Source organism: Ovis aries, chromosome X (genome assembly GCF_016772045.2).
Source record: "Ovis aries strain OAR_USU_Benz2616 breed Rambouillet chromosome X, ARS-UI_Ramb_v3.0, whole genome shotgun sequence".
Lineage (NCBI taxonomy): Eukaryota > Metazoa > Chordata > Mammalia > Artiodactyla > Bovidae > Ovis > Ovis aries.
Window position 1 is genome coordinate 133,779,674 of NC_056080.1, and position 288,358 is coordinate 134,068,031.

The window sequence follows — 288,358 nt, forward strand, 5'->3', positions numbered from 1 at the left end:
CCCCCTAAGTATAGACAAAGTGGCCCACGCCTTTAAGGTAGATGCCTGCCCCCATGCGCGACGGGAAGAAGGGAAGGAGTCGTCTGTAGGCGGTCCGCTCGCTTGCGGAGACTCGGCGCCTGGGCTGACGGCAGTAGGGTTGGTGGCCTTCTGTAAGGGACGACAGTGAGAAGGGGTGTCCTGAAGCAATCGGGTGGGAAGGCAGCTCCTGGCTTTCCCCCCGCCCGTCTGCCTCGCGCGCCTACTCCCTGGACACCGTGAAACCCCGTCCGGCCGGCCGCTCCGGGCGACGCCCGCCCCGCGTTCCGCGACGTCGTCTCTGCGTGCCTCTCCCGCCCAACCTCCCTGTCACGTCCTTCGAGGTTCGGTCCGAGGGTTCCGTGGGGCCGAGCACCTCCACGCTCCTTCGTCTCTGTGGCCAGGTACGACACCTCCTCCCCACGCCCACCCTGGCTGGGACCGACCAGCGCGTAGCCTCCTGAGCACCTGGCGCAGAGCCTCAGGGCTCGCGGCGTGTGGCGGGGCTGGCTTGCCTGCCGGCGGCCCAGCGCCTCTCCCCGCGCTCTGCGCCTCGGGCCTCTCCTCCGTCGGTTAGGCAGTTTCTCGCCCTCCCCGCGTGTGGCCCTGCTCGCTTGTGAACGGCTTCCGGTTGAAGCCTCCGCTTCCGCCCTCGGTGGCTGGGAGGGTGCCTGAGACGTGGGGAGGGTCCCGGGGTTTGGGAGACAGAAGGGGTGATCGGGGAGCCAGGGGGTTCTGCCTGCTTTGCAGGGGCCGGGGTTGTCTTCGGCGGCGGTCGGCTAGCGCCCAGCGATCCCTAGTCCCGGGCCCATAGCGCCGAAGCCTGCGTGCCCCGGGCGGTCTGTAGATGGAGCGTGGTGGTCCAAGTCGGGGTGGCGGCTGGGGGGCGCTCCGCCCCTGCTTTGTCTGCCTCGCCTTTCGGAGTCACCTAGCCTGTCCTGGGGCTGAGGTTTCAAGACTCCTGGAGAGGCCGCCCGTCCGCCTTGGGGTCGGCCAGCGGGTAGTCAGGAGACTGATCTCTTCCCCAGATGCCACCGCCCCAAGGGGCCGTGGCGCCCCCTGGCGCCACGGTCACCCTGGCTGAGGCAGTCGGGAGGGGGCTGCCGGCGGCTGTTGGCTTGGCCGCAGCTGCTTGTTCCCCTGATTGCGACCCTCGTCCTGGAGACAGGAGGGAAAACACCCTCCCCGCCCCCCACACCTCCCAAGCGCCTATGCGGTGTCAGAGGCTGCCCCTGCTGGTCCCTGCCTGGTGCCCCATCTGGAACTTTCCAGACCATCGGGTCTGCTGTTTCCCTCCTGGGCATCCTCCTGGTGAATGTGCCTCACCAGGGGTGGGTCTCTCTTGGGATGGGAGAGGGGCTGAAATAAAAACCAAACTGGTAGGACTCTTAGCTCTGCTCCAGCATCTGTGAAGAATGCCATGAGAACTAATGTGAACTGCAGGAGGCAGTGACCATTCACACTTCCTTTGCCCGGGATTGTGGCCCTGGGTTTCCTCCAGTGGCTAGGCCTACCTGAGTGTGGCTTGCTGATCAAAGGCCTGTGCACCCGGCTACCCCAGTGTTGCTCTGCTGGGGGTGTCCTCTCAGGGCCTCCAGGCCCTCCATCCCCCTAAGTGCAGACATGGTGGCCCCTGCCTTTGTGGCAGACGCCTGGGAATGCTGCCCACGAGAGGGAAGATAAGAAGACAGTTACGCAGAGGCCCTGGCTGTGGCCTCTGTGATCGGCCGCCCTTGGCAGCTTCCACGTGCTTCAAGCAGTCTTTGGGTGTGCCCGTCTGGGATGTCCAGCATGGGGAACATCTTGCACTCCCCGGGGTGCATGTGGCACCAATCTGAAGGTGGTCCCTGCCCTGCTATTGGCCTAGTTGGGCTTTCCTCGCCTTCTCTGCGGCCCCCTCCCCACTGTTTTTTTTAATCTACTAACTGGGGACTTCCCAGGTTGCTGGGGTGGGGGGGAGCCGTGTGCTTCCCTGGTAGGGGCAGGAGGCTTCCCTCCTAGGGAACCTGATGGCTAAGTGGTAAAGAATCAGCCTGCAATGCAGAAGACCCGGGTTAGATCCTTCAGTCCTTCCACTGGGAAGAGGCCTTGGAGAAGGAAATGGCAACCCACTCCAGTATTGCTTGGGAAATCCCATGGACAACCGAGCCTGGCAGGGCTACTGCCTATGGGGTCCAAAGAGTCCGATATGGCTGAGTGACTAAATATGCCATGACATAAATGTGACAGAGTAGACAAGAGATCAACAAATAATACATCTAAAAAGGAAAGTGCTTCTACAATAAACCTCTAGACAGATGCCAAATCACATTAGCTTAAAAAATGGAAGTTAGGAGATATAATAAGTGAGAAACTCAGTTTGAAGAAAATTTTATGTGATAGTAACTTTTACAAATAATATACAAAAATCCTAAATACTTTTAAGTATTTTAGGTAGGTAAGCACATTACCTAAGGACAAATGCATTTGGAAAGTTTGTACCAACCTAGTGAATACTGAATATCTAAGAGTCATGGCGATGGAATCATATAGATGGAAGATGCACAATGCCTTTATTTTCTAAATACACATTTAGAGCGTTTAATAATTTGCAATTGGCCAAATTTGTTGAGAGAAAACTCTAGAAAATATATAATCATAAATTGACTGAACATTCACATATATTTTTAGAGTTTGTTGAAGATTTATCCCTCAGAGTGTGTGTATTTTTGTCTTCCACTTCCATCATCCAAAATGTTCACAACTCTTGCGCAGATTTCTCTTCAGCTCATGCAGGAGATGGATTTCTTCTCTTAGGTCACAGAGACTCAAGAGGAACTTGCTGTTCGGAGACAGAAAATTCCGTAAAGTTTTGCCTGATGCCCTGTCTTCACTCCCTCTCCCTTGCTGAGTAAGCTGGTCTGAGACTTCCAGAGTTCCAATTCTGTCTCTGACAAACAGGGACCATTGATCCACACTGTCCACATTTTTCAAAAGGAAGCAGCATGACTTTCCCCCTACTATGGTTTCAGTGGCCACTAAGCTCTGCTTCCTATGTCCTCTATGTTTTCTATTTCTGTCCCTGGTATGCCCTCCCTGGAATGGGCTGAACTGTCATGCAGCTACTTTCAGATCTTTCTGCAACTTTGGTCGTCCTTCAGAAAACTCCCATAATATGGCAGGGGGGGGTTTATTAAAACTATCCATGGTGGTATCATGTTCATTCAGTAGAGCTCAGTCCCAGGGTCTGCATCTCCGTGTAGCATCTGAATGACTCCTGACAAGCTCTTATATTTCATTAAGCTTCAGCAGCCTCAGAGAGGGCCAGGATCTGGCGACTCTGCATATCAGAGTCCTGATCAGAATGTGAGAAGGAGGAGAATATGAAGCAGGAGGCACGGGGCCTGGCACGCAGCAGGCCCTCAGAGTTCCCTGGATTTGGAGATCCGCGTAAGTGGCCCCAGCCCTCCTGATTCTAAGGGATCTCTCGGTGTCACACTGGTAGCAAAGTGGGGGGGAGGGCAGTAAGAACTGGGGGCTCAGTCTCCCCTGGCCACAGGGCTCTCCCCTCTCTCCCTGGAAAAGGAACTCCTTTTGAGGACTCATCCTTCTTATGTGGCCCTGACAAGGTGATTTGGGGGCTACTCTTGGTTTCCTTGATCGTTTGCCTTAGTTTTCCAAAAACCCATGACTTCATCCCTCAAACTCTCCTCACAAACACCCTGTGAAGACATGGTCACTGCCCACAAGCCAAACTGGGTGAGTGGGTCACCATGAGGTCTTGGCCTTAGGACCCTATAGGGTAGGTGGGATTGAGGGATCCTCCCCACCCCAACCCACAGGACACCCAGTGGACTCCCCTTTACACAGACGATGGTGGTACGACGGCTCAGGTTGATTGTTTTCCACTCTTCTAAGGATGTGGCTTGAGTGAGCCCTAAGACATATGCCATGATTACATATGATGAACCTCTTCTCTTGTGGCTAAGTCATGGCTGATGTAGAATCCTCCCTCTGCTGAAGGGGAAAGGCTCTAATCATGTGATTCCTTGAGTCTTGCAGAACTCTAGGCTCCTAACTACTCCTTCAAAATCTCTGCACTTGACTAAACTCAAGCATGGCTTCTAGCAGTTTAAGGCTATGTCCTAGAGATAATCCCAGCCCTGCCTCCTCACCTTTAATTGTATCCTTGAAAAAGCTGTGTTAACAATAGAATTTGCTGTTTGTTCCATCTAAAACTTGGTAGTAGACAAATATTCCCCAGTACTCACTCTTTGAGCAATTAGATATCTTACAGTTATAATCCTTTCTCTTCAAGTTGGGATAAAAACATTGCCTCAAGGACCTGAGAGTCATCTGTGTGAAGTGCAAACATTCAGGGAGATAACCCTCCCTGTTGTTCCCAGCTCCTATAGAAGGATAAGGGCCTAACTTGAGTGAGGACTTTGTTTCGATTTACACCACTGCTTCCTGTCATGAATACAAGAGAAGAATATTTCTCTTCCAGATAAGTGAAAGAGTGAAAGTGTTATTCTTACAGTCAGGTACAACTCTTTGCAACCCCATGGACTGTAGCCTGCCAGGTTCCTCCGTCCATGGATTTCTCCAGGCAAGAATACTGGACTGGGTAGTCATTCTGTTCTCCAGGGGATCTTCCCAACCCAGGGATCAAACTCAGGCCTCCCACATTACAAGCAGATTCTTTACCATCTGAGCCAGCAGGGAAGCCCCACATATGTGCTAATTAGCAAATCCAAGTAGCTGTATCATAGGAACTAACCCCCTACTCCACCCCCATTCAAACACCCCTCAGTGACTTTCGCTTACCAGTCACCCATCTGTAAAAATGTCTCCAGCCTTCTTTTCAGGGATTCAAGTTCAGTTCACACCGGACAGTTTACAAGTTCAGTTCACAGTGGACTTTCTTCGTATATGTTGTTCAGTTGCTCAGTCGTGTCCAACTCTTTGCAACTAGTGCTTCGCCTTGTTTGCCTTTGATAGCTCTCAGGATGAATATTTGGAGAGACGGGAGGTCACTTGGGTGGAGAGTGTTGGAAAACTTGGGATTCATAATTGGATGAGGGAAGGGGAGAGAAACCACCCTTACCTTTGAATCCTCACTTGAACCATTCAAGGTCGACTGTATTATTCTCACTGAAGTTTCTTGACACTTGACTTATAACCAAGCGTATTCTGGAATGTTCCAGCCCCAGTTATTATATGCAGTGTTCTATTCTGAATTAATTTTGCCACTCATGTTGTTCAAAACTTATCCATCTAACTGATTTTTTTGGGTCTGTTTTACTTGTAATTCAGTGAGCTGTTAAAATATCTCACTGTGACTGTGTATTTGTTTATTTCACCATTTACTTCTGTCAATTTTTGCTGCATGTATTTTGACTCCTATAAGAAGTGCATAAGTTTGAATTGCTTTATTAATATATTCTTATCAAATCAAACCTTGTATAATTATGAAATGTTTCTTTTCTCCAGTATAGTTTCCTTAAAGTATTTCTCTCATTGATGTGGTTATAACAATTTGATATCTTTTATTACATTTGTATATTTCTCAATCATGATGGTTTTCAAATACTTCTCTATTCTTCTCTTTCTTGAACTCCAATAAAACGTGTATTAGATTTATTCACCTCTCCTTTAACTCTCATCTACTCTCTTTTGGTATTTCCTATCATTCTATCTCTCCAGGTTACATTCTGTACAGTTTCTTTAGATCTAAATTTCATTTTCTAATTCTTCTTTCAAGTATGAAAATTATCTTTGAGCTTTGAACCACAGCACAAAATATTCCGGGTATTTTATTATGCCTCTAGAGTATTTAAGGAGAAGGCAATGGCACCCCACTCCAGTACTCCTGCCTGGAAAAATCCCATGGATGGAGGAGCCTGGTAGGCTGCAGTCCATGGGGTCGCCAAGAGTCGGACACGACTGAGTGATTTCACTTTCACTTTTCACTTTCATGCATTGGAGAAGGAAATGGCAACCCACTCTGGTGTTCTTGCCTGGAGAATCCCAGGGACGGGGGAGCCTGGTGGGCTGCTGTCTATGGGGTCACACAGAGTCGGACACGACTGAAGTGACTTAGCAGCAGCAGAGTATTTAAATAGACTGGAATGGGTGAATGTAACTCAGATGACCATTGTATCTACTACTGTGGGCAGGAATCCTTTAGAAGAAACGGAGTAGTCATCATGGTCAACAAGAGTCCGAAATGCAGTACTTGGGTGAAATCTCAAAAATGACAGAATGATCTCTGTTCGTTTCCAAGGCAAACCATTCAATATCACAGTAATCCAAGCCTATGCCCCAACCAGTAATGCTGAAGAAGCTGAAGTTTAACGGTTCTGGGAAGACCTACAAGACCTTTTAGAACTAACCCCCCAAAAAGATATCCTTTTCATTATAGGAGACTGGAATGCAAAAGTAGGAAGTCAAGAAATACCTGGGGTAACAGGCAAATTAGGCCTTGGAATACAGAATGAAGCAGAGCAAAGGATAATAGAGTTTTGCCAAGAGAATACACTGGTCATAGCAAACACCCTTTTTCAACAGCACAAGAGAAGACTCTACACATGGACATCACCAGATGGTCAACACCGAAATCAGACTGATTATATTCTTTGCAGCCAAAGATGGAGAAGCTCTATACAGTCAGCAAAAAAAAAGGACTGGGAGCTGACTCTGGCTCAGATCATGAACTCCTTATTGCCAAATTCAGACTGAAATTGAAGAAAGTAGGGAAAACCACTAGACCATTCAGGTATGACCTAAATCAAATCCCTTATGACTATACAGTGGAAGTGAAAAATAGATTTAAGCCACTAGACCTGATAGAGTGCCTGACAAATTATGGACAGAGGTTCATGACATTGTACAGGAGACAGGAATCAAGACCATCTCCATGGAAAAGAGATGCAAAAAAAAAAAATGCTGTCTGAGGAGGCCTTACAAATAGCTGTGAAAAGAAGAGAAGCAAAAAGCAAAGGAGAAAAGGAAAGATATAAGCATCTGAATGCAGTGTTCCAAAGAATAGCAAGGAGAGATAAGAAAGCCTTCCTCAACGATCAATGCAAAGAAATAGAGGAAAACAAAATGGGAAAGACAAGAGATCTCTTCAAGAAAATTAGAGATACCAAGGGAACATTTCATGCAAAGATGGGCTCGATAAAGGACAGAAATGATATGGACCTAACAGAAGCAGAAGATATTAAGAAGAGGTGGCAAGAATACACAGAAGACATCTTCATGACCAATATAATCATGATGGTGTGATCACTCACCTAGAGCTAGACATCCTGGAATGTGAATTCAAGTGGGCCTTAGAAAGCATCACTAGGAACAAAGCTAGTGGAGGTGATGGAATTCCAGTTGAGCTATTTCAAATCCTGGAAGATGATGCTGTGAAAGTGCTGCACTCAATATGCCAGCAAATTTGGAAAACTCAGCAGTGGCCACAGGACTGGAAAAGGTCAGTTTGCATTCCAATCCCAAAGAAAGGCAATGCCAAAGAATGCTCAAACTACCACACAATTGCACTCAACTTACATGCTAGTGGAGTAAATCACATGCTAGTAAAGTAATGCTCAAAATTCTCCAAGCCAGACTTCAGCAATACGTGAACCGTGAAATTCCAGATGTTCAAGTTGGTTTTAGGAAAGGCAGAGGAAGCAGAGATCAAATTGTCAACATCTGCTGGATCATGGAAAAAGCAAGAGAGTTCCAGAAAAACATCTATTTCTGCTTTATTGACTATGCCAAAGCCTTTGACTGGGTGGATCACAATAAACTGTGGAAAATTCTGAAAGAGATGGGAATACCAGACCACCTGACCTACCTCTTGAGAAACCTGTATGCAGGTCAAGAAGCAACAGTTAGAACTAGACATGGAACAACAGACTGGCTCCAAATAGGAAAAGGAGTAAGTCAAGGCTGTATATTGTCACCCTGCTTATTTAACTGATATGCAGAGTACATCATGAGAAATGCTGGGCTGGAAGAAGCACAAGCTGGAATCAAGATTGCCGGGAGAAATATCAATAACCTCCAATATGCAGATGACAGCACCCTTATGGCAGAAAGTGAAGAGGAACTAAAAAGCCTCTTGATGAAAGTGAAAGTGGAGAGTGAAAAAGTTGGCTTAAAGCTCAACATTCAGAAAACGAAGATCATGGCATCTGGTCCCATCACTTCATGGCAAATAGATGGGGAAACAGTGGAAACGGTGTCAGACTTTATATTTTTAGGCTCAAAAATCACTGCAGATGGTGACTGCAGCCATGAAATTAAAAGACACTTACTCCTTGGAAAGAAAGTTATGACCTACCTAGATAGCATGTTGAAAAGCAGAGACATTACTTTGCCAACAAAGGTCTGTCTAGTCAAGGCTATGATTTTTCCAGTGGTCATGTATGGATGTGAGAGTTGGACTGTGAAGAAAGCTGAGTGCCAAAGAATTGATGCTTTTGAACTATGGTGTTGGAGAAGACTCTTGAGAGTCCCTTGGTCTGCAAGGAGATCCAACCTGTCCATCCTAAAGGAGATCAGTCCTGGGTGTTCATTGGAAGGACTGATGCTAAAGCTGAAACTCCAGCATGTTGGGCACCTCATGTGAAGAGTTGACTCACTGGAAAAGACTCTGATGCTGGGAAGGATTCGGGGCAGGAAGAGAAGGGGACGACAAACGATGAGATGGCTGGATGGCATCAGTGACTCGACGGACATGAGTTTGGGTGAACTCCGGGAGTTGGTGATGGACAGGAGGCCTGGCATGCTGTGATTCATGGGGTTGCAAAGAGTGGGACGTGACTGAGTGACTGAACTGAACTGAAATGAAGGGTTAGAGACATTAAGTGAATGTTCTTAGGTGACCCAGCATGACAAAGGCAGAGCTCAAACTAACAGATCAGACCCTCAGCCCAAGTCCTTCCCACTGTACTTGCTTTCTCCTGGGCTATGGATCCTCCCAATCTCTCATATCCTAGAAAATAAACTGTAGTGAGGTCTTCCAACATTTTTAGAACTGTGCAATACTTCATTTTAGCTTTTAAAAGTCAGAAAAGAGACACAGATGTAAAGAATAGACTTTTGGACTCTGTGGGAGAAGGCAAAGATGGGATGATTTGAGAGAATAGCACTGAAACATGTATATTTTCACATGTGAAACAGATCACCAGTCCAGGTTCGATGCATGAGACAGGGTTCTCACAGGTGGTGTACTGGGATGACCCTGAGGGATGGGATGAGGAGGGAGGTGGGAGGGAGGGTCAGGATGGGGAACACATGAACACCCATGGCTGATTCATGTAAATGTATGGCAAAAACCACCACAATACTGTAAAGTAATTAGTCTCCAATTAAAATAAATAAAAAAGAAAAAAGAAAAGTCTGATTCTGCTTCATTAGGTATGATATTTTCCTAGGACTTTGTTCTGGCCTTCGGAGCATTTATGTATTGTTCCCAAATCAGATTACAATGATCAAGGTATTTCGTTTCCAAGAAGAGCAAACCCCAGCATGTTTACTCAGAGAAGCATGGGACTTGTTCGGGACAGTTTTGATATACATCTTTCATCCGACCAGGAGCGAGATGGACACACAGCAATGAGTGATGTCCACATGGGCCCCCTCAGTATGACTGCAACATGTCAGCAAGCAGAATAGATGGCCAGACATTTAACACTTCATTCTTTTCCTTTCTCCAACTTGGCAGAGGTGTTAGAGGAGATTGCAGGACAGGCCTCTCGGGGGAAACTGCCCATCCCTCCCTGCACTCATCACATCATCCTGCCTGTCCTCCAGAGGAACCCCAGGTAGCCTGAGACAGGTGTGATTCCTCAGAGAAATATCCAACTCAGACAGGCACAGGGCCCATCAGGAGAGAAAGTGGTGATCATAAGGGCAGGCCAAGGACCCTCAGCCCCACACTGAGCCAGAACCCATCCCCTTACTCCTTCTGGGGACGATCTATCCTCATGGCTGCTGTTTCCCATGGCCAAGTCTGACTGAGCTCACACAGGTGACAAAGCATCAACCAGCATCCAGTGATCCCTAGTCCACCGTGTGCATAGTTGGAGGAACAGTGCCTGGGCTGGGGAAGTTCAGTTCTGGGGCAGGGGAAGGAAAGGGCTGCAGCAGGGGCACCACTTCCCCTTTCTTCTCCCTTCTCCTCTGACCCCTGCCATGGTAGAGCTTCCTTCTCTTCCCTTCCCTTCCCGTTCTCTCTCTCCCTTGTCTCTACACCCCTATCTCTCATCTCTCCTCTCCTCCCTCCACTCTCTTCCTGTCTTCATCTTCCTCCCTCCTTCCTGAGCCCCACCACAGCTCACCTCCCTCTCACAGCCTCCTGGGCCATCCCTGAGGTCTGTCTTGACTTGACAGAGTGCTGGACCCCCAGTGAGTTAGCAAAGCCCTATCCCCTGGCCTCCTATCCCCCCACTCCCTCTTCTCTCCACGGTCTTCACTGGGTACTGGAGGAACAAAGGCAGGGAGGGGAGGAAGACCTGCAGATTGGATTTGAAGTGCTGGTCCTTGGGGCACAGGAGAAGGGAGTTTGGACAGTCTGGGAGGGAGCTACCCAGGGGAGAAAGGAGAGGGAAGATGGAGAGACTGAGGGCAAGAGGCTTTACAACCCTGAGCTGTCAATCACTTCTTTCTACTTTTGGTTTTGGACTGTGCCATCTGGGATTGTTTCTCCAAGTTGTTACCTCTGGTGAGTGCCTACATTCATCATTGACTCTTACAAATTTTGCTGATCTCTGCACCTACCCTTGAGTCTGTTAAGTTGGGGGTAATTATCCCCTATTCCCAGTGTGTTGAGAGAGATTTTATTATGGGAATGACTGTTGATTTTGTCAAATACTACTTCTGCCTCCATTAATGTAATCCTGATTATTTTCTTCACAAATTATTCCATCTGCCATTCCCTTCCCCCTTCCCTGGGGTCAGCCTTGCCTAGAGGGGAACTGAGCTTATACTCCCTTTCTAAGGCTACAGAAGGATTGTGAATTGGTGCCTGTCATTGATTGGGATGGTATCCAGGGCTGAGGTGGGTGGTTGCTACCACTGAGGCAGCATGAGTCAGCAATGCACTTTTAGGGTGGAATCAGAGCAGGAATCTGAAGGTACAGCCCACATCACTGTGTGTTGCACCCAAGAATCATACAAAAATACAGATGAATAGGGTCCAGAGTCTTAGAATGTGGTATGCCCAGAATATGATAGAGATCACAGTACCCAGAATTAAGAAAATCACAGCTTGAAAAGACATTCTACATATGCCAACATTGATGTGAATAATGTTGAAATAATGACAAGAAGTTTGAAGTGACCATCATAAAAGTAATTATCAAGTAGTTACAAATTCTCTTTAAACAAATTAAAAAATTGAAAATCTCAGCAAAGAAGTGGAAGAGAAAGAAACAAGTGGAAATTATAGAACACAACAATAGTGCATTTCTTACTGAAACCTGGGAGATAGATTTTAGACTTAAAAGTGGGCTTCTTCTACCTTGTTTTCTATTTTATTATCCACTGAGCAATATTAGATTTGGAATTCAGAAGGAAGATACTATAGAGTGTCATTCACACATTTACTGAAATTGAAAAATGAAGTCAGACTTTTACTTATAAACTATAATGCTATTAATAACTGAAAATTTTCAGTGAGAACTAGATTTCCAATTGTTCAGTCATACACTGAACATTTTTCATAAACTGAGTGAACTACACTTGTAGTACAAAGATTTAGAAAAAGGATATCTAAACACATTTATCTGGTATATCTACAATATTCTAGAAATTACATCCTTTGCAAATTAAAAATATGAGAAGCCAGTTTTCAAAATTCTTATAGGGGATATGAGAGGAAAATAGTTACCTTAAAATTCTCCTTTTCGGGAACCCTCCTACACTGTTGGTGGGAATGCAAACTAGAACAGCCACTATGGAGAACAGTGTGGAGATTCCTTAAAAAATTGCAAATAGAACTACCTTATGACCCAGCAATCCCACTGCTGGGCATACACACCGAGGAAACCAGAATTGAAAGAGACACATGTACCCCAATGTTCATCGCAGCACTGTTTATAATAGCCAGGACATGGAAACAACCTCGATATCCATCAGCAGATGAATGGATAAGAAAGCTGTGGTACATATACACAATGGAGTATTACTCAGCCATAAAAAAGAATTCATTTGAATCAGTTCTGATGAGATGGATGAAACTGGAGCCGATTATACAGAGTGAAGTAAGCCAGAAAGAAAAACACCAATACAGTATACTAACACATATATATGGAATTTAGGAAGATGGCAATGACAACCCTGTATGCAAGACAGGAAAAAAGACACAGATGTGTATAACGGACTTTTGGACTCAGAGGGAGAGGGAGAGGGTGGGATGATTTGGGAGAATGGCATTCTAACATGTATACTATCATGTAAGAATCGAATCGCCAGTCTATGTCTGACGCAGGATACAGCATGCTTGGGGCTGGTGCATGGGGATGACCCAGAGAGATGTTATGGGGAGGGAGGTGGGAGGGGGGTTCATGTGTGGGAACGCATGTAAGAATTAAAGATTTTAAAATTTAAAAAAGAAAAAAAAAGAAAAAGAAAAACTAGGTAAAAAAAGTAATAAAAAATAAAATTCTCCTTTTCAAGAGTTTCTGTTGTTCTTATCTTCACCCAGGAGTGGTCCATCTAGCGGAAGACATTAAGTGCATTTTCATTGCAATCTGCCCAGTTACTGTCTGTACAAGTGGCACCTGAATTGGACCTCTCAGTTGTTTTCTGCTCAGGATTCTTTGGGCAGAACCTGCCATTAGGCTGGGCTAATGTCTGTTCCTCTGAGCAACAGAGAACAGGATTTTTCATTATCCTTGCCTAGGGTTCTTTAGAAATTTGTCTGGACAACGGAAGCACTTCAACCAACCATTATCCATTAAAAAAGTGATGGTTTGAGATGAGTTAAATACTTAGACTTTCCTTAAACTACTTATGAGAAACAATATTGACAGGCATTATTATTCTTTTGGACCGAAGCAGAATCTAAAGCACAGTGTGCTTTAAGGTAACTTCGTGGAAATTACAAAATATTTTTAAGCAACAGAGACTAGGAAGAAGCCTAGATCTCTTGACGCTCAATTCTGATCTCTTGACGCTCAATTCTGATAGCACACAGTCAATGATCATGATAATAATCATCCATTTATCATCACTGTCAAGTGCTCTGCTGAGCCCTATATATGCATTATCTAAATGGAAGCCTATCAACAGTCAAGAATTTATATCAATTGCCATTCTCCTTTTGAAGATGAATAATAAAATTTTGGAAGTGTTAATGTGCCAGGCCAAGGTCACGGAGCTTATGGTACCACTAAGTGGTAAAGTCATGAAACCAGGGATCCAGTCTTAAGATATTTAATGCCATTACCTCCATCTACTAAAAGATGACATTATATGGCAAAAATTAAAACAGTCATGGATGGTTTACATCTTTAGTAGCAATTAAAAGAGTATAAGAAAGAAATGTTGAAAAAAGAAAACAGAAAAAAGCAAAACTAAACTAAAGCAAAGTAAAAACAACAACAACAACAAATCAGAGAAACAAAACATACTCAAGAAAAGCTATGATCAAATGCTAAGTGTCAGGAAGAAAAGTAAGCCTTGGCTGATGAGGTGAGCAGAGAAGTGAACTTAGTAAGGATGGTGGTTATAGGAACATCTGTGGGCAAGTTGTTACAGGAAAATACATAATGGTGTGAAAACATGCTTGGTGAGTTAGAGTTAGGGTCAGAGGCACAAAAAAGAGGCTAGTGTGGCTGGAGAACAATTCATTGAACAAATGTTGAAGTATACATTACACCAGGCATTACTATAAGCATATGTTAATGAACAAATAAAGATTCCTGCCCTCCAGGAATTTATATTTTTCCACCAGAAGGAGACGGCCAATTTAGAAAAATAGCATATAAATACAATGTATTGTATTCTGAAAAGTGGTAAACAATTGGGAAGATAATAAGAAACCAACACTGGAATCAGGATTTCAGGGAGAAAGTGAAAGTTGCTCAGTTGTGTGTGACTCTTTGTGACTCCATGGACAGTCCATGGAATTCTCCAGGTCAGAATGCTGGAGTGGGTAGCCTTTCCTTTCTCCAGGGGATCTTCTTAACCCATGGATCGAACCCAAGTCTCCCACATTGTTGGGCAGATTCTTTACCAGCTGAGCCATAAGGGAAGCCCAAGAATACTGGAGTAGGTAGCCTATCCCTTCTCCAGTGGATCTTCCCAACCCAGGAATCGAACTGAGGTCTCCCACATTGCAGGCTGAGAAGGTTGGACACAAATACCCTGAATGCCCCTTGCTATTAAAGGGGTCACAGTTTTCTCCTTCCCCAGAGAAGGGCATGGCCTCTCACTCCAGTATTCTTGCCTGGAGAATCCCCTGGACAGAGGGACCTGACGGGCTACAGTTCGTGGGGTCACAAAGAGTGGGACAAGACTGAAGCAACTTAGCATGCATGCCGTTTTCTCCTTTATGCTGCTTTTGTCAAATGTCAATGTCATTGCTATGCTGGCTTTACTGCGCAGAGGCCAGAATACATTTTTCCCTATCTGGTGTGGACTCAACACCTTATTTACCATAGGAGAGCCCTGTGGACACTAAAGTCTGATGGCTTTTTTCATCAAGCGCTAAGTCGCCCACCAGGCCCCTCGTCCATGGGATTCTCCAGGCAAGAATACCGGAGTGAAAAATTAAAAAGAAAGAATACTGGAGTGGGTTGCCGTGACCTCCTCCAGGGGGTCATCCTGACCCAGGGATTGAACCTGGACTCTGGCGTCTCCTGCAGTGGCAGAGTGGCGGGTTCTTTACCACTAGCGCCACCTGAGAAGTCTCTTTTTCAACAAGGGGCCAATCGTTTTTAAGTTCAGTCTCTGTTGCAAAGCACATCGATGTGGACATCAGTTCTCTGAGTTTGAGTCCTGGCCTGGCAGAAACCCTGGCCAGGCGGTATCTAGGCCACACAGAGAGACATTGTGCCCAGCTTTCCACCCAGAGGGTTCTAGAGGCGAGAAGCTGGCGCCTGAGAGGAACCCTCTCACCCATAAGCCTCTCTGCCCTCAGTCCCTGTGGGCGGGTCTAGAATTGGCCCCGCCTCCCGGTACCCAGCTGAGTGAGTGAGTGGGTGACATCTGACCTGAACTACACCAATCCAAGTGCTCTTCCGGTGAGGAACCGTTAAGACGCCAGTAGCCTCCAGCGCGGCGGCTTGTTGGCAGCGACCTGTGGAGAGGGAGGAACGCGCTACCACTGCTGGGGTCTTGGACGTCTCAACTATTTTCTGACTCTTCTTCCAGTCAGGTACGTCTCAACAGTATTCTTTGTATAAACTATGTCTCTACTGATATAAATGAAATTACCTAGGACCAAAGTTTGGGGATTAATCAGAAAGGTGATCGATTGAATTGCTCGCCGGCCAACTCTCCTGTCCACCCTCTGTTCAACCCTCTTTCCTTACCTGTGTTTAGCTTCAATTTTGTGGTTAATCATTTCTTGCTGTCTTTAAAATCCCTCGATCGTGTTGCGCTCCTTTTAAAAAATCGTATTTCTTTGCATCTAATTATTTTTGTGGTTCGTATTGATATGCCCAGAAATCGAACCGAGGTCTCCTTCATTGTAGGCGGATTCTTTACTGTCTGAACCACGAGGAGCAGATAAATATTCACCTACACTTTGGAAATGGTTGCACTTTCATTTATATTAATGGGCCCTCTAAACAGGAAATGACAATCCAGTATTCTTGCCTGGAGAATCCCATGGACAGAGGAGCCTGGCAGGCTACAGTCCATGGAAGCACAGAGTCAGACATGACTGAGAAACTAACACTCTCACTTTCAAACCACTTTGAAATAGTTTTTTAATGGATCATGAGGCACGAACATTTATCCATCTTTATATCCATCCTCCTAACCGTATTTCAATTGGTTAAACTATTACTAAAAGGTAAGATTTATAGTATAACCGTGGGGCTTCCCCTGTGGCTCAGCTGGTAAAGATCCCACCTGACAATGCAGAAAACCTAAGAGACGGGTTTGATCCCTGGGTCAGGAAGATCCCATGGAGGAGGACATGGCAACCCACTCCAATATTTTTGCCTGGATAATCCAATGGACAGAAGAACCCGATAGCTTACAGTCCATAGGGTGGCAAAGAGTCAGACAAGACTGAAGCAATTTATCACACAGATATCATTATGGTTCCTTTCAGCAGTGAGTGAATCTTTTTAAAAAAGTTTTTTTGAAGTAACTTCAGACCCGAAAAAAGTTTGCAAAAAACAGTATAGAAAGCCTTCATCCAGATTTCCCTAATGTTAATATCTTACATAGGCATAGAAAAATTATGAAAATTGAAAATTAATATTGATGCAGATACTTTATTTGAATTCTACCATTTATCCCAGTAATCTCCTTTTTCTGTCCCAGCATCCCATTCCGGATACCACATTTGGCCATCATTTCTCTTTAGTCTCCTCCAGGCTGAGAATTCCTCAAGCTTTCTGGGTCTTTCCCAACAGTGAGTTTTGGAGATACTGGTCAGGTATTTTATAGAATGTCTGTCAATTTGGGTTTGTCTGGTGTTTTCTTAGGATTAGATGAAAGTTACACATTTTTGGTGATAATACCTGTTTTATCTCCTCTCCTTCATTCTAATGGTGATGGAGTGATTTCTACCATAGGGATCTGGGGGTGGCTGCTGAACATACATACCTGATACTGGACAGGTGCTACCCACAGCAGCTTCTCAGTAATGTTCACTCACTGCCTGGGGGTGGAGGACACTACTGGCTAGGTGGAGCCTCAGGGGTGTCATGCTCTGGAAGAGAGTGAACAAGCAGGGCTGTGGGAGGCAATCTGTGGTAACAAGAGGAGGAGGTGACCCTTGGTTCCCAATGAAGGATGTGATTAGCTTGTTTGAATACTTCTGTGGGCTGGTGGGGAACTGAAACCTGATAGTCAGGGGCAAGCAGACACTGTGGCTACTTCCTATGATAAGGCTGCTTTGGGGCTAGGGGAATTCTTGCTGGGAGCCAAAAAGAGGGCTAGGATTCTTCTCAGACTTTTATTCACTGCTTTTATTATTATTATTACTTTACAATATTGTATTGGTTTTGCCATACATCAATATTAATCTGCCACAGGTGTACATGTGTTCCCAATCTTGAACCCCCCTCCCACCTCCCTCCCCATACCATCCCTCTGGGTCATCCCAGTGCACCAGCCCCAAGCATCCTGTATCCTGCATCAAACCTAGACTGGTTGATTTGGCCTACAACAAATATGACTAAAAGGTGACTTTCTATTTCTTTATTCCTACCATATTTGTTCATTGGAATTCTGTAGAGCTGTCTTTTCTCCCTCATATTTTTTACAAATTTTCAAATTATAAAATTTTATAGAATGCATTTCTAATTATCAAATCAAATAAGTAATCAAATTCTTTGTGTCAATATTGATTCATGAATAACTTTGTTATATTGTGACTTATAATCAAATTATGTCATTATTTAGTTTCTTGCATTTTTCCAGCTTTGGTGATTAGGAACTCCTTCTTGTGGAGTTTGTGTTCTTTGAGCACGACCTGGTTCTTTTCTGTGTACTTCCTTGCTGGCATTATAAGGTATTCCTGTTCATCTTGTGTTTTTCTTTCCCCACCATGACCCTGAAATCAGAAAATTTCTGCCAAAACCTGTGTTTTCTTTCCTTGGAAAATGACATTTAGTAACTGATATCTCCCTGCATGTTCATTGCTACTGGGGTTTCCTTGCAGCTAGGTCTTCCTTTTCCATTCCTAAATGAAGGAAATATATTGTCTGTATATACTTTTGCTTCCAGAAACATTGGAATTTCTCTAGATATTTCTGTAGATAGTGAAAGCCAGGAGCTCACACCGATACTTCTTTTTTTAATTAATTAATTAATTTTAACTGGAGGATAATGAGTTTACAATATTGTGATGGTTTATGCAATATATCAACAATCCACTCTAGCCTTATTTGTCACTTCTTTGTCTCACCTGGCTCTCCTTATCTTCAGTATTTACTTATTTGTTCACACCTGATTTTACATGATGTAGTTGCAGAAATGCTACCAAATGGTTAGATAGTATGACCGACCTAATGGACATGAATTTGAGCAAACTTTAGGAGATAGTGAAGGATGGGGAGACCTGGTGTGCTACAGAGACAGGGATCAGTTGTCAGATACAACTTAACCACTAAACATGAAACACGCACCTGTTAGAAGCAGATCTGATGACTTGTGTTTGTGCACACTTCTTTACATCTTAAGCCTCAGAGGATGCAATCAAAGTACTGTTTCCCCAAGTTGCTTAGCTTAGCTATTTTCTTCCTCACCCCTTCTCTTGTGGTTAAGACATTCATTTGTAATATATCTAGGTTAATTTGTTGGTGTTTCTAATTTGAGTTTGCCCTCTCCCCCCCATGTCCTAGTTAATTTTAATTTTTCACTTAATCTTGGGGTATGTGAAACACTACTGTGATTCAGACTCAGGGCTACACAAAAACACATACTGTAGGAGTATGATTCTTTCCCCATGTCTTCCACCCCCTTCCCATTCCCCATTTCTTTTCCACAGTCCCCCTGTAGATAACCAATCTGGTTATCTGGTTGAATCTTTCCTGTATTTACTCAACACAAATGAATAGATACATATGGGGTTTCTTATGTTCCATTGTTTATTGAATGAAAGCATTTTCTAAAGCTTCTTTGCACTTTTCCTTTTTCAATAAACAGCATTCCATTAAAAAACTCCTTATTCTGTACTCCTTCATTCGTTTTTACAGCTACATTAGATTACACTGGCTTCTATAGGGGCATTTCTGGAGAAGGCGATGGCACCCCACTCCAGTACTCTTGCCTGGCAAATCCCATGGATGGAGGAGCCTGGTAGGTTGCCGTCTGTGGGGTCGCACAGAGTCGGACACGACTGAAGTGACTTAGCAGCAGCAGCAGCAGCATAGGGGCATTTCAGTTGTTTTCAACATTTCATAATGATTAATACAAACAGTGCTGCAGTGAATAACCCTGGGTACACGTATTTTTGTGTTGGTGGAAATGTCTCTTCAAGTTTCATTCCCAGCAATAGGATTGTTGGGCCAAATGTTAAATGCATCTGTAGTTATGTTGCGTTATGGCTGAGCCACTTTCACTTTCACTTGCCATACATTAAAAAAATCTTTTTAGTCACATTGAATGTTCTTTTCTTTAATCACCTCTGGAAATTTCAGTCACAATTAGAAAGCCTTTCCCAATGCTGATATTGAAGAATTCTGCCATATTTTCTTCAAGATTTTGTTATGGTTTCATTTTTCTGTTTAGATTCCTAAACCCATTTACAGTTTATTTTTGTGGATGGTATGTCATGGATCTACACTATTTTTTTAATGTCTCAGTTGTTGCAGCATCATTTATTGAATGTTCATCTTTGCCTCAGTGATTTTACATGCCTTTGGGTCATATACTAAAATCCCCAACTATAATTGGTGTTATTCTGAGTTTTTTATTCTATGCCACTGGCCTATTAGTCTATTCCTGTACTGGTACCCCAGTGGTATAAATTTAGAGCTTTATAGTGTGCTTTTATGTCTGATATGATTACTATTCACTCATAGGTTTTCCTTTTTACTTGTATCCTGGCTATTCTTGCATGTTTTTTTAAAAAAAATATGAACTAAATTATCCATTGGTCTAACTCCATAAAAATGTTCACTGATATTTTTGAGATTATATTCAATGTATACATAACTTTAGAGGGAATCAATATGTTTTTAATGCTGAGTTATTCTATCTAAGGTTATTGAAAATCTTCCTACTTATTCAAGTTTCCTTCTATGTTGTTCAAAATGTTTACAAATTATCCTTGTATAGATGCTCTCATTAAATTTATTTCTATACATTTAATCTTTGTTATTGCCATTGTATATGGGATTTTCTCTCCTAATGTGTCCTCCAGCTGTGTGTGTGTGTATGTAAAAACAAAGACTAATGATATTTGTATGTAACTTTATAGCCTACTACCTTGCTGAATTCTCTTCGTTTTAGTTAATTTGTCATGGTTTCTATAAGACTCTTCAGGTGTGCTATGATATCACCTGGACATAGAGTCGGCTTTACATCTTCTTATCCATTCTTAAAAATCTTATTGGTTTCTCTAGTCAACTGACTAGTGCTTGCTGTTGAAGACTGAACAGGAGTGATACAGTGGGCATCTTTTGTTATTCCTGACCTTATTGGAAAACCTCTGGTACTCCCCCACTAAATAAAGTACTTGCATGAGGAACTACTTACATAGCTTTTATCATGTTAATAATGCATCCCTGATTCCTATTTCTTGAGTTTTCTCTTTTTTAACATGAATGCCTATTGAAGTTTCCCAAAGATTGGTTTGGCATCTATGATGATAGTCATATGATTATTGTTCAGTTGCTATGTCATGTCTGACTCTTTGCAACCCAGGCTCCTCTGTCCTCCCCTATCTCCCAGAGTTTGCTCAGATTCAAGTATATTGAGTCAGTGATGCTCAATTCTCTGCTGTTCCCTACTCCTTTGGACTTCAATCTTTCCCAATATCAGGGTCTTTGTCTTTAAATACGTTACCGTGGTGAATGATATCAATGAAATTCCTAATATAGAGCCAGCCTTGTATTAATGGAATAAGTTCCACTTTATCACAGTATACTACTTTCTAAATGTACTGTTGGATGTTTGCTAATATTCTATTTAGAGTTTTGGTATCTATGTTTATGTTTTAGTATCCTACTTGCTTCCTAAAAGAAATAAGGGACGTTTCCTTCCTTTCAAATGTTCTTAAACAAGTCATAAAGCTTTGGTACTATTTGATCTTTGATGGTTTACTAGAATTCACCAATAAATACATCTGAGAAAGGTGCTTCTTGGGTGTAAATCTTGTAATAACTTTACCCATGTGAAAATTGGCTGATTTAAACTTTCTAACACTAGAGTCAGAATTTTGGTAGTCTGTATTTATCTAGGAAGTTACCTATTTCATGTGGATTTTCAAGTTTATATGAATATAGGTTGACAAAGTAATCCCTCAGTTTTTAAGCTTCAGTGATTATTTCTCCTTTTTCATTTATTATTTAGCCTGTCTCTGTGATCTTCCTTCCTTCATCAAGCCAGCTTATGGCTTGTCTGCTTTGAAAAACGGGATTTCAATTTGTTATTCTGTTTTGTGTCTCATTCATTTCTGCTTTTATCTTTTGTTTTTTGTTGTTGTTTTTTTTTAGTTGTTCTTTTTCCCTAGGTTTTCTTTTCGATTTTCTGAGGCCATATTTTAATTCATTTATCTTCATTCGTTTATTTTTACACATAAATGTGTTTATGGCTGTGAACTTGCCTCGGATCACTGCTATAAGTATCCCCCATATATTCTGATATGTAGTATTTCATAGTCATTCTTTATAACTTGAGTTTTTTTTTTTTTAACTCAACATTTTTAAAGAAAAGTTAAAAATTTTTTTTCAGGTGGAAAAGCCTTTCTGTTTCAATTTTTGTTAAGAACTTTTGTTGCATTGGGATTAGAAAAGATTGTTTGTTATATTTCTACTTTATAGAAATTAATGATATCATCTCTGTGAGATAATTATGATCCATCACTGACAAGTGTATATTCTCTAGTCTCTTTTTTTGTTGTTGTTTATTTATTTTAATTGGAGGCTAATTAGTTTACAATATTGTGGTGACTATTGCCATACATCAATAGGGATCAGCCATGGGTGTACATAGTCCCCCAGTCCTGAACCCCCCTCCCAGTTCCCATCCTACCCCATCCCTCTAGGTGGTCCCAGAGCACTGGCTTTGAGTGCCCAGCTTCATGCATCAAACTTGCACTGGTCATCTGTTTTACATATGGTAATATGCATGTTTCAATGCTATTCTCTCAAATCATCCCACCCTCGCCTTCTTCCACACAGTCCAAAAGTCTGTTCTTTACATCAGTCTCTCTTTTGCTGTCTTGCATATAGGGTTGTCGTTACCATCTTTCTAAATTCCATATATATGCGTCTATATACTGTATTGGTGTTTCTCTGTCTGACTCACTTCACTCTGTGTAATAGGCTCCAGTTTCATCCATCTCATTGGAACTGACTCAAATGTGTTCTTTTTTATAGCTGAGTAATTGTCCATTGTGTATATGTACCATAACTTCCTTATCCATTCATCTGCCAATGGACTTCTGGTTGTTTCTGTGTCCTAGCTGTTGTAAACACTGCTGCAATGAACACTAGGTACATGTACATGTGTCTCTTTCAATTCTGTTCTCCTTGGTCTGTATCCCCAGCAGTGGGACTGCTTGGTCGTATGGCAGTTCAATTTCCTGTTTTTTAAGGAATCCCCACACTGTTCTCCATAGTGGCTGTGCTAGTCTGCATTCCCACCAACAGTGTAAGAGGGTTCCCTTTTCTCCACACCCTCTACAGCATTTATTGTTTGTAGACTTTTTGATGGTAACCATTCTGACCAGCATAAGATGGTACCTCATTGTTTTGCTTTGCATTTCTCTGATGAATGATGTTGAGCATCTTTTCATGTGTTTGCTAGCTATCTGTATGCCTTCCTTGGAGAAATGTATATTTAGCTCTTTGGCCCACTTTTTGATTGGGTCGTTTATATTTCTGGTATTGAGCTGCATGAGCTGCTTTTGTATTTTGAAGATTAATTCTTTGTCAGTTGCTTCATTTCCTATTACTTTTTCCCATTCTGAAGGCTGCCTTTTCATCTTTAGTTTCTTTTTTGTGCAAAAGTTTTTAAGTTTTATTAGGCCTCATTTGTTCACTTTTGTTTTTATTTCCATTACTCTGGGAGGTGGGTCATAGAGGATCTTGCTGTGATTTACATCAGAGTGTGTTCTGCCTATGTTTTCCTCTAAGAGTTTTATAGTTTCTTATCTTACACTTAAGCTTCCCTGGTGGCTCAGAGGTTAAAGCATCTGCCTCCAATGTGGGAGACCCGGGTTCTATCCCTGGGTAGGGAAGATCCCCTGGAGAAGGGAAATGGCAACCCACTCCAGTATTCTTGCCTGGAGAATCCCATGGACTGAGGAGCCTGGTAGGCTACAATCCACGCGGTTGCAAAGAGTCGGACACGACTGAGCAACTTCACTTTCTTTCTTTCTTTCACTATCTTACATTTAGATCTTTAATCCATTTTGAGTTTATTTTTGTGTATGGTGTTAGAAAGTGATCTAGTTTCATTCTTTTACAGGTGGTTGACCATTTTCCCAGCACCACTTGTTAAAGAGATTGTCTTTTCTCCATTGTGTATTTTTGACTCCTTTGTCAAAGATAAGGTGTCCATGGGTGTGTGGATTTATCTCTAGGCTTTATACTTTGTTCCATCGATCTATATTTCTGTCTTTGTGCCAGTGCCATACTGTCTTGATGACAGTAGCTTTGTAGTATAGTCTGAAGTCAGGAAGGTTGTTTCCTCCACTTCCGTTCTTCTTTCACAGGATTGCTTTGGCTATTCGAGGTTTTTTGTGTTTCCATACAAATTGCGAAATTATTTGTTCTAGTTATGTGAAAAATACTGTTGGTAGCTTGATAAGGATTGCATTGACTCTACAGATTGCCTTGGGTAGTGTACTCATTTTAAGCTCAACATTCAGAAAACGAAGATCATGGCAGCCGGTCCCATCACTTCATGGGAAATAGATGGGAAACAGTGGAAACAGTGTCAGACTTAAATTTTTTTTTTTTGGCTCCAAAATCACTGCAGATGGTGACTGCAGCCATGAAATTAAAAGACCCTTACTCCTTGGAAGAAAAGTTATGACCAACCTAGATAGCATAATCAAAAGCAGAGACATTACTTTGCCAACTAAGGTCCATCTAGTCAAGGCTATGGTTTTTCCAGTGGTCATGTATGGATGTGAGAGCTGGACTATAAAGAAAGCTAAGTGCTGAAGAATTGATGCTTTTGAACTGTGGTGTTGGAGAAGACTCTTGAGAGTCTCTTGGACTGCAAGGAGATCCAACCAGTCCATTCTAAAGGAGATCAACCCTGGGATTTCTTTGGAAGGACTGATGCTAAAGCTGAAACTCCAGTGCTTTGGCCACCTCATGCGAAGAGTTGACTCATTGGAAAAGACTCTGATGCTGGGAGAGATTGGGGGCAGGAGGAGAAGGGGACGACCGAGGATGAGATGGCTGGATGGCATCACGGACTCAATGGACATGAGTCTGAGTCAACTCCAGGAGACGGTGATGGACAGGGAGGCCTGGCGTACTGTGATTCATGGGGTCACAAGGAGTCGGGCACGACTGAGCGACTGGACTGGACTGAACTGTACTGATTCTTCTAATCCATGAACATGGTGTATTTCTCCATCTCTTTGTGTCATCTTTGATTCCCTTCATCAATGTTTTAGCATTTTCTATATATAGGTCTTTTGTTTCTTTAGGTAAATTTATTCGTAAGTATTTTATTATTTTCATTGCAATGGTGAATGGGATTGCTTCCTTAATTTCTCTTTCTATTTCTTCATTGCTATTGTATAGGAATATAAGGGATTTCTGTATGTTAATTTTATATCCTGCAACTTTACTATATCCACAGATTAGCTCTAGTAATTTTCTGGTGGTTATTTAGGGTTTTCTATGTAGAGGATCACATCATATGCAAACAGAATTTTACCTCTTCTTTTCCAATCTGGATTCTTTTTTTTTCTTTTTGTTCTCTGATTTCTGTGGCTAGGGCTTCCAAAATTATGTTGAATAGTAGTGGTGAGTGTGGGCACCCTTGTCTTGTTCCTGACTTTAGGGGAAATGCTTTCAGTTTTTCACCACTGAGGATAATGTTTGCTGTGGGCTTGTTATATATGCTTTTATTATGTTCCTTCTATGCCTGCTTTCTGGAGAATTTTCTATCATAACTGGGTGTTGAATTTTGTCAAAGACTTTCTCTGTGTCTATTATTTCCACCATTCTATTTCCCACCTCACTTATCTTCTCTTCTGCCTCAGTGATTCTACCACTGGTTTCCTTCAGAGTGCTTTTAGTCACAGTTATTGTATTGTTCACTAATGATTGACTCTTCTTTATTTCTTGCAGGTCCTTTTTAAACATTTCCTGCATCTTTTCAATCCTTGACTCTAGTCTATTTATCTATAACTCCATTTTGTTTTCAAGATTTTGGGTCATCTTTACTAGGATTATTCTAAATTCTTTTTCAGGTATACTCCCTATATCCTCCTCTTTTGTTTGGTTTGGTGGGTTTTTGTCATGTTCCTTCACCCGCTGAATATTTCTCTGCCTTTTCATTTTGTTTAGATTGCTGTGTTTGGGGTGCCCTTTCTGCAGGATGAAAGTTCATGGTTCCTTTTAATTTTGGAGTCTGCTCCCTGTGGGTGGGGTTGGACCAGTGACTTGTCAAGGTCTCCTGGTTTGGGGAGCTTGTGTCTGTATTCTGGTGGGCGTAGCTGGATCTCTTCTCTCTGGAGCACAGTGAAGTGTCCAGGAGTGAGTTTTGGCATGTTCATGGCTTTGGCATGGCTTTAGGTAGCCCCTCTTTAATATTCAGGGTCTGTTCCTCTTTTGCTGGAGAATTAGCATGGTGTTTCTTGCACTGGGACTTGTCTTTTGGGTGGATCTTGGTTTCAATGCAGGTATGGAGACTTCTGGGTGAGCTCTTATCTGTCAATGTTCCCTGCAGTCAGGAGTTCTCAAATATTCTATCGTTCTGGAGTTAATTGTCCTGCATGTGGCTTTTGGTCCTACTCTTACAGTTGCCTCAAAACTTCTTCATCTATACAAAACAGAAGATAAAACTCCTAGGTTAACGGTGAAACAATTCTCCACAGCCAGGAACACCCAGAGAGATTCACAGAGTTATGCAGAGAAGAGAAGAAGGAGGAAGGAGATAGAGGTAACCTGGAGGAGAAAAGGGAGAGTGAAAAGGGAGGAGAGCAATTAAGCCAGTAATCAAATCCCTAAGTGAAAATGGATACTAAAAATTAGATTCTTAAAGGTACAAAATTGATAATAAATATCAGATATCAAATTTTAAAAACCTAGAATAGAAGTTAGACTTTCAAAACTACAATAAAAATAAATAAATAAATGCAAAGTCAATCACAAAAATAAAAAATATATATATATGCAATTTGTTTTAAAAGCATTTTTTAAGGTAATTGTAGGCTATAAAAATGAAAGCTAAAAGAATAAAAGGGAATTTAAAATTTTTTTAAAGTTAAAAAGTTATAATACTGAAATTTTATATAGGAATTTCTCTGGAGATATTATGGGCAGTGTGGGGTCACTTCAGTGTCAGATGATCCCTTGTTTCAGCTTGTACTTGTTCTCAAGATCTATAGGTGCCCCTCAAATTCACAGTCTGAGCATTAACTGCAGGGTTTTAATCTGTTGCACCCGTCACTTCCAGAGCAGTTCCCCCTGCTTTATTTATTTTGGCTTCCTCTGTTTGCAGATCTCTTCAGTGTCTAATTTCTGCCCTGACAAGAGGGGGTGAATGTGGCCACTGATTTAGGTTCACTTGTTCAGTTGTGTTGTGGGGAGAGAGGGACACTGCAAACATATACCACTGGCATGTGTGGGGAGTGATCGCAGTGGATGGACCACACCAGTTTGGCCACAGCCCAAGGTGGTGTGTACTTTCTGGGTCCACACTGCTCAGGCTCCAGAGTGCTCTGCAAGGGCTCTGTCCCAAGTGGGCCCTGTATTTCGTGCACTTCCCAGGTCTAAGCCGCTCAGGTTCTTGGGTGCTGCACAGGGGCACAGATCCAGATGGGCTGTGCGTTTTGTGCCCTTCCCAGGTCCAAGCAGCTCAGGCGACCAGGTACTTGGCTAGTGCACTGTCCCAGGTGGGCCATGCATCTTATGCACCTCCCTGGTTACAGCCGCTTGATTTCCCAGGTGTGCTGCAAAAGCACAGCCCCAGGTGTGCCAGGTGTCTCCTCTCAGGAGCTGATCTCAGGCTGTGACACTCCTGGCAGATGTGAAACATCCAGGGTCCCAGGGATGCATGGTTAGCTACTGGGAGCCTGCTCACTATTTGGTGGAAGATGTGGTCTCTGGGGCCAAGACTGCAGCAGCTCCTTGCCTTCTGGCTCCGGCTGTCACACACCTACCTCTCTGCCTCTGGGGATGGAGGGCCCTATATAGCAGCTGGCTTGCTTTCCTTTAGTATTCGTGCAATCACTTGTTCTGTGAGTGTGCCAGGGGTCACCATGCGGCATTAGAGTCTTTCATAGGAAAGTGTTTGTTTTTTTTTTTTTTTTTTGGTCTCTCTGGCAATCCCATGGTTTGGGTTGCTATCTCACATGAAGTCCTTCAGATTGTCCTCAGGGAATTCAGGCCCAGTCCTTACCCTAAGGACCAATGATGCAGCCTGTGCCTCTCTGCCCAGCCCCACATTCCTAGTGGCAGATGCCAGTGTCTGTGCCACTTCTCCATCTCCACTTGCAGTTGCAGTTAGGTGGGTATTCTGTTTTTTTTTTTTTTTTCTCCTGGTTATGTTGCCGTCTTTTGTTGACTATGATGGCTACTCTATTTCTTCTAAGGGATTCCTGCCCACAGTAGTAGATAGAATGGTCATCTGAGTTAAATTCACCCATTCCAGTCCATCTTAGTTCGCTGATTCCTAGAATGTTGATGTTCACTCTTGCCATCTCCCGTTTGACCACTTCCAATTTGCCTTGATTCATGGACCTAACATTCCAGGTTCCTATGCAATATTGCTCTTTACAGCATTGAACCTTGCTTCTATCACCAGTCCCATCCACAACTCGGTGTTGTTTTTGCTTTGGCTCCATCCCTTTGTTCTTTCTGGAGTTATTTCTCCACCGATCTCCAGTAGCATATTGGGCACCTACCGACCTGGGGAGTTCATCTTTCAGTGTCCTATCTTTTTGCCTTTTCATACTGTTCATGTGGTTCTGAAGGCAAGAATACTGAAGTGGTTTGCCATTCCCTTCTCCAGTGGACCACATTCCGTCAGATCATTAAAAAAGCAAGAGAGTTCCAGAAAAACATCTATTTCTGCTTTATTGACTATGCCAAAGCCTTTGACTGTGTGGATCACAAGAAACTGTGGAAAATTCTGAAAGAGATGGGAATACCAGACCACCTGACCTGCCTCTTGAGAAACCTGTATGCAGGTCAGGAAGCAACAGTTAGAACTGGACATGGAACAACAGACTGGTTCCAAATAGGAAAAGGAGTACGTCAAGGCTGTATATTGTCACCCTGCTTATTTAACTTCTATGCAGAGTACATCATGAGAAACGCTGGGCTGGAAGAAGCACAAGCTGGAATCAAGATTGCTGGGAAAAATATCAATAACCTCCGATATGCAGATGACACCACCCTTATGGCAGAAAGTGAAGAGGAACTAAAGAGCCTCTTGATGAAAGTGAAAGTGGAGAGTGAAAAAGTTGGCTTAAAGCTCAACATTCAGAAAATGAAGATCATGGCATCTGGTCCCATCACTTCATGGGAAATAGATGGGGAAACAGTGGAAACAGTGTCAAACTTTAATTTTGGGGGCTCCAAATTTACTGCAGATGGTGACTGCAGCCATGAAATTAAAAGACACTTACTTCTTGGAAGAAAAGTTATGGCCAACCTAGATAGCATATTCAAAAGCAGAGACATTACTTTGCCAACTAAGGTCCATCTAGTCAAGGCTATGATTTTTCCAGTGGTCATGTATGGATGTGAGAGCTGGACTATAAAGAAAGCTAAGTGCTGAAGAATTGATGCTTTTGAACTGTGGTGTTGGAGAAGACTCTTGAGAGTCCCTTGGACTGCAAGGAGATCCAACCAGTCCATCCTAAAGGAGATCAGTCCTGGGTGTTCATTGGAACGACTGATGTTGAAGCTGAAACTCCAATACTTTGGCCACCTGATGCGAAGAGCTAATTCATTTGAAAAGACCCTGATGCTGGGAGAGATTGAGGGCAGGAGGAGAAGGGGATGACAGAGGATGAGATGGTTGGATGGCATCACTGACTCAGTGGACATGGATTTGGGTGGACTCCAGGAGTTGGTGATGGACAGGGAGGCCTGGCATGCTGAGATTCATGGAGTTGCAGAGTCGGACCCGACTGAGTGACTGACCTGAACTGAATGTTGCCCTCTGAGATTCCAAAATGCCCCATAGACATGCCTGTGAGAGGGTTTCCTACTGTGTTTAAAATTCTTCTTCACAACTCCCTCCCCAGGGATAGGTCTCCGTCCCTAAAACTTTTGTCTCTGTTTTCATCTTTTGTATGTTGTCCTACCTCCTCTTGAAGAGTTTGGGCTGCCTCTCTGGGTGCCTTGTGTCCTCTACCAATGCTCAGAAATTGTTTTGTGGGAGTTGCTCAACAGTCAAATGATCTTTTGTTGAATTTGTGGGGGAGAGGCTGGTTTCCCCATCCTATTCCTCTGCCATTTCAGGAGCACCCTATTCTCTAGTCTCATACAATCTGATCAGCCTTAGACTGAGTTTGATCTATTAAATCTTCTATTGTTATTGTTTTCTCTTATTACTGTTATTTTATCCACATATCCTTCCCTTTTTACTTTTTGAAGGTGTTTGCAGTACTCCTGGTGCATAAATATTACTAAGGATTATATCTTCATTTTGAGTTTGCTTTTATCATTAAGACATGTTCTTCATCATGTTTAATGCATTGTTAAAACTCATCCTGAACCACCTATTTCCTTAACACTTTATGCTCTAGTACATGCATTTTTTTCCTCCAGTATCATTTAACACTCCCCTATTGCATTATGATAAAAAAGGTTGTTCTATTTTCTTATACTGTTCTCCCTTCTCTCATTTTACTTGCACATTTTCTGTTTTTTTCACAACATAAAACTTCTGTACATTAGTCTTCTCCCCTTTCCTCCATGTTGATTTTAGTATTACATGTAAAATACTCATCATTAGATAGTTTGGTGAGGTTTGCCTTCTCATCACCTGTTGGAACACAATCTCAGTTCCTCTTTTAGAAGATTGCTTGGCAAATGTTCTGTAAAGAGACGTGTAGGGTATATTGTAAGTTTCTGGGTCACAGTGTTGCTGTCACTCTACTCAACTTTGCGACTGTATTGCCAAAGCATTCAGAGACAATACATAAATGAGAGATCGTGGCTTTGTTCCAATAAAACTTTATATATAAAACCAAGCAGTGGGCTTGATTTGGGTTAGTGGGCCAGTCTGAAGACTGACCCCTACTCTAGTAGCTTTCTTAGTTGAATATAAAATCTTTATGTCAACTTTTCATTTTGTTTGTTTTGGAGATTGAGGGAGAAGTCATGAGTACTCTGATTTGTGGTTTTCTTATGTATTGCAAGATCCTTAATTTTCCCTTCTGTTTATTTTTCCCATCATTACCCAAGTGCCAACAGAGGCTTCTCCCTTCTTCATTGCCTTATTCTTCCCTAAAAGCTGTATCTTTCAAAAACTGCACTTTTAAGTCATCCATGTCCCTTAAAAAGCTCCTGTTAGGAATTCCTCCCCTGCAGTCCATGCTCTCATATTCTAGGACACCTTTTCAGTAATTTCAGATGCATTCTGTGCTTAGTCATTCTGCTATAGTTTTAGATCTGCTCTAAGCCCTTTCCCATCTTCCTTCCTCTCTATCTCTTGGAAGATTTCTATGTCTGTCTTTTTTCCTGCCACAAAGCCTAGTCATGGGAGTATGAAAAATCATGCTGCGATTTCATGATTTTTGTTTTATTCACAATTATTTTGAATTTTTGGCATTCTCCATTTTAAAGGAATTGTGAGGCTTTTATGTTGATGCACATTTTCCTTCTTATTGGTTTGTATCTTTTTGGGAAGAAATAATTTGAGGAAGGTCAAGATTGGCTTCTGCTAACTTACCTATGACTTATAATGGCATTTTATCTTATGTAAATGTGTGTATGTGTGCATGTATATAATTAAATATACACACGTCTATTTTCATTCTATTCCCAGAGGAGAGGTCACTTGAGTTGGCCATACAATTTGCCCATATATTTATTCAATAAGCATTTTGTCCATAGCTATCCCCGGAAACAAACAAGAGACTATAGATTTCTTCCCAGAACTTCTAAATATTCTCCATTCTGAAGCAGGTTTGTGAAGATGGACCAAAAGATCACAGCCACACTCCTCGAGCTTGCTGTAAAGAGTCTGCTGAGTAGTGAGCCTGCAGTGATGCATGCTCTGGAGAAAATCCCAAGAGATCTCTTTGTTCCATTGTTCAGCACTGCCTTCTTGGGTGGGCATAAGAAGATCCTAAAAGCAATGGTGAGGGTCTGGCCTTTTCACTGTCTCCATCTTGGGTCACTGAAGGCACAGGAGTCATACTATGACATCTTGGAAGCCATGATTGATGGTCTGCCTATCCCCCCAGCCCAGAACTCTTCCTCTAGGTAAGTCTATGACCAGAAGATTTATAGGGAGTCAGCAGGAGGGTATGCTGTAGCCTGGGGCAGGGGAGTATCTAACCTTCTCCCAACACTAGCCAATGAGTTCAGCAGTTGGGGTCACCTTCAGTATTTCATTGTCTTACAGAGTTGATTAAAGAATAGAGATGATTGAGGGTACTATGAATGAATTTGACTGTGATTACATAGAAGTGGAATATGGGCATTGAGACAGGGTAAAATCAGAGGTGAAGGAAGTGTGGGGAAAGAATGAAAGATGCTCAGTTTGTGTGGAAAGGACTGCTTGGTGAATGGTGATGAAGTGAAAACCAGGATTCAGGTGTTCTCTCCATTTCCCACCATTGATCTTGCTGGGTTATGTTCCAATCAACCACATTTCATGTGTTCTGTCTTCTTTCCTTACAGGGGCCACAAACTGAGGATCCTAGATTTAAGGCACAACTCAAACTGTAAGACAACATGCTCTCATGTCAGGCTCACATTCCCTTTCTGTTTACAGTCATGCAAATACTCTCAGCACGCTGTCCTTAACTTAGAAAACACTCAGCATCCTGCCAGGTGCCTTGGGATTGGTAATTCCGGGTCTGAGGTTGAGTCAGCTCAGGGAACCATGGAATTACTAGTGGATATTTCCCTCAATAATACCTTGAGAACACAGCAGTTTCTCACTTTCCTCTGTAATAAAGTTGAGCAGAGCTCTGGGTTCTTGCACCTCTGCTGTAGAGATTTGCAAATCAATAGAATGTCTGCCAACAAACGTATCCTTCAGATTCTGGATCTGGGGTGCATTGATCATCTGAAAATGGATCAGGCCTATCTGAATGAGATCGTCACCCTTTTTGCTGGAATGATCCACCTGCACAGCCTTAGTTTGTCTAACACCCCCTTTAGGTCTTATAAGGGAAGGAATTTCAGGATTTTTCTCATCCTGCTTGGGCAGCTGGAAAACCTCCGGGAGCTCAGGTTGTCTTTCTTCTACCTCAGAGATCAACTGCACAAACTGCTCAGGTGAGGGGGTTGGGAGAAATCTGGGTTCCCTGAAAACCTCATTGTTAAGACAGAGGGACCATTCTTGCATCTTCCTATGCTCCTAGTAACCTATTTTTTCTTTCACCTCAGTGTAGGCATTGCTGGGAGTTTGAACCTAGCTGGGGGAAAATGGGGTACCTTATGGTGAGGGGCAGATGAGGTTAGTGAAGGAAGCTGTGCTCACTCATTCATTCAGTGACCACGGGCAGACAGAACATGTTTCTACATAGATTTCTGAAAAAGACTCAGTCCGTTTGCTCCTGGACTTTATAGCTCTCTAGAGAGGAAGGGGAGGCACTCAGAGAGAAACATTAAGTTGTAGTTCTAATGCACATGCCCGTGGATGGGTCACAAGAGTTAACACTGCCAGATAATTTTGCTCCTGTATTTTCCTGAAGGCTTAGACCCTTGAATGGAGAGCTTGTCATCTGGAAAGTAAAGGAAACCCTCAGTTGGCTGCTTTCCTAGACCCATTCTCACCAAATAAGTGAACCAGATCCAACCCTTATTATTTTGTATATACTGAGTGCATGTGATTTTTTTCACTTAATCCTTCTCGTAACCCTGTTTAATAATTACTGGTGTGTACATTTTCAAGGTTAAAACCCTCTTCCTAAGAGTGGTAAAGTAACTTTCTCAGGGTCCCAAATTTATAATCTCTGATCCTAAAGTCCACATTGATAACCACCTATTGGAAACAAGTATATAGCGGTTTATTCTAGAGGAATATATTCCTGTAATTTGGGGCTCTTTGCTGTCATTCTTCTGAAATAAACTTACTTTTTCTCTCTTTAGAGTCCTGCCACCTCATCTGGATACACTGTGTCTCTCTTTCTGTGGCCTTTCTATCAGAGATGTCACTTTCCTGTCCCAGAGCTCTCAGGCTACCCAGCTCAGGGTATTGAATCTCAATAACAATAATTTCTTTTCAGAAGCTTATGAACCCTTCCAGGTTCTGCTGGAGAAGGTCTCAGGCACCATGCAACATCTGGAGATAAATAATTGTATGATGACTGATTCTACTCTCTTGGCCATCATCCCCAACCTGAACCAATGTGTCCACCTCCGTGTTTTTAACTTTGCCTTCAACCCCATTACGATGCCTGTGCTCAAAAGCCTTCTGCAGCACTTGACATCCTTGCCAAGGCTGAGGCATGTGATTTATCCTGTTCCTGTCCATTGTTACCAGGAGAGGAATTTTCATCACAGCTTGAACCGACAGAAACTCGCCGAAGTTCAGGCCCAGGTCAAGGCGATGCTGCACATGTTACACCAGGATCACGTGCAATGGGCCACTTATTCTTAGTGATTTCCACTATATAAGAAGTGTTTCATCACTGATGCATGGCTATTAAGTGTTTATTGTTTTACCTGAAGCCCAAGTTTGTAGAGATACATATACAAAGTTCTACTGTTCCAGAAAACTGGGGTTTAGGAGTGTTGGCTATGTAACTGACCTCCATAAAAGAGAAACTTTAAAAAGGAAATAGACGAATTTGAAAGGTCCTCTGGATCTCTTGCTCACTGCCCTCTACCTCTTCTTCTCATTACTAACCAAGTTATGGCTATGTGATATAAGCTGAGCAAGGCATAATACATCATATCATTTCCTTCTCCACACTGGTCCATTTATCAATCTATGGGCACTTGACACAATTCAGATCTGTTGAAATTCTTCCTAGAGGTGGTAGTTATTGAGAAATTTTGCTCTCTAGGTACCTGCAAGTCTCCTCCGTTTCTGACTCGCTCAGGTTGTTTATCAGGACACATATGCAGGTAAAAAGAAACAGACTATGCCCACTACCTAGTGGTATCTTCATCAGCATGTTACTGCCTGATTGCTCGGGTCTCAGAACCCTGGCTTTGTTACTGGCTATTCCACACACATTCACCAGGTATCTGTTAGGATTTAGGTACTTTTCCACATACTAAAAAAAAAATAAAGTCCCTGATCTCACCAAAGTGTAGATACTCCTATCGTTTACTAGTTTGTCTGTTTTCCCTAGAGCACTTGAGAACTTATTTATCCTCCATAAACCTCCCCCCACTTTTTTTTACATTTTCCCTTACATGATTGGCTCAAATGATATTGGCCTCTTTTGTCCTGTTGGATAGCTACTCAGTCCTCACATCATGGCTTGAATGTTAGCTCCTCAGATAGGTTTTCTGTTGTCTATTATTTCCCCATTTAAGTAGATTTATTCTGATGTTTCTTTGTCTTAATGTACCATGTACAGTTCCTTCATGGTGTACATTGTTCCATATGTATTTATTCTGTCTGCTCTTCCACTAGAGTTGCACTGTTCAGTATGGTGCACACTAAGCATATGTGAATACTGAGGTCTAGAAATTTGGTTATTCTCAAATGTGATGTACCCTAAGTGTTAAATGCACACTGTGTATCCAAGAGTTAATAAGAAACAAAGGATGTAGAATAACTGATTAATCATTTATGTATACTGTTTACATGTTGAAATGATAACATACTGCATATCAAAAACAGTAAAGATAAGAGAATGTAAATTCTTTATATTGTTATATGTTAAAATGATAGCATTGTATTTCAAAGAATTAGTAAGAAAAATGTTAAAATAGTTACCTGCTCATATGTTTACAAGTCAATGTGATAAAACAAGGCATTTCAATACTTACTAAGAGAAAATACCGTTAATTAATAGATTGTTCCTAGTGTTTATATGTTGAAAGGGTAACACAGAAAATGTCAACAATTTGGTAACAAAAAATAGAATAGAAAAATAATTAGTAGTTTGTGTATAGTGTTTCCTTGTTTAAATGAAAACAGACTGCATTTTAAAGACTTAGTAAGGAAGAAAAATGTAATAGTAATTAATGATGTGTTCATTGTTTCCACGTTGAAGTGATAAAACAATTTTTAAAACTCAGTAGAAAAATTTAGTTATTTTTCCTACATGTTGAAATGATAAACCATTTCAAAGACTTGAGAAAATGTAAAAATTAATTAATAATAAAAATAGTGAATAGCTTGTTCCTAACTGCATGTGAAGTGAAGTCACTCAGTTGTGTCAGACTCTTTGTGACCCCATGGACTGTAGCCTACCAGGTTCCATCCATGGGATTTTCCAGGCAAGAATACAGGAGTGGGTTGCTGTTTCCTTCTCCAGAGGATCTTCCCAACCCAGGGATCGAACCCGGGTCTCCTGCATTGCAGGCAGACGCTTTACCATCTGAGCCAGTATGTTGTTGCTTTTTTTGAAATGATAAATGGCATTTCAAAGAAATGAGAATAATATGAGAATCATAAGAAAATTAGAATGCAACAAGGTCACCATTACCCTGATACTAAAACCAGAGAAAGACACTACAGAAAAAAAAAAAAAAAAGACATGGCAACAGCTTTGATGCATATAAATAGAAAAATCCTAGACAAAATATTAGCAAAACGAATCCAACAATGTATAAAAAGAACCATACACCATAACCACATAGCATTTATTTCAGGGTCGCAAGGATGATACAACATTTACAAATCAATCTGTGATGCACCATTATAACAAAAGTTAAAACTCACATAATTATCTCAGTAGATGCAGAAAAACTGTTTGACTCAATTGAACATCCATTCATGAAAACAACAAAGTTTAGAGGGAATATGTCTCAAAATAATAAAGGCATCTATGAGAAACCCACAGCCAGCATCTCAGAGAGCAGTGAAAAGCTGAAAGACTTCCTGTGGAATTTAAGTACAAGACAAGGATATCACTCACACCACTTCTATTTAACATAGTATTGAAAGTCCTGCTAGCCACGGCGAGCAAATGAATAAATAAATAAATAAATAAATAAAGTCACCCATACTGGAAGGGAAGAGAGAAAACACACCCTTTGCAGATAACATGATACTTTGTATTGAAAGCTCTAAAGACTACCTAAAAACTATTACAACTCATGAATGAATCTATTAAAGTTGCAGGGTAGAAAATTAACATACAGAAATCTGTTACATTTCTATACACTAATAATGGAATATCACAAAGAGAAAGATTTTTAAAATTTCTATTTAAATTGCATCAAAAAGAATAAAATACCTAGGAGTACACAACTTCCCTGGTGGCTCAGACGGTAAAGCGTCTGCCTGCAATGCGGGAGACCTGGGTTCGATTCCTGGGTCAGAAAGTTCCCCTGGAGAAGGAAATAGCAATCCACTACAGCACTCTTGCCTGGAAAATCCCTTGGATGGAGGAGCCTGATAGGCCACAGTCCACGGGGTCGCAAAGAGTCGGACACGACTGAGCGACTTCACTTTCTTTCACACATAACCAAGGAGGTGAAAACCCTATACTCTAAAAACTGATGAAAGTAATCGAAGGTGAATAAAGAAATAGACATCCTGTGCTCTTGGGTTGAAATAATTAATATTGTTAAAATGTCTATACCACCCAAAGCAATGTACAGCTTTAACACAATTTCTATACAAATACCCATGCCATTTTTGACAAAATTAGAACCAATAATCCAAAATTCATATGGAACCACAAAAGACCTCAAATTGCTAATGCCATCTTGAGCAAAAACAAAGATGGAGGTATAACCTTCTCAAAATCCAGACTATACAACAAAGCTACAGTAATCAAAACAGCATAATGCTGATACAGAACACAGACATAGATCAATGATGTAGAATAAACAGTCCAGAAATAAACCCATGCACCTATGGTCAGTTAACCTATGAAAAAGGAGGCAAGATATACAATGGAGAAAAGACAGTTTTCAATAAGTGGTTCTGGGAATACTGGTCATGTACTTGAAAAACAAAGATTAGAATTTTCTCTCACACCATATACAAAAATGAACTCCAAATGTTTTAAAGACCTACGTTTAAGACCTCAAACCACAAGGCTCCTAGAAGAGAACATAAGCAGAACACTCATTTGCCGGGGTCCAGCCCCGGTGGATCCAGGGTGATTCGAAGGTGAGGGGACGGAGTTGGTGTCTTTAGAAAAATACATATTTAATTACAGATATAGAGAGAGATTAGAAACGGATAGTGTAGTAGGAGATAGTGGAAAAAAAGAGGCTGAATAACTTGGTCTACGTGGAATAGCATCCATGCTCCAGATGGGAATTCAGCCAGAAAAACGAGGAGCAAGAAAGAACCACATGGGGGAATCAGTCTTTCTGGAAACTGATCCCATTTCTTTATTTTTTGGGTTTGCTTATATACCTTTTGTTACACATAGGGATGAATACAGAGTCACGTGGGGGTCAGCAGTCCTGACCTTTATCAAAATCAGGTGCTTCACATAAAAAGGTCTTAGGGATTTTATGATCCTTTCTTTCTGATAACTGAAAACTTAGTTTTTCCAAGGGTGTTTTTTCTTAAACCAGGCGCCACCCTCCAAATAAAGTTACATTCCTATAGGGTGAGGGTGTAGTGAGTTACAATTAAGAAAGGAATTTATTTAACCCAAGGTTAACATGATTAGTCTTAAAGGTTAATACTTATTTCTCCTATATGCTAGTTATATTCATTATAAGGGCAGGGAATATGGAGATTTAGCAGCAAACATCAGCCCAACAAATGAAAATCCTTTCACCAATGTTCCCCTTAAGATCTATTTAGTCTTAAGATAGTGATAAAGTTACATTTTTACATAGCAAGGACACAGTGATTTATAACAAGGTACAGTGATCTATTACAAAAGAGAAAATTCATTAACTCAAAAAGTCTAGTAATGCTAACATCAAAAACTACTATATTTCCATTTCTATATTCCAAATACATTTATTAATATATTCCCAGGTGCCTAAGGATATGGAGGCCTGGCGGCAATCATTGACTCAACAAGAAGAAAAAGCCCTATGCTAATTAAGACTCTCAAAATACTCCAAAACTCTCTGTGCTGTTTATGGTTAAGAGGTAGTAAACAATCATGTGGCAGGAGTATGGATAATCTTGTCACACAAGCTAGTCTGTCAGCAGAGAGGTTTGACCTGAGACATCCTTGTCCCACCCAGGGGAGGAAATTAGCAGCAATTATTGACACAACAAATGAAGAACCCTTCACCAATATAATTCCTAACCAACCCACTATACTAATAATTTCTAACTTCCCAAAAGAATTTGCCTTTAGTAAGTCTAAAACATCTCGTGCCTCTCAGATTGGGAGGCTGTAAACAATCACATGTGGCCGGACAAACCTATACAGGCGGGCTAGATAAACTTCAGAGGAGTCCATAAGCTGAAACACTCTTGTCACGCCCAGGAATTTTTATTGCCTTGGAGCTGCAAGTTAACTCCTTCTCTGAGAGAAAGGGTTATGGGGGAGAGCCCCCCATAAGGTGTAGGTGAGAGCATATAAGGGATAATGTCCAGCACACAATGAGGAAAGCGACGACAAGCATCCAGACCGAAAACAGCCCTCACACCAATAAATTATTAAACCCACACAAGCAATGCAAGGACACTTCTGCATATAACTAGCCCTCCGAGACTACAATAGATATTTGTTTCCCCTAACTTCAGATGAGGAGAATCATGAGCCAAATAAAGAAGCAGAGGAATCAGTCTTAGTTAAAAGACCAAGAGAATTTGCCTGAAAGAGCAAACAATGAAACAGACCTTTCAGTGTAACAGACACTGAGTTCAGAAAGCAGATGATGAAAATATTAAAGGAACTAAGAAAGGCTATTACCAGAAGTGGCCATCACTGTAAAAATGAATTAGAAACTATAAGGAGGAGCCAAGAAAAATTAAAAACTTCACTTGCCAAGACAAAAGCTGAGCTCAAGGCAATGCATAGCAGAATGAATAATAAAGAAGAGAGAAAAAGTGAACTGGAAGATATAATAATGGAAACTAGTCAATCAAGAGAGCACAGAGAAAGCCAGATTTTATTAAAAATGAAAATAATGTAAGAGACCTAGGGGATAATATAAAGCAGGCCAATCTAAGCATAACAGGAATTCCAGAAGGAGAAGGGAAAGGGATTGAAAATGTATTTGAAGAAATTATGGCTGAAAACTCCCCACACCTAAAGATGGAAACAGATATCAAGATATAGGAAGTGCAGAGGGTCCCAAACAAGAGGAATTCAAGCAGACTTACACCAAAACGTATAATTTTTTAAAAATGGCAAAAGTTTTAAAGATAAAGTCAAGATTCTAAAGGCAGCAACAGAAAAATAAAGTGTTAATTAAAAGGGAACCCCCATAAGTCTATCAGTTAATTTTTCTACAGAAACCCTGCAGGCCAGATGGGAAATGTCTATTAAGAAGTGCACATTCCTCTATTGGGTTTATTCCCATGGACAGAGGAGCCTGACAGGCTACAGGCCACTGGGACCTAAAGAGTCAGACACAACTGAGAAACTGGGCATGGGGACGTGGCATACCCTCTCCCGTTGGTGAAGTCACAAAGGATATTTTATTGTTACCACATTCCACTGAAGCACTGAACCAGCAGCTAAGTGTAGCAGTGGTTTGTGGGGAGGGAAGATTGTGGTGATTCTACTGCTAGAAACCATCTTCCTTTGGGTTGTAATACTTGAGGTTCTGTAGGTTTGTGTGCTGTGCATTTTGTACATGAACTGTTCCATGTTGTCTTGGGTCAGGCTTGTGAGTAACGATCTGTGTGCTTTCGATCACTCCACGATGGAGTGATTACCAGCAAGCCTCAGAGGAGCTCTTCTGGGGAGTCACTGCTTTCCCTGTGTGGCCCGCTGTCAGGTAAGTCCTGCAACTCACAGACTTGCACTTTTCCTGTGCGGCACTGGAAGAGAAATTAAACACAGACAGCATTTGACCCACAAGTGCCACTTGCTCAGTCCTCAAAACTCAGTGAGCCTGGCAGGCTCTCTTTCTCACATACCCCACATCCAATGGGTCAGGGAATTCTCTTGGATCCTCTGTCAAAGGACGTCCAGAATCCAGCCACTTCTCACCACCTCCATGACCACCACCCTGGCCAAGACGTGAACATCTATCTCCTGGGCTGGACTGCCGTCCAACTGGCCCCTCTGCTTTCAGCCTGGCTGCCTTACCTGTCTGTCCTCAACACGGCAGCACAGCTCAAGTCGACATTTCAGTCCTCTGCTCAACAGCAGTAACAATGGCTTGAAGCCCACAAATGCTTTGTTACCGCTCCTTGCTGTTCTTTGGAACTTTGCATACAAATGAGTACATCTTGCCTTTCCTCCTTTGCCTTTGGCTTCTCTTCTTTTCTCAGCTATTTGTGAGGCCTCCTCAGACAACCGTTTTGCCTTTTTGCATTTCTTTTTCTTGGGGATGGTCTTGATCGCTGCCTTCTGTACAACAGCATGAAACTCGACCCATAGTTCTTCAGGCACTCTGTCTATCAGATCTAATCTCTTGTGTCTATTTGTCACTTCCACTGTTTAATTGCAAGGGATTTGATTTAGGTCAAACCAGAATGGCCTGGTGGTTTTCCCTATTTTCTTCAATTTAAGTCTGAATTTTGTGAATAGGAGTTAATGATCTGAGCCACAGTCAGCTCCCAGTCTTGTTTTTGCTGACTGTATAGAGCTCCATCTTGGGCTGCAAAGAATATAATCAATCTGATATCGGTATTGACCATCTGGTGATGTCCATACATATTCTCTTGTGTTGTTGGAAGAGGGTGTTTGTTATGACCTGTGTGTTTTCTTGGCCAAACTCTGTTAGCCTTTGCCCTGCTTCATTTTGTACTCCAAGGCCAAATTTGCCTGTTACTCCAGGTATCTCTTGATTTCCTACTTTTGCATTCTAATCCCCTATGATGAAAAGGACATCCTTTTTGGATGAGACCATCATAGTTTGGTCTCAGGTCAAACAAAAGGGAGGGAACACAGGACTGCCCACCCATAGAAAATTGAATTAAAGATTTACTGAGCATGGCCTTGCCCATCAGAACAAGACCCAGTTTCCCCTCACAGTCAGTCTCTCCCATCAGGAAGCTTCCATAAGCCTCTTATCCTTATCTGTCAGAGGGAAGACAGGGTGAAAACCACAAACAGAGAAAACTAATCAAACTGATCACATGGACCACAGCCTTGTCTAACTCAGTGAAACTATGAGCAATACCGTGAAGGACCACCCAAGTTGGATGGGTCATGATGGAGAGTTCTGACAAAACGTGGTCCACTGGAGAAGGGAATGGCAAACCATTTCACTATTCTTGCCTTGAGAACCCCATGAGCAGTATGAAAAGGCAAAGAGATACGATACTGAAAGATGAACTCCCCAGGTCAGTAGGTGCCAATATGCTATTGGAGAATAGTGGAGAAATAACTCCAAAAAGAATGAAGAGGCAGATCAAAAGCAAAAACAACACCCAGTTGTGGACATAACTGGTGATGGAAGTAAAGTCTGATGCTGCAAAGAATAATATTGCATAGGAACCTGAAATGTTAGGTCCATGAATCAAGGCACATTGGAAGTGGTCAACAGGAGATGGCAAGAGTGAACATCGACATTCTAGGAATCAATGAACTAAGATGGACTGGAATGGGAGAATTTAATTCAGATGACCACTATGTCTACTACTGTGGGCAAGAATCCTTTAGAGGAAGTAGAGTAACCCTCATAGTCAACAAAAGAGCCTGAAATGCAGTACTTGGATGCAATCTCAAAAACATCAAGTTTAACACATAACAAATTAATACATAAGGATGAAATAAGTCCTCCCCATACCACAATCATGGACATGCTGCAGAAACTACTGTAAGAGCCAAAGCAGTGGGTCCATGTAAGCACTGTTGACTTCAGTCTCATGCAGGTCTAAATGATTAAAACAAATCTACTGAGTTGCAGTTCTTAATTTGGGGGGAAAATTTGTATACTGATTACTTAGGCCATATACTTTAAAAAGATAACTCATTTAAAACAGGTAACACTATAGATTGGTGTGTTACAGAAGTTTATGATGAGGACACTGAAGTCCAGGGGTATGAAATCAGTCTGTTGACCAAGAGGTCATGGATATTGTAGGTGGCCAACCAAGAATGGTATGCAAGCAGCAGACTGGCTCCAGAGTCTGTTCTGGCCACCCACTAGGTTCCTCACTGGAAAGAAACACCAGGTTCAACTTTACAAATTGAGAAAACCTGGGAAATCAGCCTCAGTTACTGAAAAGATGAGATCGTGAGAGATTTCTTTTGAATGCCACGTAAGTCAATTCTAGTACTACTGCTAGTTAGACCCAGTCACAGTTGAATCTATTTCATGGCCTCTGTCTAAGGTTTGTGTATAGACAGAAAGCTGTCTCTAACAGGTGAAATACATATATTCCGTGTATGTGTGTGTGTGTGTGTGTGTGTGGTTTATGAATAGCTTCATGTTAGCTGAAAACATCTTTTTATTTTAAATAGACCCAGAAAAGAAGCTATCATAACATTTAATCACCATACTCCTCACTCCTGAATTACACCAGTTACAAATGAGTGGAATCTGAATTTATTAGATCTTATAGTGCATATTCTGTTCTTGTCTCCCCAGAAAGGAGAGAGAAAGAGTAGGAAAACATATCTTTGGGTTGAACTTTTTGTTAAACAGCACATCCAAAAACACCTATTTTTCTGGTTTGTGTGGGAAACTGCAGGATCATCAGTATGTCCAAAATAAGTGTGATCTGATCTTTTTGGTTTGTTGGCTTTGGTAAACAATGCTATACAAAACTGGGATTGTTTTGCTAGGTTTATACAATATGACATGGCTATACATATGAGCTGAGGAAAACGCAACAGATCAAATCTTCCACTGTGGTTAAAGTTGAGGAATTTAGAAAAGATAGGAGACCCTGTTTGTGGTTCTAGGCTTACTGAAAAATGTCCTAAGGTTTGGAGCGAAGAACAGTAAGTGAAGACAGTTACTTGTGCAAGTCACTGTGTCTCATCTAACTGTGGAGAGTTACTTGTGGGGCACAGAAAATTAAGAGACAAAAAAAGGAAGCTTCTCTTTATTTAAAATAGAGCTTACTATGAAACTATAAGCAAGATTTGGGAAGCATCTCTATACAGTCATAGGATGGAATCCGACATCAAGACCAAATATACTTCTTATAATTAGATACAGACAAATGGATCAACATTGTAATATGCACAACAATTTTATCTACCCCAACTATGCTCACACCAGGGTGACTGGGCTCAACTTTTTTCACCAAAGGACAGATTCTGGCCTTCTCCTTATCCCTCTTCAAGTCAGATTTTGCTTCTGTCAGAACTGATACTCCAATCAGACATTCTTTCTCTGAGATGATTACCAGGTGTTTCTCAGGACGTTTTAAAAACACTGAGTTAATACTACCCAAAGCAATCTATAGATTCAGTGCAATCCCTATCAAGCTACCAACGGTATTTTTCACAGAGCTAGAACAAATAACTTCACAATTTGTATGGAAATACAAAAAACCTCAAATAGCCAAAGCAATCTTGAGAAAAAAGAATGGAACTGGAGGAAACAACTTGCCTGACTTCAGGCTCTACTACAAAGCCACAGTCATCAAGACAGTATGGTACTGGTACAAAGACAGAAATATAGATCAATGGAACAAAATAGAAAGCCCAGAGATAAATCCATGCATCTATGGACATCTTATCTTTGACAAAGGAGGCAAGAATATACAATGGAGAAAAGACAATTTCTTTAAAAAGTGGTGCTGGGAAAACTGGTCAACCACTTGTAAAAGAATGAAACTAGAACAGTTTCTAACACCATACACAAAAATAAACTCAAAATGGATTAAAGATCTAAATGTAAGACCAGAAACTATAAAACTCCTAGAGGAGAACATAGGCAAAACACTCTCTGACATAAATCACAGCAGGATCCTCTATGACCCACCTCCCAGAATATTGGAAATAAAAGCAAAAATAAACAAATGGGACCTAATTAAAATTAAAATCTTCTGCACAACAAAGGAAACTATAAGCAAGGTGAAAAGACAGCCTTCAGAATGGGAGAAAAGAATAGCAAATGAAGCAACTGACAAACAACTAATCTCAAAAATATACAAGCAACTCCTGCAGCTCAATTCCAGAAAAATAAATGACCCAATCAAAAAACGGGACATTTCTCCAAAGAAGACATACAGATGGCTAACAAACACATGAAAAGATGCTCAACATCACTCATTATCAGAGAAATGCAAATCAAAACCACAATGAGGTACCATTTCACACCAGTCAGAATGGCTGCGATCCAAAAGTCTACAAGCAATAAATGCTAGAGAGGGTGTGGAGAAAAGGGAACCCTCTTACACTGTTGGTGGGAATGCAAACTAGTACAGCCACTATGGAGAACAGTGTGGAGATTCCTTAAAAAACTGGAAACAGAACTGCCTTATGACCCAGCAATCCCACTGCTGGGCATACACACCGAGGAAACCAGAATTGAAAGACACGTGTACCCTAATGTTCATCGCAGCACTGTTTATAATAGCCAGGACATGAAAGCAACCTCGATATCCATCAGCAGATGAATGGATAAGAAAGCTGTGGTACATATACACAATGGAATATTACTCAGCCATTAAAAAGAATGCATTTGAATCAGTTCTTATGAGGTGGATGAAACTGGAGCCTATTATACAGAGTGAAGTAAGCCAGAAAGAAAAACACCAACACAGTATACTAACACATATATATGGAATTTAGAAAGATGTCTCGCCTGTATGCGAGACAGCAAAAGAGACACAGATATATAGAACAGTCTTTTGGACTCTGTGGGAGAGGGCAAGGGTGGGATGATTTGGAAGAATGGCATTGAAACATGCATAATATCATATAAGAAACAAATTGCCAGTCCAGGTTCAATGCAGGATACAGGATGCTTGGGGCTGTGCACTGGGATGACCCAGAGGGATGGTACTGGGAGGGAGGAGGGAGGGGTGTTCAGGATGGGGAACAAGTGTATACCTGTGGCAGATTCATGTTGATGTATGGCAAAACCAATACAATATTTTAAAGTAAAAAAAAAAAAAAGTCACTGATTAACAGCAACTGACAGAAAAATTAAAAACATAGCCTAACAGGGAGTAAGGCTGCCTCTAGTATGGAAATCATGACTGGACCACACTCAAAAAAGAGTTGGCAAGAGGAAGGAAACAAACAATGCATACCCACTACAGTGTGATGAAACCAGCATGGACAAACAGAATGAAAACCACAGCAGCAATCCAGTGATTCGGTGGGGACCTACAGCTTCCTCTTTTGATGGAGCAAGTAAAGAACACACTGATCTACGGCAATAGGTTTTTCAGAGTCACACAGTCCAGAGTAAACTAGAGGTGATATCTTGTTGTATTTTTTTTTTGTAACTGTATCTTTCTAATTAAAGGATAATTGCTTTACAAAAAAAAATAAAAAAACATTGAGTTATATTAGTGGGGAACTGTCAGGAGTTAAAGATGGAGAAGTGGGAAATGAGACCAACAAAACAGTTGTGATGCTGTTAACCTAAAGGTAAATACTGAAATTCTGGTTCTAACACAAATATGTACAACTGAACTAGATACCCTATCTGAATTTACTTTCAGAAAGCAAAGCTGACTTACCTAGAAACAGTACAGAGATATTACTAGAATCAGATGAAACTGTGTTATTTCTATGGAAATTGCATTTAGAACCTGTTTTTGTTTGTATCTTTAAAAATGTTATTATTTGTCAACATCTATTCAAAGAAACTTGAAAATCTACATAAAATAGGCAACTTTCTAGATAAACACAGATTTCCAAAATTTTGACTCTAGTGTTAGAAAGTTTAAATCAGCCAATTTTCACAGAAGAAATGAAGAAAGGTATTTCAGGAATTACCCCCAAGAAAGACCTTTCTCAGATGTATTTATAGGTAAATTCTAATAAACAATCAAATATTGAATAGTACCAAAGCTTTATGAGTTGTGTAAGAACATTTGAAAGGAAGGAAACTTGTCTAACTTTTTTTAGGAAGCAAGTAGGATACTAACACATAAAACATAAATACCAAAACACTAAATAGAATATTAGCAAACATCCAACAATACGTTTAGACCAATATACTGTGATAAAGTAGTATTGATTCCATTAACACAAAGTTGGCTCTATATTAGGAATTCCATTGAGATCATTCACCATGGTAATATATTTAATGATAAAGACTCTGATGTTAGGAAAGATTGAAGGCAAAAGGAGAAGGGGGCAGCAGACAGTGAGATGGTTAGATAGCATCATGGATTCAACAGACATAAATACGAGCATCTCTGAGAGACAGTGAGGGACAGGTGACCTTCGCATGCTGTAGTCCATGGGGCCGTAAAGAGTTTGATGTGACTTACCAACTGAAGAACAACAATCATATGACTATCACCATAGATGCCAAGCCAATCTTTGGGAAATGTCAAATACCCATTCATTTGCAAAAAGAGAAAACTCAAGAAATAGGGATCGGGGATGTATTATTAACATGATATAAGAATATAAGTAATTCCTCATGCAAAAAATACTTTATATAGTGGGGAGTACCGGACATTTTTGGGCTTCCCTCTTAGCTCAAATGGTAAAGAATGGCCTGCGAATGTGGGAGACCCGAGTTGGATTCCTGGGTTAGGACAACCCCCTGGAGAAGGAAACAGCAACCCACTCTAGTACTTTGCCTGGAGAATCTCATAGACAGAGGAGCTCAGTGAGCTACAGTCCATGGGGTTGCAAAGAGACAGATATGACTGAGCAACTAACACTTTCACCGGAGGTTTTCAGGAACAACAAAAGTATGCCCACTATATCACTCCTGTTCAATCTTCAACAATAAGTACTGGCCAGTTGACTACATAAATCAATAAGATTTCTAGTAATGGATAAGAAGATGTAAAGCCACCTCTGTGTGCAGGTGATATTATAGTACACCTGAAGAGTCTTATACAAACCAGGACAAATTAAGTAAAACAAAAGGAATTCAGCGAGGTAGTAGGGTATAAAGGCTCCCCCTGGTGGCTCAGACGGTAAAGAATCTGCCCATAATGCTGGAGACCTGGGTTCAATCATGGGTTGGGAAGATCCTGTGGAGGAGGACATGGCAACCCACTCCAGCATTCTTGTCTGGAGAATCCCCACAGACAGAGGAGCCTGATAGGCTACAGTCCATGGGATCACAAAGAATTGGATATGACTGAGTGACTAAGCATAGCACAGCACAGTAGGATATAAAGTTACATACAAAAGTCAGTACTCTTTGTTTTTGCATGGACACACAGCTGGAGGACACATTAGTAGAGAAAACCCCATATACAATAGCAATAACAAAGATTAAATACATAGAAATAAACTTAATAAGCGCATCTATACAAGGATAATTCATAGACACACTATAAAGACTTATTAATTATAACACTGGGGTACATGAATAGACAAATAATCCAGTGGCATAGAATAGAAAACCCAGAAAAACATGAATTACAGTTGGGAGTTTTAGTATATGATCCAAGGGCATGAACAATCACGGGGAGCAAAGATGGACATTCAGTAAATGATGGCTGAAACAACTGAGACATTTGGAAAATAAAATCGGTGCAGATCCATGACATATCATCCACAGAAATAAACTGTAAATGGGTTTAGGAATCCAAACAAAAAAAGTGAAACCATAACAAAATCTTGAAGAAAATATGGCAGAATTCTTGCATTTCAGCAATGGGGAAAGCTTTCTAACTGTGACTGAAATTTCCAGAGGTGATTAAAGAAAAGAATAATCTATGCAACTAAAAAGGAATTTTTTTAATGTATAGCAAGTTAAAGTGGCTTAATCGTGTCTGACTCTTTGGGACTCCATGAAGTATAAAGTCCATCAAATTCTCCAGGCCAGAACACTGGAATGAGTAACCGTTCCCTTCTCCAGGGGATATTCCCAACTGAGGGATCAAGCCCATGTCCGACACATCGCAGGCAGATTCTTTACCAACTGAGCCACCAGTGAAATCCAAGAGTACCGGAGTGGACAGCCTATCCCTTCTCCAGCAGATCTTCCCAACCCAAGAATCGAACTGGGGTTTCCTGTCTTGCAGGCGGATTTTTTACCAGCTGAGCTAGTCAAAAGGCAATGGACAAACTGGGATAAAGTATTTGCTGCATGCCCAATGGACAAATGAATAATAGTCCAAGTATACATACAGAAGTCAAGTACTGCAGGAAAAAGGGATAATATTTCTTAAGAAGAATGGGAAAAGGTATAAACAGATAATTCACAAAAAATATATATAAAACAGTCCTCAAAGTATAATGTGTCAAACTTTCTCATAATTAGACAAATACAAACTAAAACAAGGGCTTCCCTCGTGGCTCAGTGGTAAACAATTCACCTGCAATGCAGGAGATGCAAGATACTCGGGTTCAATCCGTTGGTGGGGAAGATCCCCTGCAGAAGGATTGGCAACCAACTCCAGTATTCCTGCCTAGAGAATCCCATGGACAGAGGAGCCTGGCATGCTCCAGTCCACGGGGTCGCAAGAGTCAGACATGCCTGAGGAACTAAACCACCAGCATACTAAAACAACACTGAGATATCATTTCTCACCTACCATATCAACAAAGGTCACAGTGGTAGGGCAACATGTTCTGATAGTGAGGTTTTGAGGAAACAATCCCAGTGGCCAGTGGTAATGAAAACCAGTTCAACTCTTCTGGTGAGAAATTTGAAAATACCTTATAGAACCACAGATGCATTTAATTTTTGGCCCAACTTCTGTGAGGAAAACGTGAAGATACATTTCCACCAACATAAAAATAATACCCAGGTTATTTCCTGCAGCATTCTTTGTATTAATAATTACAAAATGTTGAAAACAATTGAAATGCCCATATAGAGGCCAGTGTAATCCAATGAAGCTGTAAAAAAGAATGAAGCTCTCCATGGAATAAAGAGGTTTTTTTAATGGAATGCTGTTTAGTGCAAAAGGAAAAGGGCAAAGAAGCATGAGAAAATGCTGTCCATTTAATAAACATTGGAACATAAGAAAGCACATATGTATCTGTTCATTTGTGCAGAGTAAACACAGGAAAGATTCAACTAGCAACTAAAGAGATTGGTGATCTACAGGGGGACTGTGCAAAAGAAATGGGGAATGGAAGGGGATAGAAAGCATGTGGAAAGAGTGACACTCCTATAGTAGATGTTTTTTGTAGCCCTGAGTCTTTGAATCACAGTAGTATTTCACATACCCCAGGATTAAATGAAAAATTAAAATCAACTGGGATGTGGTGGGGGGGGGCAGCAAACTCAAATTAGAAACACCAACAAATTAACCTAAATATATTACAAATGAATGTCTTAACCACAGGAGATGGAGTGAGGAAGAAAATAGCTAAGCTAAGCAACTTGGGGAAACAATATTTTGATTGCATCCTCTGAGGCTTAAAACATAAAGAACTCTACACAAACACAAGACATCAGATCTGCTTCTATTTGGTGTGTGTTGTGTGTTCAGTCGCTATGTCCAACTTTTTGTGACCCCAGGCTCTGTAGCACTCGAGGTTTCCCTGTCCATCACTATCTCCTGGAGTTTGCTCAAATTCATGTTCATTGAGTCGGTCATACTATCTAATCATTGAGTAGCATTTCTGCAACTACTTCATGTATAATCAGGAGTGGGCAAGTAAGTAAATACTGAAGATAAGGAGAGCCAGGAGAGACAAAGAAGTTACAAATAAGCCTAGAATGGATTGTTGATATATGGCAAAAAATATCACAATATTGTAAACTCACTATCCTCCAAAAAATTAATTAAATAATTTTTTTTAAAAAGAAGTATTAGTAGGAGCTCCTGGCTTTCACTATCTATAGAAATAGGTAGAGAAATTCAGATGGATCTGGAAGTGTAAGTATATACATCCAATATATTTCCTTCATTTGTGAATGGAGAAGGAGGACCTAGCTGCAATGAAATCCCAGTAGCAATGAACACACAGGGAGATATCAGTTATTAACTGTCATTTTCCAAGGAAAGAAAACATGGGTTTTTGCAGAAGTGTTTTGATTTCAAGGCCATGGTGGGGAAAGAAAAACACAAGAAGAATAGGAATACCATATAACACCAGCAAGGAAGTACACAAAAAAGGACCAGGTCATGCTGAAAGAATACAAACCCCTCAAAGGAGTTCCTAATCACCAAAGCTGGAAAAATGCAAGAAACTAAATAATGATATAATTTGATTATGTCACAATATAACAAAGTTATTGACATAGATAATTTGATTACATGATTTGATAATTAGAAATATATTTCATAAAATAATTTTATAATTAGAAAATTTATAAATAAATGAGGGAGAAAACACAGCTCTACAGAATTCCAATGAACACATATGGTAGGAATAAGGAAATAGAATGTCACCTTTCAGTCATAATTGTTGTAGGCAAAATCAAGAGATGAATTTTAAAAGTAGTGACTAAAAGTCTGAGAAGAATGCTATCCCTCTTTGTGGCTCCCAGCAAGAATTCCCCTAGCCCCAAAGCAGCCTTATCATAGGAAGTAGCCACAGTGTCTGCTTGCCCCTGACTATCAGGTTTCAGTTCCCCACCAGCCCACAGAAGTATTCAAACAAGCTAATCACATCCTTCATTGGGAACCAAGGGTCACCTCCTCCTCTTGTTACCACAGATTGCCTCCCACAGCCCTGCTTGTTCACTCTCTTCCAGAGCATGACACCCCTGAGGCTCGACCTAGCCAGTAGTGTCCTCCACCCCCAGGCAGTGAGTGAACATTACTGAGAAGCTGCTGTGGGTAGCACCTGTCCAGTATCAGGTATGTATGTTCAGCAGCCACCCCCAGATCCCTATGGTAGAAATCACTCCATCACCATTAGAATGAAGGAGAGGAGATAAAACAGGTATTATCGCCAAAAATGTGTAACTTTCATCTAATCCTAAGAAAACACCAGACAAACCCAATTGATAGACATTCTATAAAATAGCTGACCAGTATTTTCAAAAGAGTCACTGCTGGGAAAGACCCAGAAAGCTTGAGGAATTCTCAGCCTGGAGGAGACTAAAGAGAAATGATGGCCAAATGTGGTATCTGGAATGGGATGCTGGGACAGAAAAAGGAGATTACCGGTATAAATGGTAGAATTCAAATAGAGTATGTAAATTAGTTAATAGTACTGCATCAATATTAATTTTCAATTTTCTTAATTTTTCTATGCATATGTAAGATGTTAACATTAGGGAAATTTGGGTGAGGGCTTTCTATACTGTTTTTTTGAAACCTTTCTGTGGGTATAAAATTATTTCAAAAAAAAACCCTTGTTTTTAAAGATTCACTGCTGAAAGGAACCATAATTCTATCTGCGGCCTAAACTGCTTCCGTCTTCTCTCTTTTTCATTCTATGGACCGAAATCTGCCAGGCTCCTCTGTCCATTGGATTTTCTAGGCAAGAATACTGGAAAAAAAAAAAGAATACTGGAGTGGGTTTCCATGTTCTCCTCCAGGGGATTATCACAACCCAGGAATACAGCCCGAGTCTCTTACCTCTCCTGCATTGGCAGGCGGGTTCTTTATCAGCTGAGCCACAGAGGAAGCCCCATGGTTATGCTATAAATCCCACTGTTTAATAATAGTTTAATCAAATGAAATACAGTTAGGAGGATGGATATAGAGATGAACAAATTCTCGGGCTTTATCGTCCATTAAAAAAATATTTCAAACTGGTTTGAAAGTGAGAGTGTTAGTTGCTCATTCGTGTTGGACTGTAGGCTGCCAGGCTCCTCTGTCCATGGGATTCTCCAGGCAAGAATACTGGCCTGGATTGCCATTTCCTGTTTAGAGAGCCCATTAAAAATAAATGAGAGTGCAGCCATTTCCAAGGTGTAGATTAGTATTTTTCTGCTTCTGGTGACTCAGACGGTAAAGAATCTGCCTACAATGCAGGAGATCTGGATTCGATTCCTGGGTAGGGAATGCTCCCTGGAGAAGGAAATGGCAGTCAACTCTAGTAGCTTGCCTGGAGGATCCCGTGGACAGAGGAGCCTGGCAGGCCACAGTCCATAGGGCCACAGAGTTGGACAGGAACGTGCAACCTAGCACAGCATATAGATAGATAGATAGATAGAGATATATAAGTATACACCCCCACACACATATACAAACATGCACTTCAACACTTAGAGTTTAAAGTTTGGCATATCAATACGAACCACAAAAATAATCAGATGCAAAGAAATAACGATTCTTTAAAGAAGCACAAGGCTGACCAAGGTATTTCTTTCTTTTTGATTGATGGATTTTAACGAGAGCACGAAATGATTAGCCACACAATTGAAGCGAATCACAGGTTAAGAAAGAGAGGTGCCCAGTGGATGGACAGGATTGTGGGCCGGCAAGCGATCCATTAGATCTCCTTTCTTATTAATCCCCGAACTTTGGTCCTAGGTACTTTCATTTACATCAGTAGAGATGTAATTTATAGAAAGAATACTGTTATGACTTACTTGACTGGAATAAGAGTTGCAAAATAGTTGAGACGTCCAAGACCCCAGCAGTGGCAGCACGTTCCTCCCTCTTGCTGCCAACAAGCCGCAGTACTGGAGATAACTGGCGTCTTAACGGTTGCCGCTCCAAGTTAAAACGCCACAGAAGAGGACTTGGATTGGCGCAGCTCAGGTCAGATGCCACCGGCTCACTCAATCAGCTCGGTACTGGGAGGCGGGGCCAGACTCCAGACCCACCCACAGGGGCTGAAGGCAAAGAGGCTTATCCGTGAAAGTGAAAGTGAAGTCACTCAGCCGTGTCTGACTCTTTGCGATCCCACGGACTGTAGCCTACCAGGCTCCTCTGTCCATGGGATTCTCCAGGCAATAGTACTGGAGTGGATTGTCATTCCCTTCTCCAGGAGATCTTCCCGACCCGGGGATCGAACCCAGGTCTCCCACATTGTAGACAGACGCTTTACTGTCTGAGCCACCAGAGAAGTCCCATGAGAGGGTTCCAATCAGGCGCGGGCTCCACACCTCTAGAACCAGTTGGCTGGGAAGCCCAGCACAACGTCTTTCCCTGTGACCTAGGCACCGCCTGGCCAGGGTTTCTGCCAGGCCAGGACTCAACCCCAGAGAACTTTACTCAGTGGGTAAAGCATCTGCCTACAATGCGGGAGACCCAAGTTCAATCCCTGAGTCGGAAAGATCCCCTGGAGAAGGAAATGGCAACCCACTCCAGTACTCTTGGCTGGAAAATCCCATGGACTGAGAAGCCTGGTAGGCTACAGTCTATGGGGTCCCAAAGAGTCGGACACGACTGAGCGACTTTCCTTTCCTTTCCTTTAATAACACACCTATCACCTGCAAGGATCGCTCAGAGTATTTGTTTCCAAACTTCTCCCTGAAATCCGGATTCCCCTGTTTCCGTTTATTTCCTATTCTCTTCTCAATTGTTTATCAACTTTCGGAATACAACACATTTTATTTATCTGCTATTTTGTAAATTCGCCATCTCCCTCTGGGGGAAAAATTTAAATTCCTGGAGGGCAGGCATCTTTATTTGTTCATTAACATATCCTTATAGTAAAGCCTGGTAGGATGCATACTTGAATATCTTTTCAATGAACTGTTCTCCAGCTACTCTAGCCTCTTTTTCGTGCTTCTAACCCTAGCTCACCAAATGGAGCAATGGATGTAATTTCTAGAATATTGTAGATATACCAAATAGATGTGTTTTAGATATCCTTTTTCTAAATCTTGGTGTTACAAGTATAGTTCACTCATTTTATGAAAAATGTTCAGCATATGACTGAACAATTGGAAATTTAGTTCTCACTGAAAATTCTCAATTATTAACAGAATTATAGTTTATAAGTAAAAGTGTGACTTCATCTTTCAATTTCAGTAAATGTATGAATGACACTCTATGGTATCTTCCTCTGTACTGCAAATGTAATATTGTTCAGTGGATAATAAGATAGAAAGCAAGGTAGAAGAAGCCCACTTTCCTGTCTGAAATACATCTCCTAGGATCTGTGCAGTTTCAGTAAGAAATACATTATTTTTGTTTTCTATGATTCTCACTTGTTTTTTTTTTAATCTTCCACTTCTTTGCTGAGATTTTCAAATTTTTCATTTGTTTTAAAAGAATTTGTAACTACTTGATAATTGCTTTTAGAATGATCACTTCAAACTTCTTGTCATTATTTCAACATTATTCACATCAATGTTTACATCTGTAGAATGTCTTTTAGTATTCAAGCTGTGATTTTCTTGATTCTGTGTTTTGTGATCTCTGTCATATCCTGGGCATTTTGAATACCACATTCTAAGACTCTGGACCCTATTCATCTGTATTTTTGTATGATTTTTGGGTACAACACACAATGGTGTGGGCTGTACCTTCAGATTCCTGCTCTGATTCCACCTTAGCAAAAGTGGATTGCTGATTCATGCTGCCTCAGTGGTAGCAGACCACCCACTCCAGGCATGGATAACATCCCAGTCAATGAGAGGCACCAATTCACAACCCTTTTGTAGCCTCAGAATGGGAGTATAAGCTCAGGTCCTCCTCTCTAGGCGCTGCTGACCCTGGGGAAGGGGGAAGGGAATGGGAGACCGAACAATTTGTGAGTGGCTGCAGGGCTGGCAGATGAAGCTTGGCTAGCTTGTCTCTGGTCTCTGAGACATCAAGGGGAAAAGGAGAAAGCTGAGTGCTAAGCAACTCTGCCTCCCAATACTGGGTTTGGTTTGGATGATGGTTGGGGCTCAGAACACAAAAAAATGATGAGGGAGAAACCAGAGTATTGAGTAGCCCCATCTCACACCACCTCATGAATGCCAGGTGGATATGGAGGTTCAGCTAACCACTGGCAACAGCGGCACCAGAAATGAGAATGAACAGAGTGCTGACTAGTCACAGGCTGCACTGCCTCATTCAGTGTACTGTTGTTGAGTGGAGGTGGAGATTTGACTTGTTGCTGGACCCCTCTGACGTCACCCTGACAGGTGAATTAAAGGGTCATCACTGGTTTTAGAGAAGCAGGTCAGAAGATTAACACACTTCCTGGCCTCTGAAACCTCAGAGCTTGGGGTGAGGGTTTCCACTGGTGTTTGTCTGGAGAGGAGTTGCAGTATTACCAAACAGGTTTGCTGTGTTCAGACTACCCTTTTCATAGGCTTCCCTGGTGGCTCAGAGGTTAAAGCGTCTGCCTGCAATGCGGGAGACCTGGGTTTGATCCTGGGTCGGGAAGATGCCCTGGAGAAGGAAATGGCAACCCACTCCAGTATTCTTGCCTGGAGAATCCCATGGACGGAGGAGCCTGGTGGGCTACAGCCCATGGGGTCGCAAAGAGTCGGACACGACTGAGCGACTTAACTTAACTAACTTAACTTGGTTAGAGGAGTCAACTTTTCTTACAGCTTTGTGTCTGTCATTGTTGGTGATTCTCAGTTGGAGGCTTCTGCAGTGCCTTGGAGAAGGCAATGGCACCCCACTCCAGTACTCTTGCCTGGAAAATCCCGTGGGTGGAGCAGCCTGGTGGACTGCAGTCCATGGGGTCGCTAGGAGTCGTACATGACTGAGCAACTTCACTTTCACTTTTCACTTTCATGCATTGGAGAAGGAAATGGCAACTCACTCCAGTGTTCTTGCCTGGAGAATCCCAGGGACGGGGGAGCCTGGTGGGCTGCCGTCTATGGGGTCTCACAGAGTTGGACACGACTGAAGCGACTTAGCAGCAGCAGCAGTGCCCTAACTGGGACATTGGGAGGAAATAAGAAAACTGAGGGAAGACTTCTCTGGTGATCCAGTGGTTAAGAGTCTGCCTTCCAATGCAGGGACATGCGTTTGATCTCTGGTCAAGGAACTAAGATCCCACACACTGCGGGTCACTAAGCTGGCATGCTGAAACTCCTGAGCCTGCAAGCCTCAACTAAAGAGTCTTTGTGCCACCAACTAGAGAGCCCACAGGCTCTGAATCCCTCCCACCACAACTAGAGAGGAGCCTGAGTGCCAGAACAAAGATAGCTTGTGCTGCAACTAAGACCTGGCACAGCTAAAAAAAAAAAACAAAAAAAAAAAAAAAAAAAACAACTAAGGGAACTCATTCTTGTGTCCTGATTCAAGTCCCATGGACACTAACTAGTTCCTCTTCTCCTTTTCACTGTTTAAAATTATCTTTGCTTTTGTGCTGTATTATATCCAGGTTGTTCTGATGTAGAGAGATTACTCAAGCTTGGCCTAGACTGGAAGTTTCAAGGATCATGATTCTAATCATTATTTTTTGATGACTTTAGTGAGCTTACCAAACTCTGCTCTTGTTTTTATCATTCACTGGAATAGAGAGCATCTCCTTGATAAGAAAATGTAACATTAAGCTTGTCTTCGCAGTTTTTTGCTCCTCCTTGAACTTCCTGATGCCTGAACTGCCATGGCCCATAATGGGCTCTTTCTGAAATCTGGTGGATGAAATTCACATTCTGTGTTTTTAGGTTTCCAAATATGATGCTCATTTAACTCTTCCAGTTATAGTTATCTTTTAAAATAGGTTTCCTTGAGTAATGAGAGAATTCTAGTTGCAAACCACTGAGTCGTTTTTTTTTTGTTTTTTTTTGTTTTTTTGTTTTTTTTTTTATTCAAAAGTGTCTTTACCAGTGGGAATCTTAAAGATCTGGTCTGAATTGATGATGGAATTCATGAAGGAAAATTTCAGCCACAGAGAAGAGACTGGTACACTTTTCCTTTACCTTAGAATCTGATGTCTGAGTTTTGGTAACAAGGTTCAGGACTGGAACCCTGTGAAACCTTCAAAAATGTGAAAAAAGAGTACTTTTGTTTAATGGATTCTATATGTTGGGAAGGGGGCTCTTGAAATCCCTGAGTATTTGGAAAAGAATGGAGAGAATACTATATGAAAAGCACAGAAAGTTTCCATATGAAAAAGTAGAAAGACCAAGTATCCATTCTCTGTCAGCACCTTTCAATAATTATTACTTTTTTCCTGCAGAGTTTGTTTATATATGTATTTGTGTCTGATTTTGCATTAGACTCCTTGGTCAGATTGCAGAGCCAAACCTGTGAGCCCTCTGAGTGTCTGTGAGTGTGTAAATGAAAATTCTTTTCTCCTAGTTTTGTGAAGATGTGATACGTTTATACTAGAAGGATTTAATACACCTGATTATTGTTTTAAAATTAATCATATCCTAGCTTGTTTGGCTTATTGCATCTTAAAATGTTTAAATACTTTCAATGAAATGAAATACAATAAGTCCCAGAGAAGAAACTGATCTTCCACTACTTTAAATTTGCTGAGTTTTCAATATAAGATCAGGATACAGAAGCCACTTGTCTTTCTACCACTTGCAATGACCAATATGAAATGAAATTCAAAACACATTTCTATTTACAATGGTATCAAAAATAAAATACTTATGAGTTAAAATTTAACAAAAGAATCACAAAATCCACATCTGAAAAACACAAAGTATTTTTGAATTAATTAAATAAGATCTAAATAAATGGGAAAATATCCCCTGATCATGGTACAGAACACTAAATATTATTACGATGGCAATACTCTCCAAATTGATCTACAGATATATTGCAGTATCTATGAGAAACACAACAGATTGCTTTGTAGAAATGTACAAACTGATTTAAAAATGCATACATATGGAATTGCAAGGAACTCGGATTAGTTAAACAAACTTACAAAAAGATAAAGGGAGAGATTTCTATTTCAAAGATTATTTCCCACTTCTCTATTCCAAAGCTTACCACAAAGCAATGATAATGAAGATACTGTGAGACTGCCATGGGGATGTACATACAGATGAACAGAGTAGAATGGAGAGTCCAGAAACAAAACCAAGCATCTTTAGTCGATGAATTTTTGACAAGGGTTTCAAGGACATTCAATGGGAAAAAAAGAATAGCTTTTTCTGCAAATGCTGCTGGGATAACTAAAGAATCACATGTAAAAGAACAGAGTTAGAATTTTGTCTCACACCATGTACAAAAACTGACAGCAAATGAATCAGAAAAAGTAAGTGTGAAATCTAAAACCACAAAATTCCTAGAAGAAAACATAGGAGTAAATCTTTTTTAAAAATTGTTTCTTTCTTTTTGGCTGTGCTGGGTCTTCTTTGCTGCACAGGCTCTCCTCTAGTTGTGGTGTGCTGGCTTCTCACTGCAGTGGCTTTACTTCTTGAGGAGCACAGGCGCATGGGCTGTTGTGGCACATGGGCTTAGTGGCTCCACAGCATGTGTGATCTTCTCGGGTCAGGGATTGAACCTGTGTCTCCTGCACTGGCAGGTGGATTCTTTACCGGTGAGCCACTGGGGAGCCCCTAGGAGTAAATCTTGATGATTTTGGATTTTGCAAAGAATTTGTCAATATGTCAACAAAAGCAGGAGCAAAAAAATAGACATGAAGGATTTTTATCAGAATGAGGCTTTTCTGCTTCAAAAGGTGTCACCCAGAAAGTGAAAACTGCACCCACAGGATAGAGGGAACTATTTGCAGATCATATATCTGATAAGACACTTGTGTCCTTAATATGTAAGGAACACTTGCAACTCAGTAATAAAAAGACAAACAGCTCAATTTTTAAAACTGGGCAAATGAGCTAAATAGACATTTTTCTAAGGAACATATAAAAATGGGCAATGGGATGCTTAATATCCTTAGTCATTGGGGAAATTCAAATCAAAACCATAATGTGATACCACTTGAAACACACTTCAAATGTATGAAAAAGTCGGGTAACACGAAACAGTGAGGATATGGAGAAACTGGAACTCTCATTCACTTCTGGTGGGAATATAAAATGGTGCAGTCACTTCATAAAAACAGCCTGCAAGTTCCTGAAATGAATAGACTTACTATCTCTTCTTTTTTTTCTTTTCTTTGAAGTCACTCAGTTGTGTCTGACTCTTTGCGACCCCATGGACTGTAGCCCACCAGGCTCCTCTGTCCATGGGATTCTCCAGGCAAGAATACTGGAGTGGGTTGCCATTCCCTGCTCCAGGGGATCTTCCCAACCCAGGGATCAAACCCGGGTCTCCTGCATTGCAGGCAGACACTTTATCCTCTGAGCCACCACTTACTATACAATCCAGTAATTCCACTCTAGGTTTAAGAAATGAAAACATATTCACACAGAAATTATAGATTAAATTTTGTGGCAGCATTATTCATAATAACCCAAAGTAGAAATAGTCCAATTGTCCATCCACTGACTGACAGATAAACAAACTGAGGTATAACCACACTACAGACTATTATTCAGAAAAAAACAAAACAAAACAAATGTTTTACTGATATATCCTACAGCATGAATCAACATTAAAATATTATGCTTAGTGAAAGAAGCCAGTCAAAAAAGGTCACATATTATGTAGTTTCACGACCCAGCAATCCCACATCTGGGCATACACACTGAGGAAACCAGAATTGAAAGAGACATGTGTACCCCAATGTTCATCGAAGCACTGTTTACAACAGCTTGGACATGGAAGCAACCTAGAGGTCCTTAGGCAGATGAATGGATAAGAAAGTTGTGGTACATATACACAATGGAGTATTACTCAGCTATTAAAAAGCATGCATTTGAGTCAGTTCTAATGAGGTGGATGAAACTAGAGCCTATTATACAGAGTGAAGTAAGTCAGAAAGAAAAACACCAATACCGTATATTAATACATATATACGGAATTTAGAAAGATGGTAACAACAACACTATATGCGATACAGCAAAAGAAACAGAGATATAAAGAAAAGACTTTTGGACTCTGTGGGAGAACTCGAGGGTGGGATAATTTGAGACAATAGCACTGAAACATGTATATTCCCATATGTAAGATAGATGACCAGTCGAAGTTTGGATCATGAAACAGGGCACTCAAGTTCGGTGCAGTGGGACTACCCAGAGGGATGAGATGGGCAGGGAGGTGAGAGGGGGATTTGGGATGGGGGAGACACATGTATACCTGTGGCTGATTCATGTCAATGTATGGCAAAAACCACCACAATATTGTAATTTGCCTCCAATTAAAATAATTAATTAAAAAAATCCAAAATAGGGAAATCTATAAAGTAGCTTCCTAGTTGCTTAAGGCTTAAGGGGTAGGAGTAAGGGGGTGACAGAGGGCTCAAGGGGTAGGTGTTTCTTCTTGAAATGATGAAAGACTTCTAAAATTGTCTCTGATGGTGGTTGCACACATCTGTGAATATACTAAAGACAAAAGAATCGTACAGTTTGGATGAATTGTATGATATGTGAATTCCATCTCAGAAAGAATCTGCTTGTGATTCAGGAGACCCGGGTTTGATCCCTGGGTTGGGAAGATCCCCTGGAGAAGGGAATGACAATCCACACTAGTATTTTTGTCTGGAAAATCCCACAGACAGAGAAGCCTCACTGGCTGCAGTCCATGGAGTCGCAAAGAGTAGGACAAAAGGACAAGGACAAAGAAGTTAAATACACACACACACACACACACAAACCCAACAACAAAGAAGGCACAAATTTATACACTCAGACTTAAAATATACTAGACAATCTTTACAAGCTTTAAACTATTAATGAAATTGAATCAATAATTAATACCTTTACAAAACAAAAAACATCAAGTCCAGACTGCTTAATGGGTTAATTACATCAATATATTTATGTAAGAAATTAGACTTATTTTCTCTAATCTCTTACAGAATATAGAAACAGTAATTCCTAACTCATTCTATGAGGCAAACATTACCCTAACACTAAAACCAGATGATAATGATAGAAAAATCAAACTCTACAGACCAGTATTTCTCATGAAGATAGATGCTAAATATTAGCAAACAGAACCCAATAACATATAACAAAATTATATACCATGACCATGTAGTATTAATTTCAGTATACAAAGCTGATTTAACATTTGAAATTCAATTACTTTAATCCCTGATATCAACAGTCTAAGGAAAAAAATTGTCATGACTACATTAATGGATGGCAGAAGAAATATTTTACAAAATCCAACAGTCATTCATGATAAAATCTTTCTCAACACACTGGGATTAAGGGATAATTGCCCAATATCCTGGAGAAAGAAATGACAACCCACTCTAGTATTCTTGCCTGGAAAATCCCATGGCTGGAGGAACCTGGAAGGCTACAGACCATGGGGATGCAAAGAGTCGGACAAGACTGAATGACTTCAATTTGAAGTAGTTAGGCTCCTAGAGTTCTGAAAAAGTTGGCTTAAAGCTCAACATTCAGAAAAGTAAGATCATGGCATCTGGTCCCATCACTTCATGGGAAATAGATGGGGAAACAGTGGAAACAGAGTCAGACTATATATTTGGGGGCTCCAAAATCACCTCAGATGGTGATTGCAGCCATAAAATTAAAAGATGCTTACTCCTTGGAAGGAAAGTTATGATCAACCTAGATAGCATATTCAAAAGCAGAGACATTACTTTGCCAGCAAAGGTCCGTCTAGTCCAAGCTACGGTTTTTCCTGTGGTCATGTATGGATGTGAAAGTTGGACTGTGAAGAAGACTGAGTGCTGAAGAATTGATACTTTTGAACTGTGGTGTTGGAGAAGACTCTTGAGAGTCCCTTGGACTGCAAGGAGATCCAACCAGTCCATTCTAAAGGAGATCAGTCCTGGGTGTTCATTAGAAGGAATGATGCTAAAGCTGAAACTCCAGTACTTTGGTGACCTCATGTGAAGAGTTGACTCAGTGGAAAAGACTCTGATGCTGGGAGGGATTGGGGGCAGGAGAAGAAGGGAACGACAGAGGAAGAGATGGATGGATGGCATCACCAACTCGATGGACATAAGTTTGAGTGAACTTCGGGAGTTGGTGATGGACAGGGAGGCCTGGCGTGCTGTGATTTGCAAAGAGTTGGACACGACTGAGCGACTGCACTGAACCTAACTGAACTGTGGCCAGGGGAGACTGAGCCCCCAGTTCTTACTGCCCTCCCCCCCCCCGACTTTGCTACCAGTGTGACACCGAGAGATCCCTTAGAATCAGGAGGCCTGGGGCCACTTACTCAGATCTCCAAATCCAGGGAACTCTGAGGGCCTGCTGCGTGCCAGGCCCTGTGCCTCCTGCTTCATATTCTCCTCCTTCTCACATTCTGATCAGGACTCTGATATGCAGAGTCGCCAGGTCCTGGCCCTCTCTGAGGCTGCTGAAGCTTAATGAAATATAAGAGCTTGTCAGGAGTCATTCAGATGCTACACGGAGATGCAGACCCTGGGACTGAGCTCTACTGAATGAACATGATACCACCATGGATAGTTTTAATAAACTCCCGCTGCCATATTATGGGAGTTTTCTGAAGGACGACCAAAGTGGCAGAAAGATCTGAAAGTAGCTGCATGACAGTTCAGCCCATTCCAGGGAGGGCATACCAGGGACAGAAATAGAAAACATAGAGGACATAGGAAGCAGAGCTTAGTGGCCACTGAAATAATAGTATGGGGGAAAGTCATGCTGCTTCCTTTTGAAAAATGTGGACAGTGTGGATCAATGTTCCATGTTTGTCAGAGACAGAATTGGAACTCTGGAAGTCTCAGACCAGCTTACTCAGCAAGGGAGAGGGAGTGAAGACAGGGCATCAGGCAAAACTTTACGGAATTTTCTGTCTCCGAACAGCAAGTTCCTCTTGAGTCTCTGTGACCTAAGAGAAGAAATCCATCTCCTGCATGAGCTGAAGAGAAATCTGCGCTAGAGTTGTGAACATTTTGGATGATGGAAGTGGAAGACAAAAATGCACACACTCTGAGGGATAAATCTTCAACAAACTCTAAAAATATATGTGAATGTTCAGTCAATTTATGATTATATATTTTCTAGAGTTTTCTCTCAACAAATTTGGCCAATTACAAATTATTAAACGCTCTAAATGTGTATTTAGAAAATAAAGGCATTGTGCATCTTCCATCTATATGATTCCATCGCCATGACTCTTAGATATTCAGTATTTACTAGGTTGGTACAAACTTTCCAAATGCATTTGTCCTTAGGTAATGTGCTTACCTACCTAAAATACTTAAAAGTATTTAGGATTTTTGTATATTATTTGTAAAAGTTACTATCACATAAAATTTTCTTCAAACTGAGTTTCTCACTTATTATATCTCCTAACTTCCATTTTTTAAGCTAATGTGATTTGGCATCTGTCTAGAGGTTTATTGTAGAAGCACTTTCCTTTTTATATGTATTGTTTGTTGATCTCTTGTCTACTGTGTCACATTTATGTCATGGCATATTTAGTCACTCAGCCATATCGGACTCTTTGGACCCCATGGGCAGTATCCCTGCCAGGCTCTGCTGTCCATGGGATTTCCCAGGCAAAACTGGAGTGGGTTGCCATTTCCTTCTCCAAGGCCTCTTCCCAGTGGAAGGACTGAAGGATCTAACCCGGGTCTTCTGCATTGCAGGCTGATTCTTTACCACTTAGTCATCAGGCTCCCTAGGAGGGAAGCCTCCTGCCCCTACCAGGGAAGCAGCCCCCCCCTCCCCGAAACCTGGGAAGTCCCCAGTTAGTAGATAAAAAAAAACAGTAGGGAGGGGGCCACAGAGGAGGTGAGGAAAGCCTGACTAGGCCAATAGCAGGGCAGGGACCACCTTCAGATTGGCACCACATGCACCCCGGGGAGTGCAATATGTTCCCCATGCTGGACATCCCAGATGGGCACGCCCAAAGACTGCTTGAAGCACGTGGAAGCTGCCAAGGGGGGCCGATCACAGAGGCCACAGCCAGGGCCTCTGCGTAACTGTCTTCCTATCTTCCCTCTCATGGGCAGCATTCCCAGGCGTCTGCCACAAAGGCAGGGGCCACCATGTCTGCACTTAGGGGGATGGAGGGCCTGGAGGCCCTGAGAGGAACCCCCAGCAGAGCAACACTGGGGTAGCCGGGTGCGCAAGCCTTTAATCAGCAAGCCACACTCAGATAGGCCTAGCTGCTGGAGGAAACCCAGGGCCACAATCCCGGGCAAAGGAAGTGTGAATGATCACTGCCTCCTGCAATTCACATTAGTTCTCATGGCATTCTTCACAGATGCTGGAGCAGAGTGATCCACTGCTAAGAGTCCTACCAGTTTGGTTTTTATTTCAGCCCCTCTCCCATCCCAAGAGAGACCCACCCCTGGTGAGGCACATTCACCAGGAGGATGCCCAGGAGGGAAACAGCAGACCCGATGGTCTGGAAAGTTCCAGATGGGGCACCAGGCAGGGACCAGCAGGGGCAGCCTCTGACACCGCATAGGCGCTTGGGAGGTGTGGGGGGCGGGGGCGGGGTGTTTTCCCTCCTGTCTCCAGGACGAGGGTCGCAATCAGGGGAACAAGCAGCTGCGGCCAAGCCAACAGCCGCCGGCAGCCCCCTCCCGACTGCCTCAGCCAGGGTGACCGTGGCGCCAGGGGGCGCCACGGCCCCTTGGGGCGGTGGCATCTGGGGAAGAGATCAGTCTCCTGACTACTCGCTGGCCGACCCCAAGGCGGACGGGCGGCCTCTCCAGGAGTCTTGAAACCTCAGCCCCAGGACAGGCTAGGTGACTTCGAAAGGCGAGGCAGACAAAGCAGGGGTGGAGCGCCCCCCAGCCGCCACCCCGACTTGGACCACCACGCTCCATCTACAGACCGCCCGGGGCACGCAGGCTTCGGCGCTATGGGCCCGGGACTAGGGATCGCTGGGCGCTAGCCGACCGCCGCCGAAGACAACCCCGGCCCCCTGCAAAGCAGGCAGAACCCCCTGGCTCCCCGATCACCCCTTCTGTCTCCCAAACCCCGGGACCCTCCCCACGTCTCAGGCACCCTCCCAGCCACCGAGGGCGGAAGCGGAGGCTTCAACCGGAAGCCGTTCACAAGCGAGCAGGGCCACACGCGGGGAGGGCGAGAAACTGCCTAACCGACGGAGGAGAGGCCCGAGGCGCAGAGCGCGGGGAGAGGCGCTGGGCCGCCGGCAGGCAAGCCAGCCCCGCCACACGCCGCGAGCCCTGAGGCTCTGCGCCAGGTGCTCAGGAGGCTACGCGCTGGTCGGTCCCAGCCAGGGTGGGCGTGGGGAGGAGGTGTCGTAACTGGCCACAGAGACGAAGGAGCGTGGAGGTGCTCGGCCGGACGGGGTTCACGGTGTCCAGGGAGTAGGCGCGCGAGGGAGACGGGCGGGGGGAAAGCGAGGAGCTGCCTTCCCACCCGATTGCTTCAGGACACCCCTTCTCACTGTCGTTTCTTTCAGAAGGCCACCAACCCTATTGCTGGCATCTCCTGCATGAGCTGAAGAGAAATCTGCACAAGAGCTGTGAACATTTTGAATTTGTTATGCCCAGTGTCCGAGTCCCCAAAACTGAGAGAATAAGACGTCCACAGCAATGCAAAAGCATAAAGGAGTTTATTGCTAGCTCGAGCTAGGGCTCAAGTCTCATCCAGCGCAGTGGAGTCTTGAGGAGAGCCCCGAGCTCTGAATCACAGCTGCTTATATACAGGCGGTCTTTTGTCTCAGCAATAGTGTAGTTGGCGTGTGGTGATTGACTTAACCTTGGGTCATCGTGGTGATTGACTTAACCTGGCATCATCGGGGACCTTGGTGTCATCGGGGACTCTGGTGGGGCTTCCTAGAATTATGACTCATGCTTACAAGAACCTGAGGCCTAGGCCCAGTGTGGCCCATCGAGCCTGTCATGGCTCAGGTCAGGTCCCAACAGATTTTGGAAGTGTAAGACAAAAATTACACACACACTGAATTAAACCTTCAAGAAAACCTAAAAATACATGTGAATGTTTGGTCAATTTATTATTAAATATTTTATAGTGTTTCACTCAACAGATTTTGCTAATTACAAAATATTAAATACTCTGTGTATTTAGAAAATAAAGTCATTCTGCATCATCCATCTATATGATTCCATCACCATGACTCTTAGATATTCAGTATTTACTTGATTGGTGTAAACCTTCCAAATGCATTTGTCCTTAGGCAATGTACTTCCTTACCTAAAATATTTTAAAGCATTTAAAATGTTTGTATATTTAAAAGTTACCATCATGTAAAGTTTTCTTCAAATTGGCTTTCTCAGTTATTACGATATCTCCTAATTTTCGTTTTTTTAAGCTAATGTGATCTGGCATCTGTTTAGGGGTTTATTGAAGAAGCATTTTCCTTTTTAGGTGTATTATTTATTGATCTCTTGCTACTTCTCTGTCACGTTTATGTCATGGCATGTTTAGTCAGTCACTCAGTCATGTCATGCTCTTTCAGACCCCATGGGCTGTAGCCCTGCCAGGCTCTGCTGTCCATGGGATTTCTCAGGCAATACTGGCATGGGTTGCCATTTCCTTCTCCAGGGGCCCTTCTTAATGGAAGGACTGAAGGATCCAACATGGGTCTTCTGCATTGAAGGCTGATTCTTTACCGCTAAGTCATCAGGGAAGTCCCCTCTCCCTAAGGGAGAAGCCTCCTCCCCCTACCAGGGAAGCACGGCCCCCTCCAACCTGGGAAGTGCCCAGTTAGTAGAGAAAATAAAAAACAGTGGAGGGGGGCCAGGGAGGTGGTGAGGAAAGCCCAGCTTGGCCACTGGCAGGGCAGGGACCACCCTCAGCTAGGCACGGTAGGCACCACTGGGGCGCAAGATCTTCCCTGCCCTGGACATCCCAGGGGGGCACGCCCAAAGACTGCTTGGAGCACATGGGAGCTGCTGAGGGTACCCACCACGGGAGGACATAGCCAGGGTCTCAGTGGGGCCTGTATTCCTCTCTTCCCTCTTGGGGGCAGCATCCCCAGGAGGCTACCACAAAGGCGGGAGCCACCATGTCTGCACTTGTGAAGGGGAGCCTGGAGGCCCTGTGAGGACACCCCCATCAGGGCAACCCTGGCGGTGGAGGGTGGGCACAGAGGCATGCAGGGGAGGGGGGCAAGGGGCCTTTGATCAGCAAGCCACACTCAGATAGGCCTAGCAGCTGGAGGAACCCCAGGGCCACAAGTGCAAAGGAAGTGTGAATGGTAACTGCATCCTGCAATTCGCATTAATTCTCACAGCATTCTAAATGGATGCTGGCAGGGTGATCCACTGCTAAGAATCCTACCAGTTTGGTTTTTATTTCAGGCCCCCACCCACTCCAAAGAGAACCAACCCCCCCCAACTGCCCCCCGCAAGACATCTTAGCCCAGGAGGGTACTTCTAGCAAGCCAAGTCAGAGGGAAGCAGACCTAATGGTCTGGAAAGTTTCCAGACCGGGTATCAGGCACCAACCTGCAGGAGTGGCCTCCAACACTGCATAGGCACGGGTGTGGCAGGGGGCCGGTTCCCTCCTCCCTCCAGGACACTGATTGCAAGCCAGGGAACAAGTGGCCATGGGCCAGTCAACAACCCCCGGGTAGCCTCCTTCCGACTGCCTCCATGCGGGTGACCATGGCACCTCGGGGCGCCATGGCCCCTTGGAGGAGGTAAGAATCTGGGGAAGAAGAGACCAGTCCCCTGACTCCCGGCGGGCCCAACCCCAAGGCGGAAGGGCGACCTCCCCAGGGGTATTTAAACCTCCCCTCCAGGACAGGCTAAGTACCTTCTAAAGGCAAGACAGCAAAGCAGGGGTGGAGCGCCCCACGGCCGCCACTCGACTTGGACCACCATGCTCCACTCGTGAACCCCCGGGGCAGGCAGGCTTTGCGGCTATGGGCTGGTAACTCAGGACCCCTGGGCCCTGGTCAGCTGCCACACGATGACGACCCTGGTCCCCTCGAAACTGGGCAGAACCTCCACGCTCCCCGAGCGCCTCTTCTCTTTCCCAAACCCTGGGTCCCTCCCCGCAGCCAGGTCTCAGGCACCCTCCCAGCCACTGAGGACAGAAGTGAAGCTCCAATGCACAGCGGGGCGCAAGCAAGCAGGGCCACACACGGGAAGGGCGAGAAAGAGCCAGACCGACCTAGCAAAGGCTGGAGCGAAGGCCCAAGGTGAGGAGTGCGGGGAGAGGCGCTGGACAACAGGCTGGCAAGCCCCTCCCGGCCCGCTCCAGGTGATCTGCCTCCACCAAGTCATACAGCCCCAAGCGGGCCTGGAGATTACGCGCTGATCCGTCGTCTCCAATGGGGTTGGGTGGAGGGGGTGTCGTAACTGGCCCCAGAGACAAAGGCGCACGGTGGGGCTCGGCCCCACGGAACCCTCGGACCTAACCTCCAGGGAGCTGCTGGCTGGGTGGTAGGGCGGGAGAGACACGCCAGAGACGATGTTGCAGGACAAGGGGCCAATATAGCCTCGGATGGATAGAAGGAGTTCCAGTGTCCCGGGGGAAGCCAGCTAGGATCTGCCTTCCCACCTGATCGCTTCACACCACTCCTTCTCCCTATCATGCCTTTCAGAAGACCACGGACCCGACTGCCAGCCACCCAGGCTCCCTGTCCCCACAAGCACGCAGACCAGCCTCCTGACGCCTCTGTCCCTCCTTCCAGTCCCGCATGGGGGCAGACTGGAGAGCTGGCTGGAGAGGCCTCCGTGCTCTCAGAACCTCCTTAATGATCCTCCTGCAGGTTCAATTCAGTTCAGCTCAGTTGCTCAGTCGTGTCCGACTCTTTGCAACCCCATGAACTGAAGCACACCAGGCCTCCCTGTCCATCACCAACTCCCAGAGTCCACCCAAACCCATGTCCATTGAGTTGGAGATGCCATCCAACCATGTCATCCTCTTGTCGTCCCCTTCTTCTCCTGCCCTCAATCATTCAAATGAGTCAGCTCTTCACATCAGGTGGCCAAAATATTGGAGTTTCAGCTTCAATATCAGTTCTTCCAATGAACACCCAGGACTAATCTCCTTTAGGATGGACTGGTTGGATCTCCTTGCAGTCCAAGGGACTCTCAAGAGTCTTCTCCAACACCACAGTTCAAAAGCAGCAATTTTTCTGTGCTCAGTCTTCTTTATAGTCCAACTCTCACATCCATACATGACCACTGGAAAAACCATAGCGTTGACTAGACGGACCTTTGTTGACAAAGTAATATCTCTGCTTTTGAATATGCTGTCTAGGTTGGTCATAACTTTCCTTCCAAGGAGCAAGGATATTTTAATTTCGTGGCTGCATTCAACATCCACAGTTATTTTGGAGCCCCCCAAAATAAAGTCTGCCACTGTTTCCACTGTTTCTCCATCTATTTCCCATGAAGTGATGGGACCAGATGCCATGATCTTCGTTTTCTGAATGTTGAGCTTTAAGCCAACTTTTTCACTCTTCTCTTTCACTCTCATCAAAAGGCTTTTTAGTTCCTCTTCCCTTTCTGCCATAAGGGTGGTGTCATCTGCATATCTGAGGTGATTGATATTTCTCCCGGCAATCTTGATTCCAGCTTGTGTTTCCTCCAGCACAAAATTTCTCATGATGTCCTCTGCATATAAGTTAAATAAGCAGGGTGACAATATACAGCCTTGACGTACTCCTTTTCCTATTTGGAACCAGTCTGTTGTTCCATGCCCAGTTCTAACTGTTGCTTTCTGACCTGCATACAGTTTTCTCAAGAGGTAGGTCAGGTATTCCCTACCAAGTAGGTCTGGTATTCCCATCTCTTTCAGAATTTTCCACAGTTTATTGTGATCCACCCAGTCAAAGGCTTCGGCATAGTCAATAAAGCAGAAGTAGATGTTTTTCTGGAATTCTCTTGCTTTTTCTATGATCCAGTGGATGTTGGCAATTTGATCTCTGGTTCCTCTGCCTTTTCTAAAACCAGCTTGAACATCTGGAATTTCACGGTTCACGTATTGCTGAAGCCTGGCTTGGAGAATTTTGAGCATTACTTTACTAGCATGTGAGATGAGTGCAATTGTGCGATAGACTGACTGAGGATTCTTTGGCATTGCCTTTCTTTAGGATTGGAATGAAAATTGACCTTTTCCAGTCCTGTGGCTACTGCTGAGTTTTCCCAATTTGCTGGCATATTCAGTGCAGCACTTTCACAGCATCATCTTTCAGGATTTGAAATAGCTCAACTGGAATTCCATCACCTCCACTTGCTTTGTTCGTAGTGATGCTTCCTAAGGCCCATTTGACTTCACATTATAGGATGTCTGGCTCTAGGTGAGTGATCATCCCTTCGTGATTATCTGGGTTGTGAAGATCTTTTTGTACAGTTCTTCTGTGTATTCTTGTCACCTCTTCTTAATATCTTCTGCTTCTGTTAGGTCCCTACCATTTCTGTCATTTATTGTGCCCATCTTTGCATGAAATGTTCCCTTGGTATTTCCAATTCTCTTGAAGAGATTGTTAGTCTTTCCCATTCTGTTGTTTTCCTCTATTTCTTTGCGTTGATTGCTGAGGAAGGCTTTCTTATCTCTCCTTGCTATTCTTTGGAACTCTGTATTCAAATGGGTATACCTTTCCTTTTCTCCTTTGCTTTTTTTTTTTTTTTTGACTTCTCTTTTCACAGCTATTTGTAAGGCCTCCTGAGACAGCCATTTTGCTTCTATTTATTTTTCTTGAGGATGGTCTTGATCCCTGTCTCCTGTACAATGTCACAAACCTCCGTCCATAGTTCATCAGGCACTCTATCAGATCTAGTCCCTTCAATCTATTTCTCACTTCCACTGTATAATCATAAGGGATTTGATTTAGGTTATACCTGAATGGTCTAGTGGTTTTTCAGTATCCTATCATTTTGCCTTTTCATACTGTTCATGGGGTTCTCAAGGCAAGAATACTGAAGTGGTTTGCTATTCCCTTCTCCAGTGGACCACATGCTGTCAAAATGTGGCTTCAGGTTCACCTATGTAAATAGTCAAATTCCTCCGTCTTAATGCTCAGCCAGGGCTTTGGGCAGACCCCGGTGGACCCATCCCAGGGCCTCACTAAAGCATCCAATCAGTAGTAGCAAGTGGGTAATAGCAACCACTTCTCTACTGATTAGTAAAAGTCTTCTTTGGTCAAGCATATTAGCATAAAGTCTATAATATTTACTTCTAATACTTTTTCTTTATCTTTTAGTACAGAAATTGTTTAAATTTATTCATTGATTATTTGGCAAGGGGTGTTGAGGACTGTGCTGCTTGCCTTGCAGGGTCTTAGTTCACCAACCAGAGATTGAACCTAGCCCAGGGAAGGGGAAACGCTGAGTCCTAACCACTGGACCACCAGGGGAGTTCTCATTGATTTTTAAATTTAAAAATGAAACAACTTAAGAATAACTGAGTGCTCATTTGGTTTAGAGAAGACACCATAGAAAATGCCTCTGACTTAATTCTCTTTCTGGGATTTCCCTGGCAGTTCAGTGGTTAAGACTCTGTACTTCCAATACAGCAGGTCCTGGGTTGGATTCCTGGTTTGGGAACTGACATCCCACATGCTGCAAGATGGGTCCAAAAAAATAAGTAAAAATAAATAAAAAGACACTAGTTTCTTAATTCTGTTCTTGTTAAGTCCCTTCTCTCCTCAGACATCACTCCTTTCTGGTGATTCTGCGTGGACCTTACACATTACCATTTCTGACAGCTCTATATCCATGCCTGCAGCAGGATCTCATCTTCCTCATTTTCTTCAGCACCAAGTAGGTGGGTTGTGTACACTGGAGGCATGGTAGGGATATCATCAAAGGAATTAAAAACTAGCTACATGACTCTGAAAAAGCTTTCAACTATGCTACAAATTTATTTTAAAAAATTAAAGTGACGTTAAGAAGATCTTGTCTATCCATCCAAAAAAATCTCCTACAAAGAATGGTGAGTTATTTAAAAAAATATTGAGGACATGTTTTATAAGCAAATTTTCAGCATACAAATTAAAAAGGGTGTTAGATTCCTAAAAACCTACAGGCAGGAAACAAATTGACAAAACGTATTCCGCTACAAACATGTAGTATCGTTCAGAAAAAATGGAAGGATGATTCTGAGTACAGAATCTTCGATGTGAAGTATAGACCTTCAGGCACAAAGGCCAGAATCTCCAGAAACAGATGATTTCCAGGCCTTGTGCCCTGGTGGAGTTTACCTGGTTGGATTTCAAGATTGCTTGGAGCCAATAACCCTTTTCCTTATTTTCTCCCATTTGGAGTGGGAATGTCTGTAACTATTATCCTATACCTACCCCACTACTGTAATTTGGGAAGAGGTAACTTTTTCACTAGTTAAAATTTTTGCCACAGGGAGAATCATACCCAGTTTCTCACATATCTGATTAAATGATTTACAGGTGAGATTCAGGACTTGATATGTAATACGTTGAGACTTTGGGGATAAGATGAACGTGTTTTGCATGAAGGATGGATATGAACCTTTGACAGGGTCAGAAGACAGACTGTTGTCTGCTGAACAATGCCCTCTAAGGATATCCATGCCCTAGTGCCTGAAATCTGTGACTGTTATCTGATTTGGCAAAAGGGACTTTGCAGATGTGATTAAGGATCTTGAGACTATCTTGAAAGCAAAAAGTGAAAGTGCTACTCACTCAGTCGTGTCCGACTCTTTGTGACCCCATAGAGTATAGCCCACCAGACGCCTCTGATCATGGAACTCTCCAGGAAAGAATACTGAACTGGGTAGCCATTTCCTTCTCCAGGGGATCTTCCCGACCCGGGTATCAAACCCAGGTCTCCTGCATTGTAGGTAGAATCTTTACCATCTGAGTCACCAGGAGACTAGCTTTGTGAGCCCAAAATGTAATAATGTATCCTTATAAAGAAGAAAGGAGAAGGACATTTGACACAGAAGAAGGAGGGCAGTATTATGACTGAAGCAAGATGCTATGCTGCTGGCTTGGATGATGGACGAATGTATCACAAGGCAAGGACTGTAAGAATGCAACTCTAGATGTAAAAAAGGCAACTTAAATAATCTCCCCTAGTGAAAGCCTGCCAAATGGACAGTGGCCTTGCTAAAACCTTGGTTTGGACCCAGTAATGTTGATTTTGTACTTGACCTCTGGGGCTAGAACAGAACGAATGTATATTATTTTAAGCCACTAGGTTCATGGTAATTTGTTATAGCTGCTGTAAGAAAATAACCCAGGGACCTTTCGAGATAATCTAGTACAGTGGCTTCAAACAATCCTCAAAAGAACTTCTTTCAGCTCTGCTTCACATCAAGCTAAAGAAAAAGCTCAGAAATGTGCAAAGATGTTCCCTTAACTCACTCAACCTGAGAATATAAACAAAACACCAAACAGGTTCTAACTCCCATCAGCGCCTCTTGTGCCACACTGCCCTGTGCATGTGTGCTCAGCTGTGTCCAACTCTTTGGGACCCCATGGACTGTAGCCCACCAGGCTCCTCCATCCATGGAATTTTCTAGGAAAGCATCCTGCACTATAGCTGCAAACACAGACTGGAAATAAACAATGGAGGGATAAATAAAACCATATTTATAGAAAGTTTAAAAGAGTGCCTGGCCTGTAGGTGATCATAACATTATAATGTGTACTTCATTTGCAGAGAATGTCTCTGGAAGGATACACAAAAATGGAAAGACGGCAATGTCTTCTAGGTAGAATGAGACACAAGCATGGGAGAGAAATTGACTTTTTACCATATTTAATCATGTGCACATACTATCAGTCCAGGTGGCTCAGTGGTAATGTATCCGCCTGTGAATACAGGTCCCATCCTACAGCTGAACCAATCTTCTTTTTGTCACATTTTGAGGTTAACGCTTCATTTTCCTTGAGAGAGATGATGTGAGTATTCAAGGGTGGGACAGCCACCATGTTTCTGTTTTTTGTTTATCTTCTCTGGTTGAGTGAGTTAAAGGGAATATCTCTGCACATTTCTGGGCTTTATCTTTAGCTTGAGTTGAAGCAGAGCTGATACACATACAATATGTGTGTTTGTGTATATATATATTTCCCCTTAAATGGTGAGCAGGATTGAATAGAGCCATCTTTCCCTATTTAGGATTTCTATCTCCTCTCGAAGAAAGCAATTATACCAAATTTCGATTTTAAAGGATAAGTTAAAATTCCATTTCAGTCTAAAGTCTATATCCAACAACTACCTAGTCATCTCCATAGGGATCCCTTCAGAGTACATTTTTATATAAGACAATCAGGACTCTAAAATTAAGATTTTTAAAAAACAATGTATTAATATTGGCAAATCAGATCAGAAAATTCAGTTAGAATTCACAGCCTGTTTATTAATTGCAAATTAACCAGCTTTGGTTTCTTTCCTGAGGATAAGATAAGTTACAAGACTAGAACCCTTGAATGATCTATTCCCCAGCTTCCCTCTGTGCCTTGCTGAGTCGCTCAGTCATGCCCAACTGTTTGCGACCCCATGGACTGTAGCTTGCTAAGCTCCTTCCTCTGTGTGCCTTATATTCAGCCAATAAATATATCACCCTATTCACCTAGCTGTAGCAACCACCTGGGATCCATCTTCTAGAAAAAATTACCCTTGGACTAATGGAACTCAGATCCCATCTGTTATTATTCTTGGATTAAGTAAATTATACTCAACTCTTCCCATTCCCTGACATGGTGAGGACACCCCTCATCCAGTTGTAATATCCTACAAGTGAATTTTTGTTTTCTCCTGTCCATTTTAAAGAAGTCCAAAACGAACCTGATGTTGCTCCTAATTTCCTAGATTGCTGGTGGTCTGCTGTAGGTGGCCTGAAAATGATAGGGTGAGTCTCTACAATTGAAGAAAACAAGCCCAGATCTATGTGGATCTAGGACATCTGTCATTTGTGATGCCAAATGAATTGACAATCACAGTCTAGCAGTTAGAGGCTCAGACTGCAAGTGGGAAGAAACACGGTGGCTGTCCCACTCTTGAATACCTTCATTATTTCTCTCAAGAAGAAAGAAGTGTTCTAAGCCTAGAAATGTCACAATAGAAGATAGATTTAGCTATAGACTGGAAGCAGAGATGAACTTGAAACAAGTATCTGTGACCTAAGTGCTTGCATTTGGTGTTGGTTTGAGAGAGTTTAAAACTGACTCCCAGGATCACTAGAGAGAGAGAGAGAGAGAGAGAGAGAGAGAGAGAGCGCCCATTGAGGATGAGAACTGTCATCAAATGAATGTTCATTGGCAGACAGTATTGACTTTCATCCACTCCCCAGTTTTCATACTGCTTCATGCCCCACAGCAGAACAGGATGCGGGGGCTCTTACTATTACTGCAGCTTTAAAAGTATAGGGAGAATGTGATACTGGAAATAGGATTCTGTCTTCCCCTGATTTGTAACTCAGTGTATTCCCAATCTCTAGAAGCCCTTATACTTCCAAAACTCATACTTTGAAAAAATTCAACAGAAAGTTTTCACAGCCCTCAAAGAAATGATTTTCCATTGGAGGAAACAATGCTAGCAGCCAATGCCCTGATGCCTGCTCAAGCCAGCATCCTGAAGAATGATCAGCCAGTGAAGGAGAACTGAGGGATCACTGGTTCTCAGATAGTAGAGGATACAGGCACAAAACCTGGGTTCAGTTGCAACACAGAAGGAACTGAGGTTTTCTTGCAGCACAAAAGTTTATTATGAAGGGGGCTGGGCCAGTTTGTATTTACATGCTGGAATTCTGCAACGCTGAGTCCAGGTTGAAGTGAGGAAGAGGCTACTCTGCTGGGCACAGGTGATGTCATCCCAGGAACATACTTAGCCCTCTCTCCTGGGTCCCTGCTGCCAGACTGTGGTCTGGTACTATCAGATAGACTCCATTTCTGTTTCTTGTGCTGGAGCTGGAGGGATGATATCTTTAAGGATTTCATCATAATAGGGGCTAAATACCTGCTGATTGTGACGCATCAGATTGAAAAACTTCCAACCCAGTTTTGTCAGCTCCCCCTTGATGAAAATAAGGCCAACAGGGAAGTCTAGCAGAGACTCCTGCATCCCACGAACCAAACAGCCTTTGAGAAACAAGTGGATCCGCTGATCTGTGTGGAAGAAAAGAGTTAAAAGGGAAAGATCAAAGAGATTTCAGAAGAAATTCACAATGCCCTTGCACTCTCTGTTCACCTGTGTTTAAATTAACACATTTTCACTGACCTACCCACTCATTCAGGTAAAACACGTTAATGAGATATTTTTTTTCTTTTTTTTGGAAGAAGGAATGCTATAAAGCTCCTAAAAGCAATGCATTATTGAAAGATGCTGAGCCAATAAGTTTCTGGCTTTTTATAATGTTAGGGGGTGCTAAGTGAGCCCCCGACGTGTGTGACCTAACAAAAGGATCCTAGACATTGTATGTGAAATTCTAAGGGCACACATTGCAGCCAGTGTACCAACTCTGGGTCCATACAACCATGTCAGACTTTGTCAAGATGCAAAAATTAGAAGCAAGGTGGTCGAGTTCACTGCTTCCATTCTTGCAGGGAATATATCCTTCAGCCTAAATTAGCATCAGTTCCTTAGAGGGAAGTAGGGACCGTCATGGTAACTTAAAGCATGGGATAGAGAAAAGGTTTCCCATCACAGGTCTTGGGTTATGGTTAGAGAATGACCAGGAATCACTCAGCACTAGCACCTGCAAGTTACACATCCTAGCTGACCTTAAAACCATATGTTCACTCTTCAAACTGAAAGAGATCTATTTCAATTCTGCACATTATACATAAGGAAACTAAAGCCAAAAGACTTTCCCAACAACAATTCCATTTCTGAATGTCTTCACAACTGACTTCCAGGCTTGAATCCACCTTCTTACCTTCCACATTCTTGCCACCCCTTTCCAGCCCCACCACCATAGGAGGACTCTTACCAATGATGCTACGAACACGGTTCTCTTTCTTGGCGATGTTCCGAAGTTGGCCTCTAAGAGAGGCTTTCTTTTCACTACTCAGGGCAGTTAGGCCCATGTCTTTGAGGCGTTCATGGATTTTCTGAGACACTTGTTCACTCACACTCACCATAGCCTCTTCAGGCCTAGATAATGAAGGACAGAAAGCAGAGTGGCCTTGGCACAGGGGCAAAGCCCAGAGAGTCCAACACCAGAAGCCAGGTCCACTCACAAAAGAATTCCAGCTCTCCACCACTAACAGAGGACCCAGCATTTCAAATCATTTCATTGTTATCCTCAAGATGTCAACTATTTCACACATATTAATTCATACATATTAACTAATTCATACTATTCTCCACTTCGAATGAAACAAATTGGACAAGGGTTCAGTTCCATTCTTGGAACTACTCAGTATTCTTTAGTCCCATAAACTTTATTCAAATTCTGTTTTAAAATTTCTTAAGCATTTTCCATAGCTGTCTTCCCTACTTCACCAATTAACTTGTAAATATATTGAGATCTGAACTTCCAGTTCTTTGTACTTCGGCTGAGGTGCTCTGCATGAAGCAAATTATGGATGCATATTGACCAAGGGATCAACTTCTGGATATACATACACAAATCCAGTGTTACTTATTTAAGTATATAATGACTCATTTTTAGCAAACACAGGACTGAATCATTCATAGCAAACTAGTTTCCACACTCACCTCCTTGGAAATAGGTTTTGTTTCCATCACAAGCCTTAATACAATTTATCAAAAGACACCAACAACCTTTGCAGATGATGCCCAAGGTCTTTTGCGTGGTTTATGATAAAGAATAAGGCAGTAATACATTAACTGCCTAAGTTCCAAAACCAACATACTATTTTCAACTCTCAGAAAGATTTAGGAAATTTGTTGTTGCTCATGTTGTATAGTCTCTAAGTCATGTCTGACTCTTTTGCAACCCCATGGACTGTAGCCTGCCAGGCTCATCTATCCATGGAATTCTCCAAGCAAGAATACTGGAGTGGGTTGCCATTTCTTACTCCAGGGGATCTTCCTGACCCAAGGTTCAAATCTGGGTCTCCTGCATTGGCAGGCAGACTCTTTACCACTGAGTCACCAGGAAAGTCTCTATGAAGTTTACCTGGAGTTAAATTCCTCCACCAGGGCCTTGGTTATGCGTTTCAGTTTATTCACAAATTCAGTCGAACTGAATAAAGCACTACCAGAGAAACTTCTGGCCACTAGCAAGACTGAGGCCAGAATGGCCAACTGCTTCAACTGGGACTCCATGTCTTGCAGCCGGATTTTATCCATTAGCAGAGTCTGGTGAGATAGGGAAAAGCAAGCTGTCAGAAGAGTGTTTTAGTAAAGGTATCAAATACAAAACAAAAAGGCAATGTTCTTATATATGTTCCTACCTCGGGAAACTCTTTACTGCCAAGATCCCAGAGAAGAAGGTTCAGGTAACCCTGGTATAGCACCATTGTGGAACTGGGAAGTTGTGGGTTGTCCACTGCCCAATTTGGAGATGAACGGGCCATGCTGGAGGAGCTGGGAGAGTCAGGAGAACTTGAAGGTGGTGCAGTGAGGTCTAGAGCTGTTTTGGTTAGCCATTTTGTGGTGCAATCAAGGAGATCTATGACATAGAAGGGAATATGTAAATATCTTCAAACACCAAGGCTTGAAAAGTAAGGTTTGAAGATATATTCTTCCTCAATAAATAAGTGATTTTATACATCTTTTCTCTTAGAGAAATGTTCCTTCTTCCTATCCCATGCCCTCACCCCGTCCAATAGGGAGAAGCTATCTATTAAAAAAGAAAAAAATAGAAAGTACCCTATCACTGTAAGAAATCAGACCCAAAGTCAAATCTCCCCATCTCCTGTCTTTAAATTTTGAACATACTGGGTTGCTTGTTGAGGAGTTCCTGGAATTTAGCCCGTTCATACTGGATAGAGTGTTCCTTCAGGTAGGGGCGGAGGCTCTGTATAGTATAGTTCACCATGTCCATTTTCATCAGGCCCAGAACATGGAAGATGCCCCTGTCAGTGGAGGAAAAATCAAATGCTTACACTCTGAAAGGTAATCTAGTGGAGTGAGGTGGAACTCAAGCTAAGAGTCCTAAAATCACAATATCTTAGAGTAAAAAATGGCCTTAAAAACCACAGTCCTACTTCAATTTACAAATACAGACATTGCACCAGGGACCCACAGCCACAGAGTGAGTTATTATCAGAGCTAGGAACAGATACATCTTCTGGCCTTTTGGTTACCAGTCTAGCATTCTTTCCACTGTAGCTACTCCATCTCAGAAAAATGACTAAAATTCTAACTCTCTGTGGGTAGTTGGGATGCTGGTGGTTGAATTTCTAACTCATTTGCCCTATTACTTTACCTCTGGGTCTTGGTTCTTCTATCTGTGAAACAATGATCATTCTCATTCTTGTTCCCCCACAGGGTTTGAGTTAGGATACATAAGAAATCATCTGCGAAAGTGCCGTTTGAAATATCCCAAAGAAACAGTTACTGTGCTCTAGTGTCTAGACAAGAATACTGGAGTGGGTTGCCATTTCCTTCTCCACAGGGTCATCCCAACCCAGGCATCGAACCCTCTTCTCTTGCATCTCCTACTTTGGCAGGGGGATTCTTTACCACTAGTGTCACCTGGGAAGCCAGTATCTTAGCAGCATCATTTCTTAGAAAGTGTCCAAACGATCTGAAGATCATCAAAAGGGTTCTGAGAATCCATCCTTTGAAAATAAAAGCCAATACACCAGAGAGGAGCAACAGAGGTATTAGTCCGTTCTTCAGTATAGAAGAGCTAGGCAAGCCAGGGGCTGTAACCCAGTATCTGGCCCAGAGTTTTCTGGTACAGTGTCTAAGACAGGATACTACATCTAGCGTTCAGGAACAGTACATCTAGTTTCTCACCTCAGTAACTGCACAGGATCTGTTATGCTCTCTAGTTTTCGCACGGCTTCATCTCGGACTGGTGCACACAGCAGGGTCATCAAATTAAGAATGTACTTGGAGAGATGAGGGACATCCAGGGCCCCATGCTCTGCTTCTTGCTTGAGGAGATCTATGTCCAGGGCTTCTTCAATCTCATTTCTTAGGCTGTTCTGGCGTGGTAATAGCAGTGATAGCAATATCTTCCCAGAAAAGAAAATCAATGGAGCCAAATTATTTAGAACCCCAAACACTCTTTGATGAACAATCTCCTTAAGGCAGAGGCATGCCAGCCTATGTCTATTGGGCCTCCAGAAACTAGGTTTCCCAATTGCATATACAGAATATTATTTGTCTGTGTCTAGCAGCCAGTAATAATTTAAGGCTTCATTGGCATTAGGAGTAACAGTAGTGCTGTACTCTTTTTCTTGGCAGAATGAGATAAAGACAGGAAGAAAACTAACTGATAAAAACAAATGCAGGATACAAAAAATATAAAATACATACCATCACAAGGTAATGGGATATTCTTTTTATAAAACTTTTTAGTTTGTATTCAGGTAGCCAATTAACAACATGATAGTTTTAGGTGAACAGCGAAGGGACTCAGCCATACATATACATGCATCCATTCTTCCCCTAACTCCCCTCCCATTCAGGCGGCCACATAATATTGAGCAGAGTTCCATGTGCTATACAGTAGGTCCTTGGTTATCCATTTTAAATATAGCCTTGTGGTGGTGAGATATTCTTAATAAGGGATAAGGACATTATTAGATTGTTTGACTACAAAGGAAAAAGATGAAATAGGCAGAGAAACCTTTAAGTGTCACTCAAAATAATCTTTTCACTCTAAAGTATAAGTTTCTTGTTGGCAAAGGCTCTCTTATGTATCTATGTGCTTCTGAAACACAGAAAACATAATGGGAGTTAAGCGAAAATCTGTTTAATTGAATGACATGCTGTGTTGTTACAGCAAAATCTCAACTTTCAAGCTTCATCTCGTACAAATAAAATGGAAGTTTCTTCATATTATCTGTTCAAGTAGTGGAACATATGTAGAAAGGAAACTTGTGCAAGCAGGCTAAGTCATGTCTGACTCTTTGCTACCCTATGAACTGGAGCCTGCCAGCCTCCTCTGTCCATGGGATTCTCCAGGGAAGAATACTGGAGTGGGTTGCCATGCCCTCATCTAGGGCATATTCCCCACCCAGGGATCAAACTCAAGTCTCTTACTTCTCCTGCCCTGGCAGGCGGGCTCTTTACCACTAGCATCACTTGGGAAGCCCCAAAATAATTCCTGTTTATCAACAATTAAAAGGTCTGGGATTTTTTTTTTTAAAGGACTTCCCTGTGGTCCAGTATTTAAGAATTCGCCTTGCAATACAGGGGACACGGGTTTGATCAGAGAAACTAAGATCCCACATGCTGCAGGACAACTAAGCCCACAAGATGCAAGTGCTGAGCCTGCGCATCACAACTAGAGGGAAGCTCATGCACCGCAGTGAAAGACACCCCATGCCACAACCAAGATCTAATATCCGCAAATGGGAAGTTGGTTACTCACCTCCTTAACTTCTTTTAGGAGTTCAAGTGCACCAGTGAAGTCAGCTGGAGTATTTGATAGCTGGACTTTCAGATGGTCCCAAAAAGCCTTGTACATTGTCTCCATAATCCTGCCTTCCAGACTATAAGAAGATTAAATGAGTAACTTGCTCTTTACCCAGAGAGTTGATATAGGTTCCTAATCTAAATCCCAAACATCATTTAAGATCATGAAAGACCATTATGTTGACAGGGCAGGAGCTATGTTTAGACTTTAGAAGAGTTGAATAAAGTGAGTTTAGTCTCAGATGCAAAGGCACTGGTCAATTTCTCTCAGAAGGATTCCTCATGGTTCCAGAAAAGCTCTCCTTCTAGTAAGAAGAACCAAGAAGTTGCATTTGAGGCCCTGAGTTCTAGCCTTGGTTCTTCCTCTGACTTAAATGTGTGCCTTGGTTTTAATACCTGTAGACTTACACCTTTGAACTAGATGATCTTTTCCCTTCAGCCTTAAAATCCAAGAAAGGATTTTCATTCTTGATAACACTTGAAAATCTTATGTGCACCTCCAACTCATTATCTTCCCTTCTCAAACCTGTGTCTTTTCAAACAAATCATAAAGTTTACATTTTTCCCATTAAAAATAGAATAGTAATGCATGCTTTTGTCAAAATTTTAACAAGCAATAAAGAGGTAAATGGAAAAAGTCAAAGTTCCTTCCCCAACACACCAATCCCATTTGTGAGATGTCACCGTTATCATCTAATGCATAATAATTAGTTCTCTTCATCCTTTTAATGCACTTGGTCCCCAAATTACAGAGATTTTGATTCCTAAATATGTCTGGAATCCATCTCCTCCTGCCATCATTTCCTACTTGGACTATTGCAATAGTCTAGTAAGGAGAAGGCAATGGCAACCACTCCAGCACTCTTGCCTGGAAAATCCCATGGATGGAGGAGCCTGGTAGGCTGCAGTCCATGGGGTCGCTAGGAGTCGTACACGGCTGAGCAACTTCACTTTCACTTTTTGCTTTCATGCATTGGAGACGGAAATGGCAACCCACTCCCTGGGTTCTTGCCTGGAGAATCCCAGGGACGGGGGAGCCTGGTGGGCTGCTGTCTATGGAGTCGCACAGAGTTGGACACGACTGAAGCAACTTAGCAGCAGCAGCAGTAAAGGTATTCCAGCCCCCAGTCAAAGTCTTACTGCCACAATGCCACATATTCTTGCTAAGGCCAATGATATTTCTAAGAAAAAAATCTGATCATAATGACATGATCATTTTCCTCAGATATCTGGGAGAAGGCAATGGCAACCCACTCCTGTGCTCTTGCCTGGAGAATCCCAGGGACAGGGTAGCCTGGTGGGCTGCCCTCTATGGGGTCGCACAGAGTTGGACACGACTGAAGCGACTTAGCAGCAGAACCTCCCTATCACCAGGAAGATTTTCTTGTTGTCATTGGTGTTTAGTAGTTAAGTTATGTCTGAGTTCTTTGTGACCCCATGGACTATAGCCCTCCAGACCCTTCTATCCCATGGGATTTCCCAGGCAAGAATACTGGAGTGGGTTGCCATTTCCTCCTCTAGAGGGTCCTCTTGACCCAGGGATTGAACCTGAGTCTCCTGGATTGGCAGGCGGATTCTTTACTGCTGAGCCACCAGAGGAACACCAAAGTTGTTTAGTTGCTAAGTCGTGTCCTCATCTTTTTTTGTGAACCCATGGACTATACCATGCAAGGTTTCTCTGACATCCTCTATCTCCTGGAGTTTGTTCATTGAGTCGGTGGTACTATCTAAACATCTCATCCTCTGCTGCCTCCTTCTCTTTTTGCCTTCAATCTTTCCCAGCATCAGTGTCTTCTCCAATGAGTAGGCTCTTTGTATCAGGTGGCCAAGTTACTGGAGCATCAGTCCTTCCAATGAATATTCAGGATTGATTTCCATTAGGATTGACAGATCTCCTGCCAGATCAAGGGACTCGCAAGAGTGTTCTCCAGAACCACAATTCGAAAGCATTAATTCCTTGGTGCTCAGCCTTCTCTGTGTTCCACTTCTCACATCCGTACATGACTACTGGAAAAACCATGATTTTGACTGTATGGACCTTTGCTGGCAAAGTGATGTCTCTGCTTTTTAATATGCTGTCATATTAAATATGTTTGTCATAGCTTTCCTTCCAAGGGCAAGCATCTTTTACTTTCATGGCTTCAGTGACAGTCTGCAGTGATTTTGGAACCCTAGAAAATTAAATGTGTCACTGCTTCCACTTTTTCCCCTTCTATTTACCAGGAAGTGATGGGACTGGATGCCATGATCTTAGTTTTTTAAATGTTCAGTTTCAAGCCAGCTTTTTCACTCTCCTCTTTCACCTTCATCAAGAGGTTCTTTAGTTCCTCTTCCCTTTCTGCCTTTAGAGTGGTATCATCTGTATATTTGAGGTTGTTGCTATTTCTCCCAGCAATCTTGATTCCAGGTTGTGACTCATCCAGCACAGCATATCTCATGATATGCTCTACATATAAGTTAAATAAACAAGGTGAAAATATACAGCTTTGACATACTCCTTTCCCAATTTGGAACTAGTCAGTTGTTTCATGTCCAGTTCTAACTTTGACTCAAAAAGGTCCAATTCTAACCTTCTGATCATGTGAAATGAGTGCAGCTGTTTAGTAGTTGGAACATTCTTTGTCATTGCCCTTATTTGGGACTGGAATGAAAACTGACCTTTTCCAGACCTGCGGCCACTGCTGAGTTTTCCAAATTTGCTGGCATATTGAGTGCAGCACTTTAACAGCATCGTCTTTTAGGATTTGAAATAGCTCAGCTGGAATTCCATCACCTCCACTAGCTTTGTTCATACTAATGCTTCCTAAGGCCCACTTGACTTCACACTCCAGGGTATCTGGCTCTAAGTGAGTGACCACATCATTGTGGTTTTCCAAATAAGACTTTTTTTTTTGCATAGTTTTTCTGTGCATTCTTGCCACCTCTTCTTAATGTCTTTTGCTTCTGTTAGATCACTACTGTTTCTGTCCTTTATTGTGCCCATCCTTACATGAAATGTTCCCTTGATAGCTTCAGTTTTCTTGAAGAGGTCTCTAGTCTTTCCCATTCTATTGTTTTCCTCTACTTCTTTGCATTATTCACTTAAGAAGACCTTCTTGTCTCTTCTTGCTATTCTCTGGAACTCTGCATTCAGTTGGGTATATCTTTCCCTTTCTCCCTTGGCTTTCTCTTCTTTTCTTTTTTCAGCATTTGTAAAGTCTTCCCAGACAACCATTTTACCATCTTGCATTTTTTTCTTTGAGGTGGTTTTGGTCCCTGTCTCCTATACAATTTTATGAACCCTAGACCACCTAAAATGCACCTATTCATATCTAAAAACTCAACTCAACATTACCTCATCAGGAAGGTTTCCCAGACCCTCCTCGGCAGCTAAGCAGGAATAAGGAACTCCATATACTAGATGTGAGAGAACTTATCACTGCACAGGAACTATGTACTATTTGACTATCTCACCTACAGAAGCTTCGTAATGGCAAAGCCAGCATCATACTCATCTATATGCCTCCAACATTTAACATCCAGCCTTCCACTTAGTACATATTCAATAAATGTTTGTAGAATACATATCTGACAATGAGATTTCTCTTAGGAATCCATAACTCTAATTAGCATCACTTTATAAGTCCAAAGATAAAAGCAGTCATTGATTACCTATAGATAATAGGTAACCCTCAATTGTATTTCAGTATCTTTTCTGGTATACTTCTTGCATTACTACACTAGAATAAGGCTGTTAACAAAACAATGAAGATCGAGTTCCAAACAGTGAGATGGCCAAAAAGTTCCTTCGGTTTTTAAATTAAAAATAAAGACACATTTCTCATTTTCATCAACCACTTTACTGAACAACGTATTCACCATTTTGTTCCACTACCTCCTCCATTTTTCAGACAATTTTGTAACTTAATCTTCCCCAAACTTTTTATCTTTTTGAGCAAATAACTAACCCAAGTTCCTTTTAAGTCTTTCGGGGAATTGAAACTTTTTTCCATTCAAAGAATTTTGTAAAGACTGAAATCAGCGGACATCAGAAGGTGCAATGTCTGGTGAATACACAGATGCATCAGAACTTCCTAGTCAAACTGTAACAGTCCTTGCCTGGTCATCAAAGAAACATGCAGTCTTACACTATTCAAATGGAAGACAATGTGTTTTCTGTTGACTAATTTTGGATGCTTTTTGTTAAGTGTTGCTTTCAATTGGTCTAATTGGGAGCAGTACTTGTGATTAATTGTTTGGTTTTCTGGAAGGAGCTCATAATGGAGGACTCCTTTCCAATCCCACCATATACACAACATCACCGTCTTTGGATGAAGACCAGCCTTTGGTGTGGTTGGTGGTAGTTCATTTCAGTTGCCCCATGATTTCTGCTAATCCACATTATTGTACAGTATCCACTTTTCATCATCTGTCACAATTTGTTTTAAAAATGGAACTTTTTTACCTTTCTTGAAAAAATAAACCATAATATGCCAAAATGTTGCTTTTTTCTTCTATCTTCAATATTAAAATTGCTACACAAAAATTCAGCAATTTTGAATTTTTTAAAATGCATGCTGATACCACCACCACCACCACCACCACCAAAACAAACAAACAAACAAACAAAAAAAAAACGCATGCTGATATGACAGTTGTCACAATACAACCTAATAAAATTGTTTGAAATGAAATTAAAGTCAACTAAATGCTACGAGAGCCACCTTACAGGAAAAACTGAACAAACTGGCCAGTTCAAGAGTATTATGCCCTCTGCTTCATTTCCCCACCCTTCATCGCCACTACAACCCCTCAGCCACTTTAACAGATCTTCACTCTCCTTGTTTCACTTTCTCTGCACCCCTGCCAGCAAAAAAATAAATCTAACTAAGGCTCCAGGGACAGTGAAGGCAGTGTTGGAAAACTAAGGGAAGAAACTAAGAAGTAAAGATCAAGAGACACTGACAGAGCAAGGTGCTTAAGTGATAGGATACCTCAAGTGGCAAAATAGATGTCACTTTTAAAGCTGGGAAAATAGAATGTTATATGAAATATTGGGTTAAACAAAGAAATTTACTCATTTAACTATTAACAAACTACTAGAAGTATTTATGGAGAAGGAAATGGCAATCCACTCCAGTGTGCTTGCCTGGAGAATCCCAGGGATGGGGGAGCCTGGTGGGTTGCCGTCTATGGGGTCGCACAGAGTCGGACACGACTGAAGCGACTTAGCAGCAGCAGCAGCAGAAGTATTCAAATCATACTCCCTGAATGATTCATGTATGTATTGCAATATCAATACAATTAATAAGAACCAGAATAAAGTGTGATTTTAGAGGGGCAGTGTTTATTAATGGGTTTTGATCTTGGTTCACAGAATTTTTGTTAAGCTGATTATGAAGCAGAAATGTTCCCTGAAAGCTCTTATCCCATGAAGAGTTGGAAATACCACTATTAGAAAAGAAATAATTTCATTTGTACTGGATCAATCTATAGACAGTTAAGAGAATAACTACTAGTAGCTACTTTCTCCAAAGCTGTCTAAGAAGATGTGGAATTCACTGAGTTTCACTATTAAATGAGAGACCAAAATGAAAGTTCTGACAATAATTTCATTAATTTATTCCCTGCTTAGATAAATTTTTTCTGCTTTCAGTCTGTAAAACTAATAATTACACAGATTACTCCTCTGTTTCATTTGTTGGTACCATTTAAGACATACTAAAACATCAACTGTATTAATAAAAGTGCTTCAAAGTCATTTGTGCTGTGTACATATGCCAGGAGGAATAAAATGGAAAAAACAGAGTTGATACCTGTTGGGAGGTAATACACTGTCTTCCATGTAAAAATCTTGATTTACCACGATTTCATGAGCAATGCTGAGCTTAGAAATTTCGTTAACTGTCTCTATCAGATCCGTGACAGAACGTACTTCAGGTTGGCTTGCTGGAAAAAAAGCATAGAGATCAGTAAACAGGGAACCCACACAAATAGAATTGCTTTTCATCAGAGATCCACTCAGCCAAATAACTTCCTCAAATTTAGATTATCAAACAGATCTTTAAAAAAAATTTTTTTACTTATCAAACAGATCTTAAACAGATTCACTCGATCATTATAGTGTTTGAGGTTTTCTGAACTCTTTGCTGTTCAACAGCTCTAGAAACTTGCAGAGAAGTCAGATATGAGGAGAAGTTACCTTATAAAAGACAAAAAGTGAAACTTTTTTCAAAAACTTTTGCCTAAACTGTCAAAACAATAAATGAAATATAGCAAAGAAAAAATGAATAAGTTGTGGTTTATAAAATAAACCTTTAGCTAGAATTTACTTTTTATACTTACTGTTTTATCTACAGATTAAAAAATATATTTTTTATCTGTCATTGGTTGAAACTTCAGGTGCAGAGAGCCAACTGTATAATGAACTCATAAAATGGTTCCTAAATCCCTTTTCTACCTCTGATCAGAGGGGAAGAGACATAAAATGACAGTCACCTTACAGACAACACCATAAGTATTAGTGGCTCTAATTTAGAGCCATATGGCTCTAAAGCTGAACCATTCTTAAAACATTGTTCCAAAATCTTAGGATTCCACAGACCAGTAAAATTTCACACACAAAAAATGAGTGACAGTAATATGCCAATTTTAATTTTTCCACATATGGGTGTTGTGACAAAAAACCCACCTTACCCTAATCCGAATAATTATTTTGTGAGAAAAATTATATTTTAACATCTTAAAAAATAGTCAGAATTCAGCAATCTTTAAGTTGCATCAATTTATTTTTAAAACCTATGATATTTTTGCTTTATTTACTTCAAGATTGGTAAGAACTTTATTACACACTCTCACAGGAATTTAAGAATGACTTTCTGAGTTCATTATACAGTTGGCTCTCTGCACCTGAAGTTTCAACCCATGGCAGATAAAAAAAAATATATATGTTTTTAAATTTCAGAAAATTCCAAATGGCAAAACTTGAATTTGTTCCATGCTGGTAACTATTTACATATAATTTATATTGAATTTGGTATTATAAGTAATCTAGAGATGATTTATATTATACAGGAAGATATAAGTAGGTTATATGCAAATACTATACCATTTTACATAAGGGACTTGAGCACTATGGATTTTGGTATCCTGAGGGACGAGGTGAGGAAGAGTCCTGGAACCAATCTCTTGTGGATACAGAGGGATAGTTGTACAGACTATTTAGTTACAGAGAGATAATTGTAAGCACACACAGTAGTTACAACTATTACTTGGTATATAAAATAAAACTATTTTCTCTCACTTTCAACACTGTTCCATAATTTATTCAAAAAGAACTACTTATAACCAAAAATATAAGACTCATCTAAGAACCCTAAAACTTCACCAAGGAGATGGTCTACTTATGCAAATTTACTTCTCATTTAAAAATTTTTCAACAGAAGTTAGTATCATCAATCCATATCTCCTTTCCACTCTAACTAAAAAGCTATATATGTTGAAATCTATAATTTATTCAATTCATTAAGTCATTTATTTGAGAGACACTATGAATTAATAATTGTTCCACTCCGTTTACTAACAGTGACCCTAAATGGCCACTAGAAAAACATACATGATTCAACAATATTGTGGCTTCCAACTATTTTTCTCATTTCTGTCTTCAAGAGTTTAGATCAAGTCACTACATTTGGACAGATCTTCAGATTTATGTTTGGTTGAATTCACTGGCAATTTTCACATGAGAATTGCAATTTGAGTTCATACGAGACTGGACTAGTCAAACAAAAGTCTCAAATAAATGCCTACCACAAGGTGTAGAAGAGACCTCATGCTTCTATGTATCTGTTACTAAAGATCTCAAACATTACCCTAGAGCAGTGATAATTCTTATGTCAACAAAGTGCTTTGGGAGTGGACAGAACACAACTCCAGCACTAGGTAATTAGGATTCTCTCAAATCCATTCTAGATTTATCATTTACAATCTATAAAATCAAAATATAAGAATGCTACCAATTTCCCATGTTTGGAACTAACTCACACACACTCTAGTCTTGTCAAACACAAGTCATTATGTTTTGTTGGCCTCTTTCTCTAGAGTTAAAATATCTTGCAATTTCATTTGACAATCGGGGACCTAGGTCCAATATGTAAAGATTAGAGGGGGGAAAAGACAAGAAAAAGAATAATATGATAGAGGAGTTAGCAGAAGGATGAGTAGTGAAAAACATAAGGTTGTGAGAGCCTTCTATGCTCCTTAAAGGCACTTAAACCACATGCTATCTATTCCTTTAACCTAGCTGCTATCGAGCACTACCCAAGGAAATGATGATAGAATTCCAGACCTACCAGCAGAGTGGTCATCTAAACAGGAGCTCTGGTTTTCTTGGGTCTGCTCTGGTGTTTCAGGCTTATGGGCTCCACTCTCTGCTTCATTGGAATCATTCTGGGGCGCAGTTTTTTCCATCTTGGGCATCTTGATGGTATCTGGAATTGGGGCAAACAGAAGAGGCAAGCTGTTAGTGGTGGAAGATTTGGCTCTAATACAGGGAGGCAGACAGGAGGGCTCTTCAGTTGCCAGTCTGTGCTTTGACTGAGTCTGTGGCTCCAAGTTGAGGTTGGGGACAAGGGTTTCAACGGTCTCTTTTGGGAAAGCTAGGTTTCTCAAATAGCCTTGACGGAAGGAGAACAGTGACTCTAGTAGAGTCGCCTTTCCTGACATTCAAGAAAGTTAGCATTGGGTAAGAAGGAGAGAAAATCAAGGCCCAGAGATGGACAATAACTTCCTCAAGAGACTTCCTCAAACTCAGTTGTCTTTAATTAGTCTGGCTATAACCCCCTTTCTCCTTAACTTCTGCCCCAGACTTGCCTTTGGTTATGAAGAGGCCTGGCAGCTGGACTCAGGCAGCAAGACACCCCCACAGCCCTCGGGACTCCAGCCCCTCACCTCAGCCCAGCCCTCGACCAGCTGCCCCACGGTGGTGTGCGGTGGTGTGCGTTAGTGAGGCCCCTCGGCCTCCCCAGTGCTGTCCTGGGGCATACCATGGGGGACCGGACAGGAGGGGAGATCAGCAGGAAGGGGCTGGACACAACTGTGGAGATGATGAAACCAATTCAGCATACACCCCCGCCAATGACTCTAGGTAGAACAGTCCGAAACGTGAAAACAAAGGGTGTCCAGGTAACATAAAGGGTCATGTGCCCAGGGTACCATGGGAACCTAGAGAGCAGCAAGACAAGTGGGGATGCAACATTTGGTGACAGAGCGGGTACGCAGCTGAGATTCTCCAGGAAGCGAGTTTTCAATTAATCTTCTCAAGTCCTGTGCCTCCCCTCCAGGCAAGAACTGTCCAAAGCTACTATCCTCTCTACCCAGAAAAACATTTAAATAACAATTTAGAAAGGAAAAGGAGCATTATTTTTTGTTTCACTTCGAGCTCCTGTAACGTTTGAAATGAAAAACCAACAGGGTTACAGAAACCAAGAATTATGTTTTCAGGGTTCCCTCCCCCTTTTTGTTTAAGTCAATCCTCCTCACAATGTAGAGACGAATAGGCTGTTAAACTTCCATTTTCCAAATACAGAAAGCAAGCATCATTTTAAAGGGCTGGTTATAAAAACTTTGTGGTGAAGGGGCCAGATCATAAGTCTCAGAGGGAGCCTAGGTTTTGGTTTGGTTCTTCCGACTATTTTCCTGGCTTCTTCATCACAATCCAATTGTGAGCCTTGGAGATCACCTAGAATGTGTGGGTGCTAGAATAGATGACTCTAAGGGCCCTTGGGGTGCTCACTCATGAGTCCTAGTTTACTTTTTCACTCTACTGGCCAGTTAGTTACAGTGATTTGAGGACCCCTGGATTGACTCATTTCCAAATTTGGGGGAAATTTTTTTTTTTCAAAGATGTCTCTACCCTGCACTAGGGACTTCTCTGGGGGCTCGATCAGTAAAGAATCTGCTTGTAATGAAGGAGACTCAGGTTCGATCCCTGAGTCAGGAAGATCCCCTAGAAAAGGAAATGGCTACCCATTCCAGTATTCTTCCCCGGGGAATTACATGGACAGAGGAGCCTAGCGGGCTACAGTCCAAGGGGTGGCAGAGAGTCAGATACGACTTGGTGACTAAACCACCACCACCACTCTGCACTATTCTATCCTGCTCTTTCATGCTGATGACTGTTTTTTTACCCACTAACTTTACTTCATAAAACAAAACTATAATTCGACCAAATTCTCATCCTTTGCCTTGTTAGGGTTACTATGAAGTGTGGATGGCTTGCACAACAGTTATAGAGGAGAGGTCCAAGAGCTTTCCAGACTAAGGGAACTCCAACTACCCTCTGGGTCCAAAAGGATGTGAAGGGTCTTGGCCAGTTAAGTTTCTGCTTAGTTGGAGAGTGTATAATATTAATAAATGCTAAATCTGAATGTCTTCCTCATCTTCTCTTGATATTTGCCTCAGTAATATCAACTTTGAAACAAAATGCTGTCACACAAAACTCGGAAGAAATGATTAATTATATTTATCTCGATTTGAACATCAAATTTTACATTCATAAAGCATGAATCAACCAGAAATTGATTTATCTTTTTTAAAATAAGATTTTTACTTGGCTTCTAAGAGAAGTTATCCAGAGTAACACAGAATTTTTTTCCCCTCACAAAATTGCAGTGTTTAACACCCGTGGCAGATTCATGTTGAAGTATGGCAAAACCAATACAATATTGTAAAGTTTAAAAAAAATTTTTTAAACAAATAAATAAATCAAAAAGATTCTTCTCAGTGATGCTTCAAATTCTGTTAGTACTAAATTTAAGTTAAACTGTCATTTTAAAAATAGAGTATATTTTATAGAGCACTTTCAGGTTCACAGCAGAATTGAGCAGAAGTTACAAAAGTTTCCCAGTCCTTATTCATGTCTAGCCTCTCCCATTATCAACATCCTGCATGAGAGTGGTACATTTGTTACAATTGATGAGATACATCATTATCAGCCGGGATCCACAGTTTACATTAGGATTCACTCTTGGTGTTGTACATTCCATGGTTTTGTACAAGGTGAGATACAGTCCATGGGGTCACAAGAGTTAGCGACTAAACAGCCATAACAATATCAACATGTACCCACCAATATAATATCACACAAAGTAGTTTCACCCTAAAAATCCTCTGTGTTTCACAGGATCCGTCTCTTCCACCTAACCCCTGGCAGCCATTGATCTTTAATTGTGTTCATAGTTTTGCCTTTTACAGAGTGTCATATAGTTGGAATTACCTAGCGATTAGTCTTCAGACTGACTTCTTTTACTTAGTAATATGGATTTAAGTTCCATCCATTTCTTTCCATGGCTTGATAGCTCATTAGTTTTTAGCTGTGAACAATATCCCATTGTCTAGATATACCAAAGTGTATTTATCCTTTCACCAACTGAAGGCCATCATGGTTGTTTTCAAGTTATGGCAATTATTAATAAATTTGCTATAAATATTCATGTGCAGAGTTTTGTGTGTAATACTCTTTTCAACTTCTTACCAAGGCATATGTTTACTGGATGATATGGTATAAGTAGGTTTAGTTTAGAAGAAACTGTCTTCCAAGGTTGTTGTTCAGTCATGTCTGACTCTATGCTACACCATTGGGATATATAAGAAAGCAGTTGATTCATATGTATTTATATCCTGCAGTCGTTTAGGAGTTTGTTCATTCCTCCAGATTTTGTACATATATTATTATCAGTATGAACAAGAGATAGTTTTATGTCTTTTTCCCAATCTGTATGCCTACTATTTTTTCCCTGTCTTGTGCATTAGCTAAAGCTTCCAGTACAATGATGAGAGCGTGCAGCCTGTCTTGTTCCTCATCTTATGGAAAAGCTTTCGGCTTAACACCGTTGAGTATGATGTTAGCTGTGGGCTTGTTAAATATGGTCTTTATTATGTTGAGTTACATTTATTCTATACCTAATTTGTTGAGAGTTTTTATCTTGAAAAAGATTTGAATTTTTTAACGCTTTTATGCATCTATTGAGATGATTATCTGATTTTTATCCTTCATTTTGTTAATGTGGTGTATCATGTATTTATTTTTGTGTGTTGACCCATACTTGACTCTGTGTCCAAGTAGGGCTGTAAGATGGGCCCCATTGCTGGCTGGGTTCTCTGGCCAGGCTTTCTGGTTAGGTAGGACTAGAGGTTATACTCAGCAGTTGGGTAGGGCTGTGAATTTATTTCTCTGCCATAAAAAGGGCTCCAGTGCCCATGCGGTTCCTTAGCTGAGGACCAAAGTCAGGCAGAAATGCCAACTAAAGTACCTTGCTAGATGTGGCCACCAGTTTAGCTCTGCAGATAGGCAGAGCTACTGGCCAAGGTGTCTGTTCCATCACCATTGTTAGCGGGATTGCAGTCTGCCTAGATCTGAGTGCTAATCTTTGAAAGCCCTGCTCCCCTTTTCCATCTCTATCTGTCCCCCAATGGTCAAACCCTGCAGATTTTCCCAGTGATTCCCTGTGAGGTGCAACCCCTGTGAGCTTCCTGGGAAATTTTGTACAACAGTGAGAAGCTGGACATCCACCTTTTGTTATTGCAGGAGGTCCCTCTTGGTGCAGCGCTTTATCAGCTTGAGAGAGAGGCAATGGGATCAGAGTGTAGTTGCTCCTCTAGCCTTTCTAATATGCAGTGCTTCTCAGTCCCTGTGGCCTAAGGGAGACTTCAACCTCATCCCTCATTCCTATGTTCTGGAATTTTCACAGTGCTGTCTTGGCTAGGGGTGATTGCTAGTGGGTCTTCTTGTGAAGGGGAAGGAAGTCAGGAATGATGTGTATTGCAATCTGGATGACACCATTCCTTCAATTTTGCAATTAATAAATTTATAAATTGATTCAGGCCCTAAATCTCAATGTTTATAGTGAACTTACTGGGAAAACATTATCACACTTGCGTAGGCAAGTAAATCTAGTAACTAGAAGAGTACCTCATATTATGTATTTAAGAAAGGCAGGGTAAAACTACTCCATTTGGGCAATCATTTTTCTCATATTTGTATGAGAAAAGCTAATAATTTGTATTAGAAGCTCCAGGTTTTTCATCTCCTGCCACACACCTCTCATCTGCTCCCCCTCAATTCAGTACTTACACTGCCCAGGGTAGAATCAGTACATTAATGATAAGAATGGTTATCAGATGCAGCTGAACTTAAGCCCTTTGAAATGGGCCTAATCTGTGATTAACGCACAAATGCAGAGTTTGCTCAGTTTATCATGGATATAGAGTATCTTTCTCAAATTTGCAAGTGGCAGTACTCGAAGGAGAGTAATGTGTTGTGTGAAGGGATTAGGATCCAAAGAGATCTGATAAGCAAGTTTGAGCATATTGGCAACCAGGGTTGTTCCCCATGCATGCAACTTGGGTCCAAAGGATCTGAGAAATGTCATTAGGAGAAGACTTAGAGGTACAGGAGCAGGCACACAATATCTATCTTCAAACACTGAAGCAGAGATTACCTGCTGTGTGAGTCTCCGGCATATTGTCCTAGGTCTATTTGATTGAAGCTACAGGGAGGCAGATTTGGGCACAGTATAACCAGCAGGTCACCACAAGGGACTGAACAACTCTATAGGATAATTATTCCAAGCAAGTGGTTAGGTCTTGGTGGCCAACATGGTTTCTTCCAAGTCTCAGATCCTCCAGCAACACTAAGACCTATGATTGCATCACTTCATATCTACTGTTTTGCTTGTGGAAGTTTATGCTCTAGCAGAGAAAACAGCTTCTGATTCCCTTGGAGGGTAGAAAGGAGTGGTAAGCCAACACAGTATATTAATGCATATATATGGAATTTAGAAAGATGGTGATGATGACCTTATATGCAAGACAGCAGAAGGGACACAGAGATAAAGAACAGACTTTTGGACTCTGTGGGAGAAGGCGACGGTGGGATGATTTGAAAGAATAGCATTGAAACATGTATATTATCATATGTGAAATAGATCGTCAGTCCAGATTCCATGCATGAGACAGGGCACTCAGGGCCAGTGCACTGGGATGACCCCGAGGGATGGGATGGTGAGGGAGGTGGGAGGGGTGTTCAAGATGGGGGACACGTGTACACCCGTGGCCGATTCGTGTCGATATATGGCAAAAGCCACTACAATATTGTAATTAGCTTCCAATTAAAATAAATTAATTTTAAAAAAGGAAGGAGTGGTAAGATAACACGATGTTTCAAATAGGTCTGAACAGCATAATCCTTTTCTTGTAGGAAAAGATACACACAGATGTACCTCATTTTATTGTGCTTCACTTTATTGTGCTGGGGTTTTTGATGTTATTTTTTATTTCTGCTAATTGAAGGTTTGTGGCAACCTTGTGTAAGACAGTAGGTTGCCTCCATGTTTTTCCAACAGCATTTGATCACTTTGTATCTCTGTGTCGTACCTTGATAATTGGTTCATTTCCCTGCACATTACAGTAATTCTTGCAATATTTCATACTCTCCACCAGAAAAAAGATTATGACTCACTGAAGGCTCAGACTGTGACTAACATTTTTTAGCAATAAAAAGTCTTTTTTTCTTAAGGTATATACATTGCTTTTTAGACATAATGCTATTGCACACTTAATAGACTACAGTATAGCTGTCCTTTGAAACATACAGGAATTAGCGACACTAACCCCTGCACAGTCAAAAATCCACGTATAACTTTTGATTCCCCCAAAACTTAACTACTAACAGCCTACTGTGGACTGGAAGACTTGCTGATAACAGTTGATTAAGACATATATTCTACATTATATTTACACATATTTTAATGCATTCAAGACATAGTGAATTAAAATTTTTTTTTTGGATATTTCTAGGTTATGTGGTTTGTGAGTTTCTCAAATTATGGCAAATCTTAAAACATGTTTCCCACATATTTATTGAAAAAAATCTGTGTGTAAGCGGACTCACAATTCAAACTCATGTGGTTCAAGGGTTGATTGTATAGTGTAAACATAACTTAAACATAAACATAACATATGCACTGGGTAACCAAAAACTTTGTGTGACTCATTCTATTGCAATATTTGCTTTATTGCAGTGGTCTAGAACCAAACTCACAATAGCCCTAAGTTATGCCTGTAGTATACCAGAGTATGGGTGATTATGCACCTAAATGTTAATGCTTCTAATTGGTGGGATTATAAGTGACTGGTTTTTCTAAACTGAAAGTGATAAAATACTGCATATGGACAGGGATTGGGTCACTCCCATTTACATGTATTCCTTGTTCTCACCATGAACACCGAAAATGATTGGTTCATAAGACAGTGGATTCTGTTCAAGACAAGAAATAGACCAGAGGTGCAGTGCTGCAGCTCATCAGAAGATATTAGATTTCTGAGCTGATATTCAACAGAAGATGTGATGTGCTCAGCAAAGTGGGTGTTAGTGTCTCTTGCCCCCTTCTCTATCCAATCCCAGTCTTGGGGGTCTCCTCTCATTAAATTGAAAAATACTTTCAGAAAATAAGAGAATACACTTTATTTTTTTAATTTTATTTATTTTAATTGGAGGCTAATTACAATATTGTAGTGGTTTTGCCATACATTGACATGAATCAGCCATGAATGTACATGTGTTCCCCATTGTGAACCCCCCTCCCATCTCCCTCCCCATCCCATCCCTCAGGGTCATCCCAGTGCACCAGCCCTGAGCAGCCTGTCTCATGCATCGAACCTGTACTGGTGATCTGTTTCACATATGATAATATACATGTTTCAATGCTATTCTCTCAAATCATCCCACCCTCATCTTCTCTCACAGAGTCCAAAAGACTGCTCTATACATCTGTGTCTATTTTGCTGTCTCGCATATAGGGATATCATTACCATCTTTCTAAATTCCATATATATATGTGTTAGTATACTGTATTGATATTTTTCTTTCTGGCTTACTTCACTTTGTATAACAGGCTCCAGTTTCATCCACCTCATTAGAACTGATTCAAATGTATTCTTTTTAATGGCTAAGTAATATTAAATCCCAATCCTTATTTACCAGGCTTTCATTTCCTCATCTTCGACATAAGAATACTAGCCAACATGACCTCCTCTTCAAAGGTTCTCAAATTCTGTAACTCCAACTATGGAAAAAAGCAAGTCATGACCACCTCACCTGGACAGAGAAGAGCCTTTTTCATGTGACTATTCTTGATGAAAGTGAAAGAGGAGAGTGAAAAAGTTGGCTTAAAGCTCAACATTCAGAAAACGAAGATCATGGCATATGGTCCCATCACTTCATGGCAAATAGATGGAGAAACAGTGGAAACAGGGTTAGACTTTATTTTGGGGGGCTTCAAAATCACTGCAGATGGTGACTGCAGCCATGAAATTAAAAGAGGCTTACTCCTTGGAAGGAAAGTTATGACCAACCTAGATGGCATATTCAAAAGCAGAGACATTACTTTGCTGACTAAGGTCCGTCTAGTCAAGGCTATGGTTTTTCCTCTGGTCATGTATGGATGTGAGAGTTGGACTGTGAAAAAAGCTGAGTGCCGAAGAATTGATGCTTTTGAACTGTGGTGTTGGAGAAGACTCTTGAGAGTCCCTTGGAGTGCAAGGAGATCCAACCAGTCCATTCTAAAGGAGATCAGCCCTGGATGTTCTTTGGAAGGAATGATGCTGAAGCTGAAACTCCAGCACTTTGGCCACCTCATGCGAAGAGTTGACTCATTGGAAAAGACTCTGATGCTGGGAGGGATTGGGGGCAGGAGAAGGGGACGATAGAGGATGAGATGGCTGGATGGCATCACCGACTCTATGGCATGAGTTTGAGTGAACTCCGGGAGTTGGTGATTGTCAGGGAGGCCTGGCGTGCTGCAATTCACAGGGTTGCAAAGAGTCGGACACGACTGAGCGACTGAACTGAACTGATATAGTTAGGAAATTATACACTTTCAGACAATTTTGATTAACTTAGAAACTACTGAATAACAGCAACATGATAAAAAGTGTCCCTCAGTTTTGTGAATATGCTTAGAGTTTCTCCATCAGGCTGTAAATCTCAAAGGCAAAACTGATCCCTCGAGTCTGGGAGCCCTGAGTGAACTGAATATCTAAACTTGTTCTCTGCCTCATTGTCAGGTACAGAAAGCCAAAACTGCAGAGCTTATATAGTTCTTCAGAAATGAGATCATGGGACTAAGTTGTTAGATGCAGAAAATTCCAAATAACCATATGAGTGACAAAACTAAGGTTTTTTGAGTGCTAAGTATAATATTCCAAAATTGATTGCAATGTGATTTTTAGTGATTTTCCAACAAGAAAATAGTTTTTTATTCCCCTATTACTTCTTGAGTATATCATGTAAAAACCATTTATAAAAGCCAGGTACTTAGACAATTTGATATTTTTATTTGTTGCATTAAATTCAGTGTACTGAATTATTGCTTACTCTGTGGCCAAATTAACTAGGAGAGTTTATTTACTGAACCTGTGAATGCTCACCAATGCTTTTCTTCACTAGAGCCACCCACCCCACATTGCCCCATGACTTACTTTGAGGGGAGAGTAGTTTTTTCTTCAGTTTTAGTTTTCTTCAGTTTTGACTTGTCAAACTTCTCCACTTCAGACAAGTCTGGTTTATCACTCATCTTGGCTAAAAGAAAGACTGAAAAAAACTTTTTTTTTAACTTAACTGGCAAAACTATTATCATGCTAATGGATCACAACCCCAAATTCCCAAGTTTAATCTTAATATGGATTTTACCTTCTGATTTTCAACAAGAAAACAGCACACATCTTAGGAAAGTCATGTTTTTATCAAAATGCTTTTGAATTGCACATCATTACCCTATTTCCAATAGTCAGTAAAAACCACTGAATCAGGACGCACCAGAAATCAAGATGCTCTAAAACCTAGAGTTGATATGTCTGACTCTCTTAAAAATCACAAGCAAGGTCAGTTGGAGCTAGGGATAAAAGTACAAGAGCAAATAGAGATAGAAAAAATGACTAGGCTTAACCAGGTAATGAATTTGTAACAGGAGATAGCACTATTTGGACACCTTCACTTTATATGGCATTTTTATTGAGGTTAGGGAGAAGCACACAATAAAGGGTGGCATAAGTTGTACTGCATTTTTTTTTTTAAGAAGAGACATTACTTTGCCAGCAAAGGTCCATCTAGTCAAAGCTATGGTTTTTCCAGTAGTCATGTATGGATGTGAGAGTTGGACTATAAAGAAAGCTGAGGGCCGAAGAATTGATGCTTTTGAACCGTGGTATTGGAGGAGACTCTTGAGAGTCCCTTGGAGTGCAAGGAGATCCAACCAGTCCATCCTAAAGAAGATCAGTCCTGAATATTCATTGGAAGGACTGATGCTAAAGCTGAAACTCCAATACTTTGAGTATTGATGCAAAGAACTGATGCAATGAACTGACTCATTTGAAAAGACCCTGATGCTGGGAATGATTGGGGGCAGGAAGAGAAGGGGATGACAGAGAATGAGATGGTTGGCTGGCATCACCAACTCAATGCACATGAGTCTGAGTAAACTCCGGGAGTTGGTGATGGACAGGGAGGCCTGGCGTGCTGCAGTCCATGAGGTCGCAAAGAGTTGGACACGACTGAGCGACTGAACTGAACTAAATTGTACTTGTTTCTTTCCATTTCATTTGCCCAAAGATAATAGATCAAGGTGCTGCAATAAAGGAAGGGGGGTTTAATCCCATCATAACTAATGACATGCCTCACAATAGCTTCTTGTGGGACTGGTTTGTAAATGCTGCAAGACAGCACAGCTAATTATGATCAAACCAGGAACTTCAGCAGAATGGGATAAACCAGACAGAGTTGATTTTTATTTCACTATGTTTTCTCCTCAGGAGGAGAGAGGAGGACATGAAGCTAGGAGGTGAGGTGCCCAGTGATTATTCTGGGTTTGTCCAGAGGAGACAATAGGATACCTCTGAGCCCGGAAAGCACAGCTCTCCTGCGCGTGTCTGGTCTCACCCAGTGGAGTAAGGCATGTCTAGTGCCTAGACTAGAATGGAGAAGCCCCCAAACAGCCAGACGTCCCAAATATGCCTTCTCTCCGTCGGGGTCACCCTAGGACCCTCCTTGACAAGTGATTGGCAGCCAGTCTCCAGAGGGCAGAAGATAAGGACTTCAAATAATAACAGGGCTGGGCAATAAGCCACGTTGTTAGCAGCAATTTGCTTACATTTTATTTATTTATTTTGCCTTTTTTTTTTTTTTTTTTACATTTTAAAATAACTATCATCATTGTTGGGAGCCCAGTCCAACCGAACAGTCACAGGAGCGGAGGGAGCAAAGGTCCCAGCCCCAGAGTGCTCATTCCGAGTCCCAAACTCCTCATCCCCTCAGCATCGGACCTACAGCCTCATCGAACGGCCGTTCTTGGGGCTCCTGCCTCCGGACCTGCCGGGGACCGACCCGGGAAGGATCCGAATCCAGCTCAGAGGGCGGCGCTGCGAAGACAAAAGCGTGCACTCGCCAGGAGGCGCCGCTACAAGTCGCGCGTCCAACCTCCGCCCTTCCAATTCCTGCAGGCCGGATTCGCCAGCCCCGCAGCCACCACGCCCTCCTCTCCCCATAGCCCTCTAGCTCTAGCGGGGCCTCACATCCTCACCCGAAGACTTGAAGACCAGAGAAAGGTAGACTACTGCACCGACACCGCTTCACACTCTGGACGAGGTTAGCATTACGGTGAGGAGCTTCTGCAGTTATAAGTTGTGTGGCAGGCCCCGCCCCCCCAAGCCCGCCCCAAGAATCTCCGATTGGTCAAGGAATCCTAGATCCGCCTCCTTGCCCCTCCCACCGCTTTAGCCTTGCTGGCCTGAGTCCACTATCTCTCCTCCACTCAGGACTTCACCCTTGCAACCTGGTGTTAATAGTGTCATACCAGATTCGCTTCCCCAGTGAAAGTGAAAGTCGCTCAGTCGTCTCCGACTCTTTGTGACCCCATGGACTGTATTGGAATGGGTAGCCTTTCCCTTCTCCAGGGGATCTTTCCAACCCAAGGATCAAACCCAGGTCTCCCACATTGTAGGCGGATTCTTTACCAGCTGAGCCACAAGGGAAACCCAGGAATACTGGAGTGGGTAGCCTATCCCCTCTCCAGGGGATCTTCCGGACCCAGGAATCTAACCGGGGTCTCCTGCACTGCAGGCTGATTCTCTACCAACTGAGCTATCAGGGTTTAATAAGGTCATAGCAGATTTGCCTCGCTAGGCCCCATTCAAACTCACCTGATTCCTCCAGGGATTGATGGCTGGCCTACTTCCCCCGTTTCTCCCACTACGTCCATACTGAGGGTCCACTTCCCTTCCTACTAAGTATGCTCACTCCTCCATGACAGTAGGGGCCTTTACAGTAAGTAGATACATCTTACCCAGTTAGCTTTGTATCTGTCTGAAGCTCCGAGATCCAGGCTGAAGGAGCCTTAATCAGGTACTCCCTACTTTTTATAGCCATAGGAGCTATACATTGTGACAACCAAACAGTGATTTGGAAGCAATGTTCAGTGTTGTCTGTTTTAATTCTTCAAGGTCATGAAGGAGGGACGTTCATGAAGAGGGTGGGCAGTTTGGGGTCATTCACTCTCTCAGCTGAGCATTTCTGTGACAGTGGTGGGCTCCTATATAAGTTATATTTTCTGATTTTCAGCCAGTGAACATGGTAACAGTCAGTTTAGGGTAATCAGAGAAACTGCTGAGGCTCTTCATTTTGATTTTCTCCAATCCTGATCATTTTGCTTGATCCACAGTAGTTGCTCAAACACCCATATTTAGATTGAAGTAGTAAGTCCAGGATAGAGCAGAATTTTTGGACAGCAGCACCACCCAGTGTCTATGTTGGGGAGAAAAGTGAGGATCTGGTAGTTACTTGGAATAACTCGGTCTTCAAGGTGATTTTCTGTATATTCACTCAGAACCTTAGAATGTTAAGGTAAAATGGAGATAGGACTATATCTTCAGCTTGTACTCCGTATTTTCTATATGGCTCTTGTATTGTGCTAGAGATCTACATAGATCGCCAATCACTCTCTCCTCAAGCATTTCTTCCACATCTCTTCATTTATTTTTTATGCTCTTGTAGCATGAGGTGCAAACTTGAGAGTTTTGTATGTTTGATGGGTGAACTTGCAAAACAGAAAAACAAGCTCATTCAACAAATGACATTCACTGAGTACCTACAATGTCCCAGGCATTAAATATAATAAACACCAGCGTTTCCGCCACTCTGATTTGGATGTTGTTGATATTTAGGTTGGTGTAAGAAGGCCTTAAAAACATCCAAGAAAAGAAGAGAAGTTAAAGGCAAAGGAGAAAAGGAACGATATAAGCATCTGAATGCAGAGTTCCAAGAAGCAAGGAGAGATAAGAAAGTCTTCTTAACAGAACAATGCAAAGAAATAGGGGAAAAAAAAGAGAATGGGAAAGACGAGAAATCTCTTCAAGAAAATTATTGGGAGAATGGCATTGAAACATGTATACTATCATGTAAGAATCGAATCACCAGTCTATGTCCGATGCAGGATACAGCATGCTTGGGGCTGGTGCACGGGGATGACCCAGAGGGATGTTGTGGGGAGGGAGGTGGGAGGGGGTTCATGTTTGGGATCACATGTACACCCATGGTGGATTCATGTCAATGTATGGCAAAACCAATACAGTATTGTAAAGTAAAATAAAGTAAAAATAAAAATTAAAAAAAAGAAAGAAAATTAGAGATACCAAGGGAACACTGCATGCAAAGATGAGAACAATAAAGGACAGAAATGGTATCTTTTGCTAACAGAAGCAAAAGAGATTAAGAAAGGTGTCAAGAATACACAAAAGAACTGTACAAAAAAGGTCTTAATCACCTGGATAACCAGGACGGTGTGGTCACTCACCTACAGCCAGATATCCTGGAGTGTGAAGTCAAGTGGGCATCAGGAAGCATTACTACAAACAAAGCTAGTGGAGATGATGGAATTCCAGCTGAGCTATTTCAAATCCGAAAAGAGGATGCTGTTAAAGTGCTGCACTCAATATGCCAGCAAATTTGGAAAACTCAGCAGTGGCCACAGGACTGGAAAAGGTCAGTTTTCATTCCAATCCCAGAGAAGGACAATGCCAAAGAATGTTCAAACTACCTCACAATTTCACTCATTCACATGCTAGCAAGGTAATGCTCAAAATCCTTCAAGCTAGTCTTCAACAGTACGTGAACAGAGAACATCCAGATATTCAAGCTGGTTTAGAAAAGGCAGAGGAATCAGAGATCAAATCGCCAACATCCGTTGGAGCATCAAAAAAGCAAGGTAATTCCACAAAAACATCTACTTCTGCTTCATTGACTACACTGAAGTCTGATTGTGTGGACCACAACAAACTGAAAAATTCTTAAAGAGATGGGAATACCAGACAACCTTACATGTCTCCTAACAAACCTGTATGACAAGAAGTAACAGTTAGAACCAAACATGAAACAACAGACTGGTTCAAAACTGGGAAAGGACTATGTCAAGGCTGTATATTGTCACCCTGCTTATTTAACTTATATGCAGAGTACATCATGAGAAATGATGGGCTGGATGAAGTTCAAGCTGGAATCAAGACTGACAGGAGAAATATCGGTAACTTCAGATACGCAGATGACACCACCCTAATGGCAGAAAGCAAAGGGGAACCAAGAGCCTCTTGATGAGGGTGAAAGAGGAAAGTGAAAAGCTGGTTTAAAACTCAACATTCAAAAAATGAAGATTACAGCATCCGGTCTTATCATTTCATGGCAAATAGATGGGAAAAAACGGAAACAGTGACAGACTTTATTTTCTTGGGCTCCAAAATCACTGCAGATGGTGACAGCAGCCATGAAATCAAGACTCTTGCTCCCTGGAAGGAAAGCTATGACAAACCTAGACAGTGTATTAAAAAGCAGAGACATCACTTTGCTGACAAAAGTCCATATAGTCAAAGCTATGGTTTTTCTAGTAGTCATGTATGGCCGCTAAGAGCTGGACCATAAAGAAAGCGGAGAGCTGAAGAATTGAGGCTTTCGCACTGTGATGCTGGAGAAGACTCTTGAGAGTCCTTTGGACAGCAAGGAAATAAAACGAGTCAATCGTAAAGGAAATCAATCCTGAATATTCATTGGGAGGACTTATGCTGAAGCTGAAGCTCCAATACTTTGGCCTCTTGATGTGAGCCAACTCATTGGAAAAGACCCTGATGTTGGGAAAGACTGAGGGGCAGGAGAAGTAGGGAGCAACAGAGGATGAGATGGCTGGATAGCATCATCATCAAGTCAATAGACACGAGTTTAAGCAAACTCCAGGAGATGGCGAAGGACAGGGAAGCCTGGAGGTCCTGAAGTTCATGTGGTTGCAAAGATTCTGACAGGACTGAGCAACTGAACAACAATATGGTGGTGAGGCATAAAGAGGGGCCCACAACAAGATAGTTTGGCATTTAACCCATTCTTATTCAGTGCTGCTTTCTTAACTCTCTTCCATTTCATATTCCATTTTAGGTGATAAATAAGGAAACCCTGTGGTGGGGGTATGGGAGTGTGTGTGTTGGGGGAGGGAGGTATTTAAGGGCACAAAGATATCTGAGTACTCATCCTCTTCTATGAGTACAGAATTGTTTTCCACATACCCATAATCAGGCCCTTGCATATTTAGGTGTAGAAAATATTGTGGGCATTCAGAGGGGAGGCAGGGCACAAGAATGGCATATGGACACACCTGCCTAGTATGGTATTAATATGCTTCTCTCCATACATCTGTGCTTTCCCTGTATTCTCAATCCACCTTATCCTCAACTATTTCTGTGCAAAAAATAAAGTAGGCAATAAGGGCCAGAGACTTAGAGAAGAACAAGACCAAGGTGTTTGACATTAATCAGCACATCTGACCAGAGCAGATTTCCAGACTCCCCAACCCATTTATTGGGCAAATGGATTGCTGGGAAGGACAGTTTGGAGGGGCTTGAGAAACCTGTATTCAGGTCAGGAAGCAACAGTTAGAACTGGACATGGAACAACAGACTGGTTCCAAACAGGAAAAGGAGTATATCGTCACCCTGCTTATTTCACTTATATGCAGAGTACATCATGAGAAATGCTGGACTGGAGGAAGCACAAGCTGGAATCAAGATTGCCAGGAGAAATATCAATAACCTCCGATATGCAGATGACATCACCCTTATGGCAGAAAGTGAAGAGGAACTAAAAGCCTCTTGATGAAAGTGAAAGAGGAGAGTGAAAAAGTTGGCTTAAAGCTCAACATTCAGAAAACGAAGATCATGGCATCTGGTCCCATCACTTCATGGGAAGTAGATGGGGAAACAGTGGAAATACTGTGAGACTTTATTTTGGGGGGCTCCAAAATCACTGCAGATGGTGACTGCAGCCATGAAATTAAAAGACGCCTGCTCCTTGGAAGGAAAGTTATGACCAGCCTAGACAGCATATTAAAAAGCAGAGACATTACTTCGTCAACAAAGGTCTTTCTAGTCAAGGCTATGGTTTTCCAGTAGTCATGTATGGATGTGAGAGTTGGACTATAAAGAAAGCTGAGCACCAAAGAATTGCTGCTTTTGAACTGTGGTGTTGGAGAAGACTCTTGAGAGTCCCTTGGACTGCAAGGAGATCCAACCAGTCTATCCTAAAGGAGATCAGTCCTGAGTGTTCATTGGAAGGACTGATGTTGAAGCTGAAACTCCAATAATTTGGCCACCTGATGCGAAGAGCTGACTCATTTGAGGCTTCTCTTGTAGCTCAGTCAGTAAAGAATCTGCCTGCAGTGCAGGAGACCTGGGTTCAAACCCTGGGTTGGGAAGATTCCCTGGAGAAGGAAATGGCGAACCACTCCAGTATTCTTGCCTGGAAAATCTCATGGACAGTGTATCCTAGTGGGCTGCAGCCCAATGGGGTCGCAAAGAGATGGGCACGACTGAGAGACTAATACTTGCTGCTGCTGCTGCTAAGTCGCTTCAGTCGTGTCCGACTCTGTGCAACCCCGCAGACTGCAGCCTACCAGGCTCTGCCGTCCCTGGGATTCTCCAGGCAAGAACACTGGAGTGGGTTGCCATTGCCTTCTCAGGACTAATACTTACTGATATTTACTGATGCTGGGAAGGATTGAGGGCAGGAGAAGGGGACGACAGAGGATAAGATGGTTGGATGGCATCACCGATTCAATGGACATGGGTTTGGGTGGGCTCCGGGTGTTGGTGATGGGCAACCTGGCATGCTGCGGTTCAGGGGGTCGCAAAGGGTCGGACACGACTGAGCGACTGAACTGAACTTTCATCGAAGGGCTTCTCTCATGGAAGGGACGCATAGTTTCAGAATAGACGAGAATTTACCTTCCTGTGTCAGTCTTGAGCCTGTCGGTCCTGAGCCTCTTTCCCGACCTTTACCCAGACCCCTAAACCCACCCATAGCTGCAGACCTCGGACTTCGGAGAGCGGAATGTGTAAAAACTACATTTTGGTATCTGTCTGCCTCATCAAGTCAGAGCTGATTCACTGACGCCACGTCCCGAAACCCGTACACATTTCAGTTTAGGGGAAAAGACTGTAGGTTTGCGGTAGGGGAGCTAAGAGAAAGGAATTAATACCAGATCCTTTCGTTTAGTCGGCTTTTCACCGACCAGCGGGGGTTTCTCTAAATCCAAACCCCGCCACCGCCCACTCCAGCAGCCGAAACAGCCAGGGAGGGCGGGACCGGGCTCGCCGGAAGAGGAAGTAGCGACAATATGCAAAGCGTGGTATCACTCCGCTTCCGTCAAGCCGGATCCCCTTCAACTCCCCTTTGGCAGCTCTGGTTGTCTGTGTTGTTTCTTGGGATGAGACGAGACAAAGTCTGTGGAGGAAATGGTGGCTGTTAAAGAGTTACTAGGAGCGGCTCCCTGAGGTGTCCTCGGGACAAGAAGAAGGAAATACCAAAAAGTGACAATCGTATGCCAATTGCGGTCCTTCATCTGATAAAGTAGGTATCTCGTCCTGAGTCCCAGGTGCCGGGCCCGTCTCCAAACCGTCGGCGCCATTGTCTCATGTCCTTGAACTCATCTGACTGTCTGTCCCTCTTTCCTAGGTGTCTGCACCCCTTCGAAGCAAGGAAATGAGAAAGCTACTTCTCATCCAAGCGGAGCAGGTCAATGAAGAGGCGGGCACTGCTTGGGAGTGTGGATACGGGTGTCAGAGGTGAACGTGGGCGATGTGACTTGGTCCTGGGGCGCACGGGGTTGGTGAGAGGGAAAGAGGGACAGTGGTCATTTGCGTGGCATACAATGATAAATGAATGATCTACTTCTTGCTAGCTTGACTTCCAGACACTGCACCCTGCCACCATGTTTGGGGAGGGAAAGGAGTGTAGTAGCGGCCTCTAGCGGAGGAATGGCGGATTACAGTAATAGGAGGAGGGGCTCCTGCTGTCCGTGAGAGCAGTTGTCTGGAGAGCCCTGGGAAGGGAGAGTGTAAAAAGAGGTTCTAAATGTTTGGTCCTGGATTAGAAGAGAGTCTCCTGTCCTGGTTACTAGGCTGAGTATTAATAACCCAAGTCTCTCCCCCTGTCTTTTCACTGGGTCATTGAGTGTGTATCATGCGTTTATTTGTGTAGGTCTGTTTCTACGTTTGTGGTTCTCCATGTTTCTGTAAACATGATCTGTAGGGGGCAGTGAACCTCAAAAGGAGGAGTAAGAAGAAGAAAATTGGCATAACCTCTGTAGAGAGGGCAGTGCTTCGGTGTGGTAGGTGGCCAGGACTAGAGCAGGAAGGGATCTAGGGGTAACGCGGCATCTCCTTTCTGCCGGCTTTCCAAACCATCCTGCCTTTTCCTATAGTGTTGAAGAAAATGATAGGCTTTGGGGAGAAGAAGGACACATAAGAACATGAAAATAATACTTTCCATTGATTTCCAGAGCAGTTTCAATGGTTTGAGCATTCCATCCTTACTACCAGCAGCACAGTCTTGCAGCGATTTTTGAATTGTCTCTGCAGGGGAATTGTCAGACAGATTGGAGCAGAGGAGCTTGGGGCTTGGGGGAGGAGAGGAAGAAAGAGAAATTTTTGGCAATCAGGTACTTGTATCCAGAAAGGATCAGTGTCCTAGGTGCTGAATCTACAAGGACTACAATCTCCATTGTCTTCTGTGTCTGTATTTATTTATTTATCTCTGCCCTTGTGAGTCTTTGTGTGTAGATCTGTCTTTAGGTTTGCGGACCTCTCAGTTGTTGTGAAGACTTGTAAACGGGAACCCAGCTTGAAGCTTGGAAATAAAGAGGAAGAGAAATGTGCCCTGTATCTGTTTAGATTGGTGGGAGGGTAGAGTGATTGAGACTAGGGAATTACCTGTCTCTTCTGTTTTGCCAGTTTACTAACCTGTTTGGTCTTCTGCCAATTTAGGTGGAAGCCTTCCTAAGCTTTAGAGGTATAGAAGGGTAATACCTGCTTTTGTTACTTCCCACTTGGTTTTCCTAGCCCATTTCTGAAACAGGAAAATGTTAGGGCAGTCTCTGAAGAGGAATATGATGGGAAACAGGGAGGAGAAGTGGTACTGAATGAAGCAGGGCCATGGGGGAAAGGGACAAGAAGGAGGGAAACACTAGACAAACTACAAATGTAGGGACCAGGGACCAAAGTCAGTCTGCCAGGAGATCAGTTTGCATATCCTCCTGTTTATTTGTCCATAGATCTGCCTTTAGGTCTGCTGTGAGTCTTGTCATCACTGGAAACAAGGAAAGGAGGAGGAGATGACTGCAGATCAGGGAAGGCTTGTGTGTGTGGAGACTTCCTCAGTAGACCTGTAGGATGAAGTAGTGGAGATCTGCCTGGGTGAAGCAGAGGTAAAGAGTCAGCCTAGGGATTCTTCAGCCTCTCTCACTCCCATCCAGCTTTTCCACTCTCTGTGCTCCTGTTTTGTGTCTGGAAGAAAGATTGATTTTACCTGCAATAGTAGGGAACATGAAATGGAGGAAGAGTTTGCTAACTATCTGCCTTTTACACTTAGCACTGAATTTCCATACTTTTCTGTTTCCATGTTGTGCTAATCAACATGGAAAAAAGTTAGAAAAAGACTCAAAGCCCCATTTCCTCCCTCCACTCCTAGGTCCAACTTCAGTGGCAGATCTGGTGGCCTTGGAGTGGCTGAAGACCACCACCCTCCACAGGGCTGTGCTCAGGCACACAGCCATCCTTCCCTTCCCTGAGTGAGCTTCCTCTGCGCATTGTTTATATCACTGGCAGAGCCTGTAGTTCGAAAGGGGGCTGAGTGACAACTGGACTTTGTATGAAAACACCAACCTGGGAGAGACCTTCAGTCAAGGCTGAGACAGGGGTGGGGATATATAACTTGGCCTTGCCTGTAACTTGGATCGTGATTGACTTCGGTGCTGAGGCAAGGGCAGAGGAGGGCCTGGGGCTGGCCTGAAAGCTGGCATCTGTGGCCCTGCCAACACTAAAGCCAAGGCTAAGATCCAAGCCAAGGCAGTGGCTGAGGCATAATTGAAAACGGGACTGGTGACCCAGGCCAAGGCTGGGGGTGGAGCAGCGGCCAGGACACAGTGACCTACACTGAGGCCATGGCTATGACAAGGCAAGTAAGCAAGATGGAATCTAAGGCTAAGACTAGAGTCATGGCTGAGACCAAGGCAACCTCCCTGACAGAACCTAGTGTAGTGTCCCAAACCAAATCAAAGGCCATGCCTATGTCCAAGCTCAGTGCTGTCACCCAGTGTAAAGTGAAGGCTGGCGCTAGAAGTGAAGCCAGTATCGGTTCCAAAGACAGCACTGGGTCCATGTCCCAGAGAAGGAGTGAGGCCAGCGTCAAGTTGAAGGCTGGGGACAGAGCTGGTACTGGAACTCAGTTCAGTGATGAGGATGAAGAAAATGTCTGTTCTTGGTTTTGGACTGGAGAAGAGCCTAGTGTAGGATCTTGGTTCTGGCCTGAAGAAGACAACCCATTTCAAGTGTATAAGCCTCCAGCTAAGATCCAGGAAATGCCCAAGCCTATACCCAAACCTGAACTTACTATAAAGCAAAAAGCAAAAGCATGGTCAAGGGCCAGGTTTTGTGTCCTAGTTCCAGTAGATGGAGGGGAGCCATCCTTACCTCCAGGAGGGAATTGGACTCTGGTTGATACCTTAATTGAAACTCCTCTAGGGATTCGACCTCTGACCAAGATCCCACCGTGGAATGGGCCTTACTTTCAGACTTTAGCTGAGCTCAAAAATCAGGTTAAGTATAGGGAAAAGTATAGGCCCAATCCAAAAACCTGTCGCTGCAAATCATATGTTTTTACTTTAGAGCCTAAAGAGTTTGATAAACTTGTTGCCCTACTTAAGTTAACTACAGATCCTTTCATTCATGAAATAGCTACGATGATAATGGGTATCAGTCCTGCTTATCCATTTACCCAAGATATAATTCATGATGTAGGTATTACTGTTATGATTGAAAACTTGGTCAATAATCCCAATGTTAAAGAACACCCTAGAACTTTAAATATGGTGGATGACAATGCTGAGTCTTCTGGAGAACCACAAAGAGAGTTGTACATAAATCAAGTGTGTAGGGACATAATCTCTTATCCTTTGAACTCCACCGTGCAGCTGGATGGACTAAAATCATTAGTGCAGCTGAGTGTAAACTTTGAGTACCACCATATAATTGTCAATTACATTCCAGATTTCCTCACTTTGTTAAACAAGGGAAGTGTTAAAACCAAGTTTTATGTTTTAAAAGTGTGTTTGCACTTGTCTAAAAATCAAGCCAATACAAGAGAACTGATCAGTGCCAAAGTGTTGTCATCATTGGTTGCACCCTTTAACAAAAATGAGTCAAAGGCCAATATTCTTAATATCATTGAAATATTTGAGAATATAAATTTCCAATTTAAAAAGAAGGTGAAGCTGTTTACCAAGGAAGAGTTCACTAAATATGAACTTATTTCCATATTTCAGGAAGCAAAAGAGTTTGGTCAGAAACTACAAGACCTAGCAGAGCACAGTGATCCTGAAGTGAGAGATAAAGTTATAAGATTAATACTCAAACTCTGAATAGCTATATGTTCTCACAAAACCTTTTGCAGTTTCTTTGGTATTGTAATATGAAACCAATGCAACTTATAAGTTCAGTATTTATGCTATCTGTGCTGATTGAAGGAGCCAATTTTATGGATACCAGATGATCTTGAGAGCTTGAATGTTTGTTGGTTTTCATTGTGCTATATAAGTTCAGATATTTTTAGTATTTTTGCAATATGACCTGATAATGAACCTATTCATCCTGAGTAAGTTATACTTCTGTGCTTTATATTAACATAAGTGTATTCATTTAATATTTCAATTACATGTGAATAAAGTTGCATGCTAAAACTGGTGAAAACATTGTCCTAGTTCTTCGGTTGCAGTCTAGTCAGAGGGATAAAGCACAAATAACAGGATTATAAAGAGCACTGTCTGTGTCTGTAGCAGGGTACAATCAATAAGTTTATGTTGACAGATCCTTTAGTTTCAACATGTTCAAGAAGGAGAATCACTCTACACAAGAAGACAGGACTGTGCTACTAGCTGACATCTGGGCAGATCTGGGAAAAGAGGTGAAGACGTAGACTTTAGGAGTAAAGGAACACAGATGCTTTCATTCCAGTCTGAGTCTCAGAACTTGTGCTTAGCCTTTCACATATGATGTCTCATCAGGAAGATATTTAACCTGGAAGAAAATTCCTGGTTCTCATCCCCAACTAGCAAAGCCATGGTAGTGTGGTTCTAAAAGGACCTAGTCTCCTTGTGTCCTCAACATCCAGGTGCCCAGCCTTGGGGTACCAAGTTTACTGCTTCATCTGAGGCTCCCTCCCCTGTATTCCTGGGTCTCAGGGGAGTGCCTTTCTAAGGTCTAACCACAGAAATTGCTTCATGGATAATCTCATTTGCCCCATCTTTATGATTGCTCTCATATTTGCTTTTATTTGCTGCCCAGTGCTTTGGACTTGGTGATTTACACCTATGCTTGGTGACAGTACCCAGTTTGTGCTGATCCCTTTTGATCCGAGCTCAGCTCTGTGAGACAGCCACAGGGTACCAAAGTCCTTTAGGAGTGTGTGGTTAGGAAGAAATTAATTCCCCTAATCCCACTGTTTATTTATTTGTACAGTTTACAGAGCTGAAGCCATGTTGTCTATACTACCTCAGCTCCTCCTGTTTATACCTAACAGAACCTAGGTTCTGGTTAAGAGTTTGTGGCATAGAATGCCAGAGTTTAGATTGGGATCTGGGATCCCCTTTGCCTCTCCTACCTTCTATCTCCTTTGCTGTTATCATCCTCTTTCCTTAACTGCCAGCATTGGAAAATTGAGTATTGGAAAATGCAGTGTACAAATACTGGTCTTCCTATTGAATCTTCTTTCTGTCCTTACTTTTTATGTGTTTGAGGGGAAGGCTTAAACTGAAAAATCTCTACAAGATGTCATGCCGCCCTAGTTTCCGCAGTTATCTTTCATTTCTATTAAGGTCAAATCTGAATCTATCTTCTGTGTATCTAGGAGTTGAAATGAAGGACAGCCACAGATGTGCATTAAGGGTGAAAAAATGCAGGCCAGCTTTTTGCAACATACAGTAGATGATATTTGAAGTTCTTTATAACTTGTTTTTAATCCACAGAACTCCCATAGCCTGGAGTTCCATCTGTGGGTGCTGCCTTCAGAGTTGGGGATTTTCACAGAACTGTTGGACCAGACCCTTTGAAAGTATTCTGTGTCTTAAATGCCCTATGGAGCACACACTTAAAACAGTTGATAGCTGTAGAATTTTCCATCAGCTAAAGAGAAGGGTGAGTGTTGGATGTGTAGGTGTATCAGAGCAAGAAGCTGATGGGTTTCTCCTTGGTTAGGAATTATGGAAGGCAGAATCAGTTTCCAAATGGATCATTGCTCATCTCTTGTTTCATCTCCTTTCCTGGAAAAATAATTCAAGCACACCCATGTAGTATCAGGGCTGATCCAGATATTACTTCTCTCAGTGTGTTGCCGGCTGGGGGTAAAACCCAGTGTAGATTTCTCCTCTTCCCTGTCATTAAGTAAAAGCAGAACTCCTCCTACAACACAACTGGATCATGAGCATCTACTGACCCTTTGCTGTGCCCTTAATTTTAAAAGAGGAACTTTCAGAGGAAATCCATCTACATATCACCAGATTCCCTAGCAAGGCTTTCAAGGCACAATATCCTTCAGGATTTTTCCATTGTCTGCGTTATATGCCACTAGTGACCTGCATTCAACCTACAGGGGTCTTCAGGTTCTCTGAAACACCTTAGGTGAGAAATCCTGGTCCACAACTAACAGTTCATCCCTCAGAGAACCAGTGATCAAGCACAAAAAACCTTTTAGAGAAGAGGCACACTCTCATCCTTCAGTTTTCATAACAGATAATTTCTTCTGAGTCAAAACCAGTCTGATATGAAAAACAAAAACTTCTGTGGCTGTCATCCCTTGGTATATAAATCACAAGTGGATGAAAAACCAAAGGAAATGACTCAAAGGTTGTACCTTTTTCATTTGAGATTCCTGTTAAAGTAATGTGATTTTTCTGGTATACCAAGAACAGTGGTAGGAAGTTTTACGATTTACATAAATCCATTAATGTCATTATATATGTAGTAAAGTTTCAAAATATAATCTTAAAATTTCCAAAGATAGCCTAGATGAACAACACAGTTAATTCCCTCTCTCTCTTCATTCTGCAAGAAACATGGCTCCATTGTATAGGAAAAAAATATTTTCTTTTTGGGGACTGTTGTGGCCACCCCTCAGAGATGAAATACATTATCACTCCAGATTTTGTTCAGATGCCTGTATTGATAATGTCACACATATATACACACCAAGACAGTATAAAAAGTTATTACTCAGTAATGAGGCTTTCTGGGCAGAGCAGGATAGCTCCCAGACAGGTCTGAAAATGGCTTAAGAGAATAGGACAAGAAGTTGACCTTTGGGTTTTATGGTAGCTAAGAGATGGGTTCAGATTGAGGGTCCTGCAGATGGTTTGAACTTTTGACAGTGCCTGAGGAGGGAGCACCTTGGCTTTCTGATCAGCTAGCCCAGATGTGGGAGAGAGGGGGAAGATATCAACTTATTCATATGTGGAGCAGAGGAGAGGGAGGGGTGTGGCTTAAAACCTATCAAGTAGTCAAAAAAATGAAGTCAGCCTTTTTATTATAGGGACTGTAACATATCAGCTTTTTTTTTTTTAACCAGTCATAACTTAAAGCATATACAGATAAGTTTCTACTGTAATTGAAGCAAAAAATCATTTTTGGTTAATCAAACTTCCCTGAAATAGTTTTGTTCTGGCATCTTTGTCCCCAGAGCTCAATCTACCAGAATATCCTAAGAGTTACAATGATTTAATAAACCAGTGACATGGATATCTTGAGTAACTTAAGTGTTGACTCCACTACATCAATAACAGGATTTGATGAATAATATAATGAATAAGAAGTATTTTCCTTAAACATTTCTCAGAGCAAAACCATGAAACTTACTCAGTTTGGCTTTAAAATTAGCAACATGCTTCAAATGATGCCATTGATAAATTAAAAAGACAACTCATAGGATAGGAGAAAATATTTGCAAATCATATATATGATATGGAACTGGTATCCAGAATATATAATGAACTCTTGCCACCCAATAAAGACAAATAAAAAGCAATTAAAATTGCAAAGGATTTGATTAGACATGTTTTCAAAGAAGATATGTAAATGTCCAATAAACACATGAAAATATGCCCAACATCGTTAGAGAACTGCAAATCAAAACCACAGTGATACCATTTCACACCCACTGGATGGCTATAATTCTTTAAAAAAAAAAAAGGGTAATAGTGTTGGCAAGGATGTAAAAAGTTTGGAACCCTTGAACCTACTGGTGGAAATGTAAAAAGTTGCAGTCAATGTACAAAACAATTTGGCAGTTGTCTCTAGTGTGTGTGTTAGTCGCTCAACCATGTCCGACTGTTTGGGACCCTATGGACTGTAGCACACCAGGCTCCTCTGTCCATGTCCAGTATTCTCCAGGCAAGAATACTGGAGTGGATTGCAGTTCCCTTCTCCAGGGAATCTTCCCGACCCAAGGATTGAACCCAGGTCTCCTGCATTTCAGGCGGAGTCTTTACTGCCTAAGCTACCAGGGAAGCCCAGTGTACCATGTCTTAATTACGTGACACCCAAGTTTCAATTAATATGAGCTTAGTTTCAAGAGTAAAAGTCTGCCCTTAACGCTCAATTTCCCTCTTTATGTTATTGTCACAAATTAGATCTTTATACATCATGTCCATTAGTACAGATTTTTAGTTATAACTTATGCATTTGGCTTTTAAAATACAGTATAAATTTATCCATGTTGTGACAAATGGCACAATTTCATTTTTTAAATTAATTTATTTTTAAATGAAGGATAATTGCTTTACAGAATTTTGCTGTTTTCTGTCAATTTCATTCTTTTTAAAGGCTGAGTAATCTGTGTGTGTGTGTGTGTGTGTGTGTGTGTGTGTGTGTGTGTGTGTGTGTATCTTCTTTTTCCATTCGTCTGTTGATGGACATCTAGGTTGTTTCCACATTTTGGTTAATGTAAATAATGCCGCAGTGAATATAGGGTGCATATATCTTTTAAAGTTAGTGTTGTTGTGTTCTTCAGTTAAATTATCAGCAGTGGGGTTGCTTGATGTTATGCCAGTTCTATTTTTGAATTTCTGAGCAACTGTTTTCCATAGTGGCTGCACCAGTTTACATTACCACCAGCAGGTGCATCAGGATTCCCTTTTTTCCACATCCTTGCCAACATGTTACTTCTTGTCTTTTGGATAATAGCCATTCTAACAGGTATGAGATAATATCACGTTGTAGTTTAAATTTGCATTTCCTTGATGATTAGTGATGTTGAGCATCTTTTCATGTGTCTATTGGCCTTTTGTATGTCCTTTAGAGAAATGTCCATTCAGGTTCTGTGCCCATTTAAAATTTTTTTTTTTTTTTACTTTACAATACTTCGGTTTTGCCATACATCAACATGAATCCGCCATTCCTGAACCACCCCCTCCCCCCTCCCTCCCCACACCATCCCTCTGGGTTATCCTAGGGCACCAGCCTCAAGCATCCCGTATCCTGCATCGAACCTAGATTGGCAATTCGTTTCTTATATGATATTATACATGTTTCAAATTTTTAATCTGTTCATTTTTCTTTTCATATTGAATTATGTAATTTTTTAAATAATTTGCATATAAACCCCTTATCAGATATATCATTTACAATAATTTTCTCCCATTCCATATCTTGTTCTTTCATTTTGCTGATGGTTTGCTAGGTGAAATAAGTCAGAGAAAGACAAATATGATATGAGCTCACTTATATGTGGAATCTAAAAGATGAAACAAAATGGAAACAGAGGGAGTTCTCTGCTACCCTAGTGCTTAGGATTCTGGGCTTTCACTACTATGGCCCAGGTTAAATTCCTGGTTGGGAACTGAGATCCCATAATCTGTGCAGATGAAAAAAAACAAAACAAAAACAAAAACTAGAAAACTTAAACAGACTTACAGATACAGAGAGCAATGGTTTCCAGAGGGGAGGAAGGTGGAGGGTATCATGGTGCAGTAGGTGAACAAATCATACAATATTTATTATTTGTGTCTGGCTTCTTCATATATTTTCAAAGTTCATCCTTGTAGCATGTATCAAAATTTTATTTCTTTTTACAACTGAATAATAGTTCATTGCTGGTATATACCGCATTTTGTTTATCCATTCATCTGTCAATGGACATTTTGGTTGATTCCAATTTTTGGCTGTTGTGAATAATGCTAAGAACATTGGTGGCATAAATATCTGATTCAGTCTTTGCTTTCAGTTATTTTGGTTAAATAACTAGAAGTGGAATTGATACATCATATGGTAATTCTATGTTTAATTTCTTTGAAGAACTGGCATACTGTTTTCCACAGTGGCTACATCATTTTTCATTCTCATCAGCAATGCACATGGGTATCAATTTCTCCACATCCTTGCCAGCATTTGTTATTTTTCTGTATAGTACCCATCTTAATGTGTATGAAGTGGTATCTTGTGGTTTTGCTTTGTATTTCCCTAATGACCAGTGATGTTGTGCATCTTTTCATGTGCTTCTTGGCTATTTGCATATCTTCTTTGAAAAAAATGTCTATTTGAGGCCTTTGCCCTTAATGAGGGCTTCCTTAATAGCTCAGTTGGTAAAGAATCTGCCTGCAGTGCAGGAGACCTCTGTTTGATTCCTGGGTCAGGAACGTCTGCTGGAGAAGGGATAGGCTACCCACTCCAGTATTCTTGGGCTTCCCTTGTGGCTCAGCTGGTAAAGAATCCGCCTGCAATGCGGGAGGCCTGGGCTCAATCCCTGTGTTGGGAAGATCCCCTGGAGAAGGGAAAGGCTACACACTCCAGTATTCTGCCCTGGAGAAGGGAAAGGCTACACACTCCAGTATTCTGCCCTGGAGAATTCCATAGACTGTGTAGTCCACTGAGCAACTTTCACTTTCACTTCACTTTGCCCTTAAAAATAAACCCTTAAAGATAGGGATGTTTGGTCTTTTTTGTTATTGTTGTTGACTTTTAGGAGCCCTTTAAATATTCTTGATATTAACCCCTTATTGTATATATGATTTGCAAGTATTTTATCCCGTATAGAACGGGCTTGCCTTTTCACTGTCTTGAAAGGATCTTTTGATACACCTAAGCTTTTAATTTTGACAGAGTCCAGTTTATTTTTTCTTATGTTTTGGTGTTCTATCCAAGAAATCATTGCCAAACTCAATGCCATTAAGTTCTTCCCTATATTTTCTTCTAAGAGTTTCAATGTTTTAGCTCTTGAGTTGGTCATTGATCCACTTTGAATTAATTTTAGTATGTGGTATGGGGCTTCCCTGGTGGCTCAGATGTTGAAGAATCTGTCTGCACTGTGAGAGACCTGGGTTTGATCCCTGGCTCAGGAAGATCCCCTGGAGAGGGGAATGGCTACCCACTCCAGTATTCTTGCCTGGAGAATTCCATGGGCAGAGGAGCCTGGTGGAAAGACACGATTGAGTGACTAACACTTTCACTCTCACATGTGGTATGAGATAAAGCTCCAAATCCATTCTTTTGCATGTGGATATCCAGTTTTCCCAACACCATTTCTTGAAAAGAATGTTCATTCCCCATTGAATGGTCTTGGTACCCTTGTCAAAACTCATTTGGCCACATATATGCAAAGGATTATTTCTTGGCTCTTTATTCTGTTTCACTGGTTTGTGTGTCTGTCTTTATGCCAGTACCATACTGTTGAGATTGCTGCAGTTACTGTAGTAAGCTTTGTGTGTTATTGTGATTTATAAGGAATATAATTGGTCATTCAGATGACCAGGATATATTTCTCATATATATTTGGTCTCCATCCACTGTCCCTGGCTCACAGCTCCTGAAACCCTTGAAATTTCCTGAATAAGAGCAATGAGAACACCTTTTGTGATAATGTTTGGTCTCTTATTCTCAGTTCCTGAAATTCACTTCAGAGCCATTATGGTGAAATGAGTGTTTTGTTATTCATTTGTTGTTCAGTTGCTAAGTTGTGTCTGACTCTTTGGGACCCCATGGACTGCAGGATGCCAGGCTTCCCTGCCTTTTCCCACCGCAACTGGGTTTATGCTAATGAGATGACTTTTGGAAAGCACCAGAGATAGTGACCCATTGCCAGAGGAACCAACCCTGTGATTAGAAGTTGTAATATTCAGTCCAAACCCCTCCTATTACTTCCTGGGAAGGGAGAGAATGTAGAAGTTGAATCAACCACCAGTAGCCAATGATTTAATCAATCATGCCCATGTAATGAAGCCTCGATAAACACCCAAAAGGATGGGATTTGGAGAGCTTCTGACTTGGAGAACACATGAAGATTCTGGGAGCGTGGAGCACTAGGAGAGAGCATGGAAGCTCTACACCCATTCCCCATACCTTGTCCTATGTAATCCAACTGGCTGTTTCTGAATTACATCCTTTGATAATAAACTAGTAATCTGGTAGGTAAAGTGTTTTTCTGAATTCTGTAGGTCACTCTAGAAAATTAATTAAAACCAAGGAGGAGGCCATAGGAACCTTTGATTTATAGCCAGTTGGTCATAAGTACAGGTAACAACCATGGCTTGAGATTGACATTTGAAGTGAAGGCAGTCTTAGGGGACTGGGTCCCTAACGTGGGGAATCTGATGCTATCTCTGGGTAGATAGTATCATAATTAAGTTTACTTGTAGGACACCTTGCTGACATTTGAGAATTACTTGTTGGTATAGGAAACCACCTCCCCCTCCCCACCTTCTGACACATACACATTGGAAATGGGTTCAGAACTACTTTAGTTATTATCAGAGAAGTGGGATTTGTTAGAAAGCCCTGGCTCACGTAAACATGTAGTTTGGGAAAAGAAAGGATAAAAAGGTGGGGGATGAGGAACCTTTGATTCATGATTATACATGGTATGGAGCAACAGCTGTGGTACAATCTGATACGAAGGGTAAAAGTTACCAGTGGAATTTAGGGATGGATCTGTCGATGAGAAATTAGTAGTCAATCTAAGAAAGACATGAAAATTTTATTTGAAGCAACCTGAGGATTATAACTATGGAGGCAGACTTTCTGAAAGTTCTGAGAACTGTCCCATTTGTTAGAGGTCAAAGCGCAGTTATATCGTTTTTGAGACGAAGGATTATATGTCAACTGACATATTGATACAATCCAGGTCTGCGAGTACAGAGTGAGTAGTGGGTCACCATGACTCCTTACAGCTTGAGAAGGAAGGTTATATCCTAGAGAGATCTGATTAGTGCAGATGCACAGTACACACTGAAGGGAAGGGAGGAGGCCCAAATGGTCAGAGAGCAATTTTATGTTTACATTTTCTTGTCTTGCCATGAAATTAGAATTTTATTTCATCAGATCCAACTCTTGGGGAGTTGTCTCACTAGATGAATAAGGAAGTGCAGACTAATAAGAAAAAAGGTAAATATACAATCTTGGTAATTATCTGTTAATAGCTAAAGTAAAAGAGAGTGTTAGATCAGACCCTGATGTTAGACCAAGCTCAGATTTCAGTGAGTCTGATCCTCAACCAGTAGCCTCACAGCTGCCTCCAGCCCAAGGTAAAAATTATGCAGAGGCAACAGAAAGTACCTCTAAAACCTCCAGTTACTAGGAAGGTAGTCATGTAGGGGGAGGGCAAAACCAAAACACTACTGAAACCAGGGGACATTAGTGTGAAGGAGTTGTTTTATTTTGTAGATCAATATCATCAGTCTCCTGAGGAACCTTTACTGAAATGTATTGTGAGAACAACTGATTTAGGAGTTGTGTCTTTGGTTTTGAATGCTGCAGAATGAAAGAGCATGTTTGGGTTGGCACAGGACGCAAGATCACTATAGAACAATCGCAAATGGCTATATGTGATCCAGACACACAGGTGGTTATTCCTGGTAGATGGGATAAAAATCACTGTAAGTTCTGTTTACCCTGATAAGGGGACTGCCCATCTTTCTGTATGAATGGAAACTGGATTACCCCAGATGAAGCAGCTGATACGCTTTGTATGCAAACCTTGTGGGACTGGCTTTATGAATACCAGGATATTCACCCAATGAATATACTTGTCACCCAGTCTTGGTAGATGCTATGTTAAAGTGCTCCTTTTGTATGGATACCCTATTGTAACCTTACTGCCACAAAACTGAGGGACAGTTCAAAAAGCCTTATGAAATGTACTGTCTCAGCTTCCTCTCATGGTCTTATTGATGCTAGTAAAAATATTAAGTTATTAACAAGAGAATGGAGAAGGCAGGGAAGAGAATCAAGAGAATGGTTTTATCAGGGGAGAAATTTTAAACAGTTAAGAATAAGGTGAATAAAGCTAATGTTGATAGGAGTGGAGCAAAGAAGAAAGAGTCATGGAACTCATCCTAGCAGAATGGAAATCTTTAGATAGTAATTAAGGAGTGGAATGAATAAAACAGATATTGGTGGCCCCCCAGCATTAAATAGCCCCAGATAAGTCAGCTCTGTTTACCACAATTTTGAGAAAATTTGAAAGCCAGAAAACAGAAATTACAATGAGAAATCTGACCAATCACTTAGGGCAGTAGTAAGACAATCAATATAAGATGGACAAATCTCATCTAAGGTTTAAGACATATAACATTTTATATGTCTTATACATAAGAGTCCCTTGGCTCTTGCTAAGATCTAAAGCCTTTTGCATAAGCTTGGATAAAATAGTCAGATGGTGGAGAAAAGATTCCAAGACTCCTTGATACAGAAGTCTACAAACTGGTGCCAAAATCCATTGATGAAACCTTGACTCAGGCTGCAGTTCAATTGAGAGAACATATAAGTGTAAGGGTTAATTAAATTATGAAAGTTGGAATGTTACCCAAATCTTTTTTAGGAATGGAAATTATGTCTGACTGGGGGAACGCTTCCCTTACATAGTATTGTAAAACCAAAACCCATTGATGAAGTCCTGATGGAGGCTACAATTATGAATGTAGGGTTGATGAAGTTAAGGTAAAAGTTTGTAGGAGGACTGATGCATTTTAACAGGTTTCATGTGAAGTGATTGCATCTTTTTTTTTTCCTTTTTACTCGATGGTATTATGGGGATGGACATTGTATCTGACTGATGAATATTTCCCATACCTAGTAGTGTAAAACAGAAGGCAGGTAAATCCACCCTTCAAGCAGTGTTAATTGGTCATGCTAAATGGGAACCAGTAAGATTGCCTGAGCCAAAACAGTGTAGAATAGAGGCTGAGGTGTTGGTAGGCTGTGTGATAGCCCTATGTGAGGTATATAAGTTGTGTCTGACACTTTTGCAACCCCATGGACTGTAGTTCACCAGGCTCCTCTGTCCATAGAATTTCCCAGGCAAGAATCCTGGAGTGGGTCGCCATTTCCTTCCTGACTGGGGCTTATGGCAAGAGTCTGTAAGCGCCTCACAGTGACAGTTACTGGCACTTTGGACTAGAAGATTTCCATTTGAGGGGCATTTTACTACCTTGCAATCAGAGATGAATTGAAGCTACCCTTATGACTGACTGAAGGGCATAAAGTGATCTTGAAACTTGAAATAGCCATAATGTCTAGGATAGTGGGACTGGCAGTGCCCAGGAGAGTTCCACAGTAAAATGAGAATGGTTGGTAAAGGAACAGGCTGCATGAGTGATGCAAGGATGAGGTACTCCTGAGAGCAGAGGGCCTCTTTTCACTAAGGGCTGACTCTGAAACTGTGTGAGGTGCTGCTGGATTCTGTTATAATGTGTACAGTGCCATATAAAGAGCCCTTAACTGACCAACAAAGAGCTGCTTGACTTGTGGATGGCCAGTTTCATGGGAAATGGACAATATTTTAGAAGTGTTTGGGAGGCCAGCACTCCTGATTGAAGAAGGTAAAAATAGATCAGCCTGGTGTGCTGAATTGTATGCCGTTTTCCTAGCAGTGGTGGAATTGAGAAATGGCAAAAGCCCTTATGTTTGCGTTTTTACCTACACTTGGGCAGTAACCCATGGCCTGGCCATATGGTCAGGTAGATAGGCAATGGAAAACTGGACTCTTAAAGGGATGACCATATAGGGCACAGCTCCATGGAAATCACTGGGAATTTAAGGGGGTACATTAAACTAGGACATATTGATGCTCATCAGAAGAACCCCCTTCCAAGGTTCAGAAGGTGATTGGAACCACCAAGTGGACCTTTTGGTGTGCTTCCTTGAGTTTGCCACCTGGGTCCATGAAATGAGTGGACATGGGGAAAGGGCAGCAAGGCAAAGATGGGCTGAATCCAGATATATTTCTCTTACACCACCTGAGGCAATGCCAGTAAGCACTGTTCTGTATGCCAGCAAAAGAGACAGACTGCAGATGGCTATGTGGCAGATTCCCTGGGAGTGGGGGGAGGCCCTGATTATAGTTGACAGACTAATTATAGTCAGACTAATGCTAGTAGCCCTGGGGGCTACAAATGAGTCTTGATAGGAATGCAGGATTAGATATTGACTCTTTACTGGGTTTTACCTACTCAGTGGTAGATGGCAAATGCTCAAAGTACTGTAAGAAAAGATGTTGCGCAAGTTTGGACAGTTGAGCGTCACTTCTTCAGATGAAGGAACATACAGACTTTCCATTGCGTGATGTCCATCAATGATGAAAAAAAAAATAACCTTTTTAGAGTGGTAGTTTGACAGAGAATTGAAATGGGCTGTTAAAATATTGGTTATTTAAAATGCGGGGGTGGGGGCCGGGTAAAGGCATGAAGGGCTGGCTTATGTCCCTTTTCAAGTATGTACTCATTCTCAACTTGAATATGAGTGGGGCTAAAAGAGTGTTCCCACGGGATAGAGTTGTGTTTTTTTTCTGGTGGATCCAGGGAATAGGGGGTGGGGAAAATACTGGTATTCTCTCTTCTCCATATCACCTCAACTTCTTCTTTTCTGTACTACTTGTTACAATGTTTTCAGGACCAGGGCTGCAACTACAAGGGCCTGAAACAGGGAAGATTCCTAAGCCAGAAAATGTTGACCTTTATGTCAGAATTCCTAAGGATATTAGGAGGATATGCCTTCACCCAATCTAGTAAAATAGGGTTAACAGTGAATACAGCTATACTGCCTATTGATAGCTCACCTACGTAACTTCTGCTCATGTGTAGCCTTACCTTATCTGACTAAAAGTGAACTGAGGGAGCAGGACTTGCTAGACTCGTATTGCTGCCTACCATTTATACAAGTACAGTGACTGAACCTGACACCCTTTCCAAAGATGGAAAAGTTTGGGTTTCAGTGAAGAGAATGAAAAATATTAGTAACTGAGGGTTAGAAAACGAATAAATGGGTTATGTAATGAGAGAAACTCAGTATTACATGCACATCTCAAAAGAGGCCCAGAGCAAAAGATCTCTTTTGTCTCTCGGCTCAATTATACTGGATGCCTGAAATGGTTTCGCTGTATATTGCTGATAACCACTTCTGTTCTTGGAGCCTGACAGGATTGAATAGAAGCCTGCAATCCTGAGTGACCTTGCACTGGGAGACATTTTCATAAGGTTTGATAATGGACTGGATGATTATTAGTGATTGAATATGCTATATTTTTTTAACATTTTTCATTGTTTTTCTATAAAGGATCTGTGATATATTTGTTATTAAGATGATCAAAATCTATTTCTCATGTATATTTGGTCTCCATCCATGGTTCCTAGCTCACAGGTCCCAAAACCCTGGGCATTTCCTGAGTGATAAGAGCAATTGGAGCATCTTTTGTCTTAATATTTGGTCTATTGTCCTCAGTTTGTAAAATCAACTTTAGAGTCATTAAAATAAAATGGGTGTCTAATCAGACTTTTTGCCCGTTTTGAAAATGGATGTTTATTTTTCTATTGTTTAGTTTTAGGAATTTCCTGAATATTTTAGATATCAGTCCTTTCTTATATATGTATTTTAAAGAGATTTATTCCCAGTCCCTGGTTTGGTTTTTCATTATCTTAAAAAACTTTTCTTCAGGGAAAAGTTTTTAATTTTAATAAAGTCCTACTTCACAGGTTTTTCTTTCATGGATCATGCTTTCTGTATTTAAGAACTTATTGCTAGAAGTGTTGTTAGCAATATGCACAAACCATTTCAGTTCTGTTCAGTCACTCAGTCTTGTCTGGCTCTTTGAGACCCCATGGACTGCAGCAGGCCAGGCTTCCCCATCCATCACCAACTCCTGGAGCTTGCTCAAACTCATATCCATCGAGTTGGTGATGTCATCCAACCATCTCATCCTCTGTTGTCCCCTTCTCCTCTTGCTTCAATCTTACCCAGCATCAGGGTCTTTTCAAATGAGTCAGTTCTTCACATCAGGTGGCCAAAGTATTGGAGCTTCAGCTTTAGCATCAATCCTTCCAATGAATATTCAGGACTGATTCCCTTTAGAATTGCCTGGTTTGATCTCCTTGCAGTCCAAGGGACTCTCAAGAGTCTTCTGTAACACCACAGTACAAAAGCACCTATTCTTCGGCACTCAGCCTTTATGGTCCAACTCTCACATCCATACACGACTACTGGAAAAACCATAGCTTTGATTTTTGTCAGCAAAGTAATGTCTCTGCTTTTTAATATGCTGTCTAGGTTTGTGATAGCTTTTCTTCCAAGGAGCAAGCGTCTTTTAATTTCCTGGCTGTAGGCACCATCTGCAGTGATTTTAGAGCCCAAGAAAATAAAGTCTGTCAATCTTTCCATTGTTTCCCCATTTATTTGCCATGAAGTGATGGGACTTGATGCCATGATCTTCATTTTTTGAATGTTGAGCTTTAAGCCAGCTTTTTCACTCTCCTCTTCACTTTCATCAAGAGGCTCTTCTTGCCTCTTTGCTTTCTGCCATAAAGGTGGTGGCATCTGCATATCTGAGGTTATTGGTATTACTCCAGGCAGTCTTGTATCCAGCTTGTACTTCAACCAGCCTGGCATTTTGCATGATGTACTCTGCATATCAGTTAAATAAGCAGGGTGACAGTATACAGCTGTGATGTACTCGTTTCCCAATTTGGAACCAGTCCGCTGTTCCGTGTCTGGTTCTAACTGTTGCTTCTTGACCTGCATACAGATTTCTCAGGAGGCAGGTAAGGTAGTCTGGTATTCCCATCTCTTTAAAAATTTTCCACAGTTTGTGGAAAATTTGACTGATCCACATAGTCAAAGGCTTTGGCCTAGTCAGTAAAACAGAAGTAGATGTTTTTCTGGAACTCTCTTGCTTTTTTGATGATCCAACAGATGTTGGCAATTTGATCTCTGGTTCTTCTGCCTTTCTAAGAGGTTTCTGCCTTCTAAGAGGTTTCCCTTGTCACTCAGACTGTAAATCGTCTTCCTTCAGTGCAAGAGACCTGGGTTTGATCCCTGGGTTGGGAAGATTCCCTGGAGAAGGAAGTGGCAACCCACTCCAGTACTCTTGCCTAAAAAATCCCATGGACGGAGGAGCCTGGTAGGCTACAGTCCATGGGGTCACAAAGAGTCTGACATGACTGAGTGAATTCTCTCTCTCTCTCTCCTGCCTTTTCTAAACCCAGATTGGATATCTGGAAGTTCTTGGTTCATGTACTTTGAAGCCTCACTTGGAGAATTTTGAGCATTACTTTGCTAGGGTGTAAGATGAGTGCAATTGTGTGATAGTTTGAACATTCTTTGGCATTGCTTTTCTTTGCAATTGGAATAAAAACTGACCTTTTCCAGTCCTGTGGCCACTGGTGAGTTTTCCAGATATGCTGGCGTATTGAGTGCAGCACTTTTACAGCATCATCTTTTAGGATTTGAAATAGCTTAGCTGGCAATGGCAACCTACTCCAGTACTCTTGCCTGGAAAACCCCATGGGCAGAGGAGCTTGGTAGGCTGCAGTCCATGGAGTTGCTACGAGTCAGACACAGCTGACCGACTTCACTTTCATGCATTGGAGAAGGAAATGGCAACCCACTCCAATACTCTTGCCTGGAAAACCCCATGGGCAGAAGAGCCTGGTAGACTGCAGTCCATGGGGTCGTGAAGAGTCGGACACGACTGAGCGACTTCACTTTCACTTTTCACTTTCCTGCATTGGAGAAGGAAATGGCAACCCACTCCAGTGTTCTTGCCTGGAGAATCCCAGGGACGTAGGAGCCTGGTGTGCTGCCGTCTATGGGTTCACACAGAGTCGGACATGACTGAAGCGACTTAGCAGCAGCAGCAGCAGCAGCTGGGATTCCATCACCTCCACTAGCTTTGTTCGTAGTAATGCTTCCTAAGCCCACTTGACTTCACATTCCAGGATGTCTGGCTCTAGGTGAATGATTACACCATCCTGGTTATCTGGGTCATGGAGATCTTTTTTATATAGTTCTTCTGTGTATTCTTGCCACCTTTTCTTAATACCTTCTGCTTCTGTTAGGTCCATACCATTTCTGTCTTTTATTGTGCCCAACCTAGAAGGGTATGGCAGAAACTAACACAGCACTGTAAAGTAATTGTCCTCCAATTAAAAATTAATTTTGTACATTTTTAAATAAAATTTTTTTTAGTTTAAAAAGTTTTTTTTTTTTTTAATTTTTTTTTTTGGCCACACTGCGTGGCTTGTGGAGCTTCCCTGACCAGGAGGACCAGGATCAAACCTGTGCACTGTGCAGTAGAAGTGCGAGTCTTAACCACTGGACCACCATGGATGTCTGAGTTATCTGACTTTTTAAAAAATTAATTTATATAATTGGAGGATAATTACCTTACAGTATTGTGGTGGATTCTACCACACATCAACATGAAACAGCCACGGGTGCACATGTGTTCCCCCATCCTAAACCCCCCTTCCACCTCACTGCCTACCCTATCCCTCTGGGTTATCCCAGAGCATCGGCTTTGAGTGCCCCGCCTCATGCATTAAACTTGCACTGGTCGTCTATTTTATATATGGTAATATACATGTTTCAATGCTATTCTCTCAAATCATCCCACCCTCCCCTTCTCCCACACAGTACAAAAGTCTGTTCTTTACATCTGTGTCTCTCTTGTTGTCTTGCAATAAAGTCATCATTACTATCTTTCTAAATTCTATATATATGCATTAATATACTGCATTGATATTTCTCTTTCTGGCTTACTTCACTCTGTATAATAGGCTTCAGTTTCATCCATCTCATTAGAACTGAGTCAAATGCATTCTTTTTATAGCTGAGTAATATTCCATTGTGTGTATGTATCACAACTTCCTTATCCATTCATCTGCCAATGGACATCTAGGTTGCTTCCGTGTCCTGGCTATTGTAAACAGTGATGCAGTGAACATTGGGGTACTTGTGTCTCTTTCAATTCTGGTTTCCTCAGTATGTATGCCCAGTAGTGGGATTGCTGTGTCGTATGGCAGTTCGATTTCCAGTTTTTTAAGGATTCTCCACACTCTTCTCCATAGTGGCTGTAGTAGTTTCCATTCCCACCAACAGTATAAGAGGGTTCCCTTTTTTCCACACCCTCTCCAGCATTTGTTGTTCGTAGACTTTTTGAAGGCAGCCATTCTGAATGGAGTGAGATGGTACCTCATTGTGCCTTTGATTTGCATTTCTCTAATAATGAGTGATGTTGAGCATCTTTTCATGAGTTTATTAGCCATTCTGTAATGTCTTTTTTGGAGAAATGTCTGTTTAGTTCTTTTCCCCATGTTTTGATTGGGTTGTTCATTTTTCTGGTATTGAGCTGCATGAGCTGCTTGTATATTTTGGAGATTAATTCTTTGTGAGTTGTTCCATTTGCTGTTATTTTCCCATTTCAAAGGCTGCCTTTTCACCTTATTTATAGTTTCCTTCATTGTACAAAAGTTTTTAAGTTTCATTAGGCCACATTTGTGTATTTTTTTTATATTTCCATTACTCTGGGAGGCGGGTCCTAGAGGATCTTGCTGTGATATATGTCAGAGAGTGTTCTGCCTATATTTTCCTCTAAGAGTTTTATAGTTCCTGGTGTTACATTTAGATTTTTAATCCTTTTTGAGTTTATTTTCGTGTATGGTGTTAGAAAGTGTTCTAGTTTCATTATTTTTCAATGTGGTTGACCAGTTTTCCCAGCACCACTTATTAAAGTGATTGTCTTTTCTCCATTGTATATTTTTGCCTCCTTTGTCAAAGATACAGTATCCATAGGTGTGTGGATTTATCTCTGGGCTTTCTGTTTTGTTCTGTCGATCTATATTACTGTCTTTGTGCCAGTACCATACTGCCTGGATGACTGTAGCTTTGTAGTATAGTCTGAGGTCAAGACGGTTGATTCCTCCAGTTCCATTTTTCTTTCTCAAGATTGCTTTGGCTATTCAAGGCTTATTGTGTTTCCATACAAATTGTGAAATTATTTTTCTAGTTCTGTGAAAAATACCAATGGTAGCTGATAGGGATTGCACTGAATTATAGATTGCTTTGGGTAGTATACTCATTTTCAATATATTGATTCTTCCAACCCACAATCATGGTATATTTCTCCATTGATCTGTGTCATCTTTAATTTCTTTCATCAATGTTTTATAGTTTTCTATATAAAGGTCTTTTTTTTTTCTTTGGGCAAATTTAATTCCAAAATATTTTATTCCTTTCATTGCAGTGGTGAATGGGATTGTTTCCTTAGTTTCTCTTTCTGTGTTTTCATTGTTAGTATATAGGAATGCAAGGGATTTCTGTGTATTAATTTTACATCCTGTAATTTTACTACATTCAAGGATTACCTCTAGTAACTTACTGGTGGTGTCTTTAGGGTTTTCTATGTAGAGGATGATGTCATCTGCAAACAGGGAGAGTCTTACTTCTTTTCCAATCTGGATTCATTTTGTTTCTTTTTCTTCTCTGATGGCTGTGGCTAGGACTTCCAAAACTATGTTGAATAATAGTGTTGAGAGTGGGCACCCTTGTCTTGTTACTGATTTTAGAGGAAATGCTTTCAATTTTTCACCATTGAGGATAAGGTTTGCTGTGGGTTTGTTGTATGTGACTTTTATTATGTTGAGGTATGTTCCTTCTATACCTGCTTTCTGGAGAGTTTTCATCATAAATGGGTGTTGAATTTTGTCAGAGGCTTTCTCTGCATCTTTTGCGATAATCATATGGTTTTTATCTTTGAATTTGTTAATATGGTGTATCGCATTGATTTGTGAATATTGAAGGATCCTTGCATCCCTGGTATAAAGCCCACTTGGTCATGATGTATGATCTTTTTAATATGTTGTTGGATTCTGTTTGCTAGAATTTTGTTGAGGGTTTTTGCATCTATGTTCATCTATGATATTGGCACGTAAATTTCTTTTTTTGTAGATCTTTGTCTGGTTTTGGTATTAGGGTGATGTTGGCCTCATGGAATGAGTTTCAGAGTTTACCTTCCTCTGCAATTTTGGAAGAGTTTGGGTAGGATAGGTGTTAGATCTTCTCTAAATTTTTGGTAGAATTCACCTGTGAAGCCATCCAGTCTTGGGCTTTTGTTTGTTGGAAGATTTTTATTACAGTTTTTATTTCCTTGCTTGTGATGGGTCTGAAGATTTTATATTTCTTCCTGGTTCAGTTTTTGAAGGGTATACTTTTCTAAGAATTTGTCTATTTCTTCCAGGTGTTCAATTTATTGGCATATAATTGCTCATAGTAGTCTCTTGTGATCTTTTATATTTCTTTTTGTCTGTTTTGATTTCTCCATTTTCATTTCTAATTTTACCAATTGGATTCTTCTCTCTTTTCTTGATGAGTCTGGCTAGTGTATTGTCTATTTTATTTATTTTCTTAAAGAACCAGCTTTTAGTTTTGTTGATCTTTGGTATAATCTCCATTTTTTTTTCAGTTACTTCTCCTCTGGTTTTTATTATTTCTTTCCTTCTACTAACTTTGGGGTTCTTTTGTTCTTCTTTTTCTAGTTGAGTTAGGTGTAAAGTTAGGTTGTTTACTTGATGTCTCTCTTGTTTCTTGAGGTAGGCTTATATTGCTATGGACCTCCCTCTTAGCACTGACTTTACTGAATTCCATAGGTTTTTGCTGTCATGTTTTCATTTTTATTTTTTCCTGTGCATATTTTGACTTCCTTTTTGATTCCTTCCTTGATCTGTTGGTTATTCAGAAGTGTGTTTTAGCCTCCATATGTTTGTGTTTCTTATGGTTTTTTTTTTTTTTTCCCTGCAGTTGACGTCTAATCTTACCACATTGGGATCAGAAAAGATGCTTGAAATGATTTCAGTTTTTTAAAATTTACCAAGGCTAGATTTATAGCCAAAGATGTGATCTATGCTGAGGAATGTTCTGAGTGCTGCTGCTGCTGCTATGTTGCTTCAGTCATGTCTGACTCTGTGCGACCTCATAGACAGCAGCCCACTTGAGAAAAAAGGTGAAATCCATTATTTTGGGGTGAAATGCCCTGTAGATATTGATTAGGTCTAACTGGTTCATTGCATCATTTAAAGCTTGTGTTTCCTTGCTAATTTTCTGTTTGGTTGATCTATCCATTGGTGTGAGTGGGGTGTTAAAGTCCTCCACTATTATTGTTTTACTGTTAATTTATCCTTTTATACTTGTTAGGATTTGCCTACATATGGAGGTGCTCCTATGTTGGGTACATATATACTTATAATTGTTATATCTTCTTCTTGAATTGATCCTTTGATCATTATGTAGTATCCTTCTCTGTCTCTTATCACAGTCTTTATTTCAAAGTCTATTTTATCTGATATGAGTATTGCTACTCCTGCTTTCTTTTGGTCTCCATTTACATGAAACATATTTTTCAAGCCCCTCACTTTCAGTCTGCATATGTCTCTAGGTTTGAGGTGGGTCCCTTGTAGACAGCATATATAGCAGTTTTGTTTTTGTATCTATTCAGCCCGTCTTTGTCTTTTGGTTGGAGAATTCACCCTATTTACATTTAAGGTAATTATTGATAAGTATGATCCTGTTACCATTTACTTTGTTGTTTTGGCTTTGTTTATATAAACCTTTTCTGTGTTTCCTGTCTAGAGAAAATCCTTTAGCATTTGTTGAAGAGCTGGTTTGGTGGTGCTGAATTCTCTCAGCCTTTGCTTGTCTGTAAAGCTTTTAATTTCTCCTTCATATTTGAATGAAATCCTTGATGGGTAGAATAATCTTGATTGTAGGTATTTCTCTTTCATCACTTTAGGTATGTCCTGTCATTCGCTCCTGGCCTGGAGAGTTTTCCTCCAGTTATCAGCAGTTATCAGCTGTTATCCTTATGGGGATCCCTTTGTGCATTATGTGTTGCTTTTCCCTGGCTGCTTTTAATATTTGCTATTTGTTTTTAATATTTGGTAGCTTGATTAATATGTGTCTTGGGGTGTTTTGCCTTGGGTTTATCCTGTTTGGGACTCTGGTTTTCTTTAACTTGGGTGGCTGTTTCCTTCTCCATTTAAGGAAGCTTTTGACTATTATCTCCTCAAATATTTTTTCATGCCCTTTTTGTCTTCTTCTTCTGGGACACCTATGATTTGAATGTTGGGGTATTTACCACTGTCCCAGAGGTCTCTGAGTTTGTCCTTATTTCATTTCATTCTATTTCTTTTTTCTTTCTGCTTCATTTATTTCCACCATTCTATCTTCCGACCCACTTGTCCTCTCTTTTGCCTCAGTTATTCTACTGTTCGTTTCCTCCAGAGTGCTTTTAATCTCAGTTATTGCATTGTTCTTTAGTGACTGACTTCTTTATTTCTTCTAGGTCCTTGTTAAACATTTCTTGCATCTTCTCAATCCTTGTTGCTAGTCTCTTTATCTGTAACTGCATTTTGTTTTCCAGATTTTGGATCATCTTTACTATCATTATTTTGAATTCTTTTTCAGGTAGAATCCTCATCTCCTCCTCTCTGGCTTCATTTGGCTTCATTTCTCTGCCTTTTCATTTTGTTTAGATTACTGTGTTTGGGGTGCCCTTTCTGCAGGCTGGAAGTTCGTGGTTCCTCTTGATTGTGGAGTCTGCTCCCTCTGGATTGGGTTGGACCAGTGGCTTGTCAAGGTATCCTGTTTGGGGGAAGTTGTTTCTGTGTCTTGGTGGCTGTAGCTGGATCTCGTCTCTCTGGAGTGCAGTGAAGTGTCCAGTTATGAGTTTGGGGTGTCTATAGGTTTGACATGGCTTTGGGCAGACTCTGTTTTTATGTTTAGGGATGTGCTCCTGTTTTGCTGAGAAATTAGCATGGTGCGTCTTGCATTGGGTCTTGTTGGCTCTTCGGTGGTGCTTCGTTTCATTGTAGGTTTGGAAACGTTTGGGTGAACTCTTGTCTATTTATGTTACCTGGAGACAGGAGTTCTCTGATGTACTAAGGTTCTAGAATTAAGCCTCCTGCCTCTGGCTTTTGGTCCTTCTCTTACAGTAGCCTGAAGACTTCTCCATCCATACAGCATAGAAGGTAAAACCACTAGGTTAATGGTGAAACAGTTCTACACAGCCAGGAACACCCAGAGAGATTCACAGAGTTATATAGAGAAGAGAAAAGGGTGGACCGTAATAGAGGTAACCTGGAGGAGAAAAGGGAGAGTCAAAAAGGAGAGAGCAATCAAGCCAGCAATCAAATCCCTAAGTGAAAATGGATAGTGAAGATTAGATTCTTGAAGGTACAAAATTGATCGCAAATACCATAAAGCAAAGACTAAAAACCTAGAATACAGGTTAGACTCTCAAAAAATACAATATAAAAATACAAAAAAAGTTGATCACAAAAGTTAATAAAATATGTATGGAATTTATTTTAAAATAGGGTTTTTTAAAGGTAATATTAGGCTATAAAATGAAAGTTAAAGGAGTAATAAAGAACTAAAATTTTTTTACAGTTAAAAAGTGATAATAAAAATATATCTAGGAATTTCTTTGGAGTTGTTGTGGGCAGTGTGGGGTCAGTTCAGTGTCATAAAGTCCCTTGTTCCAGCTTGTACTTGTTCTCAGGGTCTAAAGTTGCCCCTCAAATGCAGAATCTCAGCATTAACTGCAGGGTTTTAATCTGTTGTACCTATCACTTTCCAGAATGCTCTTCCCCCTTCATTGTTTATTTTGCCTTACTTTGTTTGCAAGTCTCTTCAGTGTCTAATTTCCTCCTTGACGTGAGGGGGTGATGGTGGCCCTTTATCTATCCTCGCTTGCTCAGATGTGCTGTGGAGAGGGAGGTACACTGCAGACAAATACCACTGGCGTGTGTGGGAAGTGCTTGCAGTGGATGGGCCACACTGGGTTGGCCACAGTCCAAGGCAGCGTGTACTTCCCAGGTCCACACTGCTTGGGCTCCAGGGTGCCCTGCAATGACACTGTTCCAGGTGGGCCCTGCAGTTCATGCACTTCTCAGGTCTGAGTTGCTCAGGTTCTTGGGTGCTCTGCAGGGACACAGACCCAGATGGGCTGTGCGTTTGCCCTTCCCAGGTCTGAACAGTTCAGGCTTGGTGAATGCACTGTTCCAGGTTGGCCATGCATCTTATGCACCTCCCCCATCCCGGCCACTTGGTTTCCCCGGTGCCCTAAGAGCACAGTCCCAGGTGTGCTCTGTGTCTCCTCTCAGGAGCTGATCTCAGGCTGTGACATTCCTGGCAGGTGTGATCCATCCACGATCCCAGGAAGATGTGGTTAGCAACTAGCAGCCTGCTCACAGTTTGGTGGAAGGTGCCGTCTCTGCAGCTGAGGTTGCAGCAGCTCCTTGCCTTCTCATTCTGGCTGTCACACACCTGCCTCTCTGCTTCAGGGGAGGGAGGACCCTAAATGGCAGCCAGCTTGCTCTCCTTTGGTATTCACTGGGGCACAATCCTTTGTTCTGTTAGCATGCCAGGCATCTCCATGCGGCATTAGAGTCTTTGCAGGAAAGGTCTTTTTTTTTCTTTTTTTTGGTCTCTCTGGCGATCCCCTGGTTTGGGTTGCTATGTCACATTAGCTCCCTCAGATTGTCCTCAGGGCATTCAAGCCTGGTCCTTACCCTAAGGAAGGACGATGCAGCCTGGGCCTCCCTATCCCGTCCCCACTCGGTGGTGGTGGATGCGAGCATCTGAGCCACTTGTCCACTGATAGTTATTATTAGGTGCATATTCTGTGTGTGTGTGTTTTAATGTTGCCCTCTGAGATTCCGAAGCTCCCCACTGGCACGCCTGTGAGAAGGTTTCCTACTGTGTGGAAACCTCTCCTTCGTGACTCCCTCCCCAGAACAGATCTCCATCCCTAAATCTTTTGTCTTCTGTTTACGTCTTTTATATTTTGTCCTACCTCCTTTAGAAGAGATTGGGCTGCCTTTCTGGGTGTCTGTGTCCTCTGCCAGCTTTCAGAACTTATTTTGTGGAGATCGCTCAACATTCAAATGATCTTTTGATGTATTTGTGGGGGAGAAAGTGTTCTCCTTGTCCTATTCCTCCACCATCTTGGGGCCGCTGCTATACCTGGTTTTTTGATGTTACGTTGTATGACCTATTTATATATATTGGATATTAACCCCTTACTGGTCGTATGATTTACAGATATTTTCTCCCATTTTGTAGGTTACCTTTTTGTTATGTCAGTGGTTACCTTTGCTAGGCAAAATCTTTTATGTTTAATTATGTCCCATTTGTTTATTTTTGCTTTTATGTCCTTTCCTTTAGAAGAGAGATTTTAAAAAGTGCTACTACTATTTATAACAATTATTCTGCCTATGTTTTCCTCTAGGAGTTTATGGTTTCTGGTCTATTCTGTTCATTTTGATTATGAAGCTTTTTTTTATTAGCAAGTTACACTGTGAAAGATGCACATGAATCTGAGATTCTGGTGATAAACACAGTGTGGAGACTTCTTAACCTCTTCACTTTGGTAAACTCTGGGTATCAGAAGTCCACAACCACCATATTTATATATTAGTTGGAAATAATTTATCATCATTAATACATTCAGGGAAAGATACCATGAACTGAATGTTTAGGAAGTGCTATTAGTTTGTTATTCACAGGACACTGGTAGTGATAGCATCTTTAAAATCTTTGATAATATCATCTATGCTTTTCTGTACCTTTTTGAAAATTACAAATAGCTTTTTCCAAGACTAGAGAGGCCAGTCAGGACTTAGGAAAAGAAGGGATGTTGCTACTCCTTTAAGGATTCATTAGACATTAGGGAACATACTAGTTAGTAATCATATACTTGTAGATAATATGTTGAGTTTTCTACCTGCTTTATTTTTATCTGCCACTGTTATCACAAAATCGTAATTATGAGTTCACCTTTCCTCACAGAGCAGTAAACAAGTTTGAAATCTTTAAGCCTGAAAATAGGCCTTGGTACTCTTCCCTAAATTCTAAGTAATCCCCTTAAACTCCATAAAGATCTTCTCAGCTGTTGTCTTAAAGCATTCAGCAGTAGGGTTAGGGCAGAATTGATAGAGACTTTGCAGGATGCTTAATTTCAATATTCTCAACAATTCACCTAGGTAATTCCCTAAAGAAGAGTTCTAGTATTTCTATTCTGCTTAAAATCAGAGGCAACTTTTCCTATAATAGTTTCCTATTTGTCCTGTGAAAATTACTACATATATAATTGCTTAAAACAACATGGATTTATTATCTTAGTATTATGGAGATCAAAAATCCAAAATTAGTCTCGCTGAAATATAGTGAAGATATTGGCAAGGCTGGTTCCTTCTGAAGGCTGTGAAGGGTGGATCCATCTCCTTGTCTTTTTTCAGCCTCTAGAGTCTGCGTACCTTCCTTGATTCACGGTCCTTTTCTTATATCACTCCAAACTTTGATTCCTTTGTCCCATCTCTTCCTTCTGTGTTTGACCTTCTTGCTTCCCTCTTTTAAGGATCCCATACTTACATTTGCCCATCTTCATAATCCAGGATAATCTTCCCATATCAAGAACCTTAACTTATTTTTATTACCATGTAAGTTAACATACTGACAAGTTCCAGGGATCAAGATACTGACATCTCTGGAGGGAAAGGGCCTTATTCAGTCTACCATACCACTTACAGTAAAGGCAGTGGTCACAGAAACAGTAAAACAAGTTACAAATGTGTAGATACTGTGGTAAAACAGGCTACTCATATAATTTGAGTTTTGTTATATGGATATCTTTGACAGACATCCATCTAGTCATTATCGATGGATTCACACAAGGGCATATTATGATAAGGTAAACAGATGAGTGATAAACCCCCCAGGTTTCCTTACCAAAGTGGAGTTGTGAAATTTTACCATTCTGTAAATTTTACCTCAAAATGAACAACTTGGAAAACTCTTCTGTGATGGACTTCCTATACATATGATAGGGGTTCATTTTAACTTTCTCTTAATCATGATAACCCTCTCTTATGGGCTAAATTGCTCCTCTTTTCCTAAATATGAATTCCTAACCTCTCGTACCTCAGAATGTGATTATATTTGGAGACAGAGCATATAAAGAGGTGATCAACTTCAAATGAGTCCATTAGACTGGTGTCCTTATAAGAAGTATAAATTTTATCAGGGACACATCAGACATGCATATGCACAGAGGAAAGACCATACTAAGACACAGCAAGAAGGTGATAATCTGAAATCCAAGAGGAGAGGCCTCAAGAGAAACCAAACCTGCCAACACCTTGATCTTGACCTTCTAGCCCATGGACCTGAGAGAAATAAATTTCTAGTAATAAATTAAGCCACCCAGTCTGTGCTGTTTTTGTTAGGGCAGCCCCAAGAAACTAATACATCCTCAAATTTCTGTTTATTGACTTGGCAGCTAACATCCATTTTGGGAGACAGAAGACCCATATTTATGCTTAATATATAGAATTTTGTGCATGTTTCTTCAAAATTACAAATTTTATAAATCCTAGCAAACCAATAGTTCCCCTTTCAGTATTATATACAATTTCAGTGTGCTAATGTGTATGCATTAGTTTTTAAATCTGTTTTAGATGGCAGAGTAAAAAAAAAATGTACTGGGTAGAGTACTTTCACCTTTACAAACAAAAAATATTATCTCCAACTGACTAATGAGTTTAAAGATATTTAATGGAGTGCTTCTTAGTTTGGCCAGTGATTTGTTGTTGTTCAATCACTCATTGTTGTTGTTCAGTCATGTCAGACTCATTATGATGCGCATGGACTGCAGCTCTCCAGGCTTCTGTGTCCTTCCCTATCTCCTAGAGTTTGCTCAAACTCATGTCCATTGACTTGATAATGCCATCCAACCATACCATCCTATATTACCCCGTTCTCCCCTGCCCTCAATCTTTCCCAGCATCAGGGTCTTTACCATTGAGTCAGCTCTTCACATCAGGTGACCAAAGTATTGGAGTTTCAGCATTAGTACTTCCAGTAAATATTCAGGGTTGATTTCCTTTAAGACTGACTGGTTAAATCTCCTTGCAGTCCAAGGGATTCTCAAAGTGATGTCTCTGCTTTTTAATACACTGTCTAGTTTTGTCATAGCTTTACTTTCAAGGAGCAACTGTCTTTTAACTCCATGGCTCCAGTCACCATCCACAGTGATTTTGGAGCCAAAGAGAAAATAAAGTCTGTCACTGTTTCCATTGTTTCCCCATTTATTTGCCATGAAGTGATGGAACTGGATGCCATGATCTTCATTTTATGAATGTTGAGTTTTAAGCCAGCTTTTTCTGTCTCCTCTTTCCCCTCCATCAAAAGGCTCTTTAGTTCTTCTTCACTTTCTGCCATTAGGGTGGTGTCATCTGCATATCTGAGATTATTGATATTTCTCCCGGCAATCTTGATTCCAGTTTGTGCTTCATCCAGCCTGGCATTTTGCATCATGTGCTCTGCATGGAAGTTAAATAAGCCAGGTGACAATATACAGCTTTGGCATACTCCTTTCCCAATTTGAAACCAGTCCACTGTTCCATATCTGGTTCTAACTGCTGCTTCTTGACCTGCATACACTTTTCTCAGGAGGCAGGTAAGGTGGTCTGGTATTCCCATCTCTTGAAGAATTTTCCACACTTTGTTGTGATCCACACAGTTAAAGGCTTTAGTGTAGTCAATGAAGCAGAAGTAGATATTTTTCTGGAATTCTGTTACTTTTCCTATGACCCAACGAATGTTGGCAATTTAATCTCTGTTTCTTCTACCTTTCCTAAACCCAACTTGTACATCCAGAAGTTCTCGGTTCATGTATTGTTGAAGCCTAACTTGAAGGATTTTGAGCATAACCTCATGAGTGTGTGAAATGAGTGCAGCTGTTTGGTAGTTTGAACATTCTTTGACATTGACCTTCTTTGGGATTGGAATGAAAACTGACCTTTTCTAATCCTGTAGCCACTGCTGTTTTCCAAATTTGCTGGCATTTTGAGTGCAGCACTTTAACAGCATTATCTTTTAGGATTTGAAATAGCTCAGCTGGAATTCCATCACCTTCCCTATCTTTGTTCATAGTTGTGCTTCATAAGGCACTGATTATTTTAAAAAACAAAAAAGGGGAAGATGCCAGGAGCCAGCATGAGGAACTTCGCCGATGGCAAAAGTCATGAGGAAGGAGGCTTGGCATACGCAAAGGCCTGATCAAGCCTCAGGAAACCCCTGCTCCCGGCACCACTTGACTTCACACTCCAGGATGTCTGGCTCTAGGTGAGTGACCACGCCATCATGGTTATCTTCATTAATGAAAATGAAAAGACCTTTTTTTGTATAGTTCTTCGGTATATTCTGGCTACCTCTTCTTAATCTCCTCTGCTTCTTTTAGGTCCTTGCCATTTCTGTCCTTTATTTTGCCCATTTTTGAATGATATGTTCCCTTGAAAGTGAAAGTGAAAGTGAAGTCGCTTAGTCATGTCTGACTCTTTGCAACCCCTATCAGGCTCCTCTGACCGTGGGATTTTCCTGGCAAGAATGCTGGAGTGGGTTGCCATTTCCTTCTCCAGGGGATCTTCCTGACCTAGGGATCAAACCCAGATCTTCTGCACTGCAGGCAGATGGTTTACCATCTGAGCCACCAGGCGTGTCTCTAATTTTCTTGAAGAGATATCTAGTGTTTTCCATTCTGTTGTTTTCCTCTATTTCTTTGAACTGTTCACTTAAGAAGACTTTCTTATCTCTCTTTCCTATTCTTTGGAACTCTGCATTTGGTTGGGTATATCTTTGTCTTTCTCCTTTGACTCTCACTTCTCTTTTCTCAGCTATTTGTAAGGCCTCCTCACACAACCATTTTGCCTTATTGCTTTTCTTTTTCTTGGGGATGGTTTTGGTCACTGCCTCCTTACAGTGTTACAAACCTCCCTCCATAGTTCTTCAGGCACTCTGTCTATCAGATCTAATCCCTTGAATCTGTTTATCACTTTTACTATATAATCATAAGGGATTTGGTTTAGGTCATACCTGAATAGCCTTGTAGTTGCCCCTACTTTTTTCAATTTAAATCTGAATTTTGCAATAAGGAGCTCATGATCTGAGCCACAGTCAGCTCCTGGTGTTTTTTATGATGACTGTATAGAGCTTCTCCATCTTCGGCTGCAAAGAATATAGCAATTTGAATTTGGTATTGACCATTTGGTTATGTCTATGTGTAGAATCTTCTTTTGTGTTGTTGGAAGAGGGTGTTTGATGTGACCAGTACATTCTCTTGGCAAATCTCTCTTAGCCTTTGCCCTGCTTCATTTTGTACTCCAAGGCCAAACTTCCCTGTTTCTCTAGGTAGCTCTTGACTTCAAAGCATGTAAAAGGATAATAACTCTCCTCAGATTTAAAATTATAGTGTAAACTGATATAATTTTTATAATCAACAGAAAAGGTTGATTTTCCCAGGGTTCTGGAGGCATTTATATATTTAATAAGTATTTATTAAGCAATCTATTATATGTCAGGCACTGTTCCTAAGTCCTGGGAATAGAGCATAGAAAAAGGTAAATTATACTCACGGAGCTTACATTTAGGATGAAGTAAAACAGATAATAAGAAAGCAAATATATAAAATATGTAATATAATATTTAGTAGTGATAAATTCTATGAAGAAAAATTGAGAACATAGTATGAGGATAAAGGATACTGGAAGTGAGGTACTATTTTTAATGAGATAGATAAATTCTCTATGAACACATAAATGAATGAAATGAGGGATTGGGGCATGAATCTATCTGCATAAGAAATATTCTAGGCAGTGGGAACCAATAAATGTAGAGCTCCTTGGGTAGAGAAATAGCAAGGAGGCCAATGTAGCTCAAATAGAGTAAGCAAAGAGGTTGGAAAGAAATGTAAATTTGTAGCCAGTGGCTGGATCTTGTGAGATACTGTAGGCCATGGAAAGAAATTTAGATAAAAGAAGTTTTATGGGAAGCCATTAGATGATTTTGACAAGGGGAGTAGTGTGATACAGCTTACATTTTTAAGGGATAATCCTGTCTGCTGTGTAAAGAATGGATCCTAGGGGAATAAGAATGGAAAGCAGGGAGACTGATTAGAAGCTGGGAAGTAATTGCAATGCTCTAGGTCAGAGATGATAGTGGCTTGGACTAGGGTGTTACCCGTGGAAATGGTGATAAGTATCCAGCTTTGGCCTATATTTTGTAGGTAATGCCAATGGATATTATAGATGGATTGAATGTAAAGAGAGAGGAATTGATGATTCTGATGCTGAGCAACTGAGTGAATAATGGTATGAAGACTGGGAAGAACAGGTTTTAGGGGGAGGGTCATGAGCTCAGGTTAGGGCATATTGAGTTTTAGATGCCTTTGATACATATACATGGAAATGGAAAGTAGGCAATTGGATGTATGTGTGGGACTTTTAAACGAGTTCCAGATTAGAGATAGAAATTTGAGAGTCCTCAAGATGCTTGCATGCATGTTCAGTTGCTCAGTTGTGTCTGACTCTTTGTGGACTCATGGATTGTAGTCTCCCAGGCTCTGTCCATGGAATTTTCCAGGCAATAATATAGATGGTATTTAAAGCCATGAAACTGGGTGAGATCACTAAGGAATGTAAATAATGCAGGTAGTAAGGGAAGAAGTCCAATGATTGAGCTTCTGGGGCCTTTCAATATTGAGATATAGGAGATGATAATGAACCAGCAAAAGCAAAATTGAAAAAAGAAAGTTAAGAATGTGCAGTCATGAGTTGCCAGTATAATGGGAGAAAAACCTGAAATGTATGGTATCCTGCAAATTAAGATGTTTCAAGAAGGAAGTTTTCCACCCTGCCTAACACTGCTGATAGGTAAGGTGGCAGAATACCCCGCCTTTCCCAGGGCAGTCCTAATTTATGTCTGCTGTACAGAAATAATTGTCAACAGAATCCTTTTTCACTCTCAGAAATGTTCTGACTTGAATGGTAAATTGTATTGTAACTGGGATTGTAGGTCACAGTGAGGATTGAGAACTGATTATTGGATTTACTAACATGGACATCATTAGCAATTTTGACAAGAGTAGTTTCAGTGGTGCAGTGAAACTCCGTTGGATGGTGGAGATGAAAGACTAAGAGAAAAGGAGGAGACAGCATTGATATAGTACCCGAAAACCACAGTTAAAAGGAATTTTGTAGCAAAAGGAATCAGAAATGAGGTAGTAACTACTGAGTGATCTGGTGTAAAGGGAGAATTTTATTTTGAAGATAGGTGATAGTATAGTATGTTTGACTATTGGTGAGAACATTCCACTAGAGAGGGAAATGTTTATGATAAAAGAGAGAAGAAAATTTTAGAACAATGACCTTGAGTAGAAGAAATAGGATATCATCCAATGGACAAATGAAAAGGCCAGCTTTAGATAACAGGATGAAGAGTTCATTGTGAGAATACCAGAAAAGGCAGAATTTATGGGCACAGATGCAGGTAGATATGGCCGTAGGAGTTTGTGGGAGTTCTCCTCAAATTGCTTTTATTTTTTCAATGCAGGAGTCTTGCCTGGGAAATCTCATGAACAGAGGAGCCTAGCAGGCTACATACAGTCCATGGGTTCGCAAAGAGTCCGACAGCTGAGCAACTGAACATGCATGCAAGCATCTTGAGGACTCTCAAATTTCTATCTCTAATCTGGAACTCGTTTAAAAGTCCCACACATAAATCCAGTTGCCTACTTTCCATCTCCATGTATATGTATCAAAGGCATCTAAAACTCAACATGCCCTAACCTGAGCTCATGACCCTCCCACTAAAACCTGTTCTTCCCAGTCTTCATTCATCTCAGTAAATGATACCATTATTCACTCAGTTGCTCAGCATCAGAATCATCAATTCCTCTCTCTTTACATTCAATCCATCTATAATATCCATTGGCATTACCTACAAAATATATGCCAAAGCTGGATACTTATCACCATTTCCACAGGTAACACCCTAGTCCAAGCCACTATCATCTCTGACCTAGAGCACTGCAGTTACTTCCCAGCTTCCAATTGGTCTCCCTGCTTTCCATTCGTGTTCCCAATAGTTCAAACTATTATATACAGAATGGATAACTACAGGGTCCTACTGTATAGCACAGGGAGCTGTATTCAATATCCCCTGATAAACCATAATGGAAAAGAATAAGAAAAAGAATGTTTTTTATATATATATATATATATGTTTTTGTGTGTGTATCTGAATTACTTTGCTGTACAGAAGAAATTAACACACTGTAAATCAACTATACTTCAAAAAACTAAAATTAAAAAAAATATGTATACACACACACAGTGGAATACCCCTCAGCCATAAAAAAGAATGAAATTTTGCCATTTGTGACTGACAACATGACTGAACTTGGAGGCTCTTATGAACTTGGAGGCTCAATGAAATAAGTCAGAGAAAGACAAACGCAGGATCTAAAACATAAACTAGTGAATATAACAAAAAAGAAACAAACTCACAGAGGTAGAGAATAAACTAGTAGTTGCCAGTAGGGAGAAGGAAATGGGGAGGAACAAGATAGGGGTAGGAGATTAAGAGGTACAAAGTACTATGTGTAAAATAAGTAAGCTGCAAGGATATACTGTATGGCACAAGGAATATAGCCAGTATTTTATTATAGTTGTATAACTGGAGTATAATCTTTAAAAATTGTGAAGCACTATGCTGTACACCTGAAGCATATAGTATTGTAAATCAACTATACTTCAATTAAAAAAATAGAGAAAAGTTTTTTAATTAATTCATTTAATTGGAGGCTAATTACTTTACAATATTGTGGTTGTCTTAGAAGTGATTTCTTGGGTATAGCACTAAACTCACTGGCAACAAAAGTAAAAATAGATAAATGAGACCGTATCAAACTAAAACTAAAACGTTTGTGCACAACAGAGGAAATAATCAATGGAATGAAAAGGGAGAAAATATTTGCAAACCATATATCTAAGGGACTCATACCTAAAATATGCAAGGAACTCCTATAACTTCGTAGCCAATAAAGAAGAAAAAAAAGGCAAAGGACTTGAATAGAAATTTCTCCAGAGAAAACATACAAATGGCCAACAAGTATATGAGAAGGTGCTCAACTTCACTAATCATCAGAGAAATGCATCAAGGTTTTCTCTTCTGTTATCTTCTAGTTTTATAGTTTTGCATTTCATATTTAGGTCTGTCATCCATTTTAAGTTGATTTTTGTGAAAGATGTAAGGTCTGAGTTTAGATTCAGTTTTTGCATGTGGATGTTCATTTACTCCAACACTATTTGTTGAAAAGACCATCTTTGCTCCATTGTGTTGTCTTTGCCCCTTTGTCAAAGATCAGTTAATTATGTTGGTATTTTTCTGGACTCTCTGTTCTGATGATGTTTCATTGATCTGTTTGTCCATTCTTTCACCAATATCACATCACTGAACTGAACTGATGATTACTGTAATTTTATGATAAGTCTTGAAGTCAAGTGATGTCAGTCCTCTGACTGTTCCTCTCCTTCAGTATTGAGTTGGCTATTCTGGGTCTTTTGCCTCATCATATAAACTTTGATATCTTTTGATATCCACAAAATAGCTTGCTATACTTTGGTTTGGGAAGAGCTGGTTAGGAAGAACTAGTATCAATGAGTCTTCCTATCCATGAACATGGACTCTCTCTCCATTTATTTAGTTCCTGTATGATTTCATTAATCAGAGTTTTGTAATTTTCCTCATATAGATCCTGTACATACTTGTTAGATTTATACCTATGTACTTTATATTTGAGGGTGCTAATATAAAAGGTACTGTGTTATTAATTTCAAACTTCACTTGCTCGTTGCTAGTATGTAGAAAAGCGATTGACTTTTTAATATTAACCTTATCCTGTACCCTTACTAGAGTTGCTTATTAGTTCCAATTTTTTAATATTCTTTCAGATTATCTACATGGACAATCGTGTCATCTGCAAACAAAGGCAGTTTTATTTCTTCTTCTCAATCTGTATCCCTTTGATATCCTTTTCTGGTCTTAATGCTTTAGCTAGGAATTCCTGTACAATTTTGAAAAGAAGTGGTGACAGAGGACCTTCTTGACTTTTCCTTATCTTAATGGTAAAGCCAATTCCTAACCATAATGTGGGCTTCCCTGGTAACTGTATGTTTCTGTATATTTCTTTATCAAATCAAGGAAGTTCCACTCTATTCCTAGTTTACTGAAGCAATTTTATTCTTTTGCATGTGGATATCTAATTGTCTCAGCACAGCTTGTGACTGGACAGCACTCTCAGCGAATGGTGATTGAATTCCAGTCAATGAAATCTAAGTGTAAATGATGTGGACATTCTTTATTAAGGATTTTAGGAAGCAGGTGGACTACCTCGAGTCTTATTTCCCATTTTGTTGACTAGACACAGACTACTGTGATGCCCCATAATAGTGAGGCGTAAGTGATGGTTAGGTAATGAGAAACATAACAGAAGGTACCATAGACTTTTCAATATCTTTTCTGTTTTGAAAAGTTACTTTGACATTCACTTAACTGCCAATATTTGCTGGCATTGTGGAAATTCAAGATCTCTTCTCCTTGCAAAGTTAATAACCATGAGCTCACCTCACCAGCCCCTTTAGTTCTAGAAATCCTCAAGGGGTATTTCCCATGTCCTAAATTTTGATGGTTTTCATACAATTTTTCCATGTGTGGTTGGCACAGTATGCTTTACTGTCAAGCACTTCAGTCCCTCCAATTGCTCCCTCTAATTTGTCCAACCACTACCCATACCTAGAGTCCTCATGATGTTAGAATTGACTACTACTCTAAACTTTAAAACCATGTTGGAGAACAGACACTTTCTTCTCTTTAGGTTATACTTTATAAGTGGAATCTGCACACCAGAATGTTACAGTTGCTTTGCAGACAGTTCTTTTTGGGATAACTTATGAACCTGCCTTTGTTTTGATAGACATACAGTTGAAGGTATATGTTACAAGAGGCAAAAACAAGAGTTCTAATACCAGTGCTGCCATTACCAATAGAATAGCTAAACTTCCCTAATGAAAAGGCATTGTTCCTGGGCTGAAGTCATTGTGCCTGGCTTTGTGTTCCCTAAGGATAAATTCTCTTAAAGAAGAACCCACTGTAAATGTAACCTGAAAATATTCTTGGGTCAAGACTCCCCATAAATTCTTTAGATGTGCTTTGTCTCAAGTAGCAGACAGTTTAGAGCTTTCCTAGAGGTTCTTCAGTCCCTACTGAAAGTAGACAACTGTTGAGCCAGTTTCATAGTTTACAAGAACCCAACCCAGCCTGGAACTCAGGAATAGGAGAATGGATATATTCTAAGAACACATAGGGTTTGGATCAACCTTGAAAAAAAGGGAGATACCAGAGGGAAAGTTTGCCTGAGGCACATGAAGGACAGAAGAAAGGTAAGTTAAGCCAAATGGGCAAAACTAGGTCCATGACCATGATGGCTGAGAGAGACAGGAGTAGATCACTCAAGCTGCACAGGCAAGGTATACAGGTATATGTTAGAGTTCACGTGCATGGATATGGGAGGTGGGGTAGGTATAGTGAGGCAGCACAACTGCTTCTGTATCCCAGGCTTACTGGTTTGGAGATTGTTTGGGAGTGTGGGGAGAGAGACAGAGAACATGAAACTGGGGCTCTTCTTTTATGAGGGTCCCAGCATAGGGAGCCTAGGTTTCCTCAGGTTGTCTTTATTTACTAATTTAAAGAACAAGAATGGATAGTAGTCTCAAGAATGAAAAATCAGGATCTCTTAAGGACTCCGTTAACTAGGTTAAACAAGGCTTTCTGAGAGAGAGAGCTTCATGAGTGGGAGTGGCCTAGTTCCTTCTCAGATCCATTCTGTAGCTGTCTTACAACCTATATGTTTATTTAAGATGGATGTCTTTTGAAATTGATGCCTTTGCAACTCAAAAGTTTAATGTCAGGCACTTAAAATCAAAAGGTGTAATGCCCAGCATTTACACCACAGAAATTTAGATTTCAGAGGCTAGTCAGGATTACACAGGTGCCATTGGAGACACTGGAGGGTGGAACTGTGGGTGTTGCAGTCACATGAGAATCCATTTTACAAGGAAGTAAATACAGTATTTTTAAATACAGGGAAGTAAATACACTATTCTGGCCTGGAGAATTCTATGGATTATATAGACCATGGGGTCGCAAAGAGTTGGACACAACTGAGTGACTTTCACAAATACAGTATTTACATGAAAACGAAGAGGAACTAAAGAGCCTCTTGAGGGTTAAGGAGGAGAGTGGGAGAGCTGGCTTAAAACTAAATATTAAAAAAACTAAGATAATGGTATCTGGCCCCATTACTCCTACTGCTGCTAAGTTGCTTCATGGCAGGTAGAGGTGGGAAAGGTGGAAATAGTAACAGATTTCCCCTTCTTGGGTTCTAAAATCACTGCAGATGGTAACTGTAGCCATGAAGTCAGAAGATGTTTGCTTGTTAGCAGGAGAGCTATGATAAACCTAGACAGTGTATTGAAAAGCAGAGACATTATTCTGCTGACAAAGGTCCATATAGTCAAGGCTATGGTCTTCCCAGTGGTCACGTATGGTTGTGACAGCTGGACTGTAAAGAAGGTGGAGCACCAAAGAATTGATGCTTTTGAGCTGTGGTGCTGGAGAAGACTCCAGAGTCCCTTGAACAGCATGGAGATAAAACCAGTCAATCTTAAGGGAAATCAACCCTGAATACTCACTGGAAGTGTCAGGGGACTGTGTAATTTCCTCAGTTCTGTCTCATCACAACCAAAATTTGAAGTGATGGACATTCAAGCCCTTGGGGTGTCACAGCTCTCGGGCAGTGTTACAGCTTAGTTTTATTTAGAAAATAAAAGAAAACACATCCTCGAGGCATGAGAGCATGCTGACCCAAAAGATGCAAAGGGAAGAGAGAGACAGAGCAGGAAAGAGAGACCCGCGGCCCTTTGGGTCCTCTGTTTATATGTTTTTCCTCCCCCTGGGCCTGCCCTGTGTAAATCGGGCTAGCCAGGTGTGCTGTTTGTTCTACCTGAGGTCCTCATTGTGGTCCTCGGACCTTCCTTTGTTCTATTTTCAACGGCTTTTCCCTTCCTCATCTTTTAGCCACCAGCATTCTGGACTCCTTTTTCCTATTCTAACTACCTAACAAAAGGACTAATACTGAAGGTGAAACTCCAGTATTTTGGTCATCTGATGGGAACAGCTGACTCATTGGAAAAATCCCTGATGTTGGGAAAGATTGAGGACAAAGGAGAAGAGGGCATCAGAGGATGAAATGGCTGGATGGCATCACCGATGCAATGGACATGAACTTGGGCAAATTTGGGGAGATGGTGAGGAACAAGAAGGCCTGGCATACTGTAGTTCATGGGGTCACAAAGAGTCAGACATGACTGGGCGACTGAACAACAACAAATCAATATTATTTAACAGTCAGATAGACATAGGTCAGCATCCTGTTTAAATCTTTTATTTGTTCTTTGATTTTAAACATGACGGTCTATCTGATACACACACATAAAGAACTAACATAAAAAGCATGAAATAGGACTTTTCTAGTCCAGTAAATGTTAACAGCAGTAGTGTCTGTTCTGTAAGTGAATTTAGAACAAATTGTCCAAAATATACTTCATAGTCTCACAGTATCCACTCTCCTGCTAGTAAATGTTTTGGGGATCAATATCCCAGCATCTGGAAATTACCAGAGAAGTTTGCATTGATATGACCATAAAATTTAAGGTAGGAATCTAAATAAAATAGAAAATACAAGTAAATGTAAACTGAAGAGAACAGAGATTTTTTTTTTTTACTGCATGTCTAGAGCCTAGGATGAAGTAGACACTCATATATATCTGTTGATAAGTGAAAGACACCAGACACTTTAACAACAACAAGAAACAGTTCAGAGAGGCAAAGTGTTTAACACACACCCACAGATCCCAGCAGAGCTTAGACACCCTTCTTAAACCTGGCATTCATCCAAGAGAGCGTATACTTTGGAACATAGAAAACATAATCCACAGTTCAGCTAAGGTAATTGAAAGAGCACAGTGAGAGTTTCCTATGGAAACTGACATTTGTTGTGTCTAGATACATTATAGAATCATCTCTAGATTTTGTTTCTATCACTGAAATACTGTGCAGTTACAATAAATATCCAATAACAAGTAAAAGCTGATATGAAAATATATGAAAATTTGTGGTATGATTTGTTGTTCAGTCACTCAGTCATGTCCAGCTGATTGTGACCCCATGGACTGTAACACGCCAGGCTTCCCCGTCTTCCACTATCTCCCAGAGTCTGCTCAAACTCATGTTCATTGAGTTGAATGATGCCATCCAACCATCTCATCCTCTGCTGTGCTGTGAATAAGGTTCTCTTTCCATCCTGGTAAGCATCAGTGATTTTCAACGAATAGGGACTTTCTCCAAGAGAAACCTCAAAGATGATTGCAAAATTTCTCTTCTTTAGCAACGAGAGTAGGTGCTTAAGAGGGTAGTTAGAGTGGTGAGAGATGAGCCCCCAAATTGATCCTCCTGGGGGCAGAAGCCCAATTCAAGAAAGTGAAGGGGAATGGACTTTATCAGGATGGTGATAGATATCACCAGATGGTCAACACCGAAATCAGACTGATTATATTCTTTGCAGCCAAAGATGGAGAAGCTCTATACAGTCAGCAAAAACAACACTGGGAGCTGACTGTGGCTCAAATCAGTTCAGTTCAGTTCAGTCGCTCAGTCGTGTCTGACTCTTTGCAACCCCATGAATTGCAGCACGCCAGGCCTCCCTGTCCATCAACAACTCCCGGAGTTCACTCAGACTCACATCCATCGAGTCCGTGATGCCATCCAGCCATCTCATCCTCTGTCGTCCCCTTCTCCTCCTGCCCTCAATCCCTCCCAGCATCAGAGTCTTTTCCAATGAGTCAACTCTTTGCATGAGGTGGCAAAGTACTAGAGTTTCAGCTTTAGCATCATTCCTTCTAAAGAAATCCTAGGGCTGATCTCCTTCATCCTTCTAAAGAAATCCCAGGGCTGATCGCCTTCAGAGTGGACTGGTTGGATCTCCTTGCAGTCCAAGGGACTCTCAAGAGTCTTCTCCAACACCACAGTTCAAAAGCATCAATTCTTCAGCGCTCAGCCTTCTTCATAGTCCAACTCTCACATCCATACATGACCACAGGAAAAACCATAGCCTTAACTAGATGGACCTTAGTCGGCAAAGTAATGTCTCTGCTTTTGAATATGCTATCTAGGTTGCTCATAACTTTTCTTCCAAGAAGTAAGTGTCTTTTAATTTCATGGCGGCAGTCACCATCTGCAGTGATTTTGGAGCCCCCCAAAATAAAGTCTGACACTGTTTCCACTGTTTCCCCATCTATTTCCCATGAAGTGATGGGACCAGATGCCATGATCTTTGTTTTCTGAATGTTGAGCTTTAAGCCAACTTTTTCACTCTCCACTTTCACTTTCATCAAGAGGCTTTTTCCTCTTCACTTTCTGCGATAAGGGTGGTGTCATCTGCATATCTGAGGTGATTGATATTTCTCCCAGCAATCTTCATTCCAGCTTGTGTTTCTTCCAGTCCAGCATTTCTCATGATGTACTCTGCATATCATGAACCCCTTATTGCCAAATTCAGATTGAAATTGAAGAAAGTAGGGAAAACCACTAGACCATTCAGGTATGACCTAAATCAAATCCCTTATGATTATACAGTGGAAGTGAGAAATAGATTTAAGGGTCTAGATCTGATAGATAGAGTGCCTGATGAACTATGGACGGAGATACGTGACATTGTACAGCAGACAGAGATCAAGACCATCCCCATGGAAAAGAAATGCAAAAAAGCAAAATGGCTGCCTGGGGAGGCCTTACAAATAGCTGTGAAAAGAAGAGAAGCGAAAAGCAAAGGAGTAAAGGAAAGATATAAGCATCTGAATGTAGAGTTCCAGAGAATAGCAAGGAGAGATAAGAAAGATTTCCTCAGCGATCAGTGCAAAGAAATAGAGGAAAAGAACAGAATGGGAAAGACTAGAGATCTCTTCAAGAAAATTAGAGATACCAAGGGAACATTTCATGCAAAGATGGGCTCGATAAAGGACAGAAATGGTATGGACCTAACAGAAGCAGAAGATATTAAGCAGAGGTGGCAAGAATACACAGAAGAACTGTACAAAAAAGAGCTTCACAACCCAGATAATCACGATGGTGTGATCACTCACCTAGAGCCAGACATCCTGGAATATGAAGTCAAGTGGGCCTTAGAAAGCATCACTATGAACAAAGCTAGTGGATGTGATGGAATTCCAGTTGAGCTATTTCAAATCCTGGAAGATGATGCTGTGAAAGTGCTGTACTCAATATGTCAGCAAATTGGAAAAATGCAGCAGTGGCCACAGGACTGGAAAATGTGTTTTCATTCCAGTCCCAAAGAAAGGTAATGCCAAAGAATGCTCAAACTATCACACAATTGCACTCATCTCACACGCTTGTAAAGTAATGCTCAAAATTCTCCAAGCCAGGCTTCAGCAATACGTAAACCGTGAACTTCCAGATGGTCAAGCTGGTTTTAGAAAAGGCAGAGGAACCAGAGATCAAATTGCCAACATCCACTGGATCATGGAAAAAGGAACAGAGTTCCAGAAAAACATCTATTTCTGCTTTATTGACTATGCCAATGCCTTTGACTGTGTGGATCACAATAAACTGTGGAAAATTCTGAAAGAGATGGGAATACCAGACCACCTGTCCTGCCTTTTGAGAAACCTATATGCAGGTCAGGAAGCAACAGTTAGAACTGGAGATGGAACAACAAACTGGTTCTAAATAGGAAAAGCAGTATGTCAAGGCTGTATATTGTCACCCTGCTTATTTAACTTATATGCAGAGTACAACACGAGAAACGCTAGGCTGGAAGAAACACAAGCTGGAATCAAGATTGCTGGGAGAAATGTCAGTAACCTCAGATATGCAGATGACACCACCCTTATGGCAGAAAGGGAAGAGGAACTAAAAAGCCTCTGGATGAAAGTGAAAGTGGAGAGTGAAAAAGTTGGCTTAAAGCTCAACATTCAGAAAACGAAGATCATGGCATCTGGTCCCATCACTTCATGGCAAATAGATGGGGAAACAGTGGAAACAGTGTCAGACTTTATTTTTCTGGGCTCCAAAATCACTGCAGATGGTGATTGCAGCCATAAAATTAAAAGACGCTTACTCCTTGGAAGAAAAGTTATGATCAACCTAGATAGCATATTCAAAAGCAGAGATACTACATTGCCAACAAAGGTCCGTCTAGTCAAAGGTATGGTTTTTCCTGTGGTCATGTATGGATGTGAAAGTTGGACTCTGAAGAAAGCTGAGCACCAAAGAATTGATGCTTTTGAACTGTGGTGTTGGAGAAGACTCTTGAGAGTCCCTTGGACTGCAAGGAGATCCAAGCAGTCCATTCTAAAGGAGATCAGTCCTGGGTGTTCTTTAGAAGGAATGATGCTAAAGCTGAAACTCCAATACTTTGGCCACCTGATGCAAAGAGTTGACTCATTGGAAAAGACTCTGATGCTGGGAGGGATTGAGGGCAGGAGGAGAAGGGGATGACAGAGGATGAGATGGCTGAATGGTATCACTGACTTGATGGACATGAGTTGGGGTGAACTCTGGGAGTTGGACAGGGAGGCATGGCGTGCTGCGATTCATGGGGTCATAAAGAGTCGGACACGACTGAGGACTGAACTGAACTACTGTAACAAATTACTGCAATGTTGATGGTTTAAAAAAACAACAAAAACAATAAAATATTACACTCCTGAGGGTTGCAAATAGGAAAAGGGTCTCATGTCTCCTGCATTGGCAGGTGGGTTCTTTTACATTAGCTCCACTGGGAAGCCCAGGGACATCAGGGAGATCTTTATTCAGCCTACCACAATGAGGGTGCCATTTCGTTGGGTTTTAAAATGGGCAACAATGCCAGCAGGTTTGTGTTCACCCAGAGATGTTCTTAACCATGGTTCCTCTTTGCCCAAAGGAGCAGAAGTGAAGGGGATGGAGACTGCAGGGAGGATGCAGAAGTGCAGGGATCAGAGGATTCAAGAAAGAGCAGGTTTCTGAGTGTTTGGTGGGGCCTTCTCCAAAGAATGGCTGGGGGAAGTAGACTGGTATGTATGGCAAGCGTGTGAGATCCCAGTTGGTTCTAATCCTTGGCATATTCCCACCCTGCCGAAGATGGTGAGCCCTTGGAATCCCCCTGCAAGAGATGACCTGACAAACAAGCCAGGAAGAGCCAGGACTGCCCTTACACGGTGCCGGACCCCTGGCTGCGGGGTGACAAACAGGATTGTCTGAGCAGGTGCGGGTCCTGCCAGGGAAAGGTCCTCTTTCCTGGGCAACTGTGGGGACAGGGAGATGGTAAAGTGTGCCACCACAGCGACTGAGAGAACAGCAGCCTGGCAGAAAGAATGAGGACACTGGCGCAGACAAGTGGTTTGTCTCCTCAGCCAGAGGTCTGTCAGGGGCTGCCTTCCCTTAGAAGAGGGGTAGGGGCTCGGCCGCCTCAGGCGCCCCCTCCCACTTTCCTCCAGCCCCTGAAGGTGAAAGCAGCCCCCCGCGCCCAAGAAGGATGGCCGGCGTGATGGGGGAAGGGAGGGGGCGGACACCGAAAAGTCTGCAGGTTCACACGCACAGACACAGACAGACAGACAGACAGACAGACAGACACACTCTCACTCTCTCTCTCTCTCTCTCTCTCTCTCTCTCTCTCTCTCTCTCTCTCTCTCTCTCTCTCTCTCTCTCTGCGGGGCGGCCTGTATCCATCCGCTGCTCCCTGCAGTGCGACCCGTCCTGACCGGCCCTGGCCTCGCCACCGTGACCCGCCTACGCTGCAGGGCCAGAAGCGTGGCGGGGTGCGCACCCCACGGGGCGGTGGAGGGCTGGCGTGGCCCCGCCCCTTAGGCTGGCATTCTTCCCAGCCCCGCTCTCTGTGCGTTGGAACTACACTGGGCCTGGCGGGGGTTGTATGCAGGGGCATCAAGCCCACTCGTGCCATATCCCTCCACCTCCCCTTTCCTACACCGTCGCTGCAAGCGGTTGGTGCTGCCGCCTACACTTCCCCAGCCTAGTTTGGGGCAGCGGCGCAGAGGGCCAGAAGCTTCTGCTGTTCTACCCGCACGGCGAGCGGTGGTAAGCGAAAGAGGAACTGCGACCGGAGTGGGAGGACGACCACCGGGACCCTGAGCCTGCGAAGGCAAGTGAGGGTGTCGCGGGGCGACGACCGGCTCACAGCCTACCCCTGGCAGGCTGAGGACGGGGAGGCGAGCGGGTCGGAGCGGGACCCCTTAGAGAAGTGCGCAGCGCCAGAGGATCCCTGGCGCTGAGATAGCAGCGACCAGCACGGGCGGGGTGGTGGTAGGCGGGTTCCCTCGGATGCTGGGGAGGCTTACGGCGCGGACTAGTCCCCGCCAGGGTTTCCGGGTGTCTGCACCCGGGTCTCGACCGTGCCTGTGCGGGGAGAGGGCTGTGCGGGAGTCTGCTACGTTTGAAGTGGCAGCGGGAGCTGGGACGGGAGCAGCCCGGGATTCTGCCATGGTCCCTGTTGGGCCCTGCGTGCCGGGTGCTGTCCCTTCCCACAGGCACCTCTTTGATGCCAGAGTCTCCTGTCTGTGCAGTATGTCTGGCAATTTCAGGCCATGGGGTACATCTGTAAAGCAGAGGCTTGAGGAAAACAAGGAATAGGAAAACGACCTGTTTTTCTGAAGGTGTGTGAGGAATGAGGGGTTGAGGGTGGGCAGCAGCCACTGACTGGACTTCTGAATCAGGGTGGGGTGAGTGCGACCAGCGCAGGTCAGGCATCCAGGAATACATTCTAAAAATCTTCTATCTACCTGGTTTCTACACACCTCCCTTGCCTTCCTCTCTCTCCTCTATCCAGAATTGGAGGTGGAAAAGCTGGACTGGGAGATAAAGGTGCGAGAGAAGTCATAAATACAAGTACCACTACACAACCTAGAATATGTGGGTGCTCTTCCCCCAATTTGTTGTTCAGCACAAAGGAGGTGAACAACAAGTGGTGAATCTTCAGAATTGAAGAAGAGAGTAAGAGGAGGAGTGTGATATGATGTTGAGTGGTTATCCAGAAACCTGATCCAGATGGCCTAAGTTAAAAGGAAATATTCTACCTAATGGGACTCTTAAATGTTAAAAGGCAGGTAACTTGGGAACTCCTATGTTTGTGGTGCTTGTTTGTCCCCCAAGTACTCAGTTGCTGCTATTATTTCTTACCTTACTGTCTTACCTTTTCATCTGTTTTTCCATAGACCTGCTTTAAGTCTGGTCACTTCTGCAAGGAAGGAAAGGCGGAGGAGTCCGGTTCAAATCTCTGGAGGTTTGTGCAAAGAGGGGCAACACAGGAGACAGCTACAGAATAATATGGCAGATATCTTTGATCCAAATGGTTGCAGGGCCTTCTCTACCTCACCTACTCCATGTCAAATTTGCACACTGCCACAGAAACCCTCGCATTTCCTACAGGGTGTACTAGGAATATTGGAGTAGGTGTGGACTGGGCTGTGAATGGGAGGGAAAGACTTGAGAGAAGAGACCAGGAGACAGAAAATATTAGGCATATTAGGCCTTTAAAAGAGTAGGATGTTTGTATCAGGGTCAGGGTTCTTGCTTGTCTTTCTAGCAGTCAGGATCCATTCTCTCTTATATGTTTACTTGTTCTCAGGATAGCCTACAGGCTGCTATAGAGTTTGACACCACTGGAATCAAGGAAAGGAGCAAGAAATTGTGCTACATCAGTGCAGGTTGGTATGGGAGTGGGTACAGCTTTTGAGTGGGGTAGAGGAGACCAACATAAGTCCAGCAGTGATTAGGGTCTGGCCTTGGGGCTTCTCAGCCTCTCTTTGCCAAGATACTTTCCCACCAACTTCATACCTATTTTATAACAGGCAAAGTAATATGGCAGCTCTGGGGATAAAAACTGTAGACAAAATGAAGGTGATAGACTTTAATAGCCTAACTTTCCCACCAAGCATTTAAGGTCTAGTCTCTCTGTGTGAGTTTTTCATGGAGTGAGACAGTTGGAAAAGACTCAAACCTCCATGTTATTCTCACTTCCCAGATTGACTTTCAGTGGCAGCTCTGGTGGTGTTGAAATTGCTGCTGAGCAACACCTTCAACAGGTGTGTACCTACCCAGGAACCATCCATCCTCTCCCAGCTTGGTTGTGTTTTCTCTTCACTCTGACTGTAATATTGACTGAGGCTGGGATTGGAAAGGAGGCTTATTGACTGCTGGACTGGTGATTGACTCTAACTTTTCTTTCCAACTATGTCACCTGAATCATCAAAAAATTATAGTTTGAAGACACAAAACTGAGAAATCTGTGGTAAAAGCTGAGACTTGGATAGTTGTAGTTATTCAGGTCTCCCCTGTAACTGTACTATGACTGGGGCTGAGATTGAGACTGGTGTCCAGGCCAAGCCTGAAAAGAAGCCTGGCAAAGAGGTTGCTGGTGGGGCTGAAAGAGAGAATGAAGTCCCAGTGGTGGTCAGACCAAAGGTTAGGACCCAGGCCCAGGTAATGCTTGGAGCAAGGCCCCAAACTGAGACCATGGCAGTAACTGAGACACATCCTAAGAGTGAGGCCAAGGCAACCACTGTAGAAATGTCCATGAATGAAACCTATTCATGGGCCAAGACTGAGTTTGATGCTGAGGTCCTACTGAAGACAGAAGGAGTGTCCCAGAACAATGCTATAGCCTGGCCGCTGATCAGTACTGAGTCTGGGTCAGTTGCAAAACCTAAGACCTCATCTATGGTTAGGGAACTGGCCAGTATGGATGCTGAGTCCTTTCCTGGCACTAAGGTCAAGTCCCAGTCAGGAATCCAGCATTTGCTTGTGTCAGAGGAGGAGACCAGTATGGGGTCTTGGTGCCATCCCAGGCCTACATCTAAAAAAGAGACCTTTCACAATTGTGATTTCACATGGGTGGATAGATCCTTTATGAACTCCTGGTTCTGCAGTAGAGAAGAGGTCAGTACAAGGCTTCATCCTAGAGACAGGGTAAAAGCCAGTACTAGGTCTAGGCACATGGCCAAAGAAGAGGCTATGTCTAGGCCCCAAACCAGTTGGGAACTCTATGTTGCCTCCAGTTCTGGTTCTGAAGATGAATCTATCAAGAAATCCTGGTTCTGGATCAGAGAAAAGACCAGTATCCAGTCTAGGCCTAGGGAAGAGACCAATAGTAGCTCCTGGTTTGGGTCTAAAAAAGAAGTCTCTGAATCCAGTTCTGGGTCTGAATGTGAAGACAATGTCAAATCCTGGTTTTGGGCTGGAGAGGAGGGTAGGTACAAACCCAGAGCCAGGAAGGGGGCCAATGTCAGCGCCAGGCACAGGGCCAAGCAAGAAACTTCCATTGATTTCATGTCTGAGTCTATGGATGTAGTCAAAAAAGAGCCCTGGTTCCTGCCCGGAGAGAAGACTAGTAACTTGGCCAAGCCCAAGTCCAAGAAAGAGGTCAGGGCCAGAGCAGTGGTAAAGGAAGAAGCCAAAATCAAGGCCAGAGCCAGGGCCAAGCCAGAAGCCAGGCCGGAGGAAGAGTTCCTCACCGGGGCCTGGTTCTGGCCTGTGGGAGACTGCAGCATAGTTGGTGGGGCCACTGTCAAGTCTGGCTCTCAAGTAGAGGATGAGCCCATTGTTGGCAGTTGGTTCTGGACTGAAGAAGAAACCAGTGGTACATTCAGACCACAGACTGAGCAGGAGCCTATTGGCAGTTCCGTGCTTGGAACTGGGGAAAAGACCAATGTGGAAACTGAGGCTGATGCCACTTCCAAATCAGTGCCAACAGATGACAAAGAAAAGGTCATCGCCAGTTTTTGCTGGGCTAATGAAGAAACCAGCCCAGAGGCTGAAGAAGAGACCATTTTGGGGTCTTGGTTTTGGGTCAGTGATGTGGCCAGTGTGGAAGCTGGGCTTGGGGCCAACTGTGGGTCCAGGCCAAAGTCTGAGGGAGAAGAGGTCATTGTCCCCTGGTTTGGGGCTGGAGAAGAAATCAGCACAGTGGCTGAGTTCAGAGAAGAGGCCAGGCCAGGAGCTGAGACAATATTTTGGCCCTGGTTTTGGGCTGGAAATCAGGCCAACATGGATTCAGGGGCTGAAGTCAACTGTGATACTATGCCAGGGACTGAGGAGGAGGAACCCATTATTGGGTCATGGTTCTGGCCTGGAGTAGAAGCTTGTGGGAGGGCTAAAGTGAATAATAAGTCTAGCCTGGAGGACAAGGAAAAGAGTATTACATCGCCTTGGTTTGGGACCACTGAAGAGATCCGTATGAAGTATGCTGCTGGTGCCCAGTGTCAATTTATGACAGCTGCTGAAGAGATTAACAGTGAGTCTGGTTTCTGGTCAGGAGAAGGTCCCTGTATGTTTCCTACCAATGAAGGCAGCTGGAAGTCTAGGCCAGAGGACGAACAAGACACTGTTAATTCATGGTTCTGTTCCATAAGATATACAGGGCCAGAGACAGTTGTAGGTCCCTCGTTATGGGCTGTGGAAGAAAGCAGTACAGATGATAGGGCTGAAGGAGAAGCCAAGCCACCTACCAAAGAGGAGACCATGATCACATCCTGATTCTGGAAAGGGGATGAAGCCATTATAGAGGCTGCAGACAAAGAAGAATCCAGGCTGGATATTGAAGAGGAAGATATTATTGGTTCTTGGTTCTGGGCTAGGGAGGAAGACAGGCTAAAGACAGAAGTGGAGGCTAGAGAAGAGGACAGGCTGGCAGCTGAAGAAGAACTTTTTGATGGGTCTTGGTTCTGGGCCAGGGAAGAGGCCATTAGGAATGAGGCTAACATTTGCAGCAAATACAGTCCAAAAGCCAGAGAGGAGGAAGTCATTGTTGAGTCCTGGTTCTGGGCTGAAGAAGAGACCAGTTTGGAGGCAGGGGCTAGTTTTGAGTCCAAGCATGGAGCTGAAAAGGAGGAAATCATTGTTGGGTCCTGGTTCTGGGCTGAAGAAGAGTATAGACATTAGACCTCAGGCAGTAGAAGAGACCACATCAAGGTCTGGAGAGGAAACCATTTTTGAATCCTGGTTCTGGGATGCAAAAGAAGTCAATGTAGAAGCCAAAACATGCTGTGCGTCTAAGCCAGAGAATGATAAAGAGATGATTCTTGAGTCACGGTCCTTGTCTGGAGAGAAGGACATTAATGAGACTGAAACTGGGGCCACCTCTGAGTCTAGGCCAGAAAATGAGGAAGGGGCAGTTGTTGGGTCCTGGTTTATGGCTAAAAATGAGGACAATAACAGGACTAGTGATGGAACCAACTGTGAAACCAGGACAATAGCTGAGGAGGATGAGGCCATTGTGGGGTCCTGGTTTTGGACACGAGATGAGACCCATTTTGAGTCAGATCCTAGCCCTGTGTACAGGGCCATTTGCAGGTCCAGCTGTTCAGTTGAGCAGGAGCCTGATGCTTCACACAGGCCCCAGAGCTGGGAGGAGGTTACTGTTCAGTTCAAGCTTGTCCCATGGGGTATGGTTGGCTTCCTATCCCCAAACCCCTTTAGATTTTCAAAGGAAGCAGCATTTCTATTCTCTGAAATGTTTGGAGGACAGCCAAAGCACATAGAACTGAGCCTAGAAGGGGAAGACCAGGAATCTTTGCTTCAGTCTAATCAACCTGACCCCGAGCTCCCATTTCGGTATGATCCATTCTACTGGTCAGTCGTGCAAATTCGGGAGCATCTTAGGACCAGGGAGAGTACAGAGCCTGAGAGTTGCTCCTGCAGCTGCATACAGTCTGAGCTTAAAATTGGTCCTGAAGAGTATGAAGAAGAACTCCTATTAATGGACAAAATTCGAGATCCTTTTATTCATAAAATATCTAAAATTGCAATGGGTATGAGAACTACTTCTCAATATACTCATGATTTCATTCGCAATTCAGCTGTTGTCTCACTTATTGAAACCTTGCTCAATTATCCCTCCTCCCGAGTTAGGACAAGGTTTTTAGAGAATATGATTTACATGGCTCCACCTTACCCAAATCGGAACATAATTCAGACATAGGTATGTCAAGTATGTGAGGAAACTCTTGCTTACAGCTTGGATTCCCCTGAGCAGTTATCTGGAGTAAAGATGGTTAGATACCTCACTAGAGCCACTGACTATCACACACTGGTTGCCAGGTATATATCTGGGTTTCTCTTGTTATTAGCCACAGGCAATACTGAAACAAGGTTTCATGTTTTGAAAATGCTGTTGAATTTGTCTGAAAATCCCGTGATGACAAAAGAGCTACTCAATGCAGAAGCAGTGTCAGAATTTATGGGCCTTTTTAGCAGGAAAGAGGCAAATGATAATATTCAAGTTTTTCTAGCAATGCTTGATAATATTGGTAACAATATTAAAAAAAGAGGTGTTGTTCACTAATAATTTCAGTCTTGAGCCACTTACTTCTGCATTCCATGAAGTTGAGAAATTTGCTAAGGAACTGCAAGGCAAAATAGATCATAAAAAGGACCCCGAGGCAGACAAAAAAAATGAGTATGATTAGTTACTTGGCTCTGATTATCCTTATGTTCCTGAGTTATGATCCTTGAATAATGTTTTCAAAGTTGGTTCTATGTTGTAAGGTACATCCTTACTGCTGATACTGTAATTTTGCCCAAAATTACAGCAAAAGCTGTAATTTTGCCCAACTCTGTATGAGCTGGATCTATCTTCTGATCCCAAACAAATATTAAAACTGAAAGCACATTTGTTGATATTTGTTTTTGTCCAGATTGTGAGTTTAGTATTTAAACTTAGAGTGAATTGAGCCATCATAAGTAAGCTACCCTTTTGATTGTTGTTCTGGTGTTACTGATGTCGATTTAGGTCACGTCCTGTTTTCAATAAAGTTCTGTGTTTAAGTAGGCAGAAATCACCCTTCTCCTTGAACTTAAAATATAGATGTCAAGATAACACATGACAACAGAGATAATTAATGTATGAATAATAATGCTCCTTGAAAAAGCTTATTCTTATATCTGTAAATGTATGATTTAGAAAAAAAAGCACCCAATTGATTTGGGCTCTGAAATGTAGGGAAGAGGTTGGATGTTGTGAAGAAAAGCTCGCAGTTGGAAAAGTGCTCTTGTGGGCGTGAGATATCCAGTCTGCTTGGAGTGGCTGTGAGGAGTATTAAGTATTAAGTGATATAAAATGAGGTAAGTTTTGAAGAGCTGAGAAGTTTCATTTTGCAATTCAAAGTATGGGTGTTTCTTTGATACTGCCGAAAGCAGGGGTCTGGGGTGCAGACCAGTACTGGTCTGTGGCCTGTTAGGAAGCAGGCCACACAGCAAGAGGTGAGCAGAAGGCTTCCTCTGAGCTCACCCCATTCCTTGCATTACTGTCTGAATCGTGCCCCCTTGTATTGCTCACGTTACCAACTGAACCATCCTCGTCCCCCCCGCCAACTCCAGTCTGTGAGGAAGTTGTCTTACATGAAACTGGTCCCTGGTGCCAGAAATGTTGGGAGACCACTGGCCCACAGGTTAAAAGGAAAAGACCAGAAAGCACACAAATTTAACTGTCAGGAAGACCATTTCTTCATGGAGGTGCCATGGAGAGTGTTAAGGTAATAGCATACAGCTACTAAGAGTGATGATATACAGGTTTTTTAATTGGCTAAGAAAAGCTCTGATGCCTTCTATATTTGATGAAATAAAAAAGACTGGTAAAATATACGGAAGGATGATACTCCCCAAATGTGTGAAATGGACTGAATTTATGAAATGTATATTATTTCATTATGGAAAATCTTATAACTATTTAAAACATGTCAAAAGAGTAAAGAAGTGTGACAAACTACAATTTAGGACTGGGTTGCCAAATAAAAATGCATAATTATTTAAAGGAAGTAAATTGTAAACTTTCTAAAGTTTCTGACTTTATGGTAAACATTTTTTTTTTTTTTTGGATTCACAAAGGTAATAATTATCTTCAGACAGGATTAAAAGTCAGGGATTATGTTGATTTGGGGTAGGAAGGAGTCCAGGCTAAAGGAAAAGGTACAAATTTTTATTCACCTTGGTTTGTCTCAGGAAGGAAAAAAAAATTTTTTTTTCTATAAGACTCTAGGCTATAAGATTTTTGTAAGTAGAACAAAGTGGCAGATTTCATCCATTCACAAACCAGAAGTGATAACAGAGATCGACCTGGTGGTGGAAATTGGAAACTGAATGTTTGTTTTGCCTATCAGTATTCTCAAGACAGATCGAGTCTCATCAATTCAGTCCCTCAGTCGTGTCCGACTCTTTGCGAGCCTATGGTCTGCAGCACTGAAGGCTTCCCCTGTCCATCACCAACTCCCGGAGCTTACTCAAACGAGTTTTATACAGAATATTAAAAGTCAGTTGGTCTCTGAACTCCTCACGGAGTGTTCCTCACCAGCCCTGTGTTCTTACAGAGCAAAGCCCAGGCCGAGGACTGGAAGCGTTGGCTCTAATCCAGCCTTCCTTTCAGCTCTCTATCTTCACCACCACCAGGAGCTTCAGGTGGTTCTAGCAAGCAGCTCAGCCCTAGAGGCAGAAGACTGTACCTTGCTTGCTTCTGCAGGGCTGCGGCAGACATGCCGAATGTGCGGTCACGTGAGGCGGAGGGTTGGTCACGTGACGGCGCTCTCACTTGGACTGGCGTAGAGGTGTGTAAGCACTGAAAAGGGTCGGGAAAGACTTGCCCCTGACGCTTGACAGACGGCTGCAAGAGGAGTGGTAGGATGTAACGGTGGGTGGGTGGGTGTCTCTTCATGCTGCACTAGCCTGTAAACGAATTCCTCAGGTGCCCAGGATTACGGTAATTGCTGGCAGAGGACACAATCCCTCAGCCACTCGCGAGCGTCAGCAGGGGCCTGATTTTTGTCCAGGAGCTCAAGAGGCCGGAAGTCATCCTGAGGGAGGCATATGTGGAGAGAAGCAGCGGCCGCTGTTGGAGGAGGTGGGTTCGAGGCCGGCCGGGAAATAGCATCCATGGGAGGTGGTGGTAGAGACTAGATCCTCGTGGAGGAAGTGCCTGGGACCTTCGTGCTCGCTCCTGCTCCCTCCTGCTTTCTGAATGCCCCTCACCCCACCCAGCGTGGCGTGACTGTTTTCTCTGTTTGGGTAGGGGAGGTGGACACGAGGAAGCAGTTGGCTTCAGGGGCGCCCAGAAAGAGGACACGGTGAAGTGACAATATGTGAACACCCAATTTGTGTACACCCATAGTGCTGGCTCTGGAGAGGCAGGGATGGGATCTTTGAGGTACCATACCCCTTCCTTCATCCCAAGAGTCAAGCAAGGACTTCTTCCTTTAGGATGGGGCTGTGGGCTGGGTAATCTGTCTTAGAAACGTATAGTGAACTTAGTAGATACATATGTGTATAAGCCATCAGCAAAATTTTTAAGCCTTTTACTAATGGAATTGGGGAACATGGTACTTCCTTGTTATTTTGGTATTATTAATGAGGTTAAACCTACTTTCAGATGTTTCAGAGGTTAAACCTAGCCAGTTGTGTTTTCTTTTTGTAAGCAGAGTATTTATAAGCTTTTATCATTTGCCGTTTAGAGGGTCTTGGTTTAGAGGTTCTTAGAAGTTCAAGAACTTCTTATTGATTTCTACATACACACAAGCCTGTGAATAGTCCAGAGAATTTTGAAAGAAGAATAATATGGAAGTTGGAAAGTGTTTTTCCCACAAAGAATTTTAAAATTTTTGTCAAATCTCTTGACAGGGTAGAACTACTTGGGAAAAGTTAAATGGAATACAGGTAGAGAGCCCATATGTTTCCACATATATGTGGGTATTTATATTAGGGTGACAGTTCAAATTCATGGAGAAAAGTGAAAGATTCAGTAGCAGGATTCACAAGGCTCAGTATACAGTTGGACTCACAGCTATGATTTATTACAAAAGAATGCAAAACCAAATCAGTGAAAGGAAAAAAGTGCATGGAGCAAAGTTCTAAAGAAACCGCTGCAAACTTCCAATATTTCTCTCCCAGGGGAGTCCCACAGGATACACTTAATTCCTTCAATAATTAATGACAACATGTGTGAAATATTATTTATCAAGGAAGCTTATTAGATATTCAGCACCCAAGATTTGAGGGAGGTACCTTTTGTCTAGCATGCACCAAAATTCGAGACTCCCAGAAGGAAAAAAGGTATTAATATTTAGCATAAACTGTATTGTTCGCACAGAGAGTTTAGGCACAGTGAGCCAATCATAATCTGTTTTGGGAATAGTGGACACCTTCTTTAAATTCAAGTTAACAGAATCCAACCAAAGGCCAGCCTTGCAAGCAAGTATTTATAAAGCTTGCAATCTTACATCTTCTATGCTAACTCTTTTCTACACACTTGGTGAATGGTGTTAGAATAGTTAGCTAATCATTTCGGGAAACAGGTAATGTTATGTCACAATACATGTAATCAAATTTCAGGAAGATTAGCTATCTTAAATATTTCAAAAGATGCAGAAGGATAAAGAAAAATAAATACTCATTTACCTAGAATGAATTTTGGCTTGTGATATGTAGAGAGCAATGCAGATGAATTCTTTCCACTTAATACCAGTATGTTTTATTAAATAATATGCCCCTACTCCAACAATTTCCCATGTCTCTTTTATAGTATATGGTTATCTTCAAATATGTTTCTGAGGTAAATTCTCTTTGATGTTAGAAACATACAGGCTTACTTATTGCAGTTTATAATAAATATTGTGGCTTATCTGAAATGTAATATCTATAGTTCATACCTGATTACTTTCCAATTAATATTGCCATTTTATCTTATCTTTAATATTATTATATTGATTGAGGTAGAGGGTTACTAGTATTCTCATATAACTCCTTTGAGATTCTCTTGGAGTTTCAAAAAGGAAAAGTGTGTTGGCCAGGCCAAAGACTCTCTATGTTGCTATGTCAGATAGCATAATTTTTTTCTCATGACTGAATTTTATTTACATATATGAATAAATGTTTTATACATATATATAGTCATATATAACAGGTTCTTTGTCAGTTCATCTGTCAGTGCATATTTAGGTGGTTTCTGTGTCTGTCTATTGCGAATAACGCTGAAATGAACATGGAAGTACAGATATCTCTTAAAGATAGTGATTTCATTTCCTTTGAATATATACACCAAAGTGGGATTACTGGATCATGTGGTGATTAAAAAAAAAAAAAAGTTTTGAAAAGCTTCCAAGCTGTTTTCCATAGTAGCTGCACTAATTTACATTCCCACCAACAGTGTATAAGAGTTTGCTTTTATTTATATTCTTGTCAACATGTGTTATCCCTTGTATTTTTGATAATCATCATTCTAACTGGTCGAAATGATACCTCCTTGTGATTTGATTTGCATTTTCCTGATGACTAGTAATGTCATCTTTTCATGACATTAGTGATGTCATCTTTTCATGTAACTGTTGGCCATTTATATCTCTTCTGTAGAAAACTAATTATTCAGGTTCTTTACCAATTTTAAAATCAGATTATTAGTTTTACTATTCAGTTGCATGATTCCTGATATGTTTTAGATATTAGTGAAAGAGAAAGTGTTAATCTCTCGGTCGTGACTGACTCTTTGAGACCCCATGGAACGTAGCCTGCCAGGCTCCACCGTTCATGGAATTCTCCAGGCAAGAATCCTGGAGTGAGTTGCTATTCCCTTCTTCAGGGGATCTTCCTGACCAGGGGTCAAACTTTCATCTCCTGCATTGCAGACAAATTCATTACCACAGAACCACCTGAGAAGCCCTCTGTTAATGTAGAGTATCTCATTTGTTGATTTGTATATGATGAACCATGCTTTCATTGCAGATATGAATCTCATTTGATCATGGAATATGATCCTTTCAATGTACTATTGAATTCAGTTTGCTACCATTTTCTTTGGAATATTTGCATATAAAATTATTTTCATTGGAGAATAATTACAATATTGTGATGGGTTTTGCCATGCATTGACATGAATCAGCCACAGGTATACATGTATGCCCACTATCCTGAACCGCCCTCCCACCTCCCTCCCCACCCAATCCTTCTGGATTGTCCCAGACCACCGGCTTTGGAAACCCTCTTCATGCATTGAAATTGACTGGCATCTGTTTTACATACGGTAATATGCATGTTTCAATGCTATTCTTTCAAATTATCCCACCCTTGACTTCTTCCACTGAGTCCAAAAGTCTGTTCTTTACATCTGTATCACCTTTGCTGCCCTGCATGTAGGATCATTGTTACTGTCTTTCTAAATTCCATATATATGCATTAATATATGGTATTTTGGAGAAGGCAGTGGCACCCCACTCCAGTACTCTTGCCTGGAAAAGCCCATGGACAGAGGAGCCTGGTGGGCTGCAGTCCATGGGGTCACTAAGAGTCGGACAGGACTGAGCGACTTCACTTTCACTTTTCACTTTCATGCATTGGAGAAAGAAATGGCAACCCACTCCAGTGTTCTTGCCTGGAGAATCCCAGGGACGGGGAAGCCTGGTGGGCTGCCGTCTCTGGGGTCGCACAGAATCGGACATGACTGAAGCTATTTAGCAGCAGCATACAATATTTGTCTTTCTCTGTCTTACTTCATTCTGTATAATAGGTTCCAGTTTCATCCACCTCATTAGAACTGACTCAAATGCATCAAATGCACTCCTTTTTATAGCTGAGTAATGTTCCATTCTGTATATGTACCACAACTCCCTTATCCTTTGTTCTGCTGGTGAATATCTCTAGGTTCCTTCCATGTCCTAGCTATTATTAAATAGTGCTGAAATGAACATTGGGCTACATGTGTCTTTTTCAATTCTGATTTCTTCAGGGTGTATGCCTAGCAGTGGGATTGCTGGGTTGTATGGCAGTTCTATTCCCAGTTTTTTAAGGAATCTCCACACTTTTCCACAATGGCTGTACCAATTTGCATTCCCACCAACAGTGTAAGAGGCTTGCCTTTTCTCCACACTCTCTCCAGCATTTATTGTTTGTAGACATTTTGATGATGGCCATTCTGACTGGTGTAAGATGATACCTCACTGTGGTTTTGATTTGCATTTCTCTAATAATGAGTGATGTTGAGCATCTTTTCATGTGTTTATTAGCCATCTTTATGTCTTCTTTGGATAAATGTCTGTTTAGTTCTTTTGTCTGCTTTTTGATTGGGATGTCTGTTATTCTGGTATTGAGCACATGAGTTGTTTGTATATTTTGTATTATTTTTAATCAATTTATTTTAATTGTAAGATAATTACTTTACAATATTGTGATGGTTTTTCCATACATCAACATGAATCAGCCACAGGTGCACATGTGTCCTCCCATCCTGAACCCCCCACCTTCTTCCCTCCCCACCTCATCCCTTTTGGTTGTCCCAGAGCACCAGCTTTGAGTGCCCTGCTTCATGCATCAAACTTGCACTGGTCATCTGTTTTACATATGGTAATATACATGTTCAATGCTATTCTCTCAAATCATCCCACCCTCACCTTCTCCCACATAGTCCAAAAGTCTGTTCCTTACATATGTGTCTCTTTTGCTGCCTTGCATGTAGCATTGTCATTACCATCTTTTTAAATTCCATATATATGCATTAATATACAGTATTTTTCTTTCTCTTTCTGATTTACTTCACTCTGTGTAATAGGCTCCAGTTTCATCCACCTCATTAGAACTGAGTCAAATGCATTCCTTTTTATTGAGTAATATTCCATTCTGTATATGTACCACAACTTCCTTATCCATTCTCAGCTGATGGACATCTAGGTTGCTTCCATGTCCTAGCTGTTGTAAATAGTGCTGCAGTGCACATTGGGGTACATGTGTCTCTTTCAATTCTGGTTTCCTCGGTGTGTATGCCCATTATTGGGACTGCTGGGTTGTATGGCAGTTCTATTCCCAGTTTTTTAAGGAATCTCTACATTGTTCTCAATAGTGGCTGTACCAGGTTGCATTCCCACCAACAACGTAAGAGAGTTCCCTTTTCTCCACACCATCTCCAGCACTTACTATTTGTAGACATTTTGATGGTAGCCATTCTGATTTGTGTGAGATGATACCTCATTGTAGTTTTGATTTGCTTTTCTCTAATAATGAGTGATGTTGAGCATCCTTTCATGTGTTTATTAGCCATCTCTATGTCTTCTTCGAAGAAATATCTGTTATTTTGCCCACTTTTTGATTGGGTTGTTCATTTTTCTGGTATTGAGCTGCATGAGCTGCTTGTATATTCTGGAGATTAATTCTTTGTCAGTTGCTTCATTTGCTATTATTTTCTCCCATTCTGAGGTCTGCATTTTCACCTTGCTTATAGTTTCCACATTGTGTAAAATCAAGTAAGTTTAATTAGGTCCCATTTGTTTATTTTTGTTTTTATTTCCATTACTCTGGGAGGTGAGTCCTAGAGGATTTGCTGTGATTTATGTCAGAGAGTGTTCTGCGTATGTTTTCCTCTAAGAGTTTTATAGTTTCTGGTCTTACATTTAGATCTTTAATCCATTTTGAGTTTCTTTCTGTGTATGGTGTTAGAAAGTATTCTAGTTTCATTCTTTTAAAGGTGCTTGACCAGTTTATCCAGCACCACTTGTTAAAGAGATTGTTTTTTCTCCATTGTATTGCTTTGCCTCCTTTGTCAAAGGTAAGGTGTCCAGAGGTGTGTGGATTTATTTCTGGGCTTTCTGTTTTGTTCCATTGATGTATATTTCTGTCTTTGTGCCAATCCAATGCTGTCTTGATGACTCTAGCTTTGGAGTATAGTCTGAAGTCACGAGGGTTGATTCCTCCAGTTCCATTCTTCTTTCTAAAGATTGCTTTTGCTGTTTAAGGTTTTTAGTGTTTCCATACAAATTGTGAAATTATTTTTTCTAGTTCTGTGAAAAATATCATTGGTAGCTGATAGGGATTACACTGAATCTATAGATTGCTTTGGGTAGTATACTCATTTTCACTATGTTGATTCTTTCAATCCATGGACATGGTATATTTCTCCATTTATTTGTGTCATCTTTGATTTCTTTCATCAGTGTTTTAGATTTCTATATATAGATCTTTTGTTTCTTTAGGTAAGTTTATTCCTATCTATCCTTTTCGATGCAATGGTAAATGGGATAGCTTCTTTAATTTCTTGTTCTGGTATTTCATTGTTAGTGTATAGCAATGCAAAGGATTTCTGTGTATTAACTTTTTATCCTGCAACTTTACTACATTCATTGAAGAGCTCTATTAATTTTCCGTCTGTATCTTTAGGGTTTTCTATGTACAGGATCATGACATCTGCAAACAATGAGAGTTTTACTTCTTTTCCAATCTGGATTCTTTTCATTTATTTTTCTTCTATGAATGCTGTGGCTAGGACTCCCAAAACTATGTTGAATATGGGCACTGTAGTCCTGTTACTGATTTTAGAAGAAGTGCTTACAAATTTTCACCATTAAGGATAATGTTTGCTGTGGGTTTGTTGTATATGGCTTTTATTATGTGGAGGTATGTTCCTTCTATGCCTGCTTTCTGGAGAGTTTTTGTCATAAATGGGTGTTGAATTTTGTCAAAGCCTTTCTCTGTATCTTTTGAGATAATCATGGTTTTTATCTTTGAATTTCTTAACATGGTGGATCACAGTGGTTGATTTGCAAATACTGAAGAATCCTTGCATCCCTGCATCTTGTTCTCATGGGTGGGGCCATGCTCAGTAAATCTTTAATTTGAATTTTCTGTTGATGGTTGGAGTTGTGTTCCCTCCCTGCTATTTCAGTTCAGTTCAGTTCAGTTCAGTCTCTCAGTCCTGTCCAACTCTTTGCAACCCCATGGACTGCAGCATGCCAGGCCTCCCTGTCCATCACCAACTCCCAGATTTTATGCAAACTCATGTCCACTGAGTCGGTGATGCCATCCAAGCATCTCATCCTCTGTTGTCCCCTTCTCCTCCCAGCTTCAATCTTTCCCAGCATCAGGGTCTTTTCAAATGAGTCAGCTCTTCACATCAGGTGGCCAAAGTATTGGAACTTCAGCTTCAACATCAGTCCTTCCAATGAACATTCAGGACTGATTGCCTTTAGGATGGACTGGTTGGATCTCCTTGCCATCCAAGGGACTCTCAAGAGTCCTCACCAACACCACAGTTCAAAAGCATCAATTCTACGGCACTCAGCTTCTTTATAGTCCTACTCTCACATACATACATGGCTGCTAGAAAAACCATAGCGTTAACTAGATGGACCTTTGCTGACAAAGTAATGCCTCTGCTTTTTAATAGGCTGTCTAGGTTGGTCATAACTTTTCTTCCAAGGAGTAAGCGTCTTTTTATTTCATGGCTGCAATCACCATCTGTAGTGATTTTGGAGCTCAACAAAATAAAGTCTGACACTGTTTCCACTGTTTCTTCATCTATTTGCCATGAAGCGAGGGGGCCAGATGCCATGATCGTAGTTTTCTGAATGTTGAGCTTTAAGCCAACTTTTTCACTCTCCTCTCACTTTCATCAAGAGGCTCTTTAGTTCTTCTTCACTTTCTGCCATAAGGGTGGTGTCATATGCATATCTGAAGGTATTGATATTTCTCCCAGCAGTCTTGATTCCAGCTTGTGCTTCATCCAGCCCAGCGTTTCTCACGATGTGCTCTGCATATAAGTAAAATAAGCAGGGTGACGATATACAGCCTTGACTTACTCCATTTCCTATATGGAAACAGTCTGTTGTTCCATGTCCAGTTCTAACTGTTGCTTCCTGACCTGCATACAGATTTCTCAAGAGGCAGGTCAGGTGGTCTGTATTCCCATCTCTTTCAGAATTTCCCACAGTTTATTGTGATCCACACAGTCAAAGACTTTGGCATAGTCAATAAAGCAGAAAGAGATGTTTTTCTGGGATTCTCTTGCTTTTTTGATGATCCAGCGGATGTTGGCAATTTGATATCTGGTTCCTCTGCCTTTTCTAAAACCCGCTTGTATATATGGAAGTTCACAGTTCACATATTGTTGAAGCCTGGCTTGGAGAATTTTGAGCATTACTTAACAGCATGTGAGATGAGTGCAGCAGTTTGAGCATTCTTTGGCATTGCCTTTCTTAGGGATTCAAATGAAAACTGACCTTTTCCAGTCCTGTGGCCACTGCTGCATTTTCCAAATTTGCTGGCATACTGAGTGAAGCACTTTCACAACACCATCTTTTATGAGTTGGAATAGCTCAACTGGAATCCCATCACCTCCACTAGCTTTCTTCATTGTGATGCTTCCTAATGCCCACTTGACTTCACATTCCCGGATGTCTGGCTCTAGGTGAATGATCACACCAATGTGATCATCTAGGTCATGAAGATCTTTTTGTATAGTTCTTCTGTGTATTCTTGCCACTTCTTCTTAATATCTTCTGCTTCTGTTAGGTCCATACCATTTCTGTCCTTTATCGAGCCCATCTTTGCATGAAATTATCCCTTGGTATCTCTAATTTTCCTGAAGAGATCTCTAGTCTTTCCCATTCTGTTCTTTTCCTCTGTTTCTTTGCATTGATCACTGAGGAAGGCTTTCTTATCTATCCTTGCTGTTCTTTGCAACTCTGCATTCAAATGAGTATATCTTTCCTTTTCTCCTTTGCTTTTTGCATCTCTCCTTTTCACAGCTATTTGTTAGGCCTCCTCCCCTGCTATTTACCTGGGGCTAAACTATGGTGGAGGTAATGAAGATAATGGTGACATCCTTCAAAACAAGGAGTCCTATTATTATTCTTGCCTTGAGAACCCATGAACAGTATGAAAAGGCAAAAGATAAGACACTGAAAGATGAACTCCCCAAGTCCATAGGTGCCCAATATGCTACTGGAGATCAATGAAGAAATAACTCCAGAAAGAATGAAGAGACGGAGCCAAAGCAAAAACAACACTCAGTTGTGGATGTGACTGGTGATAGAAGCAAACTGGGACTCTGTGAAGAGCAATATTGCATAGGAACCTGAAATATTAGGTCCATGAATCAAGGCACATTGGAAGTGGTCAAACAGGAGATGGGAAGAGTGAACGTTGACATTTTCGGAATCAGCGAACTAAAATGGACCAGAATGGGTGAATTTAATTCAGATGACCATTATATCTACTACTGTGGGCAAGAATCCCTTAGAAGAAATGAAGTAGCCATCATAGTCAACAAAAGAGTCTGAAATGCAGTACTTGGATGGAATCTGAAAAGGAACAGAATGATCTCTGTTTGTTTCCAAGGCAAACCATTGAATATCACGGTCATCCAAGTCTATGCCCCGACCAGTAATGCTGAAGAAGCTGAAGTTGAACGGTTCTATGAAGACCTATAAGACCTTTTAGAACTCACACCCAAAAAAGATGTCCTTTTCATTAGAGGGGTGTTAAAAGTTAAAGTGAAGTCACTCAGTCGTGTCCGACTCTTTGCAGCCCCATGGACCGTAGCCTACCAGGCTCCTCTGTCCATGGGATTTTCCAGGCAAGAATACTGGAGTGGGTTCCCATTTCCTTCTCCAGGGGATCTTCCCAACCCAGGGATCGAACCTGGGTCTCCTGCATTGCAGGCAGATGCTTTACCCTCTCAGCCAACAGGGAAGTCCTTCATTAGAGAGGACTATAATGCAAAAGTAGGAAGTCAAGAAACACCTTGGCGTTGGATTACAGAATGAAGCAGTGCAAACTCTAATAGAGTTCTGCCAAGAGAATGCACTGGTCATAGCAAACACCCTCTTCCAACAACACAAGAGAAGACTCTACACGTGGATATCACCATATGGTCAATATTGATATCAGATTGATTATATTCTTTGCAGCCAAAGATGGAGAAGTGCTCTACAGTCAGCAGAAAGGAGACAGAGAGATGACTGTGGCTCAGATCATCAACTCCTATTTGCAAAATTCAGACTTAAATTGAAGAAAGTAGGGACAACCACTAGACCATTCCAGTATGACCTTAATCAAATCCCTTACAATTATACAGTGTAAGTAAGAAATAGATTTAAGGGACTAGTTCTAATAGAGTGCCTGATGAACTAAGAATGGAGGTTCATGACATCGTACAGGAGACAGGGATCAAGACCATCCCCACGAAAAAGAAATGCAAGAAAGAAAAATGGCGGTCTGAGGAGGCCTTATAAATAGCTGTGAAAAGAAGCAAAAAGCAAAGGAGAAAAGGAAAGATATACCCATTTGAATGCACAGTTCGAAAGAACAGCAAGGAGAGATAAGAAAGCCTTCTTCAGTGATCAGTGCAAAGAAATACAGGAAAACAATAGAATGAGAAAGACTAGAGATCTCTTCAAGAAAATTAGAGATACCAAGGGAAAAATTCATGCAAAGATGGGCTCAATAAAGGACAGAAATGGTACGGACCTAACAGAAGCAGATGATACTAAGAAGAGGTGGCAAGAATACACAGAAGAACTATACAAAAAAGATCTTCATGACCCAGATGATCACAATGATATGATCACTCACCTAGAGCCAGACATCTGGGAATGTGAAGTCAAGTGGGCATTAGGAAGCATCACAATGAAGAAAGCTAGTGGAGGTGATGGAACTCCAGTTGAGCTATTCCAACTCATAAAAGATGGTGTTGTGAAAGTGCTTCACTCATTATGCCAGCAAATTTGGAAAATGCAGCAGTGGCCACAGGACTGGAAAAGGTCAGTTTTCATTCGAATCCCTAAGAAAGGCAATGCCAAAGAATGCTCAAACTGCCACACAATTGCACTCATCTCACACACTAGTATGGAGAAGGCAATGGCACCCCACTCCAGTACTCTTGCTTGGAAAATCCCATGGACAGAGGAGCCTGGTGGGCTGCAGTCCATGAGGTCATAAAGAGTTGGACACGACTGAGTGACTTCACTTCACTTTTCACTCCCATGCATTGGAGAAGGAAATGGCAACCCACTCCAGTGTTCTTGCCTGGAGAATCCTAGGGACAGAGGAGCCTGGTAGGCTGCCGTCTCTGGGGTCGCACAGAGTCGGACATGACTGAAGCGACTTAGCAGCAGCAGCAGCACACACACTAGTAAAGTAATGCTCAAAATTCTCCAAGCCAGGCTTCAAAAATATGTGAACCGTGAAATTCCAGATGTTCAAGCTGGATTTAGAAAAGGCAGAGGAACCAGATATCAAATTGCCAACATCCGCTGGATCATCAAAAAAGCAAGAGAATCCCAGAAAAACATCTCTTTCTGCTTTATTGACTATGCCAAAGTCTTTGACTGTGTGGATCACAATAAACTGTGGGAAATTCTGAAAGAGATGGGAATACCAGACCACCTAACCTGCCTCTTGAGAAATCTGTATGCAGGTCAGGAAGCAACAGTTAGAACTGGACATGGAACAACAGACTCGTTCCAAATAGGAAAAGGAGTACGTCAAAACTGTATATTGTCACCCTGCTTATTTAACTTATATGCAGAGTACATCATGAGAAACGCTGGGCTGGAAGAAGCACAAGCTGTAATCAAGATTGCTGGGAGAAATATCAATAACCTCAGATATGCAGATGACACCACCCTTATGGCAGAAAGTGAAGAAGAACTAAAGAGCCTCCTGATGAAAGTGAAAGAGGAGAGTGAAAAGGTTGGTTTAAAGCTCAACATACAGAAAACTAAGATCATGGCATCTGGTCCCCTTGCTTTATGACAAATAGATGGAGAAACGGTGGAAACAGTGTCAGACTTTATTTTTGGGGGCTCCAAAATCACTGCAGATGGTGATTGCAGCCATGAAATAAAAAGATGCTTACTCCTTGGAAGAAAAGCTATGACAAACCTAGACAGTATGTTAAAAAGCAAAGACATTATTTCACCCACAAAGATCCATATAGTCAAAGCTATTGCTTTTCCAGTAGTCATGTGCGGATGTCAGTTGGACCATATGGAAATCTGAACACCAAAGAATTGATGCTTTCTAACTGTGCTGCTGTAGACGACTCTTGAGAGTTCTTTGGACAGCAATGAGATCAAACCAGTCAATCCTAAAGGAAATCAACCCTGAATAGTCATTTGAAGGACTGATGGTAAAGTTGAAGCTCCAATACTTTGGCCACCTGATGTAAAGAAGCAACTCAATGGAAAAGACCCTAATGCTGGGAAAGATTGAGGGCAGGAGGAGAAGGTGACTGAGGATGACATCGTTGGATGGCATCACCAACTAACTCAGTGGACATGAGTTTGAGCACAGTCTGGGAGATAGTGAAGGACAGGGAAGCCTTGCATTCTGCAGTCCAGAGAGTTGCAAAGAGTCGGGCATAACTGAATAACTGAACAACAATAACTAGGCTCAGACACATCTTTATTAATCAAAATAGGAACTATTACAGTAAACAAATTATTACTGATGAGAAATGTTTGTTTATTCCTTTAGCATAAAAATTCATGATTTGGGTTTCGACAACATCCTGGAAAGCATATTCTGCATCCTGCTGATTGTGGAAGCTCTTTCCCTGCAAAAAGCCTGAAGAAGTGGTAGTCAGTTGGTGAGAGGTCAGGTGAATATGGCAGATGAGGCAAAACTTAAAGCATTAGTTGTGCGAAGTGTGGTTGGGTGATGTCCTGGAGAAGAATTTGGCCCTTTCTGTTGACCAGTGCTGGCTGCAGGCATTGCAGTTTTCAGCACATCGCATCAATTTGCTAAGCATAATTCTGAGATGTAATGGTTTCACCGGGATTCAGAAAGCTGTAGTGGTTCAGACTGCTAGCAGACCACCAAACAGTGACCATGATCTTTTTTTTGGTGCAGGTTAGACTTTGGGAAGTGTTTTAGAGTATCATCCAACCACTGAGCTGGTCATCACTGGTTGTTGTATACCATCCACTTTTCATAGCATGTCACAGTCTACCCGATTGAGAAATGGTTTGATGTTGCATAGAATAAGAGAAGAGGACAGTTTGAAACAATGATTTTTTAAATTTTTGGTCAGCTCATGAGTCACCCACTTATCGAGCTTTTTCACCTTTCCAGTTTGCTTCAAATGCCGAATGACCGTAGAATTGTTGAGTTATTTGGCAGCTTCTCGTGTAGTTGTAACAGGATCAGTTTTGATTGCTCTCAGTTGTTGTTAACTTCTGATGGCCAGCCACTGAGCTCCTCATCTTCAAGGTTCTTTTCTCCTTTGGAAAACTTCTTGAACCACTGCTGTGCTGCATGCTTGTTAGCAGTTCTTGGACCAAAGGCATTGCTGATGTTGCAAGTTGTCTCACTGCTTTATGACCCATTTTGAACTGGAATAAAATCTCTCAAATTTGCTTTTTGTGTAACATCATTTCCATAGTCTAAAATTAATATTAAATAAACAGTAAGTAATGTTATTGGCAATGTCGTTGGCAAGAATACACAGACTAACGTGCATTAAATGATGTATAACATAACCACATTTAAGAATGTATTCCAATATCAAAGGCAAATGTCAACAATGCAAAAACTGCAATTACTTTTGCACCAGCCTAATAGAATGGTCATCTACATGCAAAAGAAAATCTATACTCATATATTACATCTTTCACTATTATTAACTTAAAATGGATCATAGACTTACATGTAAAAGACAAAACTGTAAAACTCCTAGAAGAGAACATAGTAAAAGATCTAGGTAACTTTGTGTATGTCAAGGACTTTGTAGATAAAACATAAAACGTGATCCATGAAAGAAAACATTGATAAGTTGAACTTAATTAAAGATAAATCTTCTCTGCAAAATACTGTATTGATAGGATGAAGACAAGTGGAGATTGAGAAGAAAAGTGTTGCAAAACAGAATTTAATAGAAGACTAGTATCCAAAATATACAAAAAAATCTTTAGTAATAAGATAGCAATCAATGCCATTTTTAAAGGGGGGATGATCTGACCAGATGATTGACAAATAAAATATACAAATTAGCATATGTAAAGATGCTCAACATCAGAGGGCATTCAGTTCAGTTCAGTTCAGACGCTCAGTCGTGTCTGACTCTGCGACCCCATGATTCGCAGCACACCAGGCCTCCCTGTCCATCACCATCTCCTGGAGTTCACTCAAACTCACGTCCACTGAGTCAGTGATGCCATCCAGCCATCTCATCTTCTGTAGTCCCCTTTCCTCCTGCCCCCAATCCCTCCCAGCATCAGAGTCTTTTCCAATGAGTCAACTCTTCACATGAGGTGCCCAAAGTACTGGAGTTTCAGCTTTAGCATCATTCCTTCCAAAGAAATCCCAGGGCTGATCTCCTTTAGAATGGACTGGTTGGATCTCCTTGTGGTCCAAGGGACTCTCAAGAGTCTTCTCCAGCACCACAGTTCAGAAGCATCAATTCTTTGGTGCTCAGCCTTCTTCACAGTCCAACTCTCACATCCATACATGACTACTGGAAAAACCATAGCCTTGACTAGATGGACCTTTGTCGGTCAAGTAATGTCTCTGCTTTTGAATATGCTATCTAGGTTGGTCATAACTTTTCTTCCAAGGAGTAAGCGTCTTTTAATTTCATGGCTGCAGTCACCATCTGCAGTGATCAGAGGGCATTATGGAATTGCAAATTAAAACAACAGAAAATAGGACTTCTCTTGTGGCTCAGTGGTCAAGAATCCGGCTGCCAATGCAGAAAACATAGGTTCAATCCCTAGTCTGCGAAGAGCCCATGTGCCACAGAGCAACTAAGCCCATGCGTCACAACTATTGAGCCTGCCCTCTAGACCCCAGGAACCACAAGTATTAAAGCCAGTACACCCTAGAGCCTGTGCTTAGCAACAGAAAAGCCACTGCAGTGAGAAGCCTGTGCATCACAACTAGAGAGTAGCCCTCGCTTGTCACAACTGGAGAAAAGCGCACATAGCAATGAAGACTCAGCATAGCCAATAAATAAATAAAATAATTTTAAAAAACAGAAAATAGCCAAGTTAAGCTTAATAGACAAAAACTAGTCTATGTCCATGGTGAGTAAGAGGGAAGAGGCGTAGATCATATGTGTTGCATAGGCAAGGAATATGCTACTGTGAAAGTTCATGTGCATAGTAAGTATGTAGGAGGAGGGGTTGGGGCAGAATGGTAGGTATGATGTAGCACAGCTGTCTGTATCCTAGGCTTAATGCCTGGGGTTATTTGGTTCTGAGATTTAGATATAAGAGGCAAGTCAGGGTTACACAGGACTGGTGGAGGCATAGGGGAGTGGAACTTTGGCCATCAGAATTTATTAGACTGGAATCCATTTTGTTATTGTTCAGTAGCTCAGCGGTGTCTGACTCTTTGTGACCTCAGGGACTGTAGCACACCAGGCTTCCCTGTTTTTCACCATCTCCTGGAGCTTGCTCAAACTCATGGACATTGAGTCAGTGATGCCATCCAACCATCTTGTCCTCTGTCATCCCCTTCTCCTCCTGTCTTCAATCTTTCCGAGCATCAGGGTCTTTTCTAATGAGTCGGGCTCTTCGATTCAGGTGGCCAAAGTATTGGAGCTTCAGCTTCAACATCAGTCCTTCCAATGACTTTTCAGGGTTGATTTCCTTTAGGATTGACTGGTTTGATCTCATTGCAATCCAAGGGACTCTCAAGAGTCTTCTCCAACACCACAGTTCAAAAGTGTCAATTCTTTGGTGCTCAGACTTCTTTATAGTCCAACTCTCACATCCATACATGACTACTGGAAAAACCATAGCTTTGACTATATGGACCTTTGCTGGCAAAGTGATGTCTCTGCTTTTCAATACACTGTCTAGATTTGTCATAGCTTGTCTTCCAAGGAGCAAGGAAAGTGAAAGTGAAGTAGCTCAGTCGTGTTCGACTCTTTGCGACCCCGTGAACTATAGCCTACCAGGCTCCTCCCTCCATGGGATTCTCCATGGCAAGAATGCTGGAGTGGGTTGCCATTTCCTTCTCCAGGGGATCTTCCCGACCCAGGGATCAAGCCCAGGTCTCCCGCATTGCAGGCAGACGCTTTAACCTCTGAACCACTAGGGAAGTTTAAGGAGCAAGCATCTTCTAATTTCATGGCTGCAGTCACCACCTGCAGTGATTTTGGCGCCCAAGAAAACAAAGTCTGTCACTGTTTCCATTGTTTCCTCATCTAGTTGCCATGAAGTGATGGGACCAGATGCCATGATCTTAGTTTTCTGAGTGTTGAGTTTTAAGCCAGCTTTTCCACTCTCCTCTTTCACCTTCATCAAGAGGCTCTTAATTCCTCTTTGCTTTTTGCCATCAGGGTGGTGTCATCTGCATATCTGAGGTTATTGATGTTTCTACCAGGAATCTTGATTCCGGCTTGTACTTCATCCAGCCTGGCACTTTTCATGATGTACTCTGCATATAAGTTAAATAAGCAGGGTGACAATAGACAGCCTTGATGTACTCCTTTCCCAATTTTGAGCCAGTCCTTTGTTCCATGTCTGGTGCTTGACCTGCATACAGGTGTTGCAGGAGGCAGGTAAGGTGGTCTGGTATTCCCATCTTTTTAAGAATTTTCCACAGTTTGTTGTGATCCACACAGTCAAGGGCTGTAGCGTAATCAATGAAGCAGACGTAGATGTTTTTCTAGAACTCTCTTGCTTTTTTGATGATCCAATGTATCATTTCATTTAGGATGAAATAAATACTGCTTACCAGTCAGGCGGATATAAGTCAGCATTCTTTTAATATTTAAAGCTTTTCTTTTCCCCATTGACTTTAGAGATGAAACAGTTCATCCAAGCTGGTTTCCTCACATGTAACATGAAGGTAATAGTTTATTTCAATAACAGTTCATACTGTCCAATATTTTTGTGAGCCAATACACAAAATGTTTAAAATAGGACCTTCCTCGGTTCAATAAATGTTAATGAGTTGTACTGTCTGTTCTCTAAATGAATTAACAATAAAATGTCTAACAGACATTTCAAAATCTCACAGTATAATCTGTCAGCTAGTAGTAGATTCACTCTTCTGTCAGTATCTTGAAATCAAGATTTCACTATATCCAGAATTACCACATAGGATTGCTAATATGACTTTGGATAAATCTGTAAATTTTTAGAAAAAAATTAATAAGAATGAAACTACAAGTAAAGGTCACCTCCATGGGAGTGGAGATTTCTTTTTTGTTTGTGCCAAGGACAAAGTAGATGCTCATATATATATTCGTTGAATGAATGCAAGGCACCAGCCACTTGAAGGAGGAGAAAGAAAAGTTCAGAGAGGGAAAGAGATTCACATACACCCACAGATCTCGGCAGAGCTCAGACTCCCTTCTTTAAGCCTGGCATTCACCCGAGAGAGAGTATACTTTGGAACAAAGAAAACATAATCCACAATTCAGCTAAGGCCATCAAAGAGCACGGTGAAAGACTTTTCCTGTGACAACTGACATCTGTTGTCTCTAGATACAGTATAGAATTGTCTCTAGATTTTTTCCTGTTATCTAAATATTGTACAGTTATCATGTCTGACTCTTTGTGACCCCAATAATAAGTATCTAATAACAAGTAAAAGCTGATAGGTAAATATATGAAAATTCATGGTAAGAATAATGTTCCCTTTTCATTCTGGTAAGCATCAGTGATTTTTCAGTAAATAGGGACTTTCTCCAAGTTGAACCTCAGAGGACTGCAAAATCCCTCTCCTTTAGCAAAGAGAGAAGGTTCTTAAGAGAGTCGTTATAGTGGTGAGTGGTGAGAGATGAGCCCCCAAATTGATCCTCCCAGGGCATGAAGCCCAATTTGAGTGAAGAGGAATGGAAGTCAGGATGGTGACTGAATTCCATGCCTACTGTTGCTGTAACAAATTATCACAATATTGCTGGCTTAAAAAAATAAAAATACTGAAGGTTGCACATAGGAAAGGGTTTCAAACTGGTCTGAAATAAAGGTGATAGGAGGACTTCATTCTTGCAAGAGGTCCTAGAGGAATCTGTCTCCTTGCCTTTTCCACCTTCTGGGTCTGCATGTGGGCCTTGGCCTCTGGCTTCCTTCTTCAAAACCAGTGACATCCTATCCACTGGTGGCATCTTGTATGCAACTTCACTGTGACACTAAATCTTCTGCCTGCTTCTTCCACATTTAAAGTAGCCTTCCATGGCATTGGCCAAGATAAAGCAGTGTAATCTTCCTTTACATTCAGCTGATTAGCAATCTTAATTCCATCTGCGACCTTAATTCTCCTGTGCAAGGTAACATCATATATTTACAGGTTCTGGAGAACAGGACGTGGACGTTTTGGGGGGACTTTTATTCAGCCTACCAAAGCGAAGGTGCCATTTAGTTGGGGTTTTTAATGGGCAACAATACCAACAGGTTTGTGTTCAACCAGAGATGTTATTAACCACGGTTGCTCTTGGCCCAACGGAGCACAAATGAAGGGGATGGAGACTACAGGGAGGACATAGAAGTGCAAGAATCAGAGGATTCAAGAACCAGCAGATTACTGTCTTGGGGAAGCAGGTGCCTGGTGGGGCCAAGTCCAAACAATGGCTGGGGGAAGTAGACTGGTGTGTATGGCAAGCGTGTGAAATCCCAATTGGTTCTAATCCTTGGCGTATTCCCACCCTGCCAAAGATGAGGAGCCCTTGGAATCCCCTGCAAGAGATGACCTGACAGGAGCCAGCACTGCCCCTACACGGTGCCAGACCCCTGGCTGCGGGGTGAGAAACAGGATTGTCTGAGCAGGTGCGGGTCCTGCCAGGGAAAGGTCCTCTTTCCTGGGCAACTGTGGGGACAGGGAGATGGTAAAGTGTGCCACCACAGCGACTGAGAGAACAGCAGCGTGGCAGAAAGAATGAGGACACTGGCGCAGACAAGTGGTTTGTCTCCTCAGCCAGAGGTCTGTCAGGGGCTGCCTTCCCTTAGAAGAGGGGCAGGGGCTCGGCCGCCTCAGGCGCCCCCTCCCACTTTCCTCCAGCCCCTGAAGGCGAAAGCAGCCCCCCGCGCCCAAGAAGGATGGCCGGCGTGATGGGGGAAGGGAGGGGGCGGACACCGAAAAGTCTGCAGGTTCACACGCACAGACACAGACACACACTGCGGGGCGGCCTGTATCCATCCGCTGCTCCCTGCAGTGCGACCCCTGGCGACCCTCCCAGCCCCGGCCCGCGACCCCCCTACGCTGCAGGGCCAGAGGCGTGGGGGTGGTCACCCCACTGGGGGCAGCGGAGGGCTGGCGTGGCCCCGCCCCTCAGGTTGGCGTTCTTCCCGGCCCCGCCCACTCTGGGTCGGAACTACGGTGGGCCTGCGAGGGGGCGTCGAGCCCATTCGTGCCGTATCCCTCCGCCCCTCTTCCCGACACCCTCGCCGCGAGCCGTCGGTGCCGCAGCCTGCGCAGCCCCTACCCGGTTTGGCGCAGCGGCGCGGGAGGTGGGGACGCCTCTTTTCCATTCCGCCCGCACGGCGAGCGGTGGGAAGCGAGAGAAGAGCTGCGACCCTGCGCCTGCGAAGGCAAGTGGGGGGTGTCATGGGGCGACGACCGGCTCACAGCCTGTCCCTGGCAGCGTGAGGACGGGGAGGCGAGCGGAGCGGGATCCTTAAAGAGATGCGCAGCGCTGGGGGACCCCTGGCCCTGAGACGACGGCGACCGGCACGGGCCGGGCCCGAGGCCGCGGGGTCTTGGCCGTACGGGTTCCCTCGGATGCTGGGGAGTCGTGCGGCGCGGACTAGTCCCTGACGGGCTTTCCGGGTGCCTGTGCCCCGCCCTCGACTTGCCTGTGCGGGGAGAGGGCTGTGCGGGAAGCTGCTATGGGCGAAATGGCGGAGGGAGCCCAGGTGGGCGCTCCGAGGAGGTCGCCGGAGCTGGGACGGGAGCAGCCCGGGCTATGATCCTGCCAAGGGGCTTGTCGGACCCCTCGTGCCGGGTGCTGTCCTTTCCCACAGGCACCTTTTTTGACGCCAGAGTCTACTGTCTGTGCAGTAGGTCTGGCAATTTCAGGCCACGGGGTGCATCTGTAGAGAGGCTTGAGGAAAACGAGGGACGGGGAAAAGACCTGTTTTTCTGAAGGTGTATGGGGGGTGGGGGTGGGCAGCAGCCGTTGACTGGACATCTGAATCGGGGTGGGGTGATTGCGACCAGCACAGGTCAGGCATGCAGGAATATTTTGTAAATTTCTTGTCTACCAGGTTTTTACACAGTTCCCTTGCCTTCCTTCCTCTTCGCAATCCAGAATTGGGGGTGGAAAAGATGAACTGGGAGGTAAAGGTGGGACAGAAATCATAAATTCAGGTACCACTGCACAACCTGTTTTCTAGAATATGTGGGCACCCTTCCCCCAATTTATGCTGCGTAAGGCAAAGGGATGTGGCGCACCTAGTGGTGAATCCTCGTAATAGGAGAAGGGAGTAATGCGAAAAATGTGACGTCAAGAGATGCTGTTTGTTATCTGGACTGCTGAAATACCGGACCTAAATAAAATGAGAATATTCTACTAAGAGGACTCTAAATATTGAAAGACAGCATATGAATTTCCATACTCGGTGTTGGTCTGTCCACCAGCCTCTTAGTTGCTACCTTGGTCTTCTGACTGTCTTTTTCATCTTTTGTCCATAGACTGTCTTTAAGACTGGTTACTTCTGCAAGGAAGGAAAGAAGGAAGAGACTGAAATCTCTGAAGGTTTGTGCAAAGAGGAGCAATGCAGGGGACAGCTACAGAGGAAGATTGACAAGTGTTTTCCATCTAGTTGAGTGTCGCTGATTCACATCTCCTCTCTTTTAGATTGCATGCTGCTGCAGAATCCCTTGACCATTTCCTGTCCTGCAGGAGTGTTAGGATTGTTGGGTAGGTGTGGAATGGGCAGTGAATGGGAGGAGCAGACCAGAGAGCAGGGACCAAGAGAAAGAAAACATTAGACAAATTAAACACTTAAACAAAAAGAGATATTTGTATCCAGGGTCAGGGTGTCTGCCTGTCAACCAAGCAGTCAGACTCCATTTTTACTGTATGTTTACTTATCCATAGGACAGCCTGCTGTTTGCATAAGGCTTAATACCACTGAAACAAAACAAGGAGAGGAAGATTGTGCCACTTTAGTGCAGGTATGAGAGTGGGTACAGCTTTTGGGTGAGGTAGAAAAGACAAACACAGGTCCAGGAGTGATTAGGGTCTGGTCTTGGGGCTCCTCAGCCTCTCCCATTGCCAAGATACTTTCACACTATTTATACATGTGTGTTGTAGCGAGCAAAGCAATGTGGCATCTCTGGAGTTAGAGTATGTTTGGGTAAAATGAGGATGACAGAGAGACTTTCTAATAGCCTGACTTTCCCACCAAGCTTTTAAGGCCCAGTCTCTCTGTGTGAGTTTTTGCATGGAGTGACACAGTTGGAAGAGATTCAATGTCCCATGTTATTCTTGCTTCCTAGATTGACTTCCAGTGGCAGCTCTGGTGGTGTTGGAATTGCTGCTGACCATCACCATCGACAGGTCTGCACCCTGCCCTGGGGAACCATCCATCCTCTCCCAGCTTGGTTGGTCTTCTGCACCCTGTGATATTGGCTGGGACTGGTATTGGAAAGGAGGCTGATTGAGTTCTGGACTGGTGTTGACTCTTAACTTTTGTTTCCACCTCTATTGTCTGAATCATCTAGAGATTATACAGTGTGAGGATTCAGAACTGTGACAGATCTGTGGTAGAGACTGAGACTTAGATTGAGGTATTTAACCAGGTCTTTTCTGTAACTGTACTATGACTGGGGCTGAAGTTGAGCCTGTTGCCCAGGCCAAGCCTGAAAAGAAGCCTGGAGAAGAGGTTGTAGGTGGGGCTGAGAGAGAGAATGAAGTTCCAATGGTGGTCAGACCAAAGGTTAGGAACCAGGCAACATCTGGGGCAAGGTCCAAAACTGAGTCCAAGGCAATGGCTGGGGCAAGGCCTAAAACTGAGTCACAGACAGTGGCTGGAGCAAGGCCCAGAACGGAGTCGCAGCCAGTGGCTGGGGCAAGGCCTAAAACTGAATTCCAGGCAATGGCAGGAGCAAGGCCCAAAACTGAGGCCAGGGCAGTAGGCAGGGCACGTCCTAAGACTGAAGCCAGGGCAATCCCTGGAGCAAGACCCAAAGATGAAGCCCAAGTTTGGGCTCAGACTGAGTTTGGGGCTGAGGCAATGTTGCAAGCAGAGGGCATGCCCCAAACCAGTGTAGTAGCCTGGCCATTGGTCAGTACCGAGTCTGGGTCAGTCACTAAACCTATGGCCCTATCCGTGGATAGGGAACTGGTCAATGTGGACAGTGAGACCTTTCCTAGCTCCCAGGTTCAGACAGGAATCCAACCCTGGTTTGGGTCTGGGGAGGAAACTAGTATGGGGTCTTGGTGCTATCCCAGGGCTAAGGCCAGAGAGGAGGCTTCAAGTGAGTCTGGATTCTGGTCAGCAGATGAGACCTCTACAATGTCATCTTTTTGGGCTGGAGAAGAGGCCAGTATCAGATCATGGCCTAGGGAAGAGGCCAATACCAGGTCTAGGCACAGGGCCAAACATCAGCCTAATCCCAGATCCAGGCCCAGATCCAAGCAAGATCCCTTTATTGATTCCTGGTCTGGGTCTGAGGAGGAATCTGGCAACCCATTCTGCTTGTGGGCTGGAGAAAATACCAATAACTTGTTCAGGTCCAGAATCAGGGATGAGGCAAATATGAGGTCCAAGCTCCGGGCAAAAAGAGAGGACTTCTTTGAATCTGAGTCTGAAGATGAGTACTATAAGGAATCTTGGTTTTTGCCTGAAGAAGAGGCCAATAGTAGATTCAGACCCAGAGACAAGGAAGAGCCTAATACTGTCTTGAAGCCCAGGACCCAGAAAGTTGTTAATAACAGTGACAGGGTCAAACAGGAACCCAGGTTTGAGGAGGAGGTCATTATTGGGTCCTGGTTCTGGGCAGAAAAAGAGGCCAGTATGGAGGCTGGAGCTTCAGCCATCTGTGAATCTGAGGCAGGGGCTGAGGAGGGAGCCATTGGTGGATCGTTGTTCTGGACTGAGGAGAATTCCAGTTTGGGAGCTGTGGCCAGAGAAGAGACCAGACCAGAGTCTGAAGAAGAGGCCATATTTGGGTCCTGGTTCTGGGACAGGGATGAGGCCTGCTTTGACTTAAATCCTCGTCCTGTGTACAAGGCTAGTCCCAGGTTCAGAGATGCAGCTGAGGAAGAAGTTAATGTATCTTCCAGGCCCAAAACCTGGGAAGAGGTCACTGTCGAATTCAAACCTGGTCCTTGTCATGGGGTTGGCTTCCCATCCCCAAGCCCATTTAGAATTCCTGAAGAAGCAACAACATCTGTATACACTGAACTATTTGAGGGAAAGCCCAAGAATGTGGAAGTTACCCCAGAAGGGGAAGAGCAGGAATCTTTGCTTCAGTCTGATCAACCTGACTCTGAGTTCCCATTTCAATATGATCCATCCTACCGGTCAGTCAGGGAAATTCGGGAGCATCTTAGGGCCAAGGAGAGTGCACAGCCTGAGAGTTGGTCCTGCAGCTGCATACAGTGTGAGCTTAAAATTGGTCCTGCAGAGTTTGAAGAACTCCTCCTATTAATGGACAAAATACGAGATCCTTTTATTCATGAAATATCTAAGATTGCAATGGGTATGAGAACTGCTTCTCAATTTACTCGCGATTTCATTCGCGATTCAGGTGTTGTCTCACTTATTGAAACCTTGCTCAATTATCCCTCCTCCCGAGTTAGGACAAGTTTTCTGGAAAATATGATTCACATGGCTCCACCTTACCCAAATCTGAACATGATCGAGACTTTTGTGTGTCAAGTGTGTGAGGAAACCCTTGCTCACAGCGTGGGTTCCCCTGAGCAGGTGCTTGGGTTAAGGATGCTTAGACACCTCACCTCAACTACTGACTATCACACACTGGTTTCCAATTATATGTCTGGATTTCTTTCCTTATTAACCACAGGCAATGCAAGAACAAAGTTTCACGTTCTGAAAATGCTATTGAATTTGTCTGAAAATCCCATGGTGGCAAAAAAACTGTTTAGTGCCAAGGCTCTATCAATATTTGTGGGTCTCTTTAACATAGAAGAGACAAATGATAACATTCAAATTGTTATTAAAATGTTTCAGAATATCAGTAATATTATAAAAAATGGAACAATGGCCTTAATTGATGATGATTTCAGTCTTGAGCCGCTTATTTCTGCGTTCCATGAATTTGAGAAGTTAGCTGAGGAACTGCAAGTCCAAATAAACAATCAAAGTGATCCTGAGGTGGGACAGCAAAGCTAATATGATTATCCACCTGCCTCTGATCAGCCTTATGTTCCCAAAGAACCCTGAGTAGTGCTTTGGTTTTCAGTCTGGTTTTTTATTGTAACTTATACTTTAATGCTGATGTTAACTTTGTCCAATTCTTTGTTTGAGCTGGATCATTTTGTGGATGCCAAATGATTATTAGTGCTGAAAAATTTGTTGATATTTGTCTTGCTGTCCAGATTGCTGTATTTTTCAGTATTGAGCTTCTAGTGAACTGAGCCGCCTGTGTAAGTTACCGTGCTATTCATTGTTTAAACATATTGTTCTCTATTTGAGTCAGTGTTTTAAATAAAGTTCTGTGTGAAAAGTGGCAGAAGTGACCCTTCTTCAGTTTAAAATCTAGATGTAGATACATCGTGCAGTGACAGACAGTTTGTAGTATGACATACATACCCTCATTGGAAAATCCCATTCCTGGAGCTTAAAGAGGAAGGGATTACTGTGGGCTGTGGTACTTGAGGAATGCTTCAGAGAAGAGGGACTCAAATTGGTCACTGAATAGGAGGAGGAGACAACCCATTAGGTCATTCTTGGAAGTGAGCAGTGTGGTGTGAAGAAAAGTGTGTAACAAGAAAAATCTATTCCGGTAGCATGGCTATAACCTGTCTTCCTGGAATAGGTGAGACAAGTTTAGTGAGGGATGCAGTTGGAATGAGGCCACTTTGGAGAACTAAGTTGGCCAAATCTGCACATTTTGCAACTCAAAGTAGAGGTGCTGCTCAGTGGCACCTGAAGAGAGAACAAGTAGAGTAGAATACCAATTAAATGGAGTCAGGAATAAGATTTCCCTTGTTATCCTAATCCAAGGAAAGTATTAAGGAAATACCATACAGCTACTAAAAGAGATCTATTTATTGGCACGGAATGACACCGATGCCTTTATATCTGGTGACGTAGAGAAGACTGTGACATCATCTATGGAAAATTATTAATAGATTCCATTTTTAAAACCCGTGTGTAAACAGACACAATTCCTGTACAATTTCAGTAATGACTTTCTAAGAAACTTCACATATTCCATATTCTGGAAGAAAATACTGTGCTAAAGTTTTCAGAGACAGGCATTGGGAAGATACAAAATAAGACAATGGTTTTACCTTTTAATATGCTTATATCTAGCGCTTTAAGTTATAGGTGGACACGTTGGAGGGGATATAGTTATGTAAATGAACATGTATTAAAATAACTTTAGAGATTAAACTCATTTAGAACAGTTGAAAAGGAATGAGACTTCAGAAAAACTAGCTTATGAAATGTTTTAAAGAAAAGTAAAATTACCAAGGTTGCTAAGTTTCTACTAGTCTCTTGATTGTATGAAGATGGCAGCCTTTTGACATGACTGTTACATACAAAAGGTCATCACATTTCCTTTTGTAGTGGACAAAGTGGACAACAAAGCTCCAGATGCAGATAGTGGTAATGATTGCACAACACTGAGTGTACTTACGCCACCTTAAAATGTACACCTTAAAATGGTTGAAATCATAAGTTTTATGTTATGTGTATTTTCCACAAAATAAGAAAAATATCATACCATACCTTCAGACAAGAATTGCAGAAGTCAGGGATAGAGTTGGTTTGGAGAGGGAATACAGGCTTGTGGGAAATACCATATGTCTTGTTATTTTTAGACACAGTGAAAATGTTTTGTCTGAGGATGCTGTTAATTTTTGAAATGGTAAATTTATGATTCATAAATTAGAAATCACTGCAGATGGTGACTGCAGCCATGAAATTACAAGACTCTTGCTCCTTGGAAGAAAAGCTGTGACAAACTTATTGTATTAAAAAGCAGAGACATCACTTTGCCAACAAAGGTCCATATAGTCAAAACTATGGCTTTTCCAGTAGTCATCTATGGACATGAGAGTTGGACATAAGGCTGAGCACCAAAGAATTGATGTTTTTGAACTGTGATGTTGACAGCAAGGAGATCAAACCAGGCAATCCTAAAGGAAATCAACCCTGAATAGTCATTGGAAGGAATGATACTGAAGCTGAAGTTCCAATACTTCGGCCACCTGATGTGAAGAACTGACTCATTGGAAAAGACCCTGATGTTGGGGAAGATTTAAGGTGGGAGGAGAACGGGGTGACAGAGGATAAGATAGTTGGATGGCATCACCAACTCAATGGACATGAGTTTGAGCAAGCTCTGGGAGATGTTGAAGGACAGGGAAGCCTGCCGTGCTGCAGTCCATGGGGTTGCAAACAGTTGGATACGACTGATCAACTAAACAACAATAAAATTAGAAATGGACACATGGAAGTTTTTTTCAACACAACAGGCAGTAAGATTATGAGAATGGCTGAAGGAGATGTGTATATACAATATACACTATATAATCATAAACAAAACATGTTTAGCTGCTAATTTGAGTCCGCCTCTTTTGCGACACCCATGGATTGTAGCCTGCCAGGCTCCTCTGTCCATGGAATTTCCCAGGGAAGAGTACTGGAGTGGGTTGCCATTTCCTTCTGAAGGGAATCTTCCCAACTCAGGGATCGAACCTGCATCTCCTGCATTGCAGGCGGATTCTTTACTAATGAGCCACCAGGGAAGCAGACAAAATATATATGTATTAAATTTCATACACATAGAAAATTAAATGTTATTATAACATTGCTGAATCAGGTACAAAGTTGATTAATATCTTAAGGGTGATAAATCATTTATGTTTTCTATTCCACTGGACATGAATCATTTCCGTATCTATTGGACAAAATACCTACAAGTTAATATAGCCTCTCAGGGTTGAAAACTTGCTCAGTCAACAGGAAGTGAATCCCAGCACTGCACTGAACTAGTATCCAGTAACTTATATTGTGTTTACCCAATTTTTGTATACTTTTTCTGACAGTGCAACACCTCCCATCCAATTTTAGGCTCCAAGGTTTTTGTAAGTGGGGCAAAGTGGCAGTTTTGCCTCCATTGACAAACCAGAAGTGATAACAGAGATCAACCTGGTGGTGGAAATTGGAGACTGAATGTTTGTTTTGCCTGTCAGTATTCTCAAGACAGATCTTGCGTGTGTTTTAATATATCACCCGAGTCTCATCAGTTCAGTCGCTCAGTCATGTCTGACACTTTGCGAGCCCATGGACTGCAGCACTCCAGGCTTCCCTGTCCATCACCAACTCCCGGAGCCTACTCAAACGAGTTTTATACAGAATATTAAGTCAGCTGGTCTCAGAACTCCCCATGGAGTGTTCCTCACCAGCCCTGTGTTCTTACAGAGCAAAGCCCAGGCCGAGGACTGGAAGCGTTGGCTCTAATCCAGCCTTCCTTTCAGCTCTCTATCTTCACCACCACCAGGAGCTTCAGGTTGTTCTAGCAAGCAGCTCAGCCCTAGAGGCAGAAGACTGTACCTTGCTTGTTTCGGCAGGGCTGCGGCAGACATGCCGAATGTGCAGTCCTGTGAGGTTGAGTGTGGGTTCCATGACGCGCTCTCACTTGGACTGGTGTAGAGGTGTGTAAGCACTGAAAAGGGTCGGGAAAGACTTGCACCTGACGCTTGACAGACGGCTGCAAGAGGAGTGGTAGGATGTAACGGTGGGTGCGTGGGTGTCTTTTCATGCTGCACTAGCCTGAAAACCAGAGAAGGCGATGGCACCCCACTCCAGTACTCTTGGCTGGAAAATCCTATGGACGGAGGAGCCTGGTAGGCTGCAGTCCATGGGGTCGCTAAGAGACATGACTGAGCGACTTCACTTCCACTTTTCACTTTCATGCATTGGAGAAGGAAATGGCAACCCACTCCAGTGTTCTTGCCTGGAGAACCCCAGGGATGGGGGAGCCTGATGGGCTGCAGTCTATGGGGTCCCACAGAGTCAGACATGACTGAAGCGACTTAGCAGCAGCAGCAGCAGCAGCAGCAGCAGCAGCAGCAGCCTGTAAACGAATTCCTCAGGTGCCCAGGATTACGGTAATTGTTGGCAGAGGACACAATCCCTCAGCCACTCGCGAGCGTCAGCTGGGGCCTGATTTTTGTCCAGGAGCTCAAGAGGCCGGAAGTCATCCTGAGGGAGGCATATGTGGAGAGAAGCAGCTGCTGCTGTTGGAGGAGGTGGATTCGAGGACGGCTGGGAAATAGCATCCATGGGAGGTGGTGGTAGAGACTAGATCCTCGTGGAGGAAGTGCCTGGGACCTTCGTGCTCGCTCCTGCTCCCTCCTGCTTTCTGAATGCCCTTCACCCCACCCAGCGTGGCGTGACTGTTTTCTCTGTTTGGGTAGGGGAGGTGGACACGAGGAAGCAGTTGGCTTCAGGGGTGCCCAGAAAGAGGACACGGTGAAATGACAGTTCATGAACACCTGTGGTCTTGCATCAGGAAATGCAAGTGTGAAGATAAGAACTATGAGCTACACTCCCTTCCTCCCACCTCGTTGGCACTCTCTACTGTTTGTCTTTTCTAGCTGGTGAAACCAGCTCAAAATTGGGGCAGGAGGTGGGATATCCAAGGCTCCAGCTGCCTGGAGATGTAAGAGACGAATTAACCCCAATCTGGGCAGCTCTGAGGAAGGGGAGATAACAGACTCAGGAGGAGGGAATCTGTTTGTTTGGGGCCCTTCACATAGGAGTTCTCTTTGGGATACTGCCAAGCTTCTCAGTTCCCAAGATGATTCCTGAATCTGTGCCCCAAGTAGCAGCTCCCTCCCATCTAGGAACTCAAAAGCTGCTACTCCTTCGAGGCTCCCTCCTGCTACTTTGCTGGGCCTCTGAATAGGGTTTTTCTGGCAACCACCTATGAAAACTGCTTTATGGATGGCCTCATGTGTGTCTGCTCTGCTGACACTTTGCTCTCTTTGCCTTTTGCTTTCTGCCCACTTCTTCAGGCGTGTTTCTTTGGTCTTACACTAGGTGTAAGGTCCTTGGTCTTACACTAGGTGTAGGTCTGAAAGGTTGTTGCTGAATGAAAAGATGCCGGGATTCTTGGCCTCTGGAGGAGAAGAATTCAATCTGGGGCCAGAGATGAGGCTCAGAGCTTTTGTGTAATAAAGTTTTATTAAAGTATAAAGGAGATAGAGAAAGCTTCTGACATAGGCATGAGAAGGGGGCAGAAAGAGTATCACCCTGTTAGTCTTCAGCTGGATGTTATATAGTTGCTGCTACTGCTACTAAATCGCTTTAGTCATGTCCCACTCCGTGTGACTCCGTAGATGGCAGCCCACCAGGCTCCCCCGTCCCTGGGCTTCTCCAGGCAGGAACACTGGAGTGGGTTGCCATTTCCTTCTCCAATGCATGAAAGTGAAAAGTGAAAGTGAAGTCGCTCAGTCGTGTCTGAGTCTTCACGACCCCATGGATCACAGCCTACCAGGCTCCTCCACCCATGGGATTTTCCAGGCAAGAGTACTGGAGTGGGGTGCCATTGCCTTCTCAGTATATTGCTACTCAGTCAGTCAGTCAGTTCAGTTACTCAGTCGTGTCCAAGTCTTCGCGACCCCATGAATCGCACCACGCCAGGCCTCCCTGTCCATCACCATCTCCCGGAGTTCACTCAGACTCGCGTCCATCGAGTCAGTGATGCCATCCAGCCATCTCATCCTCTGTCGTCCCCTTCTCCTCCTGCCTCCAATCCCTCCCAGCATCAGAGTATTTTTCCAATCAGTCAACACTTCACATGAGGTGGCCAAAGTACTGGAGTTTCAGCTTTAGCATCGTTCCTTCCAAAGAAATCCCAGGGTTGATCTCCTTCAGAATGGACTGGTTGGATCTCCTTGCAGTCCAAGGGACTCTCAAGAGTCTTCTCCAACACCACAGTTCAAAAGCATCAATTCTTTGGTGCTTAGCCTTCTTCACAGTCCAACTCTCACATCCATACATGACCACTGGAAAAACCATAGCCTTGACTAGACGGACCTTTGTTGGCAAAGTAAGGTCTGCTTTTCAATATGCTATCTAGGTTGGTCATAACTTTTCTAGCAGTAATGAGAGAAAGGAATGTCTTAAAACTCAGAATGGCGCCAGGCCCCTCATCCATAAGATGCATTTCGGGATAATCTTGGCACCTGGTGATTCATCCTGGGCCATAAAACAATTGACTTGAATCTTGTAGAAGGGAAGATTACCATACAGATAGTTTTGTTTACATAGATTAGGGGAACAATATCTGAGTATAACATACTGGTTTGTCAAGTAGGTTCTGAGCCATTAGGCTAACCGACTTGAAGACAGAGTTTGGGGTAAATGCATAGTACATTAACATAGCTTAAGACAAACATTTCCATAAGAAAAATGCATAGGTTAACTCAAGGTTTGAGAATAGTTCACTTCTGGTGAAACCAGGTGTCATTATGGCAACACAGTATTTTAAGAGAAACCTCCTTTTAAATTTGTATAGAGAAGGAAAAAAATATCACTGGTTTGTTTCCTCCTGCCGCTTAAGAGAGAGAAAAATGTCTGACACTTGCAGCCTATTTCCTCCATTTGGAGACCCCTAGCCTTCCTGCCTGTCACCCTCTCAGGTCCTTGGTATATCCTTATCCTCTTTCTAACTAAATATCCTTACTCCACCTACCCACTCCCTCCAACCCCCATATCCACCAGATACCAGGGCAGTTTAAGAAAGTGCCACTAGGAAATAATGAATTCTCCTAAGCCCACTCATATCCTTATTTTTATACTCAGTATAGAGTTGAAACTATGCAATAATTCTACTTCAGGCCCTCCTGTTTATATTTAAAAGCTGGAATAGAGCAGTGGGCATGTGGGTAAAATTACAGAGATTGAGGTCTTAGGGCTGCCTCCTCCTCTCTTACCCTTGCCTCTTTTGTTGTTATCCTCTTCCCTCCATTCTCCAGAATTCTGGTAATATATGTATTGGGACCAACATTTAAGTTGTGGCCTTTCCCCGCAAACTTTGTTATCTTGTCTATGTTGTTTTAGAGTTTGACAAAATACCTCAAACATTAAGTAGTATGTGAAAGTCGCTCAGTTGTGTCCGACTCTTTGCAACCCCGTGGACTATATAGTCAATGAAATTCTCCAGGTCAGAATACTGGAGTGGGTAGCCTTTCCCTTCTCCAGGGTATCTCCCCAACCCAGGGATCGGACCCAGGTCTCCTGCATCGGAAGGGCAGATTCTTTACCAGCTGAGCCATAAGGGAAGCCCAAGAATACTGAAGTGGGTAGCCTATCCCTTCTCCAGGGGAACTTCTGACCCAGGAATTGAACCAGGGTCTCCTGCATTGCAGAGAGATCCAGAGATCAAATTGCCAACATCCGCTGGATCATGGAAAAAGCAAGAGAGTTCCAGAAAACATCTCTTTCTGCTTTAATGACTATGTCAAAGCCTTTGACTGTGTGGATCACAATAAACTGTGGAAAATTCTGAAAGAGATGGGAATACCAGACAACCTAACCTGCCTCTTGAGAAATCTGTATGCAGGTCAGGAAGCAGCAGTTAGAACTGGACATGGAACAACAGACTGGTTCCAAACAGGAAAAGGAGTACGTCAAGGCTGTATATTATCACCCTGCTTATTTAACTTACTGGAAGAAACACAAGCTGGAATCAAGATTGCTGGGAGAAATATCAATAACCACAGATTTGCAGATGACACCACCCTTATGGCAGAAACTGAAGAGGAGCTAAAAAGCCTCTTGATGAAAGTGAAAGAGGAGAGTGAAAAAGTTGGCTTAAAGCTCAACATTCAGAAAACAAACATCATGGCATCTGGTCCCATCACTTCATGGGAAATAGATGGGCAAACAGTGGAAACAGCGTCAGATTTTATTTTGGGGGGCTCCAGAATCACTGCAGATGGTGACTGCAGCCATGAAATTAAAAGACACTTACTCCTTGGGAGAAAAGTTATGACCAACCTAGATAGTATATTCAAAAGCAGAGACATTACTTTGCTGACTAAGGTCTGTCTAGTCAAGGCTCTGGTTTTTCCTGTGGTCATGTATGGATGTGAGAGTTGGACTGTGAAGAAGGCTGAGCGCTGAAGAATTGATGCTTTTGGTGTTGGAGAAGACTCTTGAGAGTCTCTTGGACTGCAAGGAGATCCAACCAGTCCATTCTGAAGGACATCAACCCTGGGATTTCTTTGGAAGGACTGATGCTAAAGCTGAAGCTCCAGTACTTTGGCCACCTCATGCGAAGAGTTGACTCATTGGAAAAGACTCTGATGCTGGGAGGGATTGAGGGCAGGAGGAGAAGGGGACGACAGAGGATGAGATGGCTGGATGGCGTCACGGACTCGATGGACGTGAGGCTGAGTGATCTCCGGGAGATGGTGATGGACAGGGAGGCCTGGAGTGCTGCGATTCATGGGGTCGCAAAGAGTCGGACATGACTGAGCAACTGAACTGAACTGAATTGAACTGAAGTGAACTCCTGCATTGCAGGCGGATTCTTTACCAACTGAGCTATCAGGGAAGCCATTAAGTGGTATAAGAGAGAGTACATCTGACCTTTGTCTCTGGATCCTTGCACAGAGCCAGGAATTTCTTGAACCTTGGGGAGATCTATGCTTATGAATGGACTGTGGTTGGTCCTACTTAGCTTCAGGATGTGAGAATGTGGGCTGGTCACTATAAAGCGACAACCACGTATTTAGAGTTGGAACTTTAGGCCAGCAGGAACTCCTGAGTGGGGAGGAGGCTAGATTTGGGGTTCAATCATGTGACCAGTAATTTACTCAATTATGCCTATGTAATGAAACCCCAGTGAAAACACTTCCTGGTTGGTAACCACACTGACTTCCAGGGAGGATAATATTGCCCAGAATCCGTGCAAAGAGGGCATGGAATTTGTATGTCTGAAATGCATCCATAAGTTGTTCTATGTCTATCCTTTCTAGTAAAACTATAACTCTACATATAGCACGTTTAGTGAGTTCTCTAAGTTGTTCTAGTAAATTATCAAACCTGAAGGGGCCATTGTTGTTCAGTCACTCATTTGTATCCGACTCTTGGTAGCCCCATGGACTGCAGCACTCCAGGCTTCCCTGTGCTTCACTATTTCCTGGAGTTTGCTCAGATTCATGTCCATTGAATCAGTGATGCCATCCAACCATCTCATCCTCTGTCACCCCTTTCTCCTCCTGCCCTCAATCTTTCCTAGCATCAGGGTCTTTTCCAGTGACTCGGCCCTTCACATCAGGTGGCCAAGGTATTGGAGCTTCGGCTTCAGCATCAGTCCTTCCAATGAATATTCAGGGTTGATTTCCTTTAGGATTGACTGGTTTGATCTCATTGCTGTCCAAGAGACTCAAGAGTCTTCTCCAGCACCACAGTTTGAAAGCATTGGCAGTCAGCCTTCTTTATGGTCCAACTCACATCCATAGTGACTACTGGAAAAACCATAGCTTTGACTATATGAGCCTTTGTTGGCAAAGTCTGCTCTTTAATATGCTGTCTGGGTTTGTCATAGCTTTTTTTGAAGAAGCAAGTGTCTTTTAATTTCATGGCTGCAGTCAAAATCTGCAGTGATTTTGCAGCCCAGGAAAATAAAATCTGTCACTGCTTCCACTTTTCCCCCATCTATTTGCCATGAAGTGATTAATGGGACCAGATGTCACGACCTTATTTTTTGAATTTTGAATTTTAATCTAGCATTTTCACGCTTCTCTTTCACCCTTATCTGGAGGCTGTTTAGTTCTTCACTTTCTGCCATTAGAGTGGTATCATGTGCATAACTGAGGTTGTTGATATTTCTCCAGGAAATCTTGATTCTAGCTTGTGATTCCTCCAGCTTAGCATTTCGCATTATGTACTCTGCATAGACATTAAATAAGCAGAGTGACAATATACAGCCTTGGTGTACTCCTTTCCCAATTTTCGACCAGTTCATGGCCATGTCCAGGTCTAACTGTTGCTTCTTGTCCTGCATACAGGTTTCTCAGGAGGCAGGTAAAGTGGTCTGGTATTCCCATCTCTTTAAGAATGTTCCACAGTTTGTTGTGATCCACACAAAGACTTTAGCATATATCAGTGAAGCAGAAGTAGATGTTTTTCTGGACTTCCCTTGCTTTTTCTGTCAGATGTGGCAATTTGATCTCTGGTTTCTCTGCCTTTTCTAAATCCACGTTGTACCTCTGGCCATTCTCGTTTCATGTACCTTTGAAGTCTAGCTTGAAGGATTTTAGGTCTTCCCTGGTGGCTCAGTAAGTAAAGGATCTGCCTGCAATGCAGGTGACCTGGGTTCAATCCCTGGATTGGGAAGATCTCATGGAGAAGGAAATGGCAACCCACTCCAGTGTTCTTGCCTGGAGAATTCTATGGACAGAGGAGCCTGGTGGACTACAGTCTATGGGGTCACAAAGAATTGAACACAACTGAGTGACTAGTACTTTCACTTTGAAGGATTTTGAACATTACCTTGTTAGCATGTGAAATGAGTGCAATTGTATGGTAGTTTGAACATTCCTTGATGTTGCCCTTCTTTGGGATTGGAATGAAAACTGACCATTCCCAGTCCTGTGTCCATGGCTGAGTTCTCCAAATTTGCTGGCAAATTGAGTGCAGCATTTTAACAGCATCCTCTTTTAAGATTTGAAATAGCTCAGCTGGAATTCCATCACCTTCACTAGCTTTGTTCATAGTAATGCTTCCTAAAGTCCACTTGACTTCACACTCCAGGATGTCTGGCTCTAGGTGAGTGACCACACCATTGTGGTTATCTGGATCATTAAGACCTTTTTAAGAGTGTCATGGGAACCCTTGAATTTATTACTGGTCAGTCAAAAGTGTGGATGGTACTCCAGGACTTGTAACTGGCATCTGATCTCAAATGGGGACAGTATTATTGGGGACTGCACTCTTAAACCTGTGGAGTCTGCCTCTAACTCAGGGTAGTTGGTGTCAAAGAACTGATGATGTAAGAAAAAAAAGTGTCACACACTCCTATTTTTAGCAGCTACCTCTCGATTCATATCTATAAACTGATGTTTGATCCTATGCATCGTGCATGAACAAGTTAAATTCTGTGAAAAAAGCAGCCTATGTTAATAAGCAGCCTATGTTTTTGTGGCCTATGTCTACAATTTAGATGATTTTTAAAGTTCTTTTTCTATATTTTTTTCTTATCAGAGCTCTCTCAGCCTTTATTTTCTATTAGGGGAACTTCACATGGTGCATACAGTGTATTTGTAGTTGGGAAACTTTACAGGGCAGTCCAGCGAGATACCTCTAAGTCCCACATACATCCCAGTGCAGATACTTAACTAAGTCACACCTGTGGATATTCTCAATCTCAGCCAAAGGACAGGGAAGTGTGAGATGTGTGTGTCTATGCATGAAGATGATTACCTCTGTTCTGATCATTCCTTGGGTAGCACTTATAAGGGCTAGATCATCCCTCAGTAGTTTTTACTGGGAGTGTAGTTGAAGTAAGTACCTCAACACGCATGTAGCCCTTTTGTTTCTCCCTTCTTTCTAGATAAATATTATGGGTTATCTCATGTATAAATATCAGGAGCCATTCAGATGTCACTTGACCTACAGTGTTGCTGCCTGGGGATAAAATTAGAGTGGAATTGTTGTCTGTCCTATCATTAATGAAAGATATAGGACAGATGACATTCTATCTATCACAACTGATCCTCTGCTCTACCCTGTTTCAAAAACACAACCTTCAGTGGGATCTCATCTAGAAAATTCTACCAGGCTCCCAGTGGAGGGTTTCAGGGCCCTGTGCAATTCTCCCATACAGTTCTACCTTTCCATCTCCATTTCTAACACATTCTTCCAAGTCTGGGCCAGAACTAGAATGAGATAAAGACATAATTTAAGGAGGCACTCACTCATGCCTCAGTCACTCTACGCCCTGCTCCACTTTGCCTGTACTCAACCTGCATTGGACTGTCTGCCATTTCCAACCCAACTATTCTCTGTACATTACTACTGTTGTGCATTTCCCCAGGCTGTTCTCTCAGTCTTCAATATCCTCATGCTCTTTCTCTGCCTGTAGGAAACACAGCCATCCTTTTAGGCTCAGCTCAAATGCTAGGACCTGTTTAAAGTCTTTCTGAAACTCTCACCCTTACTCTTTGTCCCTTGGTAGGAAGTAATTCCTCCATCCTCTGTACTTACACAGTATTTTATTCACCCCTATTTTAGCATTTGTTTCTTTGTATCATGCACTGGAGCCTTTTTTTATGAATAAGACAGAAATAGTTTGATGGATAGATAGCATAGAGGAAGAAACTTCGACCCTTTTTCAAATTTATTTTAATTGGAGGCTAATTACTTTACAATATTGTAGTGGTTTCTGCCATACATTGACATGAATCAGCCATGGGTGTACATGTGTTCCCCATCCTGAACCCCCCTCCCACCTCCCTCCCCATCCCATCCCTCAGGGTCATCCCAGTGCACCAGCTCTGAGTACCCTGTCTCATGCATCAAACCTGGACTGGTGATCTATTTCACATATGATGATATACATGTTTCAATGCTGTTCTCTCAAATCATCCCACCCTCGCCTTCTCCCACAGAGTCCAAAAGTCTGTTCTTTACATCTGTTTCTCTTTTGCTATCTTGCATATAGGGCCATCATTACCATCTTTCTAAATTCCATATATATGCATTAATATGCTGTATTGGTGTTTTTCTTTCTGACTTCACTCTGTATAATGGGCTCCAGTTTCATCCACCTCATTAGAACTGATTCAAATGTATTCTTTTTAATAGCTGAGTAATATTCCATTGTGTATATGTACCACAACTTTCTTTTTCACTAATCTGCCAATGGACATCTAGGTTGCTTCCATGTCCTGGCTATTGTAAACAGTGCTGTGATGAATATTGAGGTACACGTGTCTCTTTCAATTCTGATTTCCTCAGTATGTATGCCCAGCAGTGGGATTGCTGGGTCTTATGGCTTCTATTTCCAGTTTTTTAAGGAATGTCCACAGTGTTCTCCATAGTGGCTGTACTAGTTTGCATTCCCACCAACAGTGTAAGAGGCTTACCAACAAAGGTCACAAACTGTTACTCACTGAAGCATTATTTTGTGCTTGAGCATACAGTACATTTAGGGTTGTTCTATGGAACAGGAATTTAACTAAAACTAACTTAATAAGGACATTTATTATTCACTGGTTGGAAGTACTGAGGTACGGCAGTCTTGATGATTGTTTGATTCAGCTAAGGACTCAGCTTTTTTCCCATCTCTTTCATCTGCTGCTCACAATATCAGCTTCCATCCTAAGGCTGGAAACTTGATGTGTGCAAGGAGTCAAGCAACTTTTGAAGGAAGAAAAGAAGACATCTTTACTGAGGGCCTTTTCTTATGAGTGAGGACACATTCCTCAGAAATTCTTCTGCAGTCTTCTCTTCACTTCTCATTGAGCAGAGTTACATCACCACCCATTCCAGAGTAGCAAGGGGATGAATTATCCCTAGAGCAAGCAGACTCACCTGTGGAATTGGGATCAGCTTCCTTGTGGTGCATCACTATAAGGAGGAAGGAGACATATTTATGTAAAAGTGATGTTCTTTTAATATAGTAAAGGATCATGTTAAGCAACACAGAATATACAGAGCACCAACATTACAGTGAGAAAGAGCACAATGGCAATATCTTAGCAATTATGACCTCTAAAAGCCACCAAAGAGATCTCATCTACTCTTACTGCTTTTCCCAGCCCACCCCATAATATGACTAGATCACAATTTTAAAAGGAACTAGAAAGACTTGATACCTGCAGATATTTCAGAATATCAGATAGCTCCTCAGTTAGTATATATATACAAGAATCCTGTAAAGTAATTACCAATCCCCTTGGAAGGATAACTGAGTTATAGAAACATTAAGTACCTTTTCCAAAGCGACACAAATAGTGGTAAAGTCTCTACTTACGCTTTGGACTGCATAGCTCTGAAGTCTGGCCATGTCCCAGAGTAGAGCCCGCAGGAAAGAGTCCCTACTCTACTACGCAGCCTCCTTTGAGAAAGTGCTTACAGGGCTTTTTGTAGTGTTTGAAATGCCAATCATTAGTTATGCTTGGAAAGAACTTAAAGAGTAACTGGGTGAGGATATTGATTACAAAGTGAAGTGAATGGTCTTTCTCAAAGGAAAGCAGGGTGTTTGCTTTGATATCCCTACTGCATCAGTAACAGAAATACAGGGAAAGTGGCATGATTCACGGCACTGGCAGCTTTCTCTGGCCACAGAGCAACCAGAACTAGAAGGACCACGGGAAGGATATCACAACTTCTGGGGACAGCAGGAAGGCAGTCAAAGTTTCAGGGGACAACACAAGGGCAACCAAGGTGTCAGGGGACAGTGGGAAAGAAGTAGAAGCTTCAGAGGACAGTGATCAGCAGGTGGCAACGAAAGTAACAGTTTCCGAAACAAAGGCCAGGAGCAGAGTTTTAGTAAAGCATTTCAGACAGTAATTTGAAGTAGAGGATTTATGTGGCAAAAGCGGAACTATGTTCACCAGCATGGAACTGAACATTATTTTTCATACAAAGTTAAAAGCACATTGTAGTTCCTTTGTGACCACTTGCCTAGTCCCCCTCTCTTCGAGAGAAACCAGCTTCATCTAAATTATATCATCTGATTGATGGTTGTCATGTATAACTTTATTGCTACTTCTGTCTCTGGTATTCCTTTGGAAAAGGTGTATGGATTCATTACGTATTCTAACATATTGTCTACAGATTATAAGATAAAGTCAAGGATGTATCTGCTGATACTTTTTAAGATGACCTGTCTTTATACTTAGAAATGTCTCTTTAATAGTAGGCTTCCCTGGTGGCTCAGATGGTAAAGAATCTGCCTGTAATGCAGGAGACCTGTGTTTGATCCCTGAGTTGGGAAGATGCCCTGGAGAAGGAAACAGCAACCCACTCCAATATTCTTGCCTGGAGAATTCCATGGACAGAGGAGCCTGGCAGGCTACAGTCCATGGGGTTGCAAAGAGTTGGACACGACTGAGTGACTATCACTCACTACAGGGCTTGCTGCTGCTGCTGCTAAGTTGCTTCAGTCGTGTCTGACTCTGTATGACCCCATAGACGGCAGCCCACCAGGCTCCCTCATCCCTGGGATTCTCCAGGCAAGAACACTGGAGTGGGTCGCCATTTCTTTCTCCAGTGCATGAAAGTGAAAAGTGAAAGTGAAGTTGCTCAGTCATGTCCCACTCTTCGTGACTCCATGGACTGCAGCCCACCAGGCTCCTCTGTCCATGGGATTTTCCAGGCAAGAGTACTGGAGTGGGGTGCCATTGCCTTCTCTGACTACAGGGCTTAGAAGCTGGTAACTCTAATTTACAAAAGCACCTAGTAGTGTAGTGCACCGCCTCTTTATGGTGGTGGTGGTAACAGAGATGACTTTTCTCCAGAGGTTAAGTCACAGTTGTTCAGACCTCACCAGATCTTTAATTCAGGAAGTCTGAATTCTAATCTGCACTCCACATTAAGAATCTGGGGGCTAAGATTTCAAGTTCAGAGAGTCATCTAAATTTTCTATACTTGGGAGAGATAAGAGCAAATATTCATGGAGCAACTAAGTTTTCAAGAGCAACTTTATTCCCAGATCTGAAGTTCAGCTGAAAAGAAGACAGTGAAAGCTGTGTTCACTGATCTTTAGTTACCCGGTTAAAATCCCTAGGCTACACTTTCAGTTCTGACATGCAAAGAGCTTGGAAGCCCTGTACTTAACAACAAGTAAAGAGCTGAACAAACTGAGAATCAATGACTTAGAACCATCATAGAACTGAGGTCACAAGGCAGATGACCACCCCAAATTCTGGAGAAAAGACAAATCAGAGAGTCACAGCCTATCTCTCTCCATAGAGCAGAAACTGCTAGAGACGTAAACAGGTAAGAACACTTAAGTGGGAATTTTGACAAACTGCTGGAGACTGAGGGTAGAATAGTATGAGAATAAGAAACCTCTAAGTGACCTGCAGTGAACTTTACCTCCAGAAACTCATAGTGCAGATAGCAGAAAGATCTCAGGGCTCTGGCAGTGGGAGGGGAAGTGTACACTCAAGAAATACACTCCCCAGCCTTCTCCATAACAAAGGGCTACTCTCCAGTGGAAAAGACTTTCCCAGGACATTATCCCGGCTAAGGGAAAGGCATTCCTTATATCCAGCCCACTCTAACCCTCCATTCTCCTGTAAGGAGAAGAAAGACGCTAAAGAAACACTTGGGAAGGGCAGAATCGAGAGGCACAGGCCCACAAAAGACTGGGGTTTAAATGTGAGATTATAGAACACTTCCTCTCCTCCACATGTTGACAAGCCTCCAGTATAGGAACAGTGAGGTGCAGCTGGAAGAGTTGCAAATGCAGACTATCTCTGCAAGATATAATTAGGGAAGCCCAAATTGCCAAATCTGCTGGATCATGGAAAAAGCAAGAGAGTTCCAGAAAAACATCTATTTCTGCTTTATTGACTATGCCAAAGCCTTTGACTGTGTGGATCACAATAAACTGTAGAAAATTCTGAAACAGATGGGAATACAGACCACCTGACCTGCCTCTTGGGAAACCTGGATGCAGGTCAGGAAGCAACAGTTAGAACTGGACATGGAACAACAGACTGGTTCCAAATAGGAAAAGGAGTATGTCAAGGCTGTATATTGTCACCCTGCCTATTTAGCTTATATGCAGAGTACATCATGAGAAACGCTGGGCTGGAAGAAGCATAAGCTGGAATCAAGATTGCTGGGAGAAATGTCAGTAACCTCAGATATGCAGATGACACCACCCTTATGGGAGAAAGTGAAGAGGAACTAAAAAGCCTCTTGATGAAAGTGAAAGTGGAGAGTGAAAAAGTTGGCTTAAAGCTCAACATTCAGAAAACGAAGATCATGGCATCTGGTCCCATCACTTCATGGGAAATAGATGGGGAAACAGTGGAAATAGTGTCAGACTTTATTTTGGGGGGCTGCAAAATCACTGCAGATGGTGACTGCAGCCATGAAATTAAAAGACGCTTACTCCTTGGAAGGAAACTTATGACCAACCTAGATAGCATATTCAAAAGCAGAGACATTACTTTACCAACAAAGGTCCATCTAGTCAAGGCTATGGTTTTTCCAGTGGTCATGTGTGGATGTGAGAGTTGGACTGTAAAGAAAGCTGAGTGCCAAAGTATTGATGCTTTTGAACTGTGGTGTTGGAGAAGACTCCTGAGAGTCCCTTGGAGTGCAAGGAGATCCAACCAGTCCATTCTAAAGGAGATCAGTCCTGGGTGTTCTTTGGAAACTCCAGTACTTTGGCCACCTCATGCGAAGAGTTGACTCATTGGAAAAGACTCTGATGCTGGGAGGGATTGGGGGCAGGAGGAGAAGGAAACGACGGAGGATGAGTTGGCTGGATGGCATCACCGACTCAACAGACATGAGTTTGAGTGAACTTCGGGAGTTGGTGATGGACAGGGATGTCTGGCATGCTGCAATTCATGGGGTCGCAAAGAATCAGACACGACTGAGTGACTGAACTGAACTGAAAGTTAAGAGGAGAGACAAAAATAGAGCCTAGAGGAATTTGAAGACTGGCACCTACAGTTACAGCAAACACTGTGCACAGCCCATCTGCTACTAAAAGTCAGTTTACCTCAGTTCTTATTACCATCATCCAACTTTCAACACAAAATTATAAAACATAAGAAAAAATTTTATAAAATTTTATAAAATTATCAAAGGCAAGAAAAAGTGTTGTTTAAGGATACAAAGCATCAGAACCAGGCTCAGATATAATGCAGATTTGGGGATTATCAAACAGGCAATTTAAAATTAACATGATTAACTTGGTATGTTAATTGAAGGATAATTTCTTTACAATATTGTGGTTGTCTCTGCACTATATCATCACCAATCAGTTATAATTATATATATTTACTATATATGTATATATTCCCTACCTTTTGAGGCTCCCTCAAATTCACACCTTCCACCCCTCTAGGTCATCACCGAGCACCAGGCTGGGTTCCCTGTATTTGTTATACAGTAGCTTCCTGCTAGCTCTTTATTGTACACATGATATAGTGTATATATGTCAATGCTACTTTCTCAATTTGCCCTAGCCTCTCCTTCCCCCACTGCATCCACAAGTCCATTCTCTATGTCTGCATCTCTATTTCTTCTCTTAAATAGGCTCATCAGTACTATTTTTCTGGATTCTCTATGATTAATATGTTAATAGCCATAGTAGGTAAAACTAGACTGGTGTGTATGGCAAGCGTGTGAGATCCCAGTTGGTTCTAATCCTTGGCGTATTCCCACCCTGCCGAAGATGGTGAGCCCTTGGAATCCCCTGCAAGAGATGACCTGACAAACAAGCCAGGAAGAGCCAGGACTGCCCCTACACAGTGCCGGACCCCTGGCTGCGGGGTGAGAAACAGGATTGTCTGAGCAGGTGCGGGTCCTGTCAGGGAAAGGTCCTCTTTCCTGGGCAACTGTGGGGACAGGGAGATGGTAAAGTGTGCCACCACAGCGACTGAGAGAACAGCAGCCTGGCAGAAAGAATGAGGACACTAGCGCAGACAAGTGGTTTGTCTCCTCAGCCAGAGGTCTGTCAGGGGCTGCCTTCCCTTAGAAGAGGGGTAGGGGCTCGGCCGTCTCAGGCGCCCCCTCCCACTTTCCTCCAGCCCCTGGAGGTGAAAGCAGCCCCCCGCGCCCAAGAAGGATGGCCGGCGGGATGGGGGAAGGGAGGGGGCGGACACCGAAAAGTCTGCAGGTTCACACGCACAGACACAGACACACACACACACGCACTCTCTCTCTCTCTCTCTGCGGGGCGGCCTGTATCCATCCGCTGCTCCCTGCAGTGCGACCCCTGGCGACCCTCCCAGCCCCGGCCCGCGACCCCCCTACGCTGCAGGGCCAGAGGCGTGGGGGTGGTCGCCGCAAGGAGGGCGCCGCAGGGTGGCGGGAGGCTGGCGAGGCGGCACGGCGTGGCCCCGCCCCTCAGGCTGGCGTTCCTCCCGGCCCCGCCCACTCTGGGTCGGAACTACGGTGGGCCTGCGAGGGGGCGTCGAGCCCGCTCGTGCCGTATCTCTCCGCCCCCGTTCCTAATACTCTCGCAGCGAGCGATCGGTACCGCAACCTGTGCAGCCCCTGCGGGGTTTGGCGCGGGGGGCGGGAGCCCTCTTTGCCATTCTGCCCTCACGGCGAGCCGTGGGAATCGAGAGGGGAGCTGCGACCGGAGTGGGGAGGCCGACCACCGGGACCTTGCGCCTGCGAAGGCAAGTGGGGGTTTCGGGGGGCGACGACCGGCTCACAGCCTGCCCTTGGCAGCCTGAGGACGGGGAGGCGAGATTGTCGGAGCTGGACCCTTAGAGAGTCCTTAGCGCCTGGGGACTGGCGCTGAGAAGGCGGCGACCGGCGCGGGCCGGGGCCGGGTCTTGGCCACAGGGGCTCCCTGGGATGCTGGAGAGGAGTACGACGTGGACAGTCCTTGGCGGGCTTTCCGGGTGGCTGTACCCCAACCTCGACGGCGCCTGTGTGGGGAGAGGGCTGTGCGGGAAGCTGCTACGGCCGAAATAGCGGAGGAAGCCAGTGTGGGGGCTCCAGGGAGGCCGCCGGGAGCAGCCCGGGCCACGGTTCTGCCAAGGGGCCTATCGTGCCCCTGGTGCCGGGTGCAGTCCCTTCCCACAGGCACCTCTTTGATGTCAGTCTTCTGTCTGCGCAGTTGATCTGGCGACTTCAATTGAAGGGGAACTGAGCGCGTAGATTATGAAGACACCAAAATGACAAATCTGTTGCTTCTTAATACAGCTGTTTAGTTGCCTTCCGTATTTAGCTCTTGTACATGTCGAATGCAAGCAGATGACACGGTTAGGAGTCCATAGGCTTTCATAGGAAAGATCCATATAAATAAATGATGTATTAATCCACGTTTCTCTTTTGGAACCTGTTTTCTGGACATCCTAGCGCACTTGAATATGTTGAAGTGTGGCAATGGCTCTTCAGAATAGAGAGGAAAATTTTCTGCAGGGTCAGTTTAGAACGCATGAAGTCAGTCTGCCCATTCAGTTTCTGGTTCTGGAAACCCAAACCCATTTTCCCTTCACAGCCACTCTCATTTTGGTGCAGAAGCAGTCCCACAGAATTTTGGAGTTACTGGGAAAGAAAAGTGAAGTCGCTCAGTCGTGTCTGACTCTTTGCGACCCCGTGGACTGTAGCCCACCAGGCTCCTCCGTCCATGGGATTCTCCAGGCAAGAATATTGGAATGGGTTGCCATTTCCTCCTCCAGGGGCTTTTCCTGACCCAGGGATCTAACCCAGGTCTCCCGCATTTCTGAGCCACCAGGGAAGCCCCTGAGAGTTACTGGGAGTGGGTATCAATTTCTAGAAGGTGATAGACGTTTATTCACTTATTCCTTGGTTCTTCAAAAGGACATTTTAGGAATTCTGGGAGTTCTGGGAATCTGTTCATTAACCTGATACTTTTCTACCTTTGTCAGCATACTGTTTTGGTGTTTTACTGAATGTCCCTCCCTTTTATGCAGTGTGTGACTCTTCAGCTAGTGGACTGTTCTGTAGTGGTAAACACAGCATCTCCTGAAACCACCTGCTGTGTGGCCTGGCTGGCATAGGTGGTGAATGAGGTCGAAACTATGTATGTGTGGGGAAGGGGAAAAGGCTGCAGCATGCAGGATGGTATTGAAATGATAGCCCCCATTATCTTCACTGCCTGCCTTCTAAATACAGTTGCCTATGTTCCACTACCCACTCTCGCATCTCATATTTTTGTTCAAGGGAGGATGTGATGCCTCTGCTAGGAAAATGACTGACTTTAGAGTTGGGAGGTATGATTAGACAAGCTGCAGGTCTCTAGCAGGGGAGTGGATGGGCGATCACTTGGGAAGAGCAGAGAGATGGGAGACATTTTTCATGGTCTTGAATATACAGAAGTGTGTGTTGTAACACTTGTGATGGGTGTTGGGTCATCTCAGTCTCTTCTGTTTTCTTTCCTATTTTTTTTGTCTTTTATAGGTTTGTTCTTTTCAGAGTCCTGTAGAAATCTGCAGGTAGCTGTTCTCTTTGAACTTGACTAGGAAAGAAGACGAAAGCTATTCATTTGAATCCAAGGTGAGTGTGAGCATGAGCACCCTCATTGATTGGGAGTGGGAATTGGCTATTGACAAGTAAGACCAGATCATATCTTGAAGCCATTGTATTCCAGCTTCCCACATACCTTTGCCCTCACATTTATCTATAGGAAATGGGGATGGGATAAGACACAGTTGTGCCTATAGGGTAATTGATAGATACCCAGGAAGTGGAGAAGGATAACATGGAAGAGGATCAAGGAGGCCAGAAACAAAGCTCTAGATTTGGAAAGGCAGGTATTGGGTTTAGAAGCCAGAGTGCATATCTACCAAATGCTTAAAGTTCCAATCCCTTCTGTGTTTTTGTTCATAGGTCCACCTGTGAGTTGGCTATAGGGCTTATCAACACCAGAAGCAAGAGAAGAGGAGAAAAGTCCACCATATCAGTGCAGGTTGGTGTGAGGCATACCAGGATAGACCTGTGGGGTATAGTGGTATATTCCAAAGGGGCTATACCCCTTAGTCTCGCTCACTTTCACCAAACTTTCTCATCATCTCTGTTCCTATTTGATGCAGAGAAAAGAGAAGTGTCTGGACAGGGCTTTGTTGGGCATTAGTGGGACTATGGTAGGGATAAAACGAAGTAAAAACATTTTCTACTATTCTACTCTTACCATACAATCCATCTGTACTCTCACGTTCTGTGTGACTTTCTGCATAGAAAAATGCAGTTGGAAGAGACTGAAAGCTCGTTTTCTTCTTCCACCTCAGGTCTATCTCCAGTGCTAGCTGTGGTGGCTTTGGAGTGACGGAAGATCATCACCTTCAACCTAGTAAAAGAATATTAGGACACTGGCCCAAGACATATTGAGAACCAAGGCCAAGACTGTGTAGAGCTATCTATATAACTGGGCTTCAGCTATGGCTGGAGCTAGGAATAGAAGGAATAGGAATAGAAAGAATGAGAATAAAAAGAAGGCAAAAACTGAAAAAAGGGCTGTTGTAGAAGCTGAAGGAAAAAGGGAGGCCACTGCTACAGTCAAATCAGCTGAAGGAAAGAGGGAGGCTACTGGTACAGGCAAAACCCAGGCCAAAGCAATAAGCAAGGCAGGGCCTCGGGCAGATGCAGGGGCAGTGGTGAAGGCAGCGTCTAAGAACAAGACTGGTACTGAGACGAAAGAGCGTCTGCCAGATGTCCGTCCCAAAGCTGAAGATGAGGCCACTAGAACAGCTCGGTTTTGTTCTGCGGCTCAGGCTACTGCTGAGTCCAGGCTTACATGTAAAGATAAGACTCGTACTGATGCCTTGTTTGGGGCTGGAGAAGAGGCCAATGTTGGTTCCTGGTTCTGCAATGGAGAAAAGATTGGTAAACATTTCAGTGCTAAGGATGAAGGTAAAGCTGATACTGGTCCCCCATCCTGTGCTGAGAAGTTGGAGCCTGTGGCTGGGACCAGCTGTAAGGCTAGGCCAGGAGCTGAGGAGGAGGAGGAGGAGAACGTTATTGGGAGCTGGTTTTGGGATGGAGATGAAACTAGTTTTGACCCTAACCCTAGACCTGTGAGCAGGATAATTAAGCCTCAGCCTGTGGATGAAATTAATGAAAAAGATAGGCCTAAGGACTGGTCTGAGGTAACTATATGGCCCAAAGCTCCTGCTGTAACTCCAGCAGTGTTAGGCTTTAGATCCCAAGTCACATTTGAGAAAAAGCCTCCTTCATATTTTGTCCTGGCTTCTGCTGAGGAAAATACCTGTTCTTCGCCTGTGGCAACAGCAGCAGCACGCCCTTCTAGAAGCACTCCCTCTAGCTCACAGCCTGTCTCTGAGTTCCCATTTGGTTCTGACCCTTGCATCCAGACCATAGAGGAAATTAGGCGCCAAATCAGGATCAGGGAAGTGAATGGGATTAAGCCATTTGCTTGCCCTTGCAAAATGGAATGCTACATGGATTCTGAGGAGTTTGAAAGACTTATTACCTTACTTAAGTCAACTACTGATCCTCTCATTCATAAAATAGCTCAAATTGCAATGGGGATCATTAATGTTCATCCATTTGCTCAAGAGTTCATTAATGAGGTGGGTGTAGTGACACTTATTGAAAGCTTGCTCAGTTTTCCTTCCTCTGAAATGAGAAAAAAGGCTGTCATTACTCTGAATCCCCCCTCTGGGGATGAAAGACAACGCAAGGTTGAATTACATGTTAAGCATATGTGTAAAGAAACCATATCTTTTCCCTTGAATTCACCTGGACAGCAGTCTGGATTAAAGATACTAGGACAACTGACTACTGATTCTAACCATCATCACATTGTTGCAAATTACTTTTCAGAGCTTTTCCATTTGCTGTCCCTTGGAAATCGTAAAACTAGAAATCTTGTTTTGAAAGTACTTTTGAATATGTCTGAAAATCCAACTGCAGCCAGAGATATGACCAATACAGAATCATTAGCCGCGTTAAAACTCATCTTTAACCAGAAAGAGGCAAAAGCCAATCTCGTTAGTGCTGTGGCCATATTTATTAACATAAAAGAGCATATCAGAAAGGGCTCGATTGTAGTCGTTGATCACTCCAGTTATACTACACTCATGGCCATTTTCCGTGAAGTTAAAGCGATTATTGAAACAATGTAAAATGAGCTAGAAATAAAAGAGAATGCTTTGGACAATCTGCACACTTGAATAGGCTCTCTGTCCCCAGAGAGCCATGCATAATGTTTTGGTTATTACAGTGTGCATGTAATGAATTACATCTTTAACACAATATTACCTGTGACAGTCTAGCCTGAGCTAGACCATTGTGGGGTGTCAGTGTTTCATTCTGAGTTGAAAACATCTGTCAATTAATATCTTCTGTAGATGGAGAGCTTTTTAACATTGTACTTAATTTCAGATAGTGAACTGCTGCATCGTAAGGAAGCTAAACTTGTTCATTAGTATCTGCTTAAATCCATTTGCAGTTTCAAATAATTAAAAAAGATAATATCCTTGAATTTATAATCTAGTTGCATAAAAAAGGTATATACACAAAAAGATATCTAATGATACACATGAGCTCATCTGTGTGTATGTATACAAGCATATATATATACCATACATGCTCATTGCCAAATGTGCACTCTCAATATATAATGGCAGGGTTGCTTGCTACAGGCTGTTTAATGTAAAAGGAATTACTATTTTTCCCCTATTCTACCTGAATCAGATAACTCATTCTACAACATACAAATGGCCCTGAATCTCAGATAAAATGTAATATTCATTTTTATTTTGATAACTACATTTATAACTCATTTTTTGGCTATTTCATTTATGTCAAGTCATACAGACGAGGAAGGAGGTAGGTGTAAAGAGGAAACAATTTCCAGAGTACCTACTTTTAATGTCAGTAACTGTGTTAGCACTACATATTACAGGTTTCCTCTTTTCAACAATGGTTCTCTGAGCTACGTACTGGTATTTTTTTACGATATTAACTCATTATTCTGGATCACCTCCAATGAGAATTAGGGAGGTTAAATCATTTTTCCTAGATTTACATGTCAGACAAGTGGCATTGCTATTTTGTCTGATACCAAACCCACTCTCATTAGCCCTCTTCCACTTTTTTGTGTGGCAGCCTTCATGGCTCACAGATTGGTTTTAATGATCAAATTTTGCTGTAGATAATGCTCCTGCCAGTCTTGGAATTCTTAACTTCCTCTGAATGCACATGTCCATTAGGCATTTGGCTAAACCTTGCTGGAGTTAGAAGAAAAGTCTAGGATGAATGTGTATGGATTTAACTGGTAGTGTCTGGGAAACAGTTGGTGACCAAAACAGCTGAATGGATAAGATGTAAATTTGGAGTCAAAACAATTGAAATTTGCTCTATGACCTTATGGGCTTCAATCTGTATGTGCTTTCTCCCTCTAAAGAACTAGAATCATTCTGTACATTGTTTCATACCTTGCGTTTTAAAAGATAATTGTTTCCTTCCTCCTTGCAAAGCTACCTTAATTTGTTTACCATTTGTAATTTAATTCTCCTGTGAGTCCTGAAAAGATAAAACAGTTCTATCTTTTACTAGTAGGCAAGCCTACTCTCTGTATTTGTGCTAGCTAAAACTGTATGGGATAAACTTAATTGGAGAAATTTAGGCCCAGGCCTAGGACTGCAGCTTCGTCAACACGAAACAGGAAAGGAGAGAAGCTGACGCCTCCGTCTACATGATAGTGACTCCTGAAGGTCTGCCGTCCAGAAAGCATTTCTAGGACTTTTGGACTGTAGCTCTGTTTTCTAAAACTCATGGTAGGAATCAGAACCTCTTATCTGAGTTGAAGTGAATGTCTCAGTATGTAAAAATATTGGATTATATACTTTGTTAGGAAGTTAAAATGAAACAGGACCATACTGTAAATACTGTTTGTGACTTGCCTTCTCCTGGTCCTCCACTGTCTCTTGTGACTATCTTTCCATATCAATAAATAGACTTCTACAAATATTTTTGAATCTCTTATTTAAAGTTTTTCTTGTGTTAACATTTGGTGCATAGGACTCTATAATCTTCCATTGCATATCCTCTTAATAAAGAATGTGGATAAACTTATTCTCCTATAAAAATAAGACTACAGTATTCCACAACTTGCCTTTTTGTCCTTTCAGTTATCTTTCCAATTTAGTATTCTGTGTATCTACCACATGCTTTTTATTTAATAGCTTTATTGAGATGTAGTTGACATATATCAAACCCTACATATTTAAAGTATACAATTTGATAACCTTTAACATATGTATACAGACATGAAACTATCACCATAATCAAGATAGCAAACATATCCATCACCTCCAAAAGTTTTGCCATGCCCCTTTGTAATCTCTCCTTTCCATTTGTCCCTATGCTGTCCCAGACAACCACTAATCTGTATTTTGAAAATATAGAGTCATTTTCATTTTCTATAGTTTTACATAAAAAGAATCATGTAACATATATTCTTTTGAAGGGAAGGAGATCTCATTTCTTTTTTATTTTCTAATTTGAGGAAAATTGCTTTACAATGTTGTATTGGTTTCTCCCATACAGCATTGCAAATCAGCTGTAATTATGCATATTATCCCTTCCCTCTTGAGCTTCCCTCCCCTCCCCCTATCCCTCCCCTCTAGGTCATCACAGACCTCCCTGTGATATGTTATAGAGACACTTCTCACTAGCTATTTTACACACGATAGTGTATATATGTCAATGGTTTGTCCCACTCTTTTCTTCCCCCATTCTGTGCACAAGTCAGTTTTCTATATCTGCATCTCCATTCTTTACCTGTAAATAGATTCATCAATATCATTTTTCTAGATTCCATATATATGCGTTGATTCACATTATTTGTTTTCTTCTTTCTGACTTACTTCACTCTGTGTAACAGGTTCTAGGTTCATCCACTTCAGTAGAACTCACTCAAATTCTTTTTAATGACTAAGTAGTATTCTGGTGTGTGTGTGTGTGTGTGTATACCACATATTTATCCATTAAGCATAATTATTTGAGATCCATGTGAGTTGTTACATGTATCAATAGTTTATTCCTTTTCATTGCCAAGTAGTATTCTACTATATGGCTGTACCACCATTTGCACAGTTTATCCATTCACCTGTTAATGGACATTTGGGTGGTTTCCAGATTTGAGGTGCTGCAACTGTATCATGTAGAACTGTTATTAAGGACATATGCATTGCTTTTCTCTTGGATAAATACCTAGGAGTAAGATGACTGAATCATATGGTAGGTATACATTTAACTTTTACATTTTCCAAAATGGTTGTACCATTTTACATTCTTATAGCAGTGTGTGAAACTTCTGATTCCTTCACATCCTTCCTAATGCTTGATATGACTGGTCTTATAATTTTAGCCGTATTTCATTGTGGTTCTAAATTGCACTTCTCTAATCACTAATGATGCTGAACATCTTTTCATAGGCATATTTGCCATGCATATATATTGAGTGAAGTATAAATATATATAAATATTTTGCCCCCTTTTTCAATTGAGTGATTCCTTTTTGTTGTTGATTTTAAGAGTTCTTTGTATATATGCTGGATATAAGTATATTATTAGATATAAGTTTTACAACTATTTTCTCCCAGTTTGTGAATTATCTTTTTATTCTCTTAAAAATGTCTTTTGGAGAGCAGAAGTTTTTCATTTTAATGAAGAACAATTCTTTTATCAGTTGTGTTTTGGTGTTATATATAGGAAATTATTGCCTAACCAAGGTCATAAAGATTCTATCTTATATTCTACAATATTGCCTAACCAAGGTCATAAAGATTCTATCTTATATTCTACAAGTTGTACAGTTTTAGGTTTCATATTTAGATCTATGATCCACTTTTAAATTGGAAGATAATTGCTATACAATGTTGTGTTGATTTCTGCAACATGAAAATTGATGGAGAGGATGTGGAGAAAAGGGAACCCCCTCACACTTTTGGTGGGAATGTAAAGTGATACAGCCACTACGGAGAACAGTATGAAGGTTTCTTAAAAAACTAGGAATGAAACTACCGCATGACCCAGCAATCCCACTACTGGGAATATACCCTAAGGAAACCATATTTTAAAAAGACATATGTACACAAAAACAAAAACCCTGTAGTAGTTACACAAAACATAAAGGAGTCAAAGCACAAAGCTAAAAATGTCATTATATCACAAAGAAAGATAGCAAGATAAGAAGTAAGGAATAATGGACCTACAAAGCAGACTTTATTTTCTTGGGCTCCAAAATCACTACAGATGGTGATTGCAGCCATGAAATTAAAAGACACTTGCTCCTTGGAAGAAAAGCTATAACAAATCCAGATAGCATATTAAAAAACAAAGACATTACTTTGCCAACAAAGGTCAGTATAGTCAAGGCTATGGTTTTCCCAAGTCATGCATGGATGTTAGAGTCAGGCCATAAAGAAGGCTGAGCACCAAAGAATTGATGATTTTGAACTGTAGTGTTGGAGAAGACTCTTCAGAGTCCCTTGGACTGCAAGGAGATCCAACCAGTCAATCCTAAAGGAAATCAGTCCTGAATATTCATTGGAAGGCCTGATGCTGAAGCTGAAGTTCCAGTACTTTGGCCACCTGATACGAAGAGCCAACTCATTAGAAAAGACCTTGATGCTGGGGAAGATTGAAGGCAGGAGGAGATGGGGATGACAGAGGATAAGATGGCTGGGTGGCATAACCAACTCGATGGACATGAGTTTGAGCAAGCTCTGGGAGATGGTGATGGACAGGGAAGCCTGGTGTGCTGCAGTCCATGTGGTTACAAATAGTTGGACACAACTGAGAGACTAAACAACAACAAGTCTTTAGCTAACAATCATCACTTCAAAGGTAAATGAATTAAATTAGCCAATCAAAAAATAAATGACTGAAAACCAGATAACAAAACAGAGTTCGACAATATGCTACATACTAGAGACTCACTTTCACTGTAAAGACACATGCAGACTGAGAGTAAAGATTCAATCAAATAGTAATTAAAAGAATGCAGGGGCAACTTTAATCAGACAAAACAGGCTTCAAGCTAAAAATGATGAAAAGAGACAAATAAGGTCATTATAAATGATAAAGAGTCAGTCTATCAAGAAGATATAACAATTGTAAATATTTCTGTCCCCAATATCATAGCACCATAGTATACAAAACAAACACTAATGAAACTAAGGGGCTTCCCTACTGTCTCAGATGGTAAAGAATATGCCTGCAATGTGGGAGTCCTGGGTTCGATCCCTGGGTTGGGAAGATCCCCTGGAGAAGGGCATGGCAACCCACTCCAATCTTCTTGCCTGGAGAATTCCATGGACAGAGGAGCCTGGCAGGTTATTGTCCATAGGGTCACAGAGAGTTGTGCATGACTGAAACTGAAGGGACTTAGCATGTACTACAAAACTAAAAAGGGAAATAAACAGCAATGCAATGATAGTTAGGGACTTTAATACCCAAACTCTGGACAATGGATAGATCATCCAGACAGAAAATCAATAAGGAAACAACTGATTTGAACAACACTGAAGACTAGAGGTCCACAATCCCTGGGCCAAGACCCAGTACAGGTACAGGTCCATGGCCTCTTAAGAACCGGGCTTCACAGCAGGAGTTGAATGGCAGACTAGAGAGGGAGTTCAGTTCAGTTGCTCAGTCGTGTCTGACTCTGCAACCCCATGGACTGCAGCACGCCAGGCCTCCATGTCCATCACCAACCCCTGGAGTTTACCCAAACTCATATGCATTGAGTCAGTGATGCCACCCAACCATCTCATCCTCTGTCATCCCCTTCTCCTGCCTTCAATCTTTCCCAGCATCAGGGTCTTTTCAAATGAGTCAGCTCTGGCCAAAGTATTGGAGTTTCAGCTTCAACATCAGTCCTTCCAATGAACACTCAGGACTGATCTCCTTTAGAATGGACTGGTTGGATCTCCTTGCAGTGAGAAGCTTCATCTCTATTTATAGTCACTTCCCATCACTTGCATTACCACCTGAGCTCTGCCTCCTGTCAGATCAGCTGTGGCATTAGATTCACATAGGAGTGTGAACCCTAATCCTAAAGTCAAGGTGGAATATTTTGAGATTGCCACAAAATAGAAATAAAGTGTACAATAAATGTAATGTGCTTGAATCATCCTGAAACCATCCCTACTTCTGCCCTAGTCCCTGGAAATGTTGTATTCCATGAAACAAGCCCCTGGTGCCAGAAAGGTTGGGGATTGTTGCTATAGACATTTGATGCTGGGAGGGATTGGGGGCAGGAGGAGAAGGGGCCAACAGAGGATGAGATGGCTGGATGGCATCACGGACTCGATGGACATGAATCTGAGTGAACTCTGGGAGTTGGTGATGGACAGGGAGGCCTGGCATGCTGCGATTCATGGGGTCACAAAAAGTCGGACACGACTGAGAGACTGAACTGAACTGAACAGATGTATATACAACATTTCATCCAACAACAGCAGAATACACAGACTTATCACACTCATATGTAAAATTTCCTAGATAATATGTTATCCTACAAAATAAGCCTTAGCAAATTTTAGAAAGATTGAAATCATACCAAGAATATTTTTATGACCACAATGATATGAAACCAGAAATCAATAACAGTAGAACTGGTAAATTCATAAATACATGGAAATTAAACAACACTCTCCTGAACAACCAATGTATTAGCCAAGAATAAAAAGAGGACCTAAATAATAAAACAAAATTATCAATCAAAATTCAGACATTATGACTGACACCATGAAAATATTGGGTTTGCCAAACAGCCTATTCAATTTTAAGTAAATAGAAAATATGTATATTCACTCAGCACTTTATTGAAAAATGTATTTACCATTTTGTTACACTACCTTCCGCCAGTTTTCAGGCAACTTCATAATTCTTCCCAAAACTTTTTGTCTTTTTGAGCAAAGGTTCCAAGTACCTTTTGCAGTCTTCCAGAGAACTGGAATTTTTTTTCCATTCAGAGAATTTTTTAAAGAACAAAACAAATGGACATCTGAAGGTGCAATGTCTGGTGGATATGGCAGAGGAATCAGAACTGCCAGCCAAGCTGTAACAGTTTTTTCCTGGTCATCAAAGAAACATAGTTTTGTGGTATCCTGATGGAAGATTATTCATTTACTGTTGACTAATCCCAGATATTTTCCATAGAGTGCTGCTTTCAGTTGGTCTAATTGGGAGCAGTACTTGTTGGAATTAATTGTTTGGTTTTCTGGAAGTAGCTCATAATAGAGGATTCCCTTCCAATTCCACCATATACACAACATCATCTTCTTTGAATTAAAACCTTGGCCTTTGGTATGGTTGGTGGTGGGTTCATTTTGCTTGCCTCATGGTCTCTTCTGTTCCATATTATTATACAGTATTCACTTTTCATCTCCTGTCACAATTTGTTTTAAAAATGGAATGTTTTCATTGTGTTTAATGAAGCATTTCATTATGCATGTGGAAATATGGTCAAGAGGTTTTTTTTTTACTTATGTGGAATCCAAACACCAAAGTGATTAGTGTAGTTAAACTAGCGCAAATGGTTTTCTATGCTTGATTTGGAAATTTTGAGTATGTTGGCTATCTCCTGCATGGTATAATGCTGATTGTCCTCAATTAATGTCTTGATTTGAATGCTATCAACTTCAACTAGTCTACCCGACTATGGAGCATTGTCCAGTGAGAAATCTCCAACACAAAACTTTTAAAACCACTTTTGACATGTTCAATCGGTCACAGGACCTTCTCTGTACACCCACAAATCTTGTTTTCCATTTCAGTTGTGTTTTTACCATTCTTGAAATAATAAAGCATGATATGCTGAACATGTTGCTTTTCTCTTCCATCTTCAGTATTAAAATGGCTACACAAAAATTTACCAGTTTTGATAACTTTTTTTTTAATGCATGCTGATATGACAGCTGTCACAATACAATCTAACAAAATTGTTTCAAATGAAGTTAAAGACAACTAAGTACTACTGGAGCCACCTTACAGAAAAAAATGAACAAACTTTTTGACAACCCAATACAAATGGTCATAAGAGACTACTATGAACAACTATTCTCCAACCAACTAGACAACCTAGAAGAAATGGGTAAATTCCTAGAAGTATACAACCTACCAAGACTGAATTGGGAAGAAAGAGAAAATCTGAACTGACCAATGACAAGTAAGAACATTAAATCATTCCAAAGAAAAGCCCTGGACCAGGTATCTTCACTGATGAATTCTACCAAACATTTAAAGAGGAATGAATGCCCATTGATCTCAAACTTTCAAAAAATTTGAAGAGGAGAGAAGAAATTTATGAGGCCAGCATTACCCTGATACCAAAGCCAGATATGGACATTACAAGAAAAGAAAACTAAATGTCAATATCCATAAAGAATATAGATGCAAAGATTCTCAACAAAATACTAGCAAGCCAAATTCAGCAACACATTAAAAGGATCATTCATCATGATCAGCTTGGATTCATCCCTGGGATACAAGGATGAGTCAACAGATGCAAATCAATAAAAGTGATACATGACATTGGTAGAATGAAAGATAAAGGTCATATGATCATAATAGACACAGAAAAAGCATTTGACAAAATTCAATATCCCTTTATGATAACAACTCTCAATAAATCAATATAGAAGAATCATTTGTTGTTGGTGGTGGTTAGTCACTGTATCTACACATAAAAAGGACACATATGACAAGCCCACAGTTAACATCATATTTAACACTGAAAGGTTGAAACCTTTTCCTCTAAGATCAGAACAAGACACTCTTACTAATCCTATTCAACATAGCCTTGGAATTCCTAGCCAGAGCAATCAGGCAAGAAAAAGAAACAAATGGCATCATAATTGTCTCTATTTTCAGAGGATATAATTTTTATACAGAAAATCCTAACGAATCCATGAAAAATTGTTATACATAATCAATGAATATCATATAGTTGCAGGATATAAAATCAACATACAAAAACTCAGTAACATTTCTATATACTAACAACACAAATTATCTGAAAATAAAACAATCCCATTTTCAATAGCATCAGAAAACATACTAAGAAATAATTTTAACTAAGGAGTTAAAAGATCTCTAAACTGAAAAATGTAAGACATTAATGAAAGAAAATAAGGAAGACACAAATAAGTGGAAAAATATTGCATGTTAATGATTTGGAAGAATTAATTTTGTGAAAATGTTCATATTACTCAAATAGATTCAAAGTAATCCATATCAAGATTCCAATGACTTTTTTTTTTATAGAACTAGACGAAACAATCCCAAAATTTGTATGGAATGACAAAAGACCCCAGCTAGCCAAGACAATATTGAAAAAGAATAATAGAGCTGAAGGCATCACACATTGTGATTTCAAACTATATTAGAAAGCTATAGTTTATAGCTATAGACTATAGTTAATAATACTAAATTGGATATTTGAAAGACTTTCAGAGATTAGCTCTTAAACATAGTAATCCAAGGAAAAATATCTTGTAACCATTTGTTGTTCAGTTGCTCAGTGGTGTCTCACTTTTTGTGACCACATGGACTGTAGCACGTCAGGCTTACCTATCATTCACCATCTCCCAGAGTTTGCCCAAACTCATGTCCATTGAGTCAGTGATGCCATCCAACCATCTCATCCTCTGTCATCCCCTTCTCCTCCTGCCCTCAATCTTTCCCAGCATCAGTGTCTTTTCTAATGTATTGGCTCTTCGCATCAGGTGGCCAAAGTACCGGCGCTTCAGCTTCAGCATCAGTCCTTCCAATGAATATTCAGGACTGATTTCCTTTAGGATTGACTGGTTGGATCTCCTTGCAGTCCAAGGGACTCTCAAGAGTCTTCTCCAACACCACAGTTCAAAAACATCAATTCTTCGGCGCTCAGCCTTCTTTATGTATGGTCCAACTCTCACATTCTTACATGACTACTGGAAAAACCATAGCTTTAACTAGATGGACCTTTGTCAGCAAAGTAATGTCTCTGCTTTTTAATGTTTTCTAGGTTTGTCATAGTTTTTCTTCCAAGAAGCAAGCGTCTTTTAATTTCATGGCTGCACTCACCACTCACAGTGATTTTGGAGCCCAAGAAAACAAAATCTGTCTCTGTTTCCATTGTTTCCTCATCCATTTGCCATGAAGTGATGGGGCCATATGCCATGATCTTAGTTTTTTGAATGTTGAGTTTTAAGCCAGCTTTTTCATTCCCCTCTTTCACCCTCATCAAAAGGCTCTTTAGTTCCTCCTTGCTTTCTGCCATAAGGGTGGTGTCATATGCATATCTGAGGTTATTGATTTTTCTCCCAGCAATCTTGATTCCAGCTTGTGTCTCATCCAGCCTGGTATTTTGCATGATGTACTCTGCATAGAATTTAAAAAGCAGGGCGACAATATATAGCCTTGACATATTCCTTTCCCAATTTTGAACCAGCCCATTGTTCCATGTCTGGTTCTAACTGCTGCTTCTTGACCTGCGTGCAGATTTCTCAGGAGGCAGCTGAGGAAGGTGGTCTGGTATTCCTATCTCTTTAAGAGTTTTTCAGTTTGTAGTAAGCCACACAAAGACTTTATATGGCTTTGTAACCATATAAGATGACTAGTGTTAACTAGATTTATTGTAGTCATCATTTCACAATGTATATACAAATATCAAATCATTATGTTGTACACCTGAAAGTTATATGAAAATTTATGGAATTTTAAAAAAATATATATGTATACACGTTTATACAACAACAAAAACTATAGTAATCAAAAAAGTATAGTACTGGCATAAAAACAAATAAATGGGTCAATGGAACAGAAATGAGGGCCCAGAAATAAACCCACACATATACAGTCAACTAATATTTGACAAGGGAGCTAAGAATACTCAATAGAGAAAAGATAGTCTCTCCCATAAATGGTATTATTGCTAGAAAAATTGTATATTCGCATGCAAAAAGATAAAATTAAACCACTGTCTTACATCATTCTCAACAATTAACTCAAAATGGATTAAAGACTTAAATACAAGAACTGAAACCATAAAACTTCTAGAAGAAATCATAAGGAAAAAAGCTTCTCAACAGGAGTCTTGGTAATGTTGATTTTTTTTTAATATGTCACCTAAAGCACAAGCAAGAAAATAAACATAAACAAACGGGACTATATCAAACTGAAAAACTTCTGCATAGCTAAAGAAATGGTCAACAGAATGAAAAGGCAATCTAAGGAATGGGAGAAAATCTTTGCAAATCATATATCTGAGAAGAAGCTAGTATCAAACTATATGAGGGACTCATACAACTCAATAGCAGAAAAGAAACAAACAAAAGCCAATAATCTAAAAAAATAAATAAAAATAAATTAAAAAAATAAAAATGGGCAAAGGAGCTGAATAGATATTTTTTCAAAGAAGATATCCATATGGTGAACAGGTACATGTAAAGGTGCTCAATAGTTATTACTAAAACACAAATCAAAACCACAAATAAGATGTCATTTCACTGTTAAAATGACTATCATAAAAAACACAAGAGATTAAAAAAATGCTGGCAAAAATGTGGAGAAACGTGAACCCTTGTTCACTGTTGGTAAGAGTATGAATTGTTGTATCCACTATGGAAAACAGTATGGAGATTTCTCAAAAATTAAAAAAATGGAACTACCATATAATACAGTAATTCCACTTCTGGGCATATAGTCAAAGGAAATGAAATCACTATCCCCAATAGATATCTGCATCCCCATGTTCACTACAGCATTATTTACAGTCTCAAGACATAGAAACAACTTAAGTGTTCACTGATGGATGAATGGATAAAGAAAGTGTGATATACCTGTGTGTATATGTGTGCATTATTAGAATACTATTCAGCCATGAAAAAGGTAATTCTGCCATTTGCAAAAAATATAATTTGACTTTGAGGGCATTATGGTAAGTAAAATAGGTCATACTCAAATAAATGCTATATGATCTCACATGAGAATCTAAAAAACAAAACCCCATACATAGAACAGGTTTGTTCTTGCCAGAAGTAAGGGGTGGGGGAGATGGAATAGGATGAAAATGGTCAAAAGGTTCAAATTTCTACTTATAAAATAAGTATGTTCTGGAGATGTAATGTACAACATGACTTTCGTTAATAATACTATATTGCACATTTGAAATTGCTAAGAAAGCAGATCTTAAAAATTCTCATCAAAGAAAAAAATGCATATGTGAGGTGATGAATATTAAGTAAACTTATTGTTGTAAACATTTGGTAGTATATGCATATATCAAATCATTATGCTTTATACCTTAAATACATAAAATGCTCCATGTTGATTATATCTCAAAGTGGGGATAAAAGAATCGTGTTATACTGTAGCCTCATAATCCAATTTCCAAAATTAACAAGTATTTCTTATAATCTTCTCTGAAAAAATAATACATATTCATTAAAGCAGGTTTCTGAGAATTTATTTTACATACAAATCATCTGAACATCTTATTAAAATGCAGATTCTGATTCAGTATATTAATCTGTGACTGCTGTATTTATAATAAGCTCCCAGATGATTACGGTCCATGGAACACACATTTTTAAAAGCAACTTCAGTTATTTAATGGGTACAAAGTTTCAGTTTTGCAAGATGAATAAGTTCTAGAGATCTTTTGTCTTCTGTTAACAGTGCTGTATTGTGCATTTAAAATATGTTAGGAGGGTAGATTCCATGTTAAGTGTCGGTGTGAGTGCATGCCAAATTGCTTTGGTCATGTCCAACTCTTTGCAGCCTTATGGACTGTAGCCCATCAGACTCCTCTGTACATGGGATTCTCCTGGCAAGAATACCAGAGTGGGTTGCTTTGTCCTTCTCCAAGGGATCTTCCCTATGCAGGGATCAAACCCAGGTTTCCCGCATTTCAGGCAGATTCTTTACCGACTGAGCCACCAGCCTTTTCACTCTCCTCTTTCACCCTCATCAAGAGGCTCTTTAGTTGCTCTCTGCTTTCTGCCATCAGGGTGGTGTCATCTGCATACCTGAGGTTGTGGATATTTCTCCTGGCAATCTTGATTCCAGCTGTGATTCATCCAGCCCAGCGTTTTGCATGATGTACTCTGCATAGAATTTAAACAAGCAGGGTGACAATATACAGCCTTGATGTACTACTTTCCCAATGTTGAATCAGACTGTTTTTTCATGTCTGATTCTAACTGTTGCTTCTTGTCCTGCTTGCAGTTTTTTTCTTTTTTCAGGAGACAGGTAAGGTGGTCTGGTATTCCCATCTCTTTAAGAATTTTCCACACTTTGTTGTGATCCACACAGTCAAAGGCTGTAGTGTAGTCATTGAACTGGAAGTAGATTTTTTTGGCGGGGAGGGAGATTCCCTCGCTTTTTCTATGATCCAAAGGATGTTTGCGATTTGATCTCTGGTTCATCTGCCTTTTCTAAATTCAGCTTGTATGTCTTGAATTTCTCCATTCATGTACTGTTGAAGCCTAGCTTGAATGATTTTGAGCATTACCTTGCTATCATATGAAATGAGCACAACTGTACAGTAGTTTGAGCATTCTTTGGCTTGCCTTTCTTTGACACTGGAGTGAAAACTGACCTTTTCCAGTCCTGTGGCCACTGCTGAGTTTCCCATTTTGCTGGCATACTGAGTGCAGCACTTTAACAGCATCATCTTTCAGCATCTGATATAGCTCAGCTGGAATTCTATCACCTCCACTAGCTTTGTTTGTAGTAATGCTTCCTACGGCCCAGCTGACTTCACACTCCAGGATGTCTGGCTCTAGGTGAGTGACCACACCATTGTGGTTATCCAGGTCATTAAAACCTTTTTGTATAGTTCTTTTTTTTTTAATTTTTATTTTTACTTTATTTTGCTTTACAATACTGTATTGGTTTTGCCATACATTGACATGAATCTGCCACGGGTGTATATGAGTTCCCAATCCTGACTTCCCCTCCCACCTCCCACGCCATATCATCTCTCTGAATCATCCCGGTGCACCAGCCCCAAGCATCCTGTATCCTGTATCTAACATAGACTGGCGATTCGTTTCTTACATGATAGTACACATGTTTCAATGCCATTCTCCGAAATCATCCCACCCTCTCCCTCTCCCTCAGAGTCCAAAAGTCTGTTTTAAATATCTGTGTCTCTTTTGCTGTCTCCCATACAGGGTTATCATTACCATCTTTCTAAATTCCATATATAGTTCTTCTGTATATTTTTTGTGGGCTTCCCTGGTGGCTCAGATGGTAAGGAATCTGCTTGAAATGCAGGAGACCCGAGTTCAATCCCTGGGTCAGGAAGATCCCCTGGAGAAGGGAATGCCTACCTACTGCAGTATTCTTGCCTGGTGAATTCCATGGACAGATAATGCTGGTAGGCTACAGTCCATGGGATTGCTGAGTTGGACATGACTGAGTGACTAGCACTCTGCACTATTTTGCATTCCAAGCTCCCAAGAGATACCAGCACTAACCCTCATGCATGTGAATGGGCTCTCTTGGATGTTCTCGATGAGAGGTGCCTCCAGATAAGTGCAGCCTCAGGTGACAGACACCAATTAGAGCAGAAAAACACCCAGCTGAGCCCAGCTGATCCATAGAATCCTGAGCAATAATACATGGTTATTGTTTTGTTTACTGCCAAGCAGAAATGGACATTCAAAACATTGTGATCTTGTGAATGTTACTTCTTTTTTCCCTCTGTGATCTGTTATTATTGGATAGTATAGGGATTCTCTTATCTTTGAAGTCTTGATAGAACTTTGTTATCTCTGACTATAATTTGTGTGTTGGTTTATGAGAGGGAGTGCATTTCTGAGCATTCCATCAATTCCTTCTTGAGGAGATTATCTACAGAAATCTTCACAATATATGATATTCACACTAGTCTTGGAAGTTGGAAAATAATTCTGTAATAATAAGGGAATCACATTTCAATCACACACTGGCTCCATGGAGGCAGACTCCAAAGGTGACTTGATGAGTATTTATTCAGAACAAGGGGTATTTTTTCACTCAGAGAAAATTTTCTCAAAGATGTCCTGAAACATTTCTCCTGCTACAGAGACTGCCTTTGGCAAGAGAGCCACTTTTTTGAGTACACATAGACATGACTCTTCAACCAGACAGTGGATAGTTGTCCACTGCAGCCTTTGACCTTAGGGACTGTCCCAGTGCAACACTGCCAAGTGGACAAGTCTGTCCAGTTCTGGACATCACTAATAGGAAACCCATGTGCCAGAAAATCTAAGCTGCTTTCTCCAATTTCACCTTCATAAGGAATCAAGTTGATACATTGTTCTTTTTTTTTTTCATATTTCTTAGTTGGTTTACATAGCTCGGACATAGAGCAAGGGTGTATTTGGGGGGAGAAATAATGACATAAGCATTTTAAAGCAATAACATAAGAGTTGGTGAACTAGAGAGACACAAAAGGGGAGAACTGTAAGCTAATTGTAAGACCCACTCCTAAGGGCAGAGTAGAACACATGCTTCCCTATGAGCAACTTGCTATAAGAGTTTTGAAAAGATGTCTGTGCCGTGAAACCCCTATTTCTCCATCCAACCTCATGAATAAGATAAACCATGTCTGCAAAAGAGAAAGAGTAAGTGTGGAGGGGCTGGAGGTGTTTTCCTAATGAGTGTCCTTTCACATGCAAGAAAATAGGAATGGTGGTTAAGAGTTCCCCAGGATAAGCAAAGTTATGGATTAATTGACTTGGTTTCTGCCAAATAAATGACTATTATTCTATGCCTGCCTCCTTGAAAAAACTCTGAGATTTCTCAAATGACTTTTTTTCTATATCAAGTCATATGGTTATAGATCATGTCTTAGTTTTCTGCTGCTGCTGCTAAGTCGCTTCAGTTGTGTCCGACTCTGTGTGACCCCAGAGACGGCAGCCCACCAGGCTCCCCCATCCCTGGGATTCTCCAGGCAAGAACACTGGAGTGGGTTGCCATTTTCTTCTCCAATACACGAAAGTGAAAAGTGAAAGTGAGTCGCTCAGTCATGTCTGACTCTTTGCGACCCCATGGACTGCAGCCCACCAGGCTCCTCTGTCCATGGGATCTTCCAGGCAAGAGTACTGGAGTGGGGTGCCCTTGCCTTCTCTGAGTTTTCTGCTACAGATGGCAAAGTGCTTAGCATGGACTGTGATTTTACATGTTCACCCTCTCATCTCCAAGAACTCTAGGCTACCTCCCTGGGTCTCTGTGTAGTGACAATATTCCCCTATTGCTTACTTAAAGAAAAAAATTTCCTATAGGAACATGCTTTGTTCCAACAACATGTGCAGACTTCTGCCAACTACCGGTCCTGGTCTAGTGCCTCTAATCATTATGCTTTCTCAAGCGGTGGCCTGAAGCAAAGGTGATTTTCTTCAGCGAAACACCATTGGTGTAGCAATGTGAGGAGACATTTCCGGTGCGGAGGATAAGCCTACGTAAAGCAGTTGCCATAGACACTGAATGTCACTATGGCGACCATGACGACTTTTCTACGGAGATAGATGTGGCCTGAGAAAAGAAGGTCACGCCTTTAGGTGTTTGGAAAACAGCTTAGGGTGTGGGTACCCACGGGGCGGGGGGAGGGGGAGCTGGACCACCCTGGCATGTGGGGAGACAAAAGGATCCACATCCACGTCGCCTCTTTCTCACTTTGGGGCTCGGTGTCCCAGCTGTATCGACGGTAAAGCATTGGGGTCCCTCCCGGCCCCAGTGAGTGCAGTGTCCTCCTGCTACAGCGGTGTCCTGGAGCCACCTTCCTCCTAAAGGCTGGGTCATGGGAGGTGGGACAGGTAGTGACTCTCTGAGCCTCAACTTTCCCGTCTGTAAAATGGTAAGAATATATCACCTACAGGATCGCTGTGAACATTCAGTGGTAACACATGAGTAAGCCCATGGTCCTGTGGTTACTGGGGGATCATGAATGTTTTTATGAATTCAGGCCACTTCTTATTCCTTTTCCACTTTGTTGTTAAGGGATAGATGAGGAAAGGTGAAGAAAAAGGCTGTGGTGAGAAACCCATTGTAACATCTGGTTGTTATGCTCACTACCCAGTTGTTTCAGTGTCATTTTCACTAACCCAGTGCCTATAGCCTTGCTCGTATCAGGTATCTGAAGGAGGCAGCTTCTGAGGATCAGTGTCATGGCTGATGGAGCTTCTACTCCAGGTGCAAGTGGTCCTTGGGAGAACCCAACACTTCACATCTTCAGCTGGATATGACACTTGACTCAAGTGAGTCCATAGATCTGAAGAAAGTGTGTTGTGAGGTAGCTCCTATGAGGTTCACCAAGTGAAATGAAGTGAAAATCGCCCAGTTGTGTCCGATTCTTTGCGACCCCATGGACTGTAGCTTGCCAGTCTCCTCTGTCCGTGGAATTCTGCAGGCCAGAATACTAGACTAGGTTCCCTTCTCTAAGGGATCTTCCCAGCCCAGGGATCGAACCCAGGTCTCCCACATTGCAGGCGAATTCTTTACCATCTGAACCACCAGGGAAGCCCATGAAGTTCATAAATTAGCCTAAAAGTAGAGAAGCTACTTTGACCTCCTCATGGAAGAAGAGGTTTAGCAGGTGGTATTTCATTTCATCAGCACCAACATGCCTTGCAGTAACCTTGCTGCCCATCCTACAGATGCTTTGTTTGAAACCAATGAATTGTCTAGCTTGAGGAAGGATCTTTATGTTTAACATGCACGTGCATAAATTTACATTTTTTTCTGACTATAAATAATAATCAGTGGTTCTTATATGTCTCTCAGATGATCGTTGAAATATACCATTGGTTCAAAGGTCTTCTGATTCTTCCATAAACACCATGTTTTATCCATTGTATAATGAAATTTTTAAGATGCCAGGAATTTTTCAACTGTTAGTTAAAATGTCAGTTACAAAAATGTTTGCAATTTCAGAAATATTAATTATCCTATAGGTTGCCCTATTGTAATGATACCAAACCATGTCCCCTAAAATAACCAGATATATTTAAATATCATTAGTATTATTTTTCTAGAACATAACATTTTTAGTTCTGTACGACATGGCCTCCCAACCCTCCTACTGCCCTGTTCCTGGGCCAAAGCAGTTATCTGTCACTGTGAATTAGTTTTCATGTCCTAGAAATATATTTAAATAGAATCAAAGAGGTTTTATTTTCTTTATTTTTGGTCTGGGCTTGTTCATTCATTATACTTTTTTTTTTAATTTGTCCATTTTGTTGCATATATCAAAAGTTCATTCTTTTTATGATTTAGTAGTATTCCAGTATATGAATATACCACAATTTGTTTCATACATGCATGCTCAGTCACTCAGCTGTGTCCTGCTCTTTGGGATCCCATGGACTGTAGCCCACCAGGCTCCTCTGTCCATGGGATTCTCCAGGCAAGACTACTGGAGTGGAGTGGCTTGCCATTTTCTCTTCAGGGGATCTTCTTGACCCAGGGATCGAACTGACATCTCTTGAGTCTCTTGCATTGGCAAGCAGATTATTTACCACCTGGGAAGCCCCACATTTACCTGTCGATAGATATTTGGGTGGTTTAAACTTGAGAGGTTTTTATTTATCTATTTTTGGCTGCACTGGATCTTCTTTGTCACCCAAAGGCTTCTCTCGTTGCGGCGTGTGGGCTTCTTACAGTGGCTTCTCTTGTTGAGGAGCACAAGAGGCGTGCCAGCTGAGTAGTTGTGGCATACGGGCTCAACTCACCTATGGCATGGGAGACCTTCCTGAACCAAGAACCAAACCTGCTCCCCGGCATTAACCACTGGACCAGCAGGGAGACCCAGAGGTCCTCTAAATAAAGCTGTTCTGAGCATTCATGTATTAGTTTTTGTATAGACAAAGACTTTCTTCCTCTAAGATAGGAGTGCAATGGCTGGATCATGTGGTAGATGTGGGATTAGCATGATAATAAAGTGACAAGCCGTTTTCCAAAGTAGTCACACCATTTTTAATTTCCGCTAGCAGTTGTATGAGCATTCCATCCCACATGGTCTTGCTAAGACTTGATGTGTTCAGGCTTCTTCATTTTCATCCCAGTCATTCTCACAGGGATTGTAGTAGTATTTCATTGAAGTTTACATTTGCATTTCCCAAAAGAGGTGGGCATACCAGACCACCTGACCTGCCTCTTGGGAAACCTGGATGCAGGTCAGGAAGCAGCAGTTAGAACTGGACATGGAACAACAGACTGGTTCCAAATAGGAAAAGGAGTACGTCAAGGCTGTATATTGTCACTTTGCTTATTTAACTTCTATGCAGAGTACATCATGAGAAACGCTGGGCTGGAAGAAGCACAAGCTGGAATCAAGATTGCTGGGAGAAATATCAATCACCTCAGATATGCAGATGACACCACCCTTATGGCAGAAAGTGAAGAAGAACTAAAGAGCCTCTTGATGAAAGTGAAAGAGGAGAGTGAAAAAGTTGGCATAAAGCTCAACATTCAGAAAACGAAGATCATGGCATCTGGTCCCATCACTTCATGGGAAATAGATGGGGAAACAGTGGAAACAGTGTCAGACTTTATTTTTCTGGGCTCCAAAGTCACTGCAGATGGTGATTACAACAATGATATTAAAAGACATTTACTCCTTGGAAGGAAAGTTATGAGCAACCTAGACAGCCTATCAAAAAGCAAAGACATTACTTTGTCCACAAAGGTCCATCTTGTCAAGACTATGGTTTTTCCAGTAGTCATGTATGGATGTGAGAGTTGGACTGTAAAGAAAAGTGAAGTCGCTCAGTCGTGTCTGACTCTTTGTGACCCGTGGACTGTAGCCCACCAAGCTCCTCCGTCCATGGGATTCTCCAGACAAGAATACTGGAGTGGGTTGCCATTTCCTTCTCCTTCACTGTAAAGAAAGCTGAGCACCAAAGAATTGATGCTTTTGAACTGTGGTGTTGGAGAAGACTCTTGAGAGTCGCTTGGACTACAAGGAGATCCAACCAGTCCATCCTAAAGGAGATCAGTCCTGGATGTTCATTGGAAGGACTGATGTTGAAGCTGAAACTCCAATAATTTGGCCACCTGATGTGAAGAGCTGACTCATTTGATAGGACCCTGATGCTGGGAAAGATTGAGGGCAGGAAGAGAAGGGGACGACGGAGGATGAGATGGTGGGATGGCATCACCAACTCGATGGACATGGGTTTGGGTAAACTTCGGGAGTTGGTAATGGACAGGGAGGACTGGTGTGCTGCGGTTCATGGGGTCACAAAGAGTCGGACCCGACTGAGTTACTGAACTGAACTGAACTGAATAATTAATAATGTTGAGCTTCATTTCAGTTAGTACTTATTTGATGTTTGATTTTGTGTGTGTGTGTGCATTGTCTATTCATAATTTTTGCCCATTTAATTGAATGCCTGTTTCCTTCTTATGGGCTTTTGGGAGATCTTCTATATTCTGAATACAAGTTCTTTATCAGTTACATGATTTTCAAACATTTTCCGAGTCAATGGCTTGTCTTCATTCTCTCAACAGTGTCTTTGGAGGAGCAGAAAGTTTTCTTTTTCAGGAAGTATAATTTATCGATTTGTTCATTTGTGCATTGTGGTACTGATTTCTTATCTATTAAATTTTTACCTAACTCAGGGTCACAAGGACTTTCTCTTGTGTTTTCTGGATAGTTTTTGTTTTTATGTTTAGGTTTATAAAGTATTTAGAGTTGACTTTTGTATATGGTACTGTGTGTGAATCACACTTTATGGTTGTGCATATGGCTATCCACTTCTCCAAACACCATTTGTTGAAAAGACTATTCTTTGTTCACAAAATTGCCTTTGTAGTTTTGTTGTAAATCAGTTGTCCACATATTTGTGGGTCTATTTTTGACTCTTCATTTTGTTCTTGTGATACACACTTCTACCTTTATCTCAATAGCACACTGTTGTTATTATTATGGAGTGATAAAGAGTCTTAAATCAGGTAGTGTTTATCTTCCCACCCTGTCATTGTCAAAGTCATTGTTCATAGTCTAGGGCCTTTTTATTTTTATAGGACATTAGAAATCATCCCGTCAGTTTCTAGAAAAAGTGTCTGCTGGGATTTTTATTGTGATTGAATCTGTAAATTCAATTGAATTTGAATTCAATTCATTCACTTGAATCTATACATCAGTTTGAGACTAGACATCTTAACAATACTGAGTCTTCCAAACCATGATGATAACATGTCTCTCTATTTATCTAGGTTTAATTTCTCTGAGCAATGTTTTGTAGTGTTTACAGTATAGGCATTGCACATCTGTGGACAAATTATCCCTAAGTATCTCATGCTTCTTGCTGCTATTATAAATGGCAGTATTAAAAAAATATTTACTTTAATTGGAGGACAGTCACTTCACAACACTGTGGTGGCAGGGGCCACCACATCAACAGAAATCAGCCATAGGCACACATGCACCCCCGACATCCTGACCCCCTCCCACCTCCCTCCCCACCCGTCCATCTGGGTTGTCCCAGAGCACCTGCTTTGAGCACCCTACTTCATGCATCGAACTTGCATTGGTCATCTATTTTACATATGGTAGTATTTTTAATTAATTAAAATGCTAAAAGGTTCATGTATTTTATTTTTGTTGAACTGGCAGCAATCAAATGTTCAACAGAACCTGTTGAGGAATCTTTTTGGTTGAAAGCACAGAATACTCTAGAATGGAAAGGGTATTTGATGCATAACTTGCATTTCCTGTATTTCCATATCAGTTTTTATTCTTTATTGCTGATCTACTGAAACTGTGGAGAAAAATGTCCCAGAGACAATTCTACAAGTCACTTCCAGAAAAATTCATCATTAAAAGAGCCCAGTAGCTTTGAAACTTATAGAAATGAATCTGTTGAATTGTGGAGATTTTCTTCTTTATACTCTAGTGAATCTACCTTAATGAATTCCTGGGATATTGAGTGGTGAGAGAGCATGAGGGTGGGAGAGGAGAGGGAGAGAGGGGGATAGAGAGAGCACGTGTATATGTATGTATCTATACACATATGTGTATATTGCTAGAGCTTCCAGGAATATTTAATGTGCAGAATAGTTGAGGTTAATTACTGTGTGTTATATCAGTCCTAATTTCTATCACATATTGGAACATGATTAGAATGAATAGTGTTTGATTTGTTCCCAGTTTTACCTGACTGCGTCAAATCTCACTGCAGTCAGAGTTACCATGGCAACTATCGCTCTCTCTGACTGCAGTGAGATTTGACGCACTCTGAGTGTCTATTTATGATTCTTACCAGAACCACTTGTTGCTATGGTTTCTGCCAAGTACTGGTTTTCCAATTTTGTCATTCCTGCTAGAATTAATACTTAGCATTTGAGTGTAGGGTCAAGCTTTTCCTTTTCCCCATGACTAATTAATTATTAAATAATTGTTTTCATTTGTATAAGTCTGACCCCTAAAGTCTTATTTTTCTCAAAGGGTTTATTACCAGTAAGCATTTTTTTTTAAACATTTATTTGGCTGGCCTGGGTCTTAGTTTCCATATGCAGAATCTTCACTGCTGCATGTGGGATCTTTTAGTTGTGGCATGAGGGACCTAGTTCCCTGACAAGGGATTGAACCTGGGCCCCTGTGTTGGGAGTGCAGTCTTAATCACTGGGCCACCAGGAAAGTCCCTATCATTAAGTATTTTAATGCTCAAATTGCCCCCAAATTGGCCAGTGTTAGTGCTTCAAGTTGACCTTCAAGTGGGTCCATTTGACACCTCCCTCTAATTCTTTGCCCGTGTATGTTCTCTGTGCCTATCTCCTAATCTGTAGAAAGTAAGTAATGATGCCCACAGAACACTGCTTTGAGAATCTGAAGATAAAAATAACAACCTATAGCACACAGTATCTAGTAGGTCCTCAATAATGTTAGCTCCCATTCCAACATTACCTCCTTCATCCTGCTTAGCGTGATGCCTCTGATATTACCATAATAGCATCACTACTGCTACTGGTAAAGAACTTGTCTGCCGATGCAGGAGACATAAGAGACATGGGTTCGATCCCTGGGTCAGGAAGATCCCCTGGAGAAGGTCATGGCAACTCACTCTAGTACTCTTGCCTGGAGAATCCCACAGACAGAGGAGCCTCGCAGGCCACAGTCCATATGGTTGGAAAGAGTCAGACACGGCTGAAGCAACGTAGCACAGCACAGCACTGGAGAGAATACTTGGGCATGTAACACAGGCAGGGGTAAGCGCATATGTCCATGATGGGAGAGCCTCAGCGCCACTGCTGTGTGGAGGGGGCTGTGTGATGGAGCTGGGGAAGAGGAAAAGCATCATTGCACAGCTTCCAGGGCAGACAAGCACATCCACATCCCCTAACCCTGCATTTCATGTGCTTTCCCTTCCTCTCACTTTCCTCTCTATTCTACGTGCTTTCTTATCTCCTTACTCTTCCTTAAAGTGAGACATCATGGAAGGATGTGGACACTGAGCCCCAGAAACAGGATCCAGTAGAGAAGAATTAAGTGTGATGTTGAGTCTGCTAGACAGGTTCCTGGAGCAAGAGTGAAGAGATCGGGTCCCATCATTGGACACTTGAGGTAAGTCACTACCCTTTCCCATGCCTCAACACGATGAAAGTGAAAGTGCTGGTTGCTCACGTGTGTCCGACTCTTTGTGACCCCATGGACTGTAGCTCGCCAAGCTTCTCTCTCCATAGGATTCTCCAGGCAAGAATACTGGAGTGAGCTGCCATTTCTGTCTCCAGGGGGATCTTCCTGACCCAAGGATCAAACCTAGATCTCTGGCATCCGCCCTCAATGCAGGAGACCCCGTTTTAATTCCTGGGCTAGGATGATCCACTGAAGAAGGGATAGGCTACCCACTCCAGTATTCTTGGGCTTCCCTTGTGTCTCAGCTGATAAAGAATCTGCCTGTAATGCGGGAGACCTGGGTTTGATCCTTGGGTTGGGAAGATCCCCTGCAGAAGGAACGGCTACGCACTCCAGTATTCTGGCCTGGAGAATTCCATGGACTATATAGTCCATGGGGTCGCAAAGAATTGGACACTAGTGACTTTCACTTTCTTTACCATCTTAGCCATCAGGGAAGTCCATACAACAGGATAACAATATCCAATCCTCTCCAGCACCCAAGAGGATTGTGGAGTTTAAGTGTGATGCTATATGGGAAAATAATCTGTGTTCATAGGGCGAGAGAAGGGTCAGTGCACTTTGCAGTAATTACATTAACAGAGATGCCCAGATATCCTAGAACTCTGCAGGGTAGTCATTAAATTTTAATACTACACAAATGTCTGTCCTTTAGGTCAGAATTTCTCAAAGTGCGGTCCTTGGACCATATCACAAAATGATCAGGGATTGCTTATTAAAATTACAGATTCCTGGACCCAATGTAGGTCTGCTGAATCAAGAACATTTACAATAATATCTACCACTAGTTATGGTATTCATCCAAGTTTGAAAAGCACTGCTGTGATTTTACAAAAAAGGTTTTCTAAACTTTTTGAATTCTTTAATGTCTAATTTTATCATTATTTGCACCTGATAGTCAATTTTCATTATCTTTTCTTCTGCAATGTGTTTCCAGGACTCAAGAAGCTTGGATTAACCTTGTTAGAGTGGAGTCCATCTAAAGTCATACATCTTAGGTGGGTACTAACATACATATTGCTCCCTGTGGGCATTTACACTTCATGTAGGTCTAGAGATCAAGACGAGGAAGGTGTGGGATGCAGATATGGAATTGGTCTGGCATGCAGTAGACACCCAACACACAATAAATTAATGAGATGTAGATGCAGGAGAAGGCAAAAAAGATCTATGTATATTTCCTCTCAGTTTTTTTTATTATAACCATTATGAATTTTTCAGAGAGAGTTGTGATCACTCAGTATTCCTTGGTTCATAATTTGCTTTGAGAAAAAAAAAAAAATCTCTGTTTATCAAGCATGCCTTTTCAATTGGGAGAAAATAACCTGTAGAAAGTAGAGAAAGATGCCACCTGGTGATCAGAGTCAGAATTGCAAATGTGTAAGTCTCAATTAGGAGACTAGTTTTGGAATAGATTTCATGGAAGTGAGGGAGGTAGATGAATTAATCATATAGGCCAAAGCCTTCAAGAATTTTCCAGACACTGATAGAGATCCTTTCATACTGATACCCATCCTAGGATCTTCTACTCCTACAGCTGGAAGTCAAACCCCTGTGTGAACTGAATAAAATGCTGCACCAATCAGTGTGAATAATTAGTGTGAATAAGTTCAAGACATAGAAACACATGCATGCACAGACACAAAAATATTGTCAGGTAAATTATCTTGGTCTGCTTCTTTTACCTGCAAAATGGTATACTATGATCATGTTTCCAAAGCAATGAATATATATGCATGTCATATTTGTAATCAGATTCAAGTATTTTTAAGTTTTCAGCATTTTATTAAAGTTTCCATATTTAAAATAGTATAGAAATGCAGATTTAGAAAAGGAAAGGATCCACTCTCTCACCAATGACTACAGATTGAATTATCATCAGAGAAATATCTTTAATGTGATATTTTAATGACAGTTTATGAACATATTTCCAAGTCAATAAATGTACTTCTACTCTGTTTTTTTGCAACATAGTTTACGCATCTTGTTTTACAAAACTTTATCTCAATGACTAAGACTACCAATGTTTTTTTTTACTTTTCCAACAACTATCAAATCATATGGCAATGGTTAGAAGATGAATTTATTTTTTCCCTTCTGCTCCCACCTTCTGACCACCATAGTATAAAGCCCATCTCTGTTAATTTATTGGTGTTTCTTCTCCAGATTTTTCTCTACACATAGCACACTAACTTGTAATCACATGCTTGTATCATATACACATGTATTCATGTTGGTATTAATATTTATTCAGTTAGCCAAAAATTTCACTAGGGTTTTTCTGCAAAACCCAAACGAACTTTTTGGCTGATCCAATATATTGATACTTTTGCAGAAATTCAATATATTGAAACTTTTGCAGAAATGCCATCATATCTCTCATTATATTTTATGATTTCCCTCTTTCACTAATGTTAATTTTCATTTATTTGTTTGGTATGTCACTACTTGTACAAAATATCTGGACCTGGGACAAAAAAGGGGCTCTTAACCTTGGTGAGAGCATGTTTATTGCAATCATGGGAACAGAAACATAAGGCAGTAGAATAAGGAGTTAGTGGGAATTGTAGAATGTTAACAGGAAATGTATAAAACTTTCTGCAACTTACATTTTCAAAGAGAAGACAGGGATGGAGGGAGGGAGAAAATGAGAGAAAGAGAAAAAAAAGAGAAAGAGAGAGAGAGAGAGACTATCTCATAACATGGGGATGAAGGTTCCAAGGAGGGAATTTTTTTTTTTTTAATCTTCAGTGCCTTGAAAGTTAAGAAAATTTGAGTTAATGTGAAGGAGCCATTCCAGCTCATTTTAATCCCTGAATTTTCCCATACATTCATTTCCCATCTTATCATCTTATTTCCATATAGAGTTAATGAGAATGGAATAATATAAGTTTTCAGGCCAATATATGTTCAGTTATTAATGATTGAAAGAATGGACAATTGTGCATCCATGAAATGTTAGTAATTTAGGGTTTTTTTGTTTTTTTTTTTTACTTCATAGGAAGATAGTAGATGACTAAAATCTGGTGTGACATGGATAGATGTTGCATGATCTGAAACCCCCTGCAGCGTTGAGTGGAAGTCAGGTCTAAAATTTTCCCATCAATGTATTAACACAAGGAGCAGTCCAGGAGCAGCAGTTAGGCAACACCAGAGCCCCCTCCCCTGGTACCATCTCTCACTGAGCTCACCAGGTGAGTAAGAGGCAAGCCTGTCTTCCCACTGTGGGGACTGGATTAGGGTCTGCTCAGAGGCATGATGTTGGGCACTTTTTAGGAGCGTCTAAGTATCCTAAGAGCCTAGAGATCCTTCTCTCTTTAAAATTTGAACTCAAGCCATATCAGAGAGACATTTGCTTCCTTCATAAAGATATCTATCTTTTCATTAGGAGAACAGTGAGAAATGATTTTACACAGTGCCTGCCTTAGCCCTGAGGCTCAGGCAGCCCCAGCTGCTGTGCCCCAACATATAAAGGGCCTTTGAAGTCCTGCCATGTGCTATACACTCTGGGCCGATTTCCACATTCATCCCTCAGGGCAGCTCTGTGACAAAGGTATTGTGAGTCCCAGGCACAGATGACCAAGCAACTCCTTGTAGAGCATGTATATATCACCTTCCTAGAAACTGGCATTAGGGGAATGAGGTTCCATCCCCTGCGCTCTGCAATGGACTACAGAGCAGCCTCCCTTTTAGACAGTGGGCTCTTAGGGCAGAAGAGATGGTCATTTTGCTCTCCCCTGATATTGTGAAACTGTGAAGACTCACTCAAAAACCCCTCTTGATGATGAAGATCATACCATACCTACATGCTCACATACATTCATTACCTTGGAAAAGCATTCATCATGTTCAATTTTGTGAGGAGAGAATCAAAATGGAATTGATAACATAGCTCTGTGTGTGTGTGTGTGTGTGTGTGTGTGTGTGTGTGTGTGTGTGTGAGTGTTGTAAGATAGGTTTTGGGTAATTTTTAAGTCTCACTCTTTTCATTTTGATTTTCTGATGATGCGAATGTTAAATCTTGTCTTCTTTTGTGTTTTGCTGAATGTATATACATGTATACTGACTGCCCAGAGGGTAAAGAATCTACCTGCAATGCAGGAGACATAGGAGACGTGGGTTTGATCCCTGGGTTGGGAAGATCCCCGGGTTGGGAAGATCCCCCCAGAGGAGGTTATGGAAACCTACTTCAGTATTCTTGCCTGAAGAAACCAATGGACAGACAAGTCTATAGGGTCACAAAGAGTTGTACCCAATTGAAGTGATTTAGCACACACGCATGGAGAAGGCAATGGCACCCCACTCCAGTACTCTTGTCTGGAAAATCCCATGGATAGAGGAGCCTGGGAGGCTGCAGTCCATGGGGTCGCTAAGAGTCAGACGTGACTGAGCCACTTCCCTTTCACTTTTCACTTTCATGCATTGGAGAAGGAAATGGCAACCCACTGCAGTGTTCTTGCCTGGAGAATCCCAGGGACGGGTGAGCCTGGTGGGCTGCCGTCTATGGGGTCGCACAGAGTTGGACACGACTGAAGTGACTTAGCAGCAGCAGCAGCAGCAGCATGCTTACATATATTTATACACACACAAATATATATATTTACATTTATATATAAACTTACACTGTTCCAAAGGCTGAAAAGTCTCACAGGCTGCTGTGTGCAAGCTAAAGAACTAGGAAAGTTAATGTCATAATGTAACACAATTCCTAAAGCCCAATAACCAGGGGAGCCCATGGTGTAACGCTTCTTCTGAACTCAAAGGCCTGAAAACCACGGGGCCACTGATGTAAGTCTCAAAGTCCAAGAAGGCCCCCAAAACAGGAACTCCAATGTCTGAGGGCAGGAGAAGATGAAAAAACTCAGGCCAAGAACAAAGAGAAAATTCACCCTTTTTGCCTTTTTTCCCATTCTGGTCCCCCAGTGTATTGGATGATGCCCACACACATGCAAGAGGGTGAATTTCTTTATTTAGTCTCCTGGGTCAAATGTACTCTGTATCAGAAACACCCTCACACCAGACACACTCAGAAATAATGTTTAACCAGCTATCTTGGCATACCTTAGATGGTCAAGTAAATATTAATTAACCATCACACCTCTCAGTTCAGTTCAGTTGCTCAGTCATGTCCGACTCTTTGCGACCCCATGAATCGTAGCACGCCAGGCCTCCCTGTCCATCACCATCTCCCAGAGTTCACTCAGACTCAAGTCCATCGAGTCCATGATGCCATCCAGCCATCTCATCCTCTGTCGTCCCCTTCTCCTCCTGCCCCCAATCCCTCCCAGCATCAGAGTCTTTTCCAATGAGTCAACTCTTTGCATGAGGTGGCCAAAGTACTGGAGCTTCAGCTTTAGCATCATTCCTTCCAAAGAAATCCCAGGGTTGATCTCCTTCAGAATGGACTGGTTGGATCTCCTTGCAGTCCAAGGGACTCTCAAGAGTCTTATCCAACACCACAGTTCAAAAGCATCCATTCTTCTGCGCTCAGCCTTCTTCACAGTCCAATTCTCACATCCATACATGACCACAGGAAAAACCATAGCCTTGACTAGACGGACCTTAGTCGGCAAAGTAATGTCTCTGCTTTTGAATATACTATCTAGGTTGGTCATAACTTTTCTTCCAAGGAGTAAACATCTTTTAATTTCATGGCTGCAGTCACCATCCGCAGTGATTTTGGAGCCCCCCAAAATAAAGTCTGACACTGTTTCCACTGTTTCCCCATCTATTTGCCATGAAGTGATGGGACCAGATGCCATGATCTTCGTTTTCTGAATGTTGAGCTTTAAGCCAACTTTTTCACTCTCCTCTTTCACTTTCATCAAGAGGCTTTTTAGCTCCTCTTCACTTTCTGCCATAAAGGTGGTGTCATCTGCATATCTGAGGTTATTGATATTTCTCCCAGCAATGTTGATTCCAGCTTGTGTTTCTTCCAGTCCAGCATTTCTCATGATGTACTCTGCATATAAGTTAAATAAGCAGAGTGACAATATACAGCCTTGACGTACTCCTTTTCCTATTTGGAACCAGTCTGTTGTTCCATGTCCAGTTCTAACTGTTGCTTCCTGACCTGCATATAGGTTTCTCAAGAGGTAGGTTAGGTGGTCTGGTATTCCCATCTCTCTCAGAATTTTCCACAGTTTATTGTAATCCACACAGTCAAAGGCTTTGGCATAGTCAATAAAGCAGAAATAGATGTTTTTCTGGAACTCTCTTGCTTTTTCCATGATCCAGCAGATGTTGGCAATTTGATCTCTGGGTCCTCTGGCTTTTCTAAAACCAGCTTGAACATCAGGGAGTTCACGGTTCACGTATTGCTGAAGCCTGGCTTGGAGAACTTTGAGCATTACTTTACTAGCACGTGAGATGAGTGCTGGTAGTTTGAGCATTCTTTGGCATTGACTTTCTTTGGAATTGGAATGAAAAGTGACCTTTTCCAGTCCTGTGGCCACTGCTGAGTTTTCCAAACTTGCTGACATATTGAGTGCAGCACTTTCACAGCATCATCTTTCAGAATTTGAAACAGCTCAACTGGAATTCCATCACCTCCACTAGCTTTGTTCATAGTGATGCTTTCTAAGGCCCACTTGACTTCACATTCCAGGATGTCTGGCTCTAGATTAGTGATCACATCATCATGATTATCTGGGTCGTGAAGATCTTTTTTGTACAGTTCTTCCGTGTATTCTTGCCACCTCTTCTTAATATCTTCTGCTTCTGTTAAGTCCAGACCATTTCTGTCCTTTATCGAGCCCATCTTTGCATGAAATGTTCCCTTGGTATCTCTAATTTCCTTGAAGAGATCTCTAGTTTTTCCCATTCTGTTGTTTTCCTCTATTTCTTTGCATTGATCGCTGAAGAAGGCTTTCTTATCTCTTCTTGCTATTCTGTGAAACTCTGCATTCAGATGCTTATATCTTTTCTTTTCTCCTTTGCTTTTCACCTCTCTTCTTTTCACAGCTATTTGTAAGCCCTCCCCAGACAGCCATTTTGCTTTTTTGCAGTTTTTTTCCATGGGGATAGTCTTGATCCCTGTCTCCTCTAGTCTTCATTATTTCCTCTTAAGGAAATAATTGAGAACTACATCAGGTAGTGTTATACTTTTATTTTAACCATCAGACAGAACTTAGAAATCTAAAGAGGAGAAAGAAAAACTATAGTATGTACCTATATTTGTGTTCTTTCTGTTTTTCTTTCTTCCTTACTCATGTTCCAAGTGTATCTTTTTTGCCAGTTCCTTTTTTTAAAAAACCTTCTTTAGCCATTCTTTTATGGAGCATCTGCTATTGGCAAATTCTTTTAGTTTCCTTCTTTTGAGAATGTCTATATCCCCTTCCATTCCAAAGGACAGCCCAGCCTGATACGTTGGAAGTTGACAGTCCTTTTCTTCTGCACCCTATGGTTCTTTATGAGAAATTTTCTGTCACTCACATTACTTTTATGGTATCATTTTTCACTCTCTGCTTTCAAGAGTTTATGTATGTATTTAATTTTCTGAAGTTTGATCATTATGTGTTTTCATGGATTTCTTACGGATTATCCTTTTGGGGTCTGATCAATCGTCTGTACCTGCAGGCTTGTGTGTTTTGCCATATTTCCTCTGAATAGTTTTTATTGCATGCACATTTTCTCTTCCTTCCCAAAACATCGATGACATATTATATCTCTTACTATGGCATCACTGGTATCTGATATTTTGTTCTATTTTATTTTCAGTCTATCTTTTTCGTGTTGTTCAAATTGGGTAATTTTTGTCTGCTATCTTCATGTTCACTGATTTTTGTTCTCTCTCTGCTCCATACCACTGTTGCATTCATCCCCTGAGTTTTTATCTCAGTTATTTGTATGTGTCAATTATAAAATTTCTCCTTGGTTCTTATGTATATCTATTTCTTTGTTGAGACTTTCTATTTTTTTCACAGTTTTTAAACATGTTGTTATTTACTCATTGAGATATTTCTATTATTATTTTAAATAATTCTATACATAAATTACTTTAAATAGTTCTAATATCTGTTTCATCTTGATGTTGGCATCTGTTGATTGTCTTTTCTCAGTCAAGGGAAGATTTTCCCAGTTTATGACTAGAAGAGAGACTTTTGTATCTGAGATATTATTTACATATTATGTGCATATTATTTGCATATCATTTGCATATTATGTTATTGGCTCTGGGTCTTAATTAATCAGTTTAAGTAAGGCTTTTGTGACACCATACCAGTTAGGGGTGAGACTCGTAACACTGTATAATAGCAGGTGGAGATGGAAGTCCAGATTCGCCACTCAGCCTTCTCTGACTCAAGAGTTGGAGGGTGAGTGGGAGAGAAAGCGTGCCTCATTAGTGCTTGGTAGAGATGGAATTGCAGACTCCCCACCAGGCCTCCCCCTACACTACCCTGGCTTGGAGAAGGAGCACACCTCCTTGCTGTTCCCCAAGTGGCCTCCACTGACCCCATGTTAGGGGAGGGGGTGTTTATTGCTGCCAGGTAGGGATAAAAGTCCAGGTTCCCCACTCAACCTCTACTAACATGGGGGATGGGGCAGGCGTGGGGATGAAAGAAGTGTTCCATGTTACTACTGCTTGGTGGAAGAAGGATTTCTCTGCCCACCAGGCCTCTACCAACACCACCCAGGTAGGAGTGGGAAGGCACTTCCTACCTGCCCTCCTTGTGGCCTCCCCTGACACTGTAGTGGGGAGGAGACCTCCTCATCAATGGATGGCCATGAAAGTTACACTGTCCCATTTGGCTTCTGGTGACACCAGCCCAGAAGAGGGGAAGGGTGCCTTCTCTTCTATCAGAGAGGAGGTGAAGGAGAGCCTTATTATGATTGGGTGTGGGTGGAAGTTAGGTGGGCTTTCCTGGAGGTTCAGTGGTGAAGAATCCACCTGCCAAGCAGGAGATTTGGGTTCAATCCCTGTGTCAGAAAGATCCTCTGGAGAAGGAAATGGCAACTCATGCCAGTATTCTTGCCTGGGTAATTCTTGGCAGGGCTACAGCCCATGGGGTAAGAAACAGTCAGACACAACTTAGCAACTAAATAACAACAGAAGTCAGGCTCCCTGCATGGTCTCCACTGACACTGTGTGTGTGGAAGGGTGGAACTAATTTCTACCATGTGGGGATAAAAGCCCCTTTTCCCCAAGTAGTCTGCTCTGATACTGCTCAGAGGGTGGGGTGGGGTGCCTGCTTACAATCAAGTGAGCATGAAATCAAAGCTCCCCACTCAGCCTTTGCTGGTGTGGTGAGGGTATATAGCTGGGTTTCATCCTGTGGTGCTTGTCTGAGGTAGGACAGTTGATTTCTAAAAGTCTTCTGTCTGTGTCAACTCTTCTTCTGCCTCTCTCTTATAAAACACTTATGATTGCATTTATGGCCCACCTAGATGTTAGAAGTCCTGTGGCTCAGAAGGTAAAGCGTCTGCCTGCAATGTGGGAGACCCAGGTTCGATCCCTGGGTCAGGAAGATCCCCTGGAGAAGGAAATGGCAACCCACTCCAGTACTCTTGCCTGGAGAATTCCATGGACTGAGGAGCCTGGTGGGCTACAGTCCATGGAGTCGCAAAGAGTCGGACACGACTGAGCAACTTCACTTCACTTAGATAATCCAGGATAACCTCCCCATATTGATAATATTCAGAAGTTTCAGGGACTGGGGTCTGATATCTTTGGAAGCAAATATTAAGCCTATTACAGTGATCATACCATTTTGCATCTGCATGAGCAGTGTGGGAAAGGACATGGTTTTCACAACCTTATTGTGTTAACAAAGTGAAAGTACCTGGAAGTGAAAGTAAAAGACGCTCAGTTTTGTCCGACTCTTTGCAACCCCATGGACTATACAGTCCATGGAATTCTCCAAGCCAGAATACTAGAGCAGGTAGCAGTTCACTTCTCCAGGGTGTCTTCCCAACCCAGGAATCAAACCGGGGTCTCCTGCATTGCAGGCAGATTCTTTACCAGCTGAGCTACCGGGGAAGCCCAGTTTAGAAATGGTATCTTAGTGTAGCTGTAATTGCATCTCTCTTACTTGTATCAAGTTTGAGACTCTTTTCATGTGTTTATGGGCATAGTACATATTTTTGGTAAGTTGTTTATATTTGCTACATGTCTTTGATAAGGTTGCTGTGTTTGATGCCTCTATATTGATAAACTTATTTATAAAAGGAATATCAACAGTTTATTGGAGATACTCATTGTAAATACTCTGACCCAGTGTCTTCTTAATTGGCTGTCATGTGCTTTGACATGCAAAGTTGTTGTTATTTTTACTTAGTTAAGTCTGTCAATCTCTTTTTCCTTGATGTGCTTGGATTTTGAATCCTACTTAGGAAAGTTACCTCCAACTTCCAGATTATAGAGAGGTTTACTCATAGTTTCTTCTAATACTTGTATGGATTCTTTTTTTTTTGTTTTACATTTAAATCTAAACCCCTTGTTATTTCTCCTGATGTAAAATGGAGAGATGGATCTCTTTCTACCTTTTAAACCATGTGCTTATTAAAATACTAGTTCTTAAATCACCCATCATATCTCTACTCTAAGAATGCTGCCTCAATCATATTCAATATCTCTGAATATAACTGGACTTGTATTAGTATTTTCTACTCTGTTTTATTAGTCTTTTTGTTGATTCATGGGGCAATATCACATTCTTCTATTGTACATTATTATATGTTTTGGTATCTGGTAGGACTAGCTGCTACCCTTTCCCATCATGCTTCTTTTTCAAGATTTGTCAGACTATTCTTGCTGTTTCTGCCAAATTTGAGAATCAACTAATTATCAAATAAATTTTATAATAATCCATTAGTCAATCCTAAAGGAAATCAGTCCTGAATATTCATTGGAAGGACTGATGCTGAAGCTGAAACTCCAATATTTTGGCCACCTAATACGAAGAACTGACTCATTGAAAAAGAACCTGATGCTGGGAAAAATTGAAGGTGGGAGAAGGGGACAACAGAGGATGAGATGGTTAGATGGCATCACCAAATTGATAGACATGAGTTTGAGCAAGCTCCGGGAGTTGGTGATGGACAGGGAGGCCTGGCGAGCTGCAGTCCATGGGGTTGCAAAGAGTCAGACATGACTGAGCAACTGAACTGACTGATGTTACTTTGCTAATATCATTGTCTAAATTCATATAAAACATTAATGACATTTAATTAGGTGCACATTAAATTATTAACTTGGAAAAATTGGCTTTTTTTTGCTATTGACTTTCCTTACTCAAGAATGTCATATATTTTCTACATGTTCAGATCTAGTTTTGTGTTATATTCAGGTTTTGAGCATTGCTTCTTAAGATCCAGTCATTTTCTTTTCTTTTATTATGTCTCTAATTTTTAAAGCATTTGTATAGAAGATTATATTGATTTTGGATATTAATAGAATACCTACTACTTTTCTTTTTTTAATAAATATAAATTTATTTATTTTAATAGGAGGTTAATTACTTTACCTACTACTTTTCTAAATTCTCTTTTAGTTTGTGGTAGCTTTGTTCACTTTTTCTTTGGATTTTCTAATGCGTAATCACATCAGCAGCAAACATAGATTTAACTATCTCCTTTTGCTTTTAATTGTTTGCTTTTTCACTTGCATTGTAAAATATCTCCTTAAAAAATGTCAAACATTAGAAGAGATAAGTTGACATTTTATCTTGTACTTGCCTTTAGCAGGAACTGAAGGGTCCTCACTTTCTCCACTCATAGATGTTGCAAATGTCTCTGTAAATAGATCTTCCAACTGTGTATGAAAAATTAATGCCCTCCCCAATAGGTTTTTTTTTTTTTTTAGTTTATTTCTTTATTTTTGGCTGTGCTGGGTCTTTGTTGCTGTGCAGGCTATTATCTAGTTGCTGCGAGTAGGGGCTACTCTTTAGCTGCAGTGCACAGGCCTCTCCTTGAGGTGGCCTCTCTTGTTGCAGAACATTGGCTTTAGGGTGCACAGATTTAGTAGTTGTGGCTCCATTACTGACATGGCATCACTGAAGCCTTGCTAAAAAAATGATTTAATTAAGACCCAGAGTCGATAACATAATATGCAAAATATCTCAGATGCAAAAACTCTTTTTTATCCAAACACTGGGAAAATCTTCCCTTGAATGAGAAAAGACAATCAACAGATGCCAACATCAAGATGAAATATATTTAAATTATTTGATATGGATTTTAAAGTAATCATAGAAATATTTCAATGAGTAAATAAAAGCATGTTGAAAAACAGCAAAAAAATAGGAAGTCTCAACAAAGAAATAGAAGATATAGGACAAAGGAGAAATTTTAGAATTGATAATACAATAACAAATATTGATATTCCCTTTATAAATAAGTTTATAAATATAGAGTCATCAAATACAGCAACAAATATAAACAACTTACAAAAATATGCACCATGTCCATAAACATACAAAAAGAATCTCAAGCTTGATTCAAGTCAGAGATATGTAATTACAACCACACTAAGATACCGTTTCTAAACTGTTACACTGGCAAATTCAAAAGTTTGTCAACACATTTGGTGAGGATATGAGAACCATCTCCTTTCCCACACTGCTCATGGAGATTTTTAGAACTGCAATTCTGGATGTGATCAGCAAAGGGGCACATGTCTCCATTTTGCTTGGGAGGGAAAGTGATAGACTTTGAGACATGTAAACACAAACACACACATGTCTACTATGTCTAGGTAATTACTTTAACCTTCTTTTTCTTCCAGGAGCACTATATTTTGTACATATTTCAAAGGTAGTCAGTATATGTATATCTCTTTGTCAATCTGTTTACAAACATCTTCGCTCCAGATTATTTCCTTAATGTTTTTCATAATATAATATTTCAAACAATAAGTGAATATGTATTTATAAAATAAAGTTATCTGGTATCTTTCCCCTTCCAAACCTCATCAAAAAGTACAAAAAAATGCCTGTCAATCGATTGGTAGATATTCTGCATATATATTTCTGTAGGTGAAGTATTTTAACTTGTACTTGCAGATAAACAAATATGTATGCACAATCACACATTCTTCAAAATTATAATCACATCATACATACTTGCCTTTTGTTTGCTTTCCAATTTAATGTTGTTCATCTTGATTTTTACATATTTTCATTGATTATTGTGGTTTTGGCATTTAGAAGTACTTTTGTGCATGCACATTTTTAAGTGAATTCTCCATTGTTGTCCTAACCACCTCTCTTCTGGTTAACATGTGTGCTTCCTATTTCGAGCCAGTCACGTTCATCTTTCCTAGATGTCTGCCAGCTGCCACCTCATCCTCTCCAGGGTGACTGTGCCCTCCCATGGCACACGTTAGTTCCCCTTTGCCACATCATGCATCCGAAGGGGAGGCTGTATTCTTGGTTCCAAACACAATTCCTGGAGTCAGACAAACAGGCCAGATGAGAGTGGCTCTGTCTCTCAATAGCTGTGTAAACCTCAAAACATTCTTAACCTCCTTGAGCCTCATCTTCCTAATGTGTAAAAGGAAATCCTGACTCCTACCTTAGGGGATCATTGTGAGGTGTTCAAGGGGAACTGCCCTCAAGATCCCAGTATGGTATTTGGTATAACTACATCGTCAATATTTGCTGCCTTCCCATCCCAAATGCTTTTATCTTTTACAGGGATGAGGTTAGTTGCCTCAATAACATTACCATATTTAAGTGAGTATTTAGGATAAAAGAAGAGGGAAGCACTCACACTCCTCCACATAATGTAGGAATTTCGGGGCCATTTCTGTGATCTTCATTGTAATGGGCTGAGTTGGGGATTAAGCCCTTCCCCTTCCAATGGAATAATTGTACTTTTCCTGTCCTCTGTTGGTTCCTCTATGTTCACATCATGACTGCACTGAGGATCTGGGACCTTCTTGAAGCTCCAAGATTAGGTAACTGCGGGTCTACAGGGAAGGACAAGATAGCAAGAATCAGGAGCTCCTGGATCTCAGTACTGGAGCCACCCAATGGTGAGTTCCTTCTCCTGTTGTGATTGGCATCATCACATGGGTGTTCACTGAGCATCTGTCTCCCTTCACATGTCCCAGGACCAAGGAGCTGCACAGGTCATGGCAATCATTTCACATGATCCTGATCCCTGTGGTGTTGTGGTCACTTCTGTTGTTTTAGTTGCTAAGTCATGTCCAACTCTTTTGTGACCCCATGGACTATAGCCTGCCAGGCTCCTCTGTCCATGGAATTATCCAGGCAAGAATACTGGAGTGGGTTGCCATTTCCTTCTACAGGATTAGCTCTGTAGAACCCCCTTAGTTTAAAAAGAGGAACAAGTGCTCACCGGAGTCATCAGAGACTCGTGAAAGAGGAGCTGGGCCTGGGACAGTGGGCAGGAATTAAGGGGGCTAGATGGAAGGGAGGTGATGGGGAATCCATCCTGACTCAAGTGAAGAGTGGGGGTTCCCAGGTGAGCAGACAGGGCTCAGAGGTAACTGATGTGACACTCCAGGGATCTGAGGTCATCCTCAGACTGATTGGGATTGTTATTTATAACAGGACTGATTGCAGGGTTATTATTTATTTGCTTCTTTGTGTTACCACATGAGCTTCCAGGAAGTCTGAAAGTGGAAGTGTTAGTTGCTCAGTCGTGTCCGACTCTTTGTGATCCCATGGACTATAGCTCGCCAGGCTCCTCTGTCTGTGGGATTCTCCAGGCAAGACTACTGGTGTGGATTGCCATTCCCTTCTCCAGGGGATCTTCTCAATCCAGGGATGGAACCTGGGTCTCCTGCATTGCAAGCAGACTCTTTACTGTCTGAGCTACTAGGGAAGTCCAGGAAGTCTGGGTGAGATCAAAACTTTGCCTGAGCTACGAGGTACTTGGCTAAAAGCATGCCCTTCTCCCATTACTTCATCATTTTTCGTTGATGCAATTTGGTGTGCTAAGAATAGCCAGATACCACTTCTCCTTGCCTTATTTTATTTTGGAGGAATGAGGGACAGTATCTAAACTTTCCTGCTCTCCTTTTAGCTTTCTGCCTTTGGATATGGCCAGTGAGGAGGTTCTTCAGTGTTCACATCCAACCACTGACATAGTCCAGCACAGGGGTTGCAGAGTGGTGGGATCACAAGGGGAAGTTAATGGAGAGGAATTCTGTGATCATTAAGGGCATGATGACACTAAAATCCTATAAGAAGCCACACGGGATCAAGTGGAATCTCTATTTAGGAAGATAAGCAACAGTTACACACTGCTGTGGAGGGCAGTTATTACAGGGGGCATTCTCAGAGGCAATGGTATCTGATTAGCTCAGAAATAAGTTCTGGAACAAAGTGTTGGGAGCAGACAGTAATACACAGGAGCCAGAGATACTCTGAGGGAAGGCACACAACTTAGTTGGAGATGAAGGATGGAAAAGGGCATCATCAAGCCACTTCCTCTAGAGTTACTACAGCTGTTTTTGAGGCACTTTTTCCAGGCTCTGTAGGTGGTGCTAGTGGTAAAGGACCCACCTGCCAATGCAAGGAGATGAAAAGGACTCAGGTTCAATCCCTGTGTCTGGAAGATCCCCTGGAGGAGGAAATGGCAACCCACTCCAGTATTCTTGCCTGGGGAATCCCATGGACAGAGGAGCCTGGTGGGCAACAGTCCATGGAATCGCAGAGTCGGACATGACTGAAGTGACTTAGCACACTTTAGAAGTGTCCATGAGCTTGATGCCTTTGTACTTGATGGGCAGAAAAGAAGACACATACTGGAAATTAGGCCTATTCCTGGAGCTAATCCCACATGAATTCCACAGCCCCCTATGTGACCCTATCCTTAAAGAGAGTGTGCCAGGGCCCAGAGAGTGAACAGAACAGCTGCCCCTGGACCCTCCTGGTCAGGACTCCCATTTGCTGCCTTTCATACTGATCAGTCTTCCCATCCCACAAATCATACTATTTCACAGTCTAACTACACCTTAGTCTAAGCATCTACCATGGACTCAGTTTCTTATAGATCTTTGATCAGCATGGAGACCAGATACTGTGGAAAAGATGAGTGGAAGGATGCCGGGGTCCAGCCCCCGTGGATCCAGGGTAATTCGAAGTGGGAACGGAATCGGCGTCTTAGGAAAAAACTTATTTGATTACAGATATATAGAGAGATTAGAAATGGATAGTGTAGTAGGAAATAGTGAAGAAAAAGAGGCTGAATAACTTGGTTTACGTGGAATACCAATCACCACCTACGTAGGCCACAGGCATCTTTCTGTTCTCCCAAAGAAGAGGAGGCACTGAGGCCTCCCTGGTCCAATCTTAGAAGCCCAGGCAAAATTAGCAGGCTTGGTGAGTACCCACATTCCAGATGGGAATTCAGCCAGAAGGGGAAAGAAAGAATGACATGGGGGAATCAGTCTTTCCAGAAACTGATCCCATTTCTTTATTTTTCAGGTTTGCTTATATACTTTTTGTTATACATAGGGATGAATACAGAGTCACGCGGGGGTCAGCAGACCTGACCCTTGTCAAAATCAGATGCTTCATATAAATGTATACAAAGGTCTTATGGGTTTTACATCATCTTCTGGCCATTAGGCTTGCTGACATTTTATGGCCCTTTCTGATAACGGTCAGTCAACCAGAAAACTTATTTTTTCCAGGGGTGATTTTTTCTTAAACCAGGCGCCACCCTCCAAATAAAGTTGCATTCCTATAGGGTGAGGGTGTAGTGGGTTACAATCAAGAAAGGAATTTACTTAGCCTAAGGTTTAACATGATTAATCTTAAAGGTTAATATTTATTTCTCCTATATGCTAGTTATATTCTTTATAAGGGCAGGGAATATGGAGATTTAGCAGCAAATATTGGCTCAACAAATGAAAAACCCTTTACCAATATAATTTTTAATCAACCCCCTAATACTATACTAATAATTTTGTAACTTCTCAAAAGAGTCTGTGTTTAGAAAGTTTTAAAGCATCTCATGCCTCTCACAGTTGGGAGGCTGTAAACAATCACATGTGGCTGGACGAACCCGCTCATGCAGGCTAGAGAACCTTCAGAGGAGTTTGTAAGTTGAAACACTCTTGTCACGCCCAGGAATTTTTATTAACTGGAGCTGCAAGTTAACTCCTTCTCCGAGAGAAACGGTGATGGGGGAGAGCCCCCGTAAAGTCAGAGGTGTAGGTGAGAGCATAAAACATACTCTGGTTTTGGGGGTAGATGCTTGGGAACGGGGAGTTTCCTGAGGCTCGATCCCACCTTTGCATATGCCGAAGCCTCCTTCCTCATGACCTTTGCCATGGGCGGAGTTCCTCACGCTGGCTCCAGGCAGAAGGACTTAAGAAAATCTGCATTGCCTTCGCTGGGGGTGAGTCAACCAATTCAGGACCATTCTGCTGTCAGGGTTCTCTAGCCAGAAGACTACCAGGAACATATCTGTAGCCAAAGTTGGGTTTTTTCCTTATTGCAGTTTGGCAGAATGCACCCTGTAGATTCCTTAAGAGGACATTAGAAATGAAGCATTATAGGACTTGGATGTGTGTTAGGTGACTTTAGAGAGGGTTCATATTGCTCCTTATTTAATGCTGTCAGGAAGCAGGAGTGATTCTATGAATGACTATATTAAGAAATTTTGACTGAAATGAGAGAACAATAGAGCAAAACCAAAACTATAATTGGTAAAGAAGAATCAGTCACTCGTATTCAGCATTAGAAGAGGGTGTTTGGTCATTTTTGTAGTTTGCTTAGTGATCTCCCACCCCCAGCATTATTGAGATATAATTGACATAACATTGTGTAAGTTTAAGGTACACAACATGAAGTTTGATATATGAACATATTGTGAAGTGATTACCACAATGACGTTACTTAACACATAACATCAGTCTCACAGTTACCATTCTTTCTATGTGTGGCAAGAATATTTAAAGTCTACTCTCAGCAACTTCCTAGTATAGATAACAGTATTATTAACTATAGTTACCGTGCTGTACATCAGATCTCCAGAACTTATTAATCTTATAAACAAACTTTGTAATCTTTGATCACCATCACCTATTTCCCCACCTCCAATCCCTGGCAACCACCAGTCTACTCTCTATTTCTATAAATTTGTCTGGTTTAGATTTTGCATATAAGTGAGATCATAAAGTATTTGTCTTTCTCTGAGTTATTTTACTTAGCATAATGCCTCAGACTTCATCCCTATTGTTGCAAATGGCAGGAATTCCTTCCTTCTCTTGGCTGAATAATATTATGCTAACACACACACACACACACATATATATAACATTTTCTTTATTCATTTATCTGTTGATGAACACTTAGTTCCTCTGAACTACATGCTCAGATTGTTATCTGAGGAACGATTATGCAGGTCATTGCTGAAGTGACCTGTGTCCTCAGTGGAATCCCCCTCAAAAGTGGAAGAGTGTGAATTTTAGGTGAATCTTCAGGCAAGATATTTGGAAACTTCAGCTTCTTAAGTCCATTGTGTATTGCTACAACCTATGACAAATTGTGAATTCCATCTTTGGTCCCCCTTCACATATATGCCTAGAGACTGCAATTGTGGTAGAGTCACCAGATGACTCAGTTCAGTTCAGTTCAGTCGCTCAGTTGTGTCCGACTCTTTGCAACCCCATGGACTGCAGCATGCCAGGCTTCCCTGTCGATCACCAACTCCTAGAGCTTGCTCAAACCTATGTCCATTGAGTCAGTAATGCCATCCAACCATCTCATCCTCTGTAATCCACTTCTCCTTCTGCCTTCAATCTTTCCCAGCATCAGGGGCTTTTCCAATGAGTCAGTTCTTTCTATCAGGTGGCCAAAGTACTGGACCTTCAATTTCACTTTCTTTATGGTCCAACTCTCACATCCATACATGACTACTGGAAAAACAATAGCTTTGGCTAGACAGACCTTTGTTGGCAAAGTGATGTCTTTGCTTTATAATATGCTATCTAGATTGCTTTTCTTCTAAGCAGCAAGTATGTTTTAATTTCATGGCTGCAGTCACCATTTACAGTTATTTTGGAGCCCAGGAAGATAAAGTCTGTCACTGTTTCCATTGTTTCTCCATCTATTTGCCATGAAATGATGGGACCAGACGCCATGATCTTAGTTTTTTGAATGTTGAGTTTTAAGCCAGCTTTTTCACTTTCCTCTTTCACTTTCATCAAGAGGCTCTTTAGTTCCTCTTCACTTTCTGCCATAAGGGTGGTGTCATCTGCATATCTGACGTTACTGATATTTCTCCTGGCAATCTTGATTCCAGCTTGTGCTTCATCCAGCCCAGCATCTTGCATGATGCACTCTGCATGTAAGTTAAATAAACAGAGTGACAATATACAGCCTTCATGTTCTCCTTTCCAAATCTGGAAACAGTCCATTGTTCCGTGTCCGTTTCTTATTGTTGTTTGTTGACCTGCATGCAGATTTCTCAGGAGACAGGTCAGAAAATCTGGTATTCCCATTTCTTTAAGAATTTTCCACAGTTTGTTGTGAACCACATAGTCAAAGGCTTTAGCGTAGTTGATGAAGCAGAAGTAGATGTTTTTCTGGAATTCTCTTGCTTTTTCTATGATCCAACAGATGTTGGCAATTTGACCTCTGGTTCCTCTGCCTTTTCTAAAACCAACTTGAACATCTGGAAGTTTTTGCTTCATGTACTGTTGAAGCCTAGCTTGGAGAATTTTGAGCATTATTTTGTTAGCGTATAAGATGAGTGCAGTTATGCAGTAGGTTGAAAATTCTTTGGCATTGCTTTTCTTTGGGATTGGAATGAAAATTGACCTTTTCCAGTCCTGTGGCCACTGCTGAGTTTTCCAAATTTGCTGGCATATTGAGTGCGGCACTTTCACAGCATCATCTTTTAGGATCTGAAATAGCTCAGGTGGAATTCCATCACCTCCACTAGCTTTGTCCATAGTGATGCTTCCTAAGGCCCACTTGACTTCACATTCCAGGATGTCTGGCTCTAGGTGAGTGATAACACCTTCATGGTTATCTGAGTCATTAAGATCTTTTTTTGTATAGTTCTTCTGTGTATTCTTGCTACCTCCTCTTAGTATCTTCTGCTTCTGTTATGTCCATGCCATTTGTATCCTTTATTGTGCCCATCTTTGCATGAAATGTTCCCTTGGTATCTCTAAATTTCTTAAAGAGATCTCTAGTCTTTCCCAAGCTATTGTTTTCCTCTTTTTTTTGCATTGATCCCTGAGGAAGGCTTTCTTATCTCTCCTTGCTATTCTTTGGAACTCTGCATTCAGATGCTTATATCTTTCCTTTTCTCCTTTGCTTTTCGCCTCTCTTCTTTTCAGAGCTATTTGTAAGGCCTCCCCAGACAGCCATTTTGCTTTTTTGCATTTCTTTTCCATGGGGATGGTCTTGATCCCTGTCTCCTGTACAATGTCATGAACCTCATTCCATAGTTCATCAGGCACTCTATCTATCAGATCTAGACCCTTAAATCTATTTCTCACTTCCACTGTATAATCATAAGGGATTTGATTTAGGTCATACCTGAATGGTCTAGTGGTTTTTCCTACTTTCTTCAATTTAAGTCTGAATTTGGCAATAAGGAGTTCATGATCTGAGCCATAGTCAGCTCCTGGTCTTGTTTTGCTGACTGTGTAAAGGTTCTCCATATTTGGCTGCAAAGAATATAATCAATCTGATTTCGGTATTGACCATCTATTGATATCTATGTGTAGTGTCATCTCTTTTGTTGTTGGAAGAGGGAGTTTGCTATGACCAGTGAATTCTCTTTTCAAAACTCTGTTAGCCTTTGCCTTTGGTAATCAAGCCAGTAGGGTATATCTGCGATTTCTCATGTGAAGTGACATATAAGCTGAGATCTGAGGCTAAGGAAGCTCTAGCCAGCAGAAGAGGAGAGAGTGGAGACAAGTCAGACATAACCAAAGGAAATATCCTGTAACCTGGTTAGTCCCTTTGGAAAATCCAAAGTGGAAATCCCTTAGCCTGTACTCCATCATGCCAGGAAAAACGTTGTGAAATTTACAGGACAGTTATAGACAGTATGTACATGGATCCCTTCTGCCCTCCTTGCTCCCACCTCAGACATATGCTAATCAGCAGCCCCCTAAGAGGAGTCATATTATTACTATGATTTCTATCTGGAAAACCACAAAGAAGAAGAAAATCGTTAGGCAAAGCAATTTAACCATGAATTTATTTTATATGTTCTTTTTAAACTTTTAACACGTTTTTCATTCCATTTCCCTAATAATCCATTTTTCACTGGATAAAATTCAAAAATTAGATGTCTGTGCCACCTGGTGAGCATATCTGGAATGGCAGCTTGTCTGTCACTTAGCAGGAAGCCTTGGAAGGAGGAAGAGCACAACGTGCCCATCACACGGAAATCTCTGGAAGATTTTTGTGGCAAATGAAGCATTAAGAGTGAGTCAGAGACCAAGTACATTAAATCTAAGGGCAAGAAATTCTCTTCAGCCCCTCCCTCCCAATTATGACAAGAAATGTACATATATATGTGATTGAGAGAAGGGTAATGCAAAAATATATAAATTTAGATATATACACTTAAGTCACATACATATGGATTATCTTTGCAATGAAATTCCCAACCAGGTATGTATCATAATGTTATAAAATTTTACATCAGCTATTTTTCTGATTTCAAATTAAAATTTTTATTTTGAAAGCTAATGAAGTTCAGGAAGGTTTATTTATTAGAAAAAATATTATTCTATATTTTTTATCTTCTTACATAGCAAGATGTACACCTTTTGTAATTTAGTTTACATTCCCCAGAGATACTTCTCTGTGTGAAGTACTATATAAACAGGTTTACATGAACATATATGTTCTTAAAATTTTCCTCACTATATATGTACATATACACACTGTTCTTCATATGTTATATGTTTATGTATATATGCATATATAAAATGCATATATAATTGTTTAAGCTTTATAGGTTTATAGTACATAGTTCTTATTTAAACTATTTCAATAGATTTGAATGACACAATTTTTACTAATCAGATTTATTTATATAGGATAATATTAAACAGTTGCTTATAAGATGTTTTTCCTATAATTCATATGCGTTTATATATGAGAATCTTGGAGGGAATAGAGAAAGATGTTTTTTTTTTTAACTTCTCCTAAATTTCTCTAATAAGTTTGAACAGAGATAAAAGCTTTTCTTGCACCACATATCCAGTTTTTAGTTTTCCTAGTGTCAATGCCATGCTGATACAACACTCCCTCCCACATCTTGGTCTTGAAGATAAGGTCAGTGAAATCTAATCTTTGGGTATAGGGCCCCAGGGGTTGAACTATGTGAGGGATCTGCATGGGGCTCAGGTCAAAGCAGAGGAAACTAGCCTCCATGAAGGGAAGGAAATGATCATTTATGGAATTATTTTAGGTCAGATACACTTTACATGGTATCTCCTATAAGCAAACAAATATTCAAATATTTTCCCCATTATTCATCAATGTAGAATTTGGTTTAAAGTTTTCTTACATTTTTTCCTGAAGTCTTCAAGGCTTTGAGTCTAGAATTCCCAGTGGACTAATAGTTGATGCAATCCTATGTATTATACAATTTTTTCTATTATAGCTGTATTATTCTTAAATTTAAAAATCCATAAATCTAAAGCAATTTCTATACTATCAAAAGAAAAAAAATCCAAAGATTTAAAAGCTGAGAGTCAATATTTCAAACAATGCTACAGATTTTGTTCTTATATTCAATAATTAAAAGGACTTTTACTTATCAGCAGAAAAAGGGACAAAAGATAATCGCAAATAACTCACCTAAAAAGTAAAATGCTGTCTCCAAAAACATCTGGAAAGATGACCAGCCACAATAACTGAGGAAATGAAAGTCTGGAGTTGTCATGATAAGTGAAAAACTCAATTTTTAGAAAACTGTGCATGTTAAATCACTTCAGTCGTGTCCAACTCTGTGTAACCCTATGGACTGTAGCTTGCCAGGCTTCTCTGTCCATGAGATTCTCCAGAAAAGAATACTGGAGTGGGTTGCCATGCCCTCCTCTAGGGGATATTTCCCACCCAGGGATCGAACTCATGTCTCTTATGTCTCCTGCATTGGCTGGCAGGTTCTTTACCACAAGCGCCACCAGAGAAACCCACAGAAAACTGTATGTATGTGATTGCAAATTTTAGAAGGATGTACAGTATCTAAAATGACATAAATACACAAATATTTTAAGTCAGGTATCCAGTTCAGTTCACTTCGGTCGCTTAGTCTTGTCTGACTCTTTGCGACCCCATGAATTGCAACACACCAGGCCTCCCTGTCCATCACCAACTCCTGGAGTTCACTCAAACTCATGTCCATCGAGTTGGTGATGCCATCCAGCTATCTCATCCTCGGTCATCCCCTTCTCCTCCTGCCCCCAATCCCTCCCAGCATCAGAGGCTTCTCCAATGAGTCAACTCTTCACATGAGGTGGCCAAAGTAAGCATCAGTCTTTGCAATGAACACCCAGGACTGATCCTAAAGGGATGGACTGGTTGGATCTCCTTGCAGTCCAAGGGACTCTCAAGAGTCTTCTCCAACACCACAGTTCAAAAGTATCAATTCTTCAGCGCTCAACTTTCTTCACAGTCCAACTCTCACATCCATACATGACCACTGGAAAAACCATAGCCTTGACTAGAGGGACCTGGTATACACATTACTTAAAGAATGTTGCCGTCCATGGGGTTGCAAAGAGTCAGACATGACTGAGTAACTTAACTGAATTACTTAAAGAGAAACACATCTGGAGTGTTGAAAGGGTAACGGGCAGGAAGGCCGGGGGTCTCCAAACGGAGGAGATAGGCTGCAAGTGTCAGACATTTTTCTCTCTCTTAAGCGGCAGGAGGAAACAAACTAGAGATATTTTCCCCCTTCTCTATACAAATTTAAAAGGAGGTTTCTCTTAAAATGCTGTGTTGCCATAATGACACCTGGTTTCACCAGAAGTTAACTATTCTCAAACCTAGAGATAACCAACGCATTTTTCTTATGGAAATGTTTGTCTTAAGCTATGTTAATCTACTATGCATTTACCCCAAACTCTGTCTTCAAGTTGGTTCCGCCTAATGGCTCAGAACCAGTATGTTATACTCAGATATTGTTTCCCTAATCTATGTAAACAAAACTATTTGTTTGGTAATCTGCCCCTCTACAAGGTTCAAGTTAACCATTTTATGGCCTGGGATGAATTGTCTGGTGCCAAGATTATCCCAAAATGCATCTTATGGGTGAGGGGCCTGGTGCCATTCTGAGTTTTAAGACATTCCTTTCTTTCATTAACAGACTGCTAGTGACTATATAACATCCAGCTGAAGACTAGCAGGCAGGGTACTGTTTCTGCCCACTTCTGATGTCTATGTCAGAAGCTTTCTCTATCTCCTTTATACTTTAATAAAACTTTATTACACAAAAGCTCTGAGCAATCAAGCCTCGTCTCTGGCCCCGGATTGAATTCTTCTCCTCTGGAGGCCAGGAATCCTGGCGTCTTTTCCTTCAGCAACAACCTTTCATCTTGGGGGCTCATCCAGGATCCTTCAGGACAAGGTAAGGATGCTTTGAGCTCTAGTTCTTTATTCTCCTAGTGAATACGTTTTCTGCTGTACTTTACTAACTCTGCGGTGTGCTTGTGTGAATGAATGAAATGCCCTGAGCGAAGCAAGTGAGGAGCCCTGCTCTGCGGTTCCACGGTGATCTCTTACACCTTATGGCAGAAACTGTCAAGGGTTTATACCGACCTGCCAATTCCAAGAGGCACTCAATGTTTCCTTCAGGAACAGACCAGAAATGGGCAAAGTGTGTGGACTGAACTCTTCTTTCTCAGTCAAACTTTTTGGTCTCTTTGACCATTTCATAACTCCTTTGGATCATAGATTTTCAAGGGACTTGTGATCTATGCTGTTACTGTGTACTGTGGCTTAGGTCCCAATCTTGGATTGGTAGTAAGTGCCTAGCCTCACTAGGAATCAGAAGTTTGAAAGCTAGATGGAGCTCTAGCTCCAAGAACATCTCTGAGGTTAATGGTTACTCAGATTGGGACTGCAATGGGATTTTTCCTTTGGTAATGTTGGCTCTTAGTGGACCAGAGGAGGCTCTTATACTGGTGTGGTGATGCTTGGAAGGAACATCTCAGTATTATGTTCGTATTGGTCTTATTGTGGTCAGGAGTATACTCAGGGTCGTGCACAGGCACTCAGGCGACGAATGTTTCACAGCGGTTTAGCTTGGGAGGCATTCTGGAAGGTTACTCTGATTGCACCCCGGGTGGCATCAGAGGTAATGGTGAGGAGCTGGACGGCAGTTAGGGATGCCATCAGGTCTACCCCTGGTGCATCCCCACCCCATCTCAGCGGTAGAACCAGCAGGGACGAGTATGATGCCTGCATCGGTAAGGGACAGACTAAGTCCGACCAGGAAGGAAAAGCTTTTGGTGTAAAGTCTGTCTACACCCCCATCTAGAGCAGGGAGGGACGCCTCTGGTAGAAAGATGGAGCTGGTCGCTTTTTTTCTCTCTTACAGATGGAAGGTAACAATTCCAGCCTAACTCATTTGAACTGTGTCCTGAAAAACTGGGATAGATTTGATCCCCAGGGCTTAAAGAAGACACACCTGGTCTTCCTATATGATACTACATGGCCACAGTACCCACTGGAGGATGGCGAATGGTGGCCAGCTGGAGGGTTTCTTAAGTATAATACAGTTTTACAGTTAGACCGGTTCTGTAAAAAACAAGGGAAATGGGTAGAAGTAGCATATGTGTTGATCTTTTTCTCTCTGCAGAATAGGCCAGACTTCTATCCTAAGGGTATAGATTTGGGTGTGAAACCTTCAGTTCCCTCCTATCCTCCTACTTTGCTTCCGTACCTGGGGCTCCAAACTGAGCAAACTGAAAGCCAGAGAACCCCCCTCAGAAGGGTTGCCTTTGTCTCAGTGGAAACCCAAACTGAGATTCGAACTGCCCACATGCAGGTCCAAACAATTCCTGTCTCAGTACGACCTCAGACTACTCTGGTTTCAATAGAAACTCAGATCATCGAAGTAAGAGATGAGATGGAGGACAGGAGACAAAGAGAAAAGTAAAAAGAAAAACAGGTTTCTCCAGTCTATCCCTGGGATCATATGCGCAGAACAGCCAGAGAGACTGAGGAACAGCCACACAAGCTCCCGTCCTAATTACACCTGAGGAACCCCGGGTATTGATGACTGTGGGGGGCCAATCCATCAATTTCCTCTTAGAAACTGGGGCAACTTTGTGCTTACTGAAGCCCCTGGCCCACTTTCTTCTCAATCCGCTTCCGTAATGGGACTGTCTGGATGAGCCAAAAGGTATTATTTCAGTTATTATTTATGTTGTAGCTGGGATTCTGTGAGTTTCTGATTGTGCCAGTCTCTCTCACTCCTTTTGGGAAGGGATATACTGAGCAAGGTCCATGCCTCTGTTTTCATAAATATGGAGCCCTTCCTTTCTCTCCCTTTAGTTGAACAAAATGCAAATCCTAGAGTATGGGCTGATGGAAAATCTGTGGGTTGAGCACAAAGTGCTATTCTGTAGTTGTCAAGCTCAAAGACCCACACTTATTTCCACATAAGAAGCAGTATCCACTGAAACCTGAGGTTAAGGAAGGGTTAAAACCCATCATCGAAAATTTAAAGGAACAGGGACTATTAATTCCCTGTAACAGTCCTTGCAACACTCTTATTTTGGGTATAAAGAAATCAAATGGTAAATGGAGACTAGTTCAAGACTTACATATAATAAATGAGGCTGTAGTTCCTTTACACCCGTGGTGCCTAATCCTTATTCTATTGTCCTTACTCTATTGTCTGAAATTCCTGAACGAGCCAAATATTTCTCAGTAATTGATTTGAAAGATGCCGTCTATTCAGTGCCTTTGGCAGAGGAAAGTCAATTTCTATTTGCCTTTGAAGACCCTACGCAGCCAACTTCTCAGTTAACCTGGACAGTTTTGCCCCAGGGATTTCACGACAGTCCTCACTTATTTGGACAAAGTTTGTCACGGGATCTCCAAAACTTTAATAGCTCCGAAGCAGTGGTGTTACAATATGTAGATGATATTTTGCTCTCTGCTGAGACAGAAGAAGCTTGTTCACAAGCCTCAGAAGATTTCTTAAACTTTCTGGCAGGCTGTGGTTACAAGGCATCAAGAGAAAAGGCTCAGCTTTGTCAACAATCTGTTAGATATCTGGGCCTAATCATATCAGAAGGGACTAGGGCCATAGGCCCTGAGAGAATTAAGCCTATACTAAATCATCCCCTACCTATGACTTTAAGACAATTGAGAGGATTTTTGGGAATCACAGGTTACTGTCGCATTTGGATTCCGGGTTATGGGGAACTTGCCTGGCCTTTATATAAACTTATAGCTGAAACTCAGCAGGCCCAAACTGACAAACTGGTTTGGTCACCAGAAACTCAAAAGGCTTTTAAGGTTCTTCAAACTGCTCTCTTGCAAGCTCCAGCTCTGAGCTTGCACACAGGGTCAGAATTTAATTTGTTTGTCACTGAAAGAAAAGGTATGGCCTTGGGAGTTTTGACACAACTCCGAGGGCCTTACCAACAACCCATTGCTTATCTAGGCAGAGAATTAGATGTAATTTCACGTGGGTGGCCCCACTACCTAAGAGTAATTGGTGCAATGGGTTTATTAGCACCTGAAGCTTTAAAAATAATTAATGGATGAAACCTTACTGTCCTGACTTCTCATGATGTGAGTGGAATCTTAAATTCTAAGGTTAATATTTGGATGACAGACAGTAGGCTTCTTAAATATCAGTCATTGTTGTTAGAAGGACCCGTAACTAAGCTTGAAGTTTGTGGACATTTAAATCCTGCCACTGTCTTTCCTGAGAAGGAAAATGAAACACCTGATCACGATTGTTCCCAGTTCCTAACTTTAAACTGTGCAGCTCAGGAGGATCTAATGGATACCCCATTAGACAATCCTGACATGGAAAGATTTACAGAAGGCAGTTCTTTTGTTCGGGATGGAAAGTGTAAAGCAGGTTAAGCCATGGTGGCTGCTGAACAGGTTTTAGAAGCAAAATCTCTCCCCCAGGGAATTCAGTGCTCAGTTAGCGGAGCTTGTGGCTCTGACCACAGTTCTAGAGTTAAGCAAGGGGCAGTGAGTAAATATCTACATGGATTCTAAGTATGCTTATTTGACTTTACATGCTCATACTGCAATATGAAAAGAAAGACAGTTTGAAACAGCAACAGGAGAACCTATTAAGCATTTCAGAGAGATCGAGAGACTTTTAACTGCTATATGTTGTCCTAAAGAAGTAGCTGTTATGCATTGCAAAGGGCACAGCAGGGATGGGAGTAAAGTAGCTGAAGGTAATCAGCTGGCTGACTGTCAAGCCAGAAAATTGGCACTTTACAAAACCCCTTCACTGCAGATGCCTTTGATCTGGACAGGTCCTATGGAACAGGAAAAACCACAAGATACTGAGGAAGAATTAGATAGATATGAGAAAAGAGGAGCAAAGATTACTGATAAAGGATGGTTACAGTCCGAGGATGGATGAGAAATAATTCCTGAAAATGCTCAGTGGAAAATTCTTAAGGGTTTACACCAGAGTTTTCATTTGGTTGCAGAGAGTACTTATCAAATGGCTTCTCATTTGTTTGAAGGTAAAAATGTAATGAAAACTTTAAAGAACATTATCAAAAGGTGTGAGGTTTGTCAGAAAAATAACCCAAAGACTGAGAAGCTAGCATTATCTGCGTTACAACAAAGTGGAAAGTATCCTGGAGAGGGCTGGGAAATTGATTTTACTCACAGGTCAAAAGCTAATGGGTATTATTGCTTACAAGCTTGGGTGGATACTTTTACTGGATGGATTGAGGCTTTTCCCTGTCATAGTGAGCAGGCTAAGGAGGTTATAAAGATTTTAATCCATGAAATTATCCCCAGGTTTGGGCTGCCAGGGAGCCTTCAGAGTGACAATGGCTCCGCCTTTAAAGCTGCTGTAACTCAGCGGGTGTCTAAAGCTCTAGGAATAGAATATCACTTACACTGTTCCTGGAGACCCCAATCCTCGGGAAAGGTTGAAAATGCTAATGACATTATCAAAAGACATCTGCGCAAATTAACGCAAGAGACCCAGGACAATTGGATTAAAGTCCTACCCATAGCTTTAATGAGGGCTCGAACTGCCCCCCAAAAAGGGGGGACTGTCCCCCTTTGAATGTATTTATGGAAGGTCTTTCTTATGCACAGACATTGTTATAGACCCTGAAGCCTTGGAATTAACTAGTTATGTAACTCAGCTCTCAGCTTTTCAACAGGCATTAACAGACTCCGGGAGACAACTCCTGACCCCGCCTCTGAATCAAGCAAGCCTCTATTTGAGCCAGGCAATGAGGTCCTCATAAAAACATTGGGATCTAGGGGCCCATCCCTCTAGCCCCTCTGGGAAGGCCCTTACCAGGTTATTCTCTCTTCTCCCACAGCTGTCAAAGTGCCAGGAATTGATTCGTGGGTACATCACACTCGAGTTAAGAGGTGGCACCCTGACCAGAACTAAGTGACTTCATTTTATGTCTTTATTTTCTATGCTCTGACTTTGTACTTTTCAGATGGGCCTGATAATCTATGTGAGCCTACTTCTGCTGACTCCAAAAATCCTGAGTCTGCTGTTTGATCCTCAAGACAATGCCTTCCTGTCCTGGGCTCACTCCTACGCTGCATTCCACAATCGGTCTAACTGCTGGGTCTGCAGAGCGCTCCCCTCTTCATCAGTGGAAGGCTTCCTGTGGTGGACATCTCAACTTTAAGGAAAAGACGTTCTCCAACTCTGCGAATACCTTCGACAACAATCATATGTGATGCCTCTTCTTCATCTGATGACATCTAACAACCCTAAAATGGACTGGTGCAACATGTACTTTAACTATGGACATAATGTGACTTTTAATTTTGATTATACACTGTCTCGGTTTAATGACTATTTCGCTACACATAAGGCAAATAGGCCTAGATCTAAAGGTTTTTACCTGACGTTTATCAAATATGGGATGAGGTTATATGGCTAACTCCTGAAAAAGGACATCTAATATCTACTGCCCCTATATGCTGCGAACAAACAGAGCCATCCCCAAAAGTTAGCCAACAACTTAATTACAATAATTGGAAACAATTGGGATTTTTGCCTCAGGAAATATGCAACATAATCATTCCTGTGTTTTCCCACCCCAGTTCAGGTGCTCCCTTTGTGTGGCCAGGCGCTAATTGGGACTGGATATCTCAGTCACGCTGGCTTGCTCCAAACGGGACTTATTGGATATGTGGCTCTTACCTATGGGCATGGCTTCCCCCTGGTTGGATAGGGAGATGCACCCTAGGTCTAGCCTTTACTCACGGCTTTGTATTTTCAGAGCTCCCAGAAAAGCCTGCTAATTTACCCCACCTTATAACTCGGCGGGCAAGGTCTGTATTTCACTGGTATGATTATTTGGCTGCAGTCTTTGTTCCCTCTTTGGGAACTACAGATGTTATGCTACGAGTGGATGCTTTGACTAATTTCACTCAACAGGCATTACAAGATTCTCAAAAGGCTATTTCAGCTCTTAATGCTGAACAAGCACAAATTAGAAAGGTGGTTTTACAAAACAGATTGGCTATAGATATTCTGACAGCTGCTCAAGGAGGAACGTGTGCTATTATTCATACCCAATGCTGTCCCTATATACCTGATATGAGCACGAATGTTACTCATTTTACTAAACACATGAACAGGATGATTGAGGCCATGGATACTCCTGAAGCCTCAATTGCCTCACTTTGGGAGACATTAACTAGTTCCTCATGGTGGACAACTATCTTAATTACAATAATTCTGATTTTTTTTTTTTTTTTTTTGCTGTTTGCTCCCTGCATCTGTAACTGTGTAACTGGATTTATTTCTAGTCGCATGAAAGCTTTTAAGTTACAAATGGTTGCTCAAACTCCTGCTACTGCTGCAGCTTCTTCCAACTACTATTTGGGGCCGCTGGATCAGAAATCCTTAGGATGAGGGTTAGGAGAATATGTTTCCTCACTAATTTAGGGACAACGCCCCTTCTCAGCTCGGAAGCAGTTATGGAATGAGAACGATGCCCCCTTTCCCTAGGCAACAAAATTCTCCTAAAAGAAAAGGGGGAGGATGAGAAGGTAACAGGCAGGAAGGCCAGGGGTCTCCAAACGGAGGAAATAGGCTGCAAGTGTCAGACATTTTTATCTCTCTTAAGCGGCAGGAAGAAACAAACTAGTAATATTTTTTTTCCTTCTCTATACAAATTTGAAAGGTTTCTCTTAAAATGCTGTGTTGCCATAATGACATCTAGTTTCACCAGAAGTGAACTATTCTCAAACCTTGAGGTAACCAATGCATTTTTCTTATGGAAATGTTTGTCTTAAGCTATGCTAATGTACTATGCATTTACCCCACAGTCTGTCTTCAAGTGGGTTCCGCCTAATGGCTCAGAACCTACTTGACAAACCAGTATGCTATACTCAGATATTGTCTCCCTAATCTATGTAACCGAAAGTATCTGAATGGTAATCTTCCCTTCTACAAGGTTCAAGTTAACCATTTTATGGCCTGGGATGAATTGTCTGGTGCCAAGATTATCCCAAAATGCATCTTATGGGTGAGGGGCCTGGCGCCATTCTGAGTTGTAAGACATTCCTTCCTTTCATTAACAGACTGCTAGTGACTATATAACATCCAGCTGAAGCCTAGCAGGGGGGCACTCTTTCTGCCCCCTTCTGATGTCTATGTCAGAAGCTTTCTCTATCTCCTTTATACTTTAATAAAACTTTATTACACAAAAGCTCTAAGCAGTCAAGCCTCGTCTCTGGCCCCGGATTGAATTCTCTTCCTCCGGAGGCCAAGAATCCCGGACTTTATGGCAAATAGATGGGGAAACAGTGGAAACAGTGTCAGACTTTATTTTTTGGGGCTCCAAAATCACTGCAGATGGTGACTGCAGCCATGAAATTAAAAGATGTTTACTCCTTGGAAGAAAAGTTATGACCAACCTAGATAGTATATTCAAAAGCAGAGACATTACTTTGCCGACTAAGGTCCGTCTAGTCAAGGCTATGGTTTTTCCAGTAGTCATGTATGGATGTGAGAGTTGGACTGTGAAGAAGGCTGAGTGCAGAAGAATGGATGCTTTTGAACTGTGGTGTTGGAGAAGACTCTTGAGAGTCCCTTGGACTGCAAGGAGATCCAACCAGTCCATTCTGAAGATCAACCCTGGGATTTCTTTGGAAGGACTGATGCTAAAGCTGAAACTCCAGTACTTTGGCCACCTCATGTGAAGCGCTGACTCTTTGGAAAAGACCCTGATGCTGGTAGGGATTGGGGTCAGGAGGAAAAGGGAATGACCGAGGATGAGATAGCTGGATGGCATCACGGACTCGATGGACGCAAGTCTGAGTGAACTCCGGGAGATGGTGATGGACAGGGAGGCCTGGCGTGCTGCGATTCATGGGGTGGCAAAGAGTCGGACATGACTGAGCGACTGAACTGAACCAAGAATTTAGTGAATCTGTGCATATAGGGAAATCAACCCAATTCCTTGGAGCTCAATTCCAGTCTCTGTTGCTCCAGGTAGCATCTGAAGCACTCCACAAGCTCCAGCACCTCAGTAAGCCTCAGCAACCTTGAAAAGCTGGTGATTCTGATATCAGAATCTCCTTGTGAGGAATACATGAAAGAATAGATGCAATGTAGCAAGTACAGAACTTTTCCTACCTCTGGCACTCACAGTTCTCTGGGTCTGCAGAATGAAGGAACACGGTGTAATGTAGCAGATGCAGAATCTGGCATAGAGGGTTCTCTGTGTTAGTAGCTATAAGTACCCGGTTCCCCAGTGTCTCCTAACACCTCTGTAGGGGTGGTTTAGTTGGAAACGTTCCCTGGGTGTTAAGCTGGTAGAAAACCCAGAGGGCTGTTATTATAAGAAGTTAAAGCTCCTCTGGCCCCCAGGGCTCTCCTCCTCTATGCCCTTGGGGAGAGGACTTCCTGTAAGGACTCCATCTTGCTTGGCATTGATAGAGAGTTTGGGGCCTGCTCTCTCTTTGCTTGGCAACCTTCCTTGATATTCTCCAAACCTCCAGCTCCAGACCCACACATTCTCTTCTAGAGAAGCCTGTGAGGACAGCAGTGACAAATCTCTGCCTTCAGGCTACCCTATGGGTGAGTCACTCTGCATGAGAACTTCTTTTCAGATCTCCGCAGGACAGGAGGGTTTCTGGGTTCCCTTCTCAACCCCAAACCACAGGACCCCTAACCAGCCAACCCTCTTTTAGAGAAAGGTGGGAGAGAGCCCAGGCTGACTGTTTTCTACTCTTCTGAGGAAATGGGCTCTCACACACCCATTCCGATTGCAGGTGAGAAACTTCCCCTCCTATGGAAATGGCCTTGGCTAAGGAAAATGCATGAGTAATGTGATCTTCTCGGGTCTAGGGTTTGAAGAGTGGGGATGGTAACCTAGGTAAAGGGTGGGATTGTGTAAATTAACGTTCTTTGTATTTATACTAGAGGTTGGGGGAGGACGGAAACCCCACCATTGCTACTGAATATTGCATTAACTAGTCAGGGTAAATTGTATTAGTCCTTAGTTTTTGAGGCTTGCTTTTTTGCCTAGCATATGACCTATTCTGGAATGTTCAATCAGTATTTGCTATGTGCATTTTTCTATGTCAATTAAATAAATTTGTTTATTTAAGTCACATGTAAAAATCCTCTCCCTCTAGCTGAATTTTTGTTTGCCATTGTATTTGTCACTCAGTGAGATATGTTAGTTTCTCACTGTGAATGTGGATTTGTCCATTCCCTCTTATTTCTGTCAGGTTTTATGTTGCGTATTTTGGCTCTATTTTAAGACATGCATACAAATTTAGACTTTTGTATTAATATCTTCTTATTGCATTGAACCTATCATCATAAGGAAATCTCCCTCTTTCTCTTATAATGTTTCTCTTTAAACTATACATTTTCTTTTACTAATATGGTTATACCAGTTTTCTGTAGATTAATGTGGACAAGATATACATTTTGTCATTTTTTATTTTCAGATTTCCTGATGATGAAATTTCACATGTTTCTCTTTCAAGAATGTTTGATGAAATGTTTCTTGTCCAGTCTGAAAACATCTGTCTTTCTATTTAGAATATTTAGCCTGAATCTTTTAATGTAAAGATAGATGTAATTTGCTTTATGTGCATCATATTGCTACATATTTATTTTGCTGCTTCTAAGTTCCTTTTCCTTTCCTTTGAAATGGTTAATATTTTGTAACTATCAAATTCTTAATTGATGCAGATATCTAAACATTCTTCTGCTATTCTTGTAGTGCTTACCCTTCATATTACAATGTGCATTTTTGCCTTTTAACAGTCTGGTGTTGGTGCATGGTAAGTCGCTTCAGTTGTGTCCAACACTTTGGGGCATCACTGACTGTAGCCCACCAGGCTGTTCTGTCCATGGAATTCTCCAGGCAAGAATACTGGATGGGGCTGCCATTCCCTTCAGCAGGATATTCTTCCAACCCAGGAATCAAACCCAGGTCTCCTTCATTGCAGGTGGATTCTTTACCATCTGAGCCACTAGGGAAGTCCTTTCACAGTCTAATATTAGTTAATTAGTTCTTTAAAACTCCTCAGACAATTATGGGACCTTGAGACACTTTGATCCCACATACTCTCTCCAAATTTATTGTCAATCATTTTCATTCTCTATATATGTGAACCCCCAGAAAATATTGCTACTATCATTTTATATAGTTTGAATTTGCCTACTTGTTTAAATTTGCCTACATATTCACAAATGACATTGGTCTTTCTTTCTTGTATCTATGGGACTCCACTTGGGATGATATTTCTTCTGCCCGAAGAAGAGCCTGTAATATTACTTTTAGTTTGAGTCTTCTGGTCACAAAATTTCTGACTTTTTGTTACATCATGGTGAAACGAATACATTTATTTTTTAGGAATATTTTTCCTTAAAATTTATTTTTTCTCCAACTAACATTGTTAGCCTAAGTTGATATCTTGTTACTTTTGGAAACTTCTCAACCAAGTTCTCTTCAAATATCATTTCTCTACTTTTCCCTCTCCTTCTCTCTGGAATTCACCTTAACCATGTGTTCGGTATACTCACTGCATCACCTTTAATTCTCTACACCTCGCTTTTGGTATTTTCCATATTATATGTGGGAGGAGTAGGGGACGACAGAGGATGAGATGGTTGGATTGCATCACCGACTCAATGGACATGAGTTTGAATAAACTCTGGGAGTTGGTGATGGACAGGGAGGCCTGCGGTGCTGCAGTCCATGGGGTCACAAAGAGACATGACTGAGCAACTGAACTGAACTGAACTGATATATCTTCCCAGGCTCCATTCTGGATATTTTCATCAGACTTATCTTTCATTTCTCTAATTCTTCCTCCAGTGAGGCAGACCAGCTTTAACCCTTGAACATCACACTAGGGTAGATTTCAGGGTATGTTTTATTGTCCCCCTAGAGCAGAGCAGGGAAGTGAGACTTGGGGATTAAAAGTCACTGGTCCCACGTCACCTAGCCTGAACCAAGTAGAGCAGGATCTAACATCACAGACTACACTCTAGATCTAGACCCTTTCTTCTGTGCCTGTTTTCTTGGCTGTGAATGCTCTACACCTCTCATTTCCTGAAAAGTGGAGCCACAGTGAAGTCTCTCAGCCTTTGTTTTTAGCACAGTGATGTATTTCTGTTTAGATTACACAGTCAGTGATATTTTTTCCTTAGCCATGATATTTACCCAATACTTCTTCTGGTATTGGGACCATTGATCTGTTGTTGTCAATTTTAGAGCACACTGATAAAGTGAACCCTTTACAAAGAAGAACACGAAGCTGGAGTTTTTACCGAAGGCGACGCAACTATTCATCTGAACACGTCACTTCCCAGCAGCAGCAAGATTCAGGTGATGTTCCCATGGACATCCAAGCAAGATAGTAAGTGACTAGTCGGCATGACTTACATGTAGCAACCAGTGAACAACAAAACCTTGTAGTTAAACATGTTATTCTTCTCTCCAATCTGGAAGAGTGAGGAATGATGGGATCTGGCTAATGTTTAAGCACTCTTTATTGCAGCTCTGATATCATGTGGGAAAATGTGGAGAAGACTTTCTAAGTCTATATGGACCACTTTCTTCTCTCCACTTCCCGACAGTGCTCCCTATGCTGTTCCATCCCGTCATCAGAGAAGCAGTTTTCAGAAACAAGACCAAATACATATTAATATGGAGACAAAGCAAAAGCCTCCAGAGAGAAGAATGGAGAGAGGCAGACAGAATGAGACCGTGGGGAGCTGGTTCAAGATCATTGTGAGTGTCCTGGCTAAATGGAACTGATATGTAGAAGATGATAGAGTCATGTTGGATTTGTGTAGAGATGCTGGGAACTTTTCTGGGGCAGTGGTGTTGGTAATGTATTGTTATTACTAGGGACTATCTTCTTAGATCATCTAAGGGTGAGTTCAGAGAAGCAATAGAAATGAAACAGACTGACTGCAAGAAGGAGCATGGGAGAGGTTGACTAAAAGCAAAGGAGGAAACCTACTGCCAGGGAGATGGAGCACTTCACACCAGATCACACAGTTTAGCTCAAGCTGAGTGTGGGAGGAGGTTGAGTCTCTGGGGCCGATGTCAGAGTGGCAGGCCAGGTCTATCTCACATGGATCTCTTGGGACTTTATAAAAGGAAATACATGTGAAATATATATATATTTTTTCAGGAAGTGTATATGAATGGAAAGAAACTATATTTAGCAAATCCATGCCTTGTACAAAGGTTAGCGATAACAGATATTGTCCTGTCTTAATTATTTAAAGCCTGAAAATAGGTTCTAAAGTAAGACACAGGTGGGTCTTATCTTAACCTTGGATTCTATTGCATCAATTTTGTTTCCTATTTCTTCTTTGGCCCCTAGATTCCCTTTGGTATAAAATATGATGAGAAGTGGCTGCTGAATTTGATTCAGAAGCAATGCAGTGTCCCCTTCATTCCAGTCGAAGTAAGAGAGGACATGGAGGCAATGAGAAGAAATGGGGTATATGTCAGGCCCAGAAGAGAAATGGCTCTGGTCTCATATTCTGCTTCTCTTGTCACTCTCCCTACAGTTTCACTATGAGAAAATGCAGGCCCAGTTCTTTGTAGAGAATGCCAACATTGCCTGTGCATTGAAGAATGTCAATGGCAAGATTTTCAATGAGGATAATGAAAAGGTGTGTGTCAAGGGCATGAACAGGGCTGAATAGGGGCAAGAGGGAAGGAGAGGGGCATGGTCTTGCTTGATCCCATGTACAGATTTCCTGGAGCTTACCCAGCACCTCTTGTGTTCTCTACAGATATCTATCTTTGTTGAGCCCTGTGATACACCCAAATCTGTGAAGAAAGCACTGAAGTCTGAAAAGGTGGAGCAGATGAAGGTAATGCAGATTCAACACAAGCTGTGCACTGATACCCAGCCCCACCTCTTCCCCCTGCTCACCCTCAGACACAGAGCCACTGAACCCCATCCTTAACTCAAGCTGACCATGAACAAACCATATGATGTCCACCAGCAATCTCTTGACATCCAGAGACTCCTCTTTGGCCCTGGTATGGCTGTAGCAGTAACTGTAAGGCAGATGAAGGTAGAGGGTCTGTCCGGGAAGGACACTCGGAGGTGATATCATGGGGATGGGATAGTGCCGGAGGTGCACCAGCCAGGGCCCTCTCAGCCTGTGTTTCCCTCCTGGTTTCCTGGAGACTTGATGATCTGTGATATTGGAATGATATGGAACCATAGAAATGGCATGCCTGCCTCCCTGCACATCCATCCAGGGATCAGGTCCAAGGTGAGGACCTAGGCCCAATGTTTAGGCTGATGGTGAGGACTGGAGAGATTAGATAGAAGAGGCATATTGGTCTCAGATATCCCCTTTGGGGTCCTCACTCTTCTTTCTTCATCATAGCTTTTGTCCTTGGACCAGAGCAACAAAAAACCCTACGTGGTGCATAGCCTGTCCACCATTATGGAGAATGCTTCCCACACCAAGAACTGGAATCTTTCCAACATTGAGGTGAGGTGGAGCACTCAGATCTTCCTTTAAAAGGGATGTGGGAAGGCTTATGGGGTGGTGACAGATGAAGGGAAGTGGATTTGTAGGGAAAGGATGGTGTCGATGGCAGAGCCATCTAGTCCATGGCTTCCGCATAATTCCAGGTGAAGTCTGCAGGGGAGATGGACAAAGGTCAACAGCTGGAACCAGGAAGGATGGGGGCTGACAGAACCGCCATGTGCACCACCTCCCCTGATAAGTCAACCAACATAAGGTCTCTCTCTGCCTTGTTTCTGCACCCTTATGTCTCTCTCATCTCTCCCCTCCTCCCTCCACTCCATGTCTGTCTTCATCCCCCTCCCTCCTTCCTGAGTCCCACCTCACTCAATTCCCTGTCACAGCCTCCTGGGTCAGCCCTGGTGTTTGTCCTGACTTGACAGAGTGCTGGACAGCCTGTGATGTAGCAAAGCACTGGGCTCTGCCCCCATTCCCTCTTCTCTCCATAGCCTTCAGGGAGCGCGTGAGGAAGGAAGGAAGGGCGGGGAGGCAGGCCTGGCAGACTGAATTTGAATTGCTGGTCCTTGTGGCACTGGAGAAGGGAGTCAGGACAGTCTGGCTGGGAGCCACCCAGGGGAAAAGAGCAGGAAGAGGAGTGGGAGGAAGGGATGGAGGGGACAGCCTTCCTCTGGGTCAGTCCATGGAGTGGTGACCAGGGCCCTGGAAGCCTAGCGTACTGCACTGTGGGTGGGGGCACACACAGGACTGTCATTGCTGTTAGTGACCTGCTCCCACGAGGAGGGCCACGTCCACATTTTCACTGGCTTTTCTCTTTTGTCTTGATTTTGGCAGCACCATCTTGGAGTTGTTCCCCAAGTTACTAAGCTTGGTAAGTGTATCCCTTTATCACAGAGTCCTCTAACTAGCATTGACAGTGCCCTCAAACTACTCGGAAACATGTTAGGACCTGTCCAAGTTCCATTTCTGAACCTGACCCTTACATGTCCTGCGGGAGGAAGAGTGTATCATCCTCTGCGGGAACCTGAAAAGGCCCTGGATCTTCTTCAACCATGTTCTCCACAGGCTTTGGGGACCCATGGAGATGACAAACATGTAGTCCTGCCCCTGACATTTCCAGGACCCTTTCTCCTCTGACCTCAGACCCCCACCCCATCCTGGGCCCATTCTTTCCCCTGATCATCCAGCACCACATCCTGGACGGCAGGATGACTGACTTCCTCTTCCCTCCCCTAGGATGGCCAGGAGAAACCCTCAGGTTCTAAGTGTGCTATTGAAGTCCCCAAGTACTTACCAATGTGCAAGGTGAGCACGGAGGATCCAGCAGGGTTCTAGGTGGTATGCAAGGGGGTGTCAGCCCTGGTCCTGAGGACTGTTTTGATTCTAGGGAAGCTTCTTTGGATCTGAAGAGCTAAAGAGTCTAATCCTGCAATTCCTGCAGCAGTAAGTACCCCTGGGAATCTGAGCAAGGGGAGCCCTAGGACAGGGAGGCCACCCAAACTCAGGTCTGCTCATGGGAGTTTTCAAGTCTCCTGTGAACTCCATACGACAGAGCTAGACTATCCTCACTGTTCCCCCTCAGGTATTACTTGATCCATGACTATGGGGACCGCCAGGGACTCCTGTGTGCTTATCATGAGGAGGCCTGCTTCTCCCTGACCATTCCATTCCGCCTCAAGGACCCAGGCCCGTGAGTATCACAGCCCAGAATCCTTCCCCGGGCCATGTGGTTCCCCAGCAGATGCAGGGCAGCCCCTGCTGACACCTGTGCTGGCCGGCCCACCACCCACTGTTCCTCTGTGTCTCCTAGAAGCAGCATGTGTGCGTACTTCAAGAGCAGCAGGAATATGAAGAAGCTCAAGGACCCCGGTGAGTGTGGTGGGAAGGCTGGGCGGGAAAGGGTGGTGAGTGGAAGATTCATAGGGTCCCTGACCTTTGCTTGCTTCCGCTCCCCCACAGATCTACGGTTCCAGCTGCTGAAACACACAAAATGTGACATTGTGCAGGCCCTCTGTGGGTTGCCCAAAACTCAGCATGACTTCAGGTCCTTCATGGTGGACATGTGGTTCCAGACGGTGGGCACCTGCTTCCTGCCTTGTTGGGAGCAGGGGTGGGAAGCTGCAGATGGGGAGCAGTCGAGTTGAGGGGTGACTGAGTACCTGCGCTCTTCTCTTTCAGGAAACAATGCTCTGCTTCTCTGTGAATGGGGTGTTCAAGGAAAGTGAGTGTTCATGGATCCCTCCCAGACCATCCACTGCTCCCTCCCCTGGCTGGGCTCCCTCCCTCCCTCCTTCCAGCTTCCCTCCCGTCCCTTGCCCTCCATTCCCTCCCCTCCTCTGGACTCCCCTCCCTCCCTCCCCTTCCCCTTCTTTTCCTCCCCTCCCCTCCCTTTCCCCTCTGTGATCTCCAGCCCTCAGTTTTCCCACAGACAACCCAGGGCTGAACTGCATCCATGTCTGCCCTGCCCACCCTGGGCATTAGGGACACAGGCTGAGGAGTTTTGTGGCTCCCATACCAGATCCTTACACTGAGAACTTGGGCCAATACTTAACCTCGCAGTTTCCCCATGCACCCACATCTTGGGCAGTTGAGAAAAATGTATCCCATGAACTTGTGAAGTGGTTGTCATGGGAACATGTTACTGGGAGCATATCGTCCTCCAGTTGGCCTACAGTTGCCCTCCCCATTCCCAACACCCAGGCTCCCCAAGTGAACAACTGACCCCTCAGCATGAGTGTCAAGTCAGACCCTGACTGGGGACCCCTGTGGGAACCTGTAAACACATGGGGCTCTAAGGGGTACTCTTGTTTATTGTTTGTTGTTGAAGTAGAAGGAAGGTATCCTGGCTGTGTGCGTGCCTTTAGCCGGACCTTCATCACTACTCCTGCCACCTCTTCCAGGTAAGAGCTGTGTTGTGGGCAGGATGGCCCAACCAGCCTGGTCTAAGGGCCCTGGGCATGTGGTGGTGCAGACCTTAGGCTGACTCAGTATTGTGGAAAGCCAGCAGGGAGCTCCAAGGAGCAGTCTAGCCTAGTGGTTAGGAAGAGCATGGACTTTCTCACTGGCACATGGGTTTTCTCCTTGAGCACATGGGTTTTCTCCTTGACCCAACACTCATTCTCTCTGTGACCTTGGTTAAGTCACAGGGCTTCTCTGTGACTTGGTATCGTCTTCTGAAAATGGTGACCAGACTGTACACTCCTGTACTGTAGTGTACTGGGCTGCTGTTCAGGGTAGATGTGAAGTTGTCCCTGGGTTGGGGATCAGGCTATCCACTGAGCGAAGCTGGTAGACAATCTCTCTGAAGGTGGGCTCTGTACAAGGGGCAGAGGAACCAGTCAAGGAGCCTGGGGACAGACACAGGAGGGGGATGGAAGGAATCTGGTTGCTGAGTGCCAGTGGGAGCAGATCATTGTTGGGAGTGTGGGTCGGTACATCTGTCAATTGTCTAAGAGTCCGTATTTCCTCCAGTTTTTGTATTGTGAACGATAAGCTGTTTGTGAGTGACTTCAGCCCGGAGAAGACAGCCTGTGCTCTTCATCCCAAAGCCTAAACCTCTCACCCCCATGCCCACCTTCTCCTTGGAGCAACAGGAAATGGGGCAAGATTTCTCCATCCAGTCTGGGATGAACTTCCAGCAGTCTCAAAAGTGATGCTGAAGATCATACTGCACATACATACACACATATACTCATTGCCTTGGAAAATCATTCATTGTGTTCAATTTTGTGGCGAGATGAAGTTTAATCAACATGTAATTGACAGCATATCTGTGTGTTTATGTTTCTCTTTCTAGGTCTCCTCTAGCCCAATCACCCCCTTCTCACTAGTGTAAATTTTTCTTCAGCTTAGACTCCCACTGGATTCCAATCTCGGGACTCAGTAATCCAGAAAATGATAGATAAGGAAGGATTGCTGCCAGGTGGTGAAAAATTCCAGAAAACTTTGATTGAAGCCATTATACCAAGATCCCAAGTTTCATCCCTTCTTTCCCCTTGCTGAACACCCTTGTCTGAGGCTCTCATGGCTGACATTCTTATCTGGCCACCCGGTTCCATCCATCTTCATTTTTAAGGAAAAGAAGTACATTTTGCAAACAATAACAGATGTCTTGGAATGGCTTGTTTAGTATGAATCCAGTTCTGTTTGGAAAATTCTATGTATATCACAGCAATTCCATATGTTGTTGACCCCAAAGCTACATCACATTCATTGGTGTATCTCTTCCCCCATAAATGTAGGTTGACTGGTTCCCACTGTAGAGGGTCCCTCCCAAGGAGCTGAGTGTTTACCTCAATCACCCACCTCTGTATCAGCTGCCCAGTTCTTCTCCCACCCTCTGTCCGTCATCCCATGACTGGGACACTGGATACAGCTGTCCAGACTTCAGTCTCCGCCCATTCCTCTTAGAACCCTGCGTTTCCCTATGCTGCTGATTGCCGATACACTATTGCTACCTGGTGATTCATTGTATGGAGGCTCTGGAGTATGTTTTACCAGCTTCTTTAACACCTATCAGATTTCATTTTTCAGACAGAATTAAAAATACTTTATACCTAATTCAATATGCTGGCTTTTAAGGGACAACATTGTATTTTTTTTTTCCCCCTTTAAATAAAATTCTTTGTAGAGAATTCGGATACTGGAGTTATTCTGGTGCTACCTCATGACAGAACCTGACAGCAGCTTGAACAGGCAGAGCAGGCAGGTGGGAGGGAAGGTCTATGTGTTGCCAAAATTCACCAGACAGAGCTTTCTGGAATTTTTTATGATGGTTGAAGTCATTATAGCAAGATCCCAAGTTCCATCCCTTCTTTCCTCTTGCTAAGCATCCTGGTCTGAGGCTCTCATAGCTGACATTCTGATCTGGCCACCTGGTGTGTAAAGAGAGAAACCCAGTTACAGGTACACTGAGGTATCCAGACAGAAAGCACAGCCCCTCTCCATGTATTAGCATTCTATTCACCCTTTAATTTACTTTCTCTGCAACCTCTCACAGAGTTTTCACTAAGGGCCTTCTCCTCACTGACTGATGAGCTCTGTTCATCAGCTCAACACAATACTGTTCTGCCAAGTTTACTCCAAATTTAACATTCACCCTCACTATCTTTTCTAAATTTTTATTTGCAGTTTAAAAAGCATAAAATATAGTTTTCTACCTTAATCAGTTAAACATTTTAAAGTGTGTAGTTCAGTAGTATTAATTTTAATAATCTTTTCCTTTAGCCTTTATAGTAAGTGGTTAATATCCCAATCTGCTACAGAATTAGATTTTTCCAAATATGACTGTACATTTGCCTTTACCAATGCATTGTATGCTTTCATATGTTTCTATGTCACTGACTAGCATCTTTTTCATTTCAGTGTTAAGAACTTCTTTCAGCATTTCTTGCAAGGCAGGCCTAGCAGCGATGAATTCCCTTAACTTTCATTTGCCTGGGAAAGTCTTCATTTTTCCTTTATACCTGAGGGATAATTTTGCTTGATAGAGTATTCTTGGCTGAATTTTTTGTTCTGGTTTATCTTCCACAAGGTGGCACTATAGCTCGATGTCTGTTTTCCTGAAAGCACTCTCTTGACTCTCCCCTCTGCGCTTGGAGGTGCATACAGGGAGCCAGTTTCAGAAGGAGGGGGGTGTGAGTTTAGCATTCAGTATTGGGAGAGCCCACAGACCTAGTGGGGCGATCCTTCAGCGAAGTTCTCTCAGAGGTCTGTGGGCCAACTTCTGCCCCTTTTCCAATATATTTCCTCTCCTGAGTCATTGGGGTCCAACCTCAGTCCTCTAGGTGCTGCTGGTGAGAAATGCATCCGACAAAGCTGGAATAACCTGGTACTCACTCACTACTCTCCTTTTCCCTTATGAGAGAGGTCGCCACCAACTGGGACACCCTCATACTGTTTTGCCTTAGGGGATGAGCAGCATTCATAAAATTCCTCTTATCTTCTTGAATGCATTCAAACTCAAGGAAGAATATAATCATTTAGAATGGTAAATAGCTGCTAAGCAGAGTATTCCTTATACAAGAAACTATTGTTCACTAATCTAGTATCTCATATGGTAGATAAAAACTGCTCTAAGCTGAAAGTTTTATCATTGTTTTTTCATGGTATTAAAGATTTCTTTGTTGCATTTATTTCAAGTTGAAATGTTTTCCATATGATAAAACAAGTTGCAAACAATGGTGATTGTAAAAGTTATTGATGCTTTAAAATATGTAACAGTAAATGTAACACATCAAGTTCGAAGCTTGATAAGATGTTTGTTAAAGAAAGAATTTTGTTTTCCCTCCATGAAAGTCAGTTTGTCTTGATAACATAAGGAAGAATTGTTTAAAAATTTTCTTCCAATTGAGACAGAAACAAAAGTAAGCGTGAGTTTTCTTAAATCTTAAATGCAGTGCAAAAGATTGTGCTTTATTTACATCTCCACCGTGCAGAATCACATATACATTTATGTGCACATAGAAGCATCTCACTGCTTTTAATGGATGCATAGCATCTCACTGTATCAGTGTACTCAGTATTGTTTAATGACAAGTGTGGTTGATGCCTCACGAGAAGACTGACCTCACATCCCCAAACACCAATGTTGCTCCTGTTGTAAAACACTTGGAGTTTTGGATTCTTAACAAAATTTCAAAGTTATTAAATTGCTCCCATTAAGCTCCATGAATGTTATTTGCTCTCCAAAAAGATTGTGAAATTTAGATATTACAGTATCTGTTTGCCCACACTTTCAAGCTATTTTAAAATGCAACATGACAAACATATATACATGTGCAGTAAAGTGCAGAGAAGAAATTTACAAACATCAAAGTACCCATTACCCAGATTTGCCACCTGCTGATATTTAGCATTCTCTCCTTATAGTCCTCACACTAATTGCATCCGAGCAACATACTAGAAAGGTAAGTGACATGCTTTGGATGAACAGACTAGAAAGATAAGTGCCACACTGTGCATGAGCAGTGTATGGGTGTTCCCTGCCAATAGTGGGATTGGGAATTGTCAGTGAAGCTTCAAGAAGGAGATGGAGTGTGAACTGATGAAGGATGAGTTGTCATGGAAAGGTCTCCAGAGGACATTCCAGGTGTGATCCAAGGTACAGAAGAGACAATGTACAAAGGTATACTTGGTAGTTATGATGAACAGTCCAGTGTTGCTTCAATGTAAGATACTTGGATGGGTGATATGAGAACTGATGAGAGGATAGGAGCAGACAAGTCTCTGAGAGCTTAGAACACTGTGTCCAGGGGATCAAGGTGCTACCCTGTAGGTTTGTTGTTGCCAAACCTGGCAAGCAACACAATCTGTTTTTTGTTTGTTTGCTTAATTAATTTTGCTGTTGGGGATGGTGAGGGGAGCAAATGTCAAGATCTGATCTAGGAACCTTCAAGGTAACTTCTGAACGTATCATTAGGCTTGGACAGTCTATGTCTGTAGTTTTTGTCTAGCGATGATTAACTGTCTCTTTAAAACTTTGGATCCTAATGAGAGAGGATCTACAAGTTTTACCTGAAGTCTTCACATTTATATCTTGAAGACATTGCACACCACCAGCACCAGTGACTTTTCACTCTGTAAAGTACAAATCCTCAATTAAACACTTAATATCTCAGAAATGCGGGGGTACCAGAACTGTACAAGGTGTGAGTTCAACAACAACGCTTTTCATAAACACCACCATATAACTCCTACCCCAATCCAGGTATAGAACACTACCATAACCCCTGAGGAGTCCTTCATGGCGTCCTCCTAGCCATTACTACCACTGCCCCTACGCAAAGTTCACTACTACTTGGATTGCTAAGTCATGGATTAGTTTTGCCTGGTTTTGGTGTTTACAAAAAAGATATCATATAGCTTGAACCCTTTTGTGTCTGGCTTCTTTATGTCTGTTACCACTTTTTGCAATATTTTGTTCATTTTCATTGCACTGCAGTTTTCCGTTCTTTGACTTAAAATTTTAATTTATCTGTTCTTATTGATGAGCATTTGGCTGTTTCCAGCATTGGATCTTTATGAATGATGCTCCTACGAACATTTTATACTTATATTTTTGCATACACACAAATTAATTGTTGTGAAGTATTATGTATTTGTCCATGGGGTTGCAAAGAGCTGGACATGACTGAGTGATTAACACCTTCACTTTCAATATATATTTGCCTATGGGTGTAATATAGGCTAGCAGGATAACCTGTAGGCTACCAGGTACGTGCAAGTTCTGCCTTAGTAGATACAGCCTAACAGTTTTACAAAGTGGCTGTACCAATTCACACCCATACCAGCCATGTAAAGGGTTTCACTTACTTTATAGATTCACCAGCATATTATTAGTGAGTTAGTTTTACTTTCAGCCATTCCAGAGGGCAGTACATTATGTTTGTAGTTTGGATTTTCCCAATGAATAATGGCATTGAGCAGCGTATGATATGCTAAGTAGTCACTTGGATAAAGTAAGGTCATATCTTTTTCTCATAGCATATGCAATATGACTATATTTGGCTAAAACATATATATGAAATTTATGAATGCATGCATTTATATGCATTTATGCAAAGAATATGAACCTAACTACTATTAGTGGCAATATTGAGCATTTGTTCTTTTCCAGGCACATTTCTAAAATGCTTCATTCATATAAACTTATTTAGTCCTTATAAAACTTTATAGGGTATATTTTTCAAGCCAATAAAGAATTCAAAATGCAGAAATATTACTATCGCATCTATTTGTAATACTGGTTGTCAGTGGTTAATGAGATCCCTGATTATACGCATTTTCTTCTTTATGTTTGATTGAAATGTTGAACATTGCCAGCACCTCAGAGGAATTCTTCCATGTGTAAAGGGAGGAATATTTTGTTTTCCCAGTGGTCACTAAAATTCCACTTAGGACTGGTATGGCAAAAAAAACCATGTGGTATTAATCCCTTGCACCCTGATCCGTTGTATATTTCTTAGGTCATAAAGGCGTTATCTGATATAAGTGCAGAGACGAATAGTCCTAAGGGCATTTGATAAAGTATTTAGAAAAGAGCAAAGTTGTACTATACCACCTGCTGTATAGTTTCATTTAATTTTTTAGTGTCTGTGTAATGTAATATATATGTGCATCTATGGTCATGTGCAGAAAAATAGGTGCAACTGAATAATAGTCAAAGATAACAATTATAAGTGTCAGGGCATTTTCTCTGTACCCCTCTGCCCTTCAAAATCTGACACCTTTGTCACATGACAAAGTCCTTTCAAAGTGCAGACCCCTTTCCAGTCCTCAAGGTGAAGTGGATATGAAAAAAGCGTTATTTTGGTTCAGAAGAGCCCTCCGCCTTCTACGGAAAAACCTACAGAGGGAAATACGGCGCAGTGTTAACAATGGTTGCCAGCAGGTCCTTTGGTTGCCTGTGTTTACGTTATATTTTCACGTGTCCACAGTTTTAAGAAACTGTAGATTGCCACCAAAGGAACATAAATGAGGCAGGCTGAGCACTGAGGGAATATGTTAACTAGGAAATGGTTCATACAGCAGGTAAGAGTTTGGGGTAGATTGAAAGCAAGCATGTCAGCAAGAATGTATTTCTTTTTTTAAGAATGTGTTTTTTATCTACAATTATATGTGTAAGAAGATGGATTTCAATAGAGGGACAAATGTTCCCAGAACATTTTTTGGTGCTTTAATAGATGTTTGGTTTAACATCTTTATATTTAATGCTCTAGTTTTTGCTTTATTTTGTTGTAGACTTCTGGGGAGAGGGACAAATTTAGATCATTTAGTGAAAATATTTGGATTAATTTTAATTAAACAAAGCAGACTGAACATTATATATAGTGATATCTTTCTTAAAAGATTTACTAACATGTGTTAAAATCTGCATACACGAAATGCAAACACTACACTGAAAGTAACAGCAACTGTCATTAGAAGAGAAGAGTGCCAAAGAATTTGACTTTCTGTGCTCTATATTTGGATACTCTTATTTTTTTTTTTAACAAATGGAGCATATATTCTTTTTTTCATTTTTAAATTTTGGTGAAATACACAGAGTATAAAATTTTCCATATTCACCATTCTAAGTCAGTTCAGTGATATTAAATATTCACAATGTTGTACAACCATCACCACCATCCACCTCTATTTTTTTTTGTCATCTTATAAAACTGAAACTCTATACCTATTAAACCAAAACTCCCCATTTCGCTTCCTTCAGTCTCTGGCAGCTGCCATTCTATTTGCTCTCTGCTCTAAATACCTCATATAATGAACTAATACAGTATTTGTCTTTTTGTGACTGGCGTATTTCACACAGCAAAATGTCCTCAAGGTTCATTCATGATGTAGCATATGAGAGGATTTCATTCTTTTTTCAGGCTGTGTAATATACCATTGTATGTATATATTGCATTTTTGTTCATCCATCTATCTGTCAATGGACCCTTGGGTTGCCCCCATATTTTAGCTATTGTGAATAATGCTGCTCTCTGTCATTGTACGTATATAAATATTTCTTCAAGATCCTGCTTTCAAAATTTTTGAATAAAAATCCAGATTTAGATCATATGACAATTCTTTTTTTTTTTAATTCTTGTGGAGCAACCATACTGTTTGCCTCAGTGGCTATACCATTTTACATTCCCATCTATAGTGAGGATGCTCCACATCCTCAATGACACTTTGTTTTCTGTTCTTTTTTTCCTTTCTAATATTAGCTATCCTAATGTGTGTGAAGTGGTATCTCATTGTAATTTTGATTTGCATTTCATGGTGACTGCAGGCATGAAATTAAAAGATGCCTGCTCCTTGGAAGGAAAGCTGCGACAAACCTAGACTGCATATTAAAAAGTGAAGACATCACGTTGCCAACAAAGTCTGTATGGTCAAAGCTATAGTTTTTCTAGTAGTCATATATGGATGTGAGATTTGGACCATAAAGAAGGTTGAGGTCTGAAGAGTTGATGCTTTCAAATTGAGATGCTGGAGAAGACTCTGCAGAATCCCTTGGACAGCCAGGAGATCAAACCAGACAATCCTAAAGGAAATCAACCTTGCATATTCACTGGAAGGACTGATGCTGAAGCTGAAGCTTTAATAATTTGGCCACCTGATGCAAAGAGCCAGTTCTTTGGAAAAGACCCCGATGCTGGGAAAGACTGAAGGCAAAAGGAGAAATGGGCGGCAGAGGATGAGATGGTTAGATAGCATTACTGACTCAATGGACATAAATCTGAGCAAACTCTGGGAGATGGTGACGGACAGGGAAGCGTGGTGTGCTGCAGTCCATGAGGTTGCAGAATGGGACACGACTTAACAACTGAACAACAACAAATACTTAGTGATGCTGAGCATATTTTCATGTACTTACTGGACATTTGTATTTTTTTTTCCAGAGAAATGTCTATTCATATCCTTTGCTCTACTTATTTTTGAATCAGGTTGTTTGGATTTTTTTAAGATACTAATTTCTTATTATCAATATGATTTGTAAATATTTTCTCTCATTCTATAGGTTGCCTCTGTGGGTTTACTCTGACGATAGTGTCTTTGGATGAACAAATTGAAAGATTTTTCATGAAGTCCAATTTGTCTATTTTTTCTTTTATTATCTGTGTCTTTGGTGTCACATCAAAGAAATTGCCAAGTCCAACACTGAAATTTTTGCTTTAAGAGTTTTATAAAAAATTTGTCAATTTATTTGGCTGGGTCAGGTCTTAGTTGCAGCACATGGGATCTTTGTTGCATTGTGTGGAGTCTTTCATTGCAGTGTGCTAACTCTAGTTGGAGCACATGGGCTTAGTCGCTCTGTGACATGTGGGATCATAGTCTCCCAACCAGGACTGAACCTGTGTCCCCTGCATTGCAAGGTGGATTCTTAGCCACTGAATGACCGGGGAAGTTCCTTTTTTTTTTTTTTTTTTTGCTTAAATTTTTTTTTTTTCTAATTGGAGGATAATTATAATACTGTGGTGGTTTTTGCTGTACGTCAAGGTGAATCAGTCATAGATATACGTGTCGCCTCCCTCTTGATCCCCCTCCCTCTTCCCTCATTGTTTTAGATCTTACATTTAGGTCTTTGATGCATTTTGAGTTAATGTTTTCGTATGTTGTTAGATAAGGATTCAAGTTAATTCTTTTGCATGTGTATATCCAGATTCTCCAGCCCGTTTGTTTTTCCATTGAATGGCCTTGGTACCCTTGTGAAAAATCATTTGACTAGATATATAAGGGTTTATTTCTGGAGTCTCTATTCTTTATAGAGAGTCTCTATTCTTTATAGTCTGTCTTTATGCCAGCACTTCACTGACTACTGTACTTTGTAATACGCTTTGAAATCAGAAAGTGTGAATCCTCCAAATTTGTTCTTTTATTTCAAGATTGTTCGGGCTATTTATGGTTTCTTGAAATTCTATATGAATTTAAATATAACTTTTTCTATACCTGTTAAAAACATGATTGGGATTTTGATCAGGATTGAATTAATCTATAATTTGGATACCACTGACATTTGAACAATATTATGTCTTCCAATCCATGAACATGGGTTGCGATTTCCTTAGTCTGTCTTCTTCATTTCTTTCAGCAGTGTTTCATTTTTATTGTTCAAGTCTTTAACACCCTTGGTTATTTTCTATTTTCTCATTCTTTTGATGCTATTATAAATGAAACTGTTCTCATAATTTCCTTTTCAGAGTATTCACAGCTAAAGTGTCGAAATACAATTGAATTTTGCATGTTAGCTTTGTATTCTGAAAATTTGCTGGATTCATTTATTAATTCTAACAGCTTTTTTTTTTTTTGTAGAGCCTTTAATGTTTCTACATATAAGATCAATTCTTTGGTGCTCAGACTTCTTTATAGTCCAACTCTAACATCCATACATGACTACTGGAAAAACCATAGCTTTGACTATACAGACTTTTGTTGGCAAAGTGATATCTCTGCTTTTTAATACTATGTCTAGGTTTGTCATAGCTTTTCTTTCAAGGAGCAAGGGTCTTTTAGTATCATGACTGCTTTCAAAATGTGGTGCTGGAGTAGACTCTTGAGAGTTCCTTGGACTACAAGGAGATCAAACCAGTCAATCCTAAAGGAAATCAACACTGTGTATTCATTGGAAGGACTAATGCTAAAGGTGAAACTCCAATACTTTGGTCACCTCATGCAAAGAGCTGACTCATTGGAAAGACCCTGATGCTGGGAAAGATTGAAGGCAAATGGAGACAGGGCAGCAGAGGATGAGATGGCTAGATAGCATCACTGACTCAAGGGACATGAATCTGAGCAATGTCTAGGAGACAGTGGCAGACAGAGGACCCTGGTGTGCTGCAGTCCATGGGGTCACAGAATCAGACATGACTTAATGACTGAACAACAACATATAAGACAATATCATCTACATTTTATTTCTTGCTTTCCAATTTGGATGCCTTTTTTTCTCTTGCATAATTCTTCTGGCTAGAACTTCCAGTACAATGCTGAACAGATGTGGTGAAAATAGACATCCTAACTTTGTTTCTTGGCGGAGGAGATGGCAACCCACTCCAGCATTCTTGTCTGGAAAATCCCATGGGCAGAGATGCCTGGTGAGCTGCAGTCGATGGGGTTGCAGAGAGGTGGACACGACTGAGTGACTTCACTCACTCACTCGGTTTGTTTCTTACCTTAGAGGGAAAGCTTTCAGTCTTTCCCCATTAAGTATGATGCTTCAGTGCAGTTCAGTTCAGTCGCTCAGTCGTGTCCGACTCTTTGCGACCCCATGAATCGCAGCACGCCAGGCCTCCCTGTCCATCACCAACTCCCGGAGTTCACTCAGACTCACATGCATCGAGTCGGTGATGCCATCCAGCCATCTCATCCTCTGTCGTCCCCTTCTCCTTCTGCCCCCAATCCCTCCCAGCATCAGAGTCTTTTCCAATGAGTCAACTCTTCGCATGAGGTGGCCAAAGTGCTTACTATGTGCTTTTTTGTGTATGGCTTTTATTATGTTGAGGTAGATTCCTCCTATTCCTAGTTTATTGAGTACTTGTGTATCATTAAATGGTGCTAAATTTTGTCAAATGATTTTCCTGCCTCAATTGAAATAATTATGTAGTCCTCTTCATTCATTATGTTAATATGGTGAATTACATTGATCAATTTTTGTATGTTGAACCATACTAGAATTCCTGGATCATATATAAACTGGATCAAACTCTCTTAATTTGTGTTTATCTGAGAAAATCTTTACCCCTCCTTCACTTCTGAAGGATAATTTTATTGGAGTCAAAACTCTAAACGAGTAATTTTTTTTTCTTTTCAACAGTTTAGATAATTTACTTCATTCTTTTCTTGCTTGCATGATTTTTGAAGAGAAGTCTGGTGTAATTCTTATCTTTGCTCCTATATGCTTTTTTCCCCTTTCTTTGGTTTCTTTCAATATTTTCTTTGTCTTCGATTTCCTAAAATTTGAATATGATATATACTGATGTACATTTTTTAGGTATTTTTACTGGTTGATGTTCCTGAACTTTATTGATCTGTGCTTTAGCATCCATCCTTAATTTTGGAAAATTCCCATCCATTATTATACTATTTATTCTGTTCTTTTATTTCTTTCTTTTAATTCTGGTATTCTTATTCCATATATGTTACACCTTCGGTAACTGTCCACAGTTCTTGGATATTCTATACTATTATTTTCTTTCTTTCTTCTATTCATTTCAGTTTGGGAAGTTTCTGTTGACATACCTTTAATTGCAATGTTTCCTCAGCCATGCCCAGTCTATGGCATATGCCTACAAAAGACATTATTCACTCCTCTTACAGTGTCTTTTTGTTTTAGCATTTACTTTCGCATTGTCTACTTTTCCTGTTATAGCCCTCACCATAAGTTCATTGTCTGATAATTTCAAAATCTCTATCCTACTTGTGTCTGATAGTTGTGCTCTCTCTCTCTCTCTGAACTATCCTTTTTATATTTGGTGTGACTCAGAATTTTTGTTAAAAGCCAAAAATGATGTAGTATGGGAAAGGAATTGAGGTACATAGGTTTTAGCGTGAGGCTCATGTCTATCTAACTAGAAGTTATGCTGTACTCACTATTTGCTGTATCTGTAGGTAAAAGAGATTAAAATTTTCTCTTGTGTTCTTGTTTTTGTCATCTTTGTTGACTTTGGATTTTCCCAGAGACTTTTAAAGTAAGTTCTCATATATGCAATGTTCAATTTTTTCCATCATATTCCTCTGTTACTATACAGGAGCCCTACTGATGTGATGGTAAGATGTGAGGGAAAGGGAAGTGTTTTGCTCTCCTATAATTTAGTTTTAGTCTTGATATGAGGAAGGTCAAGATGGTGGAGGAGTAGGAAGCAGAGTTTACCTCCCTCCAGAGAAACATTGAAAATACATCTACAGGAGGACTGTTTTACACAGAACAGCTGCTGAGTGCTGACAGAGGACCTCAAAATG

The 288,358-nt window shown here is 41.9% G+C and overlaps 7 protein-coding genes, 1 long non-coding RNA gene and 1 other non-coding gene across 55 annotated transcripts; 6 read left to right on the forward strand and 3 right to left on the reverse strand.

Moving 5' to 3' along the window:
* Nucleotides 1–2,547: 2,547 nt before the first annotated feature.
* Nucleotides 2,548–11,337, reverse strand: LOC132658817 (uncharacterized). The gene is made up of 2 exons (XR_009598869.1): nucleotides 4,825–11,337; nucleotides 2,548–2,839 (listed from the first exon to the last, which is right to left on the reverse strand). It is a non-coding gene; the product is annotated as an uncharacterized LOC132658817 (long non-coding RNA).
* A 3,950-nt stretch (nucleotides 11,338–15,287) lies between these two features.
* LOC121818214 (melanoma antigen preferentially expressed in tumors-like) lies at nucleotides 15,288–35,548 on the forward strand. The gene is made up of 4 exons (XM_042241866.2): nucleotides 15,288–15,382; nucleotides 31,191–31,490; nucleotides 31,911–32,513; nucleotides 33,330–35,548. Exons 2-4 carry the CDS (start codon nucleotides 31,201–31,203, stop codon nucleotides 33,838–33,840), a joined length of 1,404 nt encoding a protein of 467 aa, XP_042097800.1. The 5' UTR covers nucleotides 15,288–15,382; nucleotides 31,191–31,200; the 3' UTR covers nucleotides 33,841–35,548.
* A 40,327-nt stretch (nucleotides 35,549–75,875) lies between these two features.
* LOC101122504 (T-complex protein 11 X-linked protein 2-like) lies at nucleotides 75,876–90,675 on the reverse strand. Its single transcript, XM_012107718.5, has 10 exons — nucleotides 90,626–90,675; nucleotides 90,028–90,165; nucleotides 87,493–87,625; nucleotides 81,654–81,774; nucleotides 80,069–80,289; nucleotides 79,043–79,179; nucleotides 78,556–78,773; nucleotides 78,279–78,460; nucleotides 77,124–77,287; nucleotides 75,876–76,299 (listed from the first exon to the last, which is right to left on the reverse strand). The coding sequence occupies exons 2-10, from the start codon at nucleotides 90,152–90,154 to the stop codon at nucleotides 76,067–76,069; spliced, it is 1,536 nt and encodes a 511-aa protein (XP_011963108.2). The 5' UTR covers nucleotides 90,155–90,165; nucleotides 90,626–90,675; the 3' UTR covers nucleotides 75,876–76,066.
* A 199-nt stretch (nucleotides 90,676–90,874) lies between these two features.
* Nucleotides 90,875–112,060, forward strand: ARMCX5 (armadillo repeat containing X-linked 5). The gene is given in 7 exon segments (XM_012107842.2): nucleotides 90,875–90,947; nucleotides 101,046–101,335; nucleotides 107,772–107,881; nucleotides 108,890–108,992; nucleotides 109,082–109,106; nucleotides 110,073–110,231; nucleotides 110,234–112,060. Coding segments are annotated over 7 exon segments (2,259 nt in total). The 3' UTR covers nucleotides 111,733–112,060.
* On the forward strand, nucleotides 107,438–161,314 carry GPRASP1 (G protein-coupled receptor associated sorting protein 1). Its single transcript, XM_027963152.3, is given in 10 exon segments — nucleotides 107,438–107,666; nucleotides 107,772–107,881; nucleotides 145,462–153,890; nucleotides 154,371–155,295; nucleotides 155,469–155,745; nucleotides 155,854–155,921; nucleotides 156,267–156,345; nucleotides 156,663–159,564; nucleotides 159,566–160,955; nucleotides 160,957–161,314. Coding segments are annotated over 3 exon segments (4,116 nt in total). The 5' UTR covers nucleotides 107,438–107,666; nucleotides 107,772–107,881; nucleotides 145,462–153,890; nucleotides 154,371–155,295; nucleotides 155,469–155,745; nucleotides 155,854–155,921; nucleotides 156,267–156,345; nucleotides 156,663–156,985; the 3' UTR covers nucleotides 161,104–161,314.
* On the forward strand, nucleotides 107,438–188,029 carry GPRASP2 (G protein-coupled receptor associated sorting protein 2). Of its 38 annotated transcripts, XM_060407456.1 has the most exons (13): nucleotides 107,438–107,666; nucleotides 107,772–107,881; nucleotides 145,462–153,890; nucleotides 154,371–155,295; nucleotides 155,469–155,745; nucleotides 155,854–155,921; nucleotides 156,267–156,345; nucleotides 156,663–156,723; nucleotides 161,637–161,758; nucleotides 163,371–182,916; nucleotides 184,019–184,082; nucleotides 184,185–184,247; nucleotides 184,829–188,029. In XM_060407456.1, the coding sequence occupies exon 13, from the start codon at nucleotides 185,152–185,154 to the stop codon at nucleotides 187,687–187,689; it is 2,538 nt and encodes an 845-aa protein (XP_060263439.1). In that variant the 5' UTR covers nucleotides 107,438–107,666; nucleotides 107,772–107,881; nucleotides 145,462–153,890; nucleotides 154,371–155,295; nucleotides 155,469–155,745; nucleotides 155,854–155,921; nucleotides 156,267–156,345; nucleotides 156,663–156,723; nucleotides 161,637–161,758; nucleotides 163,371–182,916; nucleotides 184,019–184,082; nucleotides 184,185–184,247; nucleotides 184,829–185,151; the 3' UTR covers nucleotides 187,690–188,029. The 38 variants fall into 38 exon arrangements, with proteins under 38 accessions (XP_060263439.1, XP_060263442.1, XP_060263434.1 ...); XM_060407459.1 differs by lacking the exon at nucleotides 156,663–156,723; XM_060407451.1 differs by lacking the exon at nucleotides 156,663–156,723 and having other exon boundaries at nucleotides 163,371–163,526.
* GPRASP3 (G protein-coupled receptor associated sorting protein family member 3) lies at nucleotides 107,438–213,154 on the forward strand. 8 transcript variants are annotated; one of them, XM_060407480.1, is made up of 13 exons: nucleotides 107,438–107,666; nucleotides 107,772–107,881; nucleotides 145,462–153,890; nucleotides 154,371–155,295; nucleotides 155,469–155,745; nucleotides 155,854–155,921; nucleotides 156,267–156,345; nucleotides 156,663–156,723; nucleotides 161,637–163,370; nucleotides 191,628–191,869; nucleotides 208,540–208,719; nucleotides 209,053–209,131; nucleotides 209,451–213,154. In XM_060407480.1, the coding sequence occupies exon 13, from the start codon at nucleotides 209,601–209,603 to the stop codon at nucleotides 211,305–211,307; it is 1,707 nt and encodes a 568-aa protein (XP_060263463.1). In that variant the 5' UTR covers nucleotides 107,438–107,666; nucleotides 107,772–107,881; nucleotides 145,462–153,890; nucleotides 154,371–155,295; nucleotides 155,469–155,745; nucleotides 155,854–155,921; nucleotides 156,267–156,345; nucleotides 156,663–156,723; nucleotides 161,637–163,370; nucleotides 191,628–191,869; nucleotides 208,540–208,719; nucleotides 209,053–209,131; nucleotides 209,451–209,600; the 3' UTR covers nucleotides 211,308–213,154. The 8 variants fall into 8 exon arrangements, with proteins under 8 accessions (XP_060263463.1, XP_060263461.1, XP_060263462.1 ...); XM_060407478.1 differs by lacking the exons at nucleotides 156,663–156,723; nucleotides 161,637–163,370; nucleotides 191,628–191,869 and adding an exon at nucleotides 163,371–163,526 and having other exon boundaries at nucleotides 208,624–208,719; XM_060407479.1 differs by lacking the exons at nucleotides 156,663–156,723; nucleotides 161,637–163,370; nucleotides 191,628–191,869 and having other exon boundaries at nucleotides 208,624–208,719.
* On the reverse strand, nucleotides 173,054–173,125 carry TRNAC-GCA (transfer RNA cysteine (anticodon GCA)). The gene has a single exon. It is a non-coding gene; the product is annotated as a tRNA-Cys (tRNA).
* Nucleotides 213,155–267,770: 54,616 nt separating the features above from the next.
* Nucleotides 267,771–277,500, forward strand: LOC101123536 (nuclear RNA export factor 3-like). Of its 3 annotated transcripts, none has more exons than XM_042241960.2 (17): nucleotides 267,771–268,003; nucleotides 270,663–270,807; nucleotides 271,028–271,181; nucleotides 271,786–271,869; nucleotides 271,976–272,080; nucleotides 272,204–272,284; nucleotides 272,813–272,920; nucleotides 273,064–273,173; nucleotides 273,749–273,785; nucleotides 274,151–274,219; nucleotides 274,302–274,357; nucleotides 274,497–274,604; nucleotides 274,725–274,783; nucleotides 274,874–274,989; nucleotides 275,093–275,135; nucleotides 275,742–275,814; nucleotides 276,386–277,500. In XM_042241960.2, the coding sequence occupies exons 1-17, from the start codon at nucleotides 268,000–268,002 to the stop codon at nucleotides 276,465–276,467; spliced, it is 1,434 nt and encodes a 477-aa protein (XP_042097894.1). In that variant the 5' UTR covers nucleotides 267,771–267,999; the 3' UTR covers nucleotides 276,468–277,500. The 3 variants fall into 3 exon arrangements, with proteins under 3 accessions (XP_042097894.1, XP_042097892.1, XP_042097893.1); XM_042241958.2 differs by lacking the exon at nucleotides 267,771–268,003 and adding an exon at nucleotides 268,014–268,197; XM_042241959.2 differs by lacking the exon at nucleotides 267,771–268,003 and adding an exon at nucleotides 268,014–268,197 and having other exon boundaries at nucleotides 275,745–275,814.
* The last annotated feature ends 10,858 nt before the right edge of the window (nucleotides 277,501–288,358 follow it).

What these genes read in the sequence shown, in the direction of transcription:
- LOC101123536 (XM_042241958.2), top strand. Translation starts at nt 268,167, where the DNA reads ATGGGCTCTCACACACCCATTCCGATTGCAG. An exon ending in AGTACTTACCAATGTGCAAG is followed by an intron (nt 274,220 to 274,301) that starts GTGAGCACGGAG and finishes TTTTGATTCTAG; the next exon opens with GGAAGCTTCTTTGGATCTGA. An exon ending in ACTCCTGCCACCTCTTCCAG is followed by an intron (nt 275,815 to 276,385) that starts GTAAGAGCTGTG and finishes TATTTCCTCCAG; the next exon opens with TTTTTGTATTGTGAACGATA.
- GPRASP2 (XM_060407456.1), top strand. Translation starts at nt 185,152, where the DNA reads ATGACTGGGGCTGAAGTTGAGCCTGTTGCCCAGGCCAAGCCTGAAAAG.
- LOC121818214 (XM_042241866.2), top strand. Translation starts at nt 31,201, where the DNA reads ATGGACCAAAAGATCACAGCCACACTCCTCGAGCTTGCTGTAAAGAGT. An exon ending in GCCCAGAACTCTTCCTCTAG is followed by an intron (nt 31,491 to 31,910) that starts GTAAGTCTATGA and finishes CTTTCCTTACAG; the next exon opens with GGGCCACAAACTGAGGATCC. An exon ending in CAACTGCACAAACTGCTCAG is followed by an intron (nt 32,514 to 33,329) that starts GTGAGGGGGTTG and finishes TTCTCTCTTTAG; the next exon opens with AGTCCTGCCACCTCATCTGG.
- GPRASP3 (XM_060407480.1), top strand. Translation starts at nt 209,601, where the DNA reads ATGGCTGGAGCTAGGAATAGAAGGAATAGGAATAGAAAGAATGAGAAT.
- LOC101122504 (XM_012107718.5), bottom strand. Translation starts at nt 90,154, where the DNA reads ATGCCCAAGATGGAAAAAACTGCGCCCCAGAATGATTCCAATGAAGCA. An exon ending in AGTGTATTACCTCCCAACAG is followed by an intron (nt 81,775 to 87,492) that starts GTATCAACTCTG and finishes ATCTTCTTATAG; the next exon opens with TCTGGAAGGCAGGATTATGG. An exon ending in GATCCTGTGCAGTTACTGAG is followed by an intron (nt 79,180 to 80,068) that starts GTGAGAAACTAG and finishes CTCCACTGACAG; the next exon opens with GGGCATCTTCCATGTTCTGG.